The sequence below is a fragment of the Chelonia mydas genome, chromosome 2 (genome assembly GCF_015237465.2).
Source record: "Chelonia mydas isolate rCheMyd1 chromosome 2, rCheMyd1.pri.v2, whole genome shotgun sequence".
NCBI lineage: Eukaryota > Metazoa > Chordata > Testudines > Cheloniidae > Chelonia > Chelonia mydas.
In genome coordinates, this window is record NC_057850.1 from 152405961 (window position 1) to 152637550 (window position 231590).

A 231590-nucleotide genomic window follows, 5' to 3' on the forward strand; every position below is an offset into this window, starting at 1 on the left:
ACCCTATGATCTGGGTGTCCCTACGCCTCTGACTGCCAAAAGATGGGATTGGATGATAGGGGAGGGATCACTTGATAATTGTCCTGTTCTGTTCATTCCCTCTGAAGTACTGTCTTCTGGCCACTGTTGGAAGCAGAATACTGGGCTAGATGGACCATTAGTCTGACTCAGTATTACCGTTCTTATTAGATTAGTGATATCCATGTAACCCATCTTATTCTCTTCTGGAGCATACTGGCTGCATTGCACACGTCAGCTGTTTTGACCACCAGTAAGGATAAATCATTAAGACATTTTTGAACAGTTATTGCTTAAGTGTGTCACAGAAATATGTATAAAGAACAAAGTGCTGGAATCTGAGTAAAGCAATGTTAACATTACTGTAAACCATAACTGGTGTGAAGAACAAAGTAATATATGATTAGAACACCTATAAAACCATTTTGGCAGTCTAAGCTAAGATCAAGGGCTTACATAAAAGTAAAACTGCAAAACAGATGTCTTCAGATTCCTCCTCCTCCTCCTGCAGCCCAGCTGTAAGATGCTTCCAAGGAAGGAGTATCCCTTACCTGTTGAAACCTGTAATGCATCTCAAGTGATCTGGTACCTGGATAGATGGCTTCTTGATCCAACTGAGTTTCCTGGTACAACTGATCTTCACTGGCCATTAGCGCAGAAATGAAGCTCCTGGATCTAAGTGGTCACAGACATGAGTATGCTTAGCTGCCTATTAATGGACTTCAGCTCAAATGTTTTGAAAAACTGAGAATGTCTAATGGCCTTTTACATTTTCTTTTCTTTTCTTTTCTTTTTTGCAGAAGCTGAGGAAGAACAGCTTCTATTTTTCTTTAAAGTTAGCTATTGTGGAAATCATATATTTTAGTTAAAATGAATTGAGTCCAGTCTGTTTGCAGCAACTTCCAGCAGGGCTTAGAGCAGCCAAATAATGCCTTGATTGTTAGTGGGCCTGCCAATACCAGGATGGTCTGGAAGATGGCAGAGCAGAGACCAGCTGACTGATGTCTTAGCTGCTTTGATGCCTAAGTGTCAAGAGCAGAAGAGGCCATGGAGACTTGGCTCTCTGAAGAAAGCCTTTTCCAAAGCTCCTGTGCAGTGCCTGTCCCAAATTCCATGCATGCCCATGCCTGGGATGCACTCTTCTCAGCCCCAATTTTCAACCTGCCTGTCCTCACCTATAAAAATTGTGCAACTAGGTTTCATTCTGTAGGTGTGGAGCATGCATACCCACAGGCACTCCTGCACCAGGTACTTTGAAAAACTGTCCTGTAATCTCAACTGTCCAAACCCCTTCAACACAGAGGAGAAAAAGTTCCCTCATTCCTACATGAAGGGAGTAAGACATAGAAGTTATGGTGAGAGATATGTGGTTAGTGCTCCTTACTCATGCAGCAGAGAAATACTTCTAGCCATATGGTAATCAGTCCTTTCACAGGCATGCAAAGTGATGTGCAGGAAGACTCTCACCCCCCACACCACCCCCACCATCTTGTACAGCATGAGCAAGTGCCTCTCAACAGTGGTCCCTGTAAACAGGAGCTACTCAATACTTTATCTAGAAGTTAAATTGACCCAAAAGGGGCAGAGAAAAGACATGGTCATAGCCCTGTGCTTCTCCCCTTCCATTGGCAGCATACCTGGAGAAAAGAACGAGGAGGACTTGTGACACCTTAGAGACTAATACATTTATTTGGGCATAAGCTTTCATGAGCTAAAATTTGTTATGCCCAAATAAATGTGTTAGTCTCTAAGGTGCCACAAGTACTCCTCGTTCTTTTTGATGATACCGACTAACGCGGCTGCCACTCTGATACCTGGAGAAGTGATCTGTGCTATCATTATGAGGAAGGGTTGCATGCTCAGCATGATCTACAACGAGCAGCCCTGGCAAAATTTCTCTCAATGACCTCCCAGGGCCCGCAAAGCTGCCTACACAGGGCTGTGTGTGAATCCCACAACCTGGCCTTTTATGGGCGACTTTCCACTCTGCCTTGTCAAGAAAATGATTATGATCCGCGCTACAATTGTTAATCAGACTATTTAGTGGTGTGCTCCCAGTTGTATCCTTCAGTAGCTCCCGATAAAGGACAAAAAGTAGGCATGTAGAAGAAGTTTACCCTGTAAAGACCAGCTACATTTGAGAAAGCAAAGAAGGCTGAAGACCAGTTAATGTGTCAGTGATGGAGTGCTGAGTTTGTAAATCTCAGCGAAAGCTTGCATTTGGCGGCTCTTAGACTGGTTGAAGCTTTTCCAATGATGTACATCTGTTATGTTTACACATCTGGTGACCTTATTTAAATCATTGCTTCCCCACATGAGTGGGAATCTCAGGCTGTATATAACAGGGAAAAGTGGACACAGCTTTTACATTGATATCTGTGAAAATCTATTAAACACCTCAGTTATGTGAGTAAAGGTGGCTGAACTCAGGAAAAGCTTTGAGAAAAAGAGGCCTGGCCAGGGTGCCGCCACTTCTGGGAGCCACCTGAGGTAAGTGCCACCTGGACTGAGCCTGCACCCCAAACCCCCTCCTGTACCCAGCCCCCTCCCGCACCCAAACTTCCTCCCGGAGCCTGCAGCCCACACCTCCTCCTGCACCCCAACCCTCTGCCCCAGCGCTGAGCCGCCTCCCGCACCCAAACTCCCTCCCAGAGCCTGCACCCTGAACCCACTCCCATGCCCCAACCCCCTTCCCCAGGCTCAGCCTGGAGCCTCCTCCAGCACCCCAACCCCCTACCCCAGCCCTGTGAAAGTGAGTGAGGGTGGAAGAGAGCAAGCGATGGAGGGAGCAGGGGCAGGGCCTTGGGGAAGGGGCGGTGTTTGGGTTTGTGCTATTAGACAGTTGGCAGCCATAAGTTTAAGGGGTACACTGATATATTGATGATCACATTTTCTCAGCTTCTTCACTATATTAAAAGTAGCAGAGGTAGAGAATAGCAGAAAGCTACAATCTTAGAATAAAAACTAATGGCTTTAATAGTTCTGAAAAAGGGCACAGTGGAGTAATTTTGAAAATGGTTTTTGTCCTCCATTTTTAATAACCTCCTAAAAGCTAAGTGCCTCATTTCTCTGCCTCTCTTTTCTGTTTTTTTTTAAAAACATTGAATTTCTCTTGTATTTTGAATGTTAACAAGCAGCAATATTTCAACTCCAATTTCAGTTGATACAGTACTTATCAGGCTAAGCCCTTTGTGTTTGCATTCCAGCAGCATTTGTTACAACTTGTCTATATTAAAAGTTACATTGGTTTAACTTTTAAATAGGTTTTAAAATGGATTTTGTTAAACAAGTGTAAAACTCTGTGTGGGCATTCAATTTAAACTTGGCTAATTGGTATTTAACTCTAAATCTAAATCATTAGAAACCAAATTCAAAGTGAATTGAATATCCACACAGGGTTTTACCATGGTCTAACTAAAGTAGCTTAAAATCATACCTTTAGTTCATCTGGTGCAACTTGAATATAAACAAGGCCTTGGTTATCTACTGCTTCAGTGCTGACAGATGGAGCAAAAGTCACAGGTGCACACTATGGGTCAAAATGTAAGGTTGTGTAAGTTAGGGCAGAAACATCTAACTTAGACAGCCTTATATTCAGTCTCTCTTACAGTTATTTACACCCACTCTAGCAATGCATAAAGGAGTCAAGTTGATATACCTTCAGAAGCTGAGGTATGGAAGAAGATATCCATTGTATTGTAGGGGCAACTTTAATGTATATATTTTTCTAGCTCCTTGGCGTGTAGATTCACCAACTTCTCTACACATGGGCAGAACAGATGTATGTAGGTCTGAGGAAGTCTGACCAGGTATAAGGATGTATAAGCTAGTATAACTGATATCACCTCAGAATGTGGCTTACCAAGGAGATATGGGTGTACTACTTTAATCCTCACTAATTCATGAGCTGGAGGAAAGTACATAAAAGTAAACATGAATCTTAATATTTCTACAAAGTGACTGTATCAAACTTCCCCAATATGGAAAAATCTCCATGAGAAGGTATATATAATTAAGTAGGTTTCACTTTCAAATTTATTTCATTATATAAAGGGTGACAATCTATAAGTAATCCACCAGCTGCTTTGTGTGGGGTTACACAGTTATCCTTACCACTTGACAATGAAAAGTATACTAATCCTGTGGAACACCATTTAGTCTACTTTAGAAGTGGGTTTTAAATAAACTTTGATATGCTATAATTGCTGCTGCCTGGTAACATTATCATACAGATACTTTAATGTCATTTTATGCCTCTGTAGACTGAATTTTAAAAGAAAGTTTCAAAAGATTAAAATATAGTTCCAAAGGCCTCTCCTCCTTGGAGTAATAGCCAATTTTTCCTGGTTAGTAATTCAAAGTTTCTAAATATACGTGTGAAGTCCTGCTATCAACGAACCTGAAAAAAAGAGTTGCTGGGTTCTGTATCTTCTTCCAATATTGGGCTGTCTTGTTCAGTGTTGTAGTTTATCTTTTATATGCGATTATCCCTCCCAGCAGAGATCTGACTAAATTTTATCTCATAAGGGATTAACAATGGGATCTCAACAGTAATTCTTTGCCAAACATTTTCTTTTCATAATGCCTTGTGAGAGGGATACATGTTTGATATATCTCCTGGGGCTATGGGGTTAAGGTATTTTATTCATGATGTATGTCTTTATTAAGTATGTCTGATTGGTATCTAAAAGAGATTTCTTACAAATGGTCTGCTCCTAAAAACCCTTTCTCAATTGAGTACCCCCATGACTAATCCCGGGTGAGTAAGAACTGCTCAGATAAAGAGGAATTTCCAAGACTGGGCCTTAGGTTTTTTGTTAGTTACAAAACTAAAGTTAAAAATTACTTCTAGTTATGTCTGCTTTCAAAATGCTTTCTCACTGTTTATGCTCGTATTTCACCTCAACCACCTGATTACAAGACAGGAAGCCTTTTGTAAAAACTGTCCTACATCGAGAGAAGGGAATCCATCTTTTGAGGGCTGCATGACCTTTGTTCTAGTTAATCCTTCTTTTACGCTGCATAATTCCTTCTCCTTCTGCACTATAAATGCCTCAGCCAATAGCACTGATTCTCATTCAAATCCTCACTGGACAGCCTTTTGTTGTGATTGTTTCTTTTTCTCCAGCCTTGCATGATAAAAGATTTAGGTATTTTGGACCCTTATAATTGTAAATTTATGGCTTTGTTTAATGTGAGGAGTGTGGATATATATTTTAAATTGGGTTAATCTTCACACACTAACATCATTAAACTAATTTCAGGGAAATTACCTAAGGGTTTGCAAGGGGCGGGGAGAACTATCAATAAAACATTAGGTTGGAGACTTTATATACACAAAAATAAGGAATTTCAAAACTATATGACTGTTGTAGGGACAATCACAAGTGACCATTTGGACAGCTGTATTTGTAATAGCCCTTATGTAGTAAGATAAACTAACTCTAATGCCCAGATCCATCACACCGAACATATGGCCTTCTGTGATATGCAAGCCCCAGAGAAACCCTTGCTAGAGGTTGTGTATTGAGCCACTCTACTCTGGGATCAAGTGGGAGTAGGGGGAGAATTAACACTGTTCCACCATTGCTAACACCAGTTCAGATCCCCTGATGTGGGGAGTCAGTGTCAATGGATCACTGCTTCTACCACAATGTTAGTCTCCTTGTCAATTAGACCTGTTCAGAGCAGGGTTAAAAATATCAGTGACAGCTACAGCCCCTCTATGGCAAGGTTCCTAATTTTGCTAGCATCTAGGGAGCTATATCCCATTGTTGCTATTTCCTTTCAATAGGCTATGTGACAGAGTACAGCGTTTGCTACAGCTCCTAGTCACCTCACTCAATGTCTCTAGAAGTGCTGGCAGAAGAAAGAGGGGAGAGAAAAGGACCCAGGCCAGGTCTCAGCAATGGGTGGTTCTATTTAAAAAAAATAAAAATAAAAGTTACGCTGGACTTAAGGGAGGAGGTGTCTCTGCCTCTCCAGTCACTAAAGAGGGCAAATTTCAGAGTAACAGCAGGAGAGTGGGGTGGGAGGAGGTATTTTTTCATGCTTCGTGTGTATATAAAAAGATCTTCTACACTTTCCACAGTATGCATCCACTGAAGTGAGCTGTAGCTCACGAAAGCTTATGCTCAAATAAATTGGTTAGTCTCTAAGGTGCCACAAGTACTCCTTTTCTTAAAGAGGGCAAAGCGGCAGTGTCCTGACCCCATTGGTCATGGTAGTGGACACTCTTCAAACATGTTGTTATGGTGGTGGCAATAGGTGAGTTCTGCCTTCCTTTCCCAAAACCTGCATTAGAAGGCTCTCCCCCCCCGCAGTGTAGCTTTTCCTTTCCAGCTGCCTGAACTCTGATTCAGAGCAGACAGCTAGGGAAACATTCTCTCTTCAGGGCCACTTTTCCTTGGCTGAGTGACCATCAGCACAAAAGTCTGATTGAAATAAATACATATCAGGTGGTCAGTCATGGACTGCCCTCCTGCAAAGAAGTTAGACTGGGGAAAACACATCAAGTCCTCCAAGGGGCAACTTCTCCTTCAGAAGCTGCTTCTAGGGGCAGCAGAGCTTGGAAGGCTCATAGAGCCTCTGTGGAGCAGCAAAGAAGGAAGGAGATTAGAGCCAAACAAAGTTCACTGTATTCATGCAATTAGAAAGTCCTGAGTTTTGCACATGTAAAATCTTAGGTATAAGTGGGGCCTATTATATCCCTCAGTCCTGTAGCAGTGGAACTACCCATTGAATGAATAATCATCTCACCTTTATTTGAATTGTGGGATTCAAAATGGCTACCAATGACTCATTCAGCCGTGCGAGATTTGACAAAACCTATCAAGTGGCACAATCTTATAGATGCACAGAGTATGAGGAATAGGGAGGAAGAGAAGGTTTGCAATGCACTCTCTACAGGTATTGTAAGTAGTGGGGAAAACAAGTGTGCATGTGAATGGATGTATTCTGCAAGGGAAGCAGCCCTGTAGGGTGAAGAGGAGACTAATGGGTAAGGAGGAATGGACTTAAAAAAAAAAGTTGAAATTTACTTTAGGTGGCTTGTTAAATTTATTTATTTAACTTGTTCATCTGTAATTTTCATGAATTTTCTCTTTTAAAATAAACAGATTTTGGGCTACAGGCAAATGAAAAGCACATGAAGAAAAGGAGTACTTGTGGCACCTTAGAGACTAACCAATTTATTTGAGCATGAGCTTTCGTGAGCTACAGCTGAAGTGAGCTGTAGCTCACGAAAGCTCATGCTCAAATAAATTGGTTAGTCTCTAAGGTGCCACAAGTACTCCTTTTCTTTTTGCAAATACAGACTAACACGGCTGTTACTCTGAAAAGCACATGGTAGACTCTTCAATTTCCCATTGCAGAATTGTGTCTTTAGGAGCTTCTAGGTGGTCCTAGATTTAATATTGCAGCAATATGGTTTTTAAGTTGACCAAACTGAGGTGCGTAAAAACAAGAAGAAAATTGATGGTGCTGATCTAGCTAACATACTCAAACGTAGCAAAAAAAAGATATGAAACTGTGGTTGAGAAACCAGAGATGGAAAATGAGGTAACAAACACATTGCATTTACTGAATAAGTTATCAGAGAACATTCACTGAATCCTAAAGATAAATAGATGTATTTCTAAACATGAGCTGACAAAGAGGTGAGGCATGAATAAGCAATTGGACATGAGAAAAGCAAAAGAAAATGTACCCTCCATCCCTGAGCTGTGGGAGTTTTCCTACTTAAATTACTGAGATAAAAAGTAAATTCAGTGTGAATGTAAGATGAACTGAGAGCACTGGAGACAGAAACATTTTCTTGAGCCACAGAACAGCTGATGTTTCCATACAATGCTTTCCTAATATAGAGTGTTTGTGCATTAACAAATATATACATGTCTAAATGATAACTGTAGAAAGAGTACTTTGTTTTCATGTTTCAGAGTAGCAGCTGTGTTAGTCTGTATTCGCAAAAAGAAAAGGAGTACTTGTGGTACCTTAGAGACTAACAAATTTATTTGAGCATAAGCTTTCGTGAGCTACAGGTCGAATGCATCTGATGATGCATTCTTTCTTGCAAACAGTAGGTCAAATTCTGTTATCCTCAGTGAGGTAAAACTTCCTTTGACTTCAAAGAGAATTTTGCGTGAGTTGGAATGTCAGCATTCAGCCCCTTAATAGTTGGTCCACATTACACTGAATCATCACAAATATATACACAGAAACTGTCAGTGTGATCCCTCAAAATTGGGATCTAACAACAGCATTCCATCTAACACATCATCCTCCAGTTGCTGGGGTGTTCATAATCTCTCCAGGGTTAATTTGGAAGAAATGAATGCTTTTAAGTAGCCTTTTGAGTTTGTGCTACAGATAGCCTTGTGATCCATATGACCTTACTGCAGGTGGAACACTGTGTGATGGACAAGAATCTGGATACGATGACAAAAGCTTTCAGTCCTGCTGACATGCTTGTACTTCCAAGCATGCAAAGCTTGATCTCAATACCTCTAGTCATTCTTCTTGTTCTCACTTCACTTTGAATTGCTGAATATAGTCAGGCTGGGTTTTCCCTTTGTGACAAATCACTTCAAAAGGAGATGGCTTACTTACTGAGGAGCAGACCCTAAAAAACTTTGATGAGTGAAACGTGAAGTAGAAAAAAGTAATGTTAAATATTTCACGAGGGTATGGATCTACCCAGGGAAATAAAAGGTTAGAAAAGCATTACATTTAAGAACAAATGTCTCACTTCTTCTAGGGTAGTGAGAATTGCCATTAGGATTACATCATTAAATTAATGGCCGAGGAGGTCTTTTTATTTTTAGTTCCTATATTCAATAGTTTATTATATTCCCAAATTATTTCATTAAGGCTGAAACTTTTCATGCTTGTGCTAGTCCCAACAGGGAGATTGTTTTTGAAAAGTCTGAAGAAAATCTATGTAGACATTTTTGTGTTATCAGAGCATGAAAAAAACAGAAATTTTCACTACTTACGTTTTTTTCCATGTGCTTTTATTGTGCTTTGAAAAATAAAATATAACTGAAAATGGGCTGATTTCCAAATCCTCACTGGACAACTTATAATTTGCTCTGTTTTTGGAGAAAACATAGGTTAGGTAATAAAGAAATTAAGTAATAAATTATCAATAAATGAAAATAATGTATTGCATGTATGTAGTACATTATTTCCTTACTGATCTGTGTGATATCCTGTTATGTACATGCATGAGAATGCATATATCCATTCGCACTCAGCCTCTGAGTTTATGATACATTCTTGCACTCTGGCAAATCACTGTACTTCTGCAGAACTCTGAATTTCCTCTCTCAACTTTCAAATGGTGTCAGGAGGCCCCCACAGGCGGCTAGTAGCTTTCGTATATGGGCCAGCATGCCTCAAACATCAAAGTTCACGTGCCCTCTTGTATGTCCTGCCAAAGACTGTGAAATTTAAAGTGAAATTTATTTACATGTAATTTAAATAAATACATGGGTGAATGAACAAATGTTAGGTCCTGATCCATTTAGGCACGCTTCTGCCATCATGTAGCACCTGACTCCATACAAAATACTACATGGGTAAAAGGGGTCATGAATCTTCACCTAATTAAGGACCTAATTTTGCATTTCTAGTTCACTAAAAACTCCCACTTAAGTCAAGAGGTTTGAGCACAGGAGGAATACAGGATTGGATCTTAATTACTTTTCCTGTCTCACAGGTGGCTTTGAACCTTCTCAAATGTGTCTCCACTTAAAACAGGTGTCTAATGAGTTGTAAGAAAAAGGAGTGTTCTTAAGTTTGGAAAGTGCACACAGCAAATTTCAGTGTAGTTTATTACTCCAACAGTATCCACTTCTTCACCTGCTCATGTCTGCTTCCCCCATCTATTTGTATAACACCGACCAATCACAAAGCTACTATTCAGATTGTCAGCACATTAATATAAAGCCCAGAAGTTTATAATGGCCATAAAAATTTGCTCTAGCATGAAACATGATCTTGTGCCAAGAGAACATTTTAAAAAATAATTTAAAACACCACCACCTTATTTTATTATGAAAAACTATCTGAAGGATGAAGTCTATGCTCTTAGGGTTTTTTAATTAGCTACCCTGCAGTCACTATTTTCATATAAAATGCCATAAAGATTTACAGTGGTCTGGCAGAGTGCTCAGGTAGAGAAGCTAGATTTAAAACAGACTGGAAGCAATGTTTTTTTAGGAGGTGTCAAAAATACACTTTTTAAGAGCAATGAAAAAATACAAAGCCACCCAGCAGACTTTATCAATTTGCACTGCTATGGATTTTCAAAATTAATACACAGGTACATTACAGATATTCAACCAATGGGAGCTCTTGCAATCCATTGGGTAAATAATTAAAAGAAAAGCACAGGTATACATAACACCACCGACAGCTGCTCACAACCCAGTGCCCAACCCTAATTATACATTAACTCAGTTTACTCCCCAGTGTCACGTCTCATGTGTCTGAGGCATTTGTTGTGTATATTAAACCTTAAACTTATAACATGCCATTTTTTTTAAAAAAAAAGGTCCAGAATTTGGCATCAATCACCAAAAATAACAAAACCTAGTTTTAAAAGTAAGGCTGCGGTCTTGCACTGGGGGTGCGGGGAGACTAGACCAAATGCACTGCAGAGAATACACTTGCAGTGGCAGGGAGGTAACCGGATGATTTTAACAAGTCTCCGACTTTTATGAGTGAGTGATGTTCATGGACATCGGATAAGCAGTTTCCTGTGCGGCCCCAATGATACAATAAAAGTGGGGACGGGCTGTGCACCTTAGTTCCACAATTACACTGCAGCAGAGGCGGTAGCCGCTCCGAATCCGATTCTGTCCGGATTTACAAGGCGGGTTAGCCGGAGCTTCTAGGGGAAAAAGTGGGGCGGGAGATCACGGACATTTCAGCGGTTCCCCCACATCATCTGTTGGTGGGTTTCCAAATTTGAATCAAAAAACCATAACTGACATTTCAAAACGTGAAAACTGTTGATCAACTCTAGTGGGACCCCACCGAGAAACCTCGGGGGCAGGGGAGTAAGTCAGGGCAGTAGCTGTCCCTTTGGAGCAGAAGCCAGCAAGCCTACCAGACCGCGAAAGAAGGAAAGGGGGGGAACCCTTTGAGTGCCCTGCAGGCAGCTGCCCTGTGGCCAGGGAGAGTAGGTCTGGCTCCTAAGGGTGCGTGTCAGGAGTGCCCTAGCGTCTCCAAATATTAAAGATTATTCTTTAATTAAAGATTACAGCCGGTGATGAAACCTCCAAGAATACCCAGAACTTAGCCCCCTAGTTACCTCTTGGAATCTGCCCCAGCAAAAAGTGTAAAGTTTAAAATGTTGTTGTCATTAGCGTTCAGACATTCTGCAATCAAATAAAAGCCAAACAAGGCTCAACCCCACTCAGCCGCAACACAGGGGCCACCCCCCAGCCCTGGGGAGAGAGACCAGCCCCCACCGGGCCGTAAACGCCTTTGCTGGGTGCTCCCTCCGCTGGCCCGGGGAGGCGCTGAGCTCGGCGCGGGCGGGGGGAACCCAGCGCTCCGGTCTCCAAGCAGCCAGCGGGGGCGGGGGATCCTCCCTCGGCCCAGACCCGAGCGGGGCGGTGGCAGCAGCCCCCCGCCCCCCTGGCTGTCTCCGCCCCCCTCCCATTCATTCCCTCCGCCAGTCGCTCGGCCCCGCGCCCCGGAGCAGCTGCGGCGACGCTACAGCCCCGTGCCCGGGCCGGCCGCTTCCACCTGCCCGGCAGGAGCTGGGGGCAGAGCGCAGGTACGAGGCGGAGCCAGCCGCCCCCTCCCCGGTGCAAGAGCCGCTGCTTCGCCCCTGCCCCGGGGCTCGGGCACAGGCGCGCTGCCCCGCGCCGCTCCCAGCGCGCTCGCCTCTGCCCCGAGGTGCCGCCGCGCCGCGGGCGCTGGCCCCGCGCTCCGAAGGCGGGGAGCGGGCGGGATTGGCGCGCCGGCCCTCCCCCGAGCGGCGGGATGTCTGTGGCGCCTCTGGGTGCGCTTGCAGCCGGGGCCGGGGAGCTACGCGGGGCGCCGCTGCGGATGCTGCTGGAGCGGGGGGAGGAGGAGGGATGAATAGCCCCGGTGGGTGGGAGCCGCCTTTCTACGGGGGCGAAAGTGTGGCCGAGCCGCCCGCGCCTGGCGCGGGAGGGGGGGCTGTGTTCTAGTCTGGGGAGACGAGCCTGCCCCCCAGAATCCAAACGCGGGTGAAAGCCCCCATCGCAGGGAAATCCACCTGTCGCTGCACAAAGCTACAGGAGGGCGGGCTGGTGGGACTCCTCGCCATTCCCCGGCTCTCCCGTGCAGCGGGATTGGAGGACTGGGGGCTTTTCAAGTTATCTTTCTCATGACTTCGGCGCCTAGGGTTCACTGTTCCATGGGCTGGTTCTGTTTCCGAGGCTTTTTTCTCAACTTAGTGTGACCACTAGAGTCAATGTTTATAAGAGTCTCTGGAGAAAATCGTTTCTTTATAACCACATGAAAGAAGCTTCATGCAGAAGTTTTTTGTTTTATTCCCCAAACAATTACAGTACTGCATTCTTTTTCCACCTGATTAAACCTCAAGCTTCCTTCTGTGTTTCTAGAGGGAACAGAAATGGCTGACTTAGTATTGGCTTAAAACGCAGGGTTTTTCACTGGTAACATTTTAAAGATTTAAACTCTCAGTGTTTTGTTTGAAGCCACAGAAAAGAATTGGAAAATTTTTCTTAACATGTTGACTGATACAAGCAAGCGATGGTTTGTTTTAATAAGTCATAATACAACGGTTACATTATATTTAATGGTGGTTGCACCTCCAGAGGTGAGAGACAGAGAGCGCATATTTTTATGTTATCCAACTAGAACTCTCCCTCTTCTGTAAAGTAGAACTTTGTGCTATGGAAGATTTGCATGTATTATTTTGACTTCCAAAATGGAAAAGGATGCATTGGTACAAAATGATTATCCCATGATGAAATCATTTGGAAAGGTGAGAGTAAACATTCTGACTCTTAAACTTGTAAATCATGACTCACTTGATGTTCCAACAACTGCAGCTTTGTCTAAAATATTTAGGGGGATAATAATTGCATGATGTTGTGTCTTGATTAACGAAGTAAACCTGTTTACAAGTGAATTAGGAGACAGGTGTGTCTCTGCTTGAAAAAGTCTCCAATTATCTTTCTCACATAAGATAATTATTAATAGGAGAAAAAATGCATTAAAATAAAATTCTCTCTCTATACCAAGAAATGTTAATTAAAAAAAATACACAGCTGAATCCTTAAGGGAAGCTAGATTAAATATTCAAGTACACTTGGAATACATGCAATTTCTTAAATAAATGTACATTCTCTTATTACCCATTCCAGAAAGGAATCTTCACTCAGCCCCTGTATAACTTACTCACATCCGCCTATAGCGGGGTGGGCAAACTATGGCCTGCAGGCCGGATTTGGCCCGCCAGCGGTTTTAATCCGGCCCTCAAGTTCCCATGGGGAGCAGGGTCTGGGGCTTGCCCTACTCCGATGCTCCAGCTGGGGAGCAGGGTTGGGGGTCACTTCGCCTGGCTCCCGGAAGCAGCGGCATGTCCTCCCAATGGCATGTATGCATAGGGGGAGCCAGGGGGTTAAGCATGCTGCCTCTGCCCCAAGTGCCGTCACCGGAGCTCCCATTGGCTGGGAACCAATGGGAAGGGGGGACATGCCGCTGCTTCCGGGAGCCGCTTGAGGTAAGTGCCAGCCAGAGCCTGCACCCCTGAGGCACCCTCCCATGCCCCAACCCCCTGCCCCAGCCCTGATCCCCCTCCTGCCCTCCGAACCTGGGTCCCAGCCTGGAGCACCCTCCTGTACCCCAAACCCCTCATCTCCAGTCCAACCCCAGAGTCTGCACCCCCAGCCTGAGCCCTCACCCCCCCCCCTGCACTCTACCCCGCCTTAGCCCGGAGCTCCCTCCTGCCCCCTGAACTCCTCATTTCTGGCCCCACCCTGGAACCCACACCCCCAGCCAAGGCCCTCACCTCCTCCTGCACCCCAACCTGAAACTCGTGAGCATTCATGGCCTGCCATACAATTTCTATACCCAGATGTGGCCCTCGGGCCAAAAAGTTTGCCCACCCCTGGCCTATACACTAGCAACCCTCTCCTACCCACCCACCTTTCATTAAGCACATTGTACAGTATAGGCTACTAATTCTCCACTGGCCCATATACTCATTTTTATTCACTAACAACATCATCTTGCCTCTTATTCTTCATATACAGGCCAGAGTCTCTACTGGCCTGCATCCAACTCCTGACTATGATTGTGTGATCGCTGCATATCACATCTTGTTCTCCATAGACAGCCCCAAATATGTATGCCTTAATAAGTGATAGGCTTGATAGTCTAAATCTATACTCTCTTACTGATTTCACTGCAATGTGCTGGGGGAGATATCTTTGTTTGTTTATATTTTTCTCTCTCTGTATTATAAAAGGTACATTCAATCAGCATAGAATTCTAAAGGTGTTTGTAGAGGGAAATCATGCCTCTAGAAATCAATATACTAGAATTCTTTGAGGGGATCAACAAGCATGTATACAAGGGGATCCAGTGGACATAGTGTAATTAAATTTTCAGAAAGCCTTTGGCAAGGTCCCTCACCAAAGGCTCTTAAGCAAAGTAAGCTGTCATGGGATAAGAGGAAAGGTTTGCTCATGGATTGGTAACTGGTTAAAGGATAGGAAACAAAGGGTAGGAATAAATGGTCAGTTTTCAGAATGGAGAGAGGTAGATAGTGGTGTCCTCAGGGGTCTGTACTGGGACCAGTCCTATTCAACATATTCATAAATGATCTGGAAAAAGGGGTAAACAGTGAGGTGGCAAAATTTGCAGATGATACAAAACAACTCAAGATAGTTAAGTCCCAAGCAGACTGTGAAGAGCTACAAAAGGATCTCTCAAAACTGGGTGACTGGACAACAAAATGGCAGATGAAATTCAATGTTGATAAATGCAAAGTAATGCATATTAGAAAACATAATCCCAACTATACATATAAAATGATGGGGTCTAAATTTGCTGTTACCATTCGAGAGAGATCTTGGAATCATTGTGGATAGTTCTCAGTGTGCAGTGGCAGTCAAAAAAGCAAACAGAATGCTGGGAATCATTAAGAAAGGGATAGATAATAACACAGAAAATATCATATTGCCTCTATATAAATCCATAGTATGTCCACATCTTGAATACAGCGTGCAGATGTGGTCACCCCATCTCAAAAAAGATATCTTGGAAAAGGTTCAGAAAAGGGCAACAAAAATGATTAGGGCTATGGAATGGCTTCCGTATGAGGAGAGATGAATCAGACTGGGACTATTCAGCTTGGAAAAGAGATGACTAAGGGGGGATATGATTGAGGTCTATAAAATCATGACTGGTGTGGAGAAAGTAAATAAGGAGTGTTTTTTACTCCTTCTCATAACACAAGAACCAGGGGTCATCAAATGAAGTTAGTAGACAGCTGGTTTAGAACAAACAAAAAGAAGTATATCTTCACACAATGCAGAGTCAACCTGTTGAACTCTTTGCCAGAGGATGTTGTGAAGGCCAAGACTATAACAGGATTCAAAAAAGAACTAGATAAGTTCATGGAGGATAGGTCCAGCAATGGCTATTAGCCAGGATGGGCAGGCATGGTGTCCCTAGCCTCTGTTTCTCAGAAGCTGGGAATGAGCAACAGGGAAAGGATCACTTGACAATTACCTGTTCTGTTAATTCCTTCTGAGGCACCTGGCATCAGCCACTGTTGGAAGACAGGATACAGGGCTAGGTGGATCTTTGGTCTGACCCAGTATGGCCGTTCTTATGTTAAGTATGAGTAGTGTTTGGATAGCTAAGTGGCTGAAAATGTTTTACTTGAACGAATTGTCTGTCAAAAATTAACTCTATTGATGTAGTGATCTTGGTAAAGTATCAGTTACACATTCTAGAGCGGGTTGGGCATACTACGGCCCGTGGGCCGGATCCAGCCCCTCAGGGCTTTGGATCCAGCCCGCAGGGTTGCCACCCCCATGGCACTGCAGGCCCCGCGCCGCTCCCGGAAGCGTCTGGCACCGCGGCGGCCCCTGGGGGATGGGAGGCAGAGAACTCCGTGCGCTGCCCTTGCCTGTGGGTACCTCCCCCGAAGCTCCCATTGGCCGGGAATGGGGAACTGCGGCCAATGGGAGCTTCAGAGGAGGTATCCACAGGCAAGGGCAGTGCGCGGAGCCCTGTGCCCCATCTCCCCCAGGGGCCACAGGGACATGGTGCTGGCCGCTTCCTGGAGCAGCGCAGGGCCAGGGCAGGCAGGCAGGGAGCCGGAGCCCAAACTCCACCCCCCAACTCCCTGCCGCGAGCCCCCTGCCTGCACCCCAAACCCCTGCCACACCCTGCCCCCGTCCTGCACCCCAACCCCCTGCCCTGAGCCCCCTGCTGCACCCTGTACCCCTCCTGTATCCCAATCCCCTGCCCTGAGCCCTCTGCTGCACCCCAATCCCCTGCCCTGAGCCCCCTCGTACACCCCACACCCCTCCTCTGCCCCAACCCCTTGCCCTGAGCCCCTTCCTGCACACCACGCCCCCTCCCACACCCCGCACTCCCTCCCGCACCTCAACACCCTGCCCCAGCCCTACTTTCATGGCCCTGCAAGAAATTTCCCCACCCAGATGTAGCCCTTGGGCCAAAAAGTTTGCCCACCCCTGTTCTAGAGGGTTGGATTCTAGGCTGTTTTACACCCGCACAAATGATTCTCCATTTTCATTATGGAGTCCCAAAGATTTCTTTACTTTCTCACTTTCACCATTCCTTGAGTCCTCGTGGTGTTCAGCGTGCTTCTGGTGGGGGACAGCTGGACAATAGTCTCTTCCAGATCCCCAAACCCTGCTTCTTTATTGACTAAAGGGACCACTACTTTGCAAAATATTTCCTTCCTCCAGAGGCTGGGTATGCTGCCCCTGCAACATTCTCATACTGTGCAGTCATTGAGGGAGAAATGAGTACAAATCCGATTGCTTGAGACAAGACTCTGAATGTACTTTTAGGCTTTGGAGTAGCCAGGGGTGAGAAAAGGTGGAGAAGAAAGGCAAAGGCTCTGAAGAAGGAATTGGAGGGCATGCATTCCATGACTCATCTGGCCATGGAATGAGAGACCAGACTAGGAATTCTAGGGTAAAAGTGAGAGTTATGTATTAACTCATTATATTTCTTTAAAAGTTTACTTAGATGCTGCATGAATTACTATTCAAGTTGTCCACCATTTCTAATTTGCTGGATTTGAGCTTCACCCGCTAAAGTTTTTTAAAAAGTGTGTTTTAATTATTTCAAGTATATTCAGAAATAAAGTACTTTTGTTGGTCCAAACTTAAAAGTATTGAATCTGTTTTTCAAAATAGCTCTCAATTTTTGCTGATGCTTGGTCTCCATACTTTTAAAGTGCTTTGATAAGCAAGAATCCAAGTAGGCATAGTAAGTAGCCTAAAGCAAGATTAATTTTTTCCTTGTCTGAGATGTAAAGCTGCCGAGTTTCATTTGACCTGTTCTTTGGGTCAGTGGTATCAGGATTTTATGTGATGCAAATTTGTTTCTGCTCCATATATTTTGCTTTTAGCCAGTCTACTGTGTTTCTGGTATAAATCTTCTATTAAATAGAATGGTGAGAACCTTATTAAAGGATAACACTTAACTGTCTGTCTTATTATATGGAATCTTGATGTGTGTGAACATGACATTTGATGTGACTTAACTGATCCAGAAGTGTAGCTAAGTTTGCTAATTATGCACATAAGAAGTGGGGAGTGTAAGTGCGGTCATTGTTTACACATCTGGTTCTTCATAAATCACAGTAAATAATTGACTTTTAAAGCAGTTTTAGAAAGCACATCATGAGGAATTTAGCTTAAATCTATTTAAAACCATGAAATTGAGTCAGGAAAAACTGAATGTTAATTGTACTACTTAAAAGAAATCACCCCTGTGTTGTTTCTGACTTAATTGGTCAGACTGGATTGTATTCTCCAGTTCAGAGGGGGCCCAGATTCACTGTGTCTTCCCTGGAGGGCACTGAAAGGGAAAATTGTGTTTCAGCTGCGCCCCCTTCCCACCTAAACGCCTCCGCGGGTGGATTGGTCTCAGTTTATAGAAGAGTGGAGATGAGGGGGGAAATACCCGTCACCATACCTTTCACGGTTCAAGCCATTGTACAGGAAATGGCTCCTCTGAGGGAGAGATTGTGAGCACTGTGTCATAAGGCCAGCATGGCCCTGGTCTCCGTGGATCTCCTCAGATATATGTGGATAGGGGTATAGCGGACCAAAGCCCTGACCATTTTTGAGTGGGATGGGTCATCAGGCTAATTTTCTGCCTCCCAGATGGGACAATTACAAGGAAATTGTGAGGTGGGAGCTCATGAATTTCCTGTTCCCTATTTAAGATTTTGCTGTGTCCTGTCACCTTTATGGAAACCTCTGCTGTCCCGTAGAGATGAGAGGGTTTCTTGACTGAATTGAAGGGCTGCTACTTCTGTGAAGCTGGATGTGTCAGAGCCCTTTCTTGTTATGTTATTAATATAACTTCAGTAAGTGAGGGATTGGTGGCAACATAAGCATGCATTAATATGCATTAGCTCTGTGGGCTAGGCACTGTTTCTATTTGTTTGTATAGAGTTTAGTACATTTTGGGAACTGCTGCAATATAGCAATGCAGATGTGAATTATGTCTTTATTTATACAGAACATAGAGTAAGGAAGGTGTAGTACACAGAGATACTGAACTACAGTACACACCTTTTTTATACTGTTTGGAAAGATAAACTGAAAGGCATTTAAGCTGCATTGTCTTCTTAAAAATAATTATTTATGTGAACACACACAGGAATAAACATAGAGGTAAAGAAAGAAGGGGAATCGCTGTGATCCAGTGGCTAGGGCATGAGACTGGGACACAGGAGATTTGAGTTCTCTCCCAGCTGTGCCACTGTCCTGGTGAGTCACCTTGGGCAAGTCCCATCATTGCTCCGTGCCTCAGTTTCCCTATATGTAAACTAGGAATAGGGAAGCTTAACTCCCTTTATAAATCACTTGGAGCTTTCTGGGTGAAAAGCACAACATAAGAGCTAGGTATTATTAAAATATTACTTTGCAATGAATACTTAATAAAATATAAAATACTAGCTTAAAAATAATCGTAACTTTTCAGTAAGTTGCAGCCTAGTAGGGGTGAGGGTCTAGTACTGCAACACTTACACACATGAGCAGGTTTAGTCACAAGTATAGTTACACATGTGCATATGTGTTTTCAGGATCAGACTCTCTGTAATTCCTCTTTTATTCACCTTCCAGGACTTGCACTCGTAGTTCTTTCTCTATGGCAGTCAATGACATCACAAACACTGTAAAGAACACTGCTCCCTGCTCTGCTCTAGTCGGCGCCCCTAGAATGCCGGCACCCCTAGGCATGGGCCTACTGTGCCTAATTGGAAATCCGGCCCTTCCTGCAAGCATGGGGAGGTGTGTGTGAAAATCGCATTGGTCTGTGCTGTAGGGGTAGCTGTACCAGCGTGAGTGCTGTCACTGGTAAAGTCAGTGCTTCCCCAAAGGATGGGGGTCTGGTAGAGGAAATCTGTGAGGATGCCCCTTATTTGTCCTGTCAAGGACGGATACCACCACAAGCCTGGCAGATCCTCAAGGATTTGTGGTTGGTCAGGGGCATCCAGTATGTAACCCTCCATTCCTCTTCCCCAGACTCCCTGACAGCATGGCTCAGTTGAATCCATGCTACTGGGAACTCTTCCTATCTGCATCTGTTCCAAAGACCATTGAGGGACTCAGTAGAAGAGGTAACAGAGCCACAGGCTATATTAATTTTTTATTCAGATCCTCCACAGAGGAGGAATGATGTGCATCTTCCTTAACCAGCCCACTCCGAACACTATGGCCTACCCAATCTCCACATGCTCCTCCTATGTCTGTTACAGATGAGGGCCAAATTCTCTTCTGATATGCAAGGAGACAGCCCCCTTTGACTTGGCTGGGAACTGAGTGGTTCCATTCCAGGGCAGAATTTAGCCCTGTCTCTCCTTTTAGACAGCACTATAACAGTTGTTGTTACTGGCTCTCACACATTTCTACTTCTGTCACTCTCCTCACTTTATATATTTTAAGGGTGCTGTGTTTTCTGTGCAAGCTCAGTGATTGGGGATCTGTGCAAGTTTGGGACAGCTATTGTTTCCTTTGTGCCAGTCTGGATGATATCATTTAGGAACGGTGAAATGGCCTTGGTTCCCATGCCTATGAGTTGTTGTCTTGGCACTTGAGATAGTTTCTAAAAATGCTCATTGGGTACAGATAGTCTTATCTGCCCAACCTTTAGTTGTGAAAGATACTTTATTTGGCTGCAGAAAATATCTAATACTGATGATTTTATCCACTGTATTTCCAGAATTGGGGGAGTTGTTCCTACAAAGTGGTCTTGGGGTGGTAGTTCTGAGGAACTACACTTTCAGCAATTGTAAATGCCTGAAAGGCTGATTTTTACAGTGGAGAATTTAAAATCTTGTGTAAATCAGTAAGATTGAGTAAAATGGCCTTTTCACTGCTGCCCCTGAGGAGCTGCAAGGATATTAAATGGTTCTTATGTGGCTCAGTGTGATGGGGTGGACTTCCCACACTAGGCTGGCAAAAGCTGAATTAAATCAGGTGGGCCCAATCAGCTAATTAGGCTGCAAGCAGGGGAGGTTTAGGCCGCCAATTAAGGGGAGGCTTATCTGTGCAGCAACAGGCAGGGCAGGTATAAAGCCAGGGAGGTGGCTCCTCCTCCCCCAGAGGAGGCTGGCAAACCCAGAGAGGGGGGGGAAGTCAGATATGTAGGAAGAAGCCCAAGGAAAGAGCAGCAAGAGGCAGGACTGTACAGGGAGTGTGGCTGCTTTTTAGAGGGTCCTCAGTCTGGAACCCAGTGTAGAGGGTGGGCTAGGTTCCCCTATCAGCTGCTGGGGAGTGGCGCAGGGCTTTGGAGGTGCTAGCCAGACAGCAGGTCTGGAAAGACTGTGAATTCCCAGGGAGAGGAGGAGGACTTTAGTGACCTGGCCTGAGGACCAAGCCACGGAGAGGAAGCTGCAAACCTGGGAATGAGCGTGGCAGCAGAGTGAGACAAGACAGGAGAAGACAACACAGGAGGGAGAGTGCAAGCTGGCAGAGCTAATCCCCAGGATGGCCAGCAGGACGCACCACTCCCAGTGAGTGGACCCTGTGACAGCCAGCAATAATAGTAGTGCATATGTCTTAGCCCTGGCATCAGGTCAGCTGACTCGAGAAATGTTTTAGTAACTGGGTTCCATCAAGGGAGCAGCAAGTGGGGGAAGTCGAGGCTGAAAGTCGTCCTCATTATTAATTAACAGGATCACCCACATACTGATAGCCTTCCCTCCCCCTGTAATAGGTCTTTGCTCCAATGAAGCTGATGCTTTAAGTAAAAGTGGGGAGATAACTAACTCAGGTATTTTAAACTCTTACTTTGGAACTAAATACAAACATTCTAAGGGATCATTAGGACTATTTTATGAAATTCTTTTACAAGTTGGGTTATGAACTGTGTTGTTACTCTGCATCCTCTTGAAAACTTCACTTCTTCCAAAAGGCCAATAAACTCTAGCTCTCGTGAACTATTAAGAAAATAGATGACAGATGTAAAATCCAATTAAAAAACCATGAAACTAAGAAGCATAAAAAATCTCATCATTCATTCACATTGTGTATTTTTCACTGCATTTTATCTCTTAGCTTTCATTTGTGAATGGGCTATTTTTGGTCCGATCATTTTCAAGTATGAACAAGAGACTTTCTCATTAATTTTTCAGTGGATTGTTCACATGACTAAGTATTTGCAGAACTGTTGTCTTCAGGGCAGGGACCTTGTTTTCATACTTGTCTGTAAAGCATATAGCATCTTTTTGACAGTATACTCATAATAATATTTTATCTAAGGTACTTGTATGGCCCCAAATACTGTAGTATCTGAGCACCACACAGTCTTTAATGTAGGCCAAGTGAGTTGCCCAAGGTAACGTAGCAAGTCTGTGATGGAGTTGGGACTTGGACCCAGGTCTCCCAAGTTCTATAGGGTAGTGGTTCTCAACTAGGGGTACGTGTACCCCTGGAGATATGCAGAGGTCTTCTGGGGGCATATCAACTCATCTAGATATTTACCTAGTTTTACACCAGGCTACATAAAAAGCACTAGCAAAGTCAGTACAAACTAAAATTTCATTCAGACAATGACTTGTTTATACTACTCTACATCACTATACACTGAAAAGAAAGTACAATATTTATATTATATGGTAAAAATGAGAAAGTAAGTAATTTTCCAGTTTTAGTGTGCTGTGACACTTTTTTGTATTTTTATGTCTGATTTTATAAGCAAGTAGTTTTTAAGTGAGGTGAAACTTGGGGTATGCAAGACAAATCAGACTCCTAAAAGGGGTACAGTAGTTTGGAAAGGTTGAGAGCCACTGCTATAGGGTACAGAGTAGCAGCCGTGTTAATCTGTATTTGCAAAAAGAAAAGGAGTACTTGTGGCCCCTTAGAGACTAACAAATTTATTTGAGCATAAGCTTTCGTGAGCTGTAGCAATAAATTTGTTAGTCTCTAAGGGGCCACAAGTACTTCTTTTCTTTTTGCTATAGGGTAGTGCTCTAACCACTGGCCCATCCTTTCTCTCTAATCAATAATCCACATGGGACATTTCTAGGATTTTTCTCGAGCCTTGGATATCTAGTCTATTTGTACTTTTAAAATCTGTCACTGAGATTTTTACAAAAGTATTATTAAAGGAAAAAAACTTATAAAACAGGCAAGGGCAATTTATAAAATGAAATTAAAAATAGAAATCAGGCAAAAGTTAGAAATGGAATAGAAAGGGCAACTATAAAAATCAAAATACATAGAAATAACTAGAACTAATGTGTCAGTCATCTCCTTGAACACTCTGCTTGTATATTGTATCCCTTATTCCCACCATTCATCTGTTTCTTCATTTAAGACTGTATCTTTCCCTGTGTTTGGAAAGTGTCTAGTATATTGTGCATGCTACCACAACTCAAATAACAAAAAGACTGAACTATATACAGGCTTGATCCTACAAACATTGAAGCATGCAACTGCACTCACCTGAGCAGTTCCATTGACGTTTTCACAGGATTTGTTTTAATTAAAAATGTAATTTTTTTTAAATTTTTGCCAGCTGCTGCTGGAGAAGATAATCCCTGATATTGATAGGTACCACAAAGGTATCAGCGTGACAGATTTACCATTGGCTTAATGGGAGCAGAGTTAGGCCAATACTTCATGCTCTTGAAAGTCCGACCACAAAATTTCTCATGAATATTACAACGTGCATGTTATCATGAAACAGTCACGAGTGGATGTTCGAGGCTTCAGTCAATTGGTCTTTCTTAACTTTATTCATTATGTTTTCTGAAGGAGGGTATACCTAAAGTCTTGGCTGAATCTGGGGTTTTAAAAATGGCCTGTGATTGTATTCTGCATAATCTTCACTCACCCCACAGCACCTCTAGCAGCAAAGGATCAAACCGGTTCAGCTGCTTTTTCAGTTCATGGCTCCAGAAGCAGCAGAGTGAAATGTCTGTGTCAGTTTCACTCCTGTGTTGCTTTTGCAGGCCCCACTAAGGAAGTACTGTGCTGCAGGAACATCAAGTATGACTGCAAAAGAAGAGAGACGGGATGGGAAGGAAGAGGATGAAAGGAGCAGAGAAACATGAAAGAGGGGTAGAAAGAGCAAAGACTCACCGAGAGAACAAGGATTGGCCTGCTATTTATTAGATTTGAAACAGAATTCATAGTCAAGCTTGGTCCTTCACTATCCAGGCCTGCAGGGGCTAGGAATACTGTGAAGGCAGCACACTTATTCCATGGGGGAAATCTGAGTGCCTCCTAAGGATTTAAACATAGAAAAAATAATACGCTCTTTCCTACTTACCAGCATCCAGGAAAAATAGCTTTAGTTAATAACTTTAGGGGTGGGTGCAGTGACCCCCTCAGGCCAATTGAAGGAACAGCATCAACTGGCTGCAGTGGGGGTGTATGTCTGTTGAGCAAAAGAGAGGGAGAGACTGAAACAAAGGGTGGAAGGGGAAGGGGCAGAGAGTTATACAATCTCCTCCATCAAATGAAGATACGCCAAGCAACAGAGTGACACGATCGGGTCTCTGAATACTGGAGGAGGGGTAGGAAGTGACAGAAAGCTCAGTCTTCCTTCCAGTATATACAAGTATAATGTATACAGGAAGGGAGAAGGAGCTTTCTGTCTTTTTTTTTTCCCCTGCCACCCCCATATATATGGAATGTGGGGTGGGGGTGGGGGAGGGGAGGTAGAGCTTCAAATTTATCATACATCTACTAAGCAGCGGCTGATAGGAAAGAAGGATCTTTCAGGCATTTTGTAAGGATAGCAACTCATCAGGAATATTTCTTCCCCTCTAGCCTCCATTCCACTGTTGCTAAGCCCCTGTCTTTCTTTTTGGCCCTCTTCTGGCCTGGTTTTTCCCCTTCCCTTGATATTCTGCCCGGTTTCCCTGCAAAACTCCCTTACCTGATCTCTCATTTTCTTTTCCACCCCTCACCCCACCCTGTCTCCCTGACTTGGTTCCATCTCCTCTCTTCCATAATGGTTATGCATCTCTCTCCTAACAGAGAGATGCCTATTTCTTCTTTCCCTCTCTTCCCTTTTCTTCTCTGGTGGTGAAACTTCTCACTGCCAGTTTCTAGATGAAGTGGGAGGAAGAGGTGTGCTGCTGTAAGGGGTCAAAACAAAAGAGGATTTGGCAGCAAGACTAGTTCTGCTGGTGATAGCTGCAAAGGAAGCTGTTGTGTAGCTCCTGTTCAAAACAATTGTCAAGCTTTGGATGCTGACAACCTGGCCAACTATAACCCAATATCAAATCTTCCATTTTGGACCAAGATTATTGAGAAGGGCATGGCTAGACAATTCTCAGAGTACCCAGATACGTCAGTTTTTTCTTGTCCCTTCTCAATCTGGGTATATACCCAGGAGCATGGAACAGAGCCTGCATTGATTGCTTTAATAGGTTATCTCCTTCAGGCAATACATAAATATAAGGTGTACATGCTGATGCTGTTGGAGCAAGCAGCTAACTTCAGTACTCCTGATCATGGGTGTTTTTACCTTGCCTGGGAACCCTACCATGAATAGATGGAGCTGCTCTTCATTGCCCCAGTATTTCTCTCGTGGGGAGTTCTCTAGGCTCCATCTCGTTCAATGTGTGTGTGGGACAACTAGGAAGGCTAAGTAAGGAGGCATGAGCTGCAGAGTTTGCAGTACGCTGACAACATTCGTCCCCCTCCGTTTCATCTGACCCTGCAGAGCGCCAGATCCAGTGATTGTTGGAGCCAGGGGCATGAATGAGGATTTGCTGGCTGAGTGCCATCCAAATAAAACGGAAGTAATTTTGGTATCACCATGAGACCTGCCACAACCAGGAGAGAAAATGCAGGGTAGGAGTCCTTTTTGTTAAACCAAATGGGATGCCAGGATAGACCACAAGAACACGGAGATCTCTGGTTTCCCCAGAGCCACTGGCCGTCCATCTCTATCATTCCTTCTCTTTTATCTTCCTCATTCTTTGTATTCTACTTCCTATTCTTTCCCCCTCCTCTCCATCACACATTGTTTTCTTCCTCTTCTCCAAAATCTTTCTCTCTCTCCCATTTAGATGGGCACACACATACTGCTGCTTGTCCCTTACCTAATTTGATACTTCCTTCCTCTAATTCTTCCACAGGCAGTTGTAGAGGAAACAGCTGTATCAAATCTCCCCAGGCTACGTGCTGCGCCTGCTACAGGTGGGAAGAAGGAAGTGTTTTAGTAGCTGTTGCTTTCTTCTGCCCTGTGGACAGTGCATGCAGCAGTGCCCTGCAGAAACCCAGAGGGTAGTAGTGACACACAAAGATAGAAGAAAGATGTAGGTTAAAGATAGACTTTCATTACTTAACTTTGTTGCATATAAGTCCATCTAGCTGGCTGTTATCTTTTTATCTTAAAAAAACAAAAAAAGGTAAACTCTTACTGTTCTGTTAGCAGACTTTCTTACGATCTTATAGTTATGGGTATGTTTGGGTTTATATTGTAGCATGTTTCTGGAAAAACAGGTGATGTTATCTCAAATACTGAATGAGAGATTTCCCTGAAAGGCAGTGCTCTTGTTCTGAGTGTGATCATGCACAATTAGCCTGAGCAGCAGAGCCTTGCTTAACAAGAAGTGAGGAGGCAGCACCTTTCAAGCCAACTCGTTTAGGTCACGTTTATTTTTTCCTGACACAATATAATTTAGTGTGTTTGCATGGTAATGCTCTATGGACAGGAAATACAGTACTGCTATTTAATTTTAGAATATCTTATTTTTAATTTTATAGTAAATCTCTTATGTCATGTTGAAAGGAAATTAATATTTTTCTATGTTTATATTTCATTAATGAAATGGGAGTATAGAAACAAACATGAGGTCACGAGGTATAGAAACAAACACAAGCTTGGCCAATACAGTATCTGCTAATGATTTACTTAAAATATACACAGTATGATTATATAACCAAATAAATTATGCAAATCAAAATACTAGTTAGGTAGACTTTTTTTTTTAAACTATTATCTGTACACTTTCTCTTGTGAACCAAGATGTCACCTAAATGACAATCCTAACCTCAACTGCTTGGGAGAATGGAAGAGTCCTTGGGCTATGCAGGTGTCTCTCATATAGTATAATGTCTTGGAGGTTTGTAAACTAATTGCTTGAACTACTGGCAGTTTCCTTCTAATTTGCATTTAAAATCCTATTGTGGTCTTTCCACTCATGGCTTGACAGTCAGCAGATTGCAGCATGTTACTGATTTTGTTAGTGGAGCACTTAGAGCTTATTCTGTTTTCAGAGTAGTAGTATTGTTTGTACAGCACTAATATGCAGCACATTTCTTACATTTTACTTGATAGCAGGTCAAATCAGACCTGATCATTGGATCAAAGCCTTAAAAATTGTGGCAGCAGATTAACTGGACACTTCAAAGCCAGGTGCTACAGTATGCATTTTATCAGCACAAATAACACCTGGTGGCAGACAATACTATTTAGAAGTAAGCAAACATGCTTTAATAAGAGGCTTGAAGACATGTTGGATCCTGTTAATAATTTATGTTATAAAGTAGCTTTGTGCCAGTAGGTGGACAAGACGTTATTATCATTACAATGCTGCTTAGAAACCAGCCAAATGAGTGAGGTAGAGGGGCTCCCATTGTGCTAAGTGCTATACACGTGCACAATAAGAGACGGTACCTCCCCTAAAGAGCTTGCAATCGAAAGAGACAAAACAAAATGTGGGAGGGGAAACAGAGGCACAGACAAGTGAAGTGACTTGTTCAAGGTCACACATCAGATCAGAGCCCAGAATAGAAACTAGGTCTTCAGAATCCCAATCTGGCACCCTGTCTACCAGTCTATGCCAAAGGATGACAACTGAGAAATTCCAGTTTGAGGACCTGGGACTGGAGTTTGACCTGCCACTGGGATAAGCTTTTTGCTATCTGCACCACTGTTATGTACTTTTCATAAAAGATTCTAGGCTAATGTCATTTCCTGAAGCAGAGGATGCTCTGAGTCCTTCTCACAAACTAGTGCTGAGAGTGACTGTATTTTGGAAGTGTGCACGTAGCCAGCTCAGTTGTATCTTTTATTCAAAATCGTCCATTTGCTTCCTCTCCTCCAGAAACAACTGTGTGAAGGAAAATTCTATTTCTACATCCTGATTGCAGAATAAATTTAAATTGAAAACCAGAAACCGTGGAGGGAGAGTTGTGAGGCAGTTTGATTTCTATGATCAGCCAGGATCCTAGAAATCAGTTTTCCAAGGAAAAATGCAGAATTTTCATTTTTACAGAGAATCTTTAGTTTTTACATTCTGTGAAAAAATAAAAACACTTTACTGAAAGTACCAGTGTCACTTATTCAATGTGTGCAACCACCCCCCCTTGTGGTTGATTTTTGAATGCACTTTAAGTTTACAGTGGAACCCCATTTATCCGATCTAATTGGGACCGGGACCAGATTGGATAATAAAAAATTGGAGTAATCAGGAGAATTGGCAAAGAACTTTCAATCCCTTATTTTAATATGGAGGAAGGGGAATTTGGGCAGTCAGCCCCGCACAGTGCTGTCAGCCAAGCCTCAGTTGCCTAGGGCTGTCTGTCTGAGCCCTGCTGCTGTCAGCCCTGGTCAGCTGGTGGTTCGGTTAATATGGAGAGCTGGATAATGGAGGCTTGGATGAATGGGGTTCTACTGTACATCAATAAAACAGTGTGTTCACAATATATAAGTATCAATTGGCTAGGGAAACTAAAGTTCACCGTTTCATTTTAATCACAGAAAAACACAGATTTTTGTTTTTGGAAAACTAGGATCCCTAGTGATCAGTACTTTCCTAGTGCTCTGTGTTCTTACATACTACGCTTTAATCAGAGTGCTTTACTTCTCATCCTTGAAGCAGGAGCTGAACAGCCTGGGAACATACAGCTCTCCTTTCATGTACTAGAAGGTTTGGTAGCTGGAAGAATGCTTGGTTGTGGGGATACTGGCTGTGATGTGGGTCAGTTACCAAACTTAAAACTGGCCTTACACTTCACACGTTTTTAAAAGGGTGATGTAGAGCCTTGCAGGTGAGGCTGTGTAGTAAATTGGAGCTAAAATTGCCCATCACTCGAACTGGTTAAATTAATATGAATAAGCAGCCCATCTACACTCAGCTATTACAGTTTTTAGAAGTCTTCCTTTCTCCCTGATTTTTAGATTGATTCTCAGAGAGAGAAAAGGGGCATTTAGAAAACAATGGGTGTGCATGTTGGATTTGATCTATGTATTGTACCATACTTGAATGAAAACTCCTGTCTTGGTGGCTACACTTGTATTATTGCTAGTCTAGAAGACACTGGAAATGTTCTAAAGAAAATGAAAGCACAGATGGATTAGAGGAAAAAGGCATTAGGGTACTGATTATTATATAGATAAACCTTTACAGTTTTGGAGGACAGACTTTTAACTTTCTCTGGTTCCTGAAAAAATGTCTAACTTTTTTGATAAACTCTGCAACTTCTTACAGACACGTCTGTCTCTTATTTTTCTCCAATAATATAATGAAACAGAGTAGTATTTACTCATGGTCTTGAGCATGATGTAATCCTTATTATGTCTTATTTCATGTTCATATCTTGAGCATTAATGCAAGTTTACAGCCCTGTAACCTAGCAGTGTGTTTTGTTCCTGTTCTGGAGCCCAAATGTAAGCGGGGGAATAGTCCCGCTCTTGTGGGGAAGTTTCTTGGCTTCTGCACTACCCCGGTGAAGCGGGCTAGCGAAAGGATCCGGGTCCTCACTCCCACTTCCTTTACCCAGTGGCCTCCCTGCCCTTGAAGACTCCCCTTCCACTCTCCTGTCTGGCAGAGTCCTCGTAACCCCAACAAGGCTGGGCCCAGGATTCCTGGGGGGCTCGACCCCCAACCCTGCTGTGGTCACCTAGGACAGGTGCTAGGGTGTCCCCACTCCGGGGTACTCTCTCTGCACTGGGCACTTCTGTGACCCACTGACCATTACATCCAAGTTAAAGCAAATGCACTTTATTTAATCAACAATTAATTTTAAAAAGAATAAGGAAAAATGGGAAAGGTTAAAGGAAACACATCACCCCGCTCTGTGGCAGGGAACATCACAAACAGTGTCTCTGGAACGTCAGGGCAGTTCACAGTCTGTTCCTTGTAAGTCCCAGGCCTTCTTCTCAGGTCCTGGCTGTGCTGCAGGGATGCTGTGGGTTGGACACTTGCTCTGGTGGTGGCCACATGCTCTCAGGCTCTAAGTGGTAGGACCCTTCTGCCCAGTGTCGCCCCCGCCCTGTCGGGTTTACGATCCAAGCCTGGCCTGCAGAGCCCCTTGGCTGAGGTGTCTCCCTGTGCTGGGCCTGCTGCCCAGGGTCCCCCTCGCTCTCCCCAGCTGCTCACCGCACCCAGCTCCGGACTGCCCCAGCTCCACCACTCGGTCTCTGCACTACTGCTGCTCTGCTTCCAGCTCCCTGGGCTGCTTCTTTGGCCCCTCTGGCTCTGGTTACTGCAGCTCTGCTCCCAGGACAGGTCTGCTCTGCAGGCTGCTTCTGTGACTCTGCTCCCAGCACTGACCTGCTTCCTGAGCTGCTTTTCTGGCCCCTCTGGCTCTGGTTGCTGCAGCTCTGCTCCCAGGACAGGATCTGCTCTCTCTGGATCTGGCACAGCTCTGCTCCCCAGCTTAGCTTGGGCCCCTGCTTTCTCCTTAGCTCGGCCCCACTCTGTCTGACCCAGGCAAATCCAGCTCACACGGAGGACGGGACCTCCCTGGCCTGCCTGGTTAGCCTGCCTGGTTAGCCTGCCTGCCCTGTCATTCAGGCTGACCTGGAGCATTGGCCTCTCCCCATTGTTCCTGGGGGCTGTCAATCTCAGGGTCCTGGTTTCCCATCGACCCTTCCCCCTTTTTAGTACTGGGAGCTAGCAACTAAAACACCCCCACTGAATGTTAGTAAGGGGACAACAGTCCCCTTACACCAAGTTGGCAGTTCCCCTCTTTCCTAGTCTATGGATTGAAGTGGCCAACAACCACTTCAGGTGCAGTCCATCTTCAGTCACTGTAAAGGGGATAGTTCCAACTGCTATACCTAAATTATTTAAATAGCTGAAGTATGATAAGTAGTAGAATCCTCTATTTATAACCTTATGAAAGTGCAAGACTCTTTAGAGCTCTAGTCTAAGGCAAAGCATAGTCATTTAATAGGAGATTTGAACTTTGCAAGAGCTGTGAGGATCAGCATAAGATTACTTGGAACCAAAGGTGAAAGTGGGGGCTCTAGGAAAGTCAAGGAGTTCCCATGGAGGATAACCTGCCAGGAGCTCCCTCTTATACGCTACTGGGTTTACAATGCTGCCGTTGCGCTGGGCCCATTATGGTTGCCAGACAGACACACCAGAAGCTCCTTAAAAGTGAGGGGGGCCACCAGCATCTGCTCTGCCTCTTCCCGCTCCCCCTCCACCCACCACTCGCTCCTCACTGCCTCTCCCCCACCCACCCCCGGCCATTCGCCCTTAAGGCACTGGTGACCAGATGCTAAAAGTCCAGTTACAGGAGTAACTGGAATCAGTCTGCCTGCCAGGAGTGGGGGAGAGCAAGAGAGGGGAAAAAAAACCAAACTGGCTCCCAAGGACCGAGCTCCAGCAGAGATAGGTAGGTACTGGCTCCCTGCTGCCCCGGGGGGATCCCGTCCACTCCTGCTGTGCTTGCCCCCTACTCCTGCCTCACTCCGGGTACCGATTTCCCCCCTACCGTCCGTCTTTTACAATCGTTCCCCATGGGGGCCCACAAAAGATTAATCCGGCCCTGCTCTTATATACCAATGTGGATCCAAATCAAGTGCCTCATTGCTGTGGCTGCCTCTGTGTTAGACAGACTTGTTAGCGTAGAGCGGATTAGTGATGCACTGGATGAGCCTACTCCATCTCCCATTCAAGACAACTGTAGATTTTCCAATATCTTCAATGGAAGCAGGGTCTGCCCCCTGTTGGTGAGCCCTGTTGAAACGGCTGAAAATCTTAAGGAACATTATTGCACTTGTAATTGAGCATAAATGTAATTATTTTCTGCTTGCACAGCTTTGTGTGTTTGGCTTAGCGATCATTCCTTAATAGCTGTATGTCTTCTCTGTTAACATTTAACCATCTTTACTATGGCTATTTTACCCCATTATGGTTGTCACAGCATGAATTATTTTTTTAAAAAATTGTCCATCGATATAAATGCTATGAATTATTTTTATTAACGATAAATATTATTGTATTGAAATACAGATAATGACCTTTATGCTAGTCTACCATGGCCTATGGTTACTCAACCAATGGCTTTCCCTTCTGCGTGAGCTGCTGTATATCCAGTTAAGTAATTTATTATGATTAATAAAGAATCATCAGTCTAAGTGTTGTTGCTTTGTAGTAGTGATGCTGATTGGACCACAAGCTCAGATAAAGCACCATTAGCAAAATAATAATGAATAAGAGGCTGAAGGTCCATGAATACCTTTAATAAAAAAAAAGTTTGGTAAATAATGCCAAAAATGTACCCCCGAGTGTCATAATAATGGCTCCGGTTAGCTACAAAAAAAAAAGCAACATTATGACTCTTAAGCAGGACAGAATAGGAAATATAGGGTAATTAGGGTAATTCTAATGCTTAGAATTTGTTGTTTTTGAGTTTCTGTTTAGATTTACTCTCTGCAGTGCAACTAAAAAAGACCACTTTAAATGAGATGCAGTTCTTGTGGAGAAATATACGGCTTTTAAAATGTAGAAAGTGTTTATTTTTTGTTCATGTTGGAGTACCAAAGAAATAATCGTAACATAGATTGCTGTTGTTTAATCTGGCAAATTCATTTTTTTGAAAGGATTATATGACCCTTATTTTTCAAAAAATATTTAGTTTTCTTTATCAATGTTTATTTGTAGCATATTCATGTATTTACATTACATTCTATGACCCCCAACAGCAAAAATACTCAGATGTTTTCCATCTTTAACCTGGGACCCTGCACTGTGTAGCTGAATGCATAAGTCTATTAACCTTGGTACAGGAAGGGGTTTCGATTTTGTTGGTGCAGGGTTTTCATTAAAAATTCTACTTTTCTCTCTTCATTCTCTTAAAAGTATCTGATCACTTGCATTTGCTGTTTAATGAATCTGTGAAATTGCCTCTGTACATCAGAACTGCAGTCATGCATTCTTTGGGATGTTTTTAGTTAGCGTGCCTTTTCTATTTAGGTGACTGTTTTCCTGTATTTATTGATAACATATTAGGTTTCTCTTTTCATGTGTTCATGAAACATTGCCCAGAGATGATGGTGGGGGATGAATGGGGAAGCAGCATGAGCCTGGGTGGGGGGATGGATGGGGAGCTGAGGGAGGGTGAGGGAGCTCAGGGAGGCATCAGGGGCAAGGGGTGCCAAAATATAAGTTTGTCCAGAGTGCCATTTTTCCTAAGGCCAGCCCTGCACATGAAAATTAACTGGCCAGAGGTCCACTTTGCAATCTCTTGCTGTACATGCCTTCACACAAGCCTACTCCTTCTGCAAGAAGTGGCACTTTCCTTGTAGCCACCTCAGAAATCACTGAGCAGACTTAGGGGGATGAGGATGACAGTGGGCCACTGTCTAGATCATGCATCTTTTTGGACACTCTCACCTACACATGCTCCTAGGATGACTGTGTTTGTACAAGATCAAGAAGGAGTTGGATCCCCAGACTTTACCCACTTCTGTGAAGATCCTTTGCGTATCCTAGCCTTGGCTCTTCAACTTTCTATCTCCAGGCATCAATCTGTGATATGGCCACTATAGACCAGAGACCTCCTGCAAGTATATCATTAATCCCATCACTAAGCCATTTTTTTAAAAACAAAGCAGCATAATGTGATCAAACAAGTGATGTTAGGTGGAGCAGGCCTCAGGATGGATGGCATCCCTTACCAGAGAGCCCTGGGCTAGGAAATGTTTTCATATAAAGTATATATTCCTATGGGGACTGCACTCAGTGGAAAATGCTAGGATGAGGCAAAGGGAGTGATGGGATGGGGACAGCAATTCAACTGGCAGCCATTTCTTGATGAATCTTGGCCAGCAACCCATAGGGCATGCCCCTGTGGCATAACTTGAACTGAGACCATGGTAAGGAACTCTGAAGCCTACTTGACAACCTTCCTCAAAGAGGCAGCTGCAGTCTCCTTCAGGTATCCAACAATGAATCCCAAGGCATATTAAGACTGATTGGGATCCCCTTCCTTCTAGGGAAGCCATGTTTTTCCCCCTCCTCTGAAAATTACCATCACCTCTGTGAAGAGACCTACAACTCTCTCAGTAAACATGGGCCCTGTGCTGATCACCGCAGTCGGGACACCCTTGCACAGTCTTGTAAGAGGCAGACTGGATGCACATGCAGCATGCCCCTCAAGACACATACAGCAACCATGCATTCATCCCCAAAACCAGCCTGGACGTGACAATGTACTGGTATTTCAAGCAGAGACAAATATCTCTTGAGCCATATTTCAGTTATCACAGCCTGTAAAGCCTGGAAGGATGCACTGTGCCTCAAGGACCCTTTTCTTAATCTTCTTCTGGCTCTTCCAGCCCATCTGGCCATCAAGGGCAATATGCTGAAGGAGGGGTCTCCTCCTGGAGAAGAGTGTCTAAATCAGCATACTCCCCACACCAAATCTTTTCTTTTAGTATTGAGGAGTGGTGCTAGCCTGTAGCTGTTCTATACTGTATCAGATGGCCCAGACCTGTCCCCTGAGCACTTACATTCCTTGAACATCAGTGGTACTTTCTCAGGAATTGTTGGTGAGATATTGGTTGATCTGGGTGTTTTGACAAGCCTTAGTTCAGCTTCCTGAGATACCTCACTTCTGTCTGGCGTAACATCAAGTGGACGAGCAGGGCTGCAGACAGCTGCCATTCTCTTCGTCCCTTGCTGCTTGAGTGTTTGGGCTGGTGTAAGTCTTCCCAGTGGCAAAGGTTACAGGTTGCGGTATCACTCAGAATAAATGGAGGTGGTATTGTGAGTTCTGAGCTATATGCGATTAGAAGCAATAACCTGGGTTCTGCCTGAATAGGAAATCTGCAATATTGATTCCTGTTACATTTTTGTACCAAAATCCTTGGAGAAATATTTGAATTGAGATGCCTAAAAAGATGAGAGAAAACAAGACATTTCTCTCTACAGCAAGAGGAGATATTTTGACATCTGGTAAGATCAAGGATGCATATTTTCATATGTCGTTACTATAACTATTCATGAAAGTGTCAACCTGTTGCCTACGTTATTTTCAGTTTCAATATGGAGTGTGTTCATTTTAACAGCTCCATTTATGATAGCTACTTTTATAGGGTCTCTTTCTCCATATGCTTTTAACATTAAACCCAGAGTAAGGCCCATTCCTCCTCTAAGGAGTCTGAATTTGGTTTTCAAGAGACGATACTTTCTTCTAACTATAAAAAATATCTCCCAGTAGGGGCCCCGTCTGCCAGAAACACTGCAGCACTTAAGGTTTCAAATCTAGCCTATCCCAATCCTGGACAATGTTGCAAACCACCGGGAAACATATATTTTGATAATAGAAGGTGTATGAATCATCTCAAGGAATAGTGATGTGTTGCATAGGGCCTTGTACAGGCCCTCTGCGCTGGTGTGAATTTTACCCTAGTACAGTGTCATTGCAACATATGCAGTATACTTGAGAACAATGGACAGTCTAATAAACTTAAAGATTACAGATTGAAATATTTGGAACATATGTAACTTACTAGTGTAAAATAACTTATCTCCTCCTTCACAAAAAAGATGGCTGCCCATCAGCAGTGCACATTTGTCTAAATTGCCAAGTGACGTTTTGAGAACCTGAGATAACAAATGTTAATTATGGGTTAAGAGTCCTATTCCTTTTAGACATTCTCCTTAGATTAGGAAGAGCTCTACCATAACAATACCAAGTGCTGGGTTTATTAGTGAATTAACTGTATGTACAAAATTGAACATCTTCCCTCAGGACCAATAGATTGTCAGATGCCAGTTTTGAGATTAGCCTGTTCAGAACAAAGGTATGAATAAAAACCTACAGGAGGAAGAGGAAGGGAACTTTGTAATGATTCGCTGTTCCTGTTGCTTCAGGAGCAGATTAAGATACAGCCCTCAATAAAAGGAAAAATAACTTCGTGATTAGATCATGAAACATAAAGAATACTGGTGGCATAACAATCTATTATAAAAATCAGATTGGCACGTCTGTCCAATATTTGTACATACATTTTAATGGTCCCTCCCTGCCCCCAATCATGGTTTCTTTTGTCCCAGGAGGAATTGTAAAGTTCAGTGGAAACAGGAAATTCCCACCCACGCTGCTGGATTAGATTTTTTGTTTGTTTATGTACTAAGCAATATAACAGTTTTAGATATAAATATTCTGAAGGGTTTAACAATCTAGTAAAATGCTGATCATGTCTCTAGCAACCCTTTCTTGTCAAACTGAAATAATCTAAGCCTTTTACACAGCACACAGTGTTTTTAGGCTATGATGTGGTGATTGTGGGCTTCATCCTGCATTCCTTGGGCAACCAAAATACCCATAAATATCAGCAAGAGTTTTGCCTGTGTTAAGGTGAGTACATTTGTGCCCAAAGTAACCCACAGTCAATGAGCACCCAAAAGAAGATAACGTTTAACACACAATGATGGTTTGATCAATAACACTTTTAGATCAATTTTAAAACTAGGTTGAATAGTGAAGAAATTGAAGTTAAATTTCTGAGGAAAGACTTATACTAGAATACAACAACAAAAATAAGAACAGATGTTAAGGCTGATTCCCCGCTCTGGCACTTCGAGCGCAGAAAGTGCGGGCCCGCAAGTATTCTAAAAATTAATACTGGCCACTCCAGGCTGGTATTAAACTCCCAAGGTTACAGCTTCTCTCCCACCTTGGATGGGTAGATGCTGCCACCACCCAAGTGCAAAAAACCCAGGAAGGCGCACTTTGGAATTTCTCCCTTTGGATTACCCTCAAGCCCTTTCACTCCTCCTCTCCCCGCCCCCCTTCCAGGGGGGCAAGAGCTGAGAAAGAAAGCAAAGGAAATTAGCTGTTGCCACCCGCTAATTAAACAACCTACGCACAAACCTCTTAGGACACAAAAACTCAATCCTGTTCTTTAAAAAGGTAAATTTTATTCAAAACAAAAAGAAAGAAAATACATCTGCAACTTAGGCTATTGCTAGATTTTAAAAGAGCAAATGTAATAATTAAGCATCAAGAATGGTTTTCTTGAGGTCCAGTTTAATGGTTACAAGCAAAACAAAAGCATTTGGGGGTTAGCAGAGAGGAGTCCATAAGCCTTACAGAAATAAGAGATAAACCTAATTGCGTCTTTCTAGACATTTGCTGATCTACTTACATATCTGGGGTTTTAAATTGAGTAGTTTCTAGGTATGATCTGGTGATTTTCATACCTGGTTCACAGCTTTTTACAGTGTAGCTCCAGCCCTGTTTTTGCTCTGTCTCCTCTCCCTTTGTCTGTCTGTCTCTGTTGTTCTCTGGAGAAAGCTTTTTTTTCCAAATTTTAAAAAGTTTTAGCCCTCCCATTGGCTCTTTTGGTCAGGTGCCCACTCCCTTCCTTTTACCTATGGGCTTTTTTAACCCTTTACAGGTAAAGCAAGTGGAGAATAGCTACTAACAGGGATTTTGTAGCTGGCTGTCCATAAAAGAGAGCTATCCCCCCTTCATTTATCACAACAGACTAATAGTTTTTTTATACACCATTTATTGTAAATGAAGAAAATTAGGAAAGCCTGTTGGAAAAGATACATAGAAAGTTGAATCCTTAAAAGAGATACAATTATATTGTCTTTCCTACTGAACAGCTAGACAAATCCACTAGGGCAACTACAACTAGTTGACTACATGGAAAAGTATTACAGCTGTGCCTCATTCTCTATGTTGGATGCTAATTCACTGAGTGAAATCCAAAGTGACAGTGATTACTGAATTTACAAGCCCTTAATGATCTAGGACCAGGTTCGTGTTATCTCAGAAATCGCCTTTCTCTCTCTTTGCTTCCTCAAACCTATGTTTGACAGGAATGTTTTAGCTGCCTGTCCCAAGGTGGAGTTTGCTAGACCCTGAGGCATGCAATTCTCATTGCTTTTTGGAAGTAGCTCCTGTTATAAATCCATCTAAGTCTCAGTTTGGTCTAATTTTAAAGCTTGTATGTGTGTTCAAGTTTTCTTAAAAATGAAGTTTTGGGAACATCTGTTGTTTAGCTCATCAGACTGGTCTTCTGATCTATTTTCTTCAGGGTTGTTAGGACCAAATTATGACTTGCAGTGTGGGTGCACTACAGGGATGGGGAGGGGCTGAATGAGTTGAGATGAGATCCGTATATGTTCCTTTATTTTATTGTGCCTGCCAAGTAACTGCTGTAAATGCCCTGAAGGTACAGATAAAGAGACAGAGCATACTTGAACAAGCTGGAGCAGGTAAGTTTTAATGTTAGCCCCCTCCCCCACCGTAGTCCCCAGGAAGTAGAAAAACAAAAAGATGAATTAGGAAAGACTTGGTAAGATAAATAGATGGTGCATTTACAATCTGTCCTGTGTAAAGGGTGACATGTAGCCCTGAAAGCTCTTTCAAGCAGGAGTAACAACTGGAGTTGGGCAAAAATTTTTCAGTGAAAAATACAGATTCAACTACACCAAAATGTTTCACGAATTTGTGTTGTTTTTGCAGAATTGTTTGTTTTGAAACAAAACAAATGTGTGGGTTTTTTTTAAACTACTTTGTTTTAAACATTCCTTTTATTTTTAAAAATTCAAAAATACTTACAAATGGTTGAAATCGGGGGAAAAAAACAAAATGTTTTGTTTTACCCCAACTTTTTTAACTTTGAAAACTTTTGTTTTTGGTCTGACGCAAAATGATTTTTTTTTAACTTTCCAAAATTGCCAGTGAATGGAAAAATCAGTTGTGGGTTTTTTTTATTATTTTTTTTAACCCAGCTGTAGTGACAACACAGTTAGTCAGCAAAACATCAAACCAGAAAGAGGATAAACATAATATTTAGCATCTTCAGATTGTTGCCTTTTTTCACACTAACCCCTTAATAAGTGCCAGCATAATCACAAACTCATCCATGATGTTCTTTAAACAAAATTAATAAATGAATATAAGATGTCCAGAGAGAAGATACAGTTTGGGGATCCCAGGCATCGCTCTTTATACAGGGAAGATTGTAAATGCACAACCTAGTACAGGGATGGCCAAACTTATTGGCCCTCTGAGCCGCATATGACAATCTTCAGAAGTTTGTGAGCCAGGGCACACCTGCCTGGTGCCGGGGCTTGGGGCATCAGCCCCGCTCCTGCTGAAGCCCCAAGCCCTGGTAGGTGCACCCCGCAGGGCTGAAGCTCCAAGATCCCCCTTCCTGCTGGGCAGAAGCCCCTACCCCACCACCCTGCTGCAAGGCAGAGGTCCTGAGCTCCCCCCCCGCCCCAAGCTTGGTAGGTGGAGATGGAGGAGGGGGGAGTGTGTGAGCGGGGTCTGCAGGCTACACTTTAATGGTAAAAGAGCTGCATGTGGCTCGCAAGCCACAGTTTGGCCACCCCTGACCTAGTAAATGTCCCCTTGACTTCCTGCCTTCTCATCACTGTGCAAGGAAACTTCATTTATTGTGTCACTGGGTGGATGCTGTTACATAATGTCCAGATGCTTTGTTCATGATTTCTGTTTGACAGTGAAAACTTGTCTTCTTAGTTAAACAGTGGAGGTAAAGAAGGGAGAACTGAAATAAATGTGAGACTGGAAGAAGCTGAGTGTTATATATCAGTTGTGAATGGTATTTTTTTGTGGGCGAGGTGGGTAAGATTGTATTAATTAGAAACAGGTCAGATGTCTGGAGCCAAAATCCTCCCATCACACCTGTGTAATTCCCATTGCACTTCAACCCTATTGCATAGCCTGGGTGAGGGCTGAATTTGGCCCCTCGTGTCCTATAAGTATTACCCGCATTTTCTTTCTTAGCCCAAATATGACATCTATTACCTTGTGCTTAAATGACACAGCTAAGCACCAAAACAACAACAAAAGTATGTAGAATGTGTATATTATGTATGTGTTTTTTATAAAGGCTAGTTTTAGATGAAATCATTTTAGTTTACAAAACTTAAGAGCACCCTTCACATATAGAATACATAAAATTCCTTACAAAAGGACTTCTGAGCAGCTTCCAGGGACTTCTTACTTCCTAGTCCCAAAATATTTTGCTGATCTCAGCAATGCTCACTTGACCCCTGCTATATTTGAGCTAGGAATATCTGTTTCCTGTAGTGATGATGCTTTCATCTCACCAGCTGTACTTCTTTTCCTTTCTCACGTTTCCTTTGCTTCTCTTTAATTTCTCATCCTTTCTTTTAAATTTTATTCAATTATTTTTCTCTACTAGTTTTCTCATGGATATCATTTTTCGTCCGTCCACCCCCCCCACCCCCCAACCCCTGGTTTCTCTTTACATGTGCAACACCTTTTTAATGCTGGGCCACAAAACATTGTGGAGGCATAAATTTTGCAGCTTCATGTGATTTCTGATTGCAGGGTTTCATCCCAGACTATACAATTCCCAATACTTTGACCCACAGGAAACTTGGAGATACTTGCTAGTCACCAGAAATCCCTGGGCTTTGTGGAATAGAAGCAATGATTATTGCCAATAACAATTCTGTTTTCTGGATGCCTGTCTTTCATAGCCTGGCAGGCCTGATTCCTGCTTTTTCTCTTCAGTTCACTGGAAAAAATGTGAAAAGAAAAATCCTATGGACTTTGTCCTGTCAGCCACTGCTGTTCCCCTGCCTGTCTGAATAACTCAAATCTTAATGTTATGACTCTGAATTGTTTGTTTGCAGGCAACTTTTGAGGGCAAGGAATAGATTGTGTCTGTTGTTAATACTACTCTTCTAATTTGGCCTATATTTTCACTCCCCTACTCATGAGTCCTCCTGCTTCATTTTTCAGGTCTTCCTACTTGCCCAATGTGTTTCTTATTCAAAGGCTTGTAAATTCTGAGTGGGTGCTTCTGGGATTGTCTAATGCCTCACTGTGATACTCTGTTTGCATTTCTTAGTTAGGACATGGCTCAGTGCTTCACAGGGTCAGACCCTTCATCTGTTCCAAGTCTTTTGGGGGTGGCAGGTTGGGGTAAATCTTTTTCAGTCAGAAGGGAAATTTGCTTTGTCTGCATGGGCCACTTTCTTCATTAGGCTGATGCTCTCACTCCCAAGTTGTAAGAATTTGATTTTCTCCCTACATTTCCCCAGGATGGCACCAATTATTACCTTTCTTCTCCAAGTTTTTGGACATCTGTTCCTTAATGCTCACTGGACACTTATATTTCCTGTTGTGTGCTTGGGTAATTTACTGTATGAACATAGAGACTCAATTGTGTTGTAAGACAGTATGAAGTAGGTGGTGTAGTCCGTTATAGTTTCTCTAAATTCTATGGAGATATGCCTATTTACACAACCTGAAGATCTTGCACATAGTAGTAAAGTTGCCCCTTCTTTCTCAAACATGCACTGAACAGTTGAGAAGAGCGTTAGTAACCTCCCGATACTTCAATGAACTTTTGAAGAATTTGAGCTTGCAGTATGATGAGCCTAAAAGAAATCTTTTCAACATGCTGGTCTTTGCTATGGTCTTAAAAAAACCAACATATACAATTATACAAAGACAAAACCAGGAAAAAAAATCTGAATTGCTTAAAGGCTGTTTTGTTTGACCTGCTTACATTTGTTCTACAAAATTAGCCATTGTAGGTGCCGGATTAAAATATACACTGGCTAATTCTTTTTAATATTATAGCCCACTACAGCATCCAAACTATGCTCGATTGTAGAACAAAGAACTATTATGTACTGCTTTTGTTAAAAATATTCAGCCTCTTGTTGTAGTTGTCAACTGGTCTTTTGGTAATGAATGAACCTAAATTGCTTTCTGTAATTAAATCTGTAGTCAAGTTGGGGAAACTGGCAGAAATATCTACTCCTTTTAACAATCTTTTGATACAGGTATATTCATGTTTAAGTTTTTAGAAAGGTTATCCAAACAATTTTGATAAAAATACCTTTGATTTAAGAACAGAAATATATCTGTAATCACAGAACCTTTTAAGAACGATATCCGGAAGATTAAAGGACATCTCTATGAAAAAAGAGTGCAGTAGTTTTAAAATAGGCTTAAAACTTTGTGTGTAAGTGAGTGGGTCTGATTCTGTACTGTTATATCCATTTTACATTGGTATAACCTAACTGAAATTAATGGAATTGCACTGGCATAAAGTGGGGCAAATGAAGTAGTGAATCAATCTAATTATCTTTTGCATGTGTTGTTTAGCCCTGCATGCCACTATAAGTTACAGGTGTGCTCCATTTTACTGATGTGTCATCCATAATTCAAAACATTAACCACTGGGAAAATGAAGAAGCAGGACAACTTTACAGCAGGTTTCTAATTTGCCTAATAGATGTGTGGATTACAGTGATACTGCATACTAAATGTTTAAATACTTAAATACCACCTGTTATGGAAGCCACATAACTTTATTTTGGGAAATAGATGGTTTCACAAAATGTTTCTTATTGGAGGGAATAAATGGCAACTTTATCTAATTCTTTATTAAATGGTCTGTGTGGGCTTGGTTTTGTAGCTACTGCAAAAGATAAAATGAATAAATAAGAGTTCTGGCTTTTCATTAGGGCCAAATGTTGCTCATCTCCCATTATTAGTCCCCATTACTTAAGTTTGTGTAATACAACAACATTTATACAATGTACAGATAACTTGCTGACAGAAGTACTCTACATGTTAGTTTACTCACTTTCAATACTATATGTGAATGCTGTATGTACAGAGAAATTTTATTAGTACTATTGAAATGGAAATTTATCTGTAAAATGGCTAAAATGTTGCATACTAAATGTGATGATATTACATGTAGTAATTTCTGGCTATGTGAATGAATGTAGCACTCTGGAGCAGGGTATATTTTTTGTTGCATAGAAAGAAGGAAATCCGTGGTTGTGATTTTCTAAAACAGGTGTCATTAAGTTATGTTGACTGCTTCCGAGGTCAATGTATACTCCGTCCTGATTGGTTTAGTAGAAATCAATACATTTTTCTTTGAACTTATGGTGCAGAAAATCCAATAATATATACATACTGGAAGGGAATATGTAGAGCATGGGACTATGAGTTGGCACACACAGGGTTCTGTTCCAGCTACTGTCAGGGTTTTGTTCTGCTACTACCTTGCTCTGGACCTTTGGCAAGTTCCAATCTTTTCCCTTATTTTGCTTCGCTAACAATGGGAATAATACTCAGAAGAGTGTTGTGAAACATTATGAATGTTTGTAAGGCTCTTTGAGAGCCTTGGGGCTTTTCTACACTTGAAACACTACAGCAGCACAGCTCCAGCATCGTAGTGCTTCAGTGGACACTCATGAGAGTGATGGGAGGATTCTCCCATTGGCATATGTAATCCGCCTCCCTGAGAGGGGGTAGCTAGATTAGCAGAACAATTCTTATTCCAGTGGTTAGGCTGGCTTAACTATGTTGCTCAGAGGTGTGGATTTTTTTTTTTTATACCCTTGAGCAGCGTAGCTGAGTCGACTTAACTGTTGAGTGTAGATCTGGTCCTGAATGAAAGTTGCTATGTTAGTGCAAAATAATTGCTATTATGCATGTGTGTTTCATGGCAGGCTCATCAGAATGTTAAGACTTTTTTTTGGGGGGGGGGGGGGGTTCTTCATCCTCCACCCATTACCAGTTTTGTTTTTAAAAGTCAACATTGCATCCTTAAGAAAATCCTGGCATAAATTGAAAGAGTTCTGGATAGTTCTGATTAATTATTTCAGGTTAATTCCTCTGAGAGGAATAACCATTAATACAGGAATAATTTAGAGCCTGATCTGATTAGGACTATTTACATTAAGTGAAATAAGACAGCATGTAGAAGAGTTTGCTGATATGGCCTCTTAGACAGTAGATTCCTTGGGTGTGGACTGTTTCCTTGTACTTGTCTGCAGAGTATCAATTCATAGTGTTCTAAGTAGTAATAATTCAAATCCTTCATGCAAGACATGTCTACTTACAAGAATATTGAAGTTCCGCAGTTGGTGGACTATACATCAAAATGATCTAAACATTATTACATAATGGGTAGTTGAAATAAAGTTGTATCTCATTTTGTGTGAGGTTCTGATTTAAGAAAAACATTTAATTTTATTTTTAGCCTAAGATATCCGTTTTAATTGAGTGTCAAATGTCTGGATTTAAATAAAAGGGCACTTTTCCATTATTTGCATGCATTGGCTATTCTGAACTGATTGCAGAGCATGAGGGAAGAGGGGAATTAGAATAGAAACAAACAATATTATCTGTCTGTCACTGCATCTCTTACTGTAGAAGCACTATAAAATGCTACCCTTATAAATCTAAACATGGAGACCATTGCAAGAGATGTGAAAGGAAAGTGGCAAAACTGTCCCAATGAAAAATATCTTTGGTAGAAAGTTTCTAACAGTGGAAAGGAGATGGACTTTGAATAAGTAAAACTAGCAAGCCACCAAGCTGTGCTTGATTTCTTTGTACCTAATGGATAGGGATAGCTACTGTGTTGTGGATGAAATAAAGTAATCACTTTTTCACATGGCAAAACAGCAATTTGGACTACAACTTAGCCTGGGATCTCTTCTGAAAAGAGGAACAATTTACAACAAATTAAAATGTTTCTAGTACATCAAACCGAGGCTTAGTTGAGCTGTGTCTTGCTGCAGATAAGTCTCATTTCATGTAAAATTATAAGATAAGGCTTTAGCCACTCAACCACTTAAAGCAGGACTTTAAAATAAAGCAGTTGGTTTTATTGTATTCAGAATATACCGTCTTAAAAATGTGTAAATAGTGATACAGTTATGACTTGTTCATTCTTCAAAAGCAAATCCATTTTATTGTTTATAAGAACACACTTTCTAAGTTGTGCTATGGGTGGGTGAGATTCATGTTGAACCACAGATGGAAAAAACACAGGCATGAGACCATCTGTTATGGTTTCATCTGATATTTTGGTCTGCTGTAAAGAGGGGAAAAAAAGACTGAGACCTTATTTTCTGTTGAAGAAGGTTATTTGGTTTTCATTTCTGATTACAAGAATCCAATGAAGAAATGACAAGACAATTATAGGGTTTAACTCTTCACAAGTGTCAGTAGACAAGAATGTGTTACAGCTGGAAATTTTCCCTGTAGGCACAGGTACCATACAGGTGTGTCTGTAAGCCGTTTTTCCAGTGCGTTTTAAAGGGAACACAATCCAACACTTTTCTTAAAAATAAAGTATTTTCATTATTAAACAGAAAATTAAATTTAAAATTAAAATTATTGAGCACTATTATGATGGCAAATACCAATGTTGTAGCTAAGAAGGAAACAAACACCTCTCCTGAGGCTTGATCTACACTTAAAAATTAGATAGACCTAGTTGAGTTCCTGTGCAAAATTTTGTGCCTTGAACACCATAGCTGGGCCAGCCTGACCTCCGATGTAGACTCCTACCTAGCTACTGCCATGTGTGAAGGTGGAAGAACCTCTTGTTGATGTAGAAAGATGTTCTTAACTTTTCTCTTTCTGAGCTCAGGGAGAAAGCACCACTTCCACCCCCTGACTGACCTCAGCAGGCCACCAGCCTGTCTGGGTTTTTGGGGGGAGGGTGCAACCGAAAATCATGACTCAAAGCAGGAGGCTCAGCTCAGAAAGTTTGAAAACTACTCAGGGTGCAGGCAGGGGATAGCTAGGGGCTGTGTACAGGGAGGGCCTCTTCTCCGCCCCCCCGGCCGCCCACAGTTGCTGCTCCCTGAGGGCTCTACTGGCCCTGGAGCTGGGTCCTCCCACCTGGGTGGCACTTACCAGCTGCATTAAATGGACCTGCTTGCTGAGGAGCAGCCCCAGCCCCAGGCATCAGCAGGAGACAAGTGAGCACTGCAGTTGCCTGCTCCATAGCACCATCCAGAGCAGCAGCTGCCCTGCACTGCCCGGCTTCAGCTTTCAGCCTCTGACCTGGCCAGGGCCTCGGGGCGGGAGGGGGCTGGGGGAGAGAAGGAGGGGTGGAGCTGCCCCTGGGACTGCCCCACTCTGACAGTGCAGTTTGGGGGGGCAACACCCCTGTATCCTCCCCCCCCCATCTCTGCCCATGGGCTCAGGGTTCCAGTCCCGCAGGGAGCACCAGGGCTCCTCTGAAATGGCTCATGTCCCCCTGGGGGGCTGCAGACCCCCAGTTCAGAACCACTGGTCTAACCTGCAGTGCAGCAGCAGCAGCAGCATAGCTGCAGTTCTGTACCTGTGCTGCTGTCGTGTAGACATGGGCTTAGTTGTTCCTAACTTTCTAAAAATAATTAATTTGGAGTTGAAATTTCTTGGTCTTAGTTTCAGCTCCAAAATTTTATTTGAGGGGGAAGTTTTGATAAAATCCAGTCACTAAAAATAGTGTTCCACTTCAGAAACACCATTCAGATTCTCTTTTCATTCAGCTAACTTAAAACTGTTTGGGTTTTAAAGGCTTGAACTTTGGGTCCTGTTTTTGAAGCACTGAGTGCCCTGAGCAGCCTGTTAGGACTTCAGTGGAAGATGATGGTGGTCTGAGTCTTGCAGCTGGGACTCCACTTCTCCCATGATTGTGTACATACAGATGTCAGTGAGTACAGGTCACTGTGAACATGTGAAAACCAGAAACATTAGATTGAAATAGTATGTGTCACATTAATTTTCCTAACAAAATAAGGACAAATGTCAGAAGTGGCTTGTTTATCTACTCCCTTGCACCTTTGTGTAGTCACTTACACCTTTACCAAGTGGGTGTACAAAACTACCATTCTGATTAGGTGGTATTGTGCATCCACTCGATATTCATTTTACATAAGTATACGATGTGCAAGCAGGTAGAGAATGAAACTCAATGACTTGGATCCAGATTCTGGACTTCTCGCTCAGGCAAAATTGCCACTGACTGCAGTGGAAGTTTTACCTGAGTAAGAGGGCCATTCTTTCACTTATGTAAGAGAGTGTGGGAATTTGAAAATGGAAACTCTTCTACCCTTGTCAGTCCTTCCTTCTCATTTTGTGCTTTTTTGGAGGGCTGTCTGTGAGCTTGCACTTTCCAGAATTGAACATGTCCCTCAGAGGGTGTGAAATTTGAAATAGGCAGGCTTATAGGTCCCCTTCTGATGACAGCTGGAAGGTTAAGACTCTTAAAATTACATTGATGCGGGGAAAATCCACAATCTATTTTCAGGACCTGAGCTCACTATTACCTCTGTAAATAAGAGGCAAACACTTTTTATCAAATTGGCTACAAACTATATGGTTTATACTCAAAGGGATTTAGAAGTCTAGGCGGTGGACAAGGGGTGCTAATCCCAGCTCAGGAGAGGGGGTGCAAAAGTGCCTTCAAGCTCTTGGCACCAGTCAAATCCCTGGGTGTAAGTGAGAGCGGAAGGTAAGGCCTGTTTATGGAGAATTCTGACAAGTCATCAGATCTGAATATATGCTCTGCCTCACCTGCTGATATTCTTGAAAGTCAGAGTAATGCAACATATAAACTGAAACACTAAATAAAAGGGCTGCATGTTTTACACCCATCTGTAGTTAAATGAGGGGACTCTGTTCCTTGCTGTGCATCTGAATCATTCCTCCCTCCTCCACCAGACAGGCAGACAGGGCCCCCCATGCACACTGCTCCCCTGCACCACACAAAAGTCAGTGTTTGCCACTTCTGTGGCACCAGCTCTCCTTTTTCCTGGGAGCCAATGGAGGTTTCACCTTAGGGGTGGGAGATCATCTCCCTCTCAGCGCTGCAGAGATGAGGCAGAAATTGCTATACAGCCCAAGTTTGTGTTACCTGTCCACAGAGCATCCCCACGCTGAGGGGTCTTGAGTGCAGGGACGATCTGGAAGCTTGACTCATTAGACCTGAGCTGCCAGAAAGTAGGAAGAGGATGTGCCAGGGTTCTCAGAGTGCAGCAATCCTTTGCCTCTGTGCCAGTTACGGGCCTTGTTTCCTGTGGATCTGTGGGGACTTGGAGCAGAGCCACATCTCATTTCAAACCAAGCCCCTTCGTAGAGCGATTTGGGGGAAGCTCTATAAGAAGAGCTTGAAGGAGTTTTTTCCTCCCATCAAACTCCTTCCCAAGGGTATTTCTGAGGCCAGAATGATGTGGATCTGTTTTGAAAAATCTCCATTAGCTACATGCCTAGTGGCAGTTGTAACATTTCCCTCTTGGACGGGTGAGATCAATATGTACAGCCCACTCCTACAGAAAATGCTCAGCTCAGAGTGATCGACCCCTGAGGGCCCCTTTTCGACCTTAGTCAAAGTTTGGGGTGCTGGGGGTGTTCCAGTTGGGAGTAGAAATTGGGGATAGGTATTCCTTTGATGCAGTGGTGTTTATTTACAAAGTCCCATGTCTCCGAATGCAGAGGGAGTCAAATAGCAGGTAACAACTCCTTTTGCTTTTGGTACCGAGAGCACTCTTTTTAGCCTGCACCGCTGGTCCAAAAAACTCTTTCCAAGTTTCTTCCTGAGTCAGCCACGGCAGTGCTTTCAGCTGCTCCTTCAACTTTGCTCTTTTCCAGCTTTGCTGTATATTCTCCCCTATTTCCCCCTCCCGCCCCCAGCCACAACACCCAGTCCAACCCTCGGCCCACCTAGTACTAGTTTCTGGGCAGGCTTTGCTAGGCTTTGCTTTAGGTGTCACTGCCATGCTGTCTGGAGGGGCTCATGACTGGGAATGCTAACCTCAGGGCAGACTGTCAAAAAGGAGGGCAGATACCCCAAACTGGTAGTATGTTCTGTAATTAGATTTCACCAACCTTGTACCTAATGTGAACTCGTGGATCTCTAGAACAGTCTTACCATGAAGTCACAGTGTGTCCCCTTGGGCATTCCCGCCTATTCTGCCACTCAGGCTAGCTGGACTTAGTGATAGTTGGTTGTCATACATCAAAGATCACAAAATATTCAGGTTGCTCCCTGTCCCAAGAAACCAGTCACTTCCCCCAGATCAATTTGTACCTCAGATCTCTCACCAAAGACAACACTTGTAGCTAAACCCATAGTTAACTAAAGAATTATTAACTAGGAAAAAATGAGAGCGTTATTTACAGGATAAAGCAGGCAACATATATGCACAAATAAGTTAGTCTGTGGTTCAAAAAGGTGACAGATGTAATAATCTGTCAGCACTGAATGTCTAACCCAGATTGACCTGGGGAATCACTGCTTTTGTTTCTTAGCTCCAGCCCTGTGAGAGTCCAAACAGTAGAGACAGAGCGAGGGAGTTTTCTTGTGTCCGTGTTTTATCTCCTTCTTCCAGCACTTAAGCTAATGGGATGGGTTTTCTTGCACGTAGCACCTGAATGAGTGTGGGAGGGCCATTAACCTAGTCTTTGCATCATGATGATCCACAATCGCCCACTTAGTTTGGATAGTCCTTGATGGGGGGGGAACCACTCTTCCTGCCAGGATTCACAAGTTCAGAGCAGGCATTTTTACAGTTATGAAGCAAAACGTACATATTACGATATAACATGGGATACATTACAAGTAATACACGTGTAATCTTTGGGTGGGCTACAGTTTACTTCACTGCCCGCATGAAATCTGAGCCCAGCAACAGGGAATCTATTAAGCATACCCAAAACTACCACACGCAATTCCAGAAACTTTTGGATATGGAGTGTTAATTGTGCATCTGCCTAGCAACAGTGACCCAGACACAACTCATTCCTACTCCCCACCCCTAGATCTTTAAAGAGATCCCCCTTTTAGGCACATGGGTCACACATGCAGCAACTTACAAGGATTTTATAGAGTCTAAACACATCCTTACAAGTCTAACACCTATCTTGGACAATAATAACATACAGGTGATCTGGTCTGGTTTCCAGCTATGAATTTGTCAGTGCCTAGCTGATGCCTGCAGCCTTGGCAAGAGCTGGCACTTGGTCTATCAGTGTCACAGTCACCCCTTAACTGCCTCTTACAGCCATCTTAAATAGGGGGTTCACACATCCATTTGAACAAGGTTTGCCAAATAACAAGGGCAAATCCCTTCCCCTTGTGAAGCTCCTGCTCACTATAGGTCTCTCTCCTGCAGGTCTCATTTTGGCAAAACTCTCACTGACTTCAGTCAAACTTTTGTCTGAGTAAGACCTGCAGGATCAGAGCCATTATAAGTAGCTCATACATGTGCTGAGTAAAGGAGTTCACGGATCACAGGCAAGGGCTCTTTGCACTGAATCATACCCATTTTGTCATTTTTCTGCATAAAAACATATTTGTGTAAATAAGGCTAAAAAGAAGCAGGAGTTGAAAAGTTTTAAAATTATTAGCACTCTGTGGGGACAGCAAGCATGGTTGCATTCCGGATAAGAATGCAACTCATGTTGCTGTCAGCTGATTTCTGGATGTTGACCGTAGGGTTGCCAACTTTGTATTTGCAGAAAACTGAACATCCTTGGACTGCCCCTTGTACAAGGCCAAACCCCCACTCACTCCATCCCCACTCCCTCCGTCGCTCGCTCTCCCCCCACCTCGCTCACTCACTCATTTTCCCCAGGCTGGGGTGTCACAGGGGGTGAGGGCTCTGGCTGGGGGTGTGGGCTCTGGGGTTGGGCCGGGGATGAGGGGTTTGGGTACAGAAGAAGGCTCCAGGCTGGGGCAGAGGGTTGGGGTGTGGGAGGGGACTCCAGGCTGAGTGAGGGGGTTGCGGTATGTGGTGGGGAGGGGGGAGGTGCAGGCTCTGGGCTGGGGCCAGAAATGAGGGGTTCAGGATGCGGGAGGGAGATCTGTGCTGGGGCAGGGGGTTGGAGTGCTGGAGGGGTGAGGGTTTTGGCTGGGGGTACAGGCTCTGGGGTGTGGGTGGGGTTTGGGGTGCAGGAGGGGGCTCAGGGCAGGGGCTTGGGGTTCAGGAGGGGATTCAGGGTGCAGGGGCTTGGGGTGCAGGCTCTGGGTGGCGCTTACCTCAGGTGCTCCCTGGAAGAAGCGACATCTTCCTTCTGCTCCTAAGCAGAGGCGCCACCAGGTGGCTCTGCGCGCTGCTTGCACCTACAGGCACCACTCCCTCAGCTCCCTTGGCCACCGTCCTGGCAAATGGGAGCTGCTGAGCTGGCACTGGGGGCAGGGGTAGTGTGCAGAGCTCCGGTCCCTCCACCTAGGAGCCAGAGGGAGATGCCGGTAGCTTCCCAGGAGTTGCATAGATCTGGGTCGGGAGCCTGCCTGCTCTGCCAACTGGACTTGTAACGGCCCAGTCAGCAGTGCTGACCAGAGCCGCCAGGGTCCCTTTTCGGCCAGGCGTTCCAGTCAAAAGCCAGACCCCTGGGAACCCTAGTCGACTGGCTCTGAAACAAGTTGTGTCTAGGCCTCATTGGCAGAAGGGATAACTACCGTGAAATGGATGAGGCCTTCCAGGCTGTGGGTTAAATGTTTGAAGTTATAATATAGAAGTAGGACATCTCCTTGTCAGAAAAAGGCTCTTTTAGAGATAAAAGTGGTATATTCTGAAAATATTTTTGAATAGCTAAAAGGAACTTTATCCAGATTATTTTTGATGCTTTGAGAGTCTTCCTGGTTGGCATCACCGTCCAGTCTAAGTCATTTGCTTCTGTCTGGTTTTTCCTCTTGTTTTAGCCTGAAGCTTCAACCAAAATCAGTTTCAGACAGTTCGTGAGAGAGAGCATCCGGCTGAATTCCAAAGGTAAGAGGATGAATCATATAAGAATTAGGGGTTTTTTATATTGTCCTTCTTGTGGTCCTGAAATGTGCCCAGGCATAGGAGAAAGAAATACTCCATCTTGTGCTCTGCTGCAAAGTTATAGCTTCTTTATGAATATGCAAGTAAACAAGATTATTTTTTCCTCTAATAAGCCTACAGCCTTGGAGCTTCAAAGATAGGATCCCCACCTAGTTCCTGGATTTTAGTGTAGTTGTCTAAAATGATCAGTATCGCAAAAAATGTGACGACAAAAGTAGGAATAGCTTTTAAATATCCTCTACACTGCCTGGAGAAATATATCAGACTTGACCTGGAAGGGACCACCTTCTTAGAACAGTTAAGGTAGTTCAGTCTTCTCTGTCCATCCAGTCCTTGGCCTCTTTTCTGAGGCTGCCATAAGAAGAGCTAAGTGTGACCTGAACATCTGTCCACTAAGAAGTGGACTGAGACTACCCAGTAATTTCACCTAGTACACCAGGTAACCATTAGATAGCAATAATTTTTGTTTGTTAGATTAACATTGTGAATATTCTGGCTGCTGTAATCTGTTAGGTTCTTCACTATAGGAAATAGCATGGCAGTTTCTTGGAAATAAACACGTTACAAATTTCTCTGTCTAAATCCGAAAGTGTGAAAATAAGATGTTGTCAAAAGGTAGTATGGACCTGGATGTGTTTACAGATGTGTGAACTCTAACTGCACATACTCATGTGCGCACACAGAGAGAGAGAGTTTTAGAATAACTTAGTCGGTGCATATTTTCAAAGGAGGTATATTTTTCTTGGGGTTTTTTTTACCTGAGCTTTTCTTGACATCTAGTACCCTTTTTCTTGTACAAAGCTGATTGGTGGTAACGTCTGATTGGCTATGTGTGGCTGCAGGACTAGAAATGAAATAGAACTTGAAAGGTGACTTGCAAATTAATTCGGGTCTTGGAAAATCAGATGTTTATTTAAAGTGTTAACCTTTTTTGCATTTTCCAGTTCTGAAAACTGTTGCCAAAAATGTATTGTTTCTGAATCTCTGACATACCTGCAGCAGAAGCCCACAACACTATAAGCCTTGACTTTTAGAGGGAAATCAGGGGCAGTAGAGACCTGAAAGAAAAATACTGAGGACAGCATGGGAGCATTAGGAAAACAATAAACAGAGAAATAAGAGAAGCTAATAAAAGAGATTAGCAAGAAATTTAGTAAAAACATGTCACTACTAGAGACAGAAGGGAGGGACGAAAACCCACTGTATTTACTTTTGAGCACTCCACATCTCAGGCTTTTACAAATTTGTTTGAAATTGTTCAAACTACTTTAAAACACGTGGAATTTTGGAATAGCCAGTGTATCATAATACTTTATTAAAGGCCAGCGAAAATTCCTGTTTAAGGGCTAGCTTGTGGTTTCAGACACAGCTTTGAGGAAGGGATACATCAACTCAGGAGGAGCGCTGGAAGGCATAGTGATTCAGTGACACACATCTGAGCTGCAGTTACTCCCCTGCATCCTCCTTGCTCCCAGGGTAGGAATTTACTGCTGGCCTATTTCAGCAGTAAATCACTCGCTGCCCTGCCAACCTCCCCACAGAATAGGAGGGTGGAGCCATTTCCTTATCTGTTTGCTCTGAGGGAACAGGCAGGTGAGTAGCCTGAATTGCTCCTGTGTGTCTAGACTTAAGATCCGGGAAGCCTGCATAAAAGGCTCTAGCTTCCTTCTGTGTTTGTGTAGTCCAGGTCACTAACCCACAATTAGTGATGAGACTGAGTCACAAAATTCCAATTCCACTCCAGGGGTTGGATAACCCGCTTTCCAGAGTAAAACCTGCAGGAAGGGGCAAAGAGAAAGGAAAGCTCAACACAATTCTCATCTTATCTTTGAATTTCTTGACTTTTTTGTGTGTCAGTGCTTTACTATATCGTTATAATATTTTTGTATTTAATTTTCTCATATTGTTTTCAAAAAGTATTTGATGAGTGTGTGCTCATGTCACTGCACTCTCACACCTCCCTTTCCAGATATTTCCTGATCTCTGTGACATGCATGAGCAGCATTTCTGATGGTCAACGTTGAGATCTTCAGATGTGCTTTGGCTATTATGGGAAACTGGTTAGATTTTGCATTTTGTGGGCCAGATTTTAATATCAATGAGTAAATCTCTGGAGTGCCTCTGGTTTAAGGCAACAGGGTTTCTCCTGATTTACATCAGTGTAACTAAGATGAGAATTTGGCCCTAAAAGTCAAGGTGAGTAAATAGTGAAGGAAATCAAGGGCTCTCCTGTCCCTTTCCTATTCTGGAACCAATGAAACAACTCACTATTGCATGGTGAGAAAAGAAAACTGGCATCAGTCATCATTTCACAAATCCAAATAAACCTCAGGATTTTCTTGTTTAGTTCTCATTCATGGGAGAGCATGAAAACACTTGTAATTTTCATCTGAATGCCATTGTGGTTCCAGATTTGTTTGTTTCGTCAGAGAACTGCTCTAGTAGATAAGTGTCAAGTCTGAAACAAGGTCCTTTTCAGCTTTTAAGAAATAATGCCATTTTCTACTCCGTTACTCTAGTTCTTTAACTGGCTCAGTTTGGCACTTTAGGGCACATTGTTGAAATAATTAAACAATCCATTATAGGAGATTTGCATTGATTAGTTCTAATACCTTTGAAAGTTAACTGAAGATTTATTAAATAAGAATATATATTCAAAAGTTTTTAGATATAGCTCTCACTTTTGTCTATAACGGGGAATGGTCCCGATGTCATTCACTAAAAGATGCTGGTTTAGTGATTCTTCGGGATTTTAAGGATTTAGATTAGGACATAAAAGGTCTGATTCTCTTCTGATCATGGTGTAAATCAGGAGCAACATCAGGGAAGTCAATGGTATTACTGGTGTAAAAGCAATGTGAGAGGAGAATCAGATCTAAAGAATACAGTTCTCATTTGAATGTGACAGTGTTAATTGGGATTAATTTAACAGTGGTTTAAGTGTAACTTCCCTCGTGTGCAATCGGTATCGAGAGGGATTACTGATGGATCTAAATTGTTGGCCATTCCTGCTGGCCTGTAGCCACATCACTGCAGGCTGTGATCTCATTAGATTATGTTTGCGCAAAGCACTTAACATGCAGAGTACTATACAGATACTAAATGTTGTTATATTACCATGTTATTTAAACATGATCAGGGCAACTTAGTAATTGGACAGGATCATGAAGACCTTGAAGGAAAATAGTGGTGGTGGCTTAGTAGCTAGCGCTTTCCCTTCTGATTCAGTATTGAACCAATATCCCCATCGTGATCCTATGGGCTTTGTGAAAAAGGAGGTGGTGTATCTTGGTAAACCCGTAACCCTGAATATGTATGATTATTAAAGATCCCATGGAACTTTTTCACAAGGCCACATATGTTAGTTCTGGTGTCCTGGCAAAAATTCACTTCAAATTCCCTATGCAGTTTCAAATGGCTATTGTCTTTCAATTTCCTGCCTAAAACTTGAATAGTGTTGCTGTGTGCTGTAAGTGCATGTGAGCTGCTGTGCTTTGCTCTGGTGGTGTGCAGCTTATAAAATCAATCTGTCTTTTCGTCTTTGCAAAACACTTTTAGAGTCGAACAAATAATTAAACTCTGGGCTTTTGCCCGTAGCCATAGAGTTTCATTGTCTCCCTGACTTTGCATGGCTAGTGGTTATGCAGAGTAGATGAGGGTGTGGCCTAAAAGATGCCATGGCTAGGCATCTACAGGATTTGGGGCAGGATTTCCTGCAGATTCTTGCTAGGCAGATGGAGGAACTGTCGCTTCCATGCTGTCATCCCCAGTACAGTCGGTAGCTCAAGGCCATGCTGCCCTAGGATACCAGGCTGCCGGATGTGTGCCGTGACTCCACCAAGGAGATTCCCAGACAGGAAGAATGAATTAATGCTGCTTTGAGTAATGTTCCTTTACCTCTCTTTTTTGCAGTGGATGGGAGAACATGCCCTTTAGTGGCCCCAGCTGCTTCTCTCAATCCCTGACCCCTCCTCCTTTCAGACCATGCAGACAGTCTGAGAGGTGATTTAAGGCAGCCATGCAGAGGGTAGAACATTACAATTCTTTCCCCCCCATCTGTATAACTTCCATAGATGTGACTCCTCCCTCTAACACAGAGTGGATTAAAACATAGAGACCACAGTTGTAAAAGTCAATATAGAAAGGTTTTAGGATCAAATTTGGAAGAAAGGTTGTGTGTAAATCCATGCCTATGATAATTACTGTAATATCCTAATTAGGGTTGAAAAATATGCTGTGATGTGTTATTGCAAGAGATACTTATTTACAATACATTGAATGCCATCTAAAAATCAAATTATTTAGTTAGAGATGGGCTGAAATTTAGACACCATATCAGCCAGCCAGGGTGGAAAACATTTTTCAGCCCACCCCACTCCCAGTGACTGTGGGGACAGGGGAGTCAGCCAACCAGAGCAGAAGAAGGAGGTTAAAAAAAAGCTGATTTGGTGCAGCCATACGGCACCTCCTGGAAACTGGTGCAGGGCAACCACACTGCTTGCCTGTCCGTAGAACCAGCCCTGAGTATCCGTCAAGTAGACAAGATCAGGTTACTCTTTCAGAAGAACAGAGCAGTTGGTTTAATTTCTTGATTAAAAGAGTGACTAAATTGAATAATTATTTGTACCATGTAAGTTTTGATTTTCTTAAAATAAAGTTCAAGGTTTACCTAAGGATGAAGTCCTTAAATCCATACACTGCAAGCTATTGGTCTCAAATCCTGTAGCTGTTCTGTTCAAGAAGATGTGACATTCCACAGTTGGCTGTGGATATTAACACACACAGTGGCCATGCAGAGATTGCCATGGTGAATAAATAATCAACCCATTACATAAAGGCCATTTTTGCAGCAGGGGAGTGTTTGTCGAGGTATCTGTATGCTCACATCTCAACTGTTTTTTCTAACAAGAGCTAGCGAATTGAGAGAACTGAATAAGTTTGTGCTTTTTGGGAAAGGGAAGCTTTGAGATATGCATATAATCACAGTATTGTGTAAAACCATTGTGGGTAAATGTAACCAACAACAAAAATTAAAATAATCTCGGGACCAAATTAAGGATGTAAATACCATTTTAAAAGTTAACCGTTTAAACTATTAACATTTTTGTTTAAACGGGGCCGGCGTAGCTGGGGCTGCTGTGGCTGGCTGGAGCTGCTTCGGAGGCTGCAGGAGCTCCACGTTGCCTTGACCAGACCCTGCTGCAGAGCTGCCAAAGGCCCCTGTGGAGACCAGGAATGGACGGCTGCAAGTAAAGGAGGAGAGCAGCCACACCCATGATTTAAAAAGCTGACCCTTGTTGTGATTTTTGGAGGGGGCTGAGGACGCAGTAGGAGGCGACCCAGGGAGCAGGCTTGGTGGCGTCCACCCCCAAGGCTGCATAACTGACTAGCCAGTCACAGGGCCCTGGGTTGGAACCCTGTGGAGCAGGGAGGGCCCAGGTTCCCTTACCCCGGCCCCAGACTCTCACCACCTGCCTCAGATATTGAATCCCCCTCCCTCATGCTCCCAAAACAAAATATTTTGAAATTGAAGTTCTTGTCAGTTTCACCATTGCCCTGGAATGTCACTTTTACTGAGCAGCTGTCTGGGCTCCCAGGGATGTGCAGCTCCTGGGCAGACCCATCATGCAGACTGCCCCAGTGCTAGGTACCCCAGAGCTTCCAGACTCTTAAGCTCGTTTCCTCCCCGGTCTGGGGCTGCCCAGGAAGTCCACATAGTGAAGCTGCCCCAGAGCTGCAGACGCTGTGGGGATCTAGTCCCAGGATTTCTGGGCTCCCAGCTGTACATCAGGGAACCTGGAAGCTCTGAGAGCTTCAGCTCAAGCCAGGGTTCTAAGGATGTCTGGGCTCCCTGCTACAGTTCCAGGAACCAAGCCACGGATAGAGCAAGGGCACCCTGGGGCTTTCTGGCTTCCAACTCGAAGCCGAGACCCTGGAAGCTCTGGCATGGCAGGGCTGTCTTGGAGCCCAAGCTGGAGCCTGGACTCTGAGTTCTAGGCTCCCTGCTCTTCAACAGGGAGCCTGGCAACACTGTCATGGAGTGGGTGGCCTAGCAACCCCATCAGGCTAGGCTCCAGCCTGGAACATGGCTGCCCAGTGAATTTCCAGCGGATGTCTGCCTGTGTTTTGTTGAATCTGTAATATATTTGCAGAAACATTTTACTTCATTGAACTGGTATTTTTCTCATCAAACTACTCTCCTATCCTGAGTAAGATCATTCATAAATTGGTACTGAGCCATTTCCAGCAGTATCTGACCTTCCCTGGTATCTCAGACCTTTCCCTGTGAGACCTTGCACCAGAACACAGTATGGAAAGAGTCCTGACTAACAGATGGAAGATCTTCTGGCTAGGGACAGAGATGAATGTTGATGCGACTTGATTTATTGTCTGGCCTTGAAACTGTTGATCATAAGGTGCTGCTGATCTATCTGAGAGATCTGGCAGATACGGACATAACTGATACAAAATCTCAATGCGCAGTCCTATCTGACAGATCCTAAAGGGTCATGATGGGCAGCCGCTCCTCCTGTCTGGGGACTCATACGTGAGAGCCTTTAGAGCCTTCAATCTCTCTGTTCCTATTCAACCTCTATTTGAAATTGCTAAGAGTGTTAGTGCAGAATGCAGAGTATAGCCTACAATGACAGACATAGACTGATGGCACAAACCTCTAAGTGTCCCTTAAATCCTGGTCAGAAAGTGTTTTTTCCCAGGTATCCCAGGAAGAAATAGTAGCCTGAATGAAAGACAGCTGGCTCAACTGTAATCCAGGAAAGACTGGGATACTGTTGATAAGAAGGTGCAAGAAGCATTTTGCAGAGCTGGCTAATACTGCAGACTCACTCTCAAATGACAGCATGTGCCCACCACTGATCAAAGCTGCGTACAGCGTCAGAATCCTGCTAATCTCATTGCTCCTGGACACCAGAATACTAGCTGTCACCCCCAGTGTTTTACCTCTTCAGCTAGCAAGGAAACACTTCTTTCCTCTCAGGTGAAGAATTACACCTGATCCCTTCATTTACCTTCTGGATGAACTGTCACAACTTACTCCAAAACCAGAAGTGAAGGCTGTGAAGGGGCACTTTATCCAATTTATGGCAGTCTGCCTCCTAGGGGGATGGAAGAGTATAACTGGTGCTCTGCATTGGCTCTCCATTCATTGCAAGTTCATTTCAAGACACTGGCCCTGGTCTTGAAGGCTTATACTAGCCTAGGAGCCCTCTTCTCCCTTCATTCTGTGCCACAGAAACTGTACAGCTGGCTCACTACAGCTAGCAGAGCCTCTGGGTTAGGCTAGAGGGAAGCAAGAACGGAGCTTTCTCAACCCAAGCTATCAGAATCCCCTGCCAACTAAAATAGGGTGAGTCCAGCGTTGCTACGCTCACAGCATGCTTCAAAACTCTCATCTTGCTGAAGATGTTCCCCAAATAACATTGTGAAGGAGACCCAGGCAGCGCTCTCCTGCAAAACAGCAATCAGCAGCTAGAACAAGAGAGTGAGTAGTATTAGGATCCTAACTTTAGAGAGAACTTGTTGTGATTTTTTGTAAACTGTCCTTCAGGCCTACCTGCTATAGGGAGAAAATACGGTTTTTGTTCCCTACTGCACAACTGAGAATTGTCCAGAGCATTCTGGGACAATGGGGATGAAGGCAGCTAGCTACCACTGCAGCCGTGTGCGGGCTAGGAAAGGAAACATTGCCAGGGATCTGATCCCAGAGGAATTGGACACATTTTATAGTTTCACTAGAACTAGCCTGAACACTGAGACGGTGGCTGGAAACCGGGCTGTCAGTGTGAAACTGGTGTAAGGGAAATGGTGTATCAGATCCAAAGTTTCAAACTTCAAAAATAAAAGGGGGGATGTTTTGTTTGGATAGTGAACATGACCTGTCTTAAAGCAGAGATGCTTAGAACCCCTTTGAACTCCACTTATTGTTAGGGTCAGTAACACTGTAGGCGTTATGAGGAGCATATCTGATTTGGCCAGCTAGAATATATTCAAGAATAAAGCATAATTCCCCCTACTGGGCTGAAACTAGTATGTGAAATTTACATTTGCCCCTCCTTTGAAAATGTTCAACATGTAAAGAATGAGATGCATGAGCCTTAGGACCCATTCTGGTCTACACTATGCACCTAATGTAGTGTTGTGCATGGTCTTGAGTGAATGCCTGCTGACCTTATCCAGGTGTGTGTAAAGAGTGACTTACTGTGCCTCATCGCTTATGATTACGTGCTGAATACTGACTACATTGGTATAACAGAGACTGTCCGCAGTAATAGAAGCATCAACAAATTCTTTTCAATGGTTTCTAGAATCTGTGTGCATTGAAAAAAAAACCCTAAGCATGTGTATTTCTCAACATTTAAAATAAAAGTCCCTTTTAAAAATCCATTTGAGTGACTATTTTGAAAGATCCAGTTTCTCAAAATCTGCATCTACTGTTGATATTCCAGTTCAGTTCAAGCTGGTAATTAGAAAGCAGAACTAACAGAGTAAACCATGATTAATTCAAAACTCTTTTTGCATCTCTTCAGCTTGTCTAAATAGTTTCAGTGAAAGATCATAATAGGACAGGAGATCAAAGAATCAGATCAAGTCCTTTATCAGACAGCTAAATGGTCTCTAATGCTTTCCAGTGTGGGAACAATCTAGTGGGTCTGTTGAGGCAGTACATCTTACGTTTCTTTTTACTGTGAGTGCATTGTGTGTGGATTCAGCTTCGGATTTCTGTTGTCACAGGGTAATCCTGAGAAGTTGTAACCTTTTTAGGACTGTTGTGCTGCTGCAGAAGGTATTTTCAAGATTTCAGATTTTAACATTCATATATTTAATTCAAATGCAACATTCCATAGAATATATTTATGAGAAGGATGGAGGGAAAAAAGCATCTGAACCCAGTTAATAAATATAAAGCTTATTTAACAAGAGACTTAATGATCCTATTATTTTAACAAATCACACAAGATGGCGTCTGATACCAGGCATAAGTAGCAGAGACTTGTTCACCACATCCTCATGACAAGCTTTTTTCCATCGACAGCTGCAGGGAGGGGCTTAAATTTTTTTTATGGGAATTGCCAAAAAGTGCAGGTTCAGGTAAACTGATGCAATTCACAAATTTGGGTCAATTTTGGTGAATTGTTTCAGTAGAATTTTTTAAAAAGGAAATGTTGAAATGATTGGTTTTGGCATTTCCAAAACGAAACATTTCAACGTCCTGTGTCAAAAAGATTTTTCATTTTGGAATTTTACTCAATTTTATTGAAAAACAAAAATGAAAAAAATGTAAAATCCTCAAAACCAAATTGTTTTCATTTTGACCCAAAGTTTTCAGCTTTTTTGTTTTGGTGAAAAAAAGTAATACATTTTTCGGGTCAACCTGAACGAATTTTTTCCCCATTGATTTTTCTTCCCTCCTCTCCTCTGCAAGTGTGGCTACCAAAATGAACACTTGGTTATATGCACAACTCTATTTGGAATTCCTTCCCACACTGAATTCAGACACTGAAGAGAACTGTTCCTGGTTTCCTCTATGGCAGGACAGTACATTTTTTTTCCCTGTGGGGAGTTGGAGCCTACAGCTTTTATTTTATCTTTGAAAGTTGATATGTCCTTTACATGTGGAGGAACACTGAGCATTCCTTTCTCTGGGATTTATGATGCCAAAGGCAACCTTCCTTGGGGATGGGGCGGGGGGGCATGTATTGGGGGGGGAAGTGCTTAATCTAATCCTCATCACATCTGTTCAGTCATGTATTTTATATAATGCTTGCCACCAAAGTTTGCTGGGAAAAGATGGGATCCACCTGACCAAAAGGAGAGCATCTTCACCCACCAACTTGCCAACCTAGTGAGGTGGGCTTTAGATTAGGTTTAAATGGGGCAGATGACAAAAGCCCAAAGGTAAGCCTTTTTTTTTTTTTTTTTTTTTTTTTTAAAGGCAACCTTAACAGAGGGATACTTGGTGATGGTGGAGGGGGGACATTGAAATTTACAATAGGCTCATAGGAGCAACTAGAGGGAAATCAGTGGGGAAATCTGCTCAATGTCCTAGATTTCTATACACAAATGAGGAATAAACAGGAAAAACTGAAAGTATTAGTCCATAAGCTAAATGATGACTTAATTGGAATCACAGTTGATGTCTGCACTGCGGTGTAAACCCAGGCTCAGACTCCGGTCCAAACCACCTTTTCCTCTAAATGCAATTTTGTCTAACCCAGACCTGGGCCACAGGACCTTTGCAGGGATGGAAGGTTGGAATCCGAGTTCTGCACGGGCTTGGGCCCAAACTTCATCATTTTGCAGTGTGGATGCACTTAGGCCTGGGCCCCGTTGACTCTGGTCCCAATAGTCCCCCAATGCTATTGCACAGTCTCATGGGACAGCATCCTAAGACTGACCAGTTGACTCCCAGGAAACGGAAGCAACTCCACTGGTTCAAGTGCAGCTGCTTGGCATTTAACCCTTCCATTTTGTTTTGAACACTAAGCTGTGAGCAGAGTGAACCACCTTCTGCATTTGTAACGACCACTGACGTGAAGAAGTCCTTTGCCAAGCACGCAGATTTCAGTAGATCTCTGGTGTGAGGTGAGCAAACAGTTCAACTTTAGCAGGAGTTCCAGAAATGACCACGTACACTAGCTAACAGTGAAGAAGCTGATAGCATTGGGGATTCACTGGACTGGTGACCAGTGCAGGGAGTGGATTAAGCGACTCGAGACCAACTACTGGAAAGCTAGGGATGAGAACTGCACCTCTGGGAACTCGGCATCATCCTGCTCCTTTTTTGAGGAGTTGGGACTGGGAACTGCACTAGTCCTTCAGGACAGCCTGGTCACCTGGTGGCAACCTTCTCACCCTGCATCCAGTACAGGACCAGAGAGGAGCCAGCAAGCACCGGAGGAGGCTGCCAAAGTGACACTTTTATACTCAAACCAGGCCCTAAGGAGGCTTTGCTGTCGGTGCACCTCTAGCATATTCTAGGTCTCAGCTCAGAGGAGCTTTTTGATGCCCCTCTAGAAGAGCTGCCTGCCATGGAACCAGCATCAGAAACACAAGAGGCGGAAATAGCTCCTAAGCCTGGTAAGTTTCTGGTTCCATGTTTTCTGCTGCTGTTGACTATAGGGATGAGCAGGACCTCTGGTTTGTTGCCCAATATAAAATTTATTGCAAGCCACAGGCAGCAGAGTATATCTGCTCGTGGTGGCTTGCACGCCAGCACCCTGGTGGAGACACCTGGTGGAGAGTGGGAAGCATGAACAACAGTGAAAAAATCATTTAAATATTTTTTTTTCGAGAAAAATTCTCGCACATTCTTACAGACATGCTGAGGTGGCTAAAATAAGAAGCTGATATTGCCTTCTCTTTTAGCATGCCGGGCCATGTGGTGTCGGGCACAACACAACACAATGAGCTGCCTGAAAACAGAAAACTGTCTGGAGGGCAAGGGGGAAGGGAAGGTTAAATGCAGTCCATGGATGACTAAATCAGTGTCCAGAGAATGGCTGGGGGTTTGTATGCAGTCCAGAATGTGCTGGGGGATGGGTGGGGAATGGCTGTTTAGTTCTTCGGGAGTCCTTGTTCTCATGTGTGTTTGCATGTACTGTAGTCCCTGGGAAGAAGCATTCAGAGTAGCCTACATCGGGAGCTGTAGAGAGCCATAGAGAGGCAGTCATCCATGTGGATGCTAATGCCACATCCTGTAGATTCCCCCATGAATCTTGACCCAATCCTGGGCTCTGATAGCCTCACACTCTTCCCATAGTCGGAACTAAAGATAGGTTGTCAAATTTCAGGGAAGGTCATATTTTTCAGGTCCACCTTTATAGGTCACCAGTCCACTCCGCTCATACTTGTGCTACTCTGTCACCATCAGTTTGAAATAGTCTGTGGCATAAACTGCTGGCTTGCCACTGGCACCTTGGAATAAAATCTCTTTGCCATTCTGGAACCTCTCGATTGTAATGTCCTCAAGAATGTGGAATGTGTGAAAGTAGAGAGAAGGCTTCTGCAGTCAGCTGTGGCTTCCCTCCTGCCACAACAAGCCAAAGAGCTCTGCAATTTTTAAACTAAACAAAACAATTATAAATTGAATCTTACCATTGTCTCTGCAGTCTCTTCACTGTGATTAACTGAGTCTTGTCCCAGGAGTTGAAGCATTCCTCTCAGAATATACTGAGCCTCAGTTTTACAAAGTAACATTTTTTGGCTTTGAGATTCCACACTGCACTTTTGCCTGGGGAGGCACTGAACCTGTTGTGAAGCACTGAAACAATAATAATTGGAGGTTTTTAGAACAGGTGGGACAAACATCTGTCAGGGATGGTCTAGGTTTACTTGGTCCTGCCTCAGCATAGCGGGCTGGACTTCTTAAGATCCCTTCCAGCCCTACATTTCTATGATCCTACGAACAGAAAAAGCCCTTCCATTGATGTAGGACGTTTCTACACTACGGAGCTACAGGGGCACAGTTGCAGGGCCAGAGCTGTGCGATAAGATCCATTTACTCGCACAGAGAAAATTTCAGCTATTCTCCTTAAACAGAGGAAGAGTGTTTGGCTATGCAGAGTGGCAGTGGTCATAGCCTTCAAGACCAGTGGAGCTCAAATAACTTTAGAAATCCAGTAGCAAGCCTGTGAATTCTGGAGCATCCATGTGGTGTGTCACCCCATCCTCTTGCTCCCTTGTCATCGTAGCTCACTGGAGGCATGAAGCCATTGGCTTTCCCACTGCAGCTATGGCATACTCATTTGATAATGGGAGTTCATGTTGTGAGGCTGCTTCCTGAATGTTCCCTCTTCTGGTCTGAAATCATCCACCACCAAAGTGATAGAGAAAATTGGGCTCATTGCTGGGGGGAGACTGTCAGTGCCTCCCTTTGTGAGGGTGAGACTCTGAAGAAGAGCTCTACTCAGGAAGCTCTCTTGACTCAACAGCCTTGCCAATTCTCAACCTGTATCAAATCTTCCATTTGTAGTAAAGGTTTTTGAGATGATCGTGGAGAAGAAACTCTGGAAGCATCTGGTGCCCTGGGCTTTCCCTAATCCCGGCCAATATCATTTTCGATTTATGTATGCGAGGCAAACTGCATCAGTGGCATTTGCTGATGATCTCTTCTAAGAAAAGCTGTATTGATTAATTTAGATCTATCAGTTACTTTTGATATTGTAGACCACAAGGTGGTGTTGACATGGCTATTGTCCCTTGCTAGAGAGTGGATTGAGTCACACTTCAGTGTCTCTACTTCTTATAGAAGGGAGTTCTCGCAGGGCAATCTGCTGCTCTAACACCTCAGATATTTGGATTGCTGTAGGGTCTGATTTTGATTCCTCCCCTGTTTGATGTGGCTGATGGGAGGCTTAGTAAGAAGACAAGGGTTTGTGCTGTCTTCAGTATCTGCTGACCCTCTTAATATAATAGAACAGGTGAATCAGTGACTGCAGGAGATTGAAGACTGGTTGGGAGACTGCTAGCTGAGGCTCAGTTCAGGTAAGATGATGGTAATATTGACACATTGCTGGAAAGAACCAGAATTGGTGGGAATTTATATGGCCACCACTGAGTGAAAGATAGATCATGGGTGGTCCTTATGCAGGTGAACAAGACAGGGAACAAGGAAGCCTTTTGCCTCCCTTGCACTTCCCAGATAAGGGTCATGCAGGGCCATGCTGTTTCCCCCTCCCCCTGCCCCATTGTCTGAACTAAGGCATAGACACTAGAGGCACATGCCTATGGCTCCAGCTCCTGGAAGTGTACAGTAACTCGAGAAGCTCAGCTTTCATTTGAAAAAGTATGTGTCTAGCTGTCATGGGTGGAAAGAACACCTTGTAAATGTGACCTGGATGTAACTGATGCAGTGATTTCTCCCTGTGTCTGCAGAGAGCCTGAAACAGTAACTGTGAAAGGAGTGAACTGCCACTGGCCTGCTGGGTGACCCTGGGCAAATCACTCCATCTATGTGCCTTGGATTCCCCATCTGTAAAATGGAGATCATGATAGTGACCTCCTTTGTAAAGTCTTGATCGACTATATAAGCTGTGTGTTAATATTATTATAAATTCTGAAATCTGATGTTCTGAGGGGCCCCATTTGTGAAAAAGGATTGCAACTTAGGAGTCTTGTTAGATGCCAGGTTGCTACTGAATGCTCAGGTAGTGGTGATGGCTAGTAGCATTTCTTTTTCATCTGCAGCTAGTGAGAGGAGTATGAGCAGTTTCTTTCAGAGGTGAACCTTCTTCTCATGGTTATCCATGTTTTTGTTACCCCCAAGGTTATAGTATTGAAATGCCCCTTACATGGGGCAGCATCATAAGACCACCCAGAAGCTGAAGCTGATGCAGAATGTGGTTGGCTGCTTTATTAAAAAGAATTTCACACCAGGGAGCAACACCTGATATTTGTGCTCTGTGATCTGCACTGGTGGCTCACAGGCTTCCAAGTGGAGTATAAGGTGGTGGTTTTACCTACAAAGGCTTAAAAAGTTTTGGACCTTGCTAACTAAGAACCCACATATCTCTCTGTTCTACATGGCTGCATTTGAGAGCAGCTGTTTCTTGACTGGAGTTCTTTAAATTTAAACATGTGGGAGTTGCTGCAGGGGCACGTGAGGGCCCCTCAGTTAGAGAACTCTTACAAATCCAAGTTCTGGTTGACCAAATCTTCTGGATGAACGTGATGCATCTTTTCTCCAAGGTTTTTGGGGAGTGCTCTGGGATATGATTGACAGGTTTACGTGAATGAGTATTTAGTGGGATTAATAATGTGTTTGTTTGAGGTACAGGAGTAGTTTACTATATTGTTTTATTGACTCTTCTTGTTGTGGCTGTATGTTTTCATTCTTTTAATGACACCCAGGGCAGTTGAATGTGTGTTTATTATTCCTATTGTGAGTTAACATAAATAATCTAAATAAATAGACTTGAATTCAATACAGAGCCCCAACCACACTGTGTTTGCTCATGGGGGTTTCCTTGAGTTCACAAGGAGGGCGGAACATTCTGCTTTGTGGAGAAGTGGGGGAGCATTTGACTCATTTGTGAACTGTTGTGTCCCAGAGCACAATAGCTTTGCCTCTATTATGGCAGAACCAAAAAGGAGAGAACTAGAAATAGATTGAGCTATTTGAAAATAAACACAGTCGTAAACACAGTAGGATGCTTGCAGACTATTAACCGAGAAGCACTTTATTCATTCGTCTTTTTTTATGTTGTGAAATGTGAGGAATTATTTGGCTCTACATATTACATCTTAATAGAGTTGTGTGTCACATAGGTGTGATAGTGTGTAATACATAGTATTTTATTATATATTGTGACAGGGTCAGGCCAGATGGCTAGAGGAGAGTGATAGAAGGCAGATGTATTAGCCCCAGGTTAAGTAGGTCCCTTTCCCCTGGGTAAGGTAACAGGGAAGGTTCCAGAACAATCAGGAACTTTCTGGAAACAATTAAGGCAGACAGGCTGATTAGAACACTTGCAGCCAATGAAGAAGCTGCTAGAATCAATTAAGGCAGGCTAATCAGGGCACCTGGGTTTAAAAAGGAGCTCACTTCAGTTTGTGGTGTGTGTGCGAGGAGCTGGGAACAAGAGGCGCAAGAAGCTGAGAGTGAGAAGGCATACTGCTGGAAGACTGAGAAGTACAAGCATTATCAGACATCAGGAGGAAGGTCCTGTGGTGAGAATAAAGAAGGTGTTGGGAGGAGGCCATGGGGAAATAGCCCAGGGACTTGTAGCTGTCACGCAGCAGTTACAGGAGCCACTGTAGACCGCTGCAATCCACAGGGCCCTGGGCTGGAACCCGGAGTAGAGGGCGGGCCCGGGTTCCCCCCATCCCTCCATCCCCCCAACTCCCTACTTGATACTGGAGGAGTTGAACTGGACTGTGGGTTCCACCATGGGGGAAGGTCTCTGGCCTGTTCCCTGATCCACTAAGTGGATCAGCAGAGACTTTGGGGATTGTTCTTCCTTTCCCCATGCTGGCCAGTGATGAGGCTAACTGAGTGAATGGCAGATTTGAGCCGTGAAAGGGGCCAAACTGAGGGCTACCATGAGCCTCTGAGGCGAGAAAATCCACCAATAAGCACAGGACCCACCAAGGCAGAGGAGGAACTTTGTCACAATATCTTTTTCCTCTGTTTCCTGATGGAAATTCAGACTTTTGGTACTGGAATAGTTCTGATTACCAGGTAGGTGTTTCCCGTGAGTTCTAAGGGTAAATAGTAGTTTTGAATTGTTTCATTCACTCTGCTTCTAAGATAAAGTCAACAAGCAAAAACCACTTCGGGGCATTTTTGCTAATTGGTGTTTATTCTTCATCCCTTTAAATACCTCTGAGGAAGTTAATGTACTAAAGGTTTTAAGTGGTTAGAGTTATCAATAAAACTAAACTCTTCATAAATGCCAGTTTTGACTATTACTTATATTCCATTACTCCATATCCTTTTTGTAAGCCTCTTTTCATTTGGAATCAGTATGGTGGGGTTTTTTTGTAAACTCAGTCCCATCTTAATGGCAAAACTGTAGTACTTGTATTTTAACAACCATATCAGATAACATGACACACAAGAATTTTCATTCACAGTCAAAACTGTTGTTCTTTGTGAAAAGAAATGGCAGAAAGACAAAGCTGTGTACCTAGAGCAAATTCTAAGCCCGTACATGCTAAGTGACCTATGAACTGAAGGTTAGTTCTGGGTCAAACCATCAATACTAGAGAAGACTCATTCAGAGCAAAAATTCTTAGTAAAAGATTACTGGAACATTAGGCCTTTTGATGAAGTGTTTCTGTAAAGCTGATCATTGATAACTGTCTAATCTGAAAAAGCAATTTTAAAAATATTTCATTGACTTAGAAAAACACCTCATACTAAAGCCTGTGCAACTAAAAATACTCAACATCAAGTATTGTCAATTTTTATGACCAATTAAAATGATCAGATTTTTAAAATGTGCTAGTATTTAGCCATCGAGTTATTCCATACATTGGTTTCTACTGTACAATATACTAGGAAGAGAAAAACAGAGGATAAGGAGAAATGGTTCCTGTCCAGGATAGGCTTAAGGAATTGTCTCCTGCCGATTTTCTTGTTACTGCTGCCTGAAACATTTCTGTAAGGAGTTAAAAACAGGATATTTACTGACCTGTGGGACATAGAGCACTGTATTAAACTCTGACTATCCTGTTCCAAGCATCTCCACCACTAAATTAAGTTTTTATATCAAGGATTGAGTGAATTACAATCTGTCACTTTTTATACATATAGAGACATCACAATTACAGCTAATATGTTAGATGGGGAATGGAATTTACAAACTTTACATCTACAGGCAAGGAAGCTTGAGTTAAAGGAGAACCATCATTAATTGGTAGTAGTAATACTTAGATCTTCTTTCAGGTCCACTTCCAGACACTAGGGGGTGAGATATTGACAAACTAAGATCTTGATCCTGCAAGCACTTACCACTGGTTGTAAGTGTCTCCTGACTACTCATGAGACTAAGCATTACTCCTATTAGTATTTTCAGGGTTGGGTTCTGTAACCGTTGAGCAGATCTGATATATTTCATCCAGTAGCGGGCACTAGTATGTATCTGTATCAGGGGTGGCAAACCTTTTTGGCCCAAGGGCTACATCTGGGAATAGAGATTGTATGGCGGGCCATGAATGCTCAGAAAATTGGGGTTGGGGTGCGGGAAGGGGTGAGGGCTGTTGTTGGGGGTGCAGGCTCCAGGGTGGGGCCAGAAATGAGGAGTTCAGGTTGCGGGAGGGGGGCTCTGGGCTGGGGAGTGGGATGCGGGGGCGGGAGGGTGAGGGCTCCGGCTGGGGTGCGGGGTCTGGGGTGAGGCTGGGGATGAGGAGTCTGGGGTGTAGGAGGCTGCTCTGTGCTGGGACCGAGGGGTTTGGAGGGCGGGAGGGGGATCATGGCTGGGGCAGGGGTTGGGGTGCGGGAAGGGGTGCAGGCTCTGGCTGGGGGTGTGAGCTCTGGGGTGGGGCTAGGGTGAGGGGTTTGGGGTGCAGGAGGGTGCTCCGGGCTGGGATCAAGGGGTTTGGAGGGTGGGAGGGGGATCAGGGTTGGGGTGTGGGGAAAGGCTCAGGAGTGCAGGCTCTGGGCGGCGCTTACCTCAAGCGGCTCCCGGAAGCAGCGGCATGCCCCTTCTCCAACTCCTGCGCGGAGGCACGGCCATGTGGCTCTGCACACTGCCCTGTCCGCAGGCACTGCCCCTGCAGCTCTCTCTGGGGCACTGGAGCGGGACCATGCCACTGCTTCTGGGAGCCGCGTGGAGCGGTCCCCTACCCCAGTTCCCAGCTGGAGCACTGGAGGGGGGCCGTGCTGCAGCTTCTGGGAGCCGCATGGAGCAGCCCCCAACCCTGCGCCCCAGCTTGAGTGCTGGAGTGGGGCAAGCCCCAGACCCCATTCCCCAGCGGGAGCTCGAGGGCCGGCTCAAAACGGCTGGCAGGCCGAATGTGGCCCACAGGCTGTAGTTTACCCACCCCGATCTATATCTACAAGCACAACTTAATATCGAGTTGTAGACCAAGATACTGCGTAGGAGTGGGGGAGCTTGCGTGGCCACTACTTAGGCTTCAACTGATCCATGGCTAAACACAGGACTTTAGGTTCCAGTGAGCATCTCTTATGAGCAACAAATTCATTTAAAGGCAGGTGGATAAGGTTTTTGGAGAAGTCTGGGATTTGAGACATTAGGGTTACATGCAGCAGACTAATACTAGTGAAAGTACACAGTAAGGTGGGATTGATACACTATAGTAAAACTAATTATGACACACAGATATGCTGTTTTACGACGAGAGATGGAAAATGTACATCTGTTTAATGAGGAATTAGTGTAAAGTGTTCTGCAGGATTTTAGTGAGAAAATTAAAGTAGTAGCACTAGCTGCCAGCTGGGAGCGGGAAAGATTAACTGCAATCCTAGTGGTAACAAAAGATGTAAAAACAGGCCAAATCGCCACACAGATTTCATTCCACTCTAAAATTAGATTTATAGATGATAGCCAACAGGAATCTAAAACAAGGGTCCAACTGTGCAAACTTTATTTATGTTTGTGAACACCTATTCTCACAACCAGTTCCACTGATCTCAGTGGCACTATTTCTGTTAGAGTTTACCAGCATGAGTAAGGGCTGCATAGCTGAGCACAAGAAACAGAAGGATAGGAAATGACAGCTGATTCATTATGCTTGTCCTATTTGTCTTCCTGTCTGTTTCTTTGATTCCCACCCATGCCTTTCCAAACTTATCTTGATATCTGCAGAACTCACTGAAGCTTCATGCTTCATTGACCTTGTTTGGTAACCTTTATTAGCTCTTTAACTTAAATTCTTTCACCTCAACCCTTATAGTTTGGTTCCCTAATTGTATTGTTTTGTAGCCAGCTTTTTATTATTTTGTATTTAAGGCCCTACTTGAGTTGCAGGATGATTGTCAAAAAATTGCAGCTGAGTTGCCGACGAGCTATGGAAAATTGCAGAAAAGTAACATTGGACCTTATTATTTGTGGTAATAAAATCCATTATTACTTTCCATGATTTTCCGCTGTCAGCAGCCCAGGACTGAAGGCGGGGGGGCTCCTGCTGTCAAAATTGTGGTGGAAGCCTAATATTGTGGAATCTGCGGTTTCTGCAATATCGCAAGTTAACTAGGGCCTTATTTCTATTATGTTAGTGAAAAAAATTATCTAAGCAGCTGAGCATATATATTTTTAAGTGAACTCCTTTTCTAGAGGAGTTATTCCATGCTCTGTCTACACTCAGGAGTTGTAGACCTAGTTTACTTAGATATTTTTGGTAATTTATTATTTTTTATCATTTGTATTGCCTTACTGCCTAGAAATCCTGGTCATGGATCAGTACCCCGTTGTGCTAGGTGCTCAATAAACACAATAAAAAGACAGATTTTTAAATCGTGGTCAAAGGTGAATGGCAAGAAGTTTATTTTCAGTGAATTAACCCAATGTTATAGTACATATTGAATGCCCCGTATAGAAAGGTGATTGCTCCCTAATAAGGGTTGTGAAGAACATAGAGCTATTAATAGAGTCTGTTGGTTTCCTGGTTTCCCACCCAAGGCCCTTTCCCTACACCAAAGGCTATTTTGACAGAGAAAAGGATGGTGATCTATTGTTGCCTGTGTACCATCCAGAGGTTCTGTTTTGTGTGGAATATCGAAGTGAGGCACAGAAGAGCATGTTCACTGCAGGTGGGAATGTTGAATGATTCTATCAGCAAGCCTCTAGTGAGTGCTATGAAGCACAATGCTGACTGCAAATGGTAATTCTCAACAATTTATAAATCAGTCAGAGATGAATGGATTTTTATGGGGATAACAAAAAACCCCTCTCTAAACCCTGAACTATTTTCCTACTAAATTTCAAAGTCCTGTTGCAAATCAGGGAGGCATTAGAGCAATTGAAAAACACAAAAAAAGTTGGACATCTTTTATAATGAGAAATATTTAATGAAAAGTATGAGTCCACCGTAATGTAGGGATTGCTAGTCCTCCTCCTCGTATAATAGCCTCTTCTAGGGCTTTTTAAATATAATCGCAACATCATATTTTCACGGGTTTATAACTTATTTTAGCAAATGTGCTCCTAGCTAAAAGGCGAAATGCAAGGTATCTCCCTAATGAGCATTTTGTTGGAATGAAATATGTAATTTGCCCATTTTAAATTTCAAGTATGGGGGGGCGGGCTGTTTATTCTGATTTCTTTATTGACATGTCTGCCACTAAAAGGCACCTATATTTTTATAGTGACATTTTGCAATTAAAAACTAAATTAAATTAAAACTTTTTTTTTTAAATAGTGGAGATACTTGAGTTCTAAAAAGTAGGCCCAGGCAGTCTCAAGCTATGTCTGCACTACTAGTGCTAGACTGGCACAGCTACACTGCTGCAGCTGTGCTGCTGTAATGCTGTAGCGTACATTGCTTTATACATTGACAGGACGGATTTTTCCATAGATGTAGGTACCCACCTCTCTGAGTGGCGGTAGCTAGTCAACAGAATAATTCTTCCATTTAAACCAGGGGTTAGGTTGACTTAACTTCAGCGCGATGGGGTATGAATTTTTGGAGTGATGTAGTTAGGTTAATCTAAGGCCTGAGAGCAGCACATCGTGCTGCCTTCAAGAGGATTAAAGTGCCTTCAGGAGCTCAGCAGTTTTGCTCCTTGGGCTAGCTGAGACGGGGTCCTGGGAGCATTAGGAATTGCACTTAGCACTTCAAGGGGAGTACCTTGCATCAGTCTTGTGCAAATGAACCAGTGTGTCTAGACCAGGGGTTCTCAAACTTCATTGCACCGTGACCCCTTTCTGACAACAAAATTTACTAGATGACCCCAGAAAGGAGTCCACCTGAGCCCCACTGCCCTGAGCGGGTGGGTGGGGGACGGGCAGGCGGAGCTGGGGCCATGAGGGCTCTGGGCAGGGGGGCCTGTAACCTGAGCCCTGCCGCCTGGGCTCAGATTTGGGGTCAGGTTTTGGCCCTGGGCCCCAGCAAGTTTAAAGCCAGCCCTTGTGACCTAAGTTCCCTCTAAACTTCGCAGCCACACAGCTGACTATTAAGCCCCACGCAGGGGCTCAGGGCTGCAATGGTGAAAGAGGGCTGGGGGGGGAGTCCTTTCTCTCTGCTGCAGCCCCAGGGCAGCCTGCACCCCCAAACCCCTCATCCCTGGCCCCACCCCAGAGCCCACACACCCCTGCCCCAGCCCTGAGCCCCCTCCCACACCCCAAACCCCTCATTCCTGGCCCCACCCCAGAGCCAACACCTTGCCAGAGCCCTCATCCCCCCCCCACACCCCAACTCTCTGCCCCAGCCCTGAGCCTCCTCCCACACTCCAAATCCCTCAGCCCCACCCCCACCACATGAATTTTGTTATGTGCACCAATATGGAGGTGATGTGTCACACACAGCCTCCATTTTGGTGCACATAACAAAATTCATTCCGCACATGGACATAAAAAATTAGAGAGAACACTGCTGGCGACCCCATTAAAACGGGGTTGTGACTCACTTTGGAGTCCTGAACCACAGTTTGAGAACTGCTGGTCTAGAAGGACCAGGTTATTGTGCTGTGGGGTCACTGAGAGGGAACTGAAGAACAAAATGGAAGTTTCCAGGTAACTTTCTACACAAAATGTAATGATGGATACTATGTTGTATCTACTTTTAAAAAGAAAGATTCTGTCACTTTGGTAATCTACTTAAAGGAATGGGACAGAGCCACTAAAATATCCAGTTACAGTTTATGGGTGTGTCTGAACTGAACCTCACATTTTCATAAAAGTTTGGGCAAAAAAAAGGGCTTAATCCCAGAAATTATTATTATTAATATTGTGGTAGAGCCTAGAGGCCTCAATCAGGATCCAATTTGACTAGAAGGGTGGTGAAGCACTGGAATGAGTTACCTAGGGAGGTGGTGGAATCTCCTTCCTTAGAGGTTTTTAAGACCTGGTTTGACAAAGCCCTGGCTAGGATGATTTAGTTGGTGTTGGTCCTACTTTGAGCAGGGGGTTGGAGTAGATGACCTCCTGAGGTCCCTTCCAACCCTGATATTCTATGATTCAGTGTGTGAGGAGCTGTGTGCACATATAATAAATAGGCAGTCCTTGACCCAAAAAGTTTTCAGCCTAAGGCCTTGTCTACAAACAAAAATTGTACAGATTTTAACTAAGGCTATATCAACAGAAAAACTCCTTCTGTCTGTGTACTGTGTGTCTATACTAGGGCTGCAGTCAGGTCCACATCTTCTAGCTCAAGGCCCAGCAGAGACTCCTTTAAGGTGCAGGTAGTCAGGCATGGAGCGTGCTGACGCATGTCTTCCTCCGCCGCCTCTGAGGGTTCCGATATGACTGGCAGTCCTTCTACCTCCATCCAATGGATCTTTCACAAGACCTCTCTGAGCTGCCTGTCTTCTACTAGGACCTCCTCAGGACCTGGAAGCTGATCTCCGTGGTGGCTGCCAAAAGGGAGGACCTCCTCACGGAGCCCCTGCTACACAACCCACATCTCAGTGTGCAGGTGGCGGAGTCCCCCTTGGTGCGCCAGAGGTGTACCCGCCAGGATTGGAGACATTCTGGACTACAACCAGAGGAACTGGTTGGACCCCCCGGTGCTCAGCTGCTGTATGGGGCTCTCCACCCCTCACATCCTGCCATGTATATTCAAGGAGGTGAGGGCAGTCTTACAGCCTCTAGGGCTTTCCTTTAGCGGGTCCTGGGAGAGGATGCTCCCTGCCCTCCCCTCACCCCTGGCCCTCCGGACATCACCATCAGGCCCCTGCCCCGTGATCCTTCCCAGCCGCCCCCTCCTCATCTTACCGTATGTGTTTGTAAAGTGCTGGGTGTATATAAAGAATTATAAAATTGACTTCGTAAGAATTTACGGTTGGTTCTTCCTTCAGTTACGTGCGTAACATTTAAGGATGCTACCTGGAGTGTCACAAATTCACCAAATGACTGTTGCTGTGTTTTAACAATGCCCCATTTAGCAGTGAGTTTAACTATGCTCTCCCTGCCTCTCATTTATCTCAGTTACATTACAGTAATTTAAAAGTGCATGCAATTAATGTAGCATAGGAGACGAAAGTATTAGCAGAGTAATGCTTATTCAAATACTTGTCAGTTGTGTGTTTTTAACATGTATTTACCTGACATCTGATCTCTGATGATGGTGTATTCTGGAAACAACCCTGCCCAGAAATGATTTATACAAAGCAATTCAACTGCTTTCCCTGGTGTTTGCGCAGGTGCATTATCAAGTCAAGTTGCTAGAAACTGTGCCAGTTATAGGGGGTTGTATTGTGCCTGTTATGCACTTTCTTATGTTGGGGCAGGTGCAGAATGGCGTGCCCCAAGTGAAGATCCAGGAGGAAATCTGCTTCCTGCAGGAGGAGCACACCTGCCACTATGCCCTTCAATGAGTGCAGCCTGCTTTCCCCTGCATGCCTGGCTTTTGCATTGGGGATGGGACCATGGATCCTCCTCTTCCTTATCCTCTTTTTGCAGTGTCCCGGGCACCAGGGAGCAGTCTCTGCACTAGACTGAAATCGTGCCCAGGTATTTATTGTGCTGGGACTCAACAGGGAATGCTTTGCTTCCCCAACCCACACAGAACCGCTGAGCATTATCTGGCCCAAAGGTATTCCTGAGGTAGCTATAATGCAGGGGTGGGCAAACTTTTTAGCCCGAGGGCCACATCGGGGTTGCGAAACTGTATGGAGAGCTGGGTAGGGAAGGCTGTGCCTCCCCAAACAGCCTGGCCCCCGCCCCCTATCCACCCCTCCCACTTCCTGCCCCCTGACTGCTCCCCTCAGAACCCCTGACCCATCCAACCCCCCTGCTCCTTGTCCCCGATTGCCCCCCTGAGACCCCACTCCCTATCCAACACCACCTGCTCCCTGTCCCCTGACTGCCCCCCCCCCCCCCCCCCCGACAGGCCCCCCAGAACTCCCACGCCTATCCAATCCCTATCCCCTGACTGTTCCCTGGGACCCCTGCCCCTTATTCAACCCTCTTATCATGCCGCTCAGAGCAGCAGGAGCTTGCAGCCCTGCCTCCCGGCCAAAGCCAGCCACACCACCGCACTACCCAGCAGGAGCGGCGGGCCAAAGCGCTGGCGGCATGGCGAGCTGATGCTGCGGGGAAGGGGTCTAGTCTCTCCAGCCGGGAACTCAAGGGCTGGGCAGGACGGTCCCACAGGCCGTTGTTTGCCCACAACTGCTGTAATGTGTGGTATAAATATGTGGTAATTCTTATTTTATATACGAAGTCATGTCATATTGCCTTTAATTGTTTGGATGAGTGGTGCTTGTTTTGAAAGTGGCAAGCTGCATATGTAGACCCTAAAAAAGTTCACAAGGGGCTATAAAATGGTAACAGGAGCACTAGTATCTACATTTACTTGTATAAAGTCACTGCTGATTATAGAGAATGAAACACTGACTCTAGGGATGTTTGTAGCTATTCCTAAAAGTCAGGACATGCTTTTAAAATTACACTGCATGCTTTACACGATATTCTGATACACCACAATAGTAAAACCTTTGAGCACCGCAGCAAGTATTTAATCCTCAAAGAGGCCTTTCTAAAGCTTATTTCTCTGATAAGTGAACAGCCCTAACTAATTTAGGTGTGCATCTGTGTTTTTCATCAGCAGCAACAATTGCCTAAAGCCACTGTAATCTGAAGAGAATGTGAAATGAAAAATACTCATACCTTGATTGCTATTAGCTGCCTGAGGTCCTCAGATTCAGGGTAATATTGCCTCTAATACTAGGCTCTTATTACACAAAGTCTAGTTCTTAGGTTTTTGAATCAGATAACCTGCAAATTAGTTGCTAGGTGTTTTTGCAGGTTTACCATTGTTTTGGGTTAGGTGTCGGAGAAGCTTCCTTTTCTGATGGGAGAAGGTTTGCAATTTCAGCTTGAAGCGGAGTTTTGTTTTTAATATGAAAAGGGAAGCATGATGATCCTTTGGATTCCTGCAGGGCACTTAAGTGAGAGCAGCTATTGTTTCATGTTTTTGGAGGGAGGCACTCTGTTTTGGACTGATGGAGGAAGTTACATCAGCATGCATAATGAAGCAGTGGGAGAGCAACTTGTACTGTTTGGAAGTGGACACTCTCTGTTCTCACGGTCTGACAAGTGGCAGTGAAAAATGCTTCCTGAGAACATTTACTGTGTGTAAAAGCACATGCAAAAGAGGAGAAGGAAAGCTAGAAAAAATGTCAAGTGAAATTATTAGAATGACATGGACTTCTGTACAGTTTGCATTGTCTTGACAAAGTGGATTTTATGGAATCATTTTTTACATTGAATTCAGAACAGAGGAAGTGTCAACATGAATCACCGAGCTACAGCTCCGAAGACAAGAGGTGATAATTATCTGAGCATAAAGGTATGTTGAACACAGAAGCAGTCAGAATAGTAATAATGTGTATGGTCATAAAAAGTATGTTACAATAAAATGTTATGTTTATTGACATCAGTAACAGTTTTCTAATTATTTTGGAAAAGTAATCCAGAAGTTTTATATTTTACAAGTTCAGTTTTCCACTCCCATTGCAATCAGGAAAATGTAGACAAACCTGTCTAAAACTTTTTGAATATATATGACAAAGAAATATACATATGGATAAAGAGTAACTCAGTGCTTTTAGGTTAGCTACATGGGAGAAAGCAATATATGTGAAAATAAGACTGATTTTAACTCTTTCTCATCTGCTAACTCAGGCAGTGGTGATAAATTGTTCTTCAGCTCAGAACTGTGTAAAATGAACTTAACAAACTGCTTCTCACTGTGGGAGAAATGGAATTTATTGCCTTCAGAATATAGGCAGTGGCTTATATGTAGGAATGTCTGTTGGCTTAAAGAATGGGCATGGCTTAGTAAAACAAAACAATCTTTTCAGTTTCAGATAAAAGTGACAGAAGCTGCTTTGTGTTTTTATGTGAATTGTTAAAATGTGTTGACTTGTCTTTGATTCAGCTTTTACTGAGAAAATTAAATTGAGTGTGTTCCATTTGGCAAGTCTACTTCTACTACTCAGCAATACTTCAAATCACACTTGATAGTTTGATGTAGTTAGTTCAGAATAAAAGTGCATTAAAAGATTTGCAATTACAGAGAGGGGAAACTTCATGATTTTAAAGCTTGTAAATCAGATGTGTTAATCAAGATAATATCTGAAGTAATATTCATTTAGAAATAATGATAATGTTCTTAGGATAGAAACATTTTGTATGTTCTAAAAGGGAAGTTGAAAATATATATCAGTAGGTTTGGGACTTGTGAGCATTTGTAGTACAGATATATGCATTGCAATATTTGTCTCATGAGGATGCTTTGTAATAAGTTCTATTAATACATAATTTGCCTAGTGTTAGCTGATTATGATTATATCAAAGTACAATTACCACTATAAATGTTCATTGTCTATCACTTACTGTGATGCTGTATTACTGCTTAGGCTTTAAACTGAAACCAAATTAAAATTAACAGTCAACATTTGTTGGAAGGAACCCACTAAGTTAGTAAGTTCTCTCACCATCAGACCCAATGTGTATTTTTCTTGTTATATAACGCAATATGGAAAAATCCACCAGTTTCTGAATCATATGCTTTTTTTATACACTAGCCAAATGTTCAATACATTAGGATTTTAAAGCATATGTGGAATGTTTCCAATGGGTCACAGCAAAGTTCAGCAGCTTTGACCTCAGTCAGGTACACAATGAAAGAGATAACAGTTCTTCAGCTTGATATGTCAATCTATTATTGTTTCCCAAAGTAAGAAATGCATTCAGACTAGCACTTTATAGTCCAATGGTTTTAGTCTTTGTGCATCTGGTTAAAAATTTGGTTTAGCACTTTCTGTATGTGACACAACAGTTAATACTCATTTCGCTTGAAGTAGCTACTGAATACTTTATTTTTTGTTGAGCTTAAAGGAGGTCAGACAAGACAAAAATAATTAACAGCTCATTTGACTTTGGGCTTGAATCAACAGGTGGGCACAACTTTGTTCCTATTGCCCAATGATCTACAGTCCTTTAGATACCACTGTGTAGTGAGTGGATGTTTGCAAGTACGATTAAGATTTTGATATGAAACGGAGTTCTATTTTTGCTGCTTCTGCGCCAAGTAAAAGTAACCTTTGTCCTCCCTTAACAGTAAGATTAGGTAGGTCAAACAAAGGACAGAAGATCTAAATCTAATTTTATCTTTTAAATAATTATATTTTGGTTTCTTGAAACTGATACTGCTAGCAATACTGTACCTTGAATAGATATTTTCAGATATTTAATTTACTTGTGCATATAATATGGTAAAATGATCAAGCAAACGTTCAAAATGTGTATTTTTTTAAAAAAATATTTTTAAAAAAAATTATTTAAAATGTAGGCTTTATCTTTAGCCATTCTTTTTTTTTTTTAAGGATTTGAATGTGCCAAAATGTATTTTAATGTTTTCTTTATTTTTTTTAAAGAACAAAGCAGAAATCAAACTTTGTATTTCTTTTCGCTCAGGGGACCTTTCCTTTGGCAAGTATGATCTCAAGATTAAACTGCTCTGTCTGTTTTAAAGGTTCGCAAATTATTTAATTGCCAGCAAAAATTATAGCATCGTGATTAACTCTTCGGGATAAATTTGGATTGTAAGGCTTTGTCTACACTACCCAACTTTTAGCGACACACCTGTTGCTAAAGGTGCAGGGTGTAGCTGCTGTTAATCAGCAGGACAGAGCTGTCCCGCTGACAAAAAAAAAAACGTTCCACCCTCAATGAACGGCAGCAGCTTTGTAGGAGAGTGCTCCCGCCAACAAAGCGCTGTTCACACCAGGACTTTTGTCGGTCGGACTTTTGTCGGTCAAACTTTTGTCGTTCAGGGTGTGTGGTTTTTTTAACATCCCTGAACGACAAAAGTTTTCCCGACAAAGTTCCAGTGTGGCTGTTCTTGGGGGCCTGGGACCTCTGAGGTAGGCACAGTGTATCAAGGAGCACCTGGGAATGTATTGTCTGGGCAGCCTGTGCTATACTTTTTTGGCAAACCGTTCTGTTTCTTTTACACCAGTGTAAATCTGAAGTAACTTTTTGACTTAAATGGAATTACTCCAGATTTATTGCAGTGTAAATGAGAGCAGCATTTGGCTCTTTGAAAGGCTTCAGTGTTTGTTCCTCTGCACTGTACTGGATCACCTGGCCAGTGTAAAGGGTGTATACCCATGGTTCTCAACTTATTACACATTGTGGGAAGCATATGCAGCCCACAATGTGTTACCTGGACTGCAGGGGCTGGGTGGCAGGGCAGCGGCAACCCAGAGCCTGATGTCGGACCCTGGCCAGCTGCCCTGGACCCCGCTACGGACCCCTACCACACGGCTGTCCTGGGCTCCTGACCCCGTGGGGCCAGCCAGGAGCCCCGGACCCCAGACTGGCAGCCCCACCCGTGAGGCCACAGCTGTGTGCTAATTGGGCTGCATGCGGGTTGAGAACCGCTGGTTTATACTCAGGCCATATCTACATTTCCAATCTTACAGTGGCACAGCTGTACCGATATAGCTGTGCCTCTGTAAAAGCACTCATGTAGCCGCCTTGTGCTGACACGAGAGAGATCTCCCGTCGACATAATAAAACCAGCTCAATGAGTGGCGGTAGCTGTGGCGGTGGGAGAGCATCTCCCGCTGCCATAGCGCACTACACACGAGCACTTATGCTGGCAAAATGTGTGTTGTTCTGGGATGGTTTTTTTGTGTTTGTTTTTCAGACCCCCTGAGTGACAAATGTTTTGCCGACATAAGTGCTAATATAGACATGGCATCAGATTCTGCCCTCGCCCCTCCCTGTCTCTTTGTGGAGGCTGGCTCCACTTTGGCCCCAGGCTCAAGCAGCCGTTTTGTTCAGGGAAGGGAAAAAGTATGATTGCAAGCAGCTCCAGCAGGAAGAGAGGAGAGGTCCTTGCACCATCCCTCATGCCCCCACTGCCTGCCTAGACAGAGCCGGCCACAATATAGCCATTTAGATTTTACACCACAGATAGTAAATATAGTCTACAGACCACCTAATGAATGCCTTTCACACACATACATACTGTAGGGTAATACTTAAATTAGTTAGGACGGTGTGACCCTGGGCAAATCACTGTCCTCTCTGGGCCTCAGTTTCCTTATCTGTGAAATGGGGTTAACAAAACTTACTCTGGGTATTGTGATATTAATCAGTTAACATTTGTGCTGTGCTTTGAGACTCCATTGGAAACAGTTGTAGAAGTGCTATTGTTCAAGTTTCGATTAGTTGAACTTCAAACAATTGAGATAAATACAGGGGATACTATTTTCAGGATTCTCACTTTGATGACATAGAAGAGTTCTTGGTAGACTATAAACATATTTTTAAAATTAATGTATTTTAATGAGGCAAGGTTGCTGAGGTAATATCTTTTATTGGAGCAACTTAGAGAAGTTGGCCCAATAAAAGATATTATCTTACCCACCTTGCCTCTCCTAATAGGAGATAATTGCCGTGGCCATAGACCATCTGACTTTTTAAACCTTTATTTTGCCTCCAGACAGAACTACATTAAATGTTAAAACCATTGATTAGAAGGGCTGGCTTTGCAAAGGAGTTGTCATTTAGCACGGCTGGCCTTAAGGTGCAAGAAATAAAATTGTCTTTTGAAGACCTCTAAGCTTTTCTAACATTTGGCATTTGATAGCTGGAAATAAAATTACTCGTATATGTTGCACTCAAAGTGGTATTTAGTATTTTCAGTAACAGAGCAGCCAAAAAGTGTAGAAACTGTAAATAACAATTCACATTTTTTTGTGTGTGTTTCCAAATATTACTATTCTTTTTCCTTCATACCCACTACAGGGGCCAACATTTGGAATCTTCCTCTTGCCAAGATTCCTGTAAACCTAATTCTGTTGAAAGAGCACAAGAGGAAAATGGAGAGTGGCTTTGTGTGTTCTCTAAACTGTCAGAGGTCCCAAGCAGAGAAATCTTGAAGATCTTGTAGCCATTGCAGAGGCCCAGGCCATGAATACAGACACCTGTGTTGTTCTCTAGGTCTCTCCCATGGCAACATGGGGTGCTCCTATTGATTTTCTGACCATACCTGGTCTGAAACCCCACATGATAGCACATTGATGGTCTGTGCAAAGGACAATGTTGACACTGTCAGTCTTCTCATATGCTGGGCAATCCCTGTGATTTACGGTGTGGTGATGTTGCAGGAAGTGGCTCTCCACAGGCCACGCTCACTCCCAGTTCTGCCACATTCCTCCCTCTCCCAAAACAAGGAGCCCAAAATACAGAAAAATATGTCTTCCATAGAATTGGCAGGAGTGGGAGATGATGGTATGTTCGCACCTTCTTGGCAGTCTCAACGGGTTTGGGTCATTTGGGCTAGAATGGGCCATTTTGATGTTTTCACATGGATAAAGATGAAGTAACAATAACACTTCTCTGGTAAGGCAGAATTCAATGGATTACTGATTAAGTGTCTCTAACCACCTTGATATGCAGAAGATGGTCGCCCATATGTTTTACCTCACTACTCAATTCCAACACTGAAAGTTTAGGCCTGGCTAGCTGGAAAAGAGATTTAAAGTCCTTTCAGTTGCTTACAGGAGCCCTGTCTAGCTCAGTAATGACTGAAAACTATTACTGTCTGATGACGGTCTGTTGGCCTATGTAGCATGAAATGATAGTCTCAGTCCATCTCCTGGTGGAGACATATCCACATTGCAAAATTTGCCCCGCCTCAGCAGTCTCAAATTAGATTTGTGTGCCACACAGAAACTAGGACATCCAATGTTTTGCGCTCAAAATGTTGGATATGGTTGAAACCATTTTGAAAATTTGGCCCCAGTTACTTGCATATTGTGGATTGCACCTTTTGAAAGATGATCCAGTTTTCCTCATTGAACATGAATTTAAATCTGCCAGGTGATCATTTTACAGAAAAAATTAAATCCAGCAGGTCATTTTCTATGAGAGGCCCTCAGCTTTGAAGATCACTTGTTCCTTGGTCCAGAATAAACAGTATTAGTTGACCTTCAGGGCATGCTTCAAGACCTGTCTTTTTACCTAGGGTTTTGGGCCTGATAATGCTGCTCATTGTGGGTTAAGATGGGTATTGTTGGAGGCCTGATGGATGTACATATTTTCAGGTTTGTATTTTGTTAATGTATTTTTTAAATTATGTCTGTTTCTTTTTGTTACATAAATCTATAAAAAATAAGTAAGATGAAAAATTGATTTAAGTGAATCATGTAATACAAATAATACTAAGAATTGATAGATGAGGAGGGAAGCTCTTGGACTGCTTGTTCAGAATGAGTAAGATCCCTATTCAGAGATTAAAAACCACCTCTGTTTTGTCAGGTCATAAGATTCAGTCTGCAGCCAGAACACAGTAAACCCTAACAGACACCAAGTGATGAGAGCAATGAAAAATGCTGGAACAACTGAGGAAAATCAGGAGTGATTTTACTCTTAATTCTACCCCCTGCCCGGCCCCCCCCAAAAAGTCATATCAATCTATCTCTCATCCTCTGAATTTAAGAACCATGCATTCTCTTGCTGTAGGTGCTCTTATTACAGTAACTCTCTGATGAGCACAACTTTTCTGAACATCATTGAAGAGTATTCAGAGTTAATAAATTTGTAAAATATTTTGACAGTCAAGCTATTGGGAGTCCACTCAAATGATTTTAATATTGAATTTATCTGTAAGATGAAGAATCAAGCACTTGCTGAGAGTCATTAACTAAGAATCAGCATTTTAAGTCTGAATGAGATAACAGTGGTAAAATAATATTTAAATGTAATTCTTGCGGTCTTATTTAAGCTTGTATTGTTCATTACACAGACCGAAGTAATGTCCAACATGTCCAGGTGTTTCCTTTAAAAGCAAAAGCTGGCCAAAGTGATTCTTTTTTCTTGGCACTTTATGGTCATTCAACCTTTTCTTCTATTGAAGAGACAACACAGCCACAACAATCTGTATAGTTGGGACTGCATCTGCTTTGCCCATTTGTTTTGTGTGTTGAAGTTCGCCTCCTCCGTTTAATTATTGGCATAAATAAGAGTTTTAATTATGGGCAAACTTCAGATGTTTTGTTTTGGACAAATCCCAAAGAACTGACCGCTCATCTGAACCTTTTGAAGTCTCCTCCCTGCCAAACCCTATCCACATTCATATGCTTTCTTCAATTCCTGCCACCTTATCCAGATTCCTAAATCCTAGTAACTCCCCTTTTTATCACCCTAATATTCACCCACCTACACACCTTTGTGTTTGTCTGGTGAAGTCCATTGTGAGGGCTCAACAGATCAAGCAGACTGTGCTCACCCAGCTGCTATCATAAAATTCTGTGCATTCTAGGGCTTCATAGGTCAGGGGGTGTTCTACACACTGTTCATTCTGCAAGTCCTAAGATGAGATACAGAGCTGGCAAAACTTGGCTCCCACCTTTCTTCTCTCCCTCTGTGCTTCCCTTCCTGGCCCTGCTTCATTCCTAGCCCTCCTACTTCCTTAGCCCTTCCTTGCCCTCCTCCACTCTCTGCTGCCTACCGTTGCAGCCTTAGTACTCATTTTTTTTGCCCCAGCCAGAGCAGCAGCTGTGAGCCACTTCTGCTCTGCTGTTTCCTGGAGGAAATAGGACCCAGCAGTGAGGGACACTTTGGGCATGTAAATTAAAGGAGGAGGGAGAGACAGGGGTCAGGGTGAGCTGCTGCCAAGAATCCTGGTTGGCCCCTCCCCCCAACAGCGACAGACCATTCCTTTTCCTTATGACAGCACATCCCAGAACTGTAAGATCATACAGCCCTGACACAGGAAGCAGTGCACTAAGGATCAAGTTGCCTGGCCCAGCAGCAGTGGAACTGAAGGAGCACTTCGGCTGGCCAGACGGGACAGCCCTCTGAAAATCAAGGCATTGCACTTTGCCTGGGTGGTCCACCAGTGACCTACCTTGAATGTGAGAAAACATTTTTCCTGGGTCTGTAAATTGGACCCACCCAATGTACTTTAAGCTCTTAAAATAGGCAACTGTAATTCAAGAGATATGAGATTCCTATCAACTGTGTGTCTGCCTCCCCTTAAAAAAACACTGTTTCAGGATGTGGCTGAAACAGTCAATCTTATTTAATTAAAAAAATATTTTTGTTTTACTCCCTGAGAGAATTGCACATACATCAATTCAGAGGATTTATGAGTAAGATAAGGACAATTCAGCAGATTTGCCCCTTGGACACTGGAGGCAAGGGCTGTACTTCCCTTTGCAGAGAGAAAAAAACTCCCTTTCTGGTGTATAATCCATTAGAATTGAGATTACAAAGATTGAACAACTCCCTCAGTAAGTCTGAAATTGGGGCTTTTTCTAAAAGTAATACTAAAACTCGTGATAGTTTGAGGGTTATGCAGAAATGTACATAGTCCTTTCTGCCAGCCCTCACCAAGTCCAACTGCTAGGATATTCGAATTGCAAATGCAGTGTCTCTTCTGCTAATGCTCTACCTAAAGATCTATTTCTTGCTATCTTTCTCTCACACACACGGATAGGGGAAAAGGTGACTCTGTTCTTGCGAGGGTGAGTTAGCTGATGCAAGGTTTTTGGACACATTTGGGAAGGAAGGGCAGCTCCATAGGATTTGAGCAAATTCTAATGTAGAGGGCAGTAATTTCTTCAGGTTGGCCAGCAAACTACATGAAAGAAGATTGTACTGTTCAGTCTCCCAGCATTTTACATGAGGAAAAATTACTACAATCATCCAATTATTGTTTTAAGTATGTTTTTTAGTTTGTTTAGTTTAGTTTGGCTGATTTTATGTTTTTGCGGTAATGAAGATATCCCAGTCCCATTCTAAAGTCAGGATTTCCTCTACTGTTGGAAAAATCTAATTTGGGATGGTAGCTTTGGTCAATGCTGCTGTTTGTCCCAAGTAAAGTTTACAGTTTGTCTCTAGTTTTTGAAGGTTTGTAAGAAGGGGTTTATGAAAAGCAGGCATATCAGCTTTTGCACAGTTCAGACCACATTGCTGGGTGAGATGGATATATTTTTGTCTTGCATCCTTCATATGCAATTAACTATATTCGTCATATAGTTTGAGAGACTTTCAGATAGAATCCTAATAGCACATCAGGATTTGGTTTAGTGTTTTTAAAAGTCTTTCCTCACCTCCTTTGCTGCTTGTGGATGCAGTTTTATTGCATCTTCTCTTAGAGTTCTCAAGTTCTATTGAGAAAGTTTTACAAAATTACAGAGACCCTTTGCTATGCAGTGCAGGTGGGAGCAATTTGTAGGCAATGGGGAGGAGTGGAGAGCAACAGTCCGTTACATCCTTCTCTCCAAATCCTGGACACTGCAGCAGTCTCCCTGGTGGGCCTGGGCTCTTCAACTTTTGGTTGGAGCCTGGGAAGGAACTGCTGTCTCTGGTCTGCTCGTCTCAAGTCTGAGCAGATTGAACATTGGAAAGTTGTACCAGCAGATGGATGTAGCCATCACTGAGACGTTTGCCTCCAGCCCGGCTACCGTACTGTGGGGGAACCGTGGCATACTGAGGAAGGGAGGAAAGACGCTGTGTAGAGGCACTGAGTTCTCTGCACATAAGCTCCTGCTGTCTGTATCTATCATGAGATCTTAACCCATCTGCTGGCGTAGGGGCTCCTAGTTTCAGGAAGGAATGGGAGAAAGTAAATGCTCCCCAAGCCTCAGTGAAACGAGGAAGGAAAAATCTGAGAGTGGAAATTTGTGAAGTTTCCAGCCCTCTTCATGGGATAACTCAGACTGATGCAGCATGTGGCCCAATAAGTGAAATGATCAGTTAACACAACTAATGTAACAGAGAAACAAATGTAGAACTATGGGTATGTCTGCACTGTCCCTGGGAGTGAGCCTCCCAGCCGGGGTAGACAGACTGAGCTAGTGTGCTAAAAATAGCAGTGTGGATGTTGTAGTTTGGGTTGCAGCTCTGACTTTCAAACCCACCTGACTCCCTAGGCTTGAGAGCCTGAGCTCCAAGCCCAAGCTACAATGTCCACACTGGTACTTTTAGCGCACTAGCTCAAGTCCTACTAGTGTGAGTCTGTCTACCCAGGCTGGGAGGCTTGCTCCCAACTGCAGTGTAGACATACCCTAAAAGGTTATTAGGAAAGGAGAAATAATGTGCAAAAATACAAGGCAACCAGCTCTGAAGAAAAGACTAAACTTAACAGCCCCAAGCACAAAAGAAAAAGTTCATGACTTGCTCTCCTGAGACTCAAAATGTTCAGATATGACCCTTTTGTGACTCATTTGCCTATGTATCCTTTTTCTCCAGCTGCTGACTTTTCAAAGCTGATAGTGAAATATATATTGTTGAGCAAGATGTGACCTCGAGCTAATTAAGTTCTTTCCAGTTCTGATTTTATTGTTGTTATGATATAAGGAAAGCTTAAAATTCTGGGGCTTTCCCTCATTCTCTGACAGCTAAATTTGCCTTTTTTGTCATTTGAACTACCAATTGCTATTTCTTCATCTTGTAGGCTTAGAGAACGGGGACTTCTTTTTATAAACTATCCTTTCTGAATTTCCATTCAGAGATGGATAATGTAAGATATGTCACTATTCTCTCATTGTTCTTTGGGTGGATTTTCAACATACTTGCAGAAATAGTATTTCTGTTATTCTTTTGTCTAAAACTCTGTGTGGGGATTCCCAAGGGGGATGTGAACATTCTCTCCAGAGAAGGTTTTTCAGATGTGCCAAGAGCTTCTGTTTATATTTATCATGTGTTTTATATAACCTGTCTTGTGGTTAATAAAGCAACTATTTCACTTTCTCTTCTTGAGGTCAAAGAGCTTCTTAATGCCATTAGGCATCTTTCTGGAAATTATGCAGTAATTAATCTGCCTTTTAGTTCCTGCAAAAGTTCATCAGATACTGCTTAATAAACAGATGCCATTTTAGGTGGAAAGCAGCTAAGAAGCTGTGGCTGATCAGATTTTATTTTCCCTGTGCTCTTTTTTTTTTTTTTTTTAAATCTCTTGAGCCCCTTTTTCTTCTAAGGAATCTTACATAGCTTCAAGTAAAAATGCATAATTGTTTACCACTGCAGTGTGGGACCTAATGTTACTGATCTTAATCAAGCTATGTGTCTTAAATAAGCCCATCACTCTGGGATATGAGCATGAGTCATATTTACTGTTCTAAACTCTCCCTTCAACAGTGCTACCTACGGGAGGCAACAGTGAGAATTCTCTAACCATGCTGCTAGCTGCAGCCGATCAATCGAATCTGTATTACAATACATTGCCACACGGTGGGCCAGATTCTGATTGGCCCCTTGTGGGTGGATAGTGGTTGAGATGCTGCAAGGAGCCTCCTCTCCCCTTTGCCTGGGTAAGGGGCAGGCAGAATTCCAGTCCCTGTGCTCAGAGGAGCACAGAGCTGGTCCATCCTGCCCCAAAGTGGGAATGCAAAAGGTGGTGGCAGGGCTATCTTACCTCCACAGACATTGGACAAAAGAGCGAGTTGGCTGCCCAGAGGTAAATAAGTTCCACTCTACAAAGAGGTGCAGTAGCAGGTTTGCAGCCTATGCCCCTGCCCACGAGACATTTTGGTGGATGGTGCTGCCCCCACCCGCACTGGGGAGCAGAGCCATATCCCCCTGTCCTATGAACTGTGTCTAAAGATCAGAATCCTGCCTTGCATTAGCACTGTGGCAGTGTACTGCATGCTGTGGGATGGTTGCAGGAAAGGTGTAAATGAACTCCGCCGAACTTGCTTCAATCCTAGCGGTGCACTCTTTTAAATATATTAAATAAAACCAATATTTTGACAATCAACCTTTCTTCCCATTAGACAATAACCAATTGTGAAAAGGCTGTTATCTGTTTATAAAGTGTTCGGTTACCAAAGCCTGCTGGAGCTGTTAGCTCTCATGACAGTATAACATGTGGATATGGCTACACGGTAGCTGGGAGCGTGCCTCCCAGTGTGGGTAGACAGATATGTGCCAGCTCTGCGAAAGCTAGTGGGATAAAATTAGCAGTGTGGCCATGGCGGCCCAGGCAGCAGCTCAAACTAGACACCTCAGTACACACCCAGAAGTTAGGTGGGATTATAATTGGGTGGCTAGCCCCTGCTGCCACGGCCACTCTGTTTTTGTTTTCGTGTCTGTCTGCCTGCCCTGCGAAGCACTCTCCCAGCTTCTGAAAGTGTGGGGTGCACTACGGGGCCAGGACAGCCCCTACAGGGGGTGAGGAGGGACCGCCATACTTTCAGCCCCCAGACCTGCTCCGCCTCCAGGCCCAGCTCCGCCCTAACTCCCTCTGCCCCCTGCTCTGCCCCCTGCCGCAGCTCTGCTCTGCCCCCTGCCGCAGCTCCGCTCTGACCCCTGCTCTGACCCCATACCAACTCCAACCCCAGCCACAACTCCACAGCGCCACCTGCTCCAGCCCCAGCCTGGTTCTGCTGTCATTCCCTCCCACCCTTCAATCAGCTTGGACTCCAGCCACAGCTCCTCCTCATCCCGAGTTCTGCCCCATCTCTGCCTTCAGCCCAGACTCCTCTGCTGAGGAAGCCTGTGAAATAATGGAGCGGGGGCACAGACAGATTGGATTAGTGGTAAGTGGGGGCACGGCGCACGACTGTAGAAGTTTGAGCGCCATTGAGGTAGACAAAGCCCTGTGTGGATCTCAGCCACTCTCTAATATGGGTCACAATATTATGGGGGGAAGGATCTGGGACCTATTGGAATGCCATCTCAACGGATGGTTTTGGGCTGTTACAGATTTTAAGGAATCATAGATTTGTGTTTATTTCTTGTGGAAGGCACCCAGATTCTACAGTGATGAACAACATTATAAAAACCTAGTTAGAGAACATCAGGTTGGTGGGAGGAGGCTCCTTATCTAAACTCATTCAAATCAGAGAAAAAGGACTGAGGGTTGAGCAAAGGTTCAAGGAAGTTATTAACTCTTTGAACCATTTTGCCCAGCCCTACCCTACATTTTCCCTGTTAACAGCTGACCTGTAACTAGATCAAAATAACCCTTTCACTTGCTGGTTTTATAAATCAGTGAAGACTAAAGACATACTTGTACACGGGACACTTACAAAACTACTAACAAGTCTGGACTGGACAGTGTAATTCTAGTTAAAAACAACAGTAAGAATAAATCAAGGAGACCTTGTTGTTTTGTTGTGGAAAGCCAGGTTCCTACATGAATTCCTTCAATACTTTTTCTTGGTATTTTGGTATATAGTTATGACCAGCAACTTGTCCTTCTTTCTGCCTCTGCAGAAGGATTTGCAGTTTTCTCTAGTGCCACCCCATAGTTACAGATTGTATTTTTGACACATAAAGTAACTTCACAGCAGCAATTACTTATTTGAAACATTGACCGCTGTATTACTAAGAATGTTTTTAATAGCTTTAGTTTTGAAAATTCAAAAGAATATAAGAATTTAAGACTAAGAAATACTTAGAACATAGTGGGTATAAGATTAGTTGAATAAAACCTCAGAGCCATCTACCAAATTCTTAAAATAAAAATCTTGAATATTTGAGTTGAGTTGAGAAGGCAACATTGCTGGGACAAGATAGGATGTCTAAGATCGAGAGAACTAAATTTCCGAACATATATATACTGTATAGTAAGAACTACATTGATCATCCTGTAGTGTGTTTTTTAGGGTGCAGCCTGAAAGTGTATAATATTCAGGAAGGCAGATACGATGATACACAGACAGAGATGTCGCTGCATGGTTTCATGCTTTAAGCTGATGAATCAGTTTAGCATCCATTATTCCAGAGTACTATTCATCATGTCTGACTCAGACTTTAAAGGTCAACTATAAGTCACTAGGTTCTTAAGAAAAGTGCAATATTTCATGTATAATTTCAATAATGCTGTATTTCCCCCCACCTTCACCCTTTATTGAATAAAACAGATGCCATTGATTTCCACTCCTGCTCACTCAAGAATGTGTAATTTTTAACCACACAGTTGTAACTAAATTTGTGATACAGTCTACCATTACCGTGGCACATGAATAAGAAGCATGAAAAAGCTGACTCTTTATTTATTCTTCTTATGAATACAAACACAAAAGGTCAAACCTGCAGCTCTTAATCATTCCACACTCCATGATGTTAACAGGACTTTCATCAGATTACAGGCTGAGTAAAGACAGCAAAATTTGTCCCATATTCTTTTAAGATTTTCATACAGTTCTCAAGCAATAGCTATAGTGAATGTTCTGAATGTATATTTTTAAAACGATAATCTGTTTTAAAGGACTATGTTTTCAGTGCTCAAGCTTTTTGTTTAACAAGTTTCTATTTTCTTTAATAGCTTGCATTGGCTAATTTAATGCAATGAGATGGAGATGGTTTAAAAAATTGAGTGACTAATTAGTAGCTTACTGGGAAAATTATACTTGAAAGGTACTGAACAGATGATAAAGCCTATTTTGGAGACTTGATAAACCAGGTGTGTTTCTTACAGACTGGATACAAGGCAGACTCTGGCAAAGGATTTAATAATCTATTTTGTCTTTGAAAACAGTTTGTTTTGGCTGGGTTTAAAAGTGAAGCTGGCAAGGAGGTAGGGCAGCACATCTTTCACACAGGATGGTCTTTTTTTCTCACAACAGCTAATGGGAATGCATTTGGCAATACCAATGCTGGCTTCTTTCAAAGATTAAAACAAAAAACCTTTCATGTGTGAATAACATGTTACAGGCATGAGAATTAGTGCTATATCTTATGTTGTTTTATTGTGTAGATTGTTGGAAAGGATTTGGTTAGCCCACCTAAGCTAAATAAGACTGGAGAACGGAGGTCTGCAGTTTGCTTCAGGAAATTTCTGATTTCATCAGTGTGTGAATGGCCCCACCTCACCCTTGCCCCTCTCCACTGTTTTGGGATGAAGAGAATGCTTAGGGGCAGGGGCGGTGGAGCATGCTGGCTGGGGCACCTGGACAAGGGTGAGATGTTTTATTTTCACGGGGGAGGGGAGGGCGAGGTTAACTAATAGGACATGTGCCTGACAGCACCTTGAATGCTTTGTATGTTTTGAGTATTCTTATCTGTCTGTCTTGTCTATTTAGGTCCCAATCCTGCAAATGGTAGTGCGTGAACAGACTCCTGTGCCTACATGTGACCCAAATGAAGTCAATGGGGTTCTGCCCTGGTGCAGCAGCTGCCCACATGCTAACTGCTGTAGGATTGGAGCCTTAGATTGTGACCTTTACAGGGCTTGGAGTATGTCTTCCTATGTGTTTGTATAATACCTAGCCAGATCTTGATTCCTGTCTCTGGGCATTAACAAGAATTATTTTTAAAAATGATAAATTGAACATTCAAGATCAAGGTAATCCAGATTATAATTGTAATGTTTTAAAACTAATTTGAAGATAATAGTTGAAAGTCTTTTTGGAAGCCCTGGTGTTCCCTTGTCTTTACTCCAGTCACCTTCCTTTCACCAAAAGGCAGAAGCACAGAGAAGAAGGTGACAGTGAAAAGGTAGGAAGAGGAGGGGGAAAAGGAGAGGAAGGGGAAAGTTAATTTATGAAGAACCAATAATAGTAAATAAAACAAAATAATGAGTTGCCCTCTCAACAAACCAAAGTAGTCATATTATTATGGCAGATATCACAGGGTGGTACTGTTACACATAATCTTCCAAGTTCTTTTACTTAGTGTATGAGCAAATGTTCATTCTTGGGAAGACATGATGTGGTATTAGTTTTTTGTTATGCAGTGTTCTCTGTAGAACCAGTGGTCTGGGAGAGGGAGCTGTGTGAGCAGCAAGACGGTTTGTTCTCTGCTTTTGGTCTCTGATATCAGAGTTAATTCTTGGGCCAGTGTTGCTCCCTGGTAACCAGGCACTGGTGTTGGGCTGAGATTCCTGAGAGAAGGGGCTGCCCTGCCTCCTGGTAGACCACCTGTGCTCCAGAAGTGTGCATGTATGTATGTATGTATAGCGGAGGAGCAACACTGATGTCAGAATGGGATATAGGTGTTGGAAGAAGAGACATCAAAATGAACTTCTCTCACTTGATCTTTGTCATTCTCTCCCCACTGCACTAAGTTGTCTGTCCATCTTTTGCTATATTATATCTGAATGTAGGGGATAAACTTGTACAGGTTCACAAGATGAGACCATTATGCTTTGAGCCAAGGCTTAAATTCTCGCCAAGTATTTCCTGGAGCCCCAGGGCTCGGGGCTTCAGCCTCACCGGGTGTACCGGGCTCGGGGCTTCTGCTCACAGGATGAACCAAGGCGCTGGCAGATTTGTAAATATTTACTGGACCTCTGCTCTGTATGGCTCCAACTGAATTTAAACCCTGCTTTGAACCTGCAAACATCTACATGTGGAATTTTACTCTTTGATTGCCATTGAGAGACAATACCCAGCTCTTATATAACCCATCACCAGTAGATCTCAAAGTGCTTTACAAATACAGATATGGAAGTGAAATGCCTAAGTTTACACATTAGGCCAGGGGTAGAGATAGGAACAGAATCCAGAATCTCCTGACTCCCTGCCTGGTGCCTATCCACTGAGCCAAATTACCAGAATGTGTTGATTTGTGAATAGCCAGCTCAGGCGGTAGCTGCTTAGATAGCAACTCTTCCACTGCTCCTTTCCTAGCAAGAAAACACTTGTAACCCTATTTTAAGAAGCTTTGAGTTTCCTCAAACTTTAGCCAATTCTTCAAAGTAGGTTAAATTAACATTTGTGTGTACTGCTAGATCAGGCTGGGATGGAGAGTATAGCAGGAGGGGCTTAGCTAATCAGAGATAAATCAGTGGAATGTAAGCCAGCTGGGAGCTCCATGTTTCTGGAATGCTTTGGTACCATGAAGATTCTGTCACAGAAACAATGCATTTTTGAGAGTGGGAGGAGGAAGAAAGAAAAAGGCAATATAACCTCAGTTCTGATTACTCCTCCATCTCTCTTGTAAACTAGAGAATGAAGTCAAACTGGCAGTGCTCCAGTGCAAAGCTCTTTCCATTTAATTATAAAAAGTGAACAGTTTCAACATGTATAGTTTCTTCAGCATGTGCATCAGTCACTTAGTAAGTTAGTTGACATGCAGCAGAATGTGTGTTTTATATAGATAGTAGCCTGCTTTTTAGTTTATTTGTTTTCATTTTGTTATGAATGTGTTTAATGTAAATGTAAACGGTCAAATCCATCCCGGTATATATCACTGGGCTTCAGTGGAGTTTCACCAGAGATTAATTTGTTATTACTGTTGCTCTTACAATGTGCAAGGGGATGTTCAAACACAAAAAAGTGCATAGTCTCTGCCCTGAGTAAATGGGACTTGAGCTCCTAACAAGTTTGTCAATAAAATTAACTGAAGCATAATATAATTTTATAAGAAAATCACTAACTACAGTTATTGAATTAAGATGTTTATTTGCCCCCCTGCTTTACAAAAAGGAAGTCATTAGCAAAATTAAAATTTTATATCTCTTCTAAAAAAGTATAGATTTATGGTTGCCTTCCTTTCACCACCCTAACAACCGTAACAGAGGAAAGAAATTTAAAAAAAAAAATCCTTATCCCTTGAATCTCATTTATCTTTATTCGCCCCATTATTTCCCTCATGATTTTTTGGTGTTAGTAAATACAGAGATGACAATAGAAGGGATAACAGCATAGCCTGCCCTTCACCGGGTCCAGTAATTCCATGATCGTTGCATTCAAACATAGGATGGTTCAATTTAGGAACACCAAATTGGAACATATTCTTTTGGATTGTATTGGGGTGGAGGAGGGGTAGCAGTGTACTGAGTGGGTTTTGGCAGGTGGTGAATGGATTCAGGTTGGAATGCTTTTATTTTCTTAAAGGATCCTCCTCCCTAAGAATCCCTTTTGAAACATGAACCAATGGACTGGCTCCCACAGGGTTTTATGATCAGGAAAGGTTTTTATTCAGTTCAAAGTTGGGCACTTGGTAGGGGTTGAACAAAACCACATGGGCACAAGTAATGCCAAAGACATGGGTATGAGACATATGGGTAGGAGACATATGTCACTGGTTGGGGGTTAGGATGTGGATGGGGGAGGGGAATGTGTCACTGCATGTCTGTGGTGGGAACATATCATTGGCTGGTGGTGGACGGCAGTATGTCACTTGCTGGGCATGTGCTTGTTTCTCTCCCTCTTTGCTCAGTGGCTTTCCCACTTCTCCCCTTGCTCTAAAACTTGTAATTCTCTTTGGCATTCTTGCTTCTCCCCTCCCTCCACAATGACGTCCGGTGTCTTCTCCTTAAACTCAGGTTTGACTCTTTGATGAGCCCAGTGCTTTGTTTCCTTGTTGGTCTGATTATTGAATTTTCCCACTACTACTATCCAGTGGATTATTTACAGGTGTTGGGACACCCTATGCTTCATTTGTGGTGGTGGTGGACAAATTCCATAATCAGACAAGAAATTATGCACTGGGACCCAACACAAAGACGGTTGTTTTCTAAAGTGAGCATTATGGTAGCCCAAGGATAGAGGTGGAGAGGGAGAGTAGAAAGTCAGAACAAAATGAACCAGAACAGAAGCTATGGTTTCAGTGTAATCTGCTGAGGCACTGGGACTACTCTACCAAATCATGACAGCCCCGGGCAAAACGGACATTTAGTCTCCTTCTTGACACTGGCAAGTTCCCACAACCTTTCTCATCTCAAATTAAAACCAGAGTTACACAAGAAAGAAAAGGCAGTAGTTGCATACAGATAACATGCTAAACAAATGCCTTCAATAACCAATTGCTATCATGACCATTACTCTAAACCACCTTATACACAAATCCATATTAAAAAAACTAAACAGCTATGTGATCGGAACATTTAGGATGTATGGTTAAACACTCAGAAGTTATGAGATGGCAAAGGTAAGATTGTGTACTGAACCTGAGCCCTGTCCAATATATGTGTATGAGCTGGTCTCTCTAACAATGCACAGTGTGACAAAGTAGCCCAATGGTGTTGAGCAGGAAGGGGGGATATGTGACAGTCAGGCCGGACGGCTGCAAGAGGGTGTAGGAAGGCAGATATGTTAGCCTTAGAATGTTAAAGGCCCTCTTCCCTATAAGATGAGAAGGGGTTACCTCAGGTCAATTAGGAACACCTGGATCCAGTTAAGGGCTGCCTGAGACCTTTTAAAACCAGGAGGGCGAGAGAGACAAGCTGCTACCAGGCTAGTGGCAGCAGGGAAGTAAGCTTCTCCAGGAGGGAAGGCTGTGCTCCTCCCCATAGGGGAAGCAGACAAGCCTGAGTGCCTGCTAGGTTAGGGGAAGGACTGACATCCCTGGGTAGGCTACAAGGTGACACCCAGCCCCAGTGAGGAGGCAGGGGAAGGTATCACCCTTTGGTTTTTTGTGTATGGGACTCTTTCCCTTTTGTTTGGTGGAGGATCACCCTGTAGGCCTACCCTGAGGCCTATCCAGGAAATATGGCCAAAGGAGTACAGAGGGGGGAGGACAAACACTGTCCAGAGTGGGGTGGGGCTGATTTACCTCAGGCCCACCATCACCAGAGGGGGAAGTGCTTGATCCGGCGAGATGAAGGAGGTGCCATGCCACAATAATAACTTCATAAAAAATTTTATACAGCCTTAGATACATGTGACATCATCTAGGGTTTTGTGTATGCCAGAAAAACAGAGCCCAAGATGCACAGTGAATGGGACAAGGGTTCTTGTGAGCCCTTGCCTTACCCACTGCAAAGCTTTCAACCTGTAGAAAAATAGTATGGTATTGTATCATTATGTGATTGCATTATAATGCAGATGCAGAAGGGGCAGAGGTAAAGTTGCACACACACAACACTGGCAATTCCTAAATTTTGCGTATGCCAAACAAACATCATCCAAGATGTGAGGCTGAGACAAGACCTTATGCATACCACATAGGTATATGTGGGCTGAGACAAGGGATTTTCTCAACCCCAGTTTGTGCCTCTGCATTAGGTATTTCATATGTGCAGTGCATACCTAGAGACATTTACGTATTTGAGTCTACATTCCTGCCCTCTCAAATCTCCTTGGGGGTGTTGACTGGCTATATTTTTCTTCACTTACTGGCCAAAACAGTGTTATACCATGTGAACTCACTAGTGCGGAATAATTATTGCCTTCTCCCTCAGAGGTAGCTTTAATTTAGTGGTGTGTCAAGTGGTTCTTGTATGTATACCAGTCATGTTTTAGTTCCTTGTGAATGAATGGGGGTGCTAGAGAAACATAAGTCATTCTCACACTGTTACTCATTCACTCCAAAAGGTGTACGATTTGCCATGCTAGGTCAAACCTGTGGCCCATCCAGCCCAGCGCTCTGCCTCTGGCAATAGCTAATGCCTATGCTTCAAAAGAAAACAAAAAGCCCCATAATAAACCTCGTCAGTTGTGCGAAGAAGCTGTACATTCTCGTTGAAGCTATTTATTTCAGAATGACATGTCCTCCTTCCTAGAACAAAAATAAAATAGCTGTATATTTTCTCTAACATTATTAATTATCATTTTTACTTTATTTATTTGCATTGAAATAGAGCCAAAAGGCCCCAGTTGGGATTGAGGCCCCAGCATACTGTACAAACAAAGGAAGGCATGGTCCTTGACCTTAAATCCATACAATTTAAATAGGTAGGCTTGTCCTGTTTGTGCCGTTTTAAAGTGACCCTTAATTCCTAAATGAAAGACCTTTTTGCTTTGGCAAACAGTTTGATTAGCAGTCCTTTTAGTTATTAGAAAATTCCTCCCTCAAGGTGCTTTCCATTCCTGGTGTGTTCCCAAACATCTTTGCAGACACATTCCTGACTTGACAACAGTTACACTTTTCAAACTCTTGGAAAACAATACTTTTCACATGCCTTTCTCTCATTCCATGTGTAGTTGTCATTCTAGGTTGGCTGCACGCAATTCAAAGTAATACTTATTATTTTCTATTAAAACTGGAATAAATGGAGGTCTTCCAAGAGGCAAGCTCCTCATTTTGTGTGCATGTGGGAGGAGGGAGAGGGAAACGGAGTGGTGCTGTTCAGGATATGAAAGATATCGAATGCATCATGTTGAATATTTTACCTGTTGCAGTTTTATACTTTGATTTCCGTTGCCCCGTGTACAGCAGCGTTCTTGTAGCTGTCCAGCCTGCCTTAATCTTCACAAAGGAGGAGGAGTTGCTTTCAGAGCTTTTTATCCAGATGAATCCAAAATGCTTTCTAAATTACCAGTCAGTCTTTGTCTCTCTTTTGCGCCTGCTCGCTTATGTATGCTCATTTAGGCTCAATGACTGATTCCTGGCCAGACTACCAGGCCACCAGGCCGGCTATGCTACACAATATTGCTTAGTGGAGTCATAGAACATGTAGGATCTGATTGCTGCACTGAGTAGCATTAATCAATCAACTTTGTGCATGGATCTTAACTGAGAGAGGAATGAGACTGTGCTTAGAGCACTCCTGCTGTCATAGAAAATGTTAGGGGTCCAGGACATACAGCTTTCTGTGTAAAGTCCTGAGAGCTTGGTGCCATAGAAAATGTTTTATGCGCCTAGCAGTAGTGCTCATAAGTGCATTTCTCCAAGTTCCAATGCTGGCAGGATTGCTCATGGAACATCTTGGCTCCTACTGCTCTGCTTTTCCCCCCTATAGACCACATAATAGCAAGAGCAGGATTTTGCCCTATATCTAAGTGCTTGCCCATAGACAAAAGTCACACCAGTAAAAGCTTGGTTGGCATAGTGCTACCCGCAAATCTGTTTTGGTGGAGTGCACTGTGCCGATGTGTGTGTCAGTGCTTGTGTTTATGTAACAGCACGCTGAGTCACTAGAAGTGTGGTGTTCTCCCAGAGATCTGCACTGCTTGCAGGCTCTCTGCTTTAATGGAAACTTCTGATGTGTATTGTGGGATAACCTCTACCATAGAGAATTCTGGAAATGTGAGATAAAATGCCAGAATTCCCTTTGATCTATCCCATAATTCACCTCTTTGTTGTGCCTATTTCTGAACAACACACTAGAAACATGGATGAGGACTGCGCCGCTCCAGTTCATTAGGAGAGAGAGATGCTTTTCACAGGGAAAGGGAAATTTATGTAACTGCTGAATCATTGCCAGTATTGGCCAAGGAAGGCTTGTTTGTGATCTTAGTTTTCTTATTATTTACAAACAGTGATTGCAGTAAGTATCACGTATAATGCATTATCCATTTAAAGTCAGAAATAGGACAGACATAATATACCAATGAGTTTGTCAGTTATCTTTTTGAGTTTGTCAGGTGATTAGATTTAACTACTGAGTGCTAAACTATAAGCCACTGAAAGTTTGGTTTCACTTTGGCAACTTGTCATGTGCTTGCTTCTAATTTGCATATAAATGTATACATTTATATGCAAATAAACACACACAAGCACAGTAGTTGCTTGTATCTTCTTTGCTGGATGACTAGAAATAGCTTGTTAATTGAATTTACAGGAGATGAAAACAAAACAGCAAGACATTCACTATGTCATTAAAAAGGAAAAGGCATGGGGCCTGATTCCCCACCAGCTCTAGAGCTGTACAACTCTCTTGGCTCCAGTGCAATTACACTGGTGTAAAACTACTGTAACAAGTGTAGCACAGTGAAGAATCAGGCCCTTGGGTTCTGGCCTATTAGAATCATTAGTCTTAATAGGGGGTACCTCCATATCTAAGATCAAGCACAACAAAGTGGGGGTTGTGATCTGTTAGAAGACCATACAAAGTTGTGACCCTCATGTCTGACTTTGGAAGCTACAACTTTAGCTGTTGCTTTCTTATTTTTATCTGCGTAATGATTTCTTCACCATCAGCTGAAGGATTCACTTCAGCTCTTCTGAGTCTGCAACAGCTCTCATTTCAGTTTGGGCAGGGGTTCCTCCATTTGTTCTTCACCCAAGCCTAAAGCTGTACAAACACCTACAACTAGATGGTGTTTGATGCACATTAGTTGTTCCACATGGGCTGTATAAGATGAGGCCTTTATTCTCTTTCAGCTGACTAATTCCTTGGTCTTCACAACAGGTCCATTACCAATGCTGCTGTTCTCTTGTTTACATACTGATATCTGTGAGGGGATAAGGAGGAAGGACTAAGGAGAGTTCCCAGGCTTTGTAATGCACTAATGCTTCTTCTGGGATGCTAACGGCAGTGTGCTCTGTGTTAATAAAACTCAGTTTCAAGTGTTGCTGTTTAAACATCTGTAGAATAAACTTAAGAAAAGAGTTAATATAAAACCATAGTTCATATACAACCTTTAAAGTGACCTACTGTATTAATTTATTCCAATCAAAAATACTTCTTAACTTTTTTCCTAAACATGATTTTCTTACTGGGCTACTGGAGACTTCCTCTTCATCTATTAGTTTAATTATTTTTAAATACGGCCCGTGCATGCTGTGGGGAGAGAGAGGGAGAGGTTTTTAGGACAATGTTCAGACCCTCACAAGTAAGATTATTGTAGCTGAGATGCCATTAGGGCATACTAATATTTTTAGGACCAGTGACAGGTCTTAGTCCCGTCTCTAAATCCAACCAGTTCAATCAGAAACAAAGTTAAACAGGAAGAGAAGCTTCCTGTCTTTTTTTTTTTTTTTAATCTCTAATGATTAAAAGGAAGAGAGTAAAGTTGAGAGGATGAAATAATTATTTCTTCTCTCACATACAGTGCGCAGGATGACAACAAAGCTTCCTATACTGGCTGCTGTCCTGTCATGCTACTATCTGATAAACTGGAAAAGCTGCCTCAGGAAGAGGGGCAGTAGCAGACAGTTCTAAAAGGTTCTGTGGAATTGTTTAAAAACCACAGTTATAGCAATTCTGATGATTTACAGATTTTTAAACACGTAGGAAAACCAGTGTTTTCTAGACTAGGTCCCTGCTAGACTACTAGCCAATCTCTAGACAGGGATGCAGAAAAGGACCTAGGGATAAATGGCAGACAAACCCAGGACTAAAGCTGGCTGGAAAAAGAGTGGGACATACTTTCATCAGAATTTGCCAGGTCATCAAAATTAAAATGTTTTGCAGAGATTGTTAGATTCTGGTGGACTTCCAATGGAACCTAGGCTGGAACCTGGCCTGCCAGGCACGTTCATGTCTGAAACCTGCCTGGTTTCCTGCCAGCTTACCCATGTGGCTTCCAGGATCTGTGGCTCCAGCTCAGGCTGCTAGGTGGGACTGCCCCACAGCCAGGCTCCAGTCAAATTCACAGAGAATTTCAAAAATTTTGGTTTTCAATCCTAATTGGAACACAATACCAGATTTCAAAATATCTAAAACCTCTGTAAAACAGAATTAACTCCCACGTGTATTTCCCCCCCTCTCCCCGCCCCCGAGCTCTATCAAGGACCCAGAATCTGGTAAAAAGTTAGCCATAAAGGGACTTGCAGTGTTAAAGGGACCTAAAACATCACTGCCACCACCAGAGGACCAGCTGACAGTGGCCAGTGGCAAGGCAGCTCAGGAATATGTTGGTTAAATATATTCTCCAGGCAGCCTGTGTTGAACATCCTATGGAGCTTGAGCTGGCGTCCCCCTGTCGAAACTCCGGAAGGATGGCAGCGTACAGACATTACTCTTCCATAGCAGCCTATGAATGCTCTCTGGAGTTCAGCACACATCCCACTGCAGGTGAATGAAGACACTAGTTTAGAATACAGCTTTGAATCATGGTCTTCCTCTTCTTCTGCTTCTCCTGCTGGCTGTTTGGTACGAAGAGACACTCATTTTCCCTGCTCTGAGGGAGAAGAGTCACTGGTAACTCGATGGGGAGCACAGAGTGGTTCGATGGTTCCTACATCCCCAGTCCAATTGTCAACACTTACTGCATTGTGTTGCATGTATCATGTGGTACAGAAAATTCCTGCCACTCTATGTAAACAGGTGGCCTTCCCAGTTGGCATTAAAACAAAGTTCACATGCTATTTGGGGTCAAAACTCACGCCCTTTCCTAGGGCATGGCTTTATTAACAAATTAATGCAAAATAAACAATATAAACTCCAGCACAAACCACCTCCCCATGTTTAGCTGTTTGTGAGGTTCTTCCCTTAAGACTACTCAGCCTTGGATCAGGGTTGCTAATTTTGGTTGGATGTATTCCTGGAGATTTATATCACATGATGCAAACTTTAATTAACAATTCATCTTTAATTCCTGGAGACTACAGGACAACCCTGGAGGGTTGGCAACCCTACCCCAGAACCCTATTCCACATCGAGAGAGAGAGAGAGAGCCACTCCCATCTCCCTCCTACCCAAGGTACAGTCAAACCAAATATAAAAGTGAATCAGCAGGTCTCATTTAGCATCTCTCATTTAGCACCTCTCAGTAGTTCTCATTTAGCAACTCCAGGTACATTGCTCTCCACTTACTCTGCTGGGTATCAGACATAGTACACCAAGCACCAGCCAGGTTTATAGCACTCAGAAGTGAATGCGGCTTGAGAGCCATAGGTTGATAGTCACTGAGTTAACCAGTTTTATGAAATGCTTTATGATCTGAGCATATACCTCATTAATGTGTCAACTACTCTCTCAGGCTCTTGCATTGTAGGGTGTGCTACAGCATGTCCTGTACACAGCTCAGATAAAATAGGTAAACAAAACAGCTGGGTCTGAGCAGATCCCAAAATGTAAACCACACATAAACACAGGGACTAAAAATGTGCTCTCTGGGGCTTTTCAGCAATTTACATGGTTATAATATGCAAAACTTCAGGGGGTGACTTTTGTTTCTCAACTGCAGTGTGCAGTAGTGCCAGTAATTGTACACTACACTTTGTTACTGTGTGTGTGTTGATAATGAACATATGGACAAGTAGAACTTAAATGCTTTCCAAACTGTTACAATCTCATTTTATGTGTTTGGTATGTGATTATCCTCTGGCCTACATGATAGTTTTACAATTTAGTAAAGGGTACATAGACTCAGTCAGGCTTCTTGACTGAATTTTTTGTCTATAACAGAATAAAAACAAAACAGAAGTAATTTGATTTTCCTTCTATGCCAATTGATTCTGCATCATTCTTCATATCACTTAATTTTTTTTCTCTGTGTCCTCCTCTTTCCATTCCTCTTACCTTCTAGTGGGCGAGAATGGTGCCTGAAAAAATGGGGGTAACGGCGTTAAGAATTGTTTTTAAAGCATCAGGGCACTTTCTACAATCCTAGCCAATTATGGCACAGTGTTACATTGTAAGACATATAGCTACCTGTATATGGTTAACACCTTTACCTACCCTACCTGGTATTTGCTCAGCCTCTTTGATATTGCTCTGACCTGGCTTTCAAAACAAACTGCAGCTAATCCAAACTGGGACTTTAGCAGTTTGAGTATGGATGCAGGACAGAATGGTTCAGTGGGCAGAACACTCACCAGACTAGGAATTTTGGAACTACTGAGGTGCTTTCATTTGCCTTCCATCTATGGAAGTTCCTGGTATTCTTTTTTTGAGCTACATGGGTTAGGCCACAATATATCACTAATTCCAGCACTGCTGTTTCCCTGAACTTAAAGCCTGTAGCTTCAAATTCCTCACCAGGACTTGGGTTCATAGCCAGTGAGTGCTGATGCAGCACACACCCCATTGCAGGCTAGTTTAGAATACAGTTTTGAGTCATGGTCTTCCTCTTCTTCATCCCCACTTCTGGCTGTGTGGTACGAAGAGAGACTCATTTTCCCTGCTATGAGGGAGAAGAGACACTGGTAACTCAATGGGGTGCACAGAGTGGTTCGATGGTTCCCACATCCCCGGTCCAACACTTACATGCAACACAATGCAATATCATGTGGTACAGAAAATTCGTGCTGCTCTCTGTAAACAGGTGGCCTTCCCAGCTGGCATTAAAACAAAATTCACATGCTATTTTGGGTCAAAATCACCCACTTTCCTAGGTCATGGCTTTATTAACAAATTAATGCAAAATAAACAATATAAACTCCAGCACAAACCACCTTTCCATGTAACACAGCATATAAAGTAGCATTGTAGTATTGTTCGTCTGTAAAGTCTCATTGAAATGAAATGAGAAACTGGATGAGAAATTAAACTAAACTCTCTTCACACCATCTTGAGTTGGATGTTTGTGGTGTCTTGGTAGTTTTTTTAAAAGGGTCTTGGCCAAATGGTCTTCTAAACAAAGCACGTTCTAATGCCTAAGGTGATGAGTTGTTGAACTTGTGCAGACTTCTTTGTTGGCTGTGTTGCTGCGCTATCAGAATGTAATTATTAAATACTTTGAAAAGTGCTTTGTTAGGGACTTTGTGCATTGCATGATGCTGATGATATCTTCCCTGTCAAGATTGTGCCAAAATTCTGCCTTGTTGTGTGCAGGTGTGCTGGACTGATGAGGGCTGAACCCCCAGCACATCCAGGCATGACAAAGGAAGGATATAAATTTACCCCTCCACTGAGCAGTGAACTAGGCTAGAGTGCCTGGCTAGAGTGCCTCATGGGGCTCCATGGTCCCAAAGGGTGTTGGTTGATGACTTGGGGGTCTGGCTAAGGCTTGGTCTACACTACAGAGTTAGGTCAATGTACGGCAGCTTATGCTGACCTAATTATATCAGTGTCTACTCTAGAATACTGCTTCCGCTGAAGTAAGCGTCCTGCTACACTGACATAACTCCACCGCCACAAGAGGCATAGCACTTATATTGATGTAGTTAGGGTGACACAGTGTGCATGTAGAAACTGTGTTAATTACATTGGCTACTGGCTGTCATTCTTGTCAGTTTCATGGATGCCTCTGGCTCAGAACAGAGGATCAGAGCAGGAGCCTGGGGTTCACAGCTGGAGCCATGAAACTGACAAGAATGTCAGTTTCACTGCTGATTAGGCTCTATGGTGTAAAATTGAGCCCATCAGTGGGCTCACAGCTGCACACCACCCCAGCTGTCAGTTAGGTGCCAAGCTCACAGCTGGAGCCCCATCCCCCACCACCCTGAGGTGACAGCTGAAGCTGTGAGCCCTCCTGGTAGAAAACCTAGTGTTCTGCTAGGGTAGAGCCATTCAGTGTGGATGGCCCTTGATTGGTCCATCACAGCTTTCCAGAAATAGTTCCTCCGCTGGATATGTCTATGCTATCCGCACAACAGTGGCACAGCTTCAGCACTTGCAGCTACACTTTGTAATGTAGACACTTACTACAGCATCAGAAGGGATTTTTCTGTCACTGTAGTAAATCCACCCCTTCGAAGGGTGGTAGCTAGGTAGATAGAAGAATTCAGCTTCGTCTACAGTGAGGTTAGGTCAACTTAACTACATTACACAAGGCATGAAACTTTTCACAGCCCTGAGTAATATAGCTAGGTAGACCTACATTTTAGGTATAGACCAGTAAGGGTCAAGTACTTGCTACAAAATAGGTGCTCTAAACCACCCTGAATGTTACATTCAAAGTGGAGATTGAAATACAACATGATGATCACAAAATGGAATTCATTATTTGACATAGCCATATTCCCTCTTCCCCATCTGTCACAAATCCTCATATGCCAAACAGTGATTGGCCATCGTGTGGGTAAACAAACAGTGATTGGCCATCGTGTGGGTGAACAAACCTGTATTCCCCTTTGCTCCCTCTCTACAGCGGCCAACCATAGTTGCGGTACTTGCACTGCATTGTGTGTAAGGGCACAGCAGGGCTAGCAGCTCCATGTGCATCTTCTAAGGGCTGACACAACAGCTGTCTGAGACACTGTGCCTACTGGAGTGCCCCCTGAGGTGGTACAACAGATAAGAAAGGTGCAGAGGATTTAAGTGGAAGGGTTAACAAATTAGAGCTCTTTCCACAAAAACGATCAGCAGTGAAATATTTAACCACGTTGACATATAAACTAGTACAATCAGATTTCCAAGTCAACCATCCATCAAGATGAACTAACGTAGTTCATGGCTCACTGAGCTATTGCTGCAGACTGTCTGCAAACTCAAAAAACACTGTGTCAGTTTACACTGTTGCTTTCACAACCAAATCAGTTAGAAATGTAATTTTATTTTTGGCAGTTTTGATTCTGAAGCACAGTTCTGTAGTCAGGGCAGGATACTGAGGCAAATAATGCAGCTGAAGAATCACGGAATGCATGAGGCTGTGGTTACAAATGTATTATCAGGCCCCAAATTCTCAGCTGTAAAAATAAGCTCAGTCTCTTGAGCAGTATTAAACAAGTGTAAATAAATTCAGGATCCCTTCAGCGTTCATGCATGTCCTTCATTTTCAGACCATTGTAATCCAAGTTTATTCAAAGAGTTTATTTCCAGTTTTTGAGATGATATAGAAATGTTTCAAACAGCACTCTTTCTCCAGGAAGAAAGAACAGTTGTTTCTCAAAGTCTCGTATCAAGAAATGTCTTGTCCAATCAGTTTCTAATGTTCAAAATTAATATATATATCTTAAATAGAAAATAAAAATCTACACTATGCTGAGACTAAGCACGAGAAATGTCATGCCAAAAGCAGGTTTTGGAGAAACTACAGTCTAAATTTGGGCTTAGAATGGGAATTATCTTTCATTCTTGACTATGGAGTCACTTCTGAATCCGTAGGTCATATGTAACTATTTGTGTAGATATAGAGATATACATTTTATATGTGCATGCATGCATACTGTAGAATTGTTCATTCTAGCAGCAGTTCATTTTATAGCAAAAAATCAGCCATATCATTTACACTAATTATTTATACAAAAATTCGGGAGTCATCTACACATTTCCCCTTAATGTCAAGATTTTTAATATTTGTGTACCAATTTTCTGGATTCTGTGGGATATATTGTCCATAGTTCTCCTTAGCAAAACTTTTTTTGCTCAGGACAAAATCCTGTTATCAGAACAATATTGCCGAGTGGGGAAAAGTGCACCAAGTCAAGCGGAATAGGGTTCAAATCTGTCTGTGTACAAAGGAGCTGGCTTATCAGGATCACGGTAGGGTCAAAGGTGCTCAGTTTGTATTGAGCAGAAATTTGGCAATGTTAGCTGAAGCTAGGCAAAGGGGCAACATTAGGGGAACAAACTGGTGGAATCGTGGTGAGACAAAGGATAAAAATACCATTTAAACAAGTGCCCTTGTGTGTAGGATAGGGGAAGAGCCTCGCACTGCCAAGCATGCTCAGCAGCCCGTATGGAGTCCCACAGTCTGGACAGGCTGTGTGCTTATGGCGCACTAAAGCGAGGCCCTCCTCAGCAGCGGCAGTCAGTGCCTGTGCCTCAGCTAGTCAGCCATACCCCCAGAGGCTGTGAGAGACTCCACAACCCAGGGCAGGAGCTAGGGAGGAAATGCTTCTTCCCTGTTACTCCATCACGGGGGTGAAGTCTCCTTGCTAGTCTGATTACAGAAGAAACAGTGGGATTGAATGGCCTCATCTGTAGACATGGCTGCCAGCTCTAAAAGAGGGTAATTGTCCTCCCCTGACTGTATTTTCATTGTTGGTGCCCCCTTTTGAAATTGAATTTTTGTTTTAATCCAGGCTTGATTATTTCCACCAGAAATAGTAAGCGAGGTATTTCCTCAGGAAATTCTGTACCTAAAAAAGGACATTCTTGTATATGTACTGAGATTCTTAAAGGAAAGCATTCTTTCACTCCATGCAGGCACTCCTCACAGAACGACTAGAGAGTTACTGTCACAGTGTTTATATTATGTTGTTATAAACTTAAGGTGATATTTCAACTTTGTTCATAAATGTTATGTCATGATATATATCTATATTGCTCTGTGTGTGTGTGTGTGTGTGTGTGTGAATATATATCACTGAGAGTATGTCTCGTTGGAAGGATTAAGAAATACACTTTGACTGAAGCTTAGTGTGCCAGCATTTCATATTTTGGATAAATGACTGAACTTGTGTGAAGATGTTTCAACTAAATCTGATTCTAAGAAATGTTGAGCTTCATTGAAATTTAAACAGAGCTGAATGGGGTTTAGATTACAGAAGTTGGGACTATGATTTTAAAAATGGCTAAAACACTTACTGTACAAATTGGGCAAAACAGAAGAACAGCCACCCACCAGTGTACATGCCATGAAATCAATTGATTGACATTTTAAAGTGTTTTATTTACAGTTAGATGTTTGATTCTCACAAAGCACTGTCATGTTGCTTTTTATTTCAGGACTCGGAGTCCCTTGACACCTACATCCAGAACACTCTCTCTGCATTATACCCACCTTTCGAGGCCACAGCTGCCACTGTCCTGTGGCAGCTTTTCAGCATAGTTGAAAAGCTGTATCGAGGAGATGGCCTCAGGTGCCTAATTGATTTCCTTGTCCCTGCCAAGAGAGCCTTACAGTGCATTCAGCAAGAAACCTGTGTAAGTATAGCTTACTCTGGCAAAACAGAGACCTCCTTTGTTCCTGACTTGGGAAAAGAGATAAGATGGAATTTAATCTCTGATCTAGAGAGCTCTTTTAGTCTAGCAAATAAAATTTTGGATAACCAGGGAACAGTGCAAATTCTAAAGGTACCAAGGAGAAGAGCGACAGAGAATTATTTACCAACCTTTTTAAAACTGTGTCCGGAAAAGGAGTTAACTTGCAAAACCCAAACAGGAAATTAGCTGCAATCTACAGAAGTTGTTGATAGCAAAATTTGGGAAGGAAAACATGGTCTTTTTAACTGATAATTATTTTAAATATCCCAGTGCAGGCACTGAAATGATAGAGGACCAAGATAAAATATTTGCAATAACAAAAAAAGCGTAAGTCTGGAAGGTATTTTTAAAGACAGCAGATATTGTAGCAAAGAAATTATTGTGGTTATTTTCTTTTCCAAGCTGTCTAAAATCCTGTCCAGTGATGTGTCTGGAGTCTGGAGCTGGCTAGAGCTGTACAGTCCACTTGGGGTTCATGGCCGCAGAGGTTTAAGTCCTGATGGGTGACATCCTCAGTGTTGGGGGGAGGATTTTTCCAGCGACTGATTGATTGACAGACAATTGGAGTGAACCTTGGAGGACTTATACTCCTCTGTCTCAGCACTCCTGTCTGGCATCTCCAATATGGTATAGCTGACAGGAAGTAGAGAAGTCAAGACCCAGAAGAACTACCATTGCATGCAAATGGCAGATACAAGCACCCTGTCAGCTCCTCCACACTCCAAATAAGACATCTCCCCATTTAAGTTTTGTAACTACAAGGACTCTCTTCTGACCACCTTCTCTCCGTGCAGCAGTTCCTCACAGCTGACTGCAACCCTAGTGAACACTGTGGGTCCATGATGCAGGAGAGAAGAGCATCAATCGATGGACAGAGCAGAGGGCTCCTTTGCATGAACTTACCACATCCACAGTTTGGTTCCACATCATGCTGCATAGATGCAGCTCTTATCTGCCCCTATTCTGTATTCAGTCTCGCCATCCTCAGAGGTGGAATTATTTATCAGTCACATACTGTCTCTTTTGGTGCCTACCAGCAAGGAACTTCTCTTTATTATGGTGGTCCCAACCTGAAATATAATGGTACTGTGTCTGGATTAGCTTTCCTTTGAATATTTCTATTGCATGTCTCAAAGACAGAATTTTAGGAATCTATTTCTCTAAAATGGGAATCAACTCCCCTTTTTCCTTTCCATTCTTCAGCACTAGTAATATAAACATAGGTGAAATATGATTTTCATTTTCCCCAAATCGTTATATGCTGTTGGAGATTTTCAGAAAATGCTAATTGTTGTCTCTTCTCTGGGTTGTCTTTTCCACCTGAGTAGTTTCATTTAGATTTCTGATGTGTTTACACTTGGTAAAAGAGTATCAAATACTTAATCCTCCCTCAGAACTTGAGGATAGACTAGATGATCTTTTGAGGTCCCTTCCAGCCCTACATTTCTATAACGTCTGTGAAATTTGCCGTCCTACTGAGCTATTGCCTGTCTGGTTTCATTTTTCTCCCCCTAGCTTGGCATATTCGGTGAGCTTCCTTTCAACTCTTTGGTGCATGATGCTCTTGAATCATTCTCCCCAACCTGTTAAAATAATAATGCTGCTTGGTTCAGGTTTTCGGCATTATCAGCAGGCTGCCTCTGGCTTTCCATTCCTTTAGCTTTAAATTTTAAAAAAAGTTGTTGGTTTTTTTACCATCATTAGCTTTTTCCAGAGTGAACTACTGTTGTCTTTCTGCAGACCTCCACTGCCACAACTTTTCCTGCTTGCTGCTAAGTGCCATGCTCAGCTCATGAGATCCAGAGATAGCATTCAAATTAGCAGTGATGCTTGTTGGTGAGCAGGCAGGAAAGAAAAATGAGCTGGATATACTTTCCCAGTATTTTTGTACCTAAAAAAGGATTGGGGTTCTGTCTGAGGGGTGGGCTGTGTAACAAGATAGCAGGCTTCTCTGTTGACCCACTACCATTAGCAGATGTTAGAAACCTGCGTAGAACTCCTGAAGTTAGTAAGTGTGGCTCATTAACTCCTCCCAGGGTACACAGAGAGGCTGGAGTGTCTCTCAGGGCAGAGGTGATAGGAAGCTAAGACAGAAGAGATCCTGGAAAGGAAACTACTGGAACAGCCATACTCGGGCAGGAAACGTGGGCTTACACTGAGATTTAGGTTGTTTGTTATAAGTAGGGCTCTGTGTCTGTCATGGAGGTTGTAGAAGTCATGGATTCCATGGGGTTCTTCCCCTGCAGCGGGACCCCCAACTCCCCACCAAGATTCAATCATGAGTATTTTTAATATCAATCATGGATAAGTCACGGGCCATGATTTTTTTTGTTTTTTGCCTGTGACCTGTCCATGACTTTTACTAAAAATACTCATGATTAAATTGTAGCCTTAATTATAAGCCAACCCCACAAAAGAGGGGTGAGTCTGGACACTAGGTCAAAGTCAGTGTGTATTTTTGAGGACGGAGGTGAGAATTAGATCACTGACGGACTGTTCTTTCCATCCTTAATATGTCTTGCCTTAAGTCATGCTGTATTACAGCTGCATCTGTAGTCTTCTGCTGTGCTCAACTGAGGAAGGAATTGAATCACCATCCTGCTTAATCGTTCCTTAGCGAGTTATTGGAAGTGCTCCAAAGTAGATATGACTTACGTAATGGATAGTTTATGTACTTGGTTTTCTTTGTTATGTTTTTATTGTAGCACATTTTGTTTTGATGTAGGGTTTTTTGAGGGCACTGAGTTGTATATGTATTTGTCCATTAGGTGGGGAAATTATTCTTAGATCATTCTTTTAAATATATTTTTTAGCACCTAGCAATATGTCTTTTTTATGTTTGTATTTTGTCATGTGGCTTTGCTACAGGTAATGGCTTTCATTTAACAAATTTCTTAAGAGTCTTACAACAGAAGTATTCCCAAACAAAAAAACTTTAATGTGAAGTGAAGATTGCAGTCAGGTATCAGAGTTCTGAACGTGTACTACCTCTATATTTCTGCTTCTCACTCACTCACTCAGAGACCCAGGAAATTCAAAGTTAAGGTTGCACTTATAAGAAACCCAAATATTTGAAATTATGGAAATTCCCAATTAAGATAGCCAAACTACTTTAACTCAGCACTTGTAGAGATGCCAGGCTACCATTTTCCCTCCTTTGCAGATGAAGTATCAGAAGTAGATGACAAAAAATGTGGGTTTTATAACTATCAGAGGGGTAGCCATGTTAGTCTGTATCCACAAAAACAACAAGGAGTCTGGTGGCATCTTAAAGACTAACAGATTTATTTGGGCATAAGATTTTGTGCATAAAAAACCCACTTCTTCAGATGCAGATTATAGATACAGACATAAACGTATATTGGCACATGAAGAGAAGGGAGTTACCTTACAAGTGGAGAACCAATGATGAAGGCCAATTTAGTCAGGGTGGATGTGGTCCACTCCCAATAATTGTTGAGGAGGTGTCAATACCAAGAGAGGGAAAATTGCTTTTGTAGTGAGCCAATCACTCCCAGTCCCTATTCAGGCCCAAATTGATGGTGTTAAGTTTGCAAATGAATTGTAGCTCTGCAGTTTCTCTCTGAAGTCTGTTTTTGAAGTTTTTTTGTTGAAGAATGGCTACCTTTAAATCTGTTATTGAGTGTCCAGGGATATTGAAGTATTCTCCTACTGGCTTTTGTATGTTACCATTCCTGATGTTTGATTTGTATCCATTTATCCTTTTACATAGAGACTGTCCAGTTTGGCCAATGTACATGGCAGAGGGGCATTGCTGGCACATGATGGCATATATCACACTAGTAAATGTGCAGGTGAATGAGCCTCTGATAGTGTGGTTGGGTCCTCTGATGGTGTCGCTAGAGTAGATAGGGGGACAGAGAAGGCAATGGGGTTTGTTACAGGGAATGGTTCTCGGGTTAGTGTTTCTGTGGTGTGGTGTGTAGTTGCTGGTGAGTATTTGCTTCAGGTTGGGGGGCTGTCTGTAAGTGAGGTTTTATAACTGGTTGCATACCCACATGTCTCCAATATGAAGTGTTCTGCTTTCTCACCACACTAACGTTTTGCTTTTTTTCATGCAAGTGCTAAAATTTTACAATCAGGAAGGTTTATATATGGAGCCACACTAGCTCTGCCTCTAATGAAATTTAGATAATTGTCTAGGGCATGCAGTGGTTAAGGTCAGGGCTGGATTAAGGCAGGGGCTTTAGGGGCTGCAGCCTAGGTCCCTGGCTCAAGGTGGGGTCCCACAAAAATAAATCACAGGCAGAGATCTCTGGGCCGCTAAAAGGGACGCTCAGGCAGGCTGCCTGCATGCTGTGGCCCCACACTGCTCCCAGAAGTGGCTGGCTGTTGGCACGTCTCTGTGGCCCCTGGTGAGGGGGTGGGGAAAGGCAGCTCCATGCGCTGCCCCCATCTCCAGCATCATCCCCATAGGTCCCAAGGGGTGCGCAGAGATGTGCCAGTGCGCTTCTGGGAGCAGCGTGGGGCTATGGCAGGCAGGCAAGCAGCCTGAGCCCTGCTGCGCCGCTGGCCAGGAGCCGCCTGTGGTAAGCGCCTCCCCGTCGGAGCCTACACCTCACAGCCCCTCCTTCACCCCAACCTCCTGCCCCTAATCAGAATCCCCTCCTGCCCCCAAATTCCCTCCCAGGCCCCGCACGCCTTCCTGTACCCCAATCCCCTGCCCCAGCCCCCTCCTGCACCAAATTCCCTCTCAGGAAAAAGACTTGTATACAGGGGCCCCACAAAATCTAATCGCCGGGCCCAAAGGAGAGTTAATCTGGCCCTGGTTAAGGTAGATACAAATAGTAGGGGAGGTGCTCTCATCACACCAGCTGTGGAGGAAGAAGAGCTGTTAGTCTGTTTTCAGCAGAGGAGGGGCAATGTGCCCTATCAATCCCCTTTACTTTTTAATCCGTGGTCATGTGAAATCATAGGGCCAGATCTTAAAAGATGCTGAGTACGCTCTAGGATTCTATCATGGTTTGGCCCTTAATGAAGAGTGGGGAGTGGCTGCTTGTTTAATCATGAAATTGTAGAGTAATTTTTCCTGCAGACCATATACAAATATATCTAAGACGTTCTAGTTTTTGTGGTCAATGACAAGCTGAAACTGTAATGGGTAGATAAGGTAGTCTGGGTTTCTCAGGAGAGCACTATATGGGCAGAATTAACGTAGTTTGGCTACCATGGAAACTGAACGCTGAGTTTTATGGGGGTCTGACGTGGTGTTCTGTTTATTTATGTTTGACTTGTTAATTCCGTACCCTGCAACCTTAGTGTCAAACCTGAGACATTTCCTTAGGTTTTGTTTTTTCCTAATATCCACAGGAAAGGAGCCCTGTTTCTGCAAACCCTAGGAGGTCTGCAGAAGGAAAGGCCTGATCCAGTAGAGGTTGGGAGGGGTGAGGAGATTGCCACCTTGGTCATTTGGCCACAGTATCATGCTAACTACAGTCTCCACCCACTCTCCTGTGGAGGAGAGTGCGGGAGTGGGGGTCAGCAGAAACAGAGCAGAAAAACTTTCCTTCCTCTCCTGTTGTTCCCCAAAGGGGACTGATGAATTCCTTACTGAGTACCCCTGCCACAGGCTACATGTAAGCATTCGCGAGGAAGGATGAACCACTTCACTGTTCCTCCTCCTGTCTCCTTCGACTTAATAGGCCCCATCAGGTCTTTGTGCACTGTCCTTCCCACCTCCTTATCAGCTAGCTTTATTAGGCTCTTTGAAGGCCTCCTGACTCCACACACTGTAAGCCTAAGGTTCATAGCCCCTAATGAACCGCCTATGGTAAGGAGTGGTGGTGGGCCCAAAGAAGTACTAAAGGCTTGTGGGAGATGTGGTTGAGTATAGCCCTCAATGAGCCTAAGGCTCAGGGGAACTGAACTTCCAATGAGACCATGATTTGCTGGAGGGGTGTGTATATGAGGCCTAACAATCCTCCTAAGGCCTGACCATGGTCCTGCCCTCCTGCAGATCTCTGAAAAGGCAGTGGAAGAGGGACCCCTTCCCATCCTTCTCCCTCTAAGCCCACTGTTCTCTCTTCCCATATACCCTCACCCCCAAACAGTTTCCTCAGGCCTGCAGAAGCAGAGTTCCCTTCCTACAGCTCTGAGAGCAGGGGGCTTTTGGAAGAGGGGTCCTGGGAGCCATGCTTCCGTCAGGGGAGCTAGACTGACAGTGAGCCAACTTGAGAAAATTGTCTGTACATGCAGCCTCCCTCTCTTCTCCCCTGCTCCTTCTTTCTACTCACAAAGAAATCTGGTTCCATTTAAACTAGATTCCAAAAAACAAGAAGAGTAAAACTTTGGGACAGATCCTCAGCTGGTGGAAATCATTCTAGTCTTCTTAGAGGGCATGTTCTGTAGGGAATTTCTGCCAAACATGGTAGATTTAAGGATTTACCTCCCCCACAGTCCTGCTTTACAGCAAAATTTGTGTGTGTGCGCACATGTGCAGAGTTTGAGCCTTATAATTGCATCTCCATTCATCAAAGTGGGTAATATATATCTCCCACCTCCACAGCATACCCTAGAGATCAGAGGTGTAAGCCACCAATGGGAGGAAAGTTTATATTTGCTCTAATATTTGTTGCTTTCTTGGTTGTTTTTTACTTTTGCTTTCTGTGTCTTTGACACACTTTTTTCTCACCCATATCATGTGTGTTGCCCCTCATTGGCTGAAATCTGAATCTCCCTTCCCCATCACACCACACAGTATCACATATTCCCTTCTGCCAGTTCTATCACTTAATGGCTTTTTTTCGGTGTCCTACTTTGTCCTGCTGATTTACCCTGTGCTGACACTGAAACAGTAGTTATGGAAAAGGTATTTTTGTCATGACCTCATTACAGCCAGAAGCCCAACTTTATCTCTAATCATGCTCAATCTAGACTATCAGTAGTCTCAGTGAGCCTGTTATATCTCTCATGATGTGTTTGACTTTGCTTTGCATTGTTTTTGTTGAGTGATGTCTGGCTTTATTTCTTTCACCTAGTATTTCTGTATTTCAGGAGCTTCTTAGTGGTTTCTACTTGTGTTTTCCCATTCCAGTATTCCAAAAACAGATCACTTGTCAGCATAACAATGCTGGTTTAAATGTCTGCTCTCTCTCTTTATTCCCAAGCCCAAAGCATTGAAGTTTGAATTTACTTGAATTTAAGTCTTCCTTCTTCTGTAGACTTGACACGTTTTTGAGCCTTTCTGACCACTCTCGTCTTTGCATAAAAATAATACGATTATGATTACAGTACCAACAAATCCAAAACCTTTGCTCTCTATTGCTTTCCTGTTGGTTGCTGCACTTGGATCTTGGTACCGATACATAGGTCTTACTGGAGCACCGGGGCTGAATTTCTTTGCACCTTATGTTCTTTTAAAGTCAAAGGGCAAATTTCCAGCTTCTCCTACATGAGTAGGTTTGCGGAAGGAGCAATAAGGCATTTTTAGTACAATTAACAGGGAAACAGGCATCAGGTACAAAATATAAACTGAGGGCCAGATCCTTGGTTGGTGTAAATTGTCATAGCTCCATTGAAGCCCGTGGAGCTATGTCTCTTTATACTAGCTGAGGCTCTGGCCCCTAGTCTTTCCTTTAGCACGAAGTTGATGAGCCAGCTAGTATGCTTAGTAGCTCAGCAGAGTCCTACGTTGGAGGCCAATCAGGATGGAGATGTGGTAAGAGCCCCACCATCCTCTGTGTGCGTGCTAACATATGGCAGCAGGTACTGGGAAGAGTTCATGATTCCCCTTTCAGGCTCTCTTCTCAAAGCATTCCCAGTTGCTTTGATCTCATGCAGTCAGAATGCCTCTGAGCACTTCTGTGATAACTCTGCACATCTTGGTACCACCAGTTCAGAAAGGGGGTAATTAGCCCCATAGAATTCAAATATGAATTTTTAAAGTGTGATGATTAAACTTTGTGTTGCTTTTACTCCACTGTAGAGGAATGTGGAGACATAAAGATTGGTTAGATTGATAGGAGGGATGGGAGCATAAAAATAATACATTTGTTGAAAAGAGTGACTATCTGTTTGCTGTTTGGAAAACTCACTGTTCACAACTGACAGTCCAAAAACATTGGGCTGCAAGATGTTTCTCCCATCTGTCCCTTACTGGATAGCACTAGATCCTTACTAGGAGACACAATCAACTCTCCTCTATCTCTGTGTAGCTTACTCATGATCAGACAGAGCTAAAGAGACGCAGATCTCATATCTTGCTTTTTGCCTGGTTTGCTAGCCAGGCTCTCCACCTTCTGTGGACCATGCAGGGGGAAGGGACGGGAAATCATCAGAGCAAGGAAATGATGATGTCACTTTCCCACTGTACCAATCTGCAGCTCCCTTCCTTGGGCCTTAGGGTAGAGAAGAGTGAAGATTCCTATCCTATGGTCTGCTTCTTTTCTTTCTTTCACTATATTTCACCCAAATGTTCCTACTTAAAGGCTTCAAACATTGCCAAGTACACTTTATCTGATCAGACAATATTGATATCTGGGATCTGAAACAAACCAAATTACTAGGATAATCCTCCCTCTCTCCCCTGCTCCTCAAATGCAAATATGAAACAAATCTTTGAGTCTTCACACATGCCACTACTCATTACAATTGATATTCCTTGATAATGGTCCCATATTAAGGTTTTTGGCTTCAGTATTTTTCTTATGTCCTTTTTTTTAATAAACTTTTGGACCAGTTTTGCAAGGTGCTTCATATCTGGCAGATGCTGAGTGGACTCAGTTTCCATGCTCAGCACTGCCCAAGCCTGAGCTTTAATTAGTGTCAATATTGAAAATATTGTTTAAAATCAAATGCACGGTTTATTGGGAACTCAGTAATCAAACCACAGCTCACTAAATTTAAGAGACATAAACAAGTATAAGAAATATATTGTTGGAGTCTGCAGACAGTTGGGTGGTTTCATAGCTCAGATTTTCAGATTTTCCATTTTTAATTATACCTCTTTGTAACTGATAATTATATTCTAGAGAGACTGGAAACTAAACATGTATTGTTATCCAGGTGCATGGAACCCTTTCATTTTTATCCTTGTGTTGTCCATGCTGTCAGCCCTTGCTTATGCAAGTAGCTCTGATTTCCATTAGGATAATGGGATTACTTTTGTGACTATGGGTTTTGCAGGTTCAAGCCTTAAATCAAGATAGCCACATCAGTGAGGTATTTATATTTGGAGTGAGTAAATGATAACATGAGCACTGTCAGAGACAAACCATCGAAGTGTTTGGATTCCGTATCTCATGGTTACATGAAATTGATATAATGAAGAGGGACTTTGCCTGATAGACAATAGCTGAGGTGATTATTAAAACAATTAAGGATAATCAGTCATGTTAACTTACAACCTCTTTTGAATGCAAAAACACTAATTCAGAATTCGGAGTCTCTGCTTTTTGCTAGAACTATGCAAGTCACAACAGCCTCATTAAAGTTTTCAGGTCCCAATCCTGATTTCATTGAAGTTAGTATTTCAACTGACTTCAGTGGGAGGAGGATCAGGTTGTGGGGATGAGGGCGGTGTGAGAGGGAGGGAAATTTTTGCCCATATTTATACTTGTGAACTGGAAGTTTCTCAGGAATGCAACCAGTCAGGAAATGATGTGAAGATTTACAGTCCTCAGGCTGTAATTTACAAGGCACTGAAGGATTTATAATCCAGCATTTGTCCAAAATATAGAATCTCAGCAGCACTCAGAATAAGGGGTTTAATGACTATTTCGTTGTAGTCACACAATGGACAGTTTTCTTGCCATAGCATATGCTATGTACTACATGCAGTTATTCATTTCCTTAATGACAGAGGTTTCAACCCACAAATGCCTTTCTTCTCACCCTTGTTTCCTTTTTTGCTGATAACTTCCAGTTACCTGGCTGGGAAGCTGAACCTACCATTGCTTCCACTGGCAGTTTAAAAACAACATAATCTCCATAGCCTAAATAGATGCAAGAAAAATGAACTTTTGTTGATTTCATGATATTCAGAAAACAAATTAGAGACAGGAGAGTCTAGAGTCATTTAAAACCAGTCTGGACAAAGCACTGTAGAAGATACTGTAGATAACAGACCTGGATTAGCCCCTCCCTGGACAGTGAGTTAAATAACCCAATAGGTGTTTTCCATCTCAAAGTTTGGTAGTCTAGAGCTTTTCCTCTGGTGCCACAAAGAGAGGGAATGCCAGAAGGGGCTTTGGAAGGGCGAAGGTATAGCTCCAGGGAAACCACCATCCTGTGAAAGTGCTCCTGCTGGATATAGGAAGATGTGGAGAGGAAGACCAGCCACTCCCCACAACATCACTTTGAGCTAACCTAAACCAAAACCTGATGGTAACAATACTAACTCCCTCTGGATCCTCTCTGCAGCTGCTGTGGAGTGCCTTTTGTGCATAGGCCTCTGCCTCTAGGGCTAGAGCGTCTCTTTCATGAATACTAGGCTGTGCTCCCTACCTGCTCTGCCCTCCTCAGAACCCTCTTACCTGAGGCATTAATCACTAGGAAATTCCACAAAGACAATCTGATGGAGTTGCCTGGTTCCTCCGCCCTGCTTCTGCCTGTGCCACTGTGGGACAGAGTGATCTATGAACCTATCAATTAGCCCTTCTATATCTTCATGGGTTCTCGAATTCAGTGCCTCTGTGGAATTTTTAAACACATTGTTGCATAGGGGGAAGGACAGGGAGGGAGAGAGAATACAGAAAAACATTACTTTTCAAATGATGGTTTACAGCACTACTGATTTCTTCGTACACAAGACAAATGTGCCCATACATGCAACTCAAGTAACTGATCTCTGTGTGGCAGGAGATGTCAGATTGTTGCTGAATTAACCAGAACACAGTATGAAGGAATTGGGGTGAAAAGTAAAGTGTTTTAGTCCAGAGACATTTGCTTTACTGTTTGTTTAAAATTTAAATAGATGCAGCTGTATAGTAATCAGCGTTTAACTTACTTATTAGTAGCTGAAAATTGCCAAACCTAAATAAATTCAAACTTAATCATTTTTATTGGCAAGACAAAATATATGCAAGTATTTCCAAAGTGTAACACTCAGGTAATTGTCAAAGGGAGGTACAGTCTATGCAGAAAGGCACCAAACTTTCTGGTTCAAATGCTTAAACAGTGGATTGTAAAAGCAAATTATAAGTGGCTTATGGGAGAACAAGTGATCAAGCAAAATAAGAGCTATGTTTTCAGTGTGGTCTCTGGGAAATAAGACATTTCTACTAGAACTGTGCACTTTTAACTCCCAAAACTCGTGCCAACTTAGTTTCTGGTTTTGCTTCATGTGGCTCTCCGGCTGTTCTGCTTCACTTTTAAGTTTTAGGTTCAAACCAAAGCAAAAACTAGCTGATGCCCTGACAAGTTTTTCCTGGTGTCCAAATGAAACCAGGCTAAACCACTGGATTTTTAATGGCTTCCACCCAAAACCATAGATCTGTTGAGGTTCACTCCAAACTCTGCCCAAGTTTGGTCAAAAGGTTCATCAGCCTCAGTGACCCCTTTAGCACACCTGACACAAATTCTGAGTTTGTAACAAAATCTGCATTTGTCAAAGTTGTACTGAAGTAATTATGTGGCCTAGTGGATAGAGCAAGGGACTTGAACTTAGGGGACCTAGGTTCTATTCCCAGCTGAAGTTACATGAACTTTCTGTGCCTCAGTTTCCTCATCTGTAAGATGGGGATAATGATACTAACCTCTTTTGTAAAGCATTTTGAGATCTACTGATTAAAAGCACAATGTGAGAGCTAAATAGTACTAAACTTTAATTGGTACCAATATACTCGTTGAGGAACTGCCATATAACTGTAATGCCACTACAACTTGCCCTTGTGTGTATGATTTCAGACATTACTTATATTGTAGGTTGAGGTATTTTATGTCTGATTTAATGTTATCAAAGACTCTTAGGCTATGAACACTTCCATTGTATAATAGAAATCTCTTTCCTGGAGCAATAGACCGCCTTTGTGGTTGTCCAGTACCTTGGTAGATGAGCTTACTGATTAAGTCATTAGATTTGTGGTTACTGAGGCAGATAGCAGGCAGGCCCAGGGGATCTTTCTCTCTTTCAGGTCTGGACAGGTGCTTTGCATCTACAAACTATTCATTATTTTTTCTCTGAGCAAAATATTTTATTACTCTGTTGACAAAAATGCCACCACCTGTATTTTATTTAATTATTTGCTTCATTGATTTATAGAGTGCTTATTAATGTAGCAACTAAATCATCCTGTTACTCAGAAGCATGCCTGGTCTTTATAACTATGCACAGGTTTTTAGATGCATCTGAATTTAATATTTAAAAACTAGTTAAAGTGATCATAAGGATTATTATTATAATTTAATTATTTTCATTGTGCCAGGAAAGCAAGCTATTCTTCATTTATCAACCAAATTCAGGCTTTAGGGACAAATTCTATGGTGACAAAAAATAAAAACATCTAAATTAGAATAACAAATAAAAGCAAAAATAAAATGGGGGTGGAAATGAGAGAAGAAAAAACAGACACCAAGGACAGCTCAGCGAGCGAGAGAGAAGTGGAGAGAGGAGGGAAGTGTATTGGGACATGGCCTAATGGTCGGGGTGAGTCTCCTTTGCCCAATCCTTCACAGATGTAGGACTCTGCTCCTATTGCTGAAGCCTTATTTGTGGGTTTGCCAATATAGTAAAACCATTGCATAGGTTGGGTGAGAAAGGGAAACCAATTCAGTGGTTAGCAGAGTGTGAAGTAGCATTTTCAGAGTTGAAAAAAAGCTCTGGTGACTGCGTCTGTCTTGGCCTATCTGTGTTTTAAAACCCCTTTTCATATTGGTCACAGATGCTAGCGCTGATGGTTTGGGGTCAGTATTGACATAGGAGCCCAAAGAACTTAAGGTGGTGGCTTATTACTGCAAAAGTCTTTTCCGGAGAGAAGTTATTGCACCACCCAAAAGGGACTCCTGGCAATGGCTCCATCCATAGAACACTTTCACCAGTATTTTTGTGGGAGGAAGTTTGTGGTCAGGACAGACCATGTTTTCCTGCAATAATTCTTTAGATTCAGGAATCCTGAGGGCAATTTGCCAGGTGGTTGGAAAAACTGCAGTGCTAGGATTTCAGTCTCACACAGGCCTGGACATGAGCATGGTAATGCTGATGCCTTGTCCAGATGGCTTTCCTGGGCAGTTAATTGGAAATGCTGCCCCAACCAGGATTGCAAGGAATTGGTTGCTCAAGGGAGTGTGCTGAGGAGGAGATGGCTGTCTCCTCTCTTCCCATAATTTGCCAAAATGTTCCTGGTTCATCCACTGGAACAATGCGTGTGGGATGGTAGAAACAGAGTTCAGAGCAACTAAAGCTTCCCACAGAGAGGATCCTGATATAAAAATAGTGTGTGACTGGAAAATCATTTGGCACCTAGAAAGGTGCCTCAGAATATGGTAGTGAAAACTTTGTGGTCACCGGGTGACAGTTTGTAGTTTTAAGATGAAATATGATATAGGACAGTGGTTCTCAAAGCCAGTCCGCCGCTTGTTCAGGGAAAGCCCCTGGCGGGCCGGACTGGTTTGTTTTCCTGCCGCGTCCGCAAGTTCGGCCGATTGCGGATCCCACTGGCCGCAGTTCGCCGCTCCAGGCCAATGGGGGCTGCGGGAAGCGGCGCAGGCCAAAGGACGTGCTGGCTTTCCTTGAACAAGTGGCAGACCGGCTTTGAGAACCAGTGGTATAGGAAATGGGAAAAACCTGTGCCAAAGTATTACGGTCTCAGATTTAATCTGCTGTATGTTTTGTAGCTTATAGGAATGGTTCGCAACTTTTTTTTGTTGGCATCTCCAAGTGTGAGTGTCTGGGGAGTTGGTCAGTTCTGCGTAGCCTCTGTTTTCTTTGTCAGCAGAAATTCCCCCTTTGCTGTTTGTGTGCCCAAGATAAATTACCTCTTTTTTGAAACAATTCATGTTTCCTTGGGTTCAGTTTCAGTTTGGCAGCATTAAGCTTATCACAGACCATTTGTAAATGTATCAATTCTTGTTCAAAGGTTTTAGCATGCACCCAGCTATCATATAGATATAACAAACAGACTAAGAGTGGCACGCTGTGCAGTACACTTTTCAGTGTGGCTGGTGCATTGCACAAGCAAAAAGCATCACTTTAAATTACCCTGGGCCTTATCTGCTATGAAAGCAGTCTTTTCCCTGTCCTTTGGATCCACTTCCACTTGCCAATACCCATTTTTAAGATCCAGTGTGGGAAAACCAGATTGAACCTGCTACAGTATTCCAGATATCATCTGGTCATGGTATGGATAATAATTCTTTAAAGTGACCTCATTTAATTTTCTATTGACCACACATAATCTGATGCTTTTCCCTGTATGAAGGTCCTGTGGTTTCTTCTAACATATTAAACTAGCAAAGAAGTCCAAGAGATGTCTGCATTGTATTTGAAAAATTTGCATCATTTTAATATTTGTCTTATATGTAATATATCATTTAAAAATGTTTTTTTACAGAATGATTTGCTGTTAGAGTGAATGAGTGACATTCTGGTTCCCTGAAGTAAGGGCTTGTCTGCATGGTGCATTCGTCTGCCTTAGAAGGGTGTAACTTCTAGTGCACACTTGCGTGTTGTGCTCTAACTGGCCCATGCGGACTCTGCTGGAGTGCACTAAACATTTCCCTGTGCACGTTAATGATGTGAGACTACATTAACTTTCACTAGGGAACTTTTAGTGCGCACCAGGAGGGTCCATGCAGGCCAGTTAGTGCACAACATGCTAGTGTTTACTAGAATTTGCACCTCTCTAGAGTGGACTGATACACCGTGTACAAATGACCCTGAATGATTTCAAGTGGCCTGGATTTCACCTAGTCTCTTTCCAGTTGGTCTTCTTGTGCCAGACGTATTTTTGTGGTGATTATTATGGCTGCAGTATAATTTTGTGTGGGGCTTCTTCTTTGTTTCTTGGAGAAAGAGTCATTCCTTTTCTGCTGCTTGACACTCTGTTTCTACGAGAGAATTCTCCATATGAAGTAGTACTACATTTCCTCGGTAACACTACAGTATCTTTTTGGGGGAGTTTAAGTATGAGTTATGCCTAGAGAAACAGCCATTACCAGGTTTAGTAGCAGGCAATCTATCAAGGTCATTCTTTAGATGGATTTTTAGGGAATAGAGTTTCTTTGGTATCAAGACAGACTGTTTTTCAGAGAGCTTGTGAAGCTGACTGCACGAACAATTGAAAGCTGCTTTCCAACGTTCCCAGCCTCGGCTTTTTCTTTCCTCTTATGCCCACTGGACCAGCACATCTCATTGTCAGTCTGGAAGTGGTTGAAAATCCTTTTTCTTAACTGTTTTTAAACCCAGTTCTGGATGGCTGGCTTTCTTCTGAACTTCTCATCACCTTTCATGGCCTCTGCGGAATTCAACAATTTGTTTAAAATGTCATTAGCCAAGGAGCTGGGAAAAGACTTTTTTTTCTGCAAGTGAATGTTGAATGGTTAAAAACTGTATGGTGTTAGGGATAAAACTGCAAATTTCAGCTTCTTTGTTTTTTCCAAAAATAATGAAGTAATTGTCAAAATGAGTAGATGTATAGAATAGGAATGTTACAGTAAGGTCTTGACAAACCTTTTGTTTTGTTGTTGTGACATGTAAATAACAGTAGTCTCTGTGGCTGTTTTTCTTTTCATCTTTCTAGTTACACAAGTATGCTTTTTTTGCTTTAAAATGAAATCTTTTCATCATAAGCTATGTAACATTACTGATCATTAAGAGCCAGACCTGTGGTCTCAAAGCCTTCCCTCCAAACAGTTAAAGCTGTTTGTAATTTTCATCTGTTACTGTGAATTTTAAACACTGAGTTTACTATTACAGAATGCTAAAAGAAATAAGCTGTAATTGTGTTTGCCATGAAGAGTGACTAATTAGATTAGAATAAAAGCTGGGAAATAAATAGAGGGAGGAAAAAAAATGGTGAGGGCTGCTTCTTATTTTTACTTGAGTGAATTATCTTCTCCCCCTCTCTCCCCCCAACTGAATGTATATTCTGACAATTGTGTGAAAGAACTACTGGCGAGGGGAAGGGAGAAATTGTTCCTTTCTTGGGGGATGGGGAATGGGGGGCAAAAACACATAACACCATGAAAGCACAATAGGACGAGGCCATGGTGGGAGGGAAACTGTGAGGTTCCTTTTGTGGAGTCTTCCTCACATGGTACCATTGAGGAGGGCAGGGGTTACCCCCCACCCTGCAGAACCAGACACTGCATTAACTTCTTAGTAGATTTACGCCAAGATGGTGCGGCTATGCACCCCTAACCTGCAATCTGCCTAGGATCTGTGACATGGGGTGATGGTACCAAGGAATCAGCTGTCACCACCCTGCTAGTGAGAATGGGGAGCTCCCCTCCATATATAGATCCTCTCAGAAGAATTCACGCTCCCCATCATGTCACTAAAATATTTCTCTTATGAGCTAAACAGTGTCCTATATATGCTAGCATTAGTGACCACTAATAAGGAGTTTAACAGACACTGAATAGAAAGAAGCAAGATTGTGTCGAGTGGGATTATTTTTATTTTATTTTATTTTAAAATAACTTTTCTTGAAACATGCAGAACTTTCCTTATCTGTCAGACAGTACAGTTTGTATCAATTACTTTATTTACAGCTGCTACAGTCCTTAAATCTTTCTTTGCATTCTGCCTGCATGTTTTGACCCTGTCAGTTTTATGCTGTATTAGTTAGTCCCAGATGTAGGAGGATTCTGCAGCAGGTGCATTTTTGCCTGACCTAACATTCCGTCTCGATATTTTGTTCCTGTACTATTGGCTTTTTTTAGTAAGGGGAAGGGAATGTGCATATCCTTCACTCTTGTACCCTTATTTCTGGAGTTTTTTTTAAATGTATTTGCTGTTACTGTGGCATTAGTTGAATAAGTCTTAAATCTAAAAGAATGTTTGAGGCAGTTGGGCATATGTGAAAATAAATGGTGATTCCAAATGGCAAGAGTCATTTGTCTTTAGAGATATATAGGCAAAGAGAGGTTGTGCAGAGTGAATGGAAACTAGAGACCAAAATATTCCATTTCTGGCAAGCAAACACGGTGTTTCAAGCAAGTACCTTGCTCTCCCAATATTTGCAACTTAACTACAAACAATGAATCTTTGTGTAAAGTGAACTTCAGGTTCCTCTCCCATCTCTGCCCCCACCCCACCCTTTCCTCAATATAAAGGTGTCATGGACATATTTCCTGGAGACCCTCCTTGTTTTGGTTACTCTGATACTTCTCCATCTTCACCAATTATCTGTGAAATCACAGGTTTATTCTTTTTATGCTCCTCGCACATCCCCAGAAAGGAAAGGCCACTTTTTCATGCATTTCTCTGCTTAGCCTAATAGCATGCAGACATTGTGCAGTGCTCTGCATAGCCAATGAATGAACTGATCAGTGCTTTACTCCCTTTGCAAACTCAGTGTTTAGTTCCAAGAAACATGTTGATCTATGAGGCTCAGTAGGGAGAACCTCTTAAGGAAACTGGGGAGTGTACCCAACCAGGTGGGAAAGAGAGCCACCATGTGGGATGCTCAGCATTCCATGGGACATGGTCAGAAAATCATTGGGTGGGACCTACAGACACAAGTTCAAAAAGGAGAGAAGAACCTATTCCCCAAGGAGGTGGGAGAGAGAGGTTATGCTCCCCCTTTCAATGCCAAAGCCCCAAGTCCTTCCTGCTTCCTTACTCTCTGGTTTTCCTTCTTATTTTTTTTTCAATGCCTGATTATATTATTCTAAAACTTCCTGCAAGTTGCTCAGAATCAGAACTAGTTTGATTTCAAGTGCAAAAAAATATAGTTGATGTTAGCACAAAGCTTGAAAAATCCAAACCCTTCCCCTAGCAAGGAGCAGAAAATTGTCCCTACAGGTCTTAAGACATTATCAGTTTCTGCAAAACTTAAGCTTTTATTGTTATATTTTTTTAAAATTTAATTCTTGATGGCTGTAAAACAAAACCTTCCAAAAGTGACCCAGCGCTTTGCTGTCTTTCTGAGTCTGCCGAGAAAACTCCAGTACCTCTGCTGCTATTCCTAGCTTTGCCCATGTGACAGTCTTTTGGGCAGTGATGCTGAAAAGAATCATGTCAGTTTTAGTGTTACCAACTTCCACAGTTTTATCATGAGTCTTGTGATAGTTGATATTTTACTTAAAGCCCCAGCTCCTACAGTCATGTGAATATGAGAATATCTTGGCTTTTTTTCTGAAGGTAAGTTTCTAGCCCTGATAGTTGCAGACAAAAAGTAGAAAATATTACCCCTAAGTGCTCAAAAATACTCTCCCCCCCCCCCAAATATATTTAAAATCTTGTAATTTTTGTGGGCCTGTGTTAAGATTTTGAATTCCTGGGGTTGGAAATACTGCATTTTCACTCTGTTGCTTTTGGGGGAAACTTCTAGTAGCATCAGAGGCAGGTACTGAAGTTCTTTAGAGGGGAGGACAATCTCAGTAGTGAAAAACCTCCTCCATTGCAACAGTCAAGAAGCTGGAGGAAGGGTTTAATAGTTAAGACATCTCTCCACTCCCTTCACCGCAGCCAGGAGGATGGGAAGTGAGTACAGCAGCAGAGACATCCCACTCACATCCCAGCAGCATCCAGGTCACTGGTTAGAGGAAGAAATGGACATACTTTTGCCCCAACTGCCTGAAGACTCTGGAATGGGGAAGTGGGGGAAGAGAAATAACTCCCTTTAAGCTGTCAGAGCGAGGGGCTTCAGATTTATCAGACACCTGCAAACCAGGGGTTAGTATGAAAAATAAATTCCCTAAGCAGACTCCAGGGTCAGCACCCTCCCCCTTACCCGCAACTGTAGACAGAGTGGGACCTGGACTTCTTACCAGAATGTTACCCTGGATCTCACTGATGCCCCTCCCTCATTTTCCTGTCACCCACCAGCTAGTATGTATCTGGTACTATTTTAAATACTGGTGTGGGAAATTTGTAGTTTGTGTGCATTGAAAAATGTTTTATTACACATCATGGGCAGTATTGTCCACATTTTGCTTCTCATTGACTGTGAGAATGCCCATAGCAATGGTGACTCTAAATGTTAGGTTAGAAGGGAAGAGTTTACCATTCCTTTATTTTTGCTGCCATTTTTATCCTTCTGGCTTATCTTAAGCTTGCTCCTAATGGCTCCTATCTGCATGCCTGTGTGTGGCCTATTGCTACCCTTTTTTCTATACCCAAGAGACCTACCTTCTTCTGAAACTATTATCAGTTCTATTAATGTAATTAGGCTGCAAGATACAATGTAACAGTAAACTAGTAGCTTATTCTAGTGGGAAGAGGCATAATATTGATATCCCTTATCTTAAGAGACACTATTTAAATTGTGTTATGTTTATGTTATACAAACCTTTTATAGCTCTGTCTAATTGCATCGAGCTCAATGATGGAGTAGTCAGTGCAGAATTTGACCCCACTGTTTTATATTTGTAACAAAATGCTGTCTTCCAAGATAAAGATTTTTTTCCTCAGACGTTTTTCTTTCTCTTTTCCTTACAGGCTAAATACACTGGTCTTATTTTCTACCATGAAGGCTGGCCACTGTGCATCCATGAAAAAGTGGTAGTACAGTTAGCATCTCTTCACAGAGTCCGTCTGAAACCAGGCGATTTCTACTTACAAATTCTTCCGGCTGGGAAGCAGTCAGCAAAACTAATTTTAAAATGCCTCTCCCGACATGGACAAGGAATGGAAGAAGTTATTGTACCTGAAACCATGTATGGATGTGTTTTTACAGCAGAATTTTTGGAAAATGTAAATTGTGAAAGGGGGAGTGTTCCCTTGCAAAGCTGCTTACTTACCACTGGCCCAGCTGTATATAGAACACCTTGGAAGAATATAGTGAATCCTATTTTTGTCCCTACAGCTGAAACAATCCTGCATAATTATTCCAGTAGCCCTCTCCTCAACCGGTTAATCAGTAATAATACTGATGTGAAAACAATGACACAGACCATGGAGAGCAATAGTTCACATGACAGTTCCACTTCCAATGATACTGGCTCTACAGTCATAGAAGCAACACTTACCGATAATCATGGAAACCAAGGGAGTGAAGTGTATAGTCCAGTTCATACTGCGGAAAGTAGGGCAGAATTAGAATTCCCTGGAACCGCAGCTGAGGAGAGCAAAGGAGAGTACGTAAATCTCAGCACGTTGACTAAGGACTGCCCCAGCATGATGGAGAGGGCTTTACCACAGGCCACTGAGCCTGAAATGACACCTGAAGTATTAAAAGGTGGAGCATTATCTCCCATAATGGAGAAAAAGAGCAGCATCAAAAGCATAACTTTCAGCACAGATTTGAGCAGTCCTTGTCCAAGAAGACGACAACTCAGGGATTCTTCATATTTTGAGACAAGGCGCTTGTTTAGAAAGTCATACATGGAAGCTTTGCAAAACCCAATGAATCTTGGTTCCAGCTCAGAGGAGTCAATTGCAGAAGAGGAGTCTTCAGACCAGACAGTGGACTCATATGAAGTGAATGATGACTTGAGAATCTCTGAGAGCAAATCTTGTGAGAAACAGATTGAGAAGGAAGATTCTCTTGCTGATAGACTTGCACCAAAGGAGGAAACAAGAGCAGTCATAAGGCCTGAAGATTGTTCACAGGCCTCAGAAAAACTGCTTGTACCTCATGAAACTTTCTCAATAGCAGAGTGCAGGGCTGGACCGAGAAGGTCTCGGTCTTTAGATAGGTCACATAAGAGTTCGCGTTGCAAGGATCATAGTCCAGGGTTGTTCTCAGATAATTCAGCAAGTGCAAACCCTAAAAAGCTCTTAAATGGACATGCGTTAAGACTGGGGAAGTTGGACTCCAATGGTCATTTATTCATTACGGTGAAAAGCAACAAATGCAACAAAGAGGTTGAAGGTAAAAGCCAAACTACAACATGGATTTTATTTTTTATAATATCTTTAGCATGCCTGCACCAACATATATAAACTTTGTACATAAAATTACTTTTTTTTCTGCTTTCTGAGCTCAGATTTAAAGCACAAATAGTAGTGACATCATCAATGTTTTTATTATTTCACATCTATTTTACTACTGTTTTAATACTTTAAGTAAATTTATTTTATTTCCATTGCTTTAAGATATGCTTTTCAGAATGCTTTGTATATTCTGCTTTTAAAAAAATTGATCAGAGATCAACAAAAACCTTCTTGAAACACACATGAAATTCTGCTCTCAGTTAATCCCCATGTAATATCTTTGGAGTCAATTGGCATTTTACAGACGTTACCAAAAGCATAGATGCTGGGCATGTAGTGAAGGTCTGGAATTTCTCCTCTGTACTTTATATTTTATACATTAAAAACAACTCGAGTTATTTTCCATGTGATTTGGATCAGTACAAAAAAAAAATCAACTACCTTTAAATGCAAATTGTCAATGGAGAAGTAAGTGTTAAATAGCTGTGAAATGCAGTCCTGAGAACACCATGAATACCACCTTTCTAATGAGACAGTCATTATCCCAAAGTAACCTTTGCCCTCCAAAACTAAGTTATGTGAGCCCGTTTTTCAAATAAGGGAAAGTGTGTGGCTAGTTACAACAAACATGGTATTGAAGTACAAATAACATGCAACATATTTTTAATGGTTGTTGATAGACTTTTACAAGATTGCTTCTACGTAATTTAATGGCATTTAAACAACAGAGAAACTTCATAAATGTGTGGTCTTTTCTCATCTGCAGCATTTCTTTGTTCTTATATTTCAGGTAATATACTTATCGCAGTATCAACTCTACATTCAAACAAGAATCAAACCACAATAAAAATATAAAAATGTCAGTCAGTAGGCCAGAACATGCCATAAGCTTTTAAGTAAAAATTCCTATTGACTTCAGTGCGGAGTTCTGCTTAAAAAATTGTCATGTTATGGTCAACTGATTTTAAGATTGGCAGCAGAGGTGACTGGGGTCACAGATTCAGCTTCTGGGAGTTAGAGTTTTCTTTTTTCCTCATTTAGAGTTCAGAGGTTATGCTTGCAAGTCTAAGGGAAATGCTGAAGTTGTATTTATTTATTTAGAAATGGATGGGTCATTTCTAAGACAAGAATCCTCTTTAAATATTTTTTTTGCTCAGTGGGGAGCAAGACAGTGGGGTTTTGTAGTACATAATTTTTATTAGCATATTGAGCTATGCACTGGGGTGTTTTAGGAAAGGTGTTTCTGGACAGAGATTTCTTCTCCTCCCCCACCGCCCCCTCTTCCAGTTTGTGTGGTGACAAATCTCAGGTGATTTCACAGCTTCCCAACAGGGCATTTGCCATTGGTGATTGCCAGATTCTGTTAATCTGCTGATGTTGTTTTATTCTGTATTGCCGTGGGTTAGCACCTAAGATAATGTGGGATAATGTCTTGATAATTTGGAGCACAAGTACTGAAACTGGGACCACCCTGCTGTATTGTTTTTATAGTCTTTAAGTGATAAGGCTGCTGGGTTTCACCAGTCGTTCTTTCAGTGAACAGTTTGATTTAATTAATATCCAAAGGTGAACTGACAAAATCTCAGAGGAGTAGCGGTGTTAGTCTGTATCCATAAAAACAACGAGGAGTCTGTTAGTCTTTAAGGTGCCACCAGACTAATCTGTTAGTCTTTAAAGTGCCACTGGACTCTTCGTTTTTGACAAAATTTGTATTCGCGGTGACGTATATCAATGGTATCATAGCTAGGATTAATGGTTCACACTAGATATAGTCATGTTTTGTAAAAACTGGCAATGGTATCAAAAAGCCAGATCTTGACCTAACTTTACATTGCTGTAAGGGGCATGCAAGCCTCTGATGACGACATAAACTGGCCCTACATCATGTTGCTTTATCCTCTGAGTGCTAGCACCTAGTTTAGATGGGGGACCACAAAGCTGCATGACAGCTAGAGATGGGGAGATCATGCTCCCGGGCTGTAGCAAAACTTGTGTAGCTCCAGCAGCATAGGGAGCAGGTTTAGGATGGGGTCTCTTCCATCTGATATTCCAGTTAGTTTGGGAAGTTCCATGGGAGATTTTTTGCTACTTTCTACCTTAGTTGCTAACGGGGAGGAGAGTTTATCTTTGACCTGGTGGCCTTGTCTTCATTCTCTGGCTGAACAGAGCTGTCCTCATGAAGCATGGCTCATCCACTCTCTGTCCGTCAGTCAGGTGGAATAGTCTCTGCTCCCCCAGGATAACAGGGCAGGACTGCCTCCCCTTGCATTTTTCCCTGGCCTGCTGTTCCAATTGCTATACATGGCAGTTGGTGAAGTGGAATCGCACTTTCTGCCTTGGGAAGGGCAGACTCGTAAGTCTGGCTCCCTCAGGGTTTGCGTTTGTCCCCATGGCTGTGGAACCTAGGTGGGGCAGCAGAGATCCTGAAGACTTCTTAGCACAGATGCAAAGATAGAGAGAGATTTAAAACTTTCTTAGAAAAGTGATTTTAATATGTTTTATGGGAAGAGAAGATTTCTACCTCCTCTCCATCAGATGAAAGAAAGAATAGACCAGCAACAGCAGATAATGTAATTTCAACCATTTACATCCTGGAAAGCATTGAAATAAACCTAAATTCCATGCCTTGCTTTCAGATTAGTGGTTCCTCTGAAAATGCAAGGCCCAGTCCTGCAAGGTGCTGCACACCCTTAGCTAATGGTGCACCTAGGGAGAGTTTAGAGGGTTCAAGCACGTTGCATATTTTTCAGCTACGACGCACCCTTGGCATTAATATCCCTGCCAAATCCTGCAGAGAGCATTGCAGCCATCTGCCAGTCCCAATGTCTCAGAACATTTCAAGATAAATAAATAAATAAACGGAGCCAGTCCTTCAGCTGTTGTAAATCCGTGTGGCTGCATTGATGTTAACAGGGCTAGGATGACTTATACCAGCTGAGCAACTGTCCCACTTGTATAGTTGTGTTGATTTGGCTAAAGCCATTTTCTGATTTATTTTTTTTAGTAACAATAACAATTATATATTGCAGGGATAATTTTCAAGGTTATGTGAAGTACATTGGCAAAGTCAAGGAACAAAACCCAAGTCTCCAAATTCCCAGTCCCATGCCCTAGCCACCATACAGTTCTTCCTCTTCTTTGCAGTTGATTAGGTGCCTTGCCACAGCTTCAGTTTGGCACTGAGTCAACTCCACTGCCATTTGTTGCTTCATTGTGCCAAGAATGTTATTCCATAATTAACTCAGTGTTGCTTATTGAGCAACACCAGCATAAAATACTGATTTTTATCTGTAATCATTTAGTAATATAAAGTGCCATGGGGGGATGTCAAGTGTATTTTTATAGCTTTTAACTCCTGCTTTTTCTCTCTGTTGCTGGTAATAGTTTTTCAGATGTTTGAAAATAGCCATTTTCCAGCTGAATTTTCCTTTCCTGTTTAGCAAACTCTGATCTCTCCCTGTTTCTTGAGTAGCACTTAAAGGTACAGCAACTGTGGGATGTAGACATCTCTGAAATGTGCGATGTCATCCAAGGAATTTTTCTTCCATCTTTCTTTCCTCTTCTTTCCCTTCTGTCTGTGTATTTGTGTATATTTATTTACACATAAGAATATGCATCATCAGGGTGGTTCTCCTGCCTACTAAACTGGAAGAAGTTAATCCGATCCAGTGTCTCCTTACTATCTAATGTAATCTATTTATTTATATGCCTCCCCCCATCACTGTAGTATATTACTTCAGCTGCTGAGGTGCAATGCAAGTGGGGTGTGTCAACCCAATATGGCTGTAAATCTCCCTCCTCCTGCTTGCTCCCTGTTACTATTAAAGACTGTAAGATGGAAAGAGGCATGTTTAGGTGGAAAATGGCAGCCAAACTAGGCTGACAAGACAAACCTCAGCTTGCCTGCAAGTGATCCCAGTCTCAGTGCAGGCTGGGCACCCTCAGAGGAAAGAAGTAATTGGTTGATCCTGGCCATTTCCATTGGCTTTTCTTTATGGAGCCACATAAAGGAATGATGCATTAAGGGAATAACTTTGTGTTCGACCACTTTTCAAATGTTTAATGTTATCTGTGAGAGGTTATAGGAACTACATTTATGTGTGTGCGAGAAGCTTGGTGATTGAGGTTCTTTAGCCACAGAGAGCCAAAAAAAAGCAAGATGCTCCGGACCGTTTCAATTAGGGTTCATTTAAAAATATTTGCTCTGCATAAGTCTGTAAATATTTTCTTTAAAAATGACATGGAAAATGCAGTTAATTGTTCCCTGAAGGATTAATATTGCAGGGGCTTTAGTCCTGCTTTATGTTTAAAAAAAAAAATCTGAATGCAGGCTTGGCTATGGACTTGCTATCACTGCTTCTATAATATTAACAATAATTTATAATTATATAAAGAAAGACCATATTCAGTGCTTAATCTGTGATGAAGGAGGTGCCTGGGCTCAAGCAATTATGTGCCGGGGCTCAAGCAAGTTTTTTACTTTCATAACTGATACAGCAAGCCCAGAGATGGCAGGGCTATGAACTGCCAAGCCTAGCGGTCTCGGGGCTCAGCCCTGGCAAACCTTGGCGCATATTAAGCCCTGATCATATTTGAAGGCATAAGCACAACATAGCAGAGTTGAGAGTGAAATTTCCAGACCTCTGGGTCCTTTGTTTTGCAAACTTAATATGACATTAATCCCAGTGTTTTTCATTCAGTTTAATATGCAAGCTTTAGCATAGGCAGACTTGGTAGCTATGCCTATAGTGAAGGGTCACCAATTTAAAACCCTGTTTCTGGTTGCTTATAACATTGCCAAATTGTAACTGTTTGGGCTGAAATTTCCCATGGTGGGTTTCTGCCTCAGGCTGATTTTTTTTTTCCAGATGTTTCAGCTAACGCAGTTTCACTATTCCCAAGAACAAAATTAGGCAAAATACATTGTTTTGTCCATATGCATTAACAAAATTATTGTAACATATTGTATATATAAAATATTATAACAAGCTGTAGCACCTCCATGTGTCGAAGCAGTGACTTGAAATTTAGTAGAGGTGGTCACGATCATGTCAGTTTTCAGAGCAACAGCCGTGTTAGTCTGTATTCGCAAAAAGAAAAGGAGTACTTGTGGCATCTTAGAGACTAACCAATTTATTTGAGCATGAGCTTTCGTGAGCTACAGCTCACTGCATTGGATGCATACTGTGGAAACAGTTTCCACAGTATGCATCCAATGAAGTGAGCTGTAGCTCATGAAAGCTCATGCTCAAATAAACTGGTTAGTCTCTAAGATGCCACAAGTACTCCTTTTCATCATGTCAGTGATATGCCTTTTGCCATCCCTGTGAAATTTTGCTCCAAATTAGCCAAACTATAAACCTCTGAAAATCTCAGTTCTCACATGCTCAGTGCAAGTTTATTAGATGCTAGCAGCTTTATTCTTTGATTATTCCATCCTTACTGAGCATGCTCAGTCCCCATACATCTCCTACTCAATTTGAGTGCTCATGCAACATCCCACAGAGCTTGTATGCTCCAGCCAAGGGACTTTCCCTGCAATTGCTTCTCATGACTGCCAGGGGCACTAGTGCTGGAGGAACTAGAAGGAGGAACAGCCTGACTTGAATGTCTGTGGGTGAAGAGTATAGTAGGGGGGCTGGAGCTGTGGTGGGTGTGGGGACAGGGACAGGGACTGGAACCGGACGTGAGGAATAAGAGCAGATGGGGAACAGACCTAGGAGCCTGGGGAGGATAGGAACAGACTGGAGCCAGGAACAAGCTGGGGGAGAAGCAGAATGATTCTTGTGCACTGAGAGTAGCAGGGTCCTGTGGAGAAAATACTCTGATGAAGTGGGCTTTAGCCCATGAAAGCTTATGCTCAAATAAATCTGTTAGTCTCTCAGGTGCCACAAGTACTCCTCATTCTTTTTGCTCGTATAATTAGACTGAATCATGCATATGCACAGGTCCGATGGGCAACCTTCATTCTGGAATTTCCTGACTTCTGAGAGCTTAACTTTACAACTGTAATGTCTTTTAATTTATTTTTAATGTAATCTATATATGGTTTCTGTTCTGTTTATATATGCTAATTTTCAAATATATGCTAATTTTACATGTTGATAGGAAGCTGCCTAAAGAGCAATTTTCAAATACACAGAAAAGCAAAAATTTTAACCAGTTGTCTTTCATTTGGCCAGATTTTCCGCAGCACTCAACAGTAATAGACTCAAGAAACAGTTTCCAGGGTGAGCATAGCACAATTACAAATGCATCTCCTGAGCTATTCCATTGTGAGAGTGAGCTGCTGTCTACAAATGCTGGAGACCTTTGTCACAGATTACCAAACCAATTACTTGAAATCAACCAGGAATTACTGCAGTCTGGAGTCATTTCTCTATGTGGTATGTAATTACAGATAACAATGTTCCTGATGATAAATGAAACATAAACACACACATGCATAGTATAATATGCACAGATCTCTTAAAGATAGCCCAGATAAATTGATTGCCACAGAAAAAGTTATTTTTAGAAGATATATGGGTCAGATGGTATAAACTGACAACTCCTTTCAATGGAGCCAAGCCAGTTTATACCAGCTAGAGATCTTGCCCATCAAAATCACCAGTAGGAACTTAAATATGTAGGAATGATCTTCACACTGATTAAGAAATTTTGTGATCACAATCAGTATAATAAGGTAAATGCAGGGGATGGAAAATCACTACGATTTTCACTTTTAAGAGTTTCTGCATTGTCATTTTCCAAACACACACACTTCTAAATCGCTCGTTCTCAGTCATGCTTCTTCAATGGCTTTTCTTTGTGTGTTTTATTTGGTTAGGAAGCCGAGACCGGGGTGGCAGAGCAGTGGTGCAAGTCTGCACAAGAAATACCATCTGGTCAAGTGAACATTCCACAAGTACAGAGCTTGCTCGTCTTCTGATGTATTTCTATAGCATTCCCAGGTATGAAGAGAGCTGGGCTGGTCATTTTTCAGGTGACACAGATGTTGTGATCACAGAGGGCTTATTATAGAGCAGTAACAGCTGGTTTTTAGTTAAGGCCCCAGTCCTGCAATTTACAATGCCCTGGTGGGCTGCTGTATTCATGCAGAGCCCCATTGAAGTTGTGTGGGTCTCTGCAAGCATCACAGACCTGTGTAAATTGCAGAATCAGGGCTTAAGTTTGCAACCAGGTTCCATTATAAACCGTCATTTTTAGCTACTCAAAGATTTTGGCTAGGAAAGTTGGTTTGGATGAAAATTGCCAGCTTTACTTGGCGCTGCTGCTGCTGTTTGTTTTATTGCCATTAAATAACTCTCGTTATTTGACGTGTAGTTTGTCTAATGTACCGTTGCGTCCTTCTGGCTCAACTTCTTACTATCCTATCAAATATCTGCATATTTAAATATCCTTAAAAATCCTTGCAGAAAGCTGTATTTGAACAAAATTATATTTTTGGACAAAATTAACTACTTAGGTGTCTAATTGTGATGGCTAGTGTGTTTGAACAGTTTGCCCTCTGCTGGCTGGTTGAAAATTAGGCACATCAGACTGGTTCTTTCATAGTGCACTGTGATATTTTATATTGGTTTTCTTTCATCTCAGGTACTAGAGGCTTGTGTATTTGGACCTACAGGATTGGAGACTTAGTCCAGCCTTGTGTGGTTAATCTAGTAATGATGATGATTCTGTTTGCAGCAGTGGTTTTCGTTGCGCCAAAGTACACAGTGGTTTTATTCACCAAAGTACAACAATGACAATGTTTTTGAGTTGAGGGTCCTTAGATATTACCCTACTATGGACAGACTGCAGTAGCCGCTCGCTAGTTAAGGTTGCAACCAAGTTTCCGTTCTAGTCCCTATATTCACTCCCTTTATAGCTTTTCACACGAGGAGAGGTTTGGGGATTTAATTTCAGGGTACGTAGAAATTATTTAAGTTTGAGGGATATTTGTCAAGCCATTAATAGATGACAGAGGCTTAAAAGTGCACTTTTAAAAATTTTACACAAAATAACTGCTTTTTGAAGTCCCTCTAGGTAAAAGCAGCTTGACTCTAAAACTTCAGACTTTACATATAATAAAATACCTTTAAAATCTAGGACTTAACACTATTTAAAATAACTTTTTAAAAGACTTATTTACAAAAATTGGTGTTGTTTTGTATAGTGATGCACACGTTATAAAGTCCATGTGGCCTATGGGATATTGAATAAAGGAAAGGGACCTCTGTGTATCACCCCTCCACTTCACAGGACAGGGAACCTGAGGAACTGATGGCATTTCAAAGCTTTCCCATTAGTAAGAAATGTCCCATAAGTTGTGCAAGGCAGTACGAGGTCAGGGAACCTAGTGATCCTGATCCTGAGATTTCCTAAGCCTTCAGTTAGAAGGAGAGGAGCAGGAGCCAGGAATATTGTGCAACTCTTCAGTCTTGAAGGTGAGGGAGAGGCAGTGGGGTGGTGTGGGGAGCCAGATACCTGAAGAGCTCTGAGATCTGTGGCCTCTGTGTGTTCAGTGATGAAGATGAAGATGGACATATGGTCTGTATCTGGAAAGTATCTGTATCTGACTCAACAATGGGAGGGTGAATAGGGAAGGTATAATGAGATTTTTCATTCTGTAAAGAAAGGGTGGGTGGGGTACATTGGTCTTTTGTGCCATTGGAAAGGGGGTTATTTCTGGACTGTATATGGAGATTAATATGTGATAGGTTGCCGTCCCTTGATCATTGTTGGTAGGTAGGATGTGGAAGGATCACGTCTCTGCTCTGTATAGCAAGGGGAAAGGGCAAAATATTGGGGTCTCTAGGTAATAACAGGCAACTGAACTGAGGATGGTGTGCGATTGGTTCTGTTATCTGTGTATTTTGTGAGATTTCACAGTTTATATGTGAAATGCACACAGTGTAAGGGGATATGAGTTTAGAAAGGTTTCTGATGAATAGGTTGAGGCTGCGTGCTGATTATGTAGCTGTGTTAAATTTGTTTGTCGAATATGCAGTGTGATATTTTATGTTTGCACTTATTTTTTAAGAGATTTTATGCACTGAGAGTGTATTTGAATATCTATGTTACTTCTTTACAATTTTCCCTTAAGTTAAAGTTAACAAAAAAAATTTCTGTTAATACTTGTTAGCTTTGGATGTTTTGATAAGTTTCAAGTATAACAAAACTTGTCAGTGAAACAAATACATTTTGTTAGAATAAACTGGAAATCATGTCTGTTGTTGAAATTAGTTGAGTTCTTCTGTGTCACATAAATTTAACAATGCCATTTTCACTGTTCGGAATGGCAGAGCATCAAAATGCTTGGAGGGTCAGCCCAGTTTGGATAGACATTCAAAAGGATGGTGCTAAACAATTTTTTGTTTTTATTAATGAAAAGTTCCCTTGTATGCAATTAGGCCCTGCTTCAGAAAAGCACATAAGTGCATGTATAACTTTAGGCATGCACCCGATGAAGTGAGCTGTAGCTCACGAAAGCTTATGCTCAAATAAATTTATTAGTCTCTAAGGTGCCACAAGTTCTCTTTTTCTTTTTAAGCAAGTTGTTAAGTCTCACTGACTTCAAGTTACAAATGTGCTTAAGTGCTGTAGAGAACAGGAATGTTTTCCTAAATCTGGGCCTTAGAAATTGTATCTATATTTATTAGAATGTGTATAGCTCATGGCAGTGAAAAATGTATTAGAACTGGAATGTATAGGTTGATTCCCTGCCTGGAATAAATGTATAGGATAATATCCCCATTCATGGAAATGAGGAGTTACAATTTGGGAACCCTGTTGGACTTATTCTTTGCATTTACCTTTGTTTATTACTCATTCAGTTTCCTTTTGGTGTTCCCTGTTGTTTTCTATAAATAGGAAAAGGTCTCTAAATTTCTGTCCTCAATTTTGTATGCACAAATCATTTAGATAAAAAGTGATTTGCTATGTGTTTATGAAACTGTGCATACAATTTACAGAGATCAGGGTGAGACTGCTTTGCAAATTTGACTCTTCATGTGTAACACTGATTACATTTATTTTGTGAAAAGAATGCAGGGTGCAATCCTGTACCAGGAAACATTTCAATGACTTCTGAAGTTATTTGTGGAGTGTGTTTCCTGCAGCTGCTTTCAGTGTTTCTATAATTTGACTACTTTAATCTTTGATATCACAGATCTACAGTTTGACCTATGGATATTTTCGTTGGTTTTAATAAGAATAGTTATAGAGGTTTTTTTTCTGCTTTTCTTTAGTCTTTGTTTGGTATCTTCGGGTATTGTGGTCTACTCAGTGTATAGAATGTATACTTTAGTGTGGATAATAGCCCATTAGCCTATTCTTGCCTCTCAGGCTACATATTTCCCCCTTTTTAATTTCTTGCTCTCCTCTGCTAGTGGGAACCAGGCAGGTCTCCTGTGAGGCTAGGGTCAGTCCCACCGCAATGGTCAGGTAACAGGGATGTTCAGTGATGCAACAGACTCCTTTTGAAGACTGTCCCCTAGAGCAGTGGTCTAAATGGACACGGATCAGGAGTTCATCTGTCACCTCTAAACTCAGATATGTCCAAACTGTAAAATATTGGAAATCACCCAAAAGTCCCAAGGAAAGGATGTGCACTGATTTCAGCAGTGTTCCAAAGCAAAAGGAGAAAATGAGGTACTTGGCATTCTTCATTATATTACCTACTTTCATCATAAATATGAGAATTAAGTTCTTTGCACGGTGCTCTCAGACTCTGTCCTGTTATATATTGTAAAATATGAATGCTGTTCCTAGTACTGTGAAGCCAGAGTTTTCATGTAAATTCAGTCATCTTTATATCTCTGAATTTGAATGCGTTCACAAAGTATGGGGAAACATGGGATATCAAAACATGAGGAAAACTGCACAGACTTCATTATCCTTAGGAAAAAAATAAGACCATGAGGGTCCTTAGGGGTATGTCTACACTGCACCTGGAAGCGAGCTTCCCAGCCTAAGCCATAGATTTGCGGTGGTGGCGCTCATGCTAGTGTGCTAAAAATAGCTGTGTAGACAGAGCTTTGATACTGCAATTAGGGCTGGAGCTTGGGCCCTCAAGCCTGGGGGCCAGGAGGTGGGGCCTTGAGAGCCCAAGCCCCAGTGTCAAAGCCCCATCTACACAGCTATTTTCAGAGCACTAGCATAAGTTTGTTACTCAGGCTGGGAGGCTCAGTCCCAGATGTAGTGTAGACATACCCGAGAGGGTTCACATATTATTTAAAGGGATGCGAGCCAATTCCTGTACACTACAGATAGTGAGTTTCGTATATGAAAATCTCATAAAGTAGGGATTTTTTTTCTATTCCATTTTCATCAAAAAGCATATTTTAGTCAATAGCAGCTGTAGAATCCAAGTGAATAAAAGTTTAAATTGGGTAGGAAATGTGGTGCTGTTAGGTACAAATTACTGTCATGACATTTGGAGATTTTACAAAAGGAACTTAAATAAATAAGGCTCCTGCTTTCCATAATGGGGAATAACCTCTGGAATGGACAAGCAGAACTTACTGAATTGTCTCTTTCACTTTACTCTGTGCAGAATTGCAAAACATAAGATGTATTTTTCATTACATTCACGCAGTACAGCGCATGAGGAACACATTTGCAGTATTTCCTCAAATTTGTATCAACTGAGAAATCATGTTGGCTCAAATCGTTTGCTCCCATGGAAAAACCCATAAAAAGATGGATTGCTTGGGGGGGTTCCCAAGCCTGGCAGATCCCAGGAGATGCCAGCTGAACTCACTAACACCACAAGTGGGACTACTCAAAGGTGTGAAGTTACTCATGTGTAAGCATTCGCAGGATTGGAGCCTTAATTCTATCATAGTCAGTGTAACTGGTTTTAAAAAATCACTTAAAAATTCAACATTTTGAAGAGTTTTTTTTGTTTTACAGGTTCAAATGGATCCATTTTTTCATTATTTTTTCAATTTGTTTTCTAAAATTGTTTAATTAAATTTTCAGTGAAAATGTAATAAAAATGTTTGTGTCACAAACCTGGTTTTCAGTGAATAAAAAATGTGATGGCTTTGTTTTTAAAAAATTGACCAAAAAGGAATGAAAAATATTGTGAAAAATGAAAATGAAGAAATCAAGTTTTTCAGTAAATCTTTTATATTTGAAAAAAGACCATTTTTCAATGAAAAAAAATATTAAAATAATTTCAGAGAGCTCTTATAATTGTGACACCATTTTTTAATATGGGGAAACAGATGAAATTATATCTAAGTTTATAAGTAATGGACCAAATTTAAAGTCTGCTTCCTCTGCGCATGCACATAGGTGTAGAATAGAGGGTGCAAATTCAAACAGTACTGTAACTTATGGAGAACTTTGTGTACAGTTTTATTTGCACAACAAAAACTGAGGATGATTGAAAATTGGCTGGATATATAAAATGTTGCCAATTTTCCTATCTTGTAGGTCTTGTTCTGTGCCTTTATACATTCTAATAAACATAGTAAAGGTACTTTTAAAAGTACTATTTAAATAGAGAGAATTTTGAGAAGTTTCCAAAAGTTAATATAAAATAAAAAAAACCTACGTGGCTTGAATTAAACATCAAAGCATTCCAAATATAAAATATAATCCTGTGATATAATTGTCTTTCTGCCCAATGTTGGACAAATAGTTCTGCTCAAAATACTTTTAAAAGAATTCCCCATGAATTAGTAGATACATGAGTGTCATAACTCAGGTATTGGAGGATGTTGATATTTTTTTGTATAGTTTTAAAAATACAGTACTACTGATCAGTGGTCTTCACACAACTTCCACAAGTGTATCAAGGGCCTGTCATACCCTAAATCAAAGCAGTGGCATATTTGGCAAATGCAGCGGGCCAGAAATAAGCCATATATTGCTGTACCAAAGAGGCTGGATAGCTGACTGACATGTCCAGCTGAAATTTCCTGGTTTAAAGGAGTGCTCAGTTGGCTAAGAAGTCCCCTGGAGCTCTCACCAGTTGGTCTAGTTTAGAGCAGCCCTGAGGGAACCAGGCCACTACAGAATAAATCCCAGGATCCGCGACCCAGAATCATTTTCTTTGTTTGGGTGCAGATGAGAATTTAGTCTAGTATAAGAATGGCCATACTGGGTCAGACCAAAGGTCCATCTAGCCCAGTATTCTGTCTTCCAGCAGTAGCCAATGCCAGGTGCTCCAGAGGGAATGAACAAAACAGGTAATCGTCAAGTGATCCATCCCTTGTAACCCATTCACAGCTTCTGGCAAACAGAGGTTAGGGACACCATCCCTGGCCATTGCTGGACCTATCCTCCATGAATTTATCTAGTTCTTTTTTGAACCATGTTATAGTCTTGGCCTATGTTTATCTACTACTGCAGAAAAATGTCTCTCCACTTTCAAGAAAGTCTACTTTGGCACATAACTCCAGAGAAATTAATTTTTCTGTGTAACAAACCCTTTTGTTTCTAATTCACAAATTTTGTATCAAACTCTACAGACTCAAAAACCAAAGAAAAGTACAGTTAGGGCCATACTGTTCCAGGTTTGTATGTGAAGGGGACAAAGACCAGGGATAGATGCAGTTGCGGTGCTCACGGAAGCCAAGAGATTGCTGCCTCTTTTTGCTCCCAGGGCCATACATTACCCCCTAGAGGACCATGATCCCGCTCAACTTTGACCCCACACGGTGCCAGATGCATTGCAGTGCATTCCCCTGTATGCCAGGGAGCTTAGGGGTGGGGGTTGTACCATTTTTTGGCTCTGAGCCAAAAGCCCAGTGAAGTCATTGGAAGTCTTTTTGTTGATTCAGTGGGCTTTGGATCAGGCCTTGAGTCACAGTCCTTTCCCCACCACTTCTTCTAGCTGTGTGGCTCTGCATCACCCTCTGTTTGGGTGGTGCCTGTAACCATGCCTTTGTGGGTCACAACTGAGAATAGAAATTCAGGACAAACTGCTGAGAAATAGGGCAGACACACCCCAAAACTGGTGGTTATTTGCCCATAAACTATACCAAAGCAGCAACAAAAGTAAACTTCTCTTTCACGACACTGGCTAACAAGAAGTCAGAAAAGTAGTTTCCTTAGGCATTCCAGTCCTTGTATTGCCACCAAAAACACTAGACTTAAAGATGAATGGTTCTTTAAAAACCAATTTAATCAAATCAAAGGTTCTTCTGATCCCAAAGGACCAGCCACACACCCAGGTCAATATATAACTCAGATTTTACCCAATAATCACACTGTTGCCAATCTTTTAGAATCTAATATCTAAAGGTTTAGTTATAAAAAGAAAGAAAGGTGAGAGTTAAAATTGGGTAAAGGAATCAAATACATACAACAATTGCAAAGTTCTTGGTTCAGGCTTGAAGCAGTGATGGCATAAACTGCTGGCTTAAGGCAAGTCTCTGGTTGCTTGCAAATCATTGGAAGGTCCTCAGTCCCTTAGTTAGAATGCTCCCATTAGTATAAATAAGTCCATAGTCCAGAGGTATGAGCAGGAAAGAGGCTTGAGTAAGAAAGAGGCAAAATGGAGATGTTTCCAGGGCCTTTTATAGCGTATGCTAATTGAAGGGATTCCCAATGTTCTCACAGTGGAAAATTACAGGTAAAAGATGGTGTTTGGGGTCACATAGGCAAGTCACATGTCCATGCATGCTTTCGCTTAGTCATAGCAGGAAAGTCCATTAAGTATAGATAGGCGTCTCCCTTGGTCCATTGTGAGTTAAGACTAAATACCTTGTGGGCATTACCCCAAGAGCAAACATTTGAAATCCAGATATAGAGCCAATACTCATAACTTCAAATACAAAAATGATTCATGCATAAAAATAGCATAGTCATATTCAGCAGATCATACCCTTTCCATAGACACCTTTCTTAACGTACTTTGAAAAAGATTTGTTGCAATTATGTAACAGTGGTAGCAACAATGATCTACATGGTCATATTTTAATCAGATAACGTCACGGTGCCTAATTTGGCAATCTAGCTCTTACCTCTTACAGAAAAGTCGTATAGAACTTCATAGGGACAAAACCTGTAAGGTTCTACAGAACTAATTGTAAAACCTGTAGAATGTAATAGAGAATGCTGTTCTTTCTCTCAGGATGGTGGAAGAAGGGAACTGCAGAACGGATATAATTTTCTATTCACATCTATAAGATGTTTTTGCATGGGGGGAAATTAGGACTCCTATTAAACTGAATGGGAAGTTTGCTATTGGCTTAAATGGAAGCTAGATTGAGCCCAAAATCTGTACTTCCCCACTACAGGGCATAATAAATTAATGTCTGATGGTTGTACCCACTCACATTGCAGTGAAGGTGCCTTAATGTTTAATAGTGTAATTCTTTTTTTTTTTTTTTTTCTTCTGAACTTGCTTCACAACCCTGACATTCTTTGAATGTAATAAGAAAAGGAGTACTTGTGGCACCTTAGAGACTAACCAGTTTATTTGAGCATGAGCTTTCGTGAGCTGCAGCTCACTTCATCGGATGCATAGCTGTAGCTCACGAAAGCTCATGCTCAAATAAACTGGTTAGTCTCTAAGGTGCCACAAGTACTCCTTTTCTTTTTACGAATACAGACTAACACGGCTGTTACTCTGAAACCTTTGAATGTAATGTTTGCCTTGGAATGGCCCTGGCTTTTTAAAGTAATGTTTAGTTGTTCATTGTGTATATATGTCATTAATGCCTTTAAAGGTAATTGCTGTTTATACTTTGTGTAAATATATGTAACCTCATATTTAGATTATATAATTACAGCATGTAAAGATGAGCCTGTAGGATGATAAAACAGCTTTTAAACAAAATTTGAAACAACATATTTCACGTGTGTAACATCTGAGAGGCCAAATCCTGTGCAGTTTGTCTCAGCAGAGGGGTGAATTTCACCCTTAAAGCGAGTGCAGTTAGGCCTTAGAATAGTCCCCAATACTGTAGTTTCCCCTGAAAATAGCAGTGTCATTCGCTAGTGTTACGGGCTGGGATTTTCAAAGTAGCATAGAGGGAATCAGGCACCCAAATTTGTTGAAAGTGTGTTTTAAAATCCGAGTCATAGAGTCTATAATCTTGACTAACTGAAAAGTTGGATTGTAAGAGCACAAATATATTGGGAATCATACCTCCTTTTTGCCTTCTCATTTAATGCTAAAACTTTTTACGGATCTAATAATTTTCCCCAAAGCCACGCAACTCCTACAACGTTTAACTCGAATAAATGTTTACATCTAGATGATAAAACCCCCATATTAGGGAAAGCATTTCAGTTACACCAGTCTATCTGAAAAATAGGGATATTACCATTTGACACTCCAGCACAAGGCATCAGTCTGCCATGCAATTAGTTCTTCATGAGCGTGAACTCATTTCAACTTAGCATTACAGTTACAGATCATTTTCCCCACCCTCAGACCTTATACAGAGAGAGCCCTCCCCACAGAAATCTACACATTTTCATGAGAAAAGTGACCCCAACTACTTGGCTGACTCCACCAGCCCTATCTCCAGACTCACAGAGAGCCTTCTCCAGGGATGGAGATCTGGACATGGATGGGGGACCATTGTCTAGGTACATTGTTACTCCCCCCTGCCCCCGCCCCCGCATAAACCTGGAGGATATCTACTGTGGCTGTATTATCTTAACCAAACAGCCATTCCATACAGGGGAAACTCCGCTTTTAAGGCATGGGGGGGGGGGGGAGAGTTCTAAATACAGTGGACAACGGGAGAGGGAGCTATGCTGGCAGGAGAATGGGAAGGGCCACAAGGAATCTAGAGACAACACAACAGCAAATTGTTCATCCCTGACGGTATGATCTGGAGAAAACTCTGAGAGGGAATCACAACTTTTCCCACCCCTGAGCTCCTACAACAGATTTTTTAATAGGAGGGGCTGACCTGCCCATAATAATTTTCTGCATAATATATTGTCTGCTGCTTTATTTGTGACTGGAAATAAAATATATTTGTTCTAGATGGCCCAATCATCAACCTGTTTGTTTGGATACAATTTTATAAATATTTAGCAAATACTTTTATCAAGAGGAAACGCAGCTTAGGAAATATCTGCCTTTCTGTTTCTAGGAAGGAAGTACGTGATCTGGGGCTCGTTATTTTAGTGGATGCTCGTAAGTGCCAGCCTAGTCCTGGTCTTTTCAAAGCTTTCACAGCGTTACAGGTAAGTGGTAGTGCTTATGGTGCATTGTTTAAGAGCACAAAATAAAATCTTAGTATTTTTAAAAATTGTTTGTTTGTTTGTGTTGTGGTAGCACCTAGAGGCCCCTAATCAGCTACTGGGGTGTTGTTTTTCTGGGTGCTGTGCACACAGACAATCAAAAGATGCCTCCTGTCCCAAAGAGCTTACAGTGTTAAACTTAATGCCAGTTGTAGTTCTTTCCTTTCCGAGTTAATTTCTCCATTCAGCACATGAAAAAATTAATTTGTGATACACAATAGGATCATCAAAGGATCAGTTGAAAAAGTTAAAGCAGATTAGATATAAATATATAAATCTAGAAGGAATAGATTTAAAATACAAAATTACAAGTATGGTATATTCTTGAGAGGAGTTTAGTGCTAGTTCTACAAAAAAAAGCACTGTCTGTCTGTTGACATTAAGTCCGGTTTTCTCAAACAGTGAGTAGGACTAGAGCAGCTTATTGGGAAGTTGTTATGGAGATTCATTTGCATTTGATATTATCCAACAATCGTTTTGTTAACCTGTAGTTTGGTGCATTGAGGGAAACAAATAGCAAAATAAAAGTTACACAGAATGTCTTGACAACTGAGGCCAACTTTTCTCCTGTCTTTAATGGAGTGAATTGTTTTTGTTTGCACAGTGAAACTAAAGATCTGTTAGTGCTGGTTCACTGAACAGTTCAAAAAGGAAAAGACACTAGCACAAAGATCTCAGTATCTTCTAGTCTGATTTTCTGTTACAATGTATTTTGACATTACAGTGACTCTAGCACGTCATCATCACAACAGCCTTTCAATGTGCTTGGCTTCCATCAGGATTCCTTTGACAAGGGTGAAGTGTTTTTTGTTCAGTTCAGAATTAATCACAATCAGAAAATGGACATTCTTCCAAAGTTCGTACACCCCAGCCTTCTTTCTGAATCATGACAACAGCAAAATTAAAACATTGAAAACTCACGGAGAGAGGAGCGAAATTTTCCCATGGAGCGTCTGCTTTGCGCCATAGTTGACATTTAAGGTTATACAGCGCAGGATGTAGATATGGTAATCTTGTTATTCAAGGAGAAAAATAACAAAACAAGAACAAGTTGTTGTAGATGATGACTTTTTTATGATTCCTCCCAGCTTCTCACTCTTTCCCATCTACCCTCACAAGCCCTATATTATAACTGCACTCTGATTAAAAAGACACTAAGGTGTCCATCTGAAAGACGCTATGTTGTCCATCTGATCAATTTAAAAAATTAAAGTTAAAAGTAGTTTCAGATATTAAACCTTCTTATTCTCCTGACCATCCTTCCTAAAATGTTTTCCCCAGTCCATTTACTGGATGAAGATCCACACAAACATGAGAGGAAACTGATTGCCTGAAGCTGCAGTCCTAAAATCATCTCCACATAGTACCTGCATGAGGCCTAACTGCCTAAAAAAAGGGAAACAGTGGAACTAACTGTTTCCAAAGTGCTGTCAGGTGCCCAAAGCAAACAAAGTAGAAGACTAGAGCAAAATGGTTTTTGATCTTTAATCGTTTATGGTTCTAGTCAGAACTTGAGTATTGTAACAATAGATCAAACATTTTCAGACTTGAGGTGCAAGTACCTCCAGCTACTGCATTTACTTAACATCACCCTGTGAGTTTTACACAGCCATTTTCCCACAGCTGCAGACAGACACTAACCATATGTATCACTTAGATCTAGATAGTTGCCCTTCCTACACACAGCTGGTGCACCGAAGCAAACAGTTTAGAGAAAAAAGAAATATGCACTGGAAAAATTTCCATCAAATACTCAAGTTCTCATTGTAACTGAATCTTCTAAATGGCTTTGCAACCAAATTGAAAAAAAGGAAATCTACTGAATTCATATTGATGTAATTATTTTATTAAGATGGCTTTAGTGTTTTCTTAAGTATATTACACATTTGAGATGTGGCAGATATGCGCTGAGGAAAAACATGTCATCACAAGATGATGAATTGAATCCTGGAACCAAATGAGTTTGTTTTTGGCACAGTGTTTAACAAGGTATTTGTCTCAAATGAAAGCAATGAAAATGTGGAATTAGGTAGATATAGTTTTATTATAATGAAATTAAATGTAACAGTTTGACAATTTTTCCTTTGTCAGCTCCATTTTTAGAGTTTAGATATTTTAAGTTTTTAGACTAGCCATTTCAATTTAGAGTGGGCTGAAACTTGGTCTGTGTGCATGGGCGGAGAATGGGTTGCCATTAACACCAAAAAAAAAAAAAAAATCAATTAGTTTGGCTTTTTTCATTTTGAAGTGCACATGCAGGAGACCTAACTAAAATGTGGGCTTCCAGATACACTCTTCCCACAGGCCAGGAGCAAACACTGTTGAACTTTTGAAAAACAACAAAGATGAAATACTAATTTTGCCAATCTGGAAAGGTGACCGATGTGCTTCAGATATAAATGTGGCCACTTGAGCATGTGCCATAAACGTACATTGGACTCCTGCATTACAGCGAGCTTTGCAGCTGTTGTGATTAAAGACTTAATACATCATCCGTAGAAAGGGCTCAGAGGGAGGACTGATGGATTTGTTATCATTCTTGTCATTCTATTTATAACATAAGTTCCCTCTTTTTAACTTGCAGAATCAAAGGCTATACTGTCTTAGCCTTCAGTTCACTCTTATTTCCTCCTCAGCCCAGCACTGGTTGTGACTGTGGTCATGCAGGCAGGACGGGGACTACTTGCCTAGGAACCCTCATGAAGAGCCTTTAGAGGGGGTGGGAAGTGGGAAGAAGCCTTGGCACCAGGGCCGTCCCTACCCATATGCAAAGTATGCAGCTGTGTAGGACACCGCACCAAATTTCCTGATGCGCTGCACAGCTGCGTGTTGCTCCAACCCCTGCTCTGCTGCTTCCCCATGGCCCCCGCCCCTGCTCTGCCCCAGCCCCGCCCCCACTCCCCTGAGGACTGCTGCAGGGCCCAACCCTGCACTCACAGGGGTAACCGGTAAGTGGAGCGACCTGGCACCAAGCACAGGGAGGTGTAAGCTGCTCCAGGAAAACCGGACAAGTAATTTACTTTTCCCCCAGAGCAAAGGGGGAATGGAGGAGGAATTGTTCTCAGTGTTTGTTCTCTGTCTCAGGGCAGGCCTCTGATTCTGGGCAGACTGTAAAATTATAATCAAGCCCCAGGTGAAATCAGAGTTAACTCTGCCACTCAGCCTGTATCGTCCCAATGTTCAGTCTTTGCATTAGAGCACATCTGATGTGTATGGCTAAGCAGTGTTTTCTGAAGTATCCTTTAAACACAGAGATGGAAAACGAGAAGGAATATTAGATAAAGATAACAGAAAATTAGAACACAGAATACTAATAATGAAAAAAGCCAGTAACACCAATAGTACATTGTGTCATAGTAACAGAAATAATAAGTCTTTTTCGCAAGCTGTGGAGTCACAATGGATATGATGACACAGAAGCACTCCAATCAAGATTTAGGGCTAAAATATGAAGAGTTGCTTTGTGCTTCTATGTGAAGCACCAAATGGCCTAAAATTCACTGGCAAGAATGATGGATGGTAGGCAGGCAGCGAACTCATGTGCTCTGCCTCCTGAAACCTCTGTTTGAATAAGAGCTGCAGAATAAGGAAGGTGTAATAGTGATCTAATACCTACTTAAAGCCCTACATCAAATTTATCTCCAGCACTGGGATGAATAAGGCCCTGATCCTGCACCCACTGAAAGCAGAGGAAACACTGATTGACTTCAGTAGGCGTTGGATAAATCCCTAAATGCCTAACTGATGGATTAAAAAAAAAATACCCATGCAATGTCTTTTGAGACCTAATACCCTCTCCAACAGCCACTTTTATAAGAGAGAAAACACCATCAAAGCAATACTGCATGAAGCAAGAAATATGAATGTCATCCTTTATTAGTTAAAGTATTTAAACTTCAGTTACTGTTTGAATGTGTATAGTTTACAATATGATGATGGAGTCTCATGTTGATGTCAACCTATGAGGATTCAGCAAACACTACAGGTGAACACACATATGTGAGGTCACACTAATGCGAGAACCACAAATACAGTTATATGTGCGATAGACAAGATTGACCATGATCATTGCAGGCTATTGTGTCCTTGTTTTGTGCTGTTCGCATTTTTCACCTAAGGCTTTTTAGTGCCTTATGGGAATAACGTAGTGTAAAGCAAGGACACATACAGCATAGATTAGTCACTAAGAAAACATAATTGCAGTTGTAGAGTAATCCAAGTTAATTTTATTGAAGAATAAAACAATGTGCTCCTGCAACAAAAAGAACCGAATTTGACCCCATAACTACATTTATTATAGGAAAAATACATTATTTAAAAGTAACGATTTAAAGGTATTTCTTGTCTTATGATGCTCATTTTAACCAATCAAGCTGAATTTTAAAAGAACGGCAAAAAGGAAAAAAGATTGGGAGGTTCATAATAAAGCATTTCTCTAAATTCATTTTGCTTTGCTTTCCAGAGTGCAGTTCCTCACTCCATTCATAGTGTCCTGATATTGACTGAGAAGGAATCTGCATTTAGACCTGACAAAGATACTGCAATTCAGGTAACATTAAGAAGAATGTGCATGATATTTTGTAAAGTTAAAATTTGTTATGAAAAGTTACTTTGCAAAATGTAACTTTATGACATTTTATTTTGTTTAGAAGAAATTGATTTTGTTGTTTTTAAGGGGCAAATTCTCCTATTACTCACTGAATAATACCTTATACTTTGAGTAGCTCCAATTCAGTAGCACCTTACTGTGTGAGTAGTGCCACTGAAATCTATATCTATCTATAACGTGCTTCTCAATGCAAATCTTATTTTCGGTACTTATGTGGCCGCCATTACCATGATATCTGAGCACATCACAGTTATTAATGTATTTATCCTCACAACAGCCCTGTCTTGTAAGGAATGCAGGGGTGGCAGAATTTGCCCTTTTATGGCTAGACTTACTGCATAAACCGGTTTGCTGAATTGTGTAAGTGGGTAGTCAGAAGTATGTTTGTGTGGATTGTGTTCTTTGCAATAACATAATGACTTACTGCTGTTGTTTCCTATGCAGGAATTTTATAAATAAAATATTTTTAAAAATACAAAATTGATGGATGTTTGAAATGAATATAAAGGGAGCTGAAGTTAAAGACCAGAAATGAATTTATTATTTAAATCAAATCAATCAGAACAGAAGCTTGTTCTCCTGAACTTTGCATGTACAGTTAAAATATACTATTTTCTCCCAATAAAACTTGATACCCAAAGAATTTTTAACAATGTCTCTTTTTTTCTTTATATGTAATATTCTGTTGGCATAGATGGTTGTTAGAGACAGAAGTCACTTGAGATTTTTTTCCCTTCAATCTTATATATATTTTAACAAATATATAATAGTAACAGAAAATATTTTCTACAAATAAGATGTACTACTTTGGGCAAGATCCTCAGCTAGTGCAAATTTGCATAGCTCCATTGACTTCCATTCCAGAAGACAGAGTATTACACATGAAGAAAATCTGAGGCCCAGTTCTTGACTTCACTAGATCTGCACTCATTTATACCCGCTTGAGGATCTGGTCCTCTGTCTCAAGAGATTCTGTAAAAGATTTTGACAACTGGCACTATGTACGTTTTTCCCAGTGGTTTGATTTATGGCATTAATACAGCTCCATTCACAATTTTTCTTTAACAGTATGAAGTCCTCACATCACTGAAGGCTCTGCAAAAGCACATTGACTGTACCCAGTTGACAGCAGAATTTGATGGAGCCTTTCTGTATAACCACCATGACTGGATACGTTTCCGAAAGGTAAGAATAGTGCTTGCAGCTCCCATTACTTGTTCGCCTCTGATTTTATTTTCCCTTTTAGAATGTTCATGATGTAATTTAGTAACTTTTATTCCTCATAAAAATAAGAAACAAATAGTGCTAGCTAGAGTCTTGTACGCTGCATGTAGGTGGTGTTGAAACTTCCCCACACAGCTCTGCCGCTGTATTCTGTTAATCCCCGGCTAAGTCAGTCCTTGCTCAGTCCTTGGCCTCTATTCAGCTATGTCGTGGTTGCAGGATTCAGACAGATTTCCACTCTGGATTATGTTAGAATTGCCAAACTCACTTTCTAACACGTATCTGAATCACTATGGCCAGATCCTCAACTGGTGTCAATCAGCTTAGCTCTGTTAAAGTCAATAACGGGCCCTGAAGTTTTCTTCATGTGCAGTGTTTTGTCCTCTGGCAGTGAAGTCAATGGAGCTATGCCAGATGAAGATCTGGGATCTATAGAGACTGTATATAACCACACATTCCAAATACTGACTTGGAAAGCAATGACCTTATTTAAGGCTATGCCTATTTTGATGTTAAGAAAACAAATCTGTGTCTAAGGTCTAAATGCAGTTTTTATGCCCATTTAACTATTTCAGTTAAGGGAGTAATTTTTTTTTACTGAAATAGATCTATACAACCTTTAGTGTGAATGCAGTTATTCTGGTATAAAAGTGCCTTTTATCTTTGTAGCTTATTCCCCTTATTAGTCTGGCTTATTCCCTTTATTCCACTTCCCATTCAGGAATAGTTATACTGGTATAACTGCACCCACACTAAGGGGATTGTACCACTTAACTATACTGGTTTCAAACTGGTATAGTTAAAGCAGTACAAAAACCACGTGTAGACAAGCCCTTATTGTAATTAACATACAAATAACTCTTTGTGACCATCTAGGACACTTCAAGTTTAAGAAGCCAAAGCTATTTCCTGAGACTGTCTTTTTGAGTGTTTTTACCTGTCATCGTGTTTTATTGCTGCAGAAACTGGAACCCTTTATTACAAACTGCAAAGAGGCCATTGTCTTTCTACAGAACTCAGTCTGTTCGCTGAACTCCAACAGAACCCTAAGTACAGTGCAGGTAAGTATTAGCTGATGTCACAAATGCTATGCCTTGAATTCAAAAAACTGGAAGCCTGAGGTAGCTCAGTAATATATTATGGTGGTTATTAGAGAGAAGCTGAGGAGGAGATATTTGGATCCTGTCTGCATCAGGTTTAGACTAGCATTCAGTTACGAGGTCAGAATAGGGTGTCAAGGTTTAGATCTGAAAGCACCAATGTCCCATGAGCTGTTCTCACAAAATTTGAAACCAAGATTGTAGACATCTTGCAAGATGAGCCCTTCTCATAAGGTTTGTGCCACACCTGAAAAACAAACCCTAGAAAATAGACCCTTTGTGTTTTTTTTAATGCAACACAAAACTATAGGGATGGGTTCAGGTATAGTCATTCAAATTTGCATCCCTTTAATTTTAAAGGAGTTTGGATTCAAGGTTTCAGTTTTGGCCCATCTCTAATTATGGTTTTTTTAATAATTTTCTGTTAAAGGTGCCAGTTCACTAGCCCTGGAAATTGAATTCCTCTGTCTACAAAAGAAGCACAGTTTAGTCAGTAATACTACAGGCTTCCCCACACTGCCTTGCCACAGTGCCTGAATCAACCTGAGGGACCAAGTGTAGTGAATGAGAGAGTAGTTCAGTTTCCATCATGTTTTGGCCAAAAATTATTGCTAAAACTGGTTCAGCTCCACCAGTAGAAGCAACACTGGGAAATGTAAGGCAAAAATTACAGGTGGGAACCAGGCATTAACAGGGTTCTGTTACTTCCCTGACCAATGTGCCCATGGATTTATAAAAGCCATGCTAGACACGCTGTGGTACCAATACACTAGCTAGGTTTCTGGTAAAATGAGATTAATTGTGTTTCTTCTGTATAGGAAGTCAGTGACTTAATCGACAAACACAAGACAATGATGAAACTTGTTTTGGAAGATGCCTTGCTGGTAACATTAAGGCTAGAGGGTGGGACAATCCTTGCAAGACTCAGGAAAGAGGAATTCTGCAATACAGAAGACTACCGGTAGGTGCTTGCTTTGCAACAAGTGCTGCGTCAGAGACCCATGTTAATCAGAGAAGGGAAAAGGGAGAGAAAGGGCTTGTCTACATGGTGCTGCAGTCCAGTGTGTGTGTGTGTGGGGGGGGGGGGGGGTGAATTGTAGAGAGCACAACATGCTCGATTAAACTGCCCATGTAGACCCTGCTGGTGTGAACTAGAAGGCACCTAGCTGGCAGCGATGAAGTCCTGTAGGAGCACTGTAACAGGGTCGCTGGCCCATCATATGAATCTGGGTTTGGCTCTCCTATTCCCGTCCAGGTGCTCCCAGTTGGGCCAGTTCAGCATGCAGGGCAGCATTTGGGGTTATAAAAGGTCAGTCAGGAGCCAGAGCAGACTGAGTTAATCAGACAAGAGGGGTAGGAGATGGAAGCCCCCGGAGAGAGAAGGAGGTTCCTGGGAGAGCAGCCAGAGGGATTTGTGGCTGGCATCCCCTACCCAGAGCCTAGGGGCTGGAAAGAACTGACAGCAAGAGGAGCAGCCGCAGAGGGCGACGCCTGCTGGCTCTAAACCAGAGAGCTAGAGCCAAGGGCTGAAGGAAGGGGGAACAGCGGAGCGACTTAGTCCCTGATGTCTCCTTGCCAGAGAGCTGGGCCCTAGAGGAGACATGAGGACACTCCCAGCTGAGAAGCATGTGGGAGTTCCTGCTGCGAAGAGCAGGGTTGTGCCCCAGAAGGAAGAGCTGGGGTGGCTCTTCTGACAGAGGACGACTGACTCAGGGTATGTCTACACAGCAACTAGACACCTGCTGCTGGCCCTGCCAGCCAACTTGGCCTCACAGGGCTTGGGCTGCGGGGCTGTTACATTGCTCTGTAGATGTCTGGGCTCAGGCTGGAGCTGGGGTTCTAGGACTCTGCGGGGTGGCTGGGTCCCAAGCTCGGGCTCCAGCCCAGGTCTGGAAGTCCACAAAGCAGTGAAACAGCTTCACAGGCCTAGCCCCTCAAGCCTGAGTCAGCTGGCACGGACCAGTCGCTGGTTTTTCTTTGCTGTGTAGTCATACCCAAAGAGTCCAGGTGTAGTGGAAGACACTAGGATGGTGAGAACCAAGCTGGGTTTTAAAGGCTCCATGCACTGGGGGATGTAGACTATGTTTTGGGACTACTGGTTATGGAGTTTTGCACTATGTTTTTGTTAATAAATTATGATGGAGCAGTGGCTCTCAACCTTTCCAGGTTACTGTTTCCCTTTCAGGAGTCTGATTTGTCTGGGGCTTCCCAAGTTTTTCACCTCACTTAAAAACTACCTGCTTACAAAATCAAACATAAAAATACAAAAGTGTCACAGCACAGTGGTATTGAAAAATTGCTTACATTCTCATTTTTACCATATAATTAAAAAATAAATTGATTGAAATATAAATGTTGTACTTACATTTCAGTGTGATACTTGAGCTTGTTTTTCTCTTGTGAGCTTTGTCTGAAACCCGAGCCCTGCCGCCCAAGGGCTGAAGCATGTAAGAGCTTCACAGGTCCCACTGTGGCCACCCCTAATGCCGGCTCTTCACTTGCGACCCTAAACCTGTCCCACAACCCCCCTTTGGGGTCACAACCCCCAGGTTGAGAAACATTGATCTAGATGAGTTGAGTACCCCTTGGAAGACCTCTGCATACCCCTGGGAGTATGTGTACCCCTGGTTGAGAACCACTGGACTGGAAGATGAACTTGTATTGAGTTACTGGGGAGCCACGAGGAAAACTGAGACAAGGAAACATTTGCAGGACTTCCCCAAGGCCATGAGGGTGTGCCTGAGAGGAGACCACTCATTGAGAACTATGTTAATGCAAACTAAGGTACCTTTTAGTTCATCCCAGCAGGGTCTGCCTGGGGCAGTTAGAGTGCAGCATGTTAGAGCACTCTACAATTCACACCCTTGTAGACCAGAATGCGGCGCCATTGTAGTCATCCCAAAGAGAGAGGAAATGTAACAAGGGGAAGATATGTGTAACACCTTAACAGATTTCGTGTTCCCTCCTAAGGAGAATAGCAAATATAGATGTTTTGTGCCAGATACTGCCCTCATTTATACATACACAGTTCCCAGTGAATGAAATGGGATTTACATCTAAATCACGTAGGGCTGTATGTAGCATTTGTTTCTATGAAGTGATCGACCTAAGGCAAAACAGAGTAATAAACATTAAATTTTCCAAAAATTTCAAAATGAAGTAATTTTAAAATCTCTCCATCTGAAAAAGTGCTTCTCAATTTAACTGAAAATTTCAGAGAAACTTTTATCATATACTGGGATTTAAGCTTCAGATTTTCAGAACATGAAGTCTAAGATATCCATTTTTAGTGGGGGGTAGAGGCTGGCTGAAACTCAGTCTTATAATGGAAGACTGGTTGCAGACTTAAGTCTGGAGAGATTTGGGCCCTCCCTAATTCAATTATTTAATACCTCATGCAGGGTGAGATAGCAATGGGGCTGGTGGGCAGACACATACCTGGGGAGTCAGAAGTTAAGATAGGCAGGTATTATGCCAATCTGATCAGATTAGGTAATCAGAGTGCAGAGAATTTTATGACTGTAATAAGGTCTTGATCCTGCAAAGTGTTTAAGCATTTGCCTAACTTTAAGCACATGAGTAATCCTGCAGACTTGAAACTTTGCTGAAAATCAAGGCTTTATATACTGCTCTGGGTTAGTGCAGCCTGGCTGGCTGAAACAACTCCATATATATACAACAGCCAAGATTTTCAAAAATGACTAGTGATTTTTGGATGCCTTAGAGAGTCTGCTGAACTACACACACACTTGAGCACCCAGCAGCTGAGATACCTCAAATCACTGGTCACTTTTGAAAATCTTGGCTGCCATGTATCTGTGGTTCTGAGTTGGATACGTTTTCCTTTGATGAGTTGAACAAGCAAACACACAACTAATATGTTCTGTAGTTGTTGGCTTGTTGGCCCAAGCCTCCTTTGCTTTGCCAGTTAACAGCTTTGATGATTGTCGTCTTCTGAAACATAGAGTGGACTCTTCTGGCATTGTGTTTGCACTGGACATTTGTGTCGTTTTCCCCCTCACAGAGATGCCATGGAGGCGATAACAAGTTTGTACAATCAAGTAGATGAGGAGGTCCATAGGCTAGTTCTCATATCGAATAAGTGTCTGCAACAACTGGAGAATCTCCAGGAAATAAGAAAATTTGAAGAAGATTGTGACCAGGTCAGTACTATTTTTGAGATTTAATTTATACCAGCTATAGGGCTAACCTTCCATTTTTCCATTCATGGGGCCAAATTAATCTGTGAATATAAGCTACATATTGGGCTGGCCATTTAAGTGTGTATGCAGTGCAAATAATGTTACAGTTCAGGGCAACTGCACCTGTATTCCTTTGTGGTCCAGCAAGGACACCCACTCTTGGCACCAGGCTCCTCAGCTGTCACCTCTCCTGGGCAGAAACTCTCTGCCGCCTCACCTGGGGTTTTCAGGCTGCACAGACCCTACCTACACTGGTGAGTTCCCTAGCAAGTCAGACTGCCTAAATAAGTCTGCTTTGCTTTCTTCTCAGAGGTTATAAACAGTTGTAATTGCCCACAGTTGCAGGTTACAACACAGCCCTTTCTAAGCAAGCACATTTATTCTTAAGGTGAAAGCACTACACAGAAAACACATTAAAACAATAAAAGAACTTAGGTGCCTGCGCATAAGCCAGAGATCCTCCCCCGGTTCTAACAAGAGCTCTGGTAGGATTCAGTCCTTCAAACCCCAGCATGGGGGTTTTCTGTAGTCACAAGTTCATAACAGCTTTTGCTCAGAACAAGAACCCATATGCATAGGTTAGTCTTTCCTTTCTACAGCCTGGGTCTGTGATCTGCAGAGACCTTTAATAGGTAATCAGCCAGGCAGTGGTTCTCTCCCCAAGGCATAGATTCAAAAGGTTGTGTCCTTAGATTTGCATTCCACTCCTCCCAGATATCTCCTGGGAAACCCACTTCACTTTGTGGGTCCTGAAAGTTTTTTTTTTTTTTTTTTTTTTGGTCTGGTACTTTGTTTAAAATAGTTCTTTGAAGTTAATAGCACTTCTCAGATTTTACACTGGCCATGTCTCCCCACTAGAATAGTTATGTACAATCCCACAATAATACATAAACTTTGCATTTATAATACATTGGACTGTAAAGCTATTTAAATTTAATTCAGTAAGGTCTCCCAAAGTTATTGCAGGAATCTGTGCATATCTGTCACAAGGGTAAACTTTCCAAGTCAGGGAAACATCTGTAATAAATTCTGAGTAAAGAAAATGTAAATATTTTAATAAATGTTTTTAAAAATTAGCACAGATCTTTTGGCTCTTTGTATTCAGTGAGCTGTTCTAATTATATTTTTATTCATTAATCACTAATGATCTTGCCCTGAAGTCTCTACATAAGCAAATTTCTCACTGAGTTCAGTGGGAGTTTTGCCTGTGTAAGGAGTACAAGGTGAGGCCTAACATATGGTGCAAACTAATATATGTTTGACTAAAGTGTCTGTTACTACATGCAGTATATAAAATAGCTTTCTAGATAAATTGTATATAAGGAGAGAGATATTTTTTTCATAGTTTTGAAATAAAGAATTTAAAAGATTTATTTGGTGTATGTTCACAAGAGTTTAATTTGCTTTGATAAAGTTGCTTAATTTCTGTGTTAGATACAGTTTACTCTTTAATTTAAAAAAAAACAAATCTTGTATCCTCTATAGATAAAACTCTGGTTTGAAAATGAAAGCGAGAGATATCTTGGCCCCTTAGATCAAGAGCTGCTTTCTCTGGAAAGTGTGAAGAAGCAGCAAGAAGAATTCAGAGTTTTCAGTGACAAAGTGATGGTAAGTATTGTACTAAGGAACACTTGTTTTTGCTTTTGTTATTTTAGTTGCATTGGCAATAGCCTAGAAAATTAATTGGGGAAATACAAACCAAAGATGTAAGAGATTAAGAATGTTAATTTCACTGATTATTGGTAGTATAACAACACTAGCTCTGTGGCTCTGGGAAAGTTACTGCCTCTTTAACTGGAATATTTTTTTTTTAATATCCAAGAAGAAAACAAGTAATACACGGAGAGGGAGAGCTATGCATGTGCAAGAGGGACTGCACAAATTCTCAGTACAGCAAAGCATAGTTGAGGAATTTAGGAGAAAGTTTTTAATTAATCTGCGGCCAGAAATGACAAAAATCATAAATGACACTAATAACTCAAGTGCCCATGTAGAACTGGGAATAGAACTCTGGACTTTGTGTTCCAGAAATAACAGGGCCTGATCCAAAGCCCATTGAAGTAAATGGAAAGACTTCTTTTGACTGCAATGGGGCCCACACACACCTACCACTTGCACTAAAGAAGAATTGCTGCTTTCTGTGCTAGAATGTTTACTCTTAAATATTTTTGAAGACCCACCACAGTGCCATGTGTGCTAGGGTGACCAGATGACAAGAACAAAATATCGGGACACATGGGGGGCAGCCACAGGCTCACCCCCGCACCAGGGCCGGCTCTAGGTTTTTTGCCGCCGCAAGCAATAAATAAATAAATAAATAAGTAAAGCTGGAGAGCTGCTGAAGCAAATTATCGGGACAAATGGCGGGACAAACAACTAAATATCGGGATAGTCCCAATTTTATCAGGACGTCTGGTCACCCTAATGTGTGCAGATCTGCCATCGCAGTACATCCATGAGGAACAGTAGTACACAGGCACAGCAACCTCCTAGAGCCTGGTAAAGAGAAAAGTTCAGCTTGTAACTATTTCATATAAAGAAATTACATCAAGAAGGATACAGGAGAGCTGTTACTTGCAAAACAAAAGTTCTCATGATGCTATTAAGTGCAACATAACCAGGACTCCTCTGAACATGTAATAATTCTTTTCAAATATTCAAGCTTAATTGACTGTAGTTTTTGCTCCATCATATCATTATATTCTTTCTTTATGCTTCCCAAAAGAAATTTAGATTAAAAAAAGGCCAACAGTAACTTTATATTAGCAGAACAGTATAAAAAAAAAAAGAAAAAAAAGAACCCAAAGGATCAGCAAGAGTGATTATTCGCTTTTGACCTTTATTCACTTTACAATTGGCCTATAACAAGATTTGTTGATATTGTATGGAGTAAATGACAATGCTGAAAAAGAATTCGGACAGCAGAAGAAGCAATGTACTAATATAGTATGTTTCATTTTGTATTCAACAGCAATATTGTGAGAAAGGGCTGCAGCTGATACAAAAGAACTGCTCATTGAACTTGGAAGAAAAAGTTCAGGACTTCAGGAGTTATTTGAGTAATATCAGCACTCAGACAGAGAAAAGGAAGAGTGAGCTGGAGAAGCTGATTCACTTGTATGAGTTTTACGAGACGGTAAGAAAAACATTTCAGGTTCAATACAGATTTACAGTAGTTTAAATATTTGTGCAACAATATTCCATAAAATGTGTGTTATATGAGCCCCTTCTCCTCCACTCCAAGGTACTGGAGGTGCTAGTGAGTCTCCCAGGGTTCTGGGAGGTACTGATGCACTTTCCCATACACTGCACCTGCTAGCAAGATTTCTTTGACGTATCAGTGCTGACACTTCTTCTTCTTCTTCTAGTGCTTATTTTTTTGTTTTTTTGTTTTGTTTTGCCATGTCCTAGCTAAAGAATAGTTTGTCCACGAGATTTCCAGTGAGGCCTGTTTGAAAGACCCTGGTGAGGTATAGCCCACAGGATCAAATTTGAGGCATGTCAGAATGGCTTGTCAGAATCTGGCAAACATCCGAAGGACTGTGATGATCCCTCAAAGTTCACCAGAGCAGTGAGGAACTTCAAAAGTTTTCTGAAGTAATTTGTAGTTTGGCAGCTTAAAATGACTGCTCTGTTGCACCCACTAACACCCCCACAATAACATCTTTAGGAGCAGGGATCCCCTCCTGCAGCCCTCCTAGGACAACAGTATCTAAAGCCAGCACAAGTTAGTGTCAGCACATAAAGCCAGAGCTGTATTTGTCATTCAAGTGCCTGAGCGAGAGTGTATTGGCATTTGCTATTCCCCGGAGTACCTCAGCTGTCCAAATAAACAACTGAGAATGGCAGTTTTTCCCCCCCACTATCTGGATGTCTGTTATTTTTCTGCTTTGCGTTAAGTGTGGTGTATATATTGGAATAATGGCCAGACAGAGGGCAGAGAGATCAGCGTCATTCAGAAACGCACAGAAGCACCAAGGGTCAAAAGAACAGGCAGAGTTTAGGCAGGATATTACATGTGTAGCTGCAACCCATGAGTGCAGTTTGGGGGGAGTTAGGAGGGGCATTGCCGTGCCTAAACTGCAAGCCTCAAGCAGGCACATAATTTGCCGCCCCTTCTCCCACCAGTGCGCAGCCCCATTGGCCCAACTGGAGGCCCCAACCCTATATAGAAGTCAGCCTATGCCTATGCTGCAACTACCGAACAGCCGCTAAGCTGGCTGTTCCCTCCCCAGATCCCAGAGTCTCAATGAATCTAATGTCCTGTGCACTGCACATGCAATCACAAGACTGGCAATTCGGAGCTGTTTAAAAAAAAAAAAAAGTATTATAAAATTATAAACACAGCCAGAAACAGCAGCACCAGAGTGAGACAGATTTTCCTGCATGGACCACAGCCTGGATCTCTTCTTTCTCTTTTGAATGTGTAGGCAAAACCTTTTTAAATCTGCCCTATACGCAGATAGTCATACACTGCTCTTAATGTGCAATTCAAGAACTTACATACCCGACTGGCCAGAATTTTCCTCTGCACAATTACGAAGCGCCAAATGACATAATAAGCACCTTTACCCTTTTAAATAATCGTTTCTCTGCTTCTATAATGTAAAGGGAATCAAATGAAAAACATATAAACCCAAGCTTTTTCATATGTATGCTATGTATAAAACCACAGAGCAATCCATCCTTACTACAGCAAAGCTACAGGTGAAAGCACACAGTAAGACATTATTATCTGTATAACCGTAACACCCAGAAACATCAATCAGGATTGGTGCCCCAGTGTTCTAGGCACTGTACGAACGCAAGATCTCTGCCCAATGGCGCTTAGAGGTCAAGAAGATTGTGATCTCCACTGGAAAAATAATTATACAAGCACAAGGTAAATCAGCTTCAAAATAGTCAATCTGGTGATGGGCAACCTCAAAAGGGTCAGAATTCAATCTGGGCCACCATCCAAAAATGTGGCTGCTTATCTGAAGTGTCCACACTATGGAGGACCCTCACCCAATCCTGGTCTTGTCTTCTCAGAGCAAGGATACTCACCTCTGGTTTCTTTGAAGACAGGCCAGTTCTTTCTTCCAGTTTCTTCAGAGGGGAGGTCCACTGCCTCTGCAAATTCAGGATCCTCTTTGAGGACATAATCGGGCCTAGCCCCATACCTTTGAAGGGAGCAGTACAGAACCACACTCAAGTCTTTTCAAGTGGTTGTTGGGTGACCCCCAAAAATCAGGCCCTAGGAAAATGACTGCTATTCAGGTCCTGATTCTCCTCTCACTTACATCTGTTTTACATTGGTGCAGTTTTTTGATTTCACTGGAGATACTCTTGATTAACATCAGCGTACCCAAATGGAGAATCAGGTCCTAAGGGTTTTGGTTTTTTCCCCCCTTCTTGTGATTCTGAAAGTTCTAGTGAGTAGGTAGCACAGAATATCCATGTAGATTAAATTAAACAAGGCTAGTTTCTGTTGGATTTCAAAGTTGGAGTTGAAAACCTTTTCTGCATAGCTTCTATATCTTAGAAAAATTGCTTCATTGAGATTCATTATAAACACCACTTTTATGTCACAAGAACTCCTTGGCTCCCAGGAACAACCTAAAAGATGATATTTTGTCTGGTTTAGAATTTTTTAAAATAAGTTGGTTAACAACTGCCAGTAGTATAACAGTACTTCTTAACATGTGGGTCATTAATTTAGTAATCTAGGCTCTGATCCAGCAAAGCACTTATGCACATACTTTAACACATGGGTAGACCCACTGATTTCAATGAAAGTACTCGTGCTGAAAGGTACCTGCACTTAAGTATTTTACTGGATCAGGACTTACATTGTGTGTACAAGAGGCCGCAGGGTTGAATCCTGTAGAACAAAATTCCTTGACAGGAAAAAGTAGTCTTGAGGTGAGATACAAGATTGGCAGTCAGGCATTCTGGGTTTGATTCCCAGCTACTTCACAGATTCCTATGTGACCTGGGGCAATTCACCAAACCTTATGAAATGGGAATAATATTTCCCTACTTCATGGGTTTTGAGGCTTAATTCACTAAGGGTATGTCCACACAGCAATTTAAGCCTAGGTTTAGTGAGACTCGAGTCACCTGACCCGTGTCAGGGAACCCTGCACTGCGTTTTAACCCTACATTAAGGATTTTCTGACCTGTGTTCAAACCTAGGGCTCTGGAGTAGACATTGCAATGCACAGACCCTAGTCAAAGGAACGCTATTCCAGAGTGCCTAGTGTCATTCTCCCCCCCCCCACCATAGTGTTGATGTTCTAGCCCAGTGGTTCTCAACCAGGGGTATGTGTACCCCTGGGGGTACACAGAGGTCTCCATGGGATACATCAACTCATCTAGATATTTGCCTTGTTTTACAACAGGCTACATAAAAAGCACTAGTGAAGTCAGTACAAACTAAAATTTCATTCAGACAATGACTTGTTTATACTGCTTTATATACTATACACTGAAATGTAAGTACAATATTTATATTCCAATTGATTTATAATTCTAGGATAAAAATGAGAAAGTCAGCAATTTTTCAGTAACAGTGTGCTGTGACACTTTTGTATTTTTATGTCTCATTTTGTAAGCAAATAGTTTTTAAGTGAGGTGAAACTTGGGGTACCCCAGACAAATCAGACTTCTGAAAGGGGTACAGTATTTTGGAAAGGTTGAGAGCCACTGACCTAGCCCTACAAATGTGTTGCACTGTGGGAAAACTCTACTGCCCACCCTGTTTCCTAACGGTGGTGGTGCTGTTGATGGGACTCATTTGCCAATAAGGAGCACAAATACATAAACTGCACAATTAGCTCCTTTGGTGGCTGTCTTAGTAGAATGACGGCAGTTTGAGAAGGCCTTATGCTGAACTACCATCTAATCTGAGAATTGGGCTCTCCAGCACTGGGCTGAGTCACATGGGCAGGAAAATGCCTATGTGCACCTGTTCTGAGGATAATTAGCACATCAATGTCCAGGGTTGTCAAACAATTTCAATGAAACTTTTTGCAATTCTTAATTTTTAAAGTGGGATGTTCAGCAACAGGATTTTTGTTTGATTGTTTTTTTTAGTTACTTTTGTCTCTTTTGAAGTTTGACATAAAATGAAGGTATTAGTGAAAACACACACACACACACCCACCCACCCCCCACCCGCCCCCAGCCTGGCTGCTGCCCGCTGCAGAGCAGTGAAGTGCATCCCCAGGGCTCATGGTGCAGTGTGTTCCAGCATCCCCCGGGCCGGATCCCTTATCCCTGCCCCCACCACACCTCACGGGGTTGGGATATGGGATCCCTGGGAGGCGGTGGGGAAGTTTGGGGCTGGCTCCCATGCTGCCCTGGCACCTCTGCAACACACAACCCTAGGAAGGATGGAGGCGGGGGAAGAGGGGCTGGAAGCAAGGGCCAGAGAGTGGAGAGGGACCAAATGGCTGCCCTGCAGGGAGGTGGAGCTGCTGAGGTGTTGGGGATCATCCCTCCCCTGGCTGTGCTGAGTCAGGAGCTCTGCCACTCCCACTCCCGGCAGGGCAGCTGCTTAGTCCCAGCTCCATTCTCTGGCCATTGCTCCTTCCCCACCCACATCCCCATTCCCTCGCCCTCCCTGGGACTGTACCACAGATTGTTGGCATAGAGGGGACTAAGGAAATTGTCTCACGGAACTTTGGGATACATCCGGAGAACCTCTGGGACCCGAGTCCAGCCAGAGCCACATGCACACAGGAAAGCAATAGGCTTGGACCCCAGGTCCCAGCTTAACACGGGCTTTGACTGTCCAATCCTGGGTTCAAGCCATAGGTTAACACAATTGGTGTGTGGACACAAGGGGGTTTAGGCTTGAGCCCAGGCTCAAGCCTGGGCTTACATTGCTGTGTAGACATATCATAAGAAGCAAAATTCAGCCCTGTGTAAAGGGACAGCACAATGCCTATTCAGCACTTATATCATGTTAAGATCTATTATGAGCACTTAAATGGGACTTAAATATTGCATAGGCCTTTTGCTGGTCCTCTGTACAAGATTGACTTTCACCCTGATATTTGTAAATTGCTTTGAGATTCTAAAACAGAAGGTGTTATATGAGTACACGGTCTTATTATTTAATGGTATTTTTCACTTTTAATCTAGGCACATGGGTGGATGTTACACTGTAATGAATATCTTGAACATCTTACTGTGGAGAACAAATACTCTCAATCAGTGATTCAGAGTTTGCAGAGCTACCACCAAGAAGCTACAAAAGTTTCTGCAGAAAACTTTCAAAAAGTGAATGAGATGGTATTGGGTCTGGCTAGCAAAAAGGAACTGAAACAATGGAATATTTTATGGCTAAAATGTCAGCAAACAAGGCACCATTTAGAAGAGGTCCTTTCTGAAGCTCTCAAAGGTTCCAACAAAGAAACTTCTCGCAGAGTTCCCCAGGAAGCTGATGCAAAAGTTAACTGTGAGTTTGATACTGAAGGTGCTAGACAACCAAGTCAGTCCCTTTCTCGACTGTCTTCTAGCACTGATAATAACATTTGGGATAATAATGTTAAGCCATTGCATAAACCTCAGCATACAAGCCTGCCATCAGGAGTACCACCTTTTTTAGACCAGGAGAACACCAATCAAAATATGGATGTATATGTGCCGTTTAATGCATCTCCACCACAGACATTTACTCCTCTCTTGGGTGGGCTTCAAAAAACTAGCCCAATCTCAGAAGATATGGACAATGTTTCCACCTCAGGATCAGCCTCCTGCTATTCGGAGCCAGTCCAGTCACCAACTACCCGCCACAGAAAACATCCACTTAAGAAAATCATGAAGAAAACTCAAAGCTTTGAGTTTACTCAGCGCGAGAGCAGCTACAGCGAGTTGCACCGGCATGGATACACTGGAGTTTATATCAAGGGATTGGAGGTGGCCAGCAGTGTTGCTGCTGAGAAGAAATACATGCAGCGCTTGACTATTAAAAGCCCTTTGATTAGTAGAAACCGCAGTTTATCTTCCCCATCAAGGATCCATCATACAGAAGAAGAAGATAAAAAGAGAGCAGGAAGGTGAGAAATGGCCACAACACAATCCATTTTGTTGAGGGAGGAACAAGTAAAGTACTGTAATATTCTAAACGCTTTCTGGAAAACAGTTTAAAAGAGACATTAAATTCAACATACCAAATACAGAATAAGTTGTTCATTTTAAAGGGACACTGTCAAGTCATTTTAGATCCAACACTTAGGTTTGGTGGGGCTGGGGGAGATGGTTTTTGATAGTTTATACAACTTAATAGACAAAATCCTTAGACTTTTTACTTGAGGCCCACTGAAATCAAGGAAGAGTTTAGTGGAAACTGAGAAAGGAGTTCAACATTTAAGCTCCAATCCTGCAAAGACTTACACACATGCTTAACTTTAATGAATCTGTAAACTCAGATTCTGGAGAATTGCTAATATGACTGGAGAATTGCTGATATAGTACCCATTTTTAAGAAAGGGGAAAAAAGTGATCTGGGAATCTACAGGCCTGTTAGTTTGACCTCAACTGTATGCAAGGTCTTAGAACAAGTTTTGAAAGAGAAAGTAGTTAAGGACATAGAGGTAAACAGTAATTAGGATAAAATACAACATGGTTTTACAAAAGGTAGATTGTGCCAGACCAACCTGATCTTTTTCTTTGAGAAGTTAACCGATTTTTTAGACAAAGGAAATGCAGTGGATCTAATCTACCTGCATTTCAGTAAGGCATTTGATACGGTTCCACATGGGAAATTATTAGTTAAATTGGAAAAGATGGGATTTATATGAGAATTGAAAGATGGGTAAGGAACTGGTTAAAGGAGAGACTACAACGGGTGGTACTGAAAGATGAACTATCAGGCTGGAGAGAAGTTACTAGTGGTGTTCCTCAGGGGTCAGTCTTGGGACCCATTTATTTAACATTTTTATTAATGACCTTGGCACAAAAAGTGAGAGAGAGTGCTAATAAAATTTGCAGATGACATAAAGTTGGACGGTATTGCCAATATGGAGGAGGACCAGAATATCATACAAGAAGATCTGGATGACACTGAAAACTGGAGTAATAGAAATGGAATGAAATTTAATAGTGCAAAGTGTAAGGTCATGCACTTAGGGACTAACAACAAGAATTTTTGGTATAAGCTGGGGACATGTCTATTGGAAGCAACAGAGGAGGAGAAGGACCTGGGTATATTGATTGAGCACAGGTTGACTATGAACCACCAATGGGCTGCAGCCATGAAAAAAGCTAATGCAGTCGAGGGTTGCATCAGGTGAGGTATTTCCAGTGGAGACAGGGAAGTGTTAGTACAATTATACAGATCACTAGTGAGAGCTCATCTGGAATACTGTGTACAACTCTGGTCTCCCATGTTTAAGAAAGATTAACTCAAACTGGAACAGGTGCAGAGAAGGGCTACTAGGATGATCAGAGGACTGGAAAACCTACCTTATGAGAGGAGACTCAAAGAGTTTGGCTTGTTTAGCCTAGCCAAGCAAAGGCTGAGGAGAGAGATGTTTTCTCTCTATAAATACCTTGGAGGGAGGGGAATTATTCAAGTGCCGATACGGACACAAGAACAAATGAATATAAACTGGCCATCAATAAGTTTAGGTTCAAAATTAGATGAAGGTTTCGAACCATCAGAGGAATTAAGTTCTGGAAGAGCCTCCCAAGGGGAGTAGTGGGCAAAAAACCTAACGGTCTTCAAGACTGAGCTTGACAAGTTTATGGAGGGGATGGTCTAATGAAACTGCCTGCAATGGTATGTAGCAAATCTGTGACTGCTAGTAGCAAAAATCCCCAATGGCCAGTGATGGGACACAAGATGTGGGACACAAGATGGGACACAAGACTCTGAGTTACTACAGAGAATTTTTTCCCAGGTGTCTGGCTGGTGGGCCTTGCCGACATGTTCGGGGTACAACTGATCGCCATATTTGGGGTGAAGGAATTTCCCCCTGCTCAGTTTGGCAGACCGGGGGAGGGAGGAGGGAGGGGTTGCCTTCCGCCACAGCATTGGGCACGGGTCACTTGCAGGCTTAAACTAGTGTAAATGGTGGATTCTCTGTAACTTGAAGTCTTCAGATCATGATTTCAGAACTTCAGTAAAAGCCACAGGTTATGGGTCTATTTACAGGAGTGGGTGGATGAGGTACAGTGGCCTGCAGTGTGCAGGAGGTCAAACTAGATGATCATGGTTAGGGCCCTACCAAATTCAGAGTCCATTTTTGTCAATTTCACAGTCATAGGATTCTTAAAATCATAAATTGCATGATTTCAGCTATTTGAATCTAAAATTTCAGGGTGTTGTAATTGTAGGGGTCCTGACCCAAAAAGGAGATGGGGGCGGGGGGGACAGGGCAGGGGGGTTTGCAAGTTTATTGTAGAGGGGGTTGCAGTACTGCTACCCTTACTTCTGCGCTGCTGCTGGCAGCGGTGCTGCCTTCAAAGCTGGGCAGCTGGAGAGCAGCGGCTGCTGTCCGGGAGCCCAGCTCGAAAGGCAGAGCCGCCGCCAGCAGCAGTGCAGAAGTAAGGATGGCACGGCATGGTGTTGCCACCCTTACTTCTGCTCTGCTGCTTGCAAAGCTGGGCCCTCAGTCAGCAGCCTCCACTCTCCGTCCGCCCAGCTCTGAAGGCAGCAGCACAGAAGTAAGGGTGGCATGGTATGGCCTCCCTTACTTCTGCACTCCTGCTGGCGGAGCGCCGCTTTCAGAGCTGGGCGCCTGGCCAACAGCCACTGCTCTCCAGCCATTGGTCGCTGCTCTCCAGCCACCCCGCTCAGAAAGCCGAGCAGAAGTAAGGGTGGCAATACTGCAACTCCCCTCAAATAACCTTGTGACCCTCCTGCAACTCCCTTTTGGGTCAGGACCCCCAACTTGAGAAATGCTGGTCTCCCCTGTGAAATCTGTACAGTATAGAGTTAAAGCACACAAAAGACCAGATTTCACGATGGGAGACCAGATTTCAAGGTCCGTGATGTGTTTTTCATGGCCGTGAATTTGGTAGGGCCCTAATCATGATGGTCCCTTCTGACCTTAAAGTCTATGAGTCTAACTTTACTCATTGTGAGCAGTCCCACTGAAAATCAATAGGACTATTCAGAGGGCATAATGTTGAACACGTGTGTAAATCTGTTCAGGATTGAGGCCTTGGTCTAGTATGAAAAGAAATGTTTCCGTATTTTTTCAATATTAATGTGTTGGGATTTTTGGATTTAAATGTTTCCCTCCAGTTTTGGAAAACCAACCCATTGTGCTATTACTTAAGAGTCGGAAATTGAAACTAACAAAAGGTTTCATTTTCCAAGCTGAATGAAGTGCATATTGTAATCACACCGCACAGTTAAAAGTGAATTAGATTTTTTTTTAAATTTTAATTTTAATAATCTGACTAACCATGGTAAAGAACTGCTTTAAATATATTATTTTTATCTTGACAGTGTTCCATAAGGAAATGACCACTAAAATAATTTGTTTTTCTTTAAGATAAAGTATATTTGTACTAGAGTTGCTGACAGAATATTAAGGAAATACAGATAAACGTCATTTACAATTTCAGAGGGAATTTAAACACTGTCTTCTGCTCCAATTTGAAGTTCTTAAATTTCACTATTTTTTTTCTTTAAATTTCACTATTTTTTTTTTCTGTCAGACTTACTTTTGGTCTCTCTCTCTCTCTCACACACACACTCTCTCTCTCTCTCTCTCTCTCTCTCTCTCTCTCTCTCTCTCTCTCTCTCTCTCTCAAGATTATCCCAGTTAGTGCCAAAAAAAAAAAAAAAAGGTTAAAAGGAAGACCAAAGTTTGACTGCTTCTAAAGAAGGAAACTGAAATCAAAATCTATGATTAAATCTACCTTCATTTTAATAATCTTGTACAAAAAAGGAAAAAAACTAACTTTGTGTGTGTGCCTGAACAGAGCTCAAGATTTATGTTTAAGTTTTTTGAAAGTCTGGCTGTTTATATTTGTTGTCTAGTAATTGAGGGCCAGATTCTGATACTCTTACACACACTGAGTAACACCATGCTCTGCAAGCAATCCCACTGAAGCCAGTGGTATTACTTATGGAGTAAGGTGATATTCAATTTGAGTAAGAATATCAGAATGTGTCCCATAGCAGTTCATAAATAATCATACATTTTGTTTATAGTATCTATGTATTATAGCTTTCAAGGGGTCCAATTCAGCAAACCATCTTTATTCAGCAAAAAACTTAAGCAGATGGTTAAATCCCATTGATTTAAAGATCTTGAAGTTAAGCACTTGCTTAATTGCGTTTACTGAATCGTAATGTTACCATCAATTTGTTCAATAGAGGAAGAATGGACATCCTGTGTGATCTTTCTTGCACAGAAATTGGTGTTTTTAAAAAAGTCTGTTTGGTTTCCATTTTTTTAATCTGTAAATGCTGCTTTTAAACAGTCCAAAACACACTGTGCAAACTGAATTATGTACTTTCCTCTTTTAAAACATATGTACACTGACTTTTAGTAGTTACAAAAAAAAATCCAATACAATCAAAGTAGTTTGTCGTTTTATTTGACTTTACTCATTTCATAAAAAAGAAGTTAACTTTGGAATGGCTCCACTTTTCCATAATGCCTTCTTATAAAATTAGGATTCTTTATTTTTCCACATTTAAGCCCCAATCTTGCAGACATTTAAATCCATGCAAATTTGGGTACTTATCTCCAGACAAAATTCCTTAATTTGATTATCTAATTATTCTAGACCAAGTCATGAGACCACAGACTTTTATAGTATTTCACCAGGCTCAGCGGTTTAATGGGAGTTTATAAAAACTGCACCCAATCCTGCAAACAGATGTGAGAAAAGTTAGTCCAGTAGAACCACTGCAGTCAATGGCATTTATCAGATCAGTCATTTTTATTCACATTTGCAGGATTAGGATTTGCAGGATTAGGTCTGCTAAAAGTTTTTTTTAATGCATTTGTATTGGATTATGTATTTATTAAAGCATAAAAAGATAAAGTTTTGCTTATGATTTTCAACTCCGGAATGCCATGAGTTACAATATGGTCTTCATTTCCTTATGGAAAAGTCCTTTAGAATTTAATAGGGACAAAATTTTATAGATTCTTATTGGTTATCTTAAAACCTACCACAGTTAATAAATACTGGCATACTTTTTGTAAGATTTTTTTTATTTTTGATTATCCTATAGAATTCTATTGGAAGTATTTAATTTTTCTATTAAATTATATAGGACTTTTCCATGAAGGGTGAGGCAGAGTACAATGTAGTGATTCAAGAGTGAGGCTGAATATGGACTTGTGAGGCTTGATTTTCCTGTCATTTACATGAGTTTCACTTTTTTAGGGATACTCCTTATTTACACTGGTATACATTAGTGGGGAATGAAGGTCTTAGGTTCTAGTCCCAGCTCTCCACTGACTCAGTGTGTCACCGTGGGCTGTCTGCTTGGCACCTGTGCAGTAGTGCCAATCCCAACCATTCAAAAACCATGAGTCAAGCCCCAAAATACATAAGCTTGGCTTACAAATCATGAGGTTTTTAAAATGTGGGGTCCATTATTTACCTTCTTGCATTTGTTGAGCTTTTGGGGGGGGGTCATGCTTTCTAGCTTTTCTCTGCAGCCAGGAGAGCTAGAAATGTATTTATTAAAAAATCTCAAGATTCTCATGTGTTCACCTGACTCCAGGTGCTGGAGCTTTAAGAAAAACACCAAATATCATGGAAGTCAAGATAAAAATCTTGAGAGTTGACAATGCTGCTTCTAAAGAGGCCAGCCACAACCTGTCCCTTAAATTTTTTGTGACTCTGATTACTCATAGGTGGAGTTGGTTTGAACATTGCAAAATGTGAAGCTTTCAACAGAATTTTTTATGAAAATTTGAATTTTGATGAAAAATGAACTAATTTTTTTCACAAAAACTGTCATTAAAATGTCCTGTTTTTCATCCAGCTCTAAAGATGGGCAAACTAACGCTTCTTTCACAAAGTTTTTGTGCAGCTTACTTAATGTTTGCAAAACACTTTCTGACCTCCTTTCTCCCTCTGGTGAGAAATGGGAGAAAAGAGGTCACAGTGTAATGCTTTGAGATCCCTGGATGAAAGGCACTATAGAAGTGCAAAATATCATTATTTTATTATGGGACTAGAGATGGGCCTGGACTACAACATTTATGTCCGAATCCAGATTTTTTTCCCACCTCACTTAAAGCTTGTGGTTGTCCAGATCTGGGATTTCGTTTCGTGTTTGATCCAAGTTATTGGCCATAGAATTCAGACGCAAATCTGGATTTGGATTCAATACCCCAAATTCAAGGATTTTCAGATCTAGGGTTTAAGATTCAAGCTCATCTCTAATCTTGAGAGCTACTGTAAGATGCATTTCCCTTTTTGGACAGGAAATCCTGACTGAAGTTATTCTAGTTCGCCTCTTTGATGAAGGTTTAAGAGCTAGCCAATTTGGTAAAGGGAAAAAATTCATAATATAAATAGTTATGTCCCCCCAGCTGATGGAATTGTTAGTATGTCACCTCAGATGCCATTAAAACAATTTAATAAATAAAAAAGTTCTCCATATTGTCATCAGCTATGTCCACCTCATTAAATCAAGTTTATTCAGCAGCATTTCCCATCATGATGAATCTACTATAATGGTTGGGTTTTGTTTGATTTGTTATGTTAGAAGTAAAGATTAAAATCTGTTCCTGTCATTGTTAACCATCCAAAAATGTTTCTACTATTTTTAAGTTGTTTATTGAAATTATTGTAGGAATGTTAATATGAAAAAGAAAAAAAACGTAGTTATTATGAAGTCAAACTTGCTCTATATTGTATTATCAGAAGTTCAGATAGCTTCAATTCCTTGCAAATAAAGTATCCTAGTAAATGAAATCTCACAGAAAATAACATTTTTCTATACTTTATTTCTATGCTATATTTTATTTCTCAACCACATGGTCTATGAATGAAAATACACTTTTTTCCTTAAAGAAATTGTTTGCTTCTATGTTGTCAAATGTTTAATGTTCATCAGAAATTGTCTTTTCTTGCAAACTGATTGCTTCCTCAGTTTGCCATGTTTTTCCTGAATGCAAATCTTCCTGTAATGCTCGAACTGGTCACATTTTAATCTTTCAGAACTGAACATGCTTTCTCAATGGGAGCTCATATCGTGTCAGAGGATATATTGTTTAGGGAAACTCATGAGAATTTAGCTATATGTTAGTTTATCATCCCAGGAATGTTGCTCTGTTTCCAAACAGAATGCAGGAATGGAAAAGGTCATGACACTTTTGCAAATGCAATAGAAAGTTCTTTAATACAATGAAAAAGTCTTTCCAGAGCTCAAAATTCTTTCTTTCTTTCCTGGCTGCTTAGCTGTTACACTACAGCTGCTGTAGACTGTTGTAAACCAAATTCTGTCCTCTGGTATGCCCACGTAACTCCACTGAAGTCAGTGAGAGCCCGCCATTGTAACTGGGGGCAAAATTTGCTCCTGAGACAAGAGCAAAAAAACCTGAAAGATCTATTGCTATGATGATAAACAATTTAGCTGCCAGTGCTACAGTGTGATTTCCTCAAAGGACAGGTAAAAATGAGCCAAATAATGCAAATAAGCAAAGACAGTCACTCAGTGGTTACACATTGTCATAATTTGTCACTGTTCAAAACAGCTGTTCTGTGTCTTCCAGCAGCAAAGTGCAACATATAATGGATGAAATGATCACAACAGAAAGGGAATATGTTAGATCCTTAGGATATATCATCGACAACTATTTTCCAGAAATGGAAAGAATCGATTTACCTCAGGATTTGCGAGGGAAGCGGAATATTATCTTTGGGAACCTGGAGAAGCTTTATGATTTCCATTGCCAGTATTTTCTAAAAGAGCTGGAACACTGCAGAGACTTCCCACTGCGTGTCAGCCACTGTTTTCTCAGACATGTAAGTCCCATTTCCAAAGAAGGGTGAATTCTTAGAATCAGATATTTTGAGTTAATCACAGATCCTATGACAGAGTAAATCATGTCACTTACCTTTTTTGTGTTTCTCATAGTGTGAATGATCTAGATGTCCTGTGACGAATGTTTACTGTTGTCTGTGTATGTGTCCTGCTGTCTTCTCTCAGAGAGTTGTACATATACCCCTAGGTCCTCACGCAGCTGCAGCTTTTGATATCTCAAAACGTGCTGGCTGGAATCTTTCTAAATTTGCTAGAAGTAATACTGCCTCTAAGTTTTCAGTTTTCTATAATTATATGTTTTCTATTAATTTTGTTTCCTATTATGAACCAATGCACAGGTGCTCTTATAACATCATTTGCAATCATACTGGGAAAGTACCTAGTGTCATCTGATCACCCTAATGTCAACAAGTGAGTTGGGACGAGGGGGGCTGACATTGTTTCAAGAGGAAACTAATCTTAAATTCCACAATCTCACCTTATTGACAGTAATTTTCTTACAATAGACAAAGCATCAAATTGCCGCTTATACATCTGCTCTGACGTGTGAACCACACCCGCTGAATATAGCCGACATTTAACCAGAGAAAAGATGGTGGTATGTGCTCTCTGTGTATAATGTGTACACAGAGGGATGTGTATTGGATGACACAGGGCTGTCCCTATGGGGGTGCAAGGCCCAGGGCAGAAGTGATGGATTCATCTCTTCCGGGACCGACTGCGCCGGCCAATCATACCAGCCCGCGGGGACCCCCAAAGCGTGGGGCCTGGAGCGGTCGCCCCGATTCGCCGTACCCAAGGGATGGCTCTGGGATGGCAGAAGGATCGTTCTGCATATACCAGGCTGGTCTGATGCGTGGCTTGTGGTTTTGGGTATCAGGCTCCAGCATTCCACTCGTAGTTTAATTGTGGTACATGAACATTTCCACTCAGCTAATCAGATGTGTCTGGACAGAAAAATAAATTTAAAATATTACATTTAAAAGCACTAACATTTTGCTGTTTGGAAATGGCTTGTTGGGCCTCCTTCGCTGTGTGCCTAATTCTGACCCTCTCCTAGTAGGGAGTTCAGGGCACATCCCTTCTTTCAATGTATGGGGAGTCTGCGTCAGCACGACTGATCCAGAGGATGGCGCAGCCATTGTGGAAAGGGGCATAGAGTGTCTGAAATGGTGCTGGTCTATTGTCAGGACCTGAGGAACCACTGATGGGGGTGGGGAGGTCATGCGAGTGAGCATGTCATTACCTTCCTGAGAGGCCCTGTGTGGACCAGGCCCCTCGCTCCCCTGCAGAAATCTCAGTATGGTGCTAACACAGGGCAGAGAAAGGGGGAGGGCTTTAGCAACATATGGCAGGGTTGCAGGGGCATGCGATTAATTTTCCTGAAGGGAAGGCCCATCTTTCAAAAGTTTGGGAAAAACGGATTTAAGATCAATTTTTGCTGTTGGGATAAGTAGAATGGGCCTGGGGATCAGGATTTCCTTATAAAATGTTTTCAAAGATGTATCTTTGCATATTACGTTGTTTTAAAGTTGGCTTAACTTATAATTCCATCAAAAATAATGTTAATCGAATGCTACGGTGACAAGGCAAGCACTTGAACATCAGGAAATGACTGTTATGGTCAGAAATTCCTCAACATTTGACTGTTGCGTTAGACACCACCGGAATGTCTACTCCACACACCTTAGGAGTTTTACAGGAGAAGACAGTTCTGCACGTATTACAAGCTGGTCAATTTTTGGTACACAGATACGTAGGGGATCTGAAACCTCTACCTCATTCACTGCACATCTTACTTAACCACGCATACCTGTGCAGTTCAGCCTTTCTCAGCCATGCATTCAAGTTTAGCAAGATAATCTGTGTAAAATGTATTGTACATCCAGATAAAGTGATTTAAATGAGTCGTAACAAGGAAAAATATATAACAGTTTTCACCAGAACATACAAAGGTTCTTCTCAAACAACACTGTTGCCATTTCAACTTTATACTGCTCATTTCAGTGTTACCAGTGTTAAAAAATAGGTCATTTTTACAATGGGAAAAGCTTTTTTATTTTCATTTTCCACATATGGCAAAACACTGGAATAATTTTTGCTCAGACTTTCCAAACATGTTCATTTTGAAGTGGACACCATAATATCAGCCTAAAAACCAAAAGTGACTGGGAGCTGGGGAGGGGGGAGGGGCAGACAGGGCAGAATAGAAATGCTATTATGCAACTTTTAACTACAGTGGTCATGGTTACTCTCACTATAATGAACTATTTTCCCTACCTATTTAACCACTTGGCCATCATCAGTCATGATTCTGTGGTCCTGAGTGCTCATAGACAATGGTGAAGTAGAGAGTACTGTAATATAGAGGGCTGGATACTTTTAAGTGAATAATTGTTGCAGTAGCAGCCCAGGGTTCAAGGGGTTTAAAATCTTTCCCATTGCTTGCTCCTGCATTTCTTTGTATTTTGTCTGTCCCCTTCTCCCATTTTGAAAAGCATATCTTAACAAATACTGTCTTATTGTTTGTGATTCACATTAATTGAACATTATTCTTCGGTTTTTTTATTATATCTTACACAACTTTTGCCCCACTGTTATATTCCATAATAGCCATCTTTGTCTGAACCACATATCCTCAGATGTTGCTTTACAGCAGAAGCAGATAGGTTTCTGTCTATTTTCGCTTTCTAAACCTGCTTCACTTTAATAAATTCCCATAGTGTCTATTGAAGCCATTACTGGCATGCGATAATTGTGTTAAAGCAACGTTAAAAGAAATTGGGAAATGAACAATAATGGCTTGAAAAACACATCCAATTTCACATGGTGTTTCTTTACTCTTTCCTAATGAATCTGTGTATCCAGTATTAACCACAAAAGAAAATCCCAACCCTGACAATAAATGATTGATTAAATAGCCCACTGTGTTTTAAGTATGGAGATGATCTGAAAAGGGAATCACTTTTGTTGTGAATGCTTAATGTAGGCCCCGCACCTGGAGCAACAGCTGTGATTTTTTCCTATTGACTAGGATGAAAAAGTCAGGATTTTATTACTTTCTCACCATACCAGAGTGTTGAGGATTAATTTGTGTTTGTAAAGTGGAAAAGCATTCTATGCTGTATGCGCTGTTACTGACAAAGGAGCAAGTTATTCTATTCCTCATCCCCTTTGCAATGCATACTACCTCTAGTTTTCTAGAACATACATTACAGAGGATAGGTGGGATGTAATAACCTGGCTGTCAGGCCACTGTAGCACTTGGAGTATTTAAGGTTGTTCATGTCTAATGGGCTTTACAAACACTGGAAGACTAACTCTTTGGGCCAGACTCTGACCTTCAGAAGTGACTCCTCCTAGGACCCTGTTGCTTGTGCTCAGCTTGCAGACGTTCCCCAGCATGGATGTGTCAGTCCTTGATATTTACTTTGTCCGTAACGCCCGGTTAGTAGGTTGGAGGATGCTGGTAGATAAGAAAGAAATTTGCCGTGGTGATCTATTCTCTGCTCTAGAAGACGGTGCCCTGGACTCACATTCTTTCAGGCTGCATTTTGCACAGTGCCCTTTTCTGCTCAAGTCCTGGGTGAAAGAGAGAGAGAGAGATTGCTTCAGTGCTCATTACTAGACACCATTAGTATGAAAGTGGTAGTTGTTTACTGATGCCTCAGACCCTTTTGAAAGTTCTGGGCCATAGCAGGGTGGCCAATTTGAATGATAGTTCCTTGGGCTGAGATCTGAGTTTTCTTTCACTTTGTGGAGGAAAGTGATAGCTTTGTTGATTCTGTGTGTGTGTGTGTAGGGTTGGATGGGTGAGGCAACTTTAATAACCAGGTCAGTCTTTTCTCAGTTTGGTGACACACAAGAAGTTGCTCCTTTCCTGTTTCTCCCGCTCCCGTCTTCATCCTTGAGCATATGCTGTACCGTTCCCTTTGGCCCATATCCTGTGTTTGCCACATATCCGGCCTGCACATGAAGAGCTTGTTTGTTTGTTCTCCTGGGTTGTCTGAAGGGAGCAAATACCAGTGTGCCACTTACAATGTGGTTGGTTTGTTGGGGAAGTTGGGCAAGAGTGTTTTGTAGCACTGCCCTTCCAAATGACTCTCCCAGCGTGCTCATTGTTTCGTGAGTGCAGGCACAAGGGAACCATGACATGTTCTTCTGCTTGTAGCTGGTACTCAGCAGCATCAGATTGTCTTTGACTCATATGTCCCGCTGTTCAGCTGAGTAGTGGTTCTGGGCTGTGTTCCAGTACTTGGATGAAAAGCAAGCCTCTTCGCTCTTGCCAGTCCCACCACTCAACTAACTGGCAGTTTTCACTCATACTCTGTTAATCTGCTTGTGAGCCATCACCAAGCCCAGAGGAAGGGGACCTGCCCTTGCTCCCCATGTTCTTGAGAATTACACTTGAGGGAGTAATGCAGGGGAGCCTGGAGTGGGAGTTATAACCCTAAACTTCATACAGTTTCTTTATTGCTCGGGCTGCCACCTTATATGTTAGCTGTTGCAGGAGATAGAGAGGCTTATATTGTTCTTCTAATTCTGTGGGCTCCAGCAGAGGATTTCAGGGATCAAACTGTCTCCAGCTCATATAGGCTTCCGCATTTTCTCTCTTCTCATACTAGGAATAACAAAATAAAAGGAGGCAGACTCTTGTAAAGATTAGGACAAAGGACGGCCTTTCATTGATGGGGTTTTTATCAAAAAATAAATATATTCATGAGGCATTTTTTCAAAATTTTCTGGTTTTTTTTTTTTTTTTTTTTTTAGAATAAATGAAAAGCTAAAACCAAAGATGTTTTTGGTTTTCAAACTCAAACTTATTTTACCTGCCTTCAGCTTTTTTTTTTTTTACCCCCCCCCCCTTTTTCAGTGTCAAAATGGAAAAAGGGAAAGATGGAGAAACAGAAAAAAGAGGAGGAAGAAACCTGGAAAACTGAAAAATTGATCTTCTTTTGACAGGAATTTTGCCTGAGAACGTATTATAGAACCTGATCATTCATAACTGAATTCCTTTATTATTCGATGGATAAAGCGGGGGAAGCACAATTGTGCTGTATTTTTATAACTACTATATTGTATCAACACAAAGCTATCTGAAGAACTATTCTACAATATCAGGCAAAAATCAGAGGCTGGCTAATAATCTAGGTTTATTTTTTCTTAGAAAAGAAAACCAACATTTACTTATTGGTTGCTTGCTTGGATTGTATTACGAGGGGAAGATCTGTTTGTTTATCCTTAGATGATTTGTTTGGGTCCTGTTAGTTTAAAGGAAGGAAGAAGATAATTTGTTTAATAAGAAGGAAAACAAACATATGAAGTGAAAAAGATTGTTTATTTCAGTGTTCCGAGGCAATGGGAAAATAGTGATCTCGCCTGATCTTTTTATAACTTCCAATGAATTGGGAAGCTTCCCTCATGTTCAGGGAATTTAAAAGGGAATCTTTTCGTATGCTTTAATACCATTCAGTTATTGGAGAAGATTTCATTCTGTCCTAAAGACTAGACTGGGCACAATGCTATCTAGATATCGATCTATACCACACTCAGCACTGGGACCTGAAGCCCAGATTCACATAGGGACTTAGGTGCTGCAACACTGAGCATCATAGTGCATAACTTTTAGGTACCTAGAAAATCTCAGGAACAACACTGCTATTCACAAAGGCCAGCACACTAGATAAGGAGCCACCTAAGCTAGCCAATGGGAGATGCTGAGAACACGAGTGTGTCCTATGCCCTGCCTCTCTCATAGAGATAGGCACCTAAGTCAGGGCCTCAAGGAGGTGCCTATCTCTGCTAGCAATTCATGAATGGGAGTCAGGTGGCTTGGGCACCTAGAGTATTTCTTTTGAGAATGAGTATGGGTACGTCTACACTACATTTTAAATCTCACGGCAACGAGTTCCAGAGCATCTTCAGTCTTGGGCTCGCGGGGCTTGTGCTCCGGCACTAAAAATAGCAGTTTAGATGCTGTGGCTTGTGCTGGCGCTCAGGCTCTGAAGCCCAAGCCACTGCCCCAGCTTCAGAGCTCAATCCCGAATGTCTAGAGCAGCTGTTTTTAGTGTGGCACCACAATCCCGAGTCTGAAGCCCCAGGCGCTGAGATTCGTTGCTGCAAGTTTTAAAATGCAGTGTAGACGTTCCCTTAGGTGCCTGCCTAGCTCCAGGCAAATGGACGGAGGAGGAGGTGCTACCCACCTTATAACTTTTAGCCCAGTGGTTAGAGCACTTGCCTAGGAGGCAGGAGACTTCTGTTCAAATCCTTTCTCCCCCTCGGGTGGGGCGGGGGGGGGGGGAATTGAACATGGGTCCACAACTCAGGCAAGTGCTCTAACCCCTGCGCTAAAAGTTATAAGGTGGTAACTGCCGTCACCATCTCCTCCAGCTAGATTTGGAATGGGACCCGATCTGGTAGGCAGCCTTTGAGCACACGTATCAGATCAGGTGCTGCATGCGAATTAGGCAAGCCAGCTCCTGTCTTCTGCAAATTGTGAATTGCTCTGGGGCTTAGATGGGAGAAAAGTGCTCAGACACCTAGAGGGAGGCAGCAGTGCGCATGCCCAGAGGAAGAAACTTGAGCACTGAGGGAACTTTTAACCTGAAAATTTAGACACCAAATGACTTTAAGCACCTACGGGGTTTGGTGGGAGTTTGGGGAATCGTAGTGGAGCCTAAAACTGGGATTTAGGAGCCTAGGTACCTTTGTGACTCCACCAACTGGAGGTCCTTACAAGTTCTAAAGGGTTTAAATTAACTCAAGCATACAGCAGGAAACGCTTTCTCATGTGAGCAGCCCTTACTCACATGAATGATCCTGACAAAGTCATTGGGTCAACTCACATGAGTTGCCAATATTGTTTAAAGTCAGCCTGGCTGATTGAGCATTTAGATACTGTAATGAAAGGTGCTCTAGAAATACCTACAATAGACAGATAGTTGAAACAGATGAATTTTGCAAATTGTTTGATCTGGAAGAGTTGTAAATTATAGAGAACTAAATCTCCTAAATGAATGGTCCTTGGATGTCCATTGCCGAAGTGTGTCTCGATTATAGCACCTCCTGCAACTTTGGATTGGAATGCATCCATTGTGGGGGGAGGGGGGTGTTATAATCTGTACGTGATTTCTGTACAAAACTGTCTGATGCTAAATGGAGAAGGAATTGATTGCTGGAGAAACAGAAAATAACAAGGAATAACACCTTTTCCTATACTTTTTCAGGAAGAACAGTTTGGAATGTATGCGTTATACAGCAAGAACAAACCACAATCGGATGCTTTGCTTACAAGCCATGGAAATGCATTCTTTAAAGTAATTACTATCCAGCTTCTTATTTAATGTGAATTGTGTGAACACCGCTCACTGCTGTGTGTACTTTTATGCAGTATATCAAATATTGTTTATACATTCCTTTAATATTCCCACAGAATAAACAACAGGATTTGGGTGATAAGATGGATCTGGCTTCCTATCTGCTGAAGCCTATTCAAAGAATGAGCAAATATGCTCTTCTTCTAAAAGATATGATCAAAGAGTGCACTAAGACCCAAGAGCAGGAGCTCAATGATCTCAGGGCAGCTGAAGAAATGGTGAAATTCCAGCTTCGCCATGGAAACGACTTACTTGCTATGGATGCCATTAGAGGGTGTGATGTAAGCATTTTTCAATCCTTCCTTTATTTTTCAAATATCCCCTTGGCTTTGCTGCTGCAGTTTTCATTCAAAGACAGAAAGTTGTTAAGAGGCAGATTATTTTATTTTATTATATATATATATATAGTCGTGGACCAGGACCCCTTGTGCCAGGCGCTGTACAAATATAGAGCAAGAAGACGGTCCGTGGCCCAAAGAGCATACAATCTATGTGACATAATGCCCTTCCCCCATTCTTCCTTGGACTGCACAAAATCAGCCCAGCCTTCCCTTATCTTTAGTAGCATTGTCATTTTCTCCAATCAGGTCAATCTGAAAGAACAAGGACAGCTGAGATGTCAAGATGAGTTTATTGTTTGCTGTGGAAGAAAGAAGTATTTGAGACATGTCTTCCTTTTTGAAGACCTCATCTTGTTTAGCAAAACAAAAAAGATTGATGGGGGATATGACATCTATATGTACAAACAGTCATTCAAGGTAAATGTAATCCTGCTGTAATGTTTTGGATAGCATGTACAATGCAGCATGCCTCCTGCCATCTGCTTAGTATTCTGCATGGACAGGAACCCCATCTGTTTGACAATGGCAGGTGACGGATCACAGTTCCATTGCACGTTACATTTCAAGTAGTTTGTATGTGTTTTTTAAAAGTTGGAAGAAATGAGAGAGACAGAAACTGATTAGTTTCAGAGTAACAGCCATGTTAGTCTGTATTCGCAAAAAGAAAAGGAGTACTTGTGGCACCTTAGAGACTGACCAATTTATTTGAGCATAAGCTTTCGTGAGCTACAGCTCACTTCATCGGATGCATACTGTGGAAAGTGTAGAAGATCTTTTTATACACACAAAGCATGAAAAAATACCTCCCCCCACCCCACTCTCCTGCTGGTAATAGCTTATCTAAAGTCTTATCTTATCTCCTTACAATGTGTATGATAATCAAGGTGCCACAAGTACTCCTTTTCTTTTTGAGAAACCAATGAGTAAAATGAGCAAAACATGTCTGTGTGTATATACGCTGTATCATAAGTGCATGTGTGTCTTGCTGGAGAGGACTCATTGGAAATCAGGTGTTTCTTGTAGAAATAATTATTTTTAACATTTCTTTCATTACAAGAAGAAACGCCTGATATGTAGTTATGACCTCTCGGCCACCATGCTGACTACAGATTTGTACCTCTCAGTCTGGAGAGGTGTATGTGTGTGAAGCCAGGGTTTGCAACTACCCTCGTTGGCAACACCAGATATATGCAAAACCCTGATTCACCAAAGCATGTGCTTAACTTTTTAAGTATATGCTGACCTGTGTTGTTGAACTGAGGCAATATATAGAGCATTCACCCTGCATACTAGACCCCAAGGGGCAGTTCCTCAGCTGGTATAAGTTGAACTGTGACAACATCCACTAGCTGAAGATCTGCCCCCAGATATTCAGCTTCAACTTAATTCACTGCAGTTCTCTGAACTTTTGAGGATGCTGTGCTTCTCCTAGAGATTAACACTGCCAGCTCCATGCTGCTCTTACAAAGAGATCACATGGGCAATCTAGAGTGCTGACTCTTGGGATATTGAAAATTCAAACAGAAATATTTACAGCTTTGTGTACAGTTGTACTACCAAGGAATCAAAGTGAAGACATTTTTCTACCATCATAGAATGAGCAATGCAAAGAATTTCACTTCATCAGTTTGTTATAAATGTTTCCATGCACTTGAATGTGTGATTTTTTAATATGATTTTAGACGGCTGAGATTGGGATGACAGAGAATGTTGGAGACAGTGGTCTACGGTTTGAAATCTGGTTTAGAAGGAGGAGGAAATCCCAGGACACGTACATCCTTCAAGCCAACTCAACAGAAGTTAAAATTGCTTGGACCAGTATCATAGGAAGGATTCTTTGGAGACAAGCTCTGAGAAATCGAGGTACACCAACTATTTAATTCAGAAAGAGAGTGAAGGGTTTAGCAGTCTACTCCTTGTACTTCTATAAAGGCAAGTCAAACAATCACATTAGGTGACGCTTTTATGTCTGCAGTCACCAAAAACTTCAATTTTAAAAAAGCAACCGGAAAACAGCTTCTGCAAACAGCACTCCTAAAACAATTACAGCACAATAAAGTTGTTTCTCTACAATTAGCAGGCTTTGGGAGGGCCCCTTAGATATGTTGCTAACACTGTGGGCAAACCTAGTTTTTAAACACTGGATTTTTTATTGCTTATTACAACGATCTGTAACCCACTAACTCCTCTTTTTGTCATATGACTGCAGAGGTGTTAACAGGCCACTCTATCTTGAATGGTCTCTCAGAACAATCTGTTCCACCTTGCATTTTGCTGTGATGCTGGGGGGTTTCCTTTCCCAGCCCTGAAGGAGAGCTCTGTGTAGCTCGAAAGCTTGTCTCTCTCACCAACTGAAATTGGTCCAGTAAAAGATATTACCTCACCCACCTTGTCTCTCTACTATCCTGGGACCAATACCGCTACAACTATACTGTATACGCTTAATGGTGGTAAGTATGGAACATATCCCCCCTGGGAAACCTATGTGGAATACACACTTGGTTTTCAGTCTTGCCTCAGTAAGTAGCACTGCTTCTTACAAGTGCAGCTAATAGTGCTTAAAAGTGAGCTCCAGAAGAAAAAAAATTGGATTGCTGTCCTTTCTTGGTTTGGCTTTGTTTTAAGGGGCATGAGTAAGACCTTTTTGTTTTGTTCATCAAACATGCAGGGTGGTAAAGAGCTCTCCTCGTTCATTTTAATGTTAGAAATATCAGTACAGGGAGCTCTGGTCTTTTCTGGTTTTGTTACAGGACTCTTCAGAAGCTCCACATGTGAATTGTGAGTTTTCTCAGCCCTTATTTGAAGGACAAATTAAATCTTTAACCAATACCTTTTTTGGACCAACTTCTGTGGGTGAGAGACGCTTTCAAGCTTCGACAGAGCTCTTCTTCGGGTCTGGGAAATGTAATTAGCTGTGACACTCTGAGTACATGGTTGAACAGATTGTTTAGCATAAGTAGTTATGGTATCTCTAATGTCATATTCCTACCATTTTGCAGTCATCCGTAGACAGAAAAATAGGGTAAACATTTCTAGTGTAAAAATCAAACAGAAAGGGAAGGAAAGAAAAACAACAAAAAGGGAAACAAAAAGTTCTTACCTTTTTAGGCTTTCTTTATACAGTACAACATAATGAAGAAAAGGAGAAGATTTCCCCTCCCCCCCACCCCCTTTTCAAGTTACTTTAAATTTAGCAGTTAAATACACGACTCAGAAAAAAGAAAATTAGAAAATAGTAACTTTGGGGCTGAATCCTATTTGGTGGTAAGCATTTCTGGGGAGATACTAACGTGTCGACTTGTAACACATACTAGCCGGTCGATTTGAAGCTTTAACTCAGCCACTTTAATGCTGTTCTCTTTTTAAATCCTTTTCCTTTGTTCTTCTCTAGCCAATCACTTCAGAATTCCCCTCAGAAATTCCTAATTCACACCAAAAGAGAGGTAGCACAGAAAGCGACAGTAAACTCAGAACTAACATGAAAGGAATAGATATGAACAAAGGAGGAGGGACATGGCATATTTATTCTAAATCCATCTGGGCGTTCCATGAATTAATGCTGGAGCTTTAGGACCTTTTTTCCTTCTGAGGAGTACTTGTAGCAACAGTGTCTTCTTAAGGATTTGGATGTTTCTAAGTTCTTATAAGATGGAAAGATTCTTGTACCTCTTTATTTTTGTCATTAAGGATGCTGTATATGTGTATGGTCAGCTTCAATTTGGCTCTGTTGTTCTGTAAATATCCCATCAAAGATCACGTGCCTGATTAATGGTGATTAACTGTATTCTCAGATTCTTTTCATTACCTTAATGGGTTTTTAGAAGAATGATTTCCAGCCTGTTTGAGAAACTCTGCTACCAGACTAAGACCTTGATGTACCAGCCAGTGCCTACCCCCTTCCGTTGAGCTGTGTGCGCTTTAACCCACAATTATTAGAGAAACAATACGTCCATTTTTACTGCAGACCTGGGGTCAGTTAATGACATCTAAGCTATTTAGAAGAAAGCAGGGCTTAAATTCTCATAGATTATTTTGCGGAGCCTCCCACCCCCATCCCCCCAATATGCTATAAAACCTCCAGGGCCCAGCAGGCAGGGAGTGCCTCTGGCCTTCTGCCCTGCAGCAGGGTGGTGGGCTTCTGCCCTGTGGAGCTGCAAGGCTCTGGGCTTCAGCTGCGGGGAGGGGGTCGTGGAATGTATGTGTGCCAAGGCTCAGGGCACGCCAGGGCTCGGGAATTCAGCCCCACGGGAGACACCAGGGCCTAGGACTTCAGTCCTGAGGGGGGGCACTGGGGTGCCAGGGCTCCTTGTGGGTTTAAAAATATTTACTGGCACTCTACTCCAGATGGCTCCAGCTGAATTTAAGCCCTAGAAGAATGGGAAAATATCTGTGCACATTGAAAGCTTTGGACAAAATGAGCCTCTCTGCAGCAAGCCATTTGTTTTACATCATCAGGATAATCTCTAGGGAATTGGAAGCAAAGGCCTGAAGTAAAGCCACTGAGAAAGGAGGGCTGATGGGCATAATTCCTGAGGCCTCTATGTGTTGGAGGGCCTGACCCTTCCCCCTGCGATGAAATTGAGTTCAGGAAAACTTCTGTTTCTGTTCCACTCTCTTTAAGACTGTGGCTTTGTACACACTGCAGCTTACATCAGTATAACTCATGTCACTCATGGGTGTGGATAAGCCACCCCGCCTCCCCCGAGCATCGCAAGTTATACTGACCTAAGCGCCAATGTGGACAGCACGATGTCGGCGGGAGAGCTTCTCAGTGGTGAGCAGCATAAGTGCACCACTGTAAACTCTGTAGTGTATCCATAGCCTGAGTTGTTCTTTTTAGATTCAAGCTTTTTCAAGCTAATTTAGAGCTCGTGAAAGGTGCCAGCCAGCCCTGGAAGCCCAAGTTTTGCTTGAGTGCATCATGGACAGCAGCAAAGCTTGTTCCCCTACAATATGCCTCAGCCCTGTCCTGAGGGAGCACCCATGTTGGGAATACAAACAAGGCTCCCAATTAGTGCTAACCGCAATTGCGGTGTTTGTAATGGCAGCTGGTTTCTGCGTGGACCAGGAGTGAGACTTCACTAACTCTTTTCACGTATGTCACTGAACAGCCCTCAGATAGTAATGAATGGCTTTTAGTTGCTACTTACATGAGCAGGATTTGAAATGCAGCCCTAAAAGACCCTGTCAGCCCCCTAAGAGTTAAATTGTGTCCAGCCGCTGAGCAAGAGCACAAAGAGGGGGAGTGTGCAAGAAGCCTTCCATGTCCTCTTTAATTTGCGCAATCACAGTCCCTGATCTCCTCCAATCACACGGACTGTTCTTTCCAAACTCCCCTTGGTGGGCAAACTGCCTCAAAGAGAGCAGGGACTGGCCAGGCCCAGAGAGGCGAGCATGCCACCCTAATTGAGTTGCATGCATAATAAAACAGTACCATAATATTCATGCAGCTCTGGTAGTCTCCATCCTTGGCACAAGCAACCATCCATCCTTAACAGAAGAAAAAGTTTAATAAGGGTGGATTCTCTGCCAAGAACCTTCAGTTAAGGGTGGGAAGATGTTTGTACTGCTAGCCTCAAATTACTGTGTAAAACAGTCCTGACACTAAAGTTAACTTCCTAATATGGTGGCCTGGTGGCAACAGGCTTGGTGATTTGTGCTAGACATACATGACATGCCAGTTCCATGGCTATATTTTTAGTAGGAGTGAAGTTCTGAACTCTGCTTTGAATTGCAATGTATTTGACTGGCGTGGTGACTGGGGATGTTCTGAAACTGAGTCGTGTTCAATGGTGATGAAAACAATGATCATCCCGTTTTCCCTCTAAAGAATTATTCTGTAATGTTTGAGGATGGTTGGAAAACAAATCTCACTTTGCCATTAGGAAAAAAAAAACACCTACTGTTAAAAAGATTCAATAATAATAATGAAATGGGTCTGAGAGATAGCACCAGAGGAGATGGAACCATCCTTTACAATCCTCTAGTTTCCTTTACAACCCTCTAGTTACTTTACAAAAAATTAAGTCTGACCCGCTCAAGTTACCAGTGTCTGGCTGGCTCCAGAGCTAGAGTGTTTGCAGCTGATAAATGCTTTTCTCTCCTGTAGGGGGTCAGTAAGCTACTGCCGAGGGTACTGGAAAGAGGGAAATATTTTCGTTCTCCCATAGCAGCATAACTAAAACATCAAAGGAGTGGCTGATATTTTACATGTGTGCATTTCCCCACTTTAGAACTCAGAATGCAAGAAATGGTGTCAATGGGAATAGGCAATAAACCTTTCATGGATATCAAGCCCAGTGAAGCAGCCATAAGCGACCGAGCAATAGATTACATCATGAAGGGAACAGGTACTGTCTATTACTCACATTATGTTGCTGTTCTGCCTTCCCACTTGCCAGTCTGCTTGGACGATTGTTTTCATTAATTGTTTCACACTTTTTTTTTTTTAAAGTTGATTGTAACATATTTCCGCAAAGAATTGATCTTACTTTTGTATCAGTGTAGTAGATTTAGTATCTTATTTCTGTTGTTAAGATCATGGAACTTCAGCAATACAGACCTCCAACTGTATTCAATCTCTCCTTGTCAGAAAATCTGGAGAGCACGGGGGCAGCTGCGGGCTGAACAAATGGACTTTCCTAAACTCAGTTCGATAACATTTTAATTCAAGTAGTAGAAGATTATTGAGCTAGCCAATCCTGTTTTATTTCTTGTTCAAAATAGCATTTTCCCCTTATTCACCTTGTTCCCTTCCAATGATCAAAGGTTCTTGTTTGCTTGTAGAATCAAGATCTCGAGCATCAGTAGCCGTGTCTTCATTTGACCACTCCACTCCATTTAAAAGGCCGCATTCCACTATCTCAAACAGTAGCACATCTTCCTCAAGCAGCCAGTCCTCTTCTTCCATTTTGGGATCACTGAACCTGCATGTGTATTCCAGCCCACCTCATCCAGGCTTATTAGGACCACCCTTCTACCACTGGTCATATGATATTAGAACCTGCATTGAGGAAGATGAACTGGAGCAGGAAACTGGCAGTCAGCCTTCAATGAGTGAGTGAATTTCAGCTTCTGGATTAGAAGGGATTTGTAGGATTTTGGACATGGCAGGTTGTTCTGGTCTCGATGGATTGACACACCCAGATGTGTAGAGGTACAATATGTTAGAGCTTTGTGATTTATGTCTTAAGCAGTACTTTTAGTCCCTCAAATTTATCACATTTCTAGTTTTAGGTAGCAACAACCATGACAGCTCTTGCTGCTCTCTAGAGCCATGGCTGTCACCCAGGGTAGGATGTACAAGTAGTGCCTCTGCAAGTGGTTATCTTCAACTTTTTATTTTCAGAACTCTTTAAATACATGAACCAAATAAGGGAAACAATGGTGACACTGACTCCCACAGCACTGCGTTACTCCTTAGGCCTAGCTCCTTAGGGCTAGGAAATCTTAGCCTTCTTCTAAGCTTTTTGTGTGTGTCTGTGTGCGTGCGTGCGCCCCCTCAGTCCAGTGCCCGCACTGATGGAGAAAGCTATTAGGATGGTGGCTTTAATCAAGAAGGGTATATACATCTAAGGAGATTGTCTGTCACTTTATAAAGAACTGGTTAGGCCACACTCAGAGTTTAGTGTTCAGTTTGGATCAGTGGAGTCCTAAAATATTAGACACTGGAAGATATAGAGTCTTTAAATGTGTAAAGACTGTTGGACTACAGGCCTAGACAGAGTCTAACTTTGCATGCTTTCTTCCTGTTTATAGTCACAGAGAGTTCAGAATCATCCCAGTGCACTTCGGGTGAAAGTGTGAGTGGTTTTAGTTGCTCTGTCCATCCTGGATTGTCCCAGCTCTCTACAGAGACATTCTTGAATGAAGGTGCTTCAAATCCTGGCTCTAAACCTCCTTCCCAGTGCACATCTCCTGCTCTCCCTGAGAAGAATCCTAGATCAAAACATACCAACCAGTATGTCACAGCGGTAAGTATTTCACCTTTTAGCTCACAAGTCGTACAAAAAGCCTTCACTGATTTCACTTATAATGATTACCAATCATTTTACCAACATGGCAATACTGAACTAAGCTGTTTTCTAAGACCCTGATTGTAGGGACTTGATCTGAGCATACTTCACATTGAACTCAGTAAGACGCTTACAGCCAATTCTGCTGTCAGTTACACCCATGCAGCCTATTGACTTCCTTTTGGTTGCATAATTGCAGTGGTGACTCCAGTGGACTTGTATGGGTGTGAATGAGAGCAGGGTTTGGCCCTCAGTGTTGTATGTTTAAATATAGGCATTTTTGACACCACTTTATAGCTGATGGATTTTAGAGTCTCTATTTTAGAAACAATTTATGTTCACAGGGGAAATCCATGTTTTTTCTTTTAACCTTTTGGTACAGTAAAAAGAGCTGGTAGTCTGAGCCTGTTCCCTGTCAGGCAAAGACCCACATCACAGGGCTACAGTGCACCAGCTGCTTCTCACTCACACACTGAGTCAGTTATATGCAGGCTCTGCACTCCTCCCGGAAACTGTAATACCATGAAGTCTGGAGCCAACACCCATTTGAGAGTTGCAGGTGCTCTTCAAGTTAACCTCTGTAGACAAATAAAGTATAGAGCTTCCTACTGGTCAGCACTGCTGACAATATATTTGTTACAGTAGAGGACAAAGGCTAGAGGATGCTGCCCAACAGGATGTACAGTCAGCAGAGTATCTCCAAGGTCCTAAATGTCACTTGATTACATGTCGAATTGAACAAAATTAGAGTTAGATCACAATGAATACTGGTAATAAATGTTGCCACAAGCAACAGTGATTTAAGGGCGAGGTTCACAAAGTGTATAACTTGTAAAGCTGAAGCAATTAGGAAGTAAAGTGCAGGGTGCTACTGAAGTTAGAATTAGTCAGAGCCATCCCCTTTTTAAGGCGCACGTCCCTTTTGCTTGAATACACAATAGTGTACTGTGTGATTTTATTTAATCTATAATGAAAATCCCTGTTTACTCAAGGACATTAATGACAACATGATCCCTTCTTGGATCCATGCGGGGCTGGTCCCATAGACAAATATCCAGGGGACCGTCCAGATTTCAATGGGGATAAATCAAATATATGATGTGTTAAGGATTTGATTAGCACAGGTGCAAATACGTACCTACTTTGCTTGTGCAAAGTTGGATTGGATGCTGGTGTACAAATTGGGATTTGTGTGTGTACATGGCTAGATGGTAATCTGTCTAGCCTGCAAGTACATAAATGGGAATGTATCAATATCTAACCATAGTGAACACACAAAATAACACATTTCTGTGTGCACAAATGCACAACTAGGTAAGATCTGAAAAATTGGCCCTAAACCACCTCAGGAAGTGAACAAACTAAAACAAACTCTGACTGATTCCAAGTATTATATTGTTCTATCCAGAAACAGGAAGTCACAGAACATAGGCCAAATTCTCCTACCAACAGAACACCCTGCCAAAATGTAGACAGTATAACACAGCTGTTTTCTGGCTGGTAAGCAGAGGAATCCATGAGTTATTGGATCCCCTGGATGTGTTAAAGGAACATCCACAGACTGGTCTTTCACCTACCTAGAGCTGAAGAGAGCTAGATCTTCCCTGATCCAGGATTAAATCAAGGCCTCCTGACCAATATGGATCAGAATGGGGGTCCTATCTATCTTCCCTTGACTCCAGGCACCAGCCGAGGCAGGCATCAAACTTCTCCTCTGCCAAACCAGCCAGGGAGAAGTAAATCAAGAACATGGTGCTGACTTATTCCAGCTGTAGATGGAATACATTAAGAACAAATAGTGTCCGTGGTTCTGCTGCATTTTGGAGGCAGTGTAGGTGAGCTTGCCTGTAAGTTCAATGTTCAGCATACACTTCCCTAAACCTCCTCCATTTTTTGGCTTACACCTCACTCCAGATGCATGGCATTTGTACTGTCCTTTCTGCCGTGGTTAAATAGAGAACATCTCCAACAGTCCACAGATCAGGAGTTAGGCTCCCTTTAGGCACCCATTGCACTCCTTTTTTTAACATGAGTATGGGTGAACATAAGTGCTGATCCAGCAAAGCACTTAAGCATGTGAATAATCCCACTGATGTGAAAGGCACTATTTACATGTTTAAATTTAAGCATATGCTTAAGTGCTTTGTTGGGCTGCGGATTTACTGAAGATTTTGGAGCACTTGGCTCTAAATTGCTAATGAAACCCCTTTGATCTTTCACAGCCTTATTTCTTACTGTTTAACCTTGTATATTGATTAATCTACGGGAGGATGAAAGTGTAAGACACGTCTTCTGTGGCCTCTGTGGTGACACTCTGACCTCTGCGTTGCTGTGTGAGACTCATGTTGGTTCCCTTGCTCCCCAGACTGAGAGCACTGCAGGCACAGCTTGCTCACCCCATGTGGTGGAAGGAAAAGCTTTGTGTCACTCAGTAGCAACTCTTCGGTCTCTCTAAAGAGAAGCGTAGACTGGTTCTGAGTACGCCCATTCTCTTTAGGCACCGTGAGGTGGCTGCAGCACAAACTTTTGATTGTGAGAGGCATACAATTGAGGAAATGGGCTCTGATAGGGACGTGCAACAGATAAAACCATCATGGAGGAGAACTGTGGATTTTATGGTTTGCACAGAAAAGTAATTTGGATGCCTATTTAGAGAATACATAGAAAAGTAACTACTCTGAAAATAGATGGGTCCTGATCCTGAGTTTATCACAGAAAGAAAATTCCCATTGGTTTGAAGATTGAGTGTCAGATTAGGCCTATGGATTTCAAATATGCAGTGTAAGGGTAGCCATGTCAGTCCCAGGACATTAGAGAGACATGGTGGGTAGGGTGGCCAGGTGCTCAGTTTTCAACCGGAAAGTCCAGTCAAAAAGGGCACCTAACAGTGTCCGGTCAGATCTACTGACTGGACACCCGAAGGCGGGTTACTGCAGGTGGAGGAGACGGGGAGGTGCTGGGTCATCACCCGTGCTAGCCATACTCAGCCAGGGCTACCTCCTACCTGTGTTGGGCGGCTGCAGCTCTGCAGGTGATTCCCTCCTGACCCGGGCAGGGGGCGCAAGGGGAAAAGCAGCGAGTGATGGGGGAGGAAGGGGAAAAAGGTGTGGAGAGGGTGGCGTCTTGGAGGAAGAGGTGGGGCAGGGGTGGGGCTTCGGGCGGAAGAAGTGGGGCAGGGGTGGGGCCTCAGGGGGAAGAGGCAGGGCAGGGGAGGTTCTGGCACTCCTCCTGGAGCGTCCATTACCAAGTTGGCAACCCTAATGGTGAGTGTGGTGATATTTTTTTATTGAACCAACTTCTGTTGGTGAGAGAGACAAGCTTTCGAGCCATACAGAGCTCTATGGATTTCAAGAGCAGTTTAAGGGACATATCAACAAATAACTTTAAGATATCATTTTCTTAGAAACCAAAATCTAAAAATGTGCTAAATGTGATTTGGGGACATTATCATGAACGATTTCCTGCTGCATGTATAAAATCAGGAAGATGATTAATCAAGATAATGGTGCATCTTATATTTTTATGGTATGAAGCAAAACATATTCATGATATCCAGCATTTTCATCATCAGTTTCTTATGATTAAGCAGAGGTAATGTTTAGAAATGTTTAAGGACGCATTTTTGAACTATCCCTAGAACCAGGAGAATGCTATATGATGTGCCATTGTGAAGAAAATGTTCTGATGATCCTGTTGTTATGTTAGTATGACCCAGGTTATTCCTAGCAAACTGTAATGTTGGTTTTAATTAGATTTCCCTCCCTTTTCCATCAGAACAAAACCTCTCATGTATTAGGCCTCTCAACAATGGTTTGACTGACAGGCATAAATTCAGTAAGTAACTGGTTTTCTCAGCTCAACTCTTATACTAAAATGATCAAGCTAATAAAAGACTCCAGGCTGCCACGTTAATTATAAGATAATAACCAATTAAATTGGGGCATGAGAGGGTGTCTTAAAACTGATCTGCATGTTCTAACAATATTAGAAAAGTTACTGAATCCTATTTGTGTCCCCTCTTACTAACAATCTTCTCTAGCGAGTGCTCTGGTATAAAAGTACTAGGCTTTATCCCTGTAATTCACTCTCTTCCTTCACTGAATGTTTACCCTTTCTCATATCTCCATCTCTGGCCCACAGCAATTTGCTTTGTTGGTTGCACACCTGCTGCTATAACAATGGTATAAAATGAGGTAATGGGTTCTACATTCTACTATTTGCATAATGCCTGACACAGACAGTACTGCCTATTTTTACTTATGCCGTTTGGTATGTGTCTATTTTGTATGTACATATACATGTCGTCTTCACTGTTTAAAATTAAACAGTGGATGTTTATGCCAACAAAGAGGTAAGGTGCTGAAGGAGGTGATGCAGTCCTAGCGTGCGCCTACTGAAGTAGGAAAGACAGAATCCAGCACGGAATGCCTGGATTCAAAGCCTGGTAGGCTGAGGGTGCTGGCTGCACACAGCAGGCTGAGCTGGTCTCTAGGAGCTTAGCCTGTCATGGTAGGTAGCAGCCTGAGGTTAGGAAAGTCCATGCAAAGAAACTCCCTGTCTCTCCTGCTCAACAACTCCTGATTCCCAAGCCCATCTGCAGCCCTTCAGGGTATGTCTATGCAGCAGTTAAACACCCATGGCTGGCCTGTGCCAGCTGATTCAGGTTCCCAGGGCTCAGGCTAAGGGGCTGTTTAATTGTGGTGTAGACATTAGGGCTTGGGCTGCAGCCCAAGCTCTAGGACCCTCCTACCTCGCAGGGTTCTAGAGTCCAGGGTCCAGCCTCAGTCCAAACGTCTATACCTCAATTAAACACAGACTTAGCCCAAGCTATGGGAGCCTGAATCAGCAGGCACAGGCCAGCCACAGGTCTTTAATTGTAGTGTAGACATACCCTCTGTTATCCCCTGCTACCTCCCGGCTCACAAATACACACACAAGGACTGCGTAGTCTTTGGGGGGAGTTACAGCACTAGAATTGAGTAACCTGTTTGTGTGGCCATGGATTTCTGAGGCAGACTGTTCCAGGCTCTGCTGCTGTAGGCCAGGCTACTATATATACTCTTTGTATTTGTACAAAAATATGGGAGTGTTTGGAGGGAAAACACTCAGTCTCCCTTGTGTAGCCAGAGAAATGCCCTGTATTATTCATTTCATGTGAAAGTAATTTAAAGTCAATAAATAACTAGACAAAATAACTGGGAAGAGGAAAAAACATCCACAAAAGCAAAACGAAAAACAACAAAAAACCCTGAAATTTCAAAGTTGTTTTTGTTTCACAGAGTTTGAAATGGAACCATTTTTCATGGTGTTTTTTGTGAGTTTTTAATCAAAATATTATTAATTTTTATTAAAATCTAAATTTTTCATTTCCTGATCATCACATTTTCTTACTGGAAACAGAGTTTTCAGTTAACTAGTCATTTCAATAATGATTTCTAAAATGATTTTTATAAACATTTCAATAACATTGCTAATAATATGTGGATTAAAAATGCCAGGGAATATTTTTTCAAAAAGCAAAAAAAAAAAATGGATAATGCCAGTAAGTTCTCACAAAAAGTTTAGTTTCCTAAAATAGGCCATTTTTCACAAAAAATTCTTTTTTTGAGAAAAATTTTGACCAACTCTACAAATAAAAGTTACAAAACTCCCAAGTACAATTTAAGAGTGGAAGAGACTGCAGGTTCTCAGAAACCAAAGCTTTATCGCACCATCAGTTCTTAAAATGAACTCTCAGTGAAGTCAATGGGGAATCTTAAAATGAACTCTCAGTGAAGTCAAAGGGGAATCTTCGCCTAAAAATTGGCACAATATGCCCCAAGATACATACCCTACTAATGTGTTTAGATAAGGAACAAGAATACAAAAAGGACTGCGTCTGCACACAGTCATCACAACAGAGATGTGCAAAGGTAAGTTTTAGGCCAGTTTTCCACATACTCGCTACCCTGCATTCTGTACAGACTGGCTAAATCCCAGCAACTACCCCAATAGGTTTATAATGAGCTCAATTTTATGGGTTTTTAGGGAGAGGGATTTTTTTCTTTGTCTAATAAATTAGTCCTTCATTTTACTCTTTTACCTCACATACAGCTGATCAGATTTGTGAAAGAATTGTGGATTTTATGATAAAAGCATGAAATTTCCCAGAGTCATAAGGCATGCCCTATAAAGATTTTCAAATATGAGGCCATCGCCAACTCATCCCATGCTGGCCGTGGCAGCCATTTTAAATTCTGAATTCATTTTTTCTAATGTTTTTCAGATACTGATTGTTTATGGTATTAAAACATCCCACTGGGTTTTTTTTGTATTTTATTTTATATTTTTCTATTCCTATTGTCCTAGGTGTCCTAAAAATAAAGCAATGAAATGTGATGGCTTGAGATTATACAAAAATATTTAGAATTAACATGCTCTGTAGCGTGCCACCAAGGAGTATTTACAAAAAATATTAATTACATAGAAATATAACAATAAGTTTACAAGTTTCTGTTCATGAACAGAAAGTTACATTTCTTTTTGCTAATAACCATATTTCAGATCTGTCTGTGCTTAACAGGATATTCTTCTTCGAGAGATGTCCCTGTGGGTGCTCCACTTCAAGTCAAGGTGCGTCCCAGCACCTTCGATCGGAGATTTCTACAGCAGTAGCCTACGGGCTGCACACGCGCTGTGCCTGCCTCTCGAGCTGTCAGTGTTCTAATAGCGCGTGCACAGCCCGGGCTCCTCAGTTCCTTCGCTACCCTCCCCGGCTAGAGACGGAGTTCAGCAGTGCTCTTTGAGACTAGCTAGGTAGTTTGTTTCTCAGTTTAGTTAGATAGTTTCAGTCATTAGAATTAATACTTAGATAAGTTACATTAGCTGTTACTTTTATTTCTTAAAAAAAAACCCAAAAAACCCCTCCGCGGATTCGGAGATGCCTGGCTCCCCAGACTTCGAGAGATGCGCCTCCTGTAAGGATGCCATCCCCATCTCAGACGGGCATTCACAGTGCATACGCTGTTTGGGGGAGTCTCATGTACCCCCAAAATGCGTCCACAGTAACAAATTGAAAGCGTGAACCCGCAAGGACAGCGAGCTCAGGCTTAAAATGCTGCTGCAGGAAAACTCCCTCAGACCTGCCTCTGACCCTGGCCAGCAAACCTCTGTGACACCCTCCAGAGGCAAAGGAAAAGCAAAAAAATTGGCCAGCTTCCTCTCCCCTCAGGAGTCGTTCCTTGGGGAAGAAATTAAAACTGGCTCTCCGGTCTCTGCTGACTGCGGCTCCGCGGCTCAGCACCTTCCACACGGCAGATACCTCGGGCATCGACCGTGAGTTGGCTGCCCCACTACATGGTGCCAAGGCTCAGGGCTTCCAGTTGCCCGCCTCTTTCAGCTCTCCTACGGCCACCTTTGCTAGTGCAGTGCTGAGAGCTGTTACGGTGCCGACAGCACAAGCGGTGGCTGCGGCACCGTCCTTTGATCTTCCAGTGCCGCTTTTACAGCCGCCGCTCTCAGCACTGAACCTCCTGACGTCTGCAGCCTCCCTTGCAGTGGCTACCTCAGGGGCTCCTACTCTGCGGAGCCAGCCTGTGCCCCCGGGACACCCTTTGGTGCACCAGCAGACGCCCCAGGAGACTCTGCCTCCACCAGCTACACCGGCACCGACTCCTGGTCACTCGGTTCCACCGCAGCTTTTACAGCCAGAGGATTTAGGGGTGTCCCATGCTCCTGACTCTCCTCTTCTCAGCACCAGCCTCTCACTGAGACCTTTAGCACCCTACCTTCAGTACTCTCCTACCACTTCAAACCCCTCCAATGAAGTGTGGGTGGAGGAAGAGGAATATGATGACCAGTTGTTTTTCTCTCAATACTCTCCCAGAGTCAGTTACCTACAACCAGGAGACGCATTACAGCACGCTCTCCATATCCTCAAGGCTATTCACACTAGTATGGCAATCTCTGGATGGGACTACCTGTTCCCCCCCCTCTCCTCCAGGGCAATGGCCACACTGGGGCCCATGGACCTACACTGCACCACACTCAGGTCTTCCGCGGGCTGCCCTGAGGAAAGCTGTCAGACCCTCCCCACTGCCTGCTTACACTGAAACCCAGATAAGACCTGAAGTGGCCACCACCCCTACAGAGGACACTGCCCACAAACCTCTTCTATAGTGATAACACCACAAGATGCCATGGTACCCCCACCACCTCCCGCTACTGATGAACTCGCTCACTTTCAAGAGTTGTTTCACAGAGTAGCAGAAGAGCTCAAGATTACCTGGGAGGAGGTCCCTGAAACACACCATCAGCTTACCAACATCCTGCAAGCTACGACCGCCTTCAAAATAGCTCTACCAATTAATGGGGACATTATGGAACCTGCTAAAACTATTTGGCAGACCTCAGCTATAACAACACCCACTGAAAATATTTTGTTCCTTCTAAAGGTTCTGAGTTTCTATTTACGCACCCCTCACCTAATTCGCCAGTGGTCGATGCGGCCAATCAGAAAAACAAATACTAACACTTCTGCTCCACTCCATCAGACAAAGATAACAAGAGACTGGACTCCTCTGGCCACAAAGTGTATTCTTCTTCCACTTTGCAATTTAGAGTAGCGAACTATGTGGCGCTCTTAGCAAAATATGACCACAAAAATTATGCTAAGGTAATGCAATTTATTGATGATGTGTCAGAGGATAAATTACAACAATTTAAAGCAGTGGTGTCTGAGGGCCAATTGATCTACCACATGACTCTTCAAGCCGCCCTCGATGCTGCGGACACAGCGGCCAGATCCACAGCCACGGCCGTTGTCATGCGGCAGTCCTCATGGCTTGCTTCTTCCTCCTTTCTGAAGAAGATACAGAATAAGGTTGAAGATCTCCCTTTCAATGGAGACAAGCTCTTTGCTGCTACAACCAGTGAGGTCCTTCACTCCATGAAGGATTCCCATGCCACTCTCTGATCCTTAGGCATCCAAACACCTGCCTCAAAGAAGAGACAATACAGATATCAGCCATACCAACGACCATGTTACCATACCTTTGTGCAACATCCACCTTTCAGACAATATGATATGCAACAATGACATAGGCCCAGGAACCAACAATGTCACCCTCCACAAACAACGGCGACCCACCCTACTAACCCAAATAAACAAATTTGAAGTCTTTGTCGAGGGTATAGAAAACCTCGCACCCTCTCCAGTGCCAGCTCCAACCAAGCTTTTTTTTTTGGACACCGTTTGCGTCCATTCCTGGCCAACTGGCAAACCATCATTACGGACAGATGGGTCCTGGAAATTATCAGATTGGGTTAGGCTTTTTCTCCTTACCTCCCTCCCACCCTCCCACCCCGTCCCTCTTCAGGGACCCCTCTCACGGACAATTGCTCTGTCAGGAGGTGCATAACATCTCCTATATCTCGGGGAAAAAAAGAGGAGGTACCTCCTCAACACAGAGGGAAAGGGTTTTACTTCACTGCTTCTTGATGGAAAAGAAAAGCGGCGGTTGGCACCCTATCCTCGATCTTCGACGTTTGAACAAGTTCGTCAAGAAACAGAAATTCCAGATGGTTACTCTCCCAATGATGATTCCGACGCTGGAGCAAGGAGATTGGTTTTCAACTCTCAACCTCCAAGACGCATATTTCCATGTCTCTATCCACCCTGCCCATCAACGTTTCCTCAGGTTCGCTGTGGGAGAGCAACACTACCAATACAGGGTCCTCCCTTTCCACCGCACAACGTGTCTTCTCCAAGGTGCTAGCAGTTGTAATAACACATCTCAGGGAAAAAGGAATCCTCATACTTCCTTACCTGAATGATTAAGAAGAACATAAGAACAGCCATACTGGGTCAGACCAAAGGTCCATCCAGCCCAGTATCCTGTCTACCGACAGTGGCCAATGCCAGGTGTCCCAGAGGGAGTGAACTTAACAGGTAATCAGTGGTGGATTAATGATTTTGCCACCCCCAGGCCCTGAAATAATTGCTGCCCCCAGTGCTATATGAACCTGTTTTAGTTTTTATTCAAATTGTTTGAACCCACTGGCAGCTGTTTCCTGCAGCAAGCCTGGGAGGGAGGGAGTAGAAGCGGAGCAGCAAGACTGGGAGGGAGGGAGTAGAAGCGGAGTGGCGGTGCGCTCAGGGGAGGAGGTGGCAGTGGAGCGGAGGTGAGCTGGGGTGAGGAGTGGTTCCTCTGCCCCCCCCCCCCCCGGTTACTTGCTGCGGCCCTCCCTGCGCCCCCAACTCACCTCCTCTCTGCCTCCTGCCCTGAGCGTGCTGCCACTCCACTTCTCCTCCCTCCCAGCGCTTTCATGCAGCAAGCCTGGGAAGGAGGGGAAACGCAGCTCGTCCATGGGAGGAGGCGGGGCCAGGGATTTGGGAGATGGAGTTGTGGAGGGGAGGGCATGAGCACCCACCGACGCTGGGTAAAGTCGGCGCCTATGGCTATTATAAATTTGCCGCCCCTGCAAATTTGCCACCCTAGGCTTAGGCCTTGTCGGCCTAGGCAATAATATGCTGCTGTAGGTAATGATCTAATGATCTCTCTCCTGCCATCCATTTCCACCCTCTAACAGACAGAGGCTAGGGACACCATTCCTTACCCATCCTGGCTAATAGCCATTAATGGACTTAACCTCCATGAATTTATCCAGTTCTCTGCATCTGAAGAAGTGGGGTTTTTACCCATGAAAGTTTATGCTCAAATAAATCTGTTGGTCTTTAAGGTGCCACCGGTCTCCTTGTTGTTTTTGTGGATACAGACTAACACAGCTATCCCCTGATACTATTATATCAATATCCTCCTTTAACATGAGGCACTCTAGTTCACCCATCTTATTATTTAGACTTCTAGCATTTGTGTACAAGCACTTTAAAAACCTGTCACTGCTTATTTGTCTGCCCTTTTTCTGATGTGTCAGATTCTTTATGTGCATGTTTCTCGTCTGATCTGGCCCATACTTTATCCTCTTCCACCACCTCCTCCTGACTGAAACCTAGAGAATCTCTATCAATAGACTCTCCTCTAAGAGAAGATTGTCTCCTCAAGTCTCCCACTCAGTTGGAAGCGAGCCACGCAACTCTTGCAACCCGCACCTTGGGCCTGCAAATAAACAAAAACAAATCTACCTTACAACCTATCCAACAAATTGACTTCATCGGCGCCCACCTTGATTCCACCACCAGTCTTGCATCTCTCCCCCAGGACAGATTCCACACAATGGGCATCCTTATTACCCAGATACATGCCAGCCCACAGACTACAGTCCGAGACTCCCTACAGCTCTTAGGACATATGGCCGCTTGCACATTTGTGGTTGCAAATGCTCGCCTGTACATGCGGTGCCTTCAAGGTTGGCTCGCCATGGTATACAAACCAAACAAGACAGGCTAAACATGTTACTAACTATGCCCCAGAAAGTCAAGGACTCACTCCTGTGGTGGACCTCTCCTATCAACCTCTGCACCAGGATTCCCTTCCGACAAGATCCCCCTTTAATTACCGTGACCACAGATACATCCCTCACAGGATGGGGAGCACACATCGGCTATCTCACCACTCAGGGTCTCTGGGCCACTTCAAAAACCAGGCTTCACATAAATTTGCTAGAGCTCTGGGCCGTACACAATGCCTGCCTCCATTTCTTTCCCATCATCCAAAACTGCCGAATTCGAATCATGACTGACAACATTGCGTGCATGTTTTATGTCAACAGACAGGGGGGAGCCCGATCACACTCCCTTTGCACAGAGGCGATAAAATTTTGAAACTGGTGCCTTCAACACAACATCCATATCTCTGCCTCATACCTGCCAGGTTCTCAGTATACCACCGCAGATGAGCTCAGCCGATCGTTCCCCTTACAGCACGAGTGGGAACTCAATGACACCATTCTTTCCAACGTTTTCCAGACCTGGGGTTATCCTCAGCTGGATCTATTCACCCCAGCAACAAACAAAAAATGCCCGACATTCCGCTCCAGAGCAGGCCTGGGCAAACAGTCACGGGGGGATGCCTTTATGCTCCCTTGGACCAAGACTCTCATGTACGTGTTCCCACCAATGCCTCTACTGCACAGTGTAATTCAGAAGATACGAGCACACAGAGCCGACATCATTCTCATAGCCCCAGTGTGACCCAGACAACCGTGGTACCCCTTTCTCCTGCGCATGTCGGTTAAGCCTCCCATTTCCCTTCCACCACTCAGCAACCTCCTATCACAACGCATGGGACAACTATTTCACCCCGATGTACAACATCTCCACCTGAGGGCCTGGCCGATCAATGGTTCTCTAATGCGGAGTTAACGTGTTCGGACCAAGTACGAACTGTCTTGCTACACAGCAGAACACACAACACGCGCACTACCTACCTGCATAAATGGAAACGGTTTACATCTTGGTGCGCTGGCAAACCAGACCTCTCCAGTTTCTGCTTCACTCCCACTGATACTAGATTACCTGCTACACCTTAAAACATCTGGCCTCTCTATGAGCTCACTCAAGGTCCACCTTATGGCAATCACCGCCTTCCACCATAAGGTTGACAAGGTAATGGTCTTTGCCCATCCAATCACGAAAAGGTTCCTGAAGGGCATCCAGACATTATACCCAGATGTGAAACTGCCTGCTGCACTTTGGGATTTACACCTAGTCCTCAAAGCCCTGATGGATAAACCCTTTGAACCGATGGCTACCTGCTCCCTTCTCCACCTATCCATGAAGACCGCCTTCCTCATAGCAATCATGTCTGCCAGACAAGTAGGAGAAATGGGGGCACTTATGGTGGACCCTCCGTATACCACGTTCTTCCATGATAAGGTCACACTCCGCACGCATCCAAGGTTTTTACCTACGATACACTCTTCCTTTCCCCTCAATGAACCTGTACACCTTCCAACATTTTTCCCAAAACCTCACACCTAACGCCTTTGAAACAACAATGCAGACTCTTGATTTTCGCAGAGCATTATTCTTTTACCTGGATAGAACAAAATCATTTAGGAAAACCCCCAGACTTTTTGTGTCTACTACTCAGCGCTCACAGGGAAATGCTATCTCTACACAGAGGCTCTCCAAATGGATTGCTGACTGCATACGCCTTTGTTACCAACTCAGGCAAATACAACCTCCTACATCAGTTAGGACACACTCTACAAGAGCTGTCTCCACCTCCACGGCCTTTCTCCGTAATGTCCCATTGTCTGATATATGCAAGGCAGCTACTTGGGCATTGAACCTTACCTTCACTAATCACTACACTCTCATCCACACTGCAGCATCTGACACCAGATTGGGTAGAGCTGTCTTGTCAACAGCCTTCTTGCCCCATCCGAAGTCCCAACCATCCTAAGGGATACTGCTTTTCAGTCACCTGAAGTGGAGCACCCACAGGGAAATCTCTCTCTCGAAGAGGAGGTTACTCATCCTATGCAGTAACTGACGTTCTTCGAGATGAGTGTCCCTGTAGGTGCTCCATTACCCGCCCTCCTCCCCTCTACTTTGGAATTTATAACACATTCCGTTGTAGAGAAAGAACTGAGGAGCCCAGGCTGTGCACGTGCTATTAGAACACTGACAGCTCGAGAGGCAGGCACAGCGCATGCTCAGCCTGTAGGGGTACTGCTGTAGAAATCTCTGATAGGGGGCGCTGGGACGCACCTTGACCTGAAATGGAGCACCCACAGTGACACTCATCTTGAAGAATGTCAGTTACTGCACAGGGTGAGTAACCTCCTCTTTCTGCATCTCAAAAAGATTGAAAAGGCTGCTTACATAAACATGCATCCTAAAATCAATTAAGAAACAAGGAAATCTTTCAGTCTTCAGTATACTGAAACATCGCATTCCCCACCATTTTTCAAGAAGAAGAGCTCCAATTTGAGGAGGTCTGCTGAACAAGGGGAGAGCTCAGGAGGTCTGCTGAACAAGGGGAGTTTATTTTGCTTCATAGGCTCTGTTAATGACTTGGTTTTGTCTTGCAATCTCTCTTTTAAATGAGGTGTACTGCTACTGCTTGAGCTCCTCAAACTCCCTAGCAGAGACAATCACAGAAGGGTCTGCAATGTCTTCAGTGTCCAGTTTAATTAAGTCTACACTCTCCTCTGAGAAGAGGTTGCCCATGTCTTCTATGACCTCAACAAATGCCTTGACATGTTGTGTAAACGAAGCCTGGGCACTATCATCTGCTCACGGTGCTTTGGTGTTAGACCCTTTTCAGGTGGTTCCTTTCTCTGCTGTGGCTTCAGATTCTCCTATCACCCTGGCTACCTCTGGTCCCACTATCATCCACTGCCGAAGGGCCTCTGGACATTGTGTTAGACCAACAGCTCCACCATCCCCTTTGATTATAGCATTATTTTGCTCATGAGCTTGGTCAAGTGCAATTACAGAGAAAACATGCTGGTTCTTGCAAACTGGATTTTCTGTTTAGGAACTCTTTAGCTGTGTCTGGATGCACTGTATGAAGGCTTGCTGTAGCTCGAGGATGAACAGGCACCTATTGAGCATAATTAGTATGATCTAATGCAAAGAACCAGAGTGACAGCTTTCCAAAGCATTCCATGTATCAAGCAAAGTTTCACAGATTGACAGCACATAGGTCAAGACGAGAAGCTCCAGATTAAGTGTGGTATGTCAAAAGTGGAACGCTTGGTTTTCTAGTTTCCACTTGCCACAGCATTTATATTACCCCATGTGGCCTCATCTTCCCTGAGACCTTGGGTATACTGTGTGTATGCATTTTAGAGCAAGATGTACTGACCCCTGGTGGGCCGCCTAGCACATGTGAGATGAGACACTTTCAGGAAGGAGTCAGCTGTTCCTGGGGAAGCCACTTTGGCCTGAACAAGGGCTTCTGTCCATCCACTGTCTTCTAGCCAATCTCAGTCAGCTTTAGACTTGCCATTTCCAGATGAAGACCACACAACATAATGACAAATTTGTCCTTTCCATTTCCAGCGGACCAGGTCAACTGTATCCGTTTGATTATGCTGAAAAGGAGTTGATCCACAGTGATCACGGCACTTGGTATGGGTTTAGGTGGTGCACAGCATTCCTTATCACATCCATGGCACAGACTTGGAGTCATCTGGAAAGAGGGGAAGAAGCACAGTGATGGATGGGACGAAGTCTGGGATGGTAAGCTGCCCAGGAAATGTCTTGATCTCCATTGAAGGTATCCAGACTTGCTGCTTGCCTTACTTGTTCAAGCCACCTGCATTCTTCTTGCAGGGCTTGCGTAATCAATTGGCAGTCTGTTTTCATTTCAACATTTGCATCAGGGATGGCAGCATTGATTTTCTTCAAAATCAATGGAAGGACAATTCTATAAGACTCAGGAAGTGATGATACAGACTTCTTCACTGATGCTGCAGTCTCACAGTCCAGGGTGGGAAGTCTATGGACTGCTCCCTCCACTTCAGTACTGGGATGCTGAAAACGTGATGTCCCAGTTCCCTGGGAGGAGTCTGTTGCTGTGGTGGAACTAGGATTGTGGTCTATGCTGTCTATGGCCACAACAGTGAACAGACCACCATGGAGCTTGAGCAGACAGACTACATTCTTGTCCTCAGAGTGTTGGCACGCATTGTTTGCCATGCTGGTAGAGAGGCAAACACACTGTCATAGGAGATAGTGGACAATCCAAGTTTAAAGGAACTATCTACTAGCTCACTTTTTCATGTTAGTGCATGATTTGTCAAACCAGTGTAGACTGGAAAAGGCATTTCTCGAGCTTTGTTGTGGTACAAACTTTCTGTTCCTTCACGGCAATGGATATTGCTGTTCTACTGCAGCAGCTGTGCCAAAATAAGGATAGCTGGATGAATGGAAACTTGTTCTGACTGAGTTTTAATGTTTGAACCGCACAATATTATGGACATCAGTGCCAGTAGGGACTCAAGCACAGATTTTGCTTGGCATCCTGGGTCAAATGATACAAGTAGACTGTGTTTTTATTTAAAACAGGTCCCTTTGAATAATTTTTACTGTTTGGGGCAGGTGAAATGCTGCTTCATCACAGTTTTCCTCACATGCACTTCAGAGGGCATGTTTAAGGCCCTGGTTGAAGGCAAGGAGCACATCAGATCCTTCTTTGTGTGCTTGGAGAGCTGGAATGTGTGAAAGGATATGGGATTTTATTTCACTGTGTTGTGAATGCGCACAGGCAGCTGTTCTGATCTAGCTGTATAGAGCATCGCGAGGACAGCTAGTTTAAACACTGGACCCACGTTTTCATTCAGTCTTGTCTCTTCAATCTATGTCAGTTCAGAAGAGGCACTCCCATGTGATATCTTCTCTGTGTTGCTTTGCTCAGATTTCTTTCCCCTTATTTTGTTGTAGAGAGAGACCAAACATCTTGCATGATACCTTGTCTCTTGGGCCACTAAGTCCCCTGCACTTAGTTTTGCAAGCAAACACTGGTCTTACAGCTCAGGTGCACAGTTGTGGACTCAACTCTCAATGCTGAGAGTAGAAGCTTCATGGAGGTCTTCTGATAGTATGTTCACTTCACAAATAAAGCACCCTTCTTTTTCTGGAGGTCCTTTGTTTTGGTCACCTAGACATGTGTATTTCCTCTATAGTTCGTCAGGGTGATCCACAGGTTTTTCAGCTTTTTTTAAAACTTGACAGAGCAGGATTTGTGCCAACATCCATTGTTCTTGTTCAAAGTCTTCTCAGTACCATCACCATTATCTCATCATCTGTCTGTGGATATGGGAAGTGCATTCATCTTATGGAAACATCTGATATTTTCTGCTAGAGTTTGATGGCCAGATCCAACATGCTCTCTTTTTGATTCTGCTGGATTAATCAACTCTGTAGCTGTGTTATCCTGACAAAACACACGCTTGCCCCAGTCAGTAGAGGAATGGGATGTCTCCATTGATGGACCTGGCTCTCAAACAAGCTTGTATCTTTTTGACAGGTTTGAAGCATCAGTAACAGCCAATAGTAATCTGTATCTTTCACTACTGTGTATAGTTAATATTACTCAATCATAAAGCAGCTTTCACACAACCAAAGTAGTATCTGAAAGAAAAAAGAGAAATGGGATTAAATTCTTCCAAGACCACACTGACAATCAAAATTAGTACAAAATGTGTCCTTACACCAATTTTAAGGTCTTGTTGAAGCAAAACCAAGAACCTTGTCTGTCCAGTTGTAAAACATTATTTGCTGATTCTGACAATGTTTTTAAAATGGCTGCCACAGCCAACTTGCATGACCTGGCAATAGCCCCATGTCTGAAAATCTGTATTAGGTCATGTCCTAACATGGTGGCAAATTTCATGCTTTTATTATAAAACCCACAGTTCCCTCTCCCTTTCCCCTTACAAATCAGATCGGCTAATAAGTAAAGGTTTATACCTTTGCACAACTGACTCGGTAAGACTCTGTATTGACCTAAATAAACCCATGGATATTGAAATGAATCAATTATAATGGCAGCATTTTGCATGTAATTCATGAATTAAAGAGTCAGATTCTTCTTTCACGCACACGTTGATCTCAGTCAGGAATAACTCCATTGAAGTCAGAGTTATACATTCTGTAGTAGATTAGAAAACTGAAACTGGGTATTTCTTTCTATAGAGCTTTCTTACGTAAGTATTTCTGATGGGGTTAAAGATTCTTTATACACTTAGTGTGACATTTTTCTAATGCTCTGTGTGCTGAGCACTGCTGAAAATCCTTAATTTTAAAACAGCTAATTTTAAGAACCATTTACAGTTAACTGTTCTTTGAAATCTGTTAAAATTGACTTAAGGAATATTTTTCATACACACAGATCGTGCTGACAGATCTATTTTTGTATTAATTGAAAAACGGTTTCAATCTCAAGCAATTAAACTGAATTTGATTTTTATTGCCATATTTCAGCATAATAATAAACAGAAGTGCTACTGTCTGAATAGTTTGAATGCTTCACTATGCTAGTTGTGGTGTTCTGATTTTAACTAAAGATCGCAGTAAAACTCACTGTAACCTGTTGATTGTTTTGACAGCTATGAGTCAAATTACTATGAAGACATTTTCAGCTATGCTGACCCTGCTATTGCAGAGCATCCCAAATTCACTTTGTGATGAAAAACCTGTGACACGCTTCATGGACTCTCTTACTGGATATTTCATCAGCAGCAAAATCAAAATCTAAATATTTTTTTGAACGACCAGAGAAGACACATCTTATTTTTTCTTTGTCATTTTAAAGGCAGTTTTGTTGCAGAGTTCTTAATCTGCACTTCCAAAATATGAACCAAATTCTGCTGTCAAATAAGCATGCAGGTCCATTGATTCCAGGGGGTAGCACTGAAGGCCTGCAAGGGTAGAACTTGGCTTTGTACATGTGTGTGACAAATTAGAATGTTGTTTTCTGTTTTAACCTGAATCTTGTATATAGCAGATGATGATGTTGTAGATGTTACTATATTTTGTGCAATCCTGTAAATGTAGAAATCCTTAATAAATGAACTAATATCTGTACAAAAGGAAAAATATACAAACTGCTTGAAACTTTTGTAAATATTATTTTATTACTGCCCATTACAGCAGATCTGTTTTTATCTACATATTAGTGTCTTCTCCAGCACACCACAAAGGCAACATGAATTCCTGCAATCAGAGTAAACATGGACTTCTGTTAGAATATGGCAGTTTCTAGAGATTAAAAATAGAAATAATTATTTGTAACCATTTTCAAATATGAAAACATACTATTGTTCATGGCTTGTTGAAAACAGTTTGACTTTTGTTACTTTAAACACTGCCCTTGTTTAATACTTTTTTAAAAAAAATAAACAAAACAATTTCTACCGTTACATTTATTTTTATTGTATGTGATGATCCTTTTTTTTCAACCAAGCATTTGACTGCTGTAAAATCATGAAGCTTTGATGAGCCGTATCTATCAGGTTTTTAATCTTCTGTTTTACTTTTATGATGAAATTGTGATTCTGATGGGTTTCCAAGAGGCATTATAACTTATAACTCCTATTATTCATAGGACTGACTCACACGCTGTGTGAGGCAAGGGGGTGATGAATAAATAAATTAGTGACAGAGGGGAAATAGGGAAGAAATTAGTCGTAGTGTAGAGTAGTGGTATCTGGAAGGCTCTCAAATTCTCCTCTTGGCGTAAGACCCTAGATAGATAATAAAAGATAAATAGACAAAAATACAACAATCCCCAATTTAGGGCTACATTGTAACAATGTAATCTGTCCTGAGTAAAGGCAGCATCTAGCTGTGCTGTTCCTTGGAAAGTTACAATTCAGTCCCTGCTTCTCCCTTTGCACTAGGGGGAAATAATCTGTGCCAGTTCTTTACCAGGTGCGGATTACTTCTCCCTCCCTGCCAGTTCAGCTATGCTGGCTGGCGCATTGAGTGGTAAAGTCCAGGTCTCTATTCATCCTTCACCTCGCCCGCTTGCACAGGAAGGGGAGTAGCACACTTATGGTGCTTACCTATGCTGTGACCTGGATATGGGTACCTAGTACAGGACACTAAAGTTTCATTCCCCTCACTCTCTTTTGTAGGCATGTTGGGCAGCTGCCAAGCTTACCCTTAATTAAGGGGGGGGGCAGGTGTTTCTATTGTCACATCACTATTTTTGCGTCACAGGACAAAATAAGCAGCACCTTCCAGTAGAGCTTGTTGTTATAGGGAGCACTGAACTTATCCAGAAAAACCAAGGCCCTCCAAATGACTCTCCTCTACAACTAATGTTATCAGCCATCTACACTTTGATAATTTGATGGGGCTGTTCTGCGTTCTGCAACCCAGGCCTGCAGGATATTAAAAATCCCCCAAGATACCAGGATGTTGTCTCATGACATTTGTTATGGAACAATAAGATATCAAGCATTGGGATAAAATGAATTGGTCTTGGAGGACTAACTTTAATAGATGGGAATTTTATGAACTGTATGTGATGGGTTATCAGCCCCGGGAGTCATGGGAACTGCTTTGCCCCCAACCATTCAGCTGTGCTGGTCCCGCTCATACTGCTCTGCTGGTGACTCAGCCAGCTTCTCCAGGCCCTGTTATCACCCAACACAATAGCAGGTGGCACCACACACCCAACTGAGCTACCTGACTGCTTTACCTAAGCCACTCAAGGACAGACAGAAGACAATAGCCAATTTCCCAGCTCCCCAGCCTTACAGCCTTCCTGGAGTATAAACCCAGTATTCTACCATCTTGCACTGCACAGGGATCTGTACAATGCAAGCTCATTAATATAGCAAAAAGAAAAGGAGTACTTGTGGCATCTTAGAGACTAACCAATTTATTTGAGCATAAGCTTTCGTGAGCTACAGCTCACTTCAAGCTTATGCTCAAATAAATTGGTTAGTCTCTAAGGTGCCACAAGTACTCCTTTTCTTTTTGCGAATACAGACTAACACAGCTGTTACTCTGAAACCTGTCATTAATAAAGGTCGCTTTCCCCTCGATGTGGGAAAATTATGCACAACAAGCCTGTAGTAACCAAGCTGAGATTTTCCCAGACACTTCACTTAAAGACATATAGGTTAAGATAAAACCTAAAACAAGTTTATTCACTACAAAAGGTAGATTTTAAGTGATTATAAGTGATAGCAACCAGACCAAAGCAGATTACTGCGCAAATAAACAAAAACCCATAAACTAAGCCTAATATAGTAGATAAGATTTGAATTAGCAATTTCTCACCCTGACTGATGATACAAGCAGTCCACCAAGTTTCCATAAAGAGGCTAGAAATCCCTTTAGCCTGGGACCAGCAGTTCCCCCAGTTTCGTCTTTGTTACTTAGGAGTTCTCTTGTGAGGGGAGTGAGGTTAGGAGATGATGTCACTCCTCACCTTATAGAGCTTTTCCATATGGTGGGAACTCTTTGTTTCAAGATAAGTTCCCGGTCCAGTTTGTTGAAAAATATAGGTACCAAAATGGAGTTCAGTGTCATGTAGTCTGGTCACATGCCCTTGTATGCCTTGCTGAGTCATAGCAGCCTTTACTCGTAGTCTGGCTGAAACTTTTCACAGAGTGAGCTGTAGCTCACGAAAGCTTATGCTCAAATAAATTGGTTAGTCTCTAAGGTGCCACAAGTACTCCTTTTCTTTTTGCGAATACAGACTAACACGGCTGTTACTCTGAAATAAGTATTAGTGTTTCTATCTTTTAATAAAGTTCATAAATCAACATGACCACCTTGTTAGTGGCAATCTCTAATGGGAGAGGCATCATCAATGATCTCTAGCAAGCTTTGTGAAGAGTGGTTTGTAGGAGGTCAGGGCAAGGTGCATGCACTGGTGAAGATGCTCATCTGTCAGGTGATTGTGGTTTTGGTTTTTATAATGTTCATGGTAGAAAACCCAGATTCGCAGAGGTATGTTGATCTGAACATGTTAAAAGATAGATGGGTAGATTTTGGCTATCCTGAAACTGGTCAGCATATTGAGTCCAGAAATCACAAAGTCCCATTTCTCTGAATTTTGCCTTCAAGACATCTGAAATCTGAAACCTTACTATTTCTAGTTGAAAGGCACCTTCCTCAGTTGAATCAAAAATGATGTTTGCTTCAGAAGGGCAAGGTCCATTGGCAGAGACAACAAATGGATCACAAAAATAAAAGCAAATCCTTTCGAATGTTAAAATTCTCAAATCACATTTTAAAATTTTCAGTCATATTGTTTAGGAATTCTTGCATTGTTTTCATCAACGTTTCATCTATAGCAACAACGGACCCTCTTTCGTTACAAATTAAGCACTGCCAGTTACAAAGGAAGTCATAGGCAAATGATAGGCAGCGAATCGCGGTTTGTGAATTTAATTATAAACATTTTTAAGGTGAGCTGGCAGGTCACACAGGATGCCTTCATGGGCCACATTTGGCCCGCGGGCCACCTATTGAGTATCTCTACTCTAGCCCTTAGGTTCTGTATGCCCAGCTAATCCTGCAAGATGCTGAACAGCCTCAGACTTGATGTCTTGCAGGAGCACGCAATACATTGCAGGAATGGACCCCAGAAGTGGGGATGTATATTCTGCATGGAGAGAACACTTCTCAGTAACTGGAGTTCTTAAAAAGATTGCCCCCACAGATCCACATTCTGCATCCCTGCTTGATTTTGGAGTAGCTGCTCTAGTCAGGAACCAAAGAATCTGGAGCAATGTACCTCTCTTCATCAACAGAGGCATGATGCCTTAAGGTGCATGTATCAAATGCACATAGTCCTACCTTCGGCCTGCTGTCTAAAGGGTTTCAGGTCCACATTGCTTGGAATCCAAAAAGTGGAGACCTTTGGAAACTCCAGTTAGTGGTAAACACTGCAAGCTAACATTTAATATTTCTTAAAATCTAAATTAGTTTAATCACCTTTCAAGAAAAAGTGAAAGTGTTTTTATTTAAAAAAAAATCTGAAAACAATAAAATGGTTAATGGCAGATAGAGAACTATTCCTATGTACATGTACTTTTCACAGCTCTGCCAGCCCTGTTTGATGCTAGCCGGCACTTATCAAAAACTAACCTTTATTACAAAAATGAAGGTTAAATAAACAAAATGGTCCCTGAATTAATGAATCAAAACATGTGACTTGTGCAGACTGTCTCTAGTACCAAAATAGAAGTCAGGGCTCAGCATGTGACTACTCACTTTACCTTCCCAAAGACATTTCACTGAGTACCAGACAGCAGCTGCAGCTAAAAATAAAGAATGATAAGCAACCAGAACCTTAGTTAAACACAGAAGCCACCCTCAATGCCGGAAAGAAATCAAAGGCAACAATGAAATCGCTGCGGTTCATTAGTGCTGAGGCTTTGGTATCGAATGCGCAACTTGCCAGGAAAAATCTCAGCAGTGTTGCACATAACCTTTTTCCTCTTCTTTTTAAAGCTAGTTATTTACTGGAGCAGGGGGAAGTGATTCATGACCTGGTGGAAAACTGGCCCCTGGCAGACTTTAATATAGGAAAACTGTTAGGGACAACAGTGGATTACCAGGAAGACATCAGCAGCAGAGCATGCTGTGTTTGTTTGGAAAGTTGTCTAGTTGGGCTGAGAGATTACGTGTTGAATTGCTCTTCTCCATACTCAAAGAGACTGAAAGTGGTGGACCTGACAGGCATAAAAGATGTTGAAGTTCAGCTCTGCAAGTGTAAGAAGACTCTGGGAAGGTGGGCCAGGACAGAGCTACTATCAAAGCTCTCTTTTGAGCTGCTTGTTGAAATGCAAAGGCTGCAGTTCAATCCATGTATCTTTGATATCGCTATTGATGTTCTCATTGACCTGTTTGTTACAGAGCGGAACTATGAACTTGTGGTCCAAGCCTTACTGATGAGATGCCACTGTCCACTAAAGATTCGTTGTGTGGCATTCAGAGCTGACAGTCTCACTTTACGAAAGCTTTTCTACATCATAAAGCTCACAGATCCCTCTTCACTGCGCAAACTTGAAGTGGTTCACAATATTCGTTTGGAAATGGAGCACTTGGAAGTGCTGTTTAATAACATCCACTTTCCTCTACTGACATCGCTTACCCTGCCGGCCAGAGCATTCAATGTGCAGCGGTTTACAGCCGAGGATGAACCAATTCTTATGACTATTGGAGAAAAGATGAGCCAAATGACGCAGCTGACTGAGCTGAGCCTGGCATTTTCTACCCTCACAGGAAAAATACGGAAACTGCTCAGGTAAGTTGTTCCCAACAGTGTGACTGAAAGTGTGATGAGCCACTCGTCAGTGCAGTGGCACTGAATTAAAGGCTGCCAAGGCTAACAAAAAGGGGTGGGGTGAATAATGGAAATATTTTCATTGGGAAGTCCATGGAGATGTTTGCAGCACGCCATCAGGAATACTGATTAGACAATAAGCTAATGATGACTAACTCACCTGCAGAAACCAGACTGTAAATTTCCTACAATCCCATGTCTACGGTGCTTTTATGTGGCGAGAGGGATACTAAGGGCAGCTCTACACTATGGGGTTAAGTCGACCTAAGTTACGCAACTCCAGCTATGTGAATAACGTAGCTGGAGTCGACGTACTTTAGGTCGACTTATTGCCATGTCTACACTGCGCTGGGTTGACAGGAGAAACTCTCCCATCAACTTACCTTATGCTTCTTGTTCTGGTGGAGTACCAGAGTCGACGGGAGAGCCATCGGCGGTTGATTTAGTGGGTCTTCACTAGATCCGTTAAATTGACCCCCCGGTGGATCGATCGCCGCAGTGTTGATCCACCGGTAAGTGGAGACAAGCCCTACGATGTAGTCTGATACCATCTACTGCTTCTCAATGGGTCTGTGTATCTTAAGGCCTGGGAGATCCAATGCTATATCTAAACTGGAATTTGGGTTAACACAACTAGCCACACTGAATACACAGAAAAATCCAGTAATTCTCAATGTCAGGGGAAAAAGGCGTCAATAAAAAGCACTGTTATTTTTGAATGACCTGAAACAACAGTTTTTTGTGTTCTCTTTAAAGAGCTAATTTTACAGTGGAGCAAATAACTTAGTGACATGCTGAACTATTCTAATGTCAGTGAGATAATGTGTGGCCCACAGCCCAGCTGTGACCGCTAGGCAAAACCATCTACGCTCCAGTCCCTTGTGCCATGTAGACATTCCAACTCAGGCTGGAGCTCAGTCTCTGAAACACAGCAAGGAGAGTGAGTCTCAGAGCCCAGGCTCCAGCCTAAGCGAGAACATCTGCGCTATGTTTAGCCCTTTAGCGTGAGCCCTGCAAACCTGAGTCAGTTGACATGGGCTCTGAGACTTGTTGCCGTGGGATTCATAGATAGATTCATAGATATTTAGGTCAGAAGGGACCATTATGATCATCTAGTCTGACCTCCTGCACAACGCAGGCCACAGAATTTCACCCACCACTCCTGCAAAAAAACCTCACACCTATATCTGTGCTATTGAAGTCCTCAAATCGTAGTTTAAAGACTTCAAGGAGCAGAGAATCCTCCAGCAAGTGACCCGTGCCCCATGCTACAGAGGAAGGCGAAAAACCTCCAGGGCCTCTTCCAATCTGCCCTGGAGGAAAATTCCTTCCTGACCCCAAATTTTTTGTTGTTGCAGTGTTTGCATACCCTAAGGCACTTCTGAAAAACCCCACCCTTAGGCATCTAAATAGGGACTTAGGAGCCTAACTTTAGGCTCCTAGTTTTGAAAATATGGGCCACTATCTTTTTTTTTAATTGAAAATTGAGAAAATCTGCACCACTTTGTAGCCCTCATTCATTAACATTTCTGTTTCACTGTGGCCTTTATGCTGCCAAAAAAGCAGTGAAGCAGCATAACACTGAGGGATCATATCAGAGGGAAATTCCATCCCATATAGGTAAGATGTGTTTCATATACATAGTATAGACTTTTTGGGCTTTGACGGTACTGTCAGGCCCCATGGGTTTTGAACCCTGGAACCACAGATGTGCTGCAAGTCATCACACCCCAGACCATCATGCAGCCGTTTCACAGCAGCTGGGACCAGCGTTCATGAAGCCCACCTGGGGCATAAACCCTGCCCCTCTACTCTTGATTGGGAGAGGTCCAAGGCTCCTCACTGGGCCACAGCCCTTATTTAAGCCAGAGAAGGAAACAGGGAGTTGTTCATACAACTGGGCTCCACCCTGTCACAGACCGCTGTGCCTATTGTCTGGTTCTGACCTTTCTCTGCCGCAAAAATTCTGCCTGACAAACCAGCTGCCATCGACAGGGAACCACACGATATCCGGTATGGGATCATGTTTGTGAATAACTGCATTTACATTCCCCCGGGTCAGGCAAGAGTGTCAGCCTTAGAGCTATATCACAACTCCCCCACCCCAATGGAAGAACACTTGACTTACTTTAAAGCTCAGCGAATGCACACCATAAAACAGTCCTTCATCATGTCCTGCAGTATGTGTGCTAGAGCCAGAACACCACATCACATGCTCTGCACTCTACTTCAACCTCTAGACACCCTGTCCTGACTCTATTAGGCTGCTATTGCATTGGATTTTCTTGTGGAGCTCCCAGAGTCTTAACAGGTTTACAATAATCTTGATGGTGGCAGACCACCAAAATGGCCCACTTCATGTCCTGCACTGGTCTACCCTCTGCTGAAGAGACAGCCCAGCTATGGATTAGCCATGTGGTCCATCTCCATGGCCTACTGGATCAAGTCACTTCCAATAAAGGGTCACAATTTACAGCCTGATTCTGGCACAAGGCCTTGCGTCTCCTGCGGGTCCAGCTGCGCTTCTGCCTACCAACCTCAGTCCAGTGGACAGACAGAAAGGGTCAGTCAGATTTTAGATTGTTACATTAATCACCACCAAGATGACTGGTCCTTGCTATTACCCTACATAGAGACATAGAGTTTGCATACAATAACGCAGATCGCGCCTCCATAGGTAAAAGCCCCTTTCTTTACCAGCTATGGGAACCACAGCTACCTATGAGCCTCTTCTAACCCACCCACCTTGGACTTAGTGCAGAGAATTCATCAAATCCAGAAAGAAGTAAGGGGAAACCTGGAAAAAGTGAAAGCCAACTACAAGCAACATGCAAACCAATATTGGCAACTAGGAACCCATGTTCAGTGGGACAAAAAGTGTGGCCCTTGACAGAGCACCTCAGCATGAACAGATCTATGTGTAAGTTCCTTGCTGTTATTGAATCTGTTGCCAAGTTAACCTGGTCACTGTTGAACTACACTTACCCCAATCTCTCAAAATCCACGCAGAATTCCATATATCGATCCTAAACCCATATACCAAAAATTCAGCTCCCCACAGGACCCAACCGCTTCATGCACAAGGCCTTGAGGAATATGTCACACATGAGATCTTGGATTCCGAATGCCAGTGGGGTAAACTTTTACACCTGATTAACTGGGAAGGCTATGGCCCTGAGGAGTGTATGTGGGAACTAGCAGAAAACTTTCATGCTCCTGCCCAAATACAAGCCTTCTAAGAAAATCAACCCTAGAATCCTGGACCCATAGCACCAGAGAACACCCCTGGGGTTCATTAGGATTCTAGGGGTCACCACACTCATAGGTGCTGACTCCATGGGTGCTCCTTCCCTCCTCCCCACTCCCGCCTACCTGGGGCCCCCACTGATCAACTCCTCCCTCTCCCTCCCAGCACCTCCTGCACACTGCATAAGAGCTGTTCAGTGGCATGCAGGAGGTGTTGGAAGGGAGGGGGAGGAGCGGGGATGGGGCGCGCTCCGGGGAGGCAGCAGGAAGAGGTGGGGCAGGGTGGGGTGGGGCCTTGGGGGAAGGGGTGGAGTGGGGGTGGGGCTGGGGTGAAGCATGGGTGGGAAGAGACAGGGCAGGGGTGGGAGCTTGGGGGAAGGGGGCATGTGGGGGCAGGGCCTGAGGCGGAGCAGGAGTTGAGCAACTCTGGGGAAAATTAGAAGCCAGCGCCTATGATCACACTCCAATCTTCCACCTGGCAGCTCACAGACAGCAGCACAAGCACCACCCCTCCACTCTGATTGGGAGAGCTTTAAATCTCATCAAGCCCCTATTTAGGCCAGAAGAGCAAACAGGAAGTTGTCTGTACAACTGAGCTCCACCCTGCCACAGACAGCTTGCTTGGTGTTTACCTTTTTGTCTTCTGATCCCGACCTCCTGGTATCCTGACTCGGCCTGACTCTTGGTAACTGCCTTCTGGTTCCTGCCTTTTGATTCTGTCACCCGATCCAGACCTTCTGGCATCCTGACTTGGCCTGATTCCTGGTGACTGATTCTTCATCCCTGCCCTACAGTTTCCTTCAGTTCTGATCTCCTGGCATTCCAACCTGACCTGAGTCCTAGTAATTGGCTCCTGGCTGCTCAGCCCATGCTTGATGCTCACTCCTGTAAGCCAGGCCACTCATGCCCTGGCCCTGACACAATTCAGTCCTGAATGAAATGTTCACTCAGTGGAGAAAGCCATCCTGGGAGCTGTTTGCCTCCCAGACAAACAAGAAGTTCAATCTGTAACGCTCCAGAACAGCAATAAGTTGGGATTCCAAAGCTGATGCCCTTCTGCAGTCCTGGACAGGCCACCTGAGGTACGGCCTGTCCTCCAATCCACTGTAAAAGATTCATCCCAACAAAGCTCAAGTCAGTCTCATTGCACCCAATTGGCCCAGATAGTTCAGGTTTCTGGACCTCTTATGAATATCAGCCCATCCTCCCATTAGTATCTGAATCTTCCCAGATCAGACATCCCAACTCAGACTCTGCGCCTCATGGCCTGGTATTTTGGATGGGTGTCAGGTCAGCTCTAGAGCATTCACATTCAGAGACTGTTTGAACTAACCTCAATCATAGCAGAAAAGTCTCCACCAGCAAATGCCATCTAGCTAATGGGAGTATTTCTCTACCTGGGTGCAACAAGAGTCAGTTATCCCCCAAATCAGCAGGTATTCCTGCTATTTTAGACTTCTGTACCTCCCCACCCTCAAGACATTGAGACTTTTCATTAGCTCGCTATGGGTCCACCTAGCAGCAGTCAGTGCCTTCCATTCTCTGGTACAGGGCTAGCCAATTTTTACTCACCTGATAACAAATAGCTTCCTGACGGGTCTCAATAGGACCTTCCCGTCAGTAATGAAACCAACACTGCAATGGGACCTCAATCCCATACATGCAATACTTACCAGGCCACCCTTTGAACTGTTAGCCACTTGCTCGATGTGATTGCCTCTGCATGAAGGGCGCCTTCCTCATCACCATTATATTAGCCAGGAGGGTGAGTGAGCTGAGAGCACTCCTGGCCAATTCACTGTATATCACATTTCACCTTCAACCAAAATTCATCCCTAAGGTAATTTCCGAGTGTCACATAAATCAATCTATTCACTTACCAGTATTCTTCCCAAAACCTCTCTCTCCTCGTTGGAAGCATGAGAAGACTTCATTCCCTCGACATCTGATAGGCTCTAGAACAAAACCAATTAAGAAAAGGCCTAAACTATTTGTCTCTACAGCAGTGTTCATGGGGACTAGTTTTGTCTGCTCAGAGACTCTTTAAGTGGATCTCTGGATGTATCACTCTTCATCAGTTGGCATGTTTTCCTCCCCCATGACAGGTTGAGGGCTCACTCCACTAGAGCACAGGCAACTTCAATAGCATCTCTTCAGGAAGTACCTATACTGGACATTTGTAAGGCAACAACCTGCAGTTCCAGCCATACTTTCATGAAGCATTAGTCCAGACCTCTTCTGCCGATGCAGCGTTGGGACAGCAGTATTACAGACTGCATCCTCATACCCAACATACCAACTGCATCTTCATGCCTGCTCCAATTTGACTACTGCTTACCAGTCACCCACATGTGGAATACACCACAGGGACCAGCACTTGAAGGAGGAGAGGGTATCTACCCATAACTGGGGGTTCTTCAAGATGTGTTCCCTATCTGTATTCCCCTACCTGGGGGATGTAGTCACATACAGGGGGATGGCAAAATCAGCAAGAGGTCATCCTGCCTCTTGAAACAAGGTCATTGAGCTTTGGAAGACAGAAGCCATCTTTGCCATCCATCATTAGACAGATACAAGGGAACTGAGCTCTTGCAAGCTGAGACAGATGGGTCCTTCAACCACGGTGAGGTTGAAGTCTCTGGAATATAGGTGAGAAATTATCTTGAACAAAGCCTGTGCTTTGCTAGATTAAGTTTTAGACTTTTAGATGTGTGTTTTCACTTGTATGTGCTTGTAACCCGTTCTAACTTTATTCATTTTACTTGGCATCATTTAATCTATGTCCTAATGTTAATACATCTGTTTTATTTTTACTATAAACCGACTCAGTGCTGTGTTTAAAGGGAAGGGTGTATTTACTGCAGTTAAGTTAATAAGCAGTGATGTGCTTTTGTGTCTTTAGAAGAACAAACGAAACTTATTATTTCTCTGAACTGTCCAGGAGAGGACTGGACATTGCAAAGTGCACAGTTTGGGGAAAATTTGGGACTGGGAGTGTGTTGAGCACAGGCACTGGCTTCTATTTTCCCCAGGGGTGCTCAACCCCCACTCAGCCCCAGACCCTGTCCCCACTCCACACTTCCCCCAAGGCCCAACCCTGCCTATTCCTGTCCCTGCTCCTGCCCCACCCCTTCCCCACCCCATTCTGCCCCTTCCTCTGAGCGCATCCTGTCCCCACTCCTCCCGCTCCCTCCCAGCACCTTCTGTACGCTGCTGAACAGCTGTTCCACAGCACATAGGAGGCGCCGGGAGGGAGGGGGAAGGGTTGATCAGCAGGGGCTGCAGGCAGGCGGGAGTCAGGGAGGAGAGCTTGTCTGCCAGTGAGTGCTAAGCACCCGCTAATTTTTTTCCATGGGTGCTCCAGCCCTGGAGCATCCATGGAGTCACCACCTATGGTGTTGGGGTTACCCTGCAAACAGTAACCAAGGCTGGTGGAAGCCAGAGTGGGGCTGTGGGGCTATAGACAGGCTGCTGGGGTTGCTGAACTAGGGCTGTCTAGCACAGACACTGTGGGTATGACCTGCACGCTTGTAAACTGGTTGTGAGTGTCCCAGGTTTGGCTACAATAGCAAAGCACTGTAAGGCACCCAGGATTGTAGGGCAAGTGGTGATACAACCCCTCACTGCTCTAGATTGCACCCCAAACTCTGTGACAGGTGACTCCACAAGACCTTTCAGCAGTGACCACCTTGGAAGTAGGTGTTGGTAATGCACAGTCCTCAGTGGGTGCAGAGCTCCAGTAATCCCATTGTCATTTGTTTTTCCCACTCCACTGTGACCAATGCATAGCAGTCACATCTCGTGATCCAGGGCAGCTGTTATACTGAAGTCTTCCAGCAAATAGTTGCTCACCTGATGGTAGCTTACTGATGCTGCTGCTGAGTTACTGATAGAATAGGTCCTTCTCTTCAGAGGTGGAGGAAAGTGTTGGGGGATATGTACTGATGATGCCGGAAAAGCCACCTGTGGTAGAGAGCCTTGGTGATAGGAAAGGTTCTGATGTTTCAACAGGACATTCAGCTCTGGGCGTTAATGAGTTTTTGACTGCAAACCCCACCCTGCGTTCAAATTCTTCATTGATGTCAAGCATGTCCAGCTCTCTGTCAATGATGGTGGTCTTTCTAAGTCATTGACCTCCTCTAGTTCACTTAACATACCAGTGCACATTATCCTCACATTCCAACAAGCAAGTTTGAAGAGGGCGACCACCATACTCGAACCTTCAGTACATATACGTTGGCAGAAAAAAAATATGGGGGCAGAAGCTTGCCTTAAGACCAAAGCCCCTCTCTCTGTGGTACTGACTGGGACCAAAGGCTTGGAGACCAAGATGTTTGGAAGTGAGCACAGCTGCAGGAGATGTCAGAGGGCAAAGCTGAGTTGCAGTGCCAACTGCTTGACATTTTTTACACAGCAGATTAGATTCCGGGTTTTCTCCTCTAGCCTTTGTTCAACCAAGAACTAGCTGCAAGGTAGCAGTGCCAGATGTAGTTATTCCTTTGTGCACATTGTTTTTCAGTCCAGTGGGTGCTAGGCATACCCCCCATCACTCAGAGAGTGGCAGCATTCCCAATTTAGTCAGAGAGCTGCTGACCCATATCAGGTTGTTCTAGGTTATGTGGTACTAGCAGCGAGCCTTGCATACCTGACCTGACAAATGCTAGCAGTAGGTGCACACACAGACATTTATACAAGAGAAGAACCAAATACTTCCAAGCTGTCTCTTCACAGTGACAGGCACATTATTAGAAGTCCCATAGCCAGAGCTGGTTACTGTTCAACATGCAATGTGGCCTCTCCTAGAAGCTTCATTGTGCTAGGTGCTATACAGACCCACAGAAAAGGACAATCCTCACAGTACCCACGTCAGTGCTTTCGGGTGGAGGTTGTTGCCCACTTCAACTCTGGGCTCAGATTCAAGTGGTATCCTTTCCCCAAAGGCTGGTAACCCCTTTGAAGGCTCTTACATTGGACTTACCTCTTGAGAACACCCACCATGTCCTCAGGTCTCACTACAGCCACCTCTTCGGTGTTACTGAGGTACCTGAGATGTATTTTGATGAACCCAGAGCATGGCTCGCTCTCCTCCCTGATGTGGGTCACTTGCAGGGTTCCTTGGCTCTCTTGATCCAGAAGCTCTTGGGTGCTGAACAACATCCTTTTGGGCAAGCTTGTATGTTCAGCAGACAATCAAGGCTGGAGTCAGAGGCACTGCCACTGCGTTCCTGTTCAACTGCAGGGCCAAGTCAGATGCAGCATCCCCTTCCTTTTCTGCTTTTCCATCTGCACCGTCAGTGGCCCAAATTATTAGCTATTACTATGACAAAGTATTAGAAATGTAAGACCAACATATAGTGGAATACGAAATGTACATGTAGCATAAATGCAATGGATCAGATTTATCCCTGGTGTAAACCAAAGAAACCATTAATATAATCAGTTTAGCGCATCCATTTAAAACATTATTTTTGATGTATGTTATATACCTTTCAGTTAATCGAACTAGATTACAAAATTATTAAAGATTAGAGCAGACAGGCTACATTAATGATGAACAGCTATTTCAATGTTCACACAGTTTTTAAAAAAAATCTTATAATTTTCTAATACCACTTTGTGCTGTAAATATTTTTCCTTTTATTTAAATCTGCAGCCCACTGAAAACCCCTCTGAAGCTACTGGATGTTTCTAACTGCGCCTTGAACCATGCTGACATGGCTTATTTAGCCAATAGCCTCCATTCTAACCACCTGGAAGTACTGGACCTCAGTGGGCACAATGTGGCTGACCTTTACCCCTCAACCTTCTTTAAACTTCTCAGCCACTGCTCTTATACTCTGAAGATGCTCATCCTTGAGGAATGTAACATTCAAGACATTCATGTAAATATGTTGATTTTGGGTTTGATCCCTTGCCGGAAGCTACAAGAATTCAAGTTCCTTGGAAATCCCCTGTCATCCCGAGCACTTAAATGCCTCTTTAATGTTTTTAGTGACTTGCCGATGCTGAAATACATTGAGTTCCCAGTTCCTAGGGACTGCTATCCTAACAATGTCACCTACCCAATTGATGATGCTTATCTTTCAAAATTTGATCACCAAAAATATGAGAGTGTATCAGAGGAACTTAATAATATTTTACTTCATGCAAACCGGGAGGACATAAAGGCTTCAACACCACTCTTCGGAAGCTATGACGCAGCCATTCAAGAGACTGGCAATGAACTGGGATCTTACTTACTGAAATCTTTCAAAGATACTTTAGAAAACTTTAACAAAGCTCTTCAAGAAATGAATTAAAATGTAGTGGTGATGACTGCTCTGCCTAACAGAGAGTAAATTCAATATACACTAGGAACTTCAAAACACTGCACATCCATTTCTGCTTTCGCTGATTTCTGGACTGTATTTGGTTTTATTTTTGGAGCTACAGTATAGCATATGCATTTTTAATCGTGCTATGAATTGCAAGTATTAATGTAAAGGCCACTTTCTGAGAACTCCTTTAATCACTGCATACTCTGCACAAAAGCACAGCTTTGGTTCCAGTTACTGCAGTAAAGCAAGATATGATTGTATTTCACCTGCAGTATGACCTAGCCATATTTTTTAATTTACCTAATAATGATGGGCTAATTTGTGCCCTCCTGCAGATAAACACATTGAGAGGGACCTTAGGAGGAACTAAACTCCACTAATTTCCTCTGACGAAGTTTTATCTAAATTTGGCTGTGGATTTGCCCCCCATGGCAGAGATAGGGATTCCAATCCCCAAATCCTGCACACCCCCAAGAATCGTGTGCTGGAGGCACAGGGCCATCCCTGCACAGGTCCTTCTCTGCATTAGCTATCTCCATTGTAGCCACACTGCCCTGTCCACTCGAGATCTGTGGTAGTGCAACTGCAATAGAGATGAGCAGCCTACCTGGTAGCCGCCCCTGGAGCCCACCTTTAAGGAGGAGTTCCATAGTGCAGAGTTGACTCCAATCAAAAGATAATACAACTCCTACCCATATTAACTCCTGAGTGTATGTTCCAGTGGGCTTGAGGGGATGGGGGTGGAGACGATGTGCACCCTGTAGTCCTTTTTCTTTCTATGTATGGACCCCAGAACCCATACGTAGGTCTCTTTGAGGTTTGGAGGAAGGGGAGGCAGGGTGCTACTCAGACAACTGACCCTCCTTTCATATGTGGATGCAAGAAATTCACACAGAGCCCCTCCATGCCTGGATCCTAGAGGATTAAAAGGCCCTAAATACAGTAACTGTATGATTGCATTCTGCAACCATCATCATCTTCATACGAGCAATGCTGAGATCTGCAGAAAAGGACTTAGGGGTTAGAGTGGACGAGAAGCTGGATATGAGTCAACAGTGTGCCCTTATTGCCAAGAAGGCCAATGGCATTTTGGGATGTATACGTAGGGGCACTGCCAGCAGATCGAGGGACGTGATCATTTCCCTCTATTCAACATTGGTGAGGCCTCATCTGGAGTACTGTGACCAGTTTTGGGCCCCACACTACAAGAAGGATGTGAAAAAATTAGAAAGCATCCAGCGGAGGGCAACAAAAATGATTAGGAGACTGGAACACATGACTTATGAGGAGAGGCTGAGGGAACTGGGATTGTTTAGTCTGCGGAAGAGAAGAATGAGGGGGGATTTGATAGCTGCTTTCAACTACCTGAAAGGGGGTTCCAAAGAGGATGGATCTAGACTGTTCTCAGTGGTAGCTGATGACAGAACAAGGAGTAATGGTCTCAAATTGCAGTGGGGGAGATTTAGGTTGGATATTAGGAAAAACTTTTTCACTAAGAGGGTGGTGAAACACTGGAATGCGTTACTTAGGGAGGTGGTGGAATCTCCTTCCTTAGATATTTTTAAGGTCAGGCTTGACAAAGCCCTGGCTGGGATGGTTTAGTTGAGGGTTGGGTCCTGCTTTGAGCAGGGGGTTGGACTAGATGACCTCCTGAGGTCCCTTCCAACCCTGATATTCTATGATTCTATGATCTGCAGACCAGCCCTCAGATGAGAAGTGCAGGGTGTGTTCAAGTTAAGGTAGTTTTTTCTGCTTTTCTTCTGTATGATGATAATACAGAATAATTAAATGCAACTATAAAAATCAGAGGGGCATCTACTCTCAATAATCCCACTATTTTGAGATTTACAGGTCTCTGGCCCTTCCTGCATGTACACAAATAACAAATAAAAATTATTTTTATCTGTGGTCTGTGTATTAATTAATTCAAATCCACCATACATGCAAATCAAAAGAAAAAGAAAAGAAAAGCTGTGTGGTTCCTCACCCCATACAGGAGGAGCAGCCCTCTCCATATCCTCCCCTGAGTGGGGGTGCAGAGACTCATGGGGACAGGGGGTGGAGGTGGCTGAGTGAGGGCAGAAGGGACACATGGGGGCAAAGGGAGTAGGGGTGCTGGGACATGGGCAGATGTGCCTGACTGAATGGGAGAGTCTAGGGGCCAGCCAGGGTCTGCATGGGGGAGGCTCCCCAATTCCATAACAATTGTTCCTCCACCCCCAAAAAGCCTGTTCCATACTTCTCCCACCCATACCCAACAACCCTCCAAGTTCACACCCAGCTTCCTTCCCAGCAATTAATGACCTCTCCCTCAGCTCCTCTGTTACCCCTAACTCCCCAAAGCCTTTGCACTGCTTCTGAAGGGTGTGGGAAATACATTTCTGTATCGTAGTTTTAATGAATTATTACTCAAGTTCTGTATTAATATGCCTAGAAAGGAATCTGTTTGTAACAAAAACATTTCCTGAATATTTTTTGTTGTCTGTATTGTGGCAGACATACTTGTTGACAGGTATTTTGAAATAAATTACCAAAATAATTGAAATTGGCATGATTATATTGTTATTTTGACAAGTAAATATGCAGAATTTTAAAATATCATGCACAGAATTTTTATTTTTTTGGCGCAGAAATTCCCCAGGAATACATTGTACTGAAGACACAGCCTCAGTGACTCACCTTAGTCACCCCTACTGTTTTTAGTTCCTGAGGGACCTGTTGTAACCCTCCCCCCAGAAGTAGAACAGAATCACACATAAACCATTCATAAATGTAATACAATGGTCCCCAAAGATAATACAGGGGCTGCAATATCTGTCACAAGTACTACTCACATCTGTTCAGCATGCTGCTTCCATGCCCATGCGCACACATCAGAACATCTTCAGGGCTCCAAAGGCCCCAAGTGACTGTACCTACTACAAAATCCCTCTCTTCAGCTCCCTGGCCCATCATGGCTACCTCTCCATTTACCTCTATTACTTCATCTCCAGATAGAATTCTATCAAAGTTTCAAAGAAATTCTGATCCCTAAGCTGTTAGGCATTTACAAAGATCCCTTAAAGAAGGGTAAGCTACCACTTACTATGAGCAGTGTCCTAATTCCTGTACTACTTAAACCTAGTAAGGATGTGCAAAAAATTAACAGTTGTAGACCCATCTCTTTAATCAATACTGGATGGATTTTCTGTAACTTGAAGTCTTTAAGTCATGATTTGAGGACTTCTGTAACTCAGCCAGAGGTTCGGGGTCTATTACAGGAGTAGGTGGGTGAGATTCTGTGGCCTGCAATGTGCGGGAGGTTAGACTAGTTCAGCAGTTCTCAACCTGCAGCCCAATTAGCACACAGCTGAGGCCCTGAGGTAAGGGCAGAAAAGGATGCTGAAGCCACATGGGAAGTGGCCTGGGACAAAGGACTGTAATTGCCACTGAGGTAGTCACTAGACGGAGACTGCAGGTCTACCGGAATGGCGGAACACAGAATGTGGCAGAGTCGGAGGGCAGTGTCACTGAAGAGTACCCTACAGTCCTGGGAGTGGCTCAGGTCCTGGAACGGAAGTGACAGCGCCGAGACACCACCAGAAGAGGGCGCTCTGGCAAGTGGAGCTAATTCCTATGACAACCGGCAGGAGACGCTAGAGTGGTGAGTCCTACCCCGTCACAATTCCAAACCCAACTCTCATATCCTAACAAATAGCACAATAGCATCCCCCTTTGATCTATTTCAGGGAACTAGACAGGGATGTCCCCTCCCCCCCCCCCATTCAATCTAACATTAGAACCACTAGCAGTATTAATTAGGGAACATCAAGATATTCAAGGCATCAAATCAGGGACTCAGGAGACAAAAATCCTTCTATAGGCAGATGACAGCCTCCTATTTATTAAGAAGTCAGATCAATCTATTCCAAATATCCTACAAACAATAGATAACTTTGGTAAATTCTCTGGTTACAAGATAAACTGGGATAAGGCAGAAGCAATGATCTCATCGTATTTAGCTGGAACTGCATCTCCTATAGAGACATTTAGCTGGCAACAGACAAACCTCAGATATCTTGGCATCCTGTTTCCTAAGGAAGCTAACAACTTAGTCAACGTTAACTTTGCTCCATTAATCATGCAGTTAGCAAACTATTTAAACAGATGCCAGGCACTACCTCTTTCCCTTTAGGGAAAAATAAACATGAATGCTCCTCCCAGGATCATTTTTATTCTGAATTTCCTCCCTATCCATATTCCTCCCTTTTATTTTACCAAAATCAACAACGTGTTCAGGTCCCTCTTGTGGAGTGCTGGTAACAAACCCAATGTCCTTACGAAGATTACATTTCCCTCTCCAAGCAGGTGGCTTCAGATTTCCCAGCTTTAAACTTTACCAGGCAAAAATTCTTAGCCAAGCAGCATAGTGGCTCATCCCCCTGTCCTATAAAGCCCCGGACTGGCTCCAGCTGGAAGCAGAATTGGTTGCTTCCTTTCCAATATACTGCACTTGGATTACTACCAATTCCCTAAAGAATGATTACCAACTATTGAGGAAGCCAGAAATACTTGGTGTACAATTGTGATGTTCCCCTCTGGTGTTATCTGGACCAGTGATCTGTAAGGTCACTTCAATCCTCGACTCTGGGAGCCAGCCTTACCCTGCTGTGCTGTGAGAACCCCCACTCCTGGGCTGTTCACACACAGCCTCTGGTATGTAAGCTGCTCCTTGGATTGTGCAACCAAATGACACTAGCAAATATCTCCGGTCCCAGACACAACCCCAGGAACTTCTGTCTTGCAGTGTCCAGTTATGCCCGCTGGATGCTGCACATTTATATGAGTTCATCAATTTAACAAAGAAATTGATATGTACCAGGTTTGTTATCCCAAGGGGAGTCTCTGACATGCTTCAAACCAAACACACTGCTTCAGGTAGAATAAACAAACACATTTATTAACTACAAAGATAGATTTTAAGTGATTATAAGTCAAAGCATAACAAGTCAGATTTGGTCAAACGAAATAAAAGCAAAACACATTCTGAACTGATCTTAACACTTTCAGTGCCCTTACAAACTTAGATGCTTCTCACCACAGGCTGGCTGGTTGCCCTTCAGCCAGGCTCTCCCCTTTGATCAGCGCTTCAGTCACTTGGTGGTGATGTCTGCAGATGGAGGTGGAAGAGAGAGGAAGAGCATGGCAAACGTCTCTCCCTTTTATCATGTTCTTTCTTCCCTCTTGGCTTTGCCCCCACCCCCTTTAGAGTCAGGTGAGCATTACCTCATCGTAGTCCCAAACTGACCAAAGGAATGGGGGTGACTCATTCGGGAGTCCAACAGATCCTTGGTTACTGCCTAGGCCAGTGTCCTTTGTTCCTGTGAGGATGGGCTTAGTTTCTCCCATACATGCCCTAATGAGGTATGAACTGCCCCTCTGCTCTTGGAGAGTTTTTGCCTGGGCTTGTTTTAAGCCATGAAAACACATTTTCAGCCTCATAACTATATACATGAAATTATAACCTATAACATTACTATAACAAAAAATACTATAACAAAAATGCTCAGTGCATCATGAGCCTTCCAAAGACACCCGACATGACAAACTTTGCATTGGATACCACACAATCATATTATAAGGATGAACATTGGGGTGCAGGGTATTCCCCTGAGGTATAGAATGTATCAAATGTTAAAAAATCACTTCCTTCTAGATACCTAGGCCTGTATCACAAGGGTAACTCAAAACTCTGTGTAGCAGGAAACGCCATCATTTGGCCAGATTGGATTAGTATAGGCATTTTAAGCATCAGTCAGTTTATTGAAAATGATATCTTCCTCCCTTTTGCAATATTAAAAGAAAGGTTCAATCTAGAGAGTCAGGAGAGGCAATATATCTAACTTAAATGTGCCATCTCCCATCTGTTTGGCCTAATGCCTAATGAGTTAAGTATTCCTTGAAGGGCCATTCAACTTGAATAGTCCCTTCATGATGTGCAGGCTAAATACCTTGTGGGTATTACCACATGAGCAAACACATTTTGAAATACAGGTACATGGTCAATTTTCATAACTTTAGATACAAAAATGATACATGCATACAAATAGGATAATCATATTCAGTAAATCATAACTTTTCCATGGACACCTTACATTACATACTTCGTACAAGATTTGTTGCAATTATGTAACAATGACAGCAACAATGATCTATGTGGCCATATTTTAATCAGATAACGTCAACAAAATTATTGTAAGAATGCTTTTAACATGGGCCAAAAATTAATTTTCCTATCTCATTCTTGGAAATGGCTTAAGAGTTTTTGCTGAAACTTCCCAAAACAATTCAGCCTGAACCAGGCACCACCGTGGAAAATTTCAGCTCAAACAGGTTAGATTTTGGAAAACTTATAAGCAAATGAAAACAGGATCCTATAATGGGAAGTGTCAGACAACCTTAACTAGGCAGCACTACCAGCTCTGCTTATATTAGCAACCCAGGACCCTGGATGCATACTCTAGTAGCTGCTACCCATGCCGTTGCAACTTCACTGGTACATGTTATTTGAGCTAGCTTTGATCATGTCTTCAACCTTCCATTTATCCCTATATTTTCATAGAGTTTAAGGCCCAAAGGGACCACCGGACTATCCAGTCTGACCTCCTGTGCGTCACAGGCCACCAACACTACCCAGCACCCACACATTAAATCTAACAACCAAAATTAGACCAAAGTATTGCAGCCCACAGAAGGTTAAACTATTATGTGCCTCAGGTAGAGAATAGGAGGGACTGAAGTGCACTGAGGTCCCTGCAATGGCAGGGAATTGACTGATCAAGGTATATACCCCGATAATCCTGGCAAGTGACCCAAACTCCATGCTGCAGAAGAAGGTGGGAAAAAAAACTTGAGTCACTGCCAATCTGACCTGGAGTAATTCCTTCCCTTTCCAAATTGGGAACACAAAACCTTGCTGAATCTCCCAGATTATTCTTAAAAGATGTTTGATTTTTTTTATTATTATTATTATTATTGTTGTGCTGGATTTTCCAAGAGCTGGTGATAATCAAAGTGTTGCATAAGGACGATTAAAGGCCTAGAAAACATGACCTAAGAGGAAAGTTTGAAAAAGCTGGGTTTGTTTAGTCTGGAGAAGAGAAGACCTGGGGGGGAAAGACATAAGTCTTCAAATACATAAAAGTTTGTTATAAAGAGGAAGGTGATAAATTGTTCTCCTTATCCACTGAGGACAGGACAAGAAGCAATGGGCTTAAATTGCAGCAAGGGAGACTTAGGTTAGACATTTGGAAAAACTTACTAACCGTAAGATTAATTCAGTACTGGAAAAAATTACTAGCAAGGGAGGCTGTGGAATCTCTGCCATTGGAGGTTTTTAAGAACAGTTTAGACAAACACCTGTCAGGGATGGTCTAGATCAAGGGTTTCCAAACTGTAGTATGCGTACCCCCTGGGGATATATGAGACCTCGCTGGGAGGTATGCGGGAAAAATTGTGTAATGGTGGATTTTATTTATTAATTATGTTATTTATTGCATTTTCAAAATAGGCTACTCAAACAAAGCTTTAAAACTCTGTGGGAATTTGTTACACAAAATACGGTAGTTAATTTACTTTAAGATGTGCCAATGAGAACACAGATACACAGAGAGGCTGACGTACAGAACCCTCCCCTCTAATCACTGTACAGCAGGGGTTCAGTTGCCCAGCAACTGTCCAGTCTAACTGAGCTCAGAACACAAGGGGTTTTTTTTGGTTGTATGCATCACACTATAACTATAGTACATAAC

General features: G+C 42.6%; 2 protein-coding genes and 1 long non-coding RNA gene across 9 annotated transcripts; 2 read left to right on the plus strand and 1 right to left on the minus strand.

The window, feature by feature from the left end:
- The first annotated feature begins 11724 nt into the window (after positions 1-11724).
- Positions 11725-208612, plus strand: PLEKHG4B (pleckstrin homology and RhoGEF domain containing G4B). Of its 6 annotated transcripts, XM_043540377.1 has the most exons (26): positions 11725-11809; positions 51445-51511; positions 77426-77500; positions 108236-108433; positions 128055-129429; positions 135674-135877; positions 136321-136444; positions 146546-146639; positions 151159-151245; positions 152374-152490; positions 153492-153590; positions 154448-154590; positions 157654-157792; positions 159317-159439; positions 160803-160967; positions 165962-166878; positions 174526-174778; positions 182024-182113; positions 182230-182454; positions 182761-182931; positions 184197-184377; positions 188748-188864; positions 189301-189570; positions 190273-190487; positions 194304-194363; positions 208533-208612. In XM_043540377.1, exons 3-25 carry the CDS (start codon positions 77444-77446, stop codon positions 194343-194345), a joined length of 5406 nt encoding a protein of 1801 aa, XP_043396312.1. In that variant the 5' UTR covers positions 11725-11809; positions 51445-51511; positions 77426-77443; the 3' UTR covers positions 194346-194363; positions 208533-208612. The 6 variants fall into 6 exon arrangements, with proteins under 6 accessions (XP_043396312.1, XP_043396316.1, XP_043396317.1 ...); XM_043540381.1 differs by lacking the exon at positions 77426-77500; XM_043540382.1 differs by lacking the exons at positions 11725-11809; positions 77426-77500 and adding an exon at positions 46412-46452.
- LOC122464615 lies at positions 194163-220382 on the minus strand. 2 transcript variants are annotated; one of them, XR_006288812.1, is made up of 3 exons: positions 219364-220086; positions 204184-207555; positions 194163-200334 (listed from the first exon to the last, which is right to left on the minus strand). It is a non-coding gene; the product is annotated as an uncharacterized LOC122464615 (long non-coding RNA). The 2 variants fall into 2 exon arrangements; XR_006288813.1 differs by lacking the exon at positions 204184-207555 and having other exon boundaries at positions 218116-220382.
- Positions 213174-225893, plus strand: LRRC14B (leucine rich repeat containing 14B). Its single transcript, XM_007058905.4, has 2 exons — positions 213174-214198; positions 223137-225893. Exons 1-2 carry the CDS (start codon positions 213294-213296, stop codon positions 223780-223782), a joined length of 1551 nt encoding a protein of 516 aa, XP_007058967.2. The 5' UTR covers positions 213174-213293; the 3' UTR covers positions 223783-225893.
- Positions 225894-231590: the final 5697 nt, after the last annotated feature.

Bases quoted from the DNA above. Each gene is read 5' to 3' on its own strand.
- PLEKHG4B (XM_043540377.1), top strand. From the start codon at position 77,444: ATGAATCACCGAGCTACAGCTCCGAAGACAAGAGGTGATAATTATCTG. The intron at 159,440-160,802 runs GTAAGTATTGTA...TGTATTCAACAG, and splicing joins TTTTCAGTGACAAAGTGATG to CAATATTGTGAGAAAGGGCT. The intron at 184,378-188,747 runs GTACACCAACTA...TCCCCACTTTAG, and splicing joins ACAAGCTCTGAGAAATCGAG to AACTCAGAATGCAAGAAATG.
- LRRC14B (XM_007058905.4), top strand. From the start codon at position 213,294: ATGAAATCGCTGCGGTTCATTAGTGCTGAGGCTTTGGTATCGAATGCG. The intron at 214,199-223,136 runs GTAAGTTGTTCC...TTAAATCTGCAG, and splicing joins AAAATACGGAAACTGCTCAG to CCCACTGAAAACCCCTCTGA.